The sequence below is a fragment of the Syngnathus acus genome, chromosome 11 (assembly GCF_901709675.1).
Source record: "Syngnathus acus chromosome 11, fSynAcu1.2, whole genome shotgun sequence".
Taxonomy (NCBI): Eukaryota; Metazoa; Chordata; class Actinopteri; order Syngnathiformes; family Syngnathidae; genus Syngnathus; species Syngnathus acus.
Genome location: NC_051096.1, coordinates 318,640 through 581,904, shown reverse-complemented (window position 1 = coordinate 581,904; position 263,265 = coordinate 318,640). Strand labels below are relative to the sequence as shown.

Genomic DNA, 263,265 nt, shown 5'->3' with positions numbered 1-263,265 from the left:
ACATGCACAGCTCTCGCGCACGTAAGGTATGTCCCAGCACCAGTGATTCGTCACAGGCTGGCCATTTCCTGCGGTCGATTATGAGCTGGTCCCTCCCACGCACACGAGGACAGCACATTCTGATTTTTCATTTATCTTCTAGAAGCAAGTTGCATTTATTTACCACTTGATTTGCAAATTTTAACTTTAGTGTACATATACAATTTGATCTCTGGTCATTTGTCATTGGGCATACAAACATCATCATCGGTTTAAAGTCCGCTTTCCAGGCGCCGCTGGGTTGGACTGGATTCTCAATATGGCTTTCTTCCACCGGGGACGGTCCATGGCCATCTCGTGGTTGAGAGTCCTATACTGAGAAAACTTTTGGAGCAAAAACTTTTTACAGCCGGATGCCCTTCCTGACACCAACCCAAGGGGAAATTGATTTTCTGTAGGGGTTGACTCCCTTAGCCCATTCCTCTCCCGAGGAGCCCACTGGGCAGTGGTACTATTTAACCCATAGTTGGGGGCTGGTTCGTGGGCACCAGGGCGTGTCCACACATCGGTGGGCCTGCGTGCCGCACGTCTAGGGGCCAAACCTCCTCCGAGTCCCTTGTAGTTTAGCCTGGGTCCGTGTTGTACCCAGTTACCATGTGTCGCCGCGTGGAGGCACTACATAGGGCTTGCTGTTAGAGAGGCTATGTACTGGCAGGGAGAGCCTTACGCACTCGGCTCTCCCGTTCGCATACTGCTAGCCAGCGGTGAGGGTTGACAGTGAGAAGTGACATGCACTGGGCACTCCACCAACACACTAGACCAGGGGTGGGCAAACTTTTTGACTTGCGGGCCGAATTGGGTTCTAAATTTTGACCGGGGGGCCGAACCAGGAGCAGATGGATGTAGTGTTTGTGTGAAGTAATATAAATGACATGTAAAGGTCATTGCATAAAAGGTTTTTACTTTTAGTAGATACTAAAGCATGGATATTAAAAAAAGCTTTTTGAAAACAAATGCATTTATTAACAGCATTAAAAAAAATATTTCACCAAAAAACTACTATCAGTGATTCTTATTAAATACGACACTGTTATGATGAATAACATTTTCCATCACTTCAGCGCCTGCAGGTCAGATTTATGAAATATGTTTATCTAATGAGGCGAAATCACATCCAACGGCAAACATTCTGACCAAATACATCATCTTGAAGAATCAGTGAAAGAATGCATCTAAATAAAGTAATAAAGAAATCAATATTGTTGGTTTCCCTTTTTTGCTAGTGCATCATAGTCTGGAGTAAAATTCGTTGTGGTAATTCTTAGGATAGAGCCGAGGTGTCGGTCCGTTAACCTAGATCTGTGACGGGCTTTGTTGACGTTCATGTGGCTGAACGTCTTCTCACACGTAGGTCGAGCCAAATTGTCCACTCTTTTTTAACATTCGGCACTCAGTGTCCACCTTTCTTTTCTTCGGGCCACTCATTTTAATGGAATGATTCCAGGGGAAGGTTTGTGGGTGGCATTAGCGTAAAACTGTATCTGAAAACTCAGCGCGCGAATTACGAGAATATTGACGTCACAGCCTACACTCGAAATTCGGCACTGATAGATGAAATTACTACGTACTACTGAGTACGCACACGCACTTGTGAGTGTGCACCGAGCTTTCTGACACGGCTCCCGGGAGTAAATGCGCGGGCGGGCGCTTCCCCATCTACTGGGGAAACATAGCAATTGCAGGGAAAATGACCCCAAAAAAATTAATAATACAATTTATTCAGGTTTGGCGGGCCGGATTAAACGGCCCCGTGGGCCGGATGTGGCCCGCGGGCCGTAGTTTGCCCATGTCTGCACTAGACGCATCATAACAACCCGACTTGGTCTTATGAAGTCAGACACATTACAATACAACAAACAGCATACAAACAGCATTGTCATACTTCTTGTATGGACAGGAGCTCTAATAATAAAAAAATTCTAATAATCTGACAATGACATGTTTTGCTGTCATATGGGGGAGGCTTCAGGTCCTTTAAATTTGGATACATGATTTGCATAGGAGCGGAAGCGCCTCTTGCCCCTTTGCTTGAGCTGCGGCCTTGCACCAGCGCACTGGGGCCTTATTGTGTTCTGGTCTGACAAACACTTGTGACCTCATCAGTTTTCATCTTTCTATGTTTTGTCTCTTGAATTTGTTCTCATCTCTTTGTGAAGCTTTCAACCACACTCTAGCACATTTCAATTCTCTCCCTTTTCTTTCCTTTCTCAGTTACTTTTCTTCCCAGCGACACTCTCCTCTAAAACTTCTACCACTTCTTCCACAGTTCAACTTTCCTTGTACTCCATACTTTTTCTTCCACTTCGGCATGTATTGCATACAATTAAGAAATTTACTCGCCATGTACTTCTCATCTCCATCAAGAGCTAGGGATTTACCGTTTTTATTTCCCATATTAACTTGGTATTTTAGGTTTATACAATTTTCTTTTCAAATTTTTTCTTTCTTTGAGGATCCTCAATGCAGGTTTAAATTGACCTTCCAACAAATTTTCTTTGCAGTCAATTTATCCTACCAGTTGCACTCTCAACCACACAAACTTAAAAAAACGTACCTAAGTGTACTGGAAGTAAGATGGCGGCGCGTGCACACGCAGCGGCCTCTCTCTGTCCCGAACGGTGTTTTGTTTTGTCGTTTAATGTGGGTTTGTCCGACAGTTTTGTGTGTTCGTCTCGTCGTACCGGGTTGTGCTACAAGTACGGCGGGCTGGTTCTGCTCGACATCGGCGAAAGCGAGTTTTGTGGCGATCTGGACTTTGAAGCGGGGACATTAAAGGCGCTCGGTCTGCTCCGTCCTGAAGTGTCGCCGGACTCGCCTGCTGTTCCTCCCCCGGTTGGGCGTCCGGGCCAGGCTGGCGGCCAACCCAGCTCGCCCGGCCGTGCCTTCCATTCTTCTGGCGAACGTTCGATCGCTGGACATCAACATGCCTGCTGAGATCTACGGACCGGACAGTGCGTAACTGCTGTGCATCTGGAGCGGCTGGCGTGCTATCGGGCGGACCGGGCCATTGTACGAGGGGGAACATCGCGAGGAGGTGGAATGTGCGTCTACATCCGTGACGAAATGGTGCCGGGACTCTGTTGTGTGATGCAAGCACTGCTCGCCACTGGCGAGGTTTGTGATCTCCAGGCTGTTGGGGTCCTGAACTCTCTCCCCCGTTGTTTACTTGTATGTTAATCGTGTACTGTCTCGTCACCGTGGGATAGGGGAAACGAAATTTCGATTTCTTTGTGTGTCTTAGCATGAAGGCATTGACAATAAAGCTGACTCTGACTCTCTCTGACTCTGACAAACTCCAGCGCTTTTTATTTTTAGGCCTATCCAGGATGGGTGTCAAATCCACCCAAACAGCTTGGAAAAACGGACAAAAAAAAGAATCTACGCCCTTCTTCAATTAGGAAAAAGAAACTCTGTTTTTTCTTAGCCCGTTCCTTCCACTGGGACTTAAACCCAAGCCGTTCTTTGGCCGGAAAAACGTACAAAGAAAAATCTACACTCTTCTTAGATTAACAAAAAAGAAGCTCCGTGTTTCTTAGCACGTTCCTTCCACTGGGACTCTAACCCAAGCCAGATCCCTCAGCTTGGAAAAACAGACAAAGAAGAATCTACGCACTTCTTCGATGAACGAAAAAGAAGCTCTGCTTTTCTTAGCCTGTTTCTTCCCCTGGGACTTGAACCCAAGCTATATCCCGTGCACCTCTACCTTTTACGCGTTTCACACAGCACAATCACACAACTTTAGGGCTTTAACTTACTTGTCCCCTGGTTCGTTGCACTGCCGGATCCCGTCAATCCACCTCTGTCAGACGAAGGCAGACCTAAGATGCTGGCCCAGCGAAGAATTTTCTTCCCAGGTCTTTCTTTTCCAGGTCCTCCTAATGGACGCTGGCTTGTCGACAATGCAGCACGTCGTCCTCCGTCGGCCAGATGGCGGGTATGAGAGATCCCGGGTTTCGGCACCAAAATGTTAGAGTGGTGCTCACTCTAACTTATTTTTGCAAGAACCACACGGGAGACAGTATGCCCTTTTTAAGCACTTGCAAATGGAGTCATTCGTCGCTGTGCGTACAGCGATGATCGAATGAGGTCTGACTCAGGCCTCTTGCAAGAGCATTTTTATTGAGAGAAACAGGATGGGGTGAGAGTGGACAGGATGGAGTTGAAGCCCCTGACCTCTGGTCAAAGCATAGCAGGGGGTGTTTTACGACGTTGTGTAAGACAGGACAAGCTAGGTTATTTATTACAGGTTACATTCCAACATAAGCATAGGATCAAACTAATCTAGCTAGGTTATTTATTACAGGTTACATTCCAACATAAGCATAGGATCAAACTAATCTATCAACCCTAACATTGTTCACGAGTGAGGGCAGGATGGCGCGCGAGATCGGACTCTGTACCGGTCCGTCGTGGTAAAGAGAGAGCTGAGCCAAAAGGCAAAGCTCTCAATTTACCGGTCGATCTACGCTTCTATCCTCACCTTTGGTCACGAGCTATGGGTCGTGACCGAAAGAACGAGATCCCGGATACAAGCGGCCGAAATGAGTTTCCTCCGCAGGGTGTCTGGGCTCTCCCTTAGAGATAAGGTGAGAAGCTCGGTCATCCGGGAGAGACTTGGAGTAGAGCCGCTGCTCCTCCACGTTGAGAGGAGCCAGATGAGGTGGCTCGGGCATCTAATCAGGATGCCTCCTGGACGCCTCCCTGGGGAGGTGTTCCGGGCATGTCCCACCGGTAGGAGACCCCGTGGACGACCCAGGACGCGCTGGAGAGACTATGTCTCTCGGCTGGCCTGGGAACGCCTTGGGATCCCCCGGGATGAGCTGGATGAAGTGGCTGGGGAAAGGGAAGTCTGGGAGTCCCTCCTAAAGCTGCTGCTCCCGCGACCCAACCCTGGATAAGCGGAAGAAAATGGATGGATGGATGGATGGATATTATTCACCTCTGTTTTGATGTGATGCTCTACATTTTTGTTAAACCCTTTCCATTCCTGCCTGATTTAAGTGCTTGCCGAGAGCCTGCAGATCTTAAAGTGTTGGACATGATTCAAATACCGTAATTTTCGGACTATAAGTCGCGTTTTTTTTCATAGTTTGGGTGGGGGGGCGACTTATACTGAGGAGCGACTTATATGTGAATTTTTTCAAACATTTCCCCCAAAAAAAAAAAAAGTGAAACCGCGATGTAGCAAGGGATTACTGCAATTTGAATTTCAAGTGACGTCAGCAGCGCGGCGCGGCGGTTGTTTACATAAAGGACAAAGATTCGATTACGGATGACGAAGATGACGAAGATGACGAAGAGCCCCACATACTACCGGCATCATTAGCGGCTTTGTTTCTAAGTGACACGGAGGACGAAGAGTTTGAAGGATTTAATGATTTGGAGTGACACGGAAGGTTTGAAAAACTATGATGGCTTTTACGCACGCCCGGTCCTACTCTACGGAGCTCTCTTTCACTTCCGTGGATGGAAGTCTGGGGCCGGCGCTCGGCCGGGTGGCTGTCCGAGGACGGTGGATGGGGCTCGGACATGGCTTTTACGCACGCCCGGTCCTATTCTATGGAGTTCTCTTCCACCTCCGTGGCTGGAAGTGCCACCTCCAGGGATGGAAGTCCACGCCGCCACACGCCTAGAAGTCAATGCCGGTGCTTGGGGCCGTGTTGCGGTGAACTATTTGTTATAGTTATTTGATATATTTTATTTCGTTTAGCAACTTGTATATGGTTTTATTGTTACAGTTCAGTAGTTGTTGGCTCGTTGAACTCTTGTTTTGTTAAATAAAGAGCCGTTTACCAAACCCACATCTTTCCTTGTACTTTGTTAACGCACAATATAGTTACGTATATACTAGATCTGTGGAATAAGGCTGACATCAGGGCGCACGCGCGGCGTTGTTGACAAAGGATGAGGAATTTGATCGATGGATTTAATGATTTGGAGTGACACAGATGGTTTGATAATATTATTGCTTATATAATAGTTATTTGATATATAATTTATATATCGTTATGTGGGCCTGTGGAATATTTTGAAGTGCAAGCGCCGTCAGCGGCGCGCACCCATTGTTGACATAAAGGACGATCGATGGATTTAATGAATTGGAGTGACAGATGGTTTTATAAACGTGTTATTTATGTAATAGTTATTTGAATAATTCTGAATGTTACGTCAGGCCCGTTCTCAGCTCTTCGTTTGTGTTTATGTCACGTTAGTTTACTTATTATTTAGCCTGTTGTTGCTCGTTCATGTCTGTTCCTGGTGTTGGATTTTGTCGAATAAATGTCCCCCAAAATGCGACTTATACTCCGGAGCGACTTATATATGTTTTTTTTCACGTTATTGTGCATTTTATGGCTAATGCGACCTATATTCCGGAGCGACTTTTAGTCCGAAAATTACGGTAGTCGTATGCAAAAGTTTGGGCACCCCTGATCATTTTCATGATTTTCCTTTATAAGTCATTGGTTGTTCGGATCAGCAATTTCAGTTAAATATATCATATAGCAGACAAACACAGTGGTATTTGAGAAGTGAAATGAAGTTTATAGGATTTACAGAAAGTGTGCAATCCTTACTTGAACAAAAGTAGGAAGGTGCATAAATTTGGGCACCCAGAGGCGTAGCCAGGAATTTTTCCAGTAGGGGCGCACGCCCACAGGAAAAAAAATCAAACATCACCCACGCCGTTCGCTGATCGCTAAAACAACGTCCGGGAGGCAAACGGTGAATGGATAACATCGCGCACATAGAATAGCGCAAGCACATTCGCGCAAGACCGAAAGAAAAAAACGGCATGAAAATGAAGAATCGAATTTTTTTTTTTTTTTTTTTTTCCAACCGGGGCGCAGGGAGTCCTAACCGGGGCGCCGCCCCGGCTCGCCCCGGCTTGGCTACGCCTCTGTGGGCACCCCAACAGAAAAATGACATCAATGTTTAGTAAATCCTCCTTTTGCAGAAATAACAGCCTGTGAACACTTTCTATAGCTTCCAATGAGAGTCTGGATTCTGGTTGAAGGTATTTTTGACCATTCTTCTTGACAAAATATCTCCAGTTCAGTCAGGTTTGATGGTTTCCGAGCATGGACAGGCCGCTTTAAAGCACACCACAGATTTTCAATAATATTTAGGTCTGGGGACTGAGATGGCCATTCCAGAACACCATCATCCTCTGGAGGAATGCCTTAGTAGAATTTGAGCAGTGTTTGGGGTCATTGTCTTGTTGAGGTATCCAGGCCCTGCGGAACTTTGACTTTGTCACTTATTCTTGAACATTGTTTGCAAAAATCTGCTGAATCTATGCCAACTTCAACTTTAACAAGATTACTAGTACCTGCACTGGCCACATAGCCCCACAGCATGGTGAAACCACCACCAAATTTGACTGTGGGTAGCAAGTGTTTGTCATGGAATGCTGTGTTCTTCTTCCTCCATGAATACCGCCCCTTGTTATGTCCAAATAACAACATTTTAGTTTCATCAGTACACATCACCTGATTCCAAAATGAAGCTGGCTTGTCCAAATGTGCTTTAGCATACCTCAAGCGACTCTGTTTGTGGCATGTGCGCAGAAAAGGCTTCTGCCGCATTATTCCCCAATACAGCATCTCCTTGTACAAAGTGCACTGAATAGTTCAACGACGCACAGTGTCACCATCTGGATGAAGATCATGTTGTAGGTCTGTGGAGCTGCTCTGTGGGTTGACTTTGACTGTTCTCACCATCCTTCGCCTCTGCTTATCTGAGATTTTTCATGGCCTGCCACTCGGGGCCTTAACTAGAACTGTGCCTGTGGTCTTCCATTTCCTCACAATGTTCCTCACAGTGCAAACTGACAGCTGAAATGTCTGAGCTAGCTTTTTGTATCCTTCCCCTAAACCAGTGGTCCCCAACCTTTTTTTGCGCCACGGACCGGTTACGTGTTAGAAATATTTCCGCGGACCGGCCTTTATATAAATAAATAGTACATTTATATTAATAAATAATACATTTATAATAAATGAATAAATACGATGAAATAAAATGATACGACTGGCATAAAAACAAGTATAAACGACATAAAAATAAAACTCACCATTACGTTGCATTAGTGGGAGCACTGAGCTTGTTTCTCAAAAACGAGTCGGTCCCATCTAGGCGTAATCGGAGACAATGACACCCGAAGTGTGATGTTGATGTTCACGTTTTTTTCTTTCCAAATATTCCAAAGGTTTGTCTTTTAATATATATAAAGGATGCTTGGTTGTCATGTGCTGAAGCAGTTTTGAAGGCTTCAATGCCTCGTTAGCTAGCCTCTCGCCACATATTATGCAGAGTGGGCTTGGCGTGTCAAGTCACCTGTGGCGATAAATCCATATTTTAAGTGGGACTCCTGAACTTTTCTTTTAAATGCAGCTTTCCTTTTCTTAGAAGTCGTAACCTCTTCTTCTTCCGTCTCCTCATTGGGCTTTTTTCCCTTTCCGAAGAAGCTTTCCAAACATCTCTGTTTCTTGCTCACTTTTGCTTGCTTCGCGGGCTCGACTGGGGTGACATGTCACATGACCGGGACAAGCGTCTTGACCTGAATTAACCTGTGTCAAGAGACACAGATGCACCGACGGATGTAATTGGGAGAGAATCGCCAAATTTTTTACATTTTTCAAAATAAATTCTTGCTCATTTTTGCTAGCTTTGCGGGCTTGACTGGGGAAACATGTCACGTGACCGGGACGAGCGTCTTGACCTGAATTAATTGATCGTCGATTTAACGAAAATATATATATATATTTTTTTTTTTCTGTGCGGTTTGGCGGCCCGGTACCAAGTGACCCACGGACCGGTACTGGTCCGCGGCCCGGTGGTTGGGGACCACTGCCCTAAACTATGACGTTGAACAATCTTTGTTTTCAGGTCATTTGTCAGTTGTTTTGAGGCTCCCATGCTGCCACTCTTCAGAGAAGATGCAAAGAGAAGAACAACTTGCAACTGGCCACATTAAATACCTGTAACTGGAGATGTTTTGTAAAGAAGAATGGTCAAAATACCTTCAACCAGAATCCAGACTCTCATTGGAAGCTATAGGAAGCGTTTAGAGGCTGGAGGATTTTTCTGTTGGGGTGCCCAAATTTATGCACCTGCATACTTTTGTTCAAGTAATGATTGCACACTTTCTGTAAATCCTATAAACTTCATTTCACTTCTCAAATATCACTGTCTGCTATATGATATATTTAACTGAAATTGCTGATCCGAACAACCAATGAGTTATCAAGGAAAATCATGAAAATGATTAGTGGTGCCCAAATGTTTGCATACAACTGTATCTGGGAAGTCAGTTTTTGACCAGTGTGACGCATGAATAGGCAAGAAGCCATGAGGGTGCGCAAATTCTGCGGCAAACGATAGGACAGCTGGAAAGTTGCAAGGGGTGGGGGGCAGATTGCACCAACATGCGGTTACTCGTCCAGTCATGCAATCTGGGCCTGAAAACCTAAGAATGAGAGTGGCCTATCAATAGACTTCCTGACGAGCGTTAACTTCCTCAATTGTGTTTTATTCTTGAGAGTGAGTTGAAATAAGTGAGTTGGCAAGTCGGGTGGCTTGCACCTTAAAGTGCTGTCGTACTAATGTCACGTATGTTTACTCGTGCAACCAGGTGCAGAGGTTTTGTCGGGAGGTTCAGGTGCCCGAGGTGCGCTCCTTTTACAGCTTCCAAATCCTGATGGAGACGGTGCACTCGGAGATGTACAGCATGCTCATCAACACCTACATACGGGACCTCAAGGAAAGGTCTGATGTTGTTTTCTTTTTTTGGCATGAAACAACATCAACAGCTCAACTGCAGCTCACATTTTCAGCTGTCCCCCCTTTTTTGGAAAACAACCAGTCTTGTTCCTCCTTTGTTATATTTCCAGGGACTATCTCTTCAATGCCATTCAAACGTTGCCATGCATCAAGCGCAAGGCCGACTGGGCGCTGCAGTGGATAAATGACATCCGGTCCACCTTTGGTGAGAAAGCACAACGTCAAGCACTCATGCAACCGCTGGATCTGTTTTCAAAATGTAGCGACAAGTCAAAAAGTTGTCAGAAAGATGGTGCGCCTTTTGTGCTGACAGCCGAGCGAATCGTGGCCTTCGTGGCAGTGGAGGGCATCTTCTTCTCTGGCTCCTTCGCCGCCATTTACTGGTTGAAGAAAAGAGGCCTCATGCCCGGCCTCGCTTACTCCAACAAGCTCATCAGCCGGGACGAGGTCCATGTCCTTTGCTAGCGAGCGTGTGGTGGCTAACGCGGAAGTCAGCATGTTCTCTCTTCTTAATCCTCTTTAGGGACTGCACTGCAACTTTGCCTGTCTGCTCTACAGCTACCTGTTGAAGAAGCCTTCCCAGGATCGGGTGAAGGACATCATCACCAAAGCCGTTAGCATTGAACAGGTCACCCACTTTAAACGGCTTATCCTAGTTGACTAGCATATGCTAATAACTAATAATAACATGGCCTGGTTTTACCGAGTCAGGAGTTTCTGAGCGAGGCCTTACCGGTGGATCTTATCAGAATCAACTCTTCCCTGATGAAGCAGTACATCCAATTTGTGGCAGACCGGCTGCTCTCTGACCTGGGACTGGCCAAGGTAACCCCGTCAAATTGAGCATTGTCCCAGTTGACCAACAAATAGAATATTCGCTCAACATTCATAAGAATGAGCTTCTTAAAGTTAAGTTAAAGTTAAAGTCCCAATGATCGTCACACACACATCTGGGTGTGGTGAAATTTGTCCTCTGCATTTAACCCATCCCCGTGTGATTTTGATCCATCCCCTGGGGGAGAGGGGAGCAGTGAGCAGCAGCGGTGCCACGCTTGGAAATCATTTGGTGATCTAACCCCCCAATTCCAACCCTTAATGCTGAGTGCCAAGCAGGGAGGCAATGGGTCCCATTTTTATACGTAGTCTTTGGTATGACCCGGCCAGGGTTTGAACCCACAACCTTTCAGTCTCAGGGCGGACACTCTACCACTAGGCCACTGAGCTGGTTCTTGATGTTCTTTTTTTTTCTTTCAAGGTTTACATGTCCAAGAACCCGTTTAACTTCATGGAGTCTATTTCGCTAGAGGGGAAAACCAATTTTTTTGAGAAGCGAGTGGGCGAGTACCAGAAATTTGGAGTCATGTCCAACATGATAGACTGCGAGTTCACTCTGGATGCCGACTTCTGAAGTTACGTCTTTTTTAAATTTATTTATTTCAGTCACGCATTCAGGTTCGCAAATACCATCCCCTGCCCCCCCCAAAAAATGGTAATGTCCACCAGAACATGACCACATTTTAAAAACATAATAAAGAAGTGGAAAGTATTTTATGGCAGCAACAGTCTTTGTGTCTTCATATTTAAGGCATCTTTTGTAAAACGAAATACATGTCTGAGCTGGAATTTCCTGCATAGCAATTTACTCTTCTTTTCCTTTCAGCTTTTCCCCTCATCTCACCCTATCCTGTGAAGATTCAAGAGTTTTTTATTCGCCATGTTTGAGCGTGCCAAACAAGGAATTTGACTTCGGTAAATCACAGCCTCTGTTCAACATTTAGGTGACTAACAACACTCAGGACATGTGAAAAATGGCAAATATTCTCAAACATCCCCTGATCTTAAACTCCCAAGAGGGCAAGGAAAAACTCAAAACTCCAGCTAGGGGAAATGAGAAACCTTGAGAAGAGACCACAGATGGGAAGGTCCCTCTTCCAGGATGACCAGGCTGCAATGGATGGATACAGAGAGGACACATAGTACAAACAGTGTAGACAAATTCAAAAAAGGTGTGGAGAGCAGGATGTTATTGCACAGTAATGACTCTGAGACTCTAAGAGTGGTGTGTGTTCATCAGAGCAATAGCCTGAATGATGAATGAGAAAGAAGAAATGCCCCGAGAGAGGGGGGCACGTGAAACAGGATAGGATGTTTGGGACATCCCTGATCGACTGTCACGAGAGAAGAATAATAGAAAAGTCCCATAAAACGTGGACTTTATTTTGGCGACAGATAAATTTTAGCGGTATGAGTGGGGCGGAAGCACAGATACGATTGAACACTGTTTGCGACAAGAGACGTGCGCCACCAAGCCACCGGAGGCAAAATTCCCGGGACGTGCTGGGATGTTGAGATCGCACTCAATGGCCGTATGGGCCAAATGCGATTGTTGAGATGTTCGGTAGTGGCATTTGTCTCTGTCAAGGTCGCACAAAAAAGGGAGGCTTGCTGCAGACCGCAATTGGCAGAGCGGAGGAGTGCGCAGCCTTGGCATCCGTAACTGTGTGAATGAATGTGGGAAAAATACCGGCCGGGTCTGGGACCAAGAGTGCCGAAGAGAATGATGTGCGCAGACCACGTTCTTTGGGCACTGATCAGATTAGGAGTGTGTGTGGGTTGCGGAGTTCCCCCGGCGGACCGCTGGCGCGTTAGCCTCTTAGAGATACTCTTTGGGCAACTTACCGGGGTGAACTGGTGCGCTGCGGTCGTACCCAAGTCGACACGGTTCGATCCCGATTGTCGAGGTGCACTGTAATAGCATACACGCCTGTCAAAGTCTGATGAAATTTACGGCTTGAAGCAGACCGCAATTGGCAGATAGGAGAAGTGCGCAGCCGGTAGAAATTGGAAAACGTGGAAAAAAGGCCTCAGGGGGTTTAATATTGGTATACCATGTAAGAAAAGTAATTTGTGTGCACACTAAAGTTAGAAATCTGAAGTATAAGGGGGAAAACCCAAGCGCTTTTAGAGAAACAGACAAGTGCACGGGGCATGTTTGTAAGTGCGCATGCGCACGGGAAACAGCCGCTGTAATGACCAGATTCAAGATTCAAGAGTTTTTTATTCGCCATGTTGAGCGTGCCAAACAAGGAATTTGACTTCGGTAAATCACACCCTCTGTTCAACATTTAGGTGACTAACAACACTCAGGACATGTGAAAAATGGCAAATATTCTCAAACATCCCCTGATCTTAAACTCCCAAAAGGGCAAGGAAAAACTCAAAACTCCAGCTAGGGGAAATGAGAAACCTTGAGAAGAGACCACAGATGGGAAGGTCCCTCTTCCAGGATGACCAGGCTGCAATGGATGGATACAGAGAGGACACAGTACAAACAGTGTAGACAATTCAAAAAAGGCGTGGAGAGCAGGATGTTATTGCACAGTAATGACTCTGAGACTCTAAGAGTGGTGTGTGTTCATCAGAGCAACAGCCTGGGGGAAGAAGCTGTCTCTGTGTCTGCTGGTTTTGGCGTACCGAGCTCTATAACGCCGTCCGGAGGGGAGTAGTTCAAACAGACTGCAACCTGGGTGAGAAGGGTCTGTAGAGATGTTCCTTGCACGTTTCCTGGTCCTGGACAGGTACAAGTCTTGGATAGATGGGAGATTGATTCCAATTATCTTTTCTGCAGTCCTGATTGTCCGTTGCAGTCTGTGCTTGTCTTGTTTGGAGGCCGATCCAAACCAGACAGTGATGGAGGTGCAGAGGACAGACTGGATGATGGCAGTGTAGAAGGTCTTCAGAAGCTCTCGCGGCAGGTTGAACTTCTTGAGCTGTCTCAGGAAGTACAGCCTCTGCTGGGCCTTCTTCCGGACAGAGTCTATGTGGCCGGTCCATGTCCGGTCCCGCGCGATTGTGGTTCCCAGGAACTTGAAGGTGTCTGTGGAGAGAATGGTATTACTGCGGATAGTGAGGGGTAAAAGTGGTGAAGTGTCTTGCCTGAAGTCCACTGTCATCTCCACGGTCTTGAGCGGGTTCAGCTCCAGGTGGTTTTGGCTGCACCAGTGGACCAGCCGCTCCACCTCCTGTCTGTACGCAGTCTCATCACCGTCCTGGATCAGTCCGATGAGAGTGGTGTCGTCTGCATACTTCAGGAGCTTCACAGGAGAGTCACCTGAGGAGAAATCGTTGGTGTAGAGAAGAGCAGAGCAGTGGGGAGAGGATGCATCCCTGAGGGGCTCCAGTATTGGTGGTCCGGGTGTCAGATGTGATGCCCCCCAGCCTCACACGCTGTCTCCTGTTGGTCAGGAAGCTGGTGATCCACTGACAGGTGGAGGCAGGCACCGCAAGCTGGATGAGCTTTTGTTGGAGGATGTCAGGAGCGATGGTGTTGAACGCCGAGCTAAAGTCCACAAACAGGATCCTGGCGTACGTTCCTGGGGTGTCCAGATGGACAGTATTTTTTCATATTTGCAACTCAAATGTGTCAGACACTGTCGGCAGACGTTCATTTGTTTAGCTTGAGCTGTCAATCATTGTATGAGGTAATTTATTTTTTGTTTGATTCCATGGTGTATTTTACTGAATATCAGTAATTACAGTGCAAATCCAAATTATTGTCATATTTTTTAAAAAGGTTAGACACATTGGACAATGATGGTTACTTAAAGTTACTTATATCTTGTCTTTTCATGTTACTAAGATCAGATTCTGCGGGTAAAATTGCAATAATAAGGTGACTTGACATGGACTTGACTTGACCTATTTAAGGACTTGACTTGGACTTGACTTGACCTATTTAAGTACTTGACTTGACTTGCCCAAGAAAAAAATGACTTGGGACTTACTTGAGACTTGAAGGTTAAGACTTGAGACTCACTTGAGACTTGCACATGTGTGACTTGGTCCCATCCCTGGATAATTCTAATGGGATACAGTCGGTCATCTATTATTTTTAGGGTGAAGAAATTCTGCTTGGACAAGGAATTAATATGCATTTCAACATCATAATAATGCAATGAGTTAATGTGTTGATAAATATGCGACCAATTTAAAATGTGCTTGATGGTATTGTCATTCATAATTCCAACTTTGTAATAGTGCACAAATAAAGTCAAAGTCAAAGTCAGCTTTATTGTCAATTTCTTCACATGCCAAGACACAAAGAAATCGAAATTACGTTCCCACTATCCCACGGTGACAAGACATAGTACACAATATACATACAAGTAAACAACACAAAAAAATAAAAACAAGAAGGCACAAACAACGAATAAATAAGAGTGATGAATAAATAATAAATAAACAAATAACACAATAAATAAGAGGAGCAAAAATGGAGCAAGTGTGCATACAGCAGACAGTCAGAATATAGCGCAAAAGTACAGGACGCTACGCAGAAGGGGGGAGAGAGTTCAGGATCCTAACAGCCTGGAGAATGAAGCTGTTGGTGAGTCTGGCGGTGCGGGAGCGCAGGCTCCCGTACCTCTTCCCAGAGGGCAGAAGATCGAACAAAGAGTGAGCGGGGTGACTCACATCACTCACAATCGTGGTCGCCTTGCGGGTGAGATGGGAGGTGTAAATGTCCTTCAAGGAGGGGAGTGAAGCACCAATAACCTTACCAGCCGTGTTCACTATGCGCTGCAGGGCCTTCATGTTGTATTCAGTGCAGCTACCACCCCAAACAGTGATACAACTGGAGAGGACGCTCTCAATGGTGCCACGGTAAAATGTAGTCATGACGGCCGGAGGAGCACTTGTGAGGTAAATTTTGGATTCTATGCGTCTCTGTATGTCACCTTAAATGGTGAGCTAGCTGCAGTGAGGAGACCATAAGCTATTTTTGCGGTACAGAGAAGCTCTAGTTTCAGTAATGTGTAGGTACTTAGAATATGGAAGGGCCATTCGTCCGTGACCAGGAAGACCTTTGTCCATGCCCTTATAAGGGCATCGGAAGTAACCAGTAGAGTGAGACTCGGACCGCAGCTGTTGTCTTACGAGGTACAAATGATGGGGGAGAACAGAGAGAGAAGAACAAGAGCAAGGCGCGCGAGGGCTTTTTTGGGGCGAACATCTTTGCTGTCGAGAGTTGAAACATCTTTGCTCTTGGGGCCACTCAAACTTTTGGAGAGACATCACTCTGACATCGGTTGAATAAAATATTTTCCCAATCAGCCGTGTGTCATTGGAGAGCATCCTTCCCCGGGCCAGCCATCGGCCACCGAGTGTTTTTTTGGAGACCAGCGAAACAACAAAGACCATTCACCACATTTTTGGCGTCACGAACAGGATTCGTGTTCCCCCGGGGAATTCCCGCCCGCTTCCTGAGCGAGAATCCAGCGGCTGGCCAGCGGCTGTCATTAAGGTGAGATGCTTCGCCCACAGTTGCCGCGATATGCTCGATTCTTGGAAAGGGGGGGGGGGGTGTTGGCCCCTTGAGGGGGGGCAGTTACAAACGAATCTGATGTGGCCATGAGCCGTTCCGGGAGTAAGTTGTCTCTCCTAGTCAAAAGTCGTCATAATTCGACTTTTGAAGGGGGAGTGGCCCCCAAATAGAAGCAGCAAAGGAAAAGTAAAATAAAAATAGAAAAAATAAATAAAAAATAACAAATAAAAAGTGAACAGTAACTTAAAACGTAATGGGGAATGTGCACAGCGGAGTGAGTGACATGTCTGGTGAGAATGATGAATAAGGAAAAAGAAATGCCCCAAGGAAGTGGCACGTGACGGGACAGGTTGTCTGGGACATCGCTGTTGGCCGTCACAATAAAAGAATAGCAGAAAGTCCCATAAAACGTGGACTTGAGTTTGGCGACAGATCCGATGGAGGATAGAAATTTTAGCTGTGTGATTGAGGCGAAAACACAGATACGATTGAACACTGTTGCGACAGGAAACGACCTGCCCCAGATGTAGTTCCTGGAAGAGCCGAGACACTGCAGTCGCACACAGTGGCCGTACGGGCCAAGTGCGCACTTGTTGAGATGTTCGGTGGCGCGGTTAGTCTCCGTCAAGGTCGAACGAAAAAGGGAGGCTTGCGCTGACCGCGTTTGGCAAATAGGAAAAGTGCGCAGCCTTGGCATCCGTAACTGTGAGCATGAATGTCAAAGTCAAAAGTCAAAGTCAAAGTCAGCTTTATTGTCAATCCCTTCATATGTCAAGACACACAAAGAAACCGAAATTCCGTTTCCTGTATCCCACGGTGACGAGACATACAAGCAGACGACACAAAATAAAAACAAGAAGGCACAAACAATAAATAATAAATAAAAAATAACAAATAAATAAAATGAGCGATGAATAAATAATAAACCAATAACCCAATAAATAAGAGGAGCAAAACCGAGCCAGTGCGCATACAGCAGACAGTAAGCATAGCGCAAAGAACAGGACGCTACGCAGAAAGGGGGAGCGAGTTCAGGATCCTAACAGCCTGGAGTATGAAGCTTTTGGAGAGTCTGGTGGTGCGGGAGCGCAGGCTCCTGTACCGCCTCCCAGAGGGCAGAAGATCAAACAAAGAGTGAGCGGGGTGACTCACATCACTCACAATCTTGGTCGCCTTGCGGGTGAGATGGGAGGTGTAAATGTCATTTAAGGAGGGGAGAGAAGCACCAATAGTCTTACCAGCCGTTTTCACTATGCGCTGCAGGGCCTTCAAGTCGTAGTCAGTGCAGCTGCCACCCCAAACAGCAATACAGCTGTTGTGGAAGTGACCCGGTCAGACCCTTTTTTTTAAGGGTGCCGAAGTGGTCCGGCCAGACCCGGTCAGATTTTTTTTAAGGCTGCCGAAGAAAAGAAAGCCACGTCGTTTGGACACTGATCGAATTAGAAGTGTTTGAGGGTTACAAGGCTCCTCGATTTAAACGCTGGTGCAAGGAAATGACAGGTAAACTCGAAGGGCTGTCATTTTCCGAATACCGAGGCAGCTGGTACGTTTTTGCGTCAACGGTCCGATCCCGATTTGTCGAGGCGTACTGTAATAGCATGCACGTCTGTCAAAGTTCGATAAATTTGAGCCTGCGACAAAACCGCTATTGGACGAAGGTGCTGTGCGGCTTCTGTGTGAAAATGGAAAACGTGGAAAAGAGGCCTCTGGGGGGTTTAATATTGGTATACCATGTGAGAAAAGTCATTTGTGTGCACACTTAAGTTAAATTCTGCAGAATAAAGGGGAAATATACAGCGCTATTAGAAACGAAACGAAACAAAAGTTAAGTAAGAGGTGCGTATTTGTCAGTGCATCTGCTCTGATGACAGTTAAAATGACCAAACTGCTCAGCAGCAGTTGGCAAGAAGCAAAATGTGGACTGGATTCGAATCCCGTTGTATGTCTTCTGTCTCCTGTGTAATCTTTGTGAACTCTGTCAGCTTAATGTTGTCTGTTTGAGCTTGCGCATGAATGGACGCTTGAAGCGTGTATGTGTGTGCCCGGAAGTAAGTGTGTGTGTGTGTGTGTGTGTGCGTGCGTGTCCGTGAGTGAGTGTGTGCGTACGTGCTCGTGAGTGCGTGCGTGTGTGTGGTTGTGCTCATGAGTGCGCATGGGTGTGAGCGCGTGCTTGTAGAAGCAGCAAAAGGAACGGATAGGATGGTGTGCTCTCGTTGCTTTGGGGCGCGTGCCCGCCTGCGCTGCACGCGCGGGGAGAGGGATCCGGCCCCCTGGGCGGCAGGGTGGCCAACCTGTACCTGCCCACTGTGTTTCAAGGCTGGACCTTCCCCGCTCAGGTGACGCGCGCGGGGCTGGAGTTGTGCCCATTTTAGGGGCCTGCGCGGCCAGCAGCGAAAGGAACTATGACAAAATGATGGAAGACGGAATGCTGAAGGAGCAAAAGAATGCATGACCAACAGGAGAAATAGGAGCATGTGTGTGTTAACCAATACGACACGAATATAGATGTATCTAAGGAAAATATGCTGGGACGACAGCAAGCGGTGGCAGAAGAGTGTGGCCCCCTCGTAAATAATGGGGGACCCTACTAAGGCCAGCTGACGCTCCTTTTAGCATTCTGAGAGGAATAGGAAATTGGATCTGAGGAAAAGCTCAACTTATTAATTTAAATTGCTGAAAGGATGACAAAATTGAAAACAAATTATTAATACTCCTTCGTTTCTTTCGGGCTCTCCTCAATACTTCTGATTTTCTGTTACAAAAGAAAACCTGAGACGGCGGATACATCCGTTGTCTCCAGGAGGACATAGAGACACAGCATGAACTTAGAATTAATGTTTAACAGCCGTCTAACAGGTGGAGTAGGAGCATGCGAGGGCTAACCACTACAACACAAATATAGGTGATTTGAGTGTCTAAAGAAAACTCAACCGGTCAACACTACCGTATTTTCCGCACTATTAGGCGCACCTAAAAACTTACATTTTACTAAAAAAAACACAGTGCGCCTTATAATGCAGAGCGCCTTATATATGGATCAATTGATGAATTTGTTGATCCATACTGGTTGTACACAGTGCTCTGCCAAAATGTTTCAGTACGTTTTAGTACGACTAGTAAATTACAAGGTCGCATCGCTTCCCAACATTACGGCAACTGTAGTCAGGGGGCGTCACCGAATAGCTGTTGTACCCGCGAGGCTATTTCATTTCAAAATAGGCTGCTCCGTTAATGTTTCGAGTAAATTTACGGATTGATATGGAAGGGAAACATAGGTAAGCAGTACCAATGTGTTAGATCGAACTTTAGTCAGTTCCGATCATTTTATGGGAGATCGTTTGAGAAACGCGATTGTTTACACTTTGCTGAGGCTCATGGGAGATTGCGAGCTGAGGCTCATGGGAATTTGCGGATGGCTAATGCTATAACGATAGCTGCTATACGCACCAGGCTATTTCATGTCAAAATAGGCTGCTCTGTTAATGTTTCGAGTAAATCTACGGATCGATATGGAAGGGAAACATAGGTTAGTAGTACCAATGCGTTAGATCGAACTTTAGTCAGTTCCGATCATTTTATAGGAGATCGTTTGAGAAACGCGATTGTTTACACTTTGCTGAGGCTCATGGGAGATTGCGAGCTGAGGCTCATGGGAATTTGCGGATGGGTAATGCTATAACGATAGCTGCTATACGCACCCGGCTATTTCATGTCAAAATAGGCTGCTCCGTTAATGTTTCGAGTAAATCTACGGATCGATATGGAAGGGAAACATAGGTAAGTAGTACCAATGCGTTAGATCGAACTTTAGTCAGTTCCAATCATTTTATAGGAGATCGTTTGAGAAACGCGATTGTTTACAGAGGGCTCGTTGGTTATTGGCTAGTGGATGCATACCGCAACCCTAGTCAACCTCAGTTTGTTGCAGTATAGCTTCTATTAGGAGAAATAACTGCCATGGAAACTTTTGACAGTTAAGAATAATGCTGCATAAGAGTCACACAAAATGACAATTAACGAGATGATAAATGTGATAGGACTCGAATAACAAATGCATTGACATGGCAAAGTGAAAACAACATGATGGAGTAGACTGTCGGAGGGAGCCTTTTGAGTATCTTTACCCAGCTGTTCGATCAGAATGATTAATTAGGATAAAATTTCTAAGGACCATCTGAGGCTGCTTCTTTCCCCATGCTCACCCTTGAACAGGCTCAGCAGTAGAAATAACTGAATTTTTTAGTTATTTAATTGACAGTTTTACGGTAAAAGTAAGGTACGATTGTATGAAATATTTAATTGAGAAGAACATCCAGAAATGAAGGGTTACCTTCAATATTCACTGATTACCTACTCACTTGCACATACTAAATTTGTTTGGTGTGGAATGAGAGCTGAGCGATGAAGGTGACTGAATTGGCACTTGTGTGGTTAAGAATGTGTATGTGTGTCTGGGACAGGGTGAAAGGCCAAAGTATTTTGGAGTTGGGGTGAAAGGGTCACAGTTGAGGGTAAGATTCCTCTCACATGAGACTGGAACACCCAAGATTGATGAGTGATGAGTTGTAATCTTAACCAACAGCTGATGGTTAATCAGAGGCACCATGAACAACAAAATAGTTCATGGAGAAGGCCCATTTCAGCAACACGGATGGACAAGACAGGACTAATATCAAACAGTAGGACAATGGACGATATGACATGACAGACTTGGACTCATGGGATGACTGACTATGTGGATGACAACCAAACATTTGAAACTTAAGCTTGCTTGTGGCAAGTGCGAGCTTTGCTTTGTTTCTGTGCGTCACTTGACTTATTGCAGCATCAACCACCAGCCAAGGAGCAGATTGCTGGTTGTTTTATAACTTGTATTAATTTTGCAGGTTGGCGATTGCAGTCTTGGAGAGTTTATATTGAATTCACGTGAAAATGTTAACCCTAACCCTTTTGATTTTAATGATGATGCCACACGCCTCAACACGCCACTGGCCAGCTCAATGTCGACCAGCTCTCCTCCCAACCCCCCGCTACCCACCACCTTTCCTCCCACCCCTCCCCGTCACCCCCTTTTCAAGCCCTCACCTCCCCGACCCCTCCCACCACACCACGCTCAGAGCCACCAGCAATCTCACAGGACACGGACCGCAGCCCTGCCGGCACCAAACTGTCCACCCACCCATACGCGCGTCCCCTCTGTGCTGGTGGTTGGATCCTCAATGGTACGCCACGTTTCCCTCCCCAAAGCTGAGACCCACTCATTCTCCGGAGCCAAGGTCCTCGACATCAACACCCGCATCCCCCAACTGACAGCTCACCGTCCACAGATCTCCACTGTCATCATACACATCGAGACCAATGACATCAAACTCCAGCAGTCAGAGACGCTCACACAACATTTTCGCACACTCATCTCCACCGTTTCTGCAACTGGTAAGGCCGTCATTATCTCCGGCCCCTTTCCATCCCCACGATTCACCGACACCCAGTTCAGTCGGATCCGTGATCTACACATCTGGCTCCAGGCCCATTGCACCGCCAACAAGATCCCCTATACCAGGGGTCCCCAAACTTTTTCCTGTGAGGGCCACATAACTTTTCCCTTCTCTGATGGGGGGCCGGTGTCAGTTTGTAACAGAAAATGTGTGACGATCGTAGGGGAGCTTAAAAAATTTATTGTTTTCCAGAAAGCCACATATAACCAAATAACGGTTATTTAATAACCCTTTCCAGGTTCTTTACAGAAAAAAAGTCAGGAAACAAATAATAACACTATTAATGAAATAAATAATAACTAAATAACCCTCTCTGAGTTCTTCACAGAAAAAACAGGAAATAAATAATAACTAAATAACTCTCTCTGGGTTCCTCATAGAAAAAAAAGCCATGGAACATTAACTTTCTGTTGTGCCATGCACAATCTTAACAGATAAAAGTTCAGCTCAGTTGTCAGAGCAGAATCTCTCTGACACATATGAGCAGTCTCTTAAAGTTCTTGTGTTCCTTCCTTATAATCCTTTTGTAGGTTCCAGTAGGCTTGTAGACACCGCTGTCTTTTTTGTTAAAGTTTGCTAGTGCGTCATAGTCTGGAGTAAAATTTGTTGTGGCAATTCTTAGGCGAGATCCGAGGTGTTGGTCCGTTTACCTCGATCTGTGACGGTTTGATGTTGACGTTCATGTGGCTGAACGTCGCGTACGTCGAGCCAAATTGGCCACTCTCTTTTAAACGCTCGGCACTGTGTCCACCTTGCTTTTCCTTGGGCGACTCATTTTAATGGAAGGATTCCAGGGGAAGATTTGTGGGTGGCTTTAGCGCAAAACTGCATCTGAAAGCTCAGCGCGCAAATTACAAGAATGCTGTCGTCACAGCCCACGCTCTAAATTCGGGACTGATACAAATAGAGCGCGAGTGCGCCATGTCCGTACTACTGAGTACGTACACGCACTTGTGAGTGTGCACCGAGCTTTCTGACACGGCTTCCGGTAGTAAATGCGCAGGCGAGCGCTTCCCCATCTACTGGGGAAACGCAGTCATTGTTTTCAATGTCAAAATGACCAAAAAAAAAAGTTTAATAATACAATTTGTTCAGGGTTGGCGGGCCGGATTAAACGGTCCCGTGGGCCGTATCCGGCCCGCGGGCCGTAGTTTGGTGACCCCTGCCCTATACCAATAACTTCACAACCTTCTGGAAACAGCACAATCTTTTTGCAAGGGACGGTTTACACCTCAACCAGGCGGGGGCACGGCTGCTCTCCCTCTCCATGGAGCTCACTCTGGAATCCCTGGACTGGCTCCATGAGTCGTGACGCGAGGATAGTCCGATCCATTCTCTCCCTCACAACAACAGTTCACCTCCCCTCAGACCTCGGACTAACCAAGATCCCCCCGCTCCCCCACACGCTAGTCCTCACACCTGGCCCCTTTACTCCACCCCCCCCCACCTTCACCAAAGGAAAAACCACACCACTGTCACACACTACCTTCCCACTGCAAAAAAATCATGTCCACACTTCCTTTAGAGTATCCACCACCGGCTATCGATCTCAGGCACAATTAACCAATCATAATAACCTCATAAATATCCCACTAAACCCTAGTCCAAAACTACATGCCTCTGGAGTTCGCTCCCAGCCCATCACGCAATCTTATTCCAGTCAAACAGATGCCGGCACCCAATCTAGCACCCATAATAACGTACAAATGACAAAACGGAAAAATAAGTATCACATAAAACTAATTCAAACCATATCCCAATTAAGCAATATTAAAGGTTTTAAAATATGCCATCTCAATGCAAGAAGCATCACATCAAAGCTTGATGAAATAAAAATACTCACTGAACAAGGCAAACCACATCTTCTCATCATTACAGAATCGTGGCTTTCTCCTATCACACCAGACTCGTTTATCTCCATAGACAATTATCAACTACACAGAAGAGACCGGCCAAATAAACCTGGTGGTGGTATTCTATTACTAGTAAATAAATTATATGCACACACAGTAACCCCAATCACAACAGAAACTGAAACAATGCAACTGGTCATCAGCTTTACCAACCAACATGCAATCACAGTTATTGCCAGTTACAGGCCGCCAAACAGAAACCCCACAGATTATATTAAAAATCTATCCAATATTATAAAAAATATAAAAACAAAGGAATATATCATAATTGGCGACTTGAACTTAGACTACAAAGACAAATCATCCAAACCTCTAAAAAGCATGGCAGAAAAATTAGGACTCCACCAACTGATAAAAGAACCAACTAGAATATGTCACACTCGCAGCTCTATTCTTGATCTCATCTTCACCAATCAACCCGCAAAATATAGCATATCAGGAGTCATCCACGTAGCTGTATCAGACCATTCTCTCATATACACAGTTAGGAAAAACCCGAAACCTCGGAAAAATCATCAACAGTGCACTATTTCAAATATACCAAGATCTAAGCTACCACAGTATGAAACCGAAATAAAGAATATTGATTGGAGCAATCAACTAGCACTCACCGACCCAGAACAAATCTTAGCAGATTTCCAGAATCTTATGGAAGCCATACGGAAAAAATACACTACTGCCAGAAAACTCAGTCTACGACAGAATAAATGACCATGGATAAACTCAGATATTCTCAATTTAATCGCACAGAAAACCACTGCACTGAAATTGTATAGGTCAATAAAAACTATTGAAAATAAAACAGCTCTCACACATCTTAGAAATAAATGCACCTTAGAGATAAGTAAGGCTAAAACCACTTATCACTCAGGCCGCCACGAACCCCAAAATCCTCTGGCAGACACTAAAATCCATCACTGGGCAAACTTATGAAAATACAAACAACAACATACAAATATCTTTACAAAATACACTCACTACTGATCAGGAACAGATTGCAAATGCATTTAATAATTACTTCATCACCTCTATTAAAGAACTAACAGAACACTTTGATCCTCCGTCTCCACCCACACCTATAACTCCCTCATCAGACAAGCTAACCTTTTCTGAGATTACGCTCTCAGAGTTATCCAGTATTCTCAGCTCACTCAATAACTCAAAGGCCAAAGACATATATGAACTAAACACAGACTTCTACAAAACCCATGCCAGTAGCTTCCTACCCCTAATCCTCCATTTAATCAATCTCTGCATAAGACATTCCATATTTCCGACTGCGTGGAAAAAAGCAAAAATTACCCCCATATTTAAATCAGACGACCGAACAACCCTATCCAACTACCGTCCCATATCAATCCTCCCACCTATATCAAAACTTTTAGAAAAAACCCTGTCAAAACAACTTATAGAACATCTTGAAACAAACAACCTTCTCAACAACTCACAATTTGGCTTCCGATCAGCTCGTTCTACACTATCTGCACAGCTACTACCGTTTTTTTCCATGTATAATGCGCAAAATTTAACTAATTTATTGTCCTAAAATCTGGGGTGCGCATTATACATGAGTACAATTTAAAAAAAATATTTAATATTTAATAACCCTAACCCTAACCCTTTTTGTGAAGAAAATCATGGTACAACAATTTTTGAAGAAAATCTTGTCACGGATGGTTCTTTACAACGTCACTTTCCTCTCTTCATTTTAACCTAACTGATCGCGGTGGTGCCTTTCTGGGCAGTCGGAGAAATCAACGCCAACAAAAAAAATACATCCAGCCTAGTTAAGAAATCACCAGAAAGATCACCATGACAATTGTGAATAATAAATAAATAATTATTATATATATTACCGTAATTTTCGGACTATAAGTCGCACCGGAGTATAAGTCGCACCAGCCATAAAATGCCCAAAAAAGTGAAAAAAACCCATATATATGTATATAAATCGCTCCTGAGTATAAGTCGCCCCCCCACCCAAACTATGAAAAAAAACCGCGACTTATAGTCCGAAAATTACGGTATATATATTATTATTATAATAATAAATAATTGTGATAAATAACTGGAACATCACTCAAATATTGGTGATCCCGTTGAGAGTCTCACATATTTCTTCGCTATCGAGTTTGCTACTGCATGCGCAGTGATACTGACCGGCAGAATAACATCCGGTTGTTCCCAAAGATGATCTTTTTTCTGAAATAATTTTATGTTTACGGACTTAAGTAACCCGGCCGGGTCATACCAAAGACTATAAAAATGGGACCCATTGCCTCCCTGCTTGGCACTCAGCATTAAGGGTTGGAATTGGGGGGTTAGATCACCAAATGATTCCCGAGCGCGGCGCCGCTGCTGCTCACTGCTCCCCTCACCCCCAGGGGATGGATCAAAATCACACGGGGATGGGTCAAATGCAGAGGACAAATTTCACCACACCCAGACGCGTGTGTGACGATCATTGGGACTTTAAAAAAAAAAAAAAAAAAAAAAAAAATTTTAAAAAAAAAGTCAAAATTTGGGTGCGTATTATACATGGGTACAGGCTTTTTTCCAGCATCGACATGCCAATTTTAGGGTGCGTATTATACATGGGGGCGCATTATACCTGGAAAAAAACGGTACTCACAGAATATATACGCCAGAGGCGTAGCCAAGCCGGGGCGAGCCGGGGCGGCGCCCCGGTTAGGACTCCCTGCGCCCCGGTTGAAAAACAAACAAAAAAAACAAACAAAAAAAAAAAAAATCGAGCTTTTTCGATTCTTCATTTTCATGCCGTTTTTTTCTTTCGGTCTTGCGCGAGTGTGCTTGCGCTATTCTATGTGCGCGATGTTATCCATTCACCGTTTGCCTCCCGGACGTTTTAGCGATCAGCGAACGGCGTGGGTGATGTTCGATTTTTTTTCCTGTGGGCGTGCGCCCCTACTGGAAAAATTCCTGGCTACGCCTCTGATATACGCACTTCTCTTAATAAAGGCCACATCACAGGAGCAGTCTTTGTAGATTTCCGTAAAGCCTTTGACACAGTTAATCACCAAATACTCCATAACAAACTAGCTTCCTTTCATCTCTCCCCCTCAGTGCTAACTATGCTCTCATCATACCTCTCGGATAGAATCCAGGTTGTTAATATTGGTCAGGCCACATCTACTCCATTACCATCTCCCACTGGTGTCCCCCAGGGCAGCATACTGGGCCCATTATTATTCATTATGTACATCAATGACATGCGTAACATATGCAAACAAACTCAAATCATATTATATGCTGACGACACAGTTATTTTCACCTCAGATTCGAACATCGAAACCATAAACTCCAAACTTACTTCTGATCTCCAGCTCCTACATGACTGGCTAAAAGTAAACCATCTGACGATCAATATAAAAAAAACTGAAATAATGTATTTCCACTCCCCTAGGAAAAACATCTCCATAACTGTCCCCATTACTCTATCCGATCAAACTGTAGTAGTCACAAACACATATAAATATCTTGGAGTGCACTTAGACTCCCACCTCACCTACAAAAAACATGTTAACACGCTCACTAATAAGCTCAAACAGAAAATGTATGTCTATAACAAGATCAGGCCATATCTCACCCATAATGTCTCAAATATTTATCTACATTCTATCATACTGTCTAACCTATCATACTGTCTTCCCATTTGGTCTCTCACCACAAAAGAAACTCTGGATCCTATAGCCAGACTATACAATAGAGCAGCGGTGGCCAACCCGCGGCTCGCGAGCCGCATGCGGCTCTTTGGCTGGTTTCATGCGGCTCTTTTACGTTCATATCAACATTTGTGTTTATTTTTCGTGCGTATTTGCTTCGCTTGAGTTCAATATGGTATTTTGGTCAAACGTGCATGCGCGTGAGGTGAAATCCCGCAAAGGAGGAGGGACAAACAGAGCGATTGGTTTTGCTGGCTTTTTAATGAATGGCGACTGTGACTACGGGGGCCCATTAGGTCCAGAAAAGCTTAAAGTTGTTTTTTGTTGAACGCTATGGCAAGCCATTCTGCCTGATATGTCGGACGTCATTGGCGCATTTAAAAGCTTCAAATGGTCAGCGCCACTTCAACTCACTTAATGCCAATATCGATAAGGACTTTGCAAAAGGGACTGAATTTCGCAAGCACAAGTTTGGAGACTTTGAAAAGTCAGGCAAAAAAATAGGTACAGTTTTTCAAAAAAATTACGAAGCACTCAGAGACTGTCACACTTGCATTGTTTTAACTGTCTTGGAACATTGCACGGGCTAAAAAGCCATACAATGAAGTGGAGTTCGTTAAAATATGCCTCAGTGACGTTATTGAAATCTTGTCTCCTGAAAACGACAAACTAAAACGAATGGTCTGTCCCGCCACACATAGTAAGTGAAAAAACTTATTATGTTTTTGTTTGTGGAATTTGTTGAACTGAGAGTTTGTCTGTGTGAGACAATGCACACAATGTTCATTGTTGAAAATGTGGTCTTTGGTCTGTGGTTTTAGTACTGTAGGAGTCAATTTGTCATTATCATGTTGGTGCGTGACATAATAATGTCACACAATAAATTTGGCTGAGCAGAGGGGTGTGTGTGTGTGTGTGTGTGTGTGTGTGGGGGGGGGGGGGGGTGTTCATGTGTGCCCATGTGTATGATGTGGCTCTTTGCGATGACACAGTAAAAAATGTGGCTCTTGGTCTCTGACTGGTTGGCCACCCCTGCAATAGAGCATACAAAATACATGGCAGACTATCAATCTGGACCCATCACTGCACGTCACTTGCACGCTCCAATGCACTAACCTTCTGGAATTACACAATTCTCATGGCAATAAAACTCTTCCATCAACTACACATAAATTCTCTCCCACCTATAGTTAATTCACTCATCCCAGGCCGTAATGAAAGACAGGCCCGCATCACCCGCTCAGTTACACAGGACCTCATCCGAACCCCAGCATACCAAAAAATTTTGGTCATAACTCATTTATCCGCACATCTATTTTGACCTGGAATAAGATACCCCTTCAAATCAGATCAGCCACCTCTATTATGCAATTTAAACGGCTATACACATATTTTATAATAACAAACCAAACTTGCACCCATTAACAATAATATATATATATATATTATATATTGTATTGAAATGTATGTAATGTTATAGGAACCTGCTGTAAAACAGTTCTTGAACTGAGTCAGGCCAGTCCATGAAACTTTGATGTTACATGTCGACCTTTCCTTTAAATAAACTGAAACTGATGATTGATGATTTTCAGGACAGAATCCCCGGGCGCCATGATTCGTTGTGTGTCTATTTTTTATTTTGGTACTCGATGCCTGTGTAGTTTTTGTGAGCACAAGGGTCCGCTGTCAGCAGGGCTGTATGCTCACTGGCAGGAGTGCGATGATTTTTGTTTTTGTTGCCGAGTGTGGGGTGAACGGTCAATTTTCAGGAACTTGGGGATGACGGTTCTGGATGAGTGAAAGGTTCGACAAACTGGCTGCAAGGCATATGATGATGCGGTAGGACGTTTTGCCGGTTCCTTTTTGAATGCCTGGTGACACATTGAGTGAATGTGTCAGAGGGGGGGAGTTACATTTAAATGAGTAAGTAGATATAAAAGCTATTTGTGACATTCAATGTTTTTTCGGATTCAATTATTTTTGAGGCTTTAACAGGACGTGCCAGAATTCAACAGGCAGTGATGGAAGGAGCAGAAGACGCATCTCGAAAGGAAAGGAGTTAATGGGAGACAACAATCTGGAATGGATGCAAAGCGTGGTAATAATCTAGCGACAGTAACGGTTAAAGTGTCAACGGAAAAGCACGAATGATGACAAATCATACAGCTAATAGGGATTAGACTGCAGCACAATAGACAACAAATGTTTGGAAGGTAATTAAATAAAATAGGAAACTGGACCAGAAACAAGGAATAGGGAAAATTTCTTAACATATGAATGCATTAAAGCTGCTATTGAAGGGAAAGTATTTAAGAACACATTTTAAGAGGGTTAATTTGCATAACAAATATTGAAAAGAGTTGAATAGGTAAATCATCCATCCATCCATCCATCCATCCATCTTCTTCCGCTTATCCGGGGTCGGGTCGCGGGGGCAGCAGCTTCAGGAGGGACTCCCAGACTTCCCTCTCCCCAGCCACTTCATCTAGCTCATCCCGGGGGATCCCAAGGCGTTCCCAGGCCAGCTGAGAGACATAGTCTCTCCAGCGCGTCCTGGGTCGTCCCCGGGGTCTCCTACCGGTGGGACATGCCCGGAACACCTCCCCAGGGAGGCGTCCAGGAGGCATCCTGATGAGATGCCCGAGCCACCTCATCTAGCTCCTCTCAACGTGGAGGAGTAGCGACTCTACTCCGAGTCTCTCCCGGATGACCGAACTTCTCACCCTATCTCTAAGGGAGAGCCCGGACATCCTGCGGAGAAAACTCATTTCGGCCGCTTGTATCTGGGATCTCGTTCTTTCGGTCACGACCCATAGCTCGTGACCATAGGTGAGGGTAGGAGCGTAAATCGACCGGTAAATTGAGAGCTTTGCCTTTTGGCTCAGCTCTCTCTTTACCACGACGGACCGGTACAGAGTCCGCATTACTGCCGACGCTGCACCGATCCGCCTGTCGATCTCGCGCTCCATCCTCCCCTCACTCGTGAACAAGACCCCAAGATACTTAAACTCCTCCACTTGGGGCAGGATCTCATCCCCGATCCGGAGAGGGCATTCCACCCTTTTCCGATCGAGGACCATGGACTCGGATTTGGAGGTGCTGACCCTCATCCCGACCGCTTCACACTCGGCTGTGAACCGCTCCAGTGAGTGCTGGAGATCACGGCCTGAAGAAGCCAACAGCACCACATCGTCTGCAAAAAGCAGAGACGCGATGCTGAGGTCCCCAAACCGGACACCCTCAACGCCTCGGCTGCGCCTAGAAATTCTGTCCATAAAAATTATGAACAGAATCGGTGTCAAAGGGTAGCCTTGGCGGAGTCCACCCCTCACTGGGAACGAAACCGACTCTGCCGGAAATGCGGACCAAACTCTGGCATTGGTGATACAGGGACCGAACCGCCCTCATCAGTTGGCTCGGCACCCTGCACTCCCGAAGCACCCTCCACAGAACTTCCCGAGGGACACGGTCGAACGCCTTCTCCAAGTCCACAAAACACATGTGGACTGGTTGGGCGAACTCCCATGCACCCTCGAGGATCCTGCTGAGGGTGAAGAGCTGGTCCACTGTTCCACGGCCAGGACGAAAGCCACACTGTTCCTCCTGAATCCGAGGTTCGACCTCCCGACGGACCCTCCTCTCCAGCACCCCTGAATAGACCTTACCAGGGAGGCTGAGGAGTGTAATTCCCCTGTAATTGGAACACACCCTCCGGTCCCCCTTCTTAAAGAGGGGAACCACCACCCCAGTCTGCCAATCCAGAGGCACTGTCCCCGATGTCCACGCGATGTTGTAGAGACGTGTCAGCCATGACAGCCCCACAACATCCAGAGCCCTTAAGAAATCCGGGCGGATCTCATCCACCACCGAGGAGTTTTTTAACTCCCTCAGTGACTTCGACCCCAGAGATTGGAGAGTCCGCCTCAGAGTCCCCAGGCCCTGCTTCCACAATGGAAGGCGTGTAGGTGGAATTGAGGAGGTCTTCGAAGTATTCTCCCCACCGACACACGACGTCCCGAGTCGAGGTCAGCAGCACGCCATCTCCACTGTAAACAGTGTTGACGTTGCACTGCTTCCCCCTCCTGAGACGCCGGATGGTGGACCAGAATTTCCTTGAAGCCGTCCGGAAGTCATTCTCCATGGCCTCGCCAAACTCCTCCCACGCCCGGGTTTTTGCCTCAGCAACCGCCGAAGCCGCGTTCCGCTTGGCCATCCGGTACCTGTCAGCTGCCTCCGGAGTCCCGCAGGCCAAAACGGCCCGATAGGACTCCTTCTTCAGCTTGACGGCATCCCTTACCGCCGGTGTCCACCAGCGGGTTCGGGGATTGCCGCCACGACAGGCACCAATGACCTTACGGCCACAGCTCCGGTCGGCCGCCTCAACAATGGAGGCGCGGAACAAGGTCCATTCGGACTCAATGTCCCCCGCCTCCCCCGGGACGTGGGAAAAGCTCTGCCGGAGGGGGGAGTTGAAGCTCTTCCTGACAGGGGATTCCGCCAGACGTTCCCAGCAGACCCTCACAGAGCGTTCGGGTCTGCCAGGTCGGACCGGCATCTTCCCCCACCATCGGAGCCAACCCACCACCAGGTGGTGATCAGTTGACAGCTCCGCCCCTCTCTTCGCCCGAGTGTCCAAAACATGCGGCCGCAAATCCGATGACACGACTACAAAGTCGATCATCGAACTGCGGCCTAGGGTGTCCTGGTGCCAAGTGCACACATGGACACCCTTATGTTTGAACATGGTGTTCATTATAGAAAATCCGTGTCGAGCACAGAAGTCCAATAATAGAACACCGCTCGGGTTCAGATCGGGGGGGCCGTTCCTCCCAATCACGCCCTTCCAGGTCTCACTGTCATTGCCCACGTGAGCATTGAAGTCACCCAGTAGAACGATGGAGTCCCCAGAAGGAGCGCTCTCCAGCACTTCCTCCAGGGACTCCAAGAAGGGTGGGTACTCTGAGCTGCCGTTTGGTGCATAGACACAAACAACAGTCAGGACCCGTCCCCCCACCCGAAGGCGGAGGGAGGCTACCCTCTCGTTCACCGGGGTGAACCCCAATGTGCAGGCGCCCAGCCGGGGGGCAATAAGTATACCTACACCTGCTCGACGCCTCTCACCGTGGGCAACTCCAGAGTGGAAGAGAGTCCAGCCCCTCTCGAGAGGGCTTGGACCGGAACCCAAACTGTGCGTGGAGGCAAGTCCGACTATATCTAGTCGGAACTTTTCTGCCTCGCACACCAGCTCGGGCTCCTTTCCAGCCAGAGAGGTGACATTCCATGTCCCAAGAGCCAGCTTCTGCAGCCGGGGATCAGACCGCCAAGGTCCCTGCCTTTGGCCGCCGCCCAGCTTGCACTGCACCCGACCCCTTTGGCCCCTCCCACAGGTGGTGAGCCCATGGGAAGATAGGTAAATCATTTTGGGAAAATTGCAGGTCCACTGCTTCAAAAGGGCGACTGATTTGAACAGCGAGGTGACTTGAAGGGGAGACAAAGATAATGTACATAAACAAATTGGGTGAACAAAACTGACAGGACTGATACCCATTTGAGAATACTGAGAAAAATTTTAATCAAAGAGAAAATTTGGAGTAAAAATTAATATTTGGACTGGGAAAGAGCGATTGCAAAGACTGATTGACAGGACTTCAGACAGTGACAGCTGCAGCAGGAAAGACTAACTTGAACAGGCAGAAGTTACTCTGCTACAGGAGGGATCTTGCGAGACTGACAGCACGACGAGAAATAAGGGGGATTATTCATAACTCCTGGGGGGGAGTGTTTGTTTGTTTGTTTGTTTGTTTGTTTGTTTCAGGGATCACGTGGGCCTCTGAATCATAAGGAGTAGATGCCGAGAACGCTCGGAGGTTCTACTGAGCACGTCGATGAGACGACGACCACCAGTCGTCCCCCTGCCCCACTCAACCCCAAAAGAGAAGATTTTGTTTGCAGACGACTGGTTATGGAGATGTCGTCTACTAGGGGTGACCGAAGGGGGCCGGGAGGACTTCCGGCCTACGCTGGGCATTGCTGTTTTTTTATTGCAACTCAAGGTTTTGTGCTGTTGTCATCGTTAAATACTGGCAGTGGCTCCCAATTATTGCAGAACCCCTGGACGCTGACCGGGGCCTGGAAAGAGACTCTGAGGACGGTGAAGTGGACGTAAAGATTTTGGATGGACGGCAGGCCATGGGCAGTGATCCCGGCGCAAATTCACTACTGAGCATTCAGTGGACTGGACTTTGCATCGACAGGCACTTACATATGCAAGGGGGGCAACACTGAGGGCGCTTCAACGTTTCAGTATGCTGTGATATTGCGTCAATATTATATCAATCAGTACTTTATCTGATGACTACATGCTGCCTTACTTTATCTTATTCATTTACCTTGTCACATATTAACATTATGACAATGCAGTTTGACTGTTTAGCGGTCGGTGAACATGTCATTTCTTTTCCTTACTGTTTTGTGAGCTCATACTGTTTTGTGGATTGTGATATGTGCCAGGACTCCTTGTACCTGGCTGACGCCAGGTGGAGGGAATCACTGAGGATGTTAGAAAGGGCCTCCCTCTTTTTCCATGTCATTAGACTGGCAGGGCTTTTTCTCGAGGGAGGGCCGGCAACTTTTTGAGGTTTCTAACGGACCACGCCAAATTCATTGCTTCAAAAATTATCGACGGTATTGAGGTATTACCTGAGGGGGGTGGTTATCGTCATTTGGATAATGTGGACTTCAATTTTCTTTATTTGTGGTTCCTGAGAGGCCTCAGATTGCTGTCAGGGAGGAATTGGATACCAAAGTAGTTTGAGCTTTCCTAGTTAAAATAACCTTAAGTAGCATGCCTCGAGCGTGATATATGCTGTGCAGGTATAGGCCAAATTGTAGACGTGACCAGAAAATTTGGTTGGGTGAAGATTTTTGGATGTTTACCGATGTCATCTCTTTTTAGACCGTTTTCGGGACATTTATAAAGTCCCGGAGGGGGGAATGAGGTAAATTTTGGATTCTATGCGTCTCTGTATGTCACCTTAAATGGTGAGCTAGCTGCAGTGAGGAGACCATAAGCTATTTTTGCGGTACAGAGAAGCTCTAGTTTCAGTAATGTGTAGGTACTTAGAATATGGAAGGGCCATTCGTCCGTGACCAGGAAGACCTTTGTCCATGCCCTTTTAAGGGCATCGGAAGTAACCAGTAGAGTGAGACTCGGACCGCAGCTGTTGTCTTACGAGGTACAAATGATGGGGGAGAACAGAGAGAGAAGAGCAATAGCAAGGCGCGCGAGGGCTTTTTTGGGGCGAACATCTTTGCTGTCGAGAGTTGAAACATCTTTGCTCTTGGGGCCACTCAAACTTTTGGAGAGACATCACTCTGACATCGGTTGAATAAAATATTTTCCCAATCAGCCGTGTGTCATTGGAGTGCATCCTTCCCCGGGCCAGCCATCGGCCACCGAGTGTTTTTTTGGAGACCAGCGAAACAACAAAGACCATTCACCACACTTGCTCGCCTGAGTTTCCGCAGGAAATACAGGCGGCGCTGGGCCTTCTTCGCCAGTGATGCGGTGTTGGTGGACCAGGAGAGATCCTCACTGATTTGCACCCCCAGGAACCTGGTGCTGCTCACCCTCTCCACCACAGCACCATCGATGGTCAGCGGCAGGTGTTTAGGTGCTTTGAATATGGGGATGACAAAATATGATTTTCTAAATTTCTGCACCTTCACCTCCTCTCAGTTCATACTCCAGTGCAGACAGTGGCGGTAATGCAACATCAAACCGCACAAAAATACCGCAGAAGAAAAGAAGAAGGAAGCGGAGACCTGACGTCACATTTCCGTTAGCATGCGACTGCTAACAGCTACCAGCTAACTGGCTAACCGCTAGCCGCTCCGGTTTTCCGCTTCATTCGTAGCCCACCATGGCTGGAGGAGACTGGCGAGGCTTTGCGCTGGAAGAAGCCGAGTTCCTTTCCGGCCGCCTGAAGGACCTGCTGTCCTCCGGGCAAGCATACGTCGGAAGCCACCTGGGCTTGGACTTGGGTATGAAGCCCGAGCTGTTCCCGACCTGGCTCATTCTGACCACGGCCACCGTTAGCGCGCTGCTCTTGCTTGCCGTCACCTGGGCCGCCGTGTGCGGCGGCGGTGGCAGGAGGAGGAAGCGAAGCATCCTGGTGGTCACTCCCAGTGGCCGTGGCGATGGGCATCCCGTCGCCAAGACCACGGTGACCAAGATGGTTAAATTGGAAGAGACGAAGAAAAGACACTCCAAGAAAGGGGGGGAGAAGGTCTGACACTTTGAGTCGTTGAGGAAGAGAGCGTCGGTTAACTTGTTTAGCTAAATTGAATTGAATTTGTTGATTTGCAATAATAACGAGAACGCCATTTTGTCTTAATTCAGTAGGCAAGGCTTATCGTTGAGCTAATGACATGTCGCGTTCAAAATTATTCCGTTTCGATATCCAAACCCACGAAAAATCCCAATGTATTGCCATTACAGTAATAGTTTATTCGTCCAAAATTAATTTGCCTGCTTGATAAACAATTAAAGCTATTTAGTATTACTGCAAATATATTGCTCTCTTAACGCTCCTGTGCCGTTTAACACCCTTGCCAACTATAACCAGAACATCATTGTTAAACTAAAAGTCTAATCATTGTAAAGATGTTTGTAACATGTTTATGTCACATTTCAACAGAAACTTCAACCCAACGGACAGCCTGCTGCTGCTGCTGTGCTAGTACAACAGGAAGTCAAAGCCCCGAGGCTTCATCCGGATGTGCTTCGCAAGCTGCACCTGCCTTCCATCAAAACACGGAAGGTACCGTATTTTTCGGAAAATTACGGTATGTATGAAATAACAATAATATAAACAACAATTTTATCGAACCCTCCGTGTCACTCTAAATCAGGGGTGGGCAAACTTTTGACTTGCGGGCCGAACTGGGTTCTAAATTTGGACCGGAGGGCCGAACCAGGAGCAGATGGATGTAGTGTTTGTGTGAAGTAATATAAACGACCTGTAAAGGTCATTGCATAAAAGGTTTTGGCCTTTAGTAGGTAGTAAAGCATGGATATTCAAAAAAAGTTTTTTGAAAACAAATGCATTTATTAACAGCATTAAAAAAAAAACAAAAAAAACTGCTATCAGTGATTCTCATAAAATACGACACTGTTATTATGAATAACAGTATCCATCACTTCAGTGCATGCAGGTCAGATTAATGCAAGATGTTTATCTTATGAGATCACATCAAACGGCAAACATTCTGACCAAATATATCATCTTGAAGAATCGGTGAAAGCATACATCCAAATAACGTAATCAAAACGGCAACACGGTGAGGGGTATCTGAAAATCAGAGCAGAGTTTTAACTCACAAACACCTGGTAACAGAGGTGAGGAAACGGGAAACACTTCCTTAAAGTAAGCCTTAAGAACTTTACAGGTTAAGATTAGTCGCAAACAAGTGGTGCATCAACTGAGTACGTACACGCACTTGTGAGTGTGCACCGAGCTTTCTGACACGGCTTCCGGTAGTAAATGCGCAGGCGAGCGGTTCCCCATCTACTGGGGAAACGCAGTCATTGCAGGCAAAATGACAAAAAAAAACGTTTAATAATACAATTTATTCAGGGTTGGCGGGCCGGATTAAACGGTCCCGTGGGCCGGATGTGGCCCGCGGGCCGTAGTTTGCCCATACCTGCTCTAAATCAATAAATCCATCAGAATCTTCATCTTCCGTGTCACTTGAAAAAAAAAAAAAGGCAAGACGTGGGTTTGGTAACCGGCTCTTTATTTCACAAATCAAGAGCTCAACATGTGAGCCAACACACCCAAGCGCCCTGGATCGCTCTTCCGCTCCCCCCCTCTGCTGCCTTCACGGCCTCCCTAGAAAATCGGAAACTACTGAAGTTTAACAACATACACGTTGCTACTCTAAATAAACTATATGTCAAATAACTATAACATAAATAACAAGTTTATCGAATAATCTGCGTCACTCCAAATCATTAAATCTCCCAACTTCGGAAGTCAGTAAATAGAACTCATTTTCAGTTATTCAGTTCAATTATTCCACCGCCATAGTGCGCCCTTATGCACTTTAAAGTGAAAATAACATGTGAAGTGATCAACTATACTAGTAAGTAAAGTGTTAATGATCAAGTAAAAATTTGTGAAAAAATTCACATATAAATTGCTCCTGAGTATAAATCGCCCCCCCTCCAAATTATGAAAAAAACCACGATTTATAGTCCGAAAAATACGGTACCTTTACCATCGCCTCTTTTAGCTAAAAAATATGATGATGCTTTTGTTTGTGTACTTGCCTGCAGGCGCCCAATGCGCAGCTGCCCGCACAAGTGAAAAAAGACCAGAAGAAAAGGAAGACGAGTGTAAAACTGGCGCAGCAAGTGATTGCGCACGACGGGAAAGAAACTGACGAAGGTAATGGCCACCGACATTGTGAAATAGAAGCGTACACATGTTGCAAAGATATGGTCTGAGACCATTTGTTCGCTGCCAGGCGCGTGGGAGACCAAAGTGAGTAACCGCGAGAAGAAGCAGCAGCGGCGAAAGGAAAAGGGTGCAGAGCCCTTGAGTGGCTCAGAGGTGACGCACCCTGCCAAAGGCCATGTGGACTCCACCAGCAATGTGAAGAAGAAGAAAAACAGAGCAGCTAATGGTATGCCCAAGCCGAGGGACATCAATGCTTGTACACTTTGAGGTGGCATGGAAGCCCATTTTTAGAGCTCTTTGTTTCAGAGTTTCAAAACTCCAAATCAGCCGCCAAAGGAGGCAACGGTGTCAACGGCGGAAGCCGGACTGACTTTTCCGCCAAGGTCCCACCAACCCAAACGGGCTTCACCGAGACGAGCAAGTGGGGTGCCCCCTACTGCACCCGAACCGAACCCCGGTCCTGGGCCCAGGAGTCACAAGGCGCCAACATGAAATCGGATCTGGACCCAGCGTCTTTGTCCGTGCTACGACTGAACGCGGCCGCAGGTAGGACAGATGACTGACACCTCGTCGCACGTCTCGTCTCAAGGCCGTAGCGCCATCCCTCCTGTTGCGTCTGTCTTGTCTCCAGAGCCACTGTCTAAGTGCATGGAGCCGCAATTGATGCATCACGCCGATGACGAATGGGCGGGAATGAGTGAGTGTGGTCAATCTGTCCTTTTCACACGCTGCAAACCAGAGCAAAATTGACCTATCACGCCTTCACCTAATGTGTAATCTGTAGATAAAAGTGCTTCTCAAATACAGTCTTTCGGTGCAGCCCCCACGCTAATGCCAAGTAAACGCGTCTTTGCCGCAGAGGGCGAGGACGCCGGCACCGACTGGAACGCCCCCGTCGAGCACTGGGGCAATTATGAGGAGCCCCCTGTGGCGAGGGAGCGGACTCCTGCCAACAAGGTCTGACTTTCAAATTCCTCACGATGCCACAATGTCATTTTGCCTTTGAGACGTCCATCCAGCCATCTATTATGCACAGACGTATCATGGAAAATCCACTTCTTTTGCTTTTATATTCATTTTATTGTGTACTTTGTAATCTATCCCTCCAGGTGCTGCAGAGATACTTTTATGATCTGTTCGGGGGCTATTTTTTACTTCGTTCAGTTTTCTCTTTTTTCTATTACGTATTTTTATCTATTACATCACATCCGTTTAGGTGGGACTACCAAAGAAGATGATGGGTGTGGACAAACGGCTTTGAAAATCCGCCATCTTTATTACTCGGAGAGACTTTTGTAGTCCAAACAACTCAAGGAAGCCGAAGTGGAGAGATCATAATATTCCCTTGTTAGATGCATCAATCCACACAACTCCTTGCACCGTCCCCCAGCATCAGAACCTCAAATAAGTGCCTGGTCAAATTAAATTTTTCAAGCAGTGTTCCCATATCGGTGGGAAAAGTCCTGCTTGTTCAAGGATGAGTGTTTCAGAAATCTTTTGTTAGTATAGAGAAGGATTAAGAGATATAGAGAAGGTTTAAGCGGCAAGCTTGAGATACAAAAATAACACAAAAATAATATTTCACTTTCATATTATTGCCTGTCTCTGATGCACTCGTTTTCATAGCATTAGCGTCAGTCTTTCTGCTGATTTTAGAGCTGTGCGCTCTATGTTTTCACTTCTTGTGGGTGTATTTTGAGTTGTTTTATCAGGTGAATTGCATTGAAGGTGCTGTATTATTCTTGGGTAACACAATAATGTGTTAAATGCATTTGTTAGCTTCTCGCTAACGCTAGTATTAGCTTACTGGTTAGCTTGATTGCAGTGCTTGTTTAAGACGTGTTCATAGATATTGTGAGGGGATTTATTTTGTTACATGTAATGTATGTATGGACAAGTCTTCTGCGGTTGACATCTTTTAATCAATCAAAAAGTTTGCGGCGCAAGTAAATGCTACCTCGGCTTAAAAACTACAAATATGTCGACTGGAAAAGGAGGTGCACATCTTGCGGCCTGGAGGGAGTGGCGTGTGAAGTATCATTTGTATTTAAAGAGGCCGCACCAAAACCGCTTGCTCTGAGCTGCACCTCAGAACAAGGAGAAAAGAAGGACCTGTGATGCTATCAAAACGAGGAATTCAGACAATTCAATTCGTTCCACTTTATATAAACCACAACGGAATGAGTAAAACTTAAAACGGAAGAATTTATAAACGTGATACATAAGCTTTAAGATGTACACGGGTGTTGTCGTAGGCGTCGGCAGGCGAGAAGGAGAGCGAGGATCCGGCAGGGGGTGCCGGAAAGCCCAAGAAGAAGAGGAAAAAGAAGACGAGCGAAGAAGCGGCTCAGGCAAGACTTGTTTTGCTTATAATGTCGGCACGCCAGATCATGTGACAAAATATTAACACGTATGCGTGCTTTGGCAAAATTGCAAATGTGGTACTGACGTGGTTATGAAATGTCTTACTGTCTCTTTAATGAATTGCAGTCTTGCAGAAAATGTCTTTCATTGAAAGTGTTGTGATTGACCGATATTAGGCGGTAATCATGGCACCCAAACCTGAAGATCTTTCCATCGCTACCTCCAAAAAGCCGATCATATCATCTTGGAGTAAGTCTGAATTCTTCTTGCAAAATCAAACATGAGCAAATGAGTTTGTTCAAATTAGTTTTGTGTTTGGTAGAGGGACCCGAGCAAAAGGCAGCGGCGGCAACAGCAAACAAAGACAAGAAAAAGGTCAGACGGGAAACCTAAAAGTCACCTGACGACTCTTTTTCCAACCTTTGTATGCAAACGATTGTGGAATTTGTCAATATGCAATAATGAGCAGCTTCCTTCTCAATACGGTTTTAATCCAATTCTTGCTAATATAATAAGACAAAGATGACTGACGTAATGTGATGTAATGTGGCGAGGAGGAGATCCTCTGGACTTGAGTCTTATTTGCACTAATTTTGCTGCCCACTGGACTTTTATCATTGAGGTTCCATTCTTTTGCACTTGTTTGTTTACACTTTTATTGATTGACTTTCCTGCTGTTCGAACAAATCCATTTACAGTTGCAATTTAAACAATTAACAATTTCGGATCAAATTAAAGCCACAGCAGGATACTTTAATGTGGAAAAATATAAATTCAATGCAATTTAACATTGGAATTTAAATAAACAAAAAGAACAGCACGGGGCCAACAATTTGGCACCTTGATTGAAAATCAACAATTAAGATTTAATCAAGCACTTCGATGCGTTAGCGTAGTGTTGAAATGTTTTAACCGAACTAGAAAAATATGAATTGAAAATGACAATTGCCTTTATGAAACAGCCACTAGGGGATTGCAATGCGAAATAAATGAAGTCACTGTAAAAAGACATTTTAAATCGCTGAATCTTTCAAGTCGACTGTAATCTAAATGAGCGCAAATGCTCATTAAGCGCCATCAAGTGGTGACGTAAGAAATTGATTATCTCCGTTTGTTCCACTCTTGTCACCCTTCGTCATGCTGATAACAACAAATGAGCGATTGTAGCTGCTGATGTGGTCTAAAACAAAAAAAAAAATGCTCGCTCCCACTTATTTATTATTATTTTTTTTTAATCAGCTTTAAGTGGAACATGAAAAACAACCAGTCGCGGGAATTTGATTCCGTTGCCTTAACCTGTCGTCAGTTGTATGTAAAAGTGCTCCGGCGACCTGTTTTGCTCTTCTGTGTGGTTTCCTTCCAATTGTAACTTTTGATGTCAACTGAGTCTTGCATGACTTTGTAGAAGAATAAGAATCGTGACATTTGTCAATGGAAAGCAGCAAGCAGCTTTGCCTGTTTGGCCATCTGGTGTGTTAAATAGATTTTTTTTTTAAATTAAACAAAAACATGTTGTTTGCATGTTAAAAAAAGAACAAAAATAAATGTAACAAGGCAGGGATGGGGCCTAGATTATTACTAATGTTGAATCCATGTATTTCTATAATTGAATAACTTGTCTGAAAGAAATTATTTTTGTTTATTCAGGTGATATAAATGATGTTTGTATGTATCAAAATGTACATTCATCAACTTACCCTTGGAAGTTGATGAATATTTCTCTTTTTTTCATCAGCGATCAGTTATCTAGTGAAAGAACATATGATTTGTCATCCGGCAGATAAAATACAAATGTTATGTTCAGGTCATAACAAAATCCTCCAATTGCATCGTTAGCTAGCTGAATGCCTCCTTGACGAGAGGGGTTTGAATGAGCTTCCTGTTGTCACCACTAGAGGTCGGCCAAAGCCAATTCATTCATTTTGGCAAACAAAAGTCAGCCAAGTTTGGACACATGTTCCTTTCTTCATCTTGATTTATATGCTGTAGATCACAAATTTGGTCAATATGCGCCAACTCGGCCCCTTTCTGTCCGCATCCAGCCCCTCGCTCTCGTTCTGCCGTAAATGCTGACCGGGCTTGTGTTGCATTTAAGTGTTCGGTATGCTGTTTGTAAAAAGGATTTTGCCCCCCGCCGCCCCTATGAATGGAGGCAGCGAGGCGGACGTCGATGCGTGGGATCCCGGCGGTCGTCAAACGCTGACCTCCGTAAAACATGACCGACCTGCAGGGATTACAGTACAAATGGCTGGGGGGGGGGGGCACAAGGTGGCCAAAGTTCTCTTTGTTCATTAGTCAGTCAGAGCATTGGTCAGTTTGTCTGTCCCGAGGCGCATGTGTTTGTCAGTCCTTTGGTCATGCCGGACTGATGTGTCTATGGCGCACATCTGCGCAATCCTTGACGAGAGTAAGGAACAACGGCATTCCATCATCACTGTTGCAAACCTGTCTGTTTTGTCTTCACGGGCTCCCTCCAACCACAAATTTCTCCTTGAATGCCTTTTTTTTTTTTCCTTTTTTTTTTCTTTTATATTCACGGTTATGTAACCAACACGTTGGCTAAGAACGTGGGGGTGAACTTAGTGAGTCTCTTGTCAATTTTCAGGAGTTCAACAAGTCATTTTTCATCCGCTTTAATAACGTCCAAGTGTCAGCAGCTCGTGGGAATTCTTTAGCCATTGTCCAGGCCGCTTTTCTTGCTTCCTTGTATAAGCAGCCAGGCTCGGCTATAGCTCGACAGGAGGCTTGGGGTTCAAGGAATGCGTGTCGGGCGGGACAAAAGGAGGGTCACTAACATCCCTTCCCTCGCGGCAGGGCATCATGTGATTATTAATTGCTCAAGCGGGTCAAATCCAGACTTACCTTGTGTCAAAATTCTTTGCCATCTCCAATTAATCCTGAGATGTTACGCCGGGATCAAAGGGATTGACTGGATTTGGAATTTATTGGCTCGTTTCCTACTACCTTGTCATTTTATAGAGATTTTTTTTCAGGGGGGGTGCCAGTGGTCAGTCAGTCAGTCGGCCTGTCTGTTGGTTGCTCTGTCAATCGGAAGGGTTTTGTCTGTCCATGGGTTGGTTGGTCTGCAGATGGTCAATCTATCCGTCGGCCTCCAATCATTGGTCTGTCTTTGTCTTGGCCAACCTGGCGGTCTGTCTGTCCGTCCGTCTGTCTGTCCCACCCTACCTCCCTCCCTCCCTCAAAAAAACAAGTCTTTAGAAGTGTTTGCTTTTTTAACCCGCAGTTGTGCGTGTCCGCCATCCAGCTGGATGGCATCCCGCCGATTTTCACACGGGCGTCGGCTCAGTCTTCCCCTCTCGACTCTCGGAGCCCCTCAAGGCCGATAAGTCCTATGAGCTTTAACGAGGGGCCGTTCAAAGGCCTGTTTACAAGAGTAAACAATCGCTCATCCTGTGCCTTAATGGCTTCTCAGCCTGCCCGTTATTGCCTAATGCGCACACGTCACCTCACAAAAAAAAAAAGTGTGCAGGAGGTCAACCATCCTTTGCTAATAGCGCGGCGGGTCAAGGCCGCCGAGCCGTCTGTAGCGGGAAAGTCCGGACGGCAGAGGAGGAAAATGGGATCATGCCGGAGAAGTTTCACGTTCCAAACAGAAACGGCAAGATCGCGCCATCCCTGGAGAGGAAACTGGGGGAGGTAGACATGATAACAAAACAAACAGCCCTGAAAACAATCTAATGTAGCACAGGAGGTGAAAGAAGTGGGGAAGCAAAACAAATGTAGAAATGAATCACTTGCATTCAAATCTCATTTGAAGATCCTAATGTGGTCATGTTGTTGATTGCTGACTTGTAGAAGTTGCAGACGCCAGATGTTTGGTCCCCTTCATGCTGTGTCCATACAATGCTGACAAATAAACATTTCAGCACACAGGATTTAGGTCAGTCTAATTTATACGCCCGTAGCTTATCTGATTTTTCTTGCATAAACGCAAGATTAGCGAAAGTGGGCCTGAAGGCCATTGTCTTGCATTTGTTTGTGTAGCTTCACTTGAAAGATTTCCATCATCCTGACAGGGGACAGGAACGCATGCTGAGGGGGGGGCGCTCTTGTTTTTCTGACTGGAAAGTTGAGTGGGGTGTTGTGAACTGTCTGTTCTTTCACAATTGGAGAATGTTTTGGCAAGATTTGTACACGTTTTAAGCGTTCAACTGAAGTTGGAAATCATACAAACACTTTGTGCCTTGGCTGTTTTTAGGTTGCGAAAAAGGTCACGTCGTATTGTTCTTAAAGGTCTCATCAAGCTTAAGACAAGGACAAGCAGAGGAAGGGCGTCCACGCTCCCGCTCAAGTGGAACTTTCCAGATGTTATGCCGAGGACGTGACCGAGAGCCCTTCAAACAAAAGCAACCCCCCCTTCCCCTTTGCACCACCTCTGGACTGGCTTGAAGTGAGCCAACTGTGCTTTTTATCCGGGGATGGAGCGCATACGTGTTTGCAAAGCCTGGCTGGGTTGACGGAAACAACACCAAACGGCTGCCGACAGCCTTGTGACGATTGCATCGCTTCCTGCGCCGCTTCCCCGTTTGCACGGCAAACCTTCCCAGAAAGCTCCCTCCCCGCTCCCAATAGCGATAAGGTTCAAACATAGGAAGGAAAACAGCAGTCAAAACATTCGGTACGCCTGCTCAGCCGTGTCAGCGCTATTCATTGAACACGTTCCCTTCGGGTATGGTCGCCTTTCCATTGTTCGCAAACGGCGGGCTGCTGTTATGCACAGCACAAATTCAAAGTTGGATTTGTGCAACATGGTTAATGTGACTGACTTCTCTTTCATTTCAGGATGGAGAACAAAATCTGTCTTTGGGACCTCAAGTGACCCCTTTTTCATTCCTTCAGCTTGCTCGACATGTGCAATGGGAAATGTTTGACCTCTTGCAAGGAGGGAAAAAAGAAGACATTTCCTCTGTGATGCACCGGCCAGAGCGGATGTTCCTGCTGCCGGAGGGGAATTGGACATCAAGCTCGCTGACCTTTTCAAGTGTTTGCTGTTTGAGCTGCGGATGGAAAGCAATCAAAGGCAGGAAGCCATTTTGGTTCCGTCCAGGCCGATTGTTATCGGTAGTAAAAGGCACACTTTGACAAATGAGCTTTATTGAAATTTGCACCATTTTCAGGATTTTGGAGCAAACACACCAAAACAAAACTAGACAAAATGGACGCTCATGAAACTGAGCCTGTCATGGGTCCGGCGCGGCGGTGCTAGCGGCGGTGGCCACGTCATCACGCCTCCCTCACGTATGTCCTCACCGCCACCACATCTCCCATGATGCACCTCTGCGCAAAAAACAGTGAGCCCCATGAGGTACATCTCTGGAAATTCATTCCATCCTACAAATGCGGATCAACAGTCCAATCACAAGACTCGGATATGCTGAAGCAAATGCTCACCGCTATTAACTTGCCATCAGTGACCTCTCTTTCGATGCGCGTCTCTTTGCTGTCCCAGGTCTGCTTCTGCACGAGTTTGCCGTTCTCCAAGCTGACGACGCTCTGCGCACAAGAGCGAGTCATTCAGGTCAGCGGACGAAAATCAACAGAGAAAGGCAAGGCGAGTGTGGGATTCGAACCCGCGTCTTCCTGTCGTCGGCGGTGGTCTCTTCGAAGGGCTCGTCGAGCTTGAACTTAATCTCGGACGTCTTGAACGTGCTGTGCGTCTTCATGCTGATGGCGCCCCGGTCGTCCACTGTCACGATCAAGTTGGGCTTGGTACGGTTGCCCACCTGCCGGATGGCGAAGCCGACACCTGCGCGCCACCACGAGCACACGGTAAGGGGGGGGGGTCCAAAGGGGATTCCATGCACAATGGTGGCTTTGTGTTTAAAAAAATGTACAGTAATCAACAAAACATTTATCCTACCAATGGCTTTCATGTAGTCGTCAAAGTTCTCGCTGGAAACCATCTTCCACGTCCCGACAAACTTCTCGACCATGGTTGCAAAAGTCTTTGCTTTTTTGCTGGTATTCCAAACTTGTTTAAGCTCCAAAGTCTGGCAGCGGAGTAAGCGCTCTCGGTATTTATGAGGCACGCAGGTCCAATCAGAAAAGGGGACGGGGGTGCAAAACCCCGCCCCCGGCTTCACTCACCCTGCTTGCTATGAGCATCTTTGCCTAACACTACTAAAACTCATGACGGGATATTAATTTTTCACGAAAGTCATTGTGGAAAGGTTTTACAAACAAACGTACGGCATTAACGTAAGCGTTTTGTCCATATAATGTGAAAATAAGGCTCTACTTTTGGGTGGAACAATTGTTTTACAATTCAACATAAAATGAGCTATCACTTAAAAAATAACTTTGCTTTGAGAAGTGAACTCAAATTTATTGATAAAATTGCTAACTGGAACATGATGCATTTGTTAATGTGACTTGAACCGAACCATCTAGTCAATTCTCGGGTATTTTAGGCGCACAAAAGACACATGACTGGGTGAAAGGTTTGTTTGGTCATTCTTTTCTGTGCTTCAGAAAAAGCACTTGTGTATTAAAGGTCATCGCTTGCCAAATATCCTCCCTACATAATCTGAGTAAAGATCCCGCCCCGCAACCATTCAGGCAGATTACGTAACATGGCCCTCTGTGGATCGACTTTTTGGAGAGGATTGAAGTTGTACCCACACGGTGGCTTATAAAAATCAGATGATACATGTTTTATTATAAATATCCAGTCCTGTACACATTAGTATTGTGATTGTTCTTTGTTATTTGGCCGCAGCCTTGGCTTGGGGGTCCTTGGACGTGCACCTAGCCTGGAAGGCGCTGAGCATCTCGCTGCTGGTCAGGTTGGCGCCCTTCATCAGCAGCCTCTCGCCATCCACTGAGGAGGAAGACAAAAGCGGGAGGATCTGCTCACAACAATGACACAAAGGCCGGTTGGAAAAAGGGAAGTGTGAGTAAAGGTCAAGCGGCGCGCACACAATGGGACGGTGAGGCGCTCTTGACCTATGGTAGAGATGCATGTGTTTGCACTCATAAAATGGATGAATGACATGTGGCAGCAGCGGAAGCTTAGTTCAACACAAGCAGGCTTTGTTCAACCTCCGTCATACTTAATGCTTTTGCGCCATCTTGTGGCATCTTGGTGATGTCAACGTAAATTGAGGAGCTGCGCTGAGAATACTGTATTTTTCAGACTATAAGTCGCGTTTTTTTTCATAGTTTGGGTGGTGGGGCGACTTACACAGAGGAGCGACTTATGTGAATTTTTTCACAAATTTTCAAAATTCAAAAAAAAAAATAAAAATTGAAACCGCGATGTAGCAAGGGATTACTGTAATTTGAATTTCAAGTGACGTCAGCGGCGCGGCGGTTGTTTACATAAAAGGACAAAGATTCGATCACGGGATGACGAAGGGCCCCACGTACATCATTAGCGGCTTTGTTTGTAAGTGACACGGAGGACGAAGAGTTTGAAGGATTTAATGATTTGGAGTGACACAGAAGGTTTGAAAAACTATGATGGCTTTTACGCACGCCTGGTCCTACTCTACGAAGCTCTCTTTCACCTCCGTGGATGGAAGTCAGGGGCCGGCACTTGGCCGGGTGGCTGTCCGGGAACGGTGGATGGGGCTCGGACATGGCTTTTGCGCACGCCCGGTCCTATTCTCTGGAGCTCTCTTCCACCTCTGTGGCTGGAAGTGCCACCTCCGGGGATGGAAGCCCACGCCGCCACACGCCTGGAAGTCGACGTCGGTGCTTGGGGCCGCGTGGCGGTGAACTATTTATGTTATAGTTATTTGACAGAGATGGGACCAAGTCACACATGTGCAAGTCTCAAGTGAGTCTCAAGTCTTAACCTTCAAGTCTCAAGTAAGTCCCAAGTCATTTTTTTCTTGGGCAAGTCAAGTCAAGTCCTTAAATAGGTAAAGTCAAGTCCAAGTCAAGTCCTTAAATAAGTCAAGTCCAAGTCAAGTCACCTTATTATTGCAATTTTACCCGCAGAATCTGATCTTAGTAACGTGAAAAGCCAAGATATAAGTAACTTTAAGTAACCATCATTGTCCAATGTGTCTAACCCAGACATGGGCAAACTACGGCCCGCGGGCCACATCCGGCCCACGGGGCCGTTTAATCCGGCCCGCCAAACCTGAATAAATTGTATTATTAATTTTTTTGGGGTCATTTTCCCTGCAATTGCTATGTTTCCCCAGTAGATGGGGAAGCGCCCGCCCGCGCATTTACTCCCGGGAGCCGTGTCAGAAAGCTCGGTGCACACTCACAAGTGCGTGTGCGTACTCAGTAGTACGTAGTAATTTCATCTATCAGTGCCGAATTTCGAGTGTAGGCTGTGACGTCAATATTCTCGTAATTCGCGCGCTGAGTTTTCAGATACAGTTTTACGCTAATGCCACCCACAAACCTTCCCCTGGAATCATTCCATTAAAATGAGTGGCCCGAAGAAAAGAAAGGTGGACACTGAGTGCCGAATGTTAAAAAAGAGTGGACAATTTGGCTCGACCTACGTGTGTGAGATGTTCAGCCACATGAACGTCAACAAAGCCCGTCACAGATCTAGGTTAACGGACCGACACCTCGGCTCTATCCTAAGAATTACCACAACGAATTTTACTCCAGACTATGATGCACTAGCAAAAAAGGGAAACCAACAATACTATTGATTTCTTTATTACTTTATTTAGATGCATTCTTTCACTGATTCTTCAAGATGATGTATTTGGTCAGAATGTTTGCCGTTGGATGTGATTTCGCCTCATTAGATAAACATATTTCATAAATCTGACCTGCAGGCGCTGAAGTGATGGAAGATGTTATTCATCATAACAGTGTCGTATTTAATAAGAATCACTGATAGTAGTTTTTTGGTGAAATGTTTTTTTTAATGCTGTTAATAAATGCATTTGTTTTCAAAAAGCTTTTTTTAATATCCATGCTTTGGTATCTACTAAAAGTAAAAACCTTTTATGCAATGACCTTTACATGTCATTTATATTACTTCACACAAACACTACATCCATCTGCTCCTGGTTCGGCCCCCCGGTCAAAATTAAGAACCCAATTCGGCCCGCAAGTCAAAAAGTTTGCCCACCCCTGGTCTAACCTGTTTAAAAAATATGACAATAATTTGGATTTGCACTGTAATTACTGATATTCAGTAAAATACACCATGGAATCAAACAAAAAAGAAATTACCTCATACAATGATTGACAGCTAAATCTAAACAAATGAACGTCTGCCGACAGTGTCTGACACATTTGAGTTGCAAATATGAAAAAATAATCTGAAAAAAATCTGAAAGAATAAACCCATTAAAGAGCATTAGAAACATTTTATGTTTCATCTGTAACATCTGGAGACACCAGAGCTCTAGAAACTCCAAACGGACAAAGTTTGAAGTTGTCGTCTGGCTGTCTGAAATGTTTCTGTTGCATATCTTGCACTGTGATGTCCGTCTTTTGCCGTCATAAAGGTAATTACGATAGCCGAAGGGGATGACTCGCGGTACCGCTCCCGCTGACATGTTTGTGCATGTCTGATATAAAGGGGCGTGATTCTCCAATAAACACGTTAGGTAGGTAGAGAGGGCACGACTGATTGATTGACAGGGTAGCGATCCAAACATGACAACGCCATTCTCAGCCTGCGCTCCTACCGTGTTATCGATATTACTTTTTAAAATGTATTATTAATTTTATATTCAAACTGAAAACATAAACTAAATAACACTGAAGTCATTCAAGTCATCGTGTCCCAAGTCAAGTCAAGTCCCGAGTCTTTAACTTCCAAGTCCAAGTTGAGTCTCAAGTTTTTTTATTTTTGTCAAGTCACAAGTCATCAAAACAGCGACTCGAGTCGACTCGAGTCCAAGTCACAGTGACTCGAGTCCCCATTTCTGTTATTTGATATATTTTATTTCGTGTAGCAACTTGTATATGTTTTTATCGTTACAGTTCAGTAGTTGTTGGCTCGTTGAATTCTTGTTTTGTTAAAAAAAAGAGCCGTTTACCAAACCCACGTCTTTCCTTGTACTTTGTTAACGCTACAATATGGTTATATACTAGATCTGTGGAATAACGACGAGGCTGACGTCAGGGTGCACGCGCGGCGTTGTTGACAAAGGACGAGGAATTTGATCGATGGATTTAATGATTTGGAGTGACTCAGATGGTTTGATAATATTATTGCTTATATAATAGTTATTTGATAAATAATTTATATCTCGTTATATGGGCCTGTGGAATATTTTGAAGTGCAAGCGCCATCAGCAGTGCGCACCCAGCCGTTGACATAAAGGACGATCGATGGATTTAATGAATTAGAGTGACACAGATGGTTTTGGTGTTATTTATGTAATAGTTATTTGAATAACTCTGAATGTTACGTCAGGCCCGTTCTCAGCTTTTCGTTTGTGTTTATGTCACGTTAGCATACCTATCGTTTAGCCTGTTGTTGCTCGTTCATGTCTGTTCTTGTTGGATTTTGTCGAATAAATTTCCCCCAAAATGCGACTTATACATGGTTTTTTTCATGTTATTGTGCATTTTATGGCTAATGCGACCTATTCCAAAGCGACTTTTAGTCCGAAAAATACGGTAATGTTTTATTGTCATTGTGCAACAGGTACACAACGAAATTGGACAAATGTTGTGCCATTGATGGGCAATTCGATTTTCATCCTTTATCATGCAAATAAATGAGCCGACCCTTACCATAAGTGACATCCACAACTGGTTCTGATTTGTCGTGTTTCACCATGGATATCACCTCGCAGTTTGAATTGGTCAATCTGGCCTTCTCCGAACCCACCACGACCAGGAATTCCCTACAGGAGGCGACGAAGACACATTCCAGATGCCTTATATACAGTCCGTTGCATTTTAAACACATCCGGCCTTTGTTAAGCTATCAGTGTAATTTAGCAAACGTTTCTTGCATGCAATAGTTGAAACTTTTTCGTCCGGATAAAACGGCGAGGACTAAAAATCGCAAATGACAACCATTTTATTTCCATAGTGTTAAAAGGTGTGGCTAATTAGCAACATGCTAATGCGACGACCCGTGTAAACCGTAAAAGCGACCTTTTAAGCACGGCGTAAAATACACCAAATGAATCGACAGTAGTCCTACCGCGTCGAGCGGACGTTGGCTTCGAAAGGACAAAAGTGGGTGGCTATTTTCTTCACCGCCTTCAACACCACGGTCGCTCGACGGGGGGGCGCCATGTTTGTTTCACCTTTCACCCGGAAAGGAAGAGATGCAACGATCGGCGCGTTATTCCTAAGTGGCCGCCGGAGGACGCCACGCGACAAATCAAATCATAGAAAAAAGCGCACAGCCAATTGAGGAAAAGTGAATAACTCGGATATTTTAGGGGAGAATGTTTTTTTCGGGGTTAATAATACAGAAACGCTGGTTTGTGTTCAATATTCGATTCATTAATTTAGATATATTTTCCCAAAATGGGTTGGTTAAAATGTATTCAAAATTATTGTTCATCATAAACAAAATAATTTAAGAATTATATACTTAAAAAAATGATTACATAATTTGATTTGATTTTGGGGAAATGTAAAATCAAACTATCTTAGCTGTTTGTGTGTGTGCGTGTGTGCGTGTGTGCGTGTGTGCGTGTGTGCGTGTGTGTGTGTGTGTGTGTGCGTGTGTGTGTGTGTGTGTGTGTGTGTGTGTGTGTGTGTGTGTGTGTGTGTGTGTGTGTGTGTGTGTGTGTGTGCGCGCGAATGAGTTTGTGTATGTGAAGGAAATGCTGTCTAAATTTAGTTGGTATTTGGTTCCACTGTTGCAGGCGGCGGTCACATTTGGGTTTCAGGAAGAAAGCCAGAGCCACGATAACACATCGGTTGGTTCATCATTTACACTCGAAAAAAAAAAAAGCTCGCAAGAGGAAGTGAAAACTCATTCTGACTTCTCAGTCCATCATCAGGTCGCAAAATATAGAACGCACCAGCTGCTCCTTTCAAGTAATGCAATAAAATGTTTTTAGTTATTTACGGTATTTTGCATATATCACATTCAACATGTTTCAATTAGTTTAATCATGCCTGTATTATTATTATTTTTTTAAATGGGTAAAGTATGAATGTTAAAATTTAAAATGAAAATTTAAAATTTTACTTGTAAAATAAACGTTAATTTTGTCATAGTCGGCTGATTCTACAATATTAAATATTGACTTTGAGATTAGGAGGCTCGGTGGCGCAATGGGTAGTACGTCCGCCTCACAATTAAGGGGGTGCGGGTTCGATTCCACCTCCGGCCCTCCCCGTGTGGAGATTGCATGTTCTCCCCGTGTCCGCGTGGGTTTTCTCCGGGCACTCCGGTTTCCTCCCACATCCTAAAAACATGCTTGGTTGGCCAATTGAGCACTCCAAATTGCCCATAGGTGTGAGTGCGAGTGCGGATGGTTGTTCGTCTCTGTGTGCCTTGCGATTGGCTGGCAACCAGTTCAGGGTGTCCCCCGCCTACTGCCCGATGACGGCTGGGATAGGCTCCAGGACGCCCGCGACCCCCGTGGGGACAGAGCGGCACAGAAAATGGATGGATGGATGGACTTTGAGAATAAAACGTTTTATTTAAAAATTACTTATGCCGCAACAGTTTTCATTTTATTCAATATCTTTACATTTATTAATTTGGCTAAAGTCAATTCTTAATAAATAATTGAGTTTTGTTGGGAAAATATAATTGCTTGATTAAAAAAGTGTTTTGTTTGAGGACTTCATTACCCACAAGACTTTGCGGCGAGCTGCTGGCGGCGCAGCAGCGGGGCACACTCGGCGGAAGCATCGGTAGCAGATCCGGCGGCGGCGGGTGGCTTCGAGTTTCTCTTCCACTTGAGAAATGTACGCAATTTGAGAACGGCCACTGACGCATCCTCGATACGACAACGCCTTCATTTTCTACACCGGAAGGCGACATCACACTCGGGGACGTTTAATGGCAAGCTTCGTCTAACTGCAAGACCCTCGTGAGGTAACCACCGCTACGTGTTTTTTTTATTTTTTAAGTTGCATGCCAGTGCTTCGAAATCAATTAAAACGAACGTGCCAAGCTTTCAGCAGTAACTTGTTGCCCGTTTCCTCATTAGGAATGCAAAAAGCGCCGCCAATTACTGTGACATTGAACGCATCTTTAGTAGCTTCGCACCGCACTGTTTACATTTTGGCCAAGAATGTGGGCGGAGAACCTATGACACTGGACACATGTTTAGGTACATCTGCATTACTGATAGGAACAGGATAACGTGCGGTGTGTTCTGCTAATGTTTTCAATGCACTTTGGTGGGCTATTTCCCCCCTCTAAATAAGATGTCCTCCCCATGTTATTCCGGTGCATGCAGACCTCGGGTTCCCTGCTCCGAACCAGTTTTCCACAAAAGCTGTCGCTGTCTATTGCCACTCTTCAACCTTGTCAACACTGGTAATGCTTGCCAGTATTGTTGTCATTGTCTAGTGCGGGATCCCCAACCCCCGGTCCGCGGACCGATACCGGTCCGTGGGTCACTTGGTACCCGGCCGCCTAGCCGCACAGAAAAAAATCTCTCTCTCTCTCTCTCTCTCTCTCTCTCTCTCTCTCTCTCTCTCTCTCATATATATATATATATATATATATATTAGGGGTGTAAATCGCGGGTTTTGTCACGATACGATATCATATCGATACAAAGGATCACGATACGATTATTGCCGATATCGTAAAGCCTGCTGTGATTCATTCACGATACATCACGATATAGTGCGCCACGATCGATATTTTTATTTTTATTTTATTTTTTTAAATAAAAAATATAGAACAATATCCTGATTTATAACAATTCATACGCAAAATCAACAAGGTACTACAAACTCTTTATTTAGGAAATTACAAGAGTATTGTAGGATACAAAGTGCTTATTTTAACACTGAACTTTATCAAATTCCTATATTTTTTCTCATATAAGTAAAGAAAAATGAATATTCTTTCTTTTTTGTAATACCATTAACTTTAAAGTGCATTACTGAACTATTTATTTACAATAATTTTAATTGTCCGTTGAGCCATCTTTTCTTTGGAATCCAAAGTGCTTCCAAACGAATGACTTGAAGCCCAAAGGGGAGCGAATTTCCTCGTCTTCTTGGACACTAGCCATAGCACCAGCCCAGGAGCTGCGTAGTTGTCGGCTCCCCTTTCACGTGCCTGCTCTGCTCACAACACAGCGCGCCGCGTACTGCTCCCGGAAAAAGGAAGCAAGCAACAATGAACTGGATTTCAAAATAAAGTCGCGTCTAATGTCCAAGGTCAAACACGGCAATATAAATCGATGTTTACGTTTAGCATCGATGCCAATAAATCGTAGAGCATTATATCGATTAATCGATGTGTATCGATGAATCGTTACACCCCTAATATATATATATATATATTTTATTTATTTTTTTAATCGACGATCAATTAATTCAGGAAAAGACGCTCGTCCCGGTCACGTGACATGTTTCCCCAGTCGAGCCCGCAAAGCTAGCAAAAGTGAGTAAGAATTTATTTATTTATTTTGAAAAATATTTTAAAAAATTGGCGATTCTCTCCCAATTACATCCGTCGGTTCAGGTCAAGACGCTCGTCTCGGTCACGTGACGTCACCTGCCCGCGAAGCAAGCAAATATGAGCAAGAAACAGAGATGTTTGGAAAGCTTCTTCGGAAAGGGAAAAAAGCCCAATGAGGAGACGGAAGAAGAAGAGGCTACAACTTCTAAGAAAAGGAAAGCTGCATTTAAAAGAAACTTTCTGGAGTCCTACTTAAAATATGGATTTATCGCCACAGGTGACTCTGACGCGCCAAGCCCACTGCATAATATGTGGCGACAGGCTAGCTAACGAGGCAATGAAACCTCCAAAACTGCTTCGGCACATGGAGACCAAGCATCCTGTATTAAAAGACAAACCTTAACCACTTCGGGTGTCATTGTTTCCGATTACGCCTAGATGGGACCGGCTCGTTTCTGAGAAACAAGCTCAGTGCTCCCACTAACGCAGGGGTGTCAAACTCATTTTTTTCGCGGGCCGTATTGTCGTCATAGCTTCTTTCGGAGGGCCATTATGACTGTCAACCCAAATAAATGTATGAGCACCTCATATTACATACAATAAAAGCTACAAAACAAACTGACAAATAACTCAGACGAGTAAAAACTGGTCAAATATTTTAGAAAAAAGATATTAAAAGTGAAGACAATTTGCAATTCTAGTAATGACACAAATTTGATGCACAATTTGTCTTCGCGGGCCACATAAAATGATGTGGCGGGCCGTATCTGGCCCCCGGGCCTTGACTTTGACACCTGTGCACTAATGCAACGTAATGGTGAGTTTTATTTTTATGTCGTTTATACTTGTTTTTATGCCAGTCGTATCATTTTATTTCATTTTATTTCATCGTATTTATTCATTTATTATGAATGTATTATTTATTAATATAAATGTACTATTTATTTATTTAATGGCCGGTCCGGGCGGCTCGGTGGTGCACTGGGTAGCACGTCCGCCTCACAGTTAGGAGGGTGCGGGTTCGATTCCACCTCCGGCCCTCCCTGTGTGGAGTTTGCATGTTCTCCCCGGGCCCGCGTGGGTTTTCTCCGGGCACTCCGGTTTCCTCCCACATCCCAAAGACATGCTTGGTAGGCCGATTGAAGACTCCAAATTGTCCCTAGGTGTGAGTGCGAGTGCAAATGGTTGTTTGTCTCTGTGTGCCCTGCGATTGGGTGGCAACCGGTTCAGGGTGTCCCCCGCCTACTGCCCGATGACGGCTGGGATAGGCTCCAGCACACCCGCGACCCCCGTGGGGACGAAGCGGTTCAGAAAATGGATGGATGGATGGATGGATGGCCGGTCCGCGAAAATATTTCTGACACGTAACCGGTCCGTGGCGCAAAAAAGGTCGGGGACCACTGGTGTGTGTGACATAACACTGGGGGGTATTCCACAAAGCAGGTTATGTGAAAACTCTGAGTAATTTAGTTACCCCGGAAACGAGGGAAACTCTGAGTTATCTGTTCCAGAAAGAGAGGGAACTTAAACTCTGGGTCAGTTACTGCCACGCCCTGCTGCGGTGTGTTTAGCTTGCGAGCGGGGCAAGTGAGGATAATGGACTTCAAATGTGGTAAAAAGAAGAGGAAAGGCGGTGTAGAGAGGGAGAGGGACAAAAAAAGAAAGGCGCTGGAGGAGGACGCGGCCAAATGCAGAAAAGTCACGGATTTATTCAGCCCACACACACACACACACACACACACACACACACGGTGCCATTAAAAACCGTGTGTGTGCCCGCGCGTGTATGCATGCCAGTTTGCATGTGTTGTGTGTGCATATGTGCCGCTGCCATGTAATAAGGCTGTCCCTCTGCTAATTTATTGTTAGATTTACCGTAAATTCCGGACTATAAGCCGTGACTTTTTTCCAAAATTTTGAACCCTGCGGCTTATAGTCAGGTGCGGCTTATATAAGGATTTTTTCGTGATTTTTGTGATGACTTGATCACTTTTATACACTGCGGTATCTTGAAGAAAAAAACAACAACAAAAATACTATTTTGAAACACTACTATGGCTGCTGCTTATTCTGGCTGTGTTGCTTGTGACTATTATGAGCTTTAGTAGGAATGCACGCTAGGTGACCTGCGTCAAAGGGCTCTAAACCCTTTCTCTTACTCTGCCATGTGACTCAGAGATTACACAAAGCAGTGGCGCTGTTTGGACCATCTGCATTGTATTAAAACCCAATCAATCAGCATTTAAATTCAATTCTTCTGACATTTTGCTCACCAAAAACAAGTTGTAATGAACGTGAACTTTTAATGCATTTTATTCAGAAGGTTAATTTGAGGCAGAGCACGAGCAAAGGCCATCCGGATCCCTGAATATAGGCGTAGGAGAATTAGCCCCTGACGAGCCAAAGGAGAACGTTGCCACTGTACAGGATTCGGAAATCAACCTTCTCAAGTCCGGAGAACTCACGATGGCCGTCCCGCTCAGCATCGAGGATATTTCCCAGTTTGGCGACGGCTCGTGGGAGCTCTTCATCAAATCCAGCTGTTACAGCGTGGTGACCGTTGCGGTGGCTGACGCGGGGCCGAGCATCGGCTGGATGTTTTCTTCGGAACCAAAAAGCATTTCCTTTAGTGTGGTTTACCGGGAAAATGCTGATGATCAATTGGAGCGATCAAAGGTTCTCATTCCACTGACGCGCTGCAATTCTCACAAAGAGACCATTCAGGGACAGCTAAAAGTGCGTCGGCCGGGAACCTACGCGCTCATCTTCGACAACTCCTTCTCACGATTTATCTCCAAGAAAGTCTTCTATCATCTGACCATGGAAAAGCCCATCATCTACGATGGAAGCGACTTCCCCTGAAGCTTTGCCAACACTAAGTATCACCATGGCAACCGAAGGGAGATAAGAAGAGACAGACGAAGAAGAGATAATGCGCCGAAGAAGACGTGCTAGTTTGTGTTTTGATAGGCGTATAATTCACACGAAGAAGAGATCAAGACGGACATTACTGAAAGGGAGCTTTTATACACAAACCGTCATTATGGGGGACAAAAGAAATGCATATGATGCCGCTTTTAAGCTAAAGGCAGTCGATGTTGATGACATTGTCTTGCGTCACCCTTTTCTTTATTTCGTGGTCCCGTCTACTCTGGAGCTGTACGTGTCGCTCGCTAGTTTAATGTAATTTAGCGCTTCGTGCATGAATAAAATTAGCATGAACAGACCCTCATCACACTCGAAGAAATGCATAAAAGCGACGACGAAAGAGAGACTGAGAAAGTGTGAGGCGAAGGATATCTAACGCTATTCCAATCGGACGCTGAGGAGGAAGACTTCGATGGTTTCAGTGCACAGGAGGAAGATGAAGACGATGAAGCTCTTTTTTTACTTTTACTGGTATGTTTTTTAACGAGCCCTGTTGGTGCTGTACTACCGTGTTGCTGCTGTGTTACCGCCGCGTCTCAGTGACTTTTACCGGGTATGTTTTTTTTAATCCAGCCCTATTAGTCTTGTGTTACTTCCGTGTTGCTGCGGTATTACTGCCGCGGCACGGGCAGTGTTTGGAAAGAAATGTTAAGGTATGTTATTAAAACTTTAAAAAAGCTTTCTGTGTCCAGTCTTTCTTTGTTAATAACTCGCGTTGGAAAGAAATGTTAAGGTATGTTATTAAAACTTTAAAAAAGCTTTCTGTGTCCAGTCTTTCTTTGTTAATAACTCGCGTGCACACTTCCGTGTTGCTGCGGTACTACTGCTGCGTCACAGGCAATGTTTAGAAAGACATGTTAAAGTATGTTATTAAAACTTTAAAAAGGCTTTCTGTGAACGGTCTTTCTTTGTAAAAAACGCGTGTGCACGTGCGGCTTATAGTCCGGTGCGGCTTATATAAGAAAAAAACTAAAATATCCCCCAATTTTAGCTGGTGCGGTTTATAATCCGGTGCGGCTTATAGTCCGGAATTTACGGTAGTTCTAGTTGATTTTGTAAGTTGAAGAGTCATTTGTTATTCTTTCTTACATGCACATTTCTCTAAACTTTTTAACTGGCCCTGGCTAAATTAATATTAAAATATATGTCTATGTTTCCTATGGAAAGATGGAAATATTGCCAGTTTTGGTGCTTCAGACAGTAGGACCAGTACTAGGTCAGAGCAGCTGACAGATAAAGAACAGACAGTCATCTATCAATGCATGGGATTGAATAGGCTATGACTATGCATGAATGCTTGTATTTTGTTTATCTTTTTATTCTATTTATTCAAATTTTTTTTTTTTCATGCACTGATCGGTTGGCACTTTTTAAATTTCGTTGTACATGTGTGACAATGACAATAAAGATCTATTCTATTCTATTCATTTGGAAAAAAAGCATCTATTTAACCATATCATTCTTTTGATATTGATTAAATGTGTTATTGTCGATAATATAATTATGCTGGTTGTTCTGACACTCCCAGCAGATGCAGAGTATACTGGCAAGACAAGTCCAGGCAGCAGTGCATGGGAAAGGCCAACTCAGGACACAGACAGACAGTCAGACTCAGAGGGACCTTTTGATTATTTTGCTCGCCCTCATTCTAGAGATTTGGATTTGTTTTTCCGGTACCACCCACAACAAAACCCAAAGAATGATTGTGTGCATGTTTGTGTGCACAAATGCATTTTGCTTGTGCCCATGCATTTGAGTGTGGGTGTGAACATGCACGTGTGGGCAAGGCCAGGGTGGCCTGGTTACATAGTAACTGACTCCTGGCCTGAAACAATCTCCTGGTTACTGCGGTAACTTACCGTATGTTTCGCACCAAAAGGCGCACTGGATTATAAGGCGCACCCTCATTGAATTTTTTATTTTAGAAATTATTTCATATATAGGGCGCACCGGATTAAAAGGCGCATAAAATAGAAGCTATACTGCAACAAACTGAGGTTGACTAGGGTTGCGGTATGCATCCACTAGCCAATAACCAATGAGCCCTCTGTAAACAATCGCGTTTCTCAAACAATCTCCTATAAAATGATCAGAACTGACTAAAGTTCGATCTAACACTGGTACTGCTTACCTATGTTTCCCTTCCATATCGATCCGTAAATTTACTCGAAACATTAACAGAGCAGCCTATTTTGACATGAAATAGCCTTGTGCGTATAGCAGCTATTATTATAGCATTAGCCACCCGCAAACTCCCATGAGCCTCAGCTCGCAGACCCCCATGAGCCTCAGCAAAGTGTAAACAATCGCGTTTCTCAAACGATCTCCTATAAAATGATCGGAACTGACTAAAGTTTGATCTAACACATTGGTACTGCTTACCTATGTTTCCCTTCCATATCAATCCGTAAATTTACTCGAAACATTAACGGAGCAGCCTATTTTGAAATGAAATAGCCTCGCGGGTACAACAGCTATTCGGTGACGCCCCCTGACCACAGTTGCCGTAAGGTTGGGAAGCGATGCGACCTTGTAATTTACTAGTCGTACTAAAACGCACTGAAACATTTTGGCAGAGCACTGTGTACAACCAGTATGGATCAACAAATTCATCAATTGATCCATATATAAGGCGCTCTGCATTATAAGGCGCACTGTGGTTTTTTGAGTAAAATGTAAGTTTTTAAGTGCGCCTAATAGTGCGGAAAATACGGTACTCTGTGAACATAACCTGCTCCCTGGCAAGTCACTATAAGAAAACCGGAATTTGATAGAACTTTATTCAACCCACAGCGGGGAAATTCACTTGTCAATTTCAATCTGTCTCCTCCCACACAAAGAAAGCAGTTAATCATGGATTGGCTGTTAATTCAAAATCCGATTGACATGGAAGCCGTAATAATTTGAAACGCTTTACGTCGCGAGAGAATCTTCTGACCCAGATGAGATGTTTCATCATTTCTAGAAGAATATCTTTTCGAGCGCTACTGGGTTTTTTTAACAGTATAATTTATCTCAATAACCTTCACTTGCCGTGGAACCTGATGGTGTAATGGTACACTCGCCAGTCTTGTATGCAGGCATCATGAGTTCGATTCCCACACACCCCGAACGAGCACTAATATCAGAGCAACCTTTATGCAAAGCACAGTTTTTTTCAAATGGCATTTTCTTTATAATATCGGGGATGCAGAGCATTACTTTTTTTCTGTTGGCTGAGTGGAACTCAGCGTTTGTTTTAAAATAGTATTTTAGTGAGTGTTGGTGTAGGCTACAGCGTCACATTTTAAATGACTACAGTAGGTATAAAACATAATTGCATTTGTGTCAAGTATTAATCCACAAAGTGTAGAATTAACTGAGTGGACATTGGAAAATATTTTTTGGGGGTTTAAATTATTTGAAGTAGCCACCGAATTAATATTTTAGTTTAAATTAATACTGACCTTGTTTATTAGCGTGTGTCCATTTAAAATAATAAAATTAAAATCAATGTGAGTTGCAATCACAGCCTAGCAAAACAGGTCTGACCTTTTTGACTAATGTTTTTATGTTTTATTTTGAGCTGCTTCCAAGTCATTTCTTTCTTCTTTTGAATTGCATCTAAATGAAAATAAGATTTCATTCCCACTTAAATTCATAACTATGGGCTATGCCAGTGGTCCCCAACCTTTTTTGCGCCACGGACCGCTTACGTGTCAGAAATATTTTCGCGGACCGGCCTTTATATAAATGTACTAATAAATAGTACATTTATATTAATAAATAATACATTTATAATAAATGAATAAATACGATGAAATAAAATGATACGACTGGCATAAAAACAAGTACCGTAATTTTCGGACTATAAGTCGCGGTTTTTTTTCATAGTTTGGGTGGGGGGGCGACTTATACTCAGGAGCGATTTATATACATATATATGGTTTTTTTTCACTTTTTTGGGCATTTTATGGCTGGTGCGACTTATACTCCGGTGCGACTTATAGTCCGAAAATTACGGTATAAACGACATAAAAATAAAACTCACCATTACGTTGCATTAGTGGGAGCACTGAGCTTGTTTCTCAGAAACGAGCCGGTCCCATCTAGGCGTAATCGGAAACAATGACACCCGAAGTGGTTAAGGTTTGTCTTTTAATACAGGATGCTTGGTCTCCATGTGCCGAAGCAGATTTGAAGGTTTCATTGCCTCGTTAGCGAGCCTGTCGCCACATATTATGCAGTGGGCTTGGCGCGTCAGAGTCACCTGTGGCGATAAATCCATATTTTAAGTAGGACTCCAGAAATTTTCTTTTAAATGCAGCTTTCCTTTTCTTAGAAGTCGTAGCCTCTTCTTCTTCCGTCTCCTCATTGGGCTTTTTTCCCTTTCCAAAGAAGCTTTCCAAACATCTCTGTTTCTTGCTCATATGTGCTTGCTTCGCGGGCTCGACTGAGGTGACATGTCACGTGACCGAGACGAGCGTCTTGACCTGCACCGACGGATATAATTGGGAGAGAATTGCCATTTTTTAAAATATTTTTCAAAATAAATTCTTACTCATTTTTGCTAGCTTTGCGGGCTCGACTGGGGAAACATGTCACGTGACCGGGACGACCGTCTTTTCCTGAATTAATTGATCGTCGATAAAAAATAATAAAAAAAAGCAATTTCCTCCCATGATGTCTCTCTCTTCTTTGCTCCTGCAGCCGTATTAGATTCGCGGCAAAAAAATATGTTCGTACTCGCCGTAGGCCTGCATAAGGATCAATAAAGTAAAATAAGGTGATCTGTTTTTCATCAGTTGTCATGGTGACTCGTGGTATCGCGGCTCAATTGATAATGGCTTTTAATAGGAGTTGTGCACGCGCGTAACTGGTGAACATACTCAGAGTTGATTGAACTAACTTAGATCAGCTTTTCTGGAACCGAATACTCAGAGTCTCCCATCTCAGAGTTCAGGGACAGACTCAAAGTATGTTGAACCTGCTTTCTGGAATACCCCCCAGGTTTGCTCCGCTGCCCTACTTGAACACTTAATTTCTCTGTTTTGATGTAATTTGTGCGTATTGGAAGGAGCGAGTGCTAATCGCGATAGCCGATGTCGTCAAAAGCAACAGTCAGTTTCGGGCTTGATAATCGGTGAACTTCTTCTTCTCCTTTCGGCTTTTCCCCTCAGGGGTCGCCACAGCAAACCATCTGTTTGATAATCGGTGAACTTCTTCTTCTCCTTTCGGCTTTTCCCCTCAGGGGTCGCCACAGCCAACCATCTGTTTCCATCTCGAAGACCAGAAAAAAACTGAAACATTTGAACAAAGAGACAAAATAATTTTGTTTTGCTCACAATGCAAACTCAATCATTTGCCTATGATGAAATGCAATGAATGTAATTGACGCAGCTATTGTGCCTCCACACCTCACTGCGAAAAGGCAAACCACATCAAGACTTACCCGTCCAAATTGTTACTCCCAAAATTTTTTAATATCCAAGAGTAGCAGTATGCATTTTCTTTTGGGTATCTGCGTGTCTAAAGGTAGCGAGCAACGCAGCCAATCGCGACAGCTCTTAATACCAAAGCGGAAGCAACTGATAAGCGCTCTTGCGGCTCATATGATGAAAGGTGGAAGACGCTCAAGCATTTGGGGAATGTTGATGGCATGCCGAGTCATTGGACATGTACTGTCAAAGCTCCGCAAATTGTGACCTCACGACGGGGAACGTCAGAGCATGTTTTGCCCTGACGGTTGTGCAAGTCAACGTTGTAAACATCAGCCATGAACTGATCATTTCCAAAATCGTGACAGCTGGCCTAAAAGTTACTTTCAATTTACCATATTTTTTGCACTATAAGGTGCACTGGATTATAAGGCACACCCTCATTGAATTTTTTATTTCAGAAATTATTTCATATATAGGGCGCACCGGATTAAAAGGTGCATAAAATAGAAGCTATACTGCATCAAACTGAGGTTGACTAGGGTTGCAGTATGCATCCACTAGATGGTGCTGTGCTAAAGGGAATGTCAACCCAGTCAATGAGGGAAAGTCCAACTCCCTTTCTGTATGAAAGTGATATGCTTTGTCTTCTTGGTCCAGCAACCCCACAAATTTTTTTATGGTCCTAAACTTTCTTCTTTCATAAACCAGTCAATGAGGTATTCAGTCAAACTTTATATACAAAAACTGCACAATAACCAATGAGCCCTCAGCAAACAATCGCGTTTCTCAAACTATCTCCTATAAAAGTGATTGGAACCGACTAAAGTTCGATCTAACACATTGGTACTGCTTACTTATGTTTCCCTTCCATATCGATCTGTAAATTTACTCGAAACATTATCCGTTAATCCGGAGCAGCCTATTTTGAAATGAAAGAGACTCGTGCGTATAGCAGCTATCAGCAGCTATCAGCATTAGCCACCCGCAAACTACCATGAGCCTCAGCTCGCAGACTCCCATGAGGCTCAGCAAAGTGTCATCGCGGCCCCCTGTAAACCTTCATGTTTCTCAAACTCTCTCCCATAAAAGTGATTGTAACTGACTAAAGACCGATTTAACACATTGGTGCTGCTTATTTATGATTCCGTTGCATATTGATCCGTAAACATACTCGAAAATATTAACGGAACAGCCTATTTTGAAATGAAATAGCCTTGCGGGTACAGCTATTCAGTGACGCCCCTGACCACGGTTGCTGTAATGCTGGGAAGCGATGCGACCTTGTAATTTACTAGTCGTACTAAAATGTACAGAAACAACTTGGCAGAGCGCTGTGTACAGCCAGTATGGATCAACAAATTCATCAATTGATCCATATATAAGGCGCTCTGCATTATAAGGTGCACTGTGGTTTTGAATAAATTTTAAGTTAAGTGCGCCTAATAGTGCGAAAAATACGGTACTCTTTTTTTCCCCTTTGCACGATAAAGAAACACAAGTATCTTGGCTACATAGTCATTCAAACGTTAGGTCTTTGCTCTCGGCAGAGGTCAACAAATGTATGCGAAGAAAAGGTTGATAGGCATAACGTTGGGTTTGCATTCAAAGAAAAAAAGGAGTGTGGCCCGCTGCTTTAAGGAATCTCAGCAGACAGGAAATAAGGCGATTGGTCTGTTTTGGGAGACATCCTGCTGAGTCGGCACCCCCCTCCCCTCTCCCCCCAGGCGTGTAAGAGAGGGAGGGAGGGACAGTGTCCACGAGCATCCTCAGGCAAAATCCAAAGTGTCCGAATGGGATGGGAAGTGCGCCACCAGCCACACAAACATTTCATTGTGTTGTTTGTAAAAGCCTCGCTTCTTTCTGGAGGAGACATTTTCCTCTTCTGTGTCGTTCCTAGCACCTGCCCGGACAGACGCGAGAAAGGAAAGCAAAGCCTCTCTGTCACTCCAGCAGCCTTGAGAGAGTGCGACGGATCCGTATTCATTTTATCATTTGCTTGTGTGGAGGCATTCTTGAATAACTCTTAGCATTTTCCTTTGACCCGTGACTTTTGTTTTCCCGCCTGCTCGTCGCTTTACTGTCGGCAGCCGCGGTTCTGCTTCATTGTTCCTTTGAATCTGAATCAACGAGCAAACGTCAGCCCGGTGCGATGATATTCGCTTCCGTTGCTGCTTTTGTAAGGCGAACGCAGGAAGAGCCCGCGGGGGAATTCCAACATGGCTTCCCTTCCCTGGATGTGCTTGTGGCCTTGTGGCGATAAAAATAACAACGTGACATTTGACTGACGTGAATGTCAAGAAACCCAAGAAAAAAAAGTTCCAAGAAGCCACGTTGGAAAAGCCTGACACAAAGCACCCCCCCCCCTCACCCCACCCCTTTGATGGCATCCTACGCTACCGCCCCCGTGTGGCTTTAAACTTGGCACTTTGTAATTCATCTGCGTGTAGACAAACCTAAAGTTATTCATCTGTTTCCTATTTGTTGGGGAGCCTTTTAATAATGTATGCCTGCTGCCGCCATTGTTGTGCAGCTCATCCTCCAGCCCGAATTGCCACCTTCTCTATAAGGAACTTTCTGGGTCGCCAGGGGATTACCCCAGTCCGGGGCGGACGGGGTGCTGCGAGGGCGGATCGGGGGTCGGCAAATGAGTCGGAGTTGATGGAGCACGGTTAGCGGGGAGTAATGCCAACGTTCTGACAGGCTACAAATGCTTGAATTCTATGACATGGCTTGAACTGGAGAAAAGTAACGCCTGGGACTGCAGTGGGTCAATAACCCTCCCGCCCCTTAGCATTTTGTGAGTCAAGATTCAAGAGATTCAAGATTCAAGAGTTTTTATTCGCCATGTTTGAGCGTGCCAAACAAGGAATTTGACTTCGGTACATCACAGCCTCTGTTCAACATTCAGGTGACTAACAACACTCAGGACATGTGAAAAATGACAAATATTCTCAAACATCCCCTGATCTTAAACTCCCAGGAGGGCAAGGAAAAACTCAAAACTCCAGCTAGGGGAAATGAGAAACCTTGAGAAAGAGCACAGATGGGCGGGTCCCTCTTCCAGGATGACCAGGCTGCTTCTCTCTCTTTCGTGTAACGTCAGATGTCCAACTCGGTGTTGCGTAGCCATGCCCGCATCTCTGGCCCTAGGTCGAAGAGGCTGGCTTCCGAGGGTGGTCCATATAAGGGGCAGATGTTGATTATATGGTCGGCGGTCTGCTCAGGGTCACCAGGCTGCAATGGATGCAGAGAGGACACAGTACAAACAGTGTAGACAATTCAAAAAAGGTGTGGAGAGCAGGATGTTATTGCACATCAATGACTCTGAGACTCTAAGAGTGGTGTGAGTTCATCAGAGCAACAGCCTGGGGGAAGAAGCTGTCTCTGTGTCTGCTGGTTTTGGCGTACAGAGCTCTATAACGCCGTCCGGAGGGGAGTAGTTCAAACAGACTGCAACCTGGGTGAGAAGGGTCTGTAGAGATGTTCCTTGCAAGTTTCCTGGTCCTGGACAGGTACAAGTTTTGGATAGATGGGAGGTTGATTCCAATTATCTTTTCTGCAGTCCTGATTGTCCGTTGCAGTCTGTGCTTGTCTTGTTTGGAGTCCGATCCAAACCAGACAGTGATGGAGGTGCAGCGTACAGACTGGATGAAGGCAGTGTAGAACGTCTTCAGCAGCTCCCGCGGCAGGTTGAACTTATTGAGCTGTCTCAGGAAGTACAGCCTCTGCTGGGGCTTCTTCCGGACAGAGTCTATGTGGCCGGTCCATTTCAGGTCCCGAGAGATTGTGGTTCCCAGGAACTTGAAGGTGTCTGTGGAGAGAATAGTATTACTGCGGATAGTGAGGGGTGAAAGTGGTGAAGGGTCTCGCCTGAAGTCCACTGTCATCTCCACGGTCTTGAGCGGGTTCAGCTCCAGGTGCTTTTGGCTGCACCAGTGGATCAGCCGCTCCACTTCCTGTCTGTACACAGTCTCATCACCGTCCTGGGTCAGTCTGATGAGAGTGGTGTCGTCTGCATACTTCAGGAGCTTCACAGGAGAGTCACCTGAGGAGAAATCGTTGGTGTAGAGAGAGAAGAGCAGTGGGGAGAGGACGCACCCCTGAGCGGTGCCAGTGTTGGTGGTCCGGGTGTCAGATGTGGTTTGTTTTCCACATTCGCGTTTTTCCTATAGCACCTTATTCTGTCTCATGGTTACATTTAATAGAGCCACCTGTTGGTGTTACTTTTTTTAAAATGTTTTTTCCTTACTAATTTTTAGCGTCATATTCAACCATTTGCATACGATTGTGTTTTTTACTCCATCGGACGTTGTTGCTACTGAAATGATTTCCTTTCTGGTTTGTGTGTAGCCTTTTGACATCCTGACATCGATTTGGCCTAGAGCAGGGGTCTCAAACTCCAGTCCTCGGGGGCCGCATTCCTACATGTTTTCCAAGTTTCCCTCATTAAACACCTTGGGTTGGTGTCAGGAAGGGCATCCGGCTGTAAAAGGTTTTGCTCCAAAAATTTTCTCAGTATAGGACTCTCAACCACGAGATGGCCATGGACCATCCTCGGTGGAAGAAAGCCATATTGAGAATCCAGTCCAACCCAGCGGCGCCTGGAAAACGGACTTTAAACCGATGATGATGATGATGAAACACACCTGATTAAATGATCAGGCTCCTGCAGAACGTGAGGATGAACTGATCATTTGAATCAGGTGTGTTTAACGAGGGAAACTTGGAAAACATGTAGGAATGCGGCCCCCGAGGACTGGAGTTTGAGACCCCTGGCCTAGAGGCTCTGGCATGCAGTGAATATACTTTCTGCATAAATAAGCGTGCCAGCTGGGAATAGTCATCAAGAACACGCACGATTGATGTTTTTCCCTCTCGGGCGCGTTGTTTTGCCAATGAGGCCAGACAGGTGTTCGGCGTCCTCGCACGGCAGCAATTCCTCACAAATTGCACAATTTATCCTGCCCCGCATTCAAGTAAATCACTCATGGGAGGATTACGTTTCAAGCAGTTTAAAAAAAAGCAATAGTTGATATTGTACCGGCGCCCCCTGCTGGATTCAATCCGCCTCCCATCGCGGCCTTTCTGTGACGCTGATGGCACTCTGCCTATGTCAAGTTGTTCAAACAAGTCGTTATGGCTGTCAAAGAATGTCCTGGCACGCATGACACGCTGCGCCAGGTGGAATTTTGTAAATATAGAAATTATGCTTTGCATGCGTCAAGAAATCAAAATATGAATACATAAATAAACTAAATACTAAAAACAAAATAATTTTATGGTGACAAATGTTATGCTGTCCAATAAATAAATGTTTTTTTTCTCCCTAGCACAACAACAAATATGCACTGTTTGTGTATTTTGTATCTCATTTGAAGAGATATGTGGGGAGGAAAAAGCTAAACTGTTGTGTTTTGCAGCTGGTGCCTGTCCAATGCGCTGCCCTGCCCTGATGTGATGCGTCATGGCCCCCTTGTTGAGCGGCGTGTGGTGGGGGCCAGAGGCGCCGTTGGTCGGCGCAGGGGGCCAGGCGGTGACCTGGCTGGGCAGAGGTGGCGCCCAGCTGGCCCCACCGGTTGCCCTCAGCACCCTGGTCGCCCTGCTGCTGGTGTCCTTGCTCTTGCTGTTGTGTGCCGGTTGCCGCGAGTGAGTACAACGCAGGATGGGAGATGACATCTTCTTCACGCACACCTACATCGTCCGCCGAGAAGACTCTCCTTGAAAATTGTGATTGAAATACATCCATCCTTTGGTAATCTATGCAGGCCGAAGAAAGCAGCCGTCGGGCATCCTGCAGGCGACAGAGTCCTCATGGATGCTGTGAGTACACTTCAAAATGAAGAAACAAAAACAATTTTCATCTTTTTCTAATTAAAAGTGTACTTTCTAATTAAAAGTGTATTATTAAGAAAAAATAGACTGGCTTGTTTAAGCTAGAAGATGACGTTGAGAGTGGAGCTGCAATGCCTTTTGCATCCACTGGGTGTCGCTTTTTCCCCCACACAGTCTGTTTTTGCATCCATCCCTCTGCGGAAGGTCAACAAGGACCAAAAAAAGGCAGTCGTCTCCAGTGTTAGCATTAGTCACTTTCGCACAGAGACTCTGCCAAAATTGACACATTGCAGCCATAACAGACCTGACATTTGACTTTGTGTTTGACACGGAAGCTAGCAGAGGAGACAGAACATGTGTAGGAACATGAATCAAGTGAAGCACGCGTGGCTGTGGTCTAGTTTTAAGATAACAATCTGATCCTATGAAAGCTCAAATGGCTTTCATGCCATTCGGCCAACGATGTCAATTTCCTTTCCAGGCGTCGGATAAAGAGATGGTCAGCCGGTTGGCCGACAGTCCGGTGACAGATGTTTGCGTCAGCAGCTCTCATGACGGACCTCTCACCTGCGGCACAAGTACGTGACGGCGACTCGGCTCATTCTCGACCAATTGGGAAGCTGCAAACATAATTGCCACATGCATTTGTGAAGTCCTCACAGACACGCAAGCCAGCAGCCCCCAGGCCTCAGAGGAGATAACCTCCGGCCAATTGGAGCGCAGGTCTTCCAAGTGTCCGCAGGGACGCCAGCTGCCCAGCATCCCGCCCAGTGGCCCCCTGCTCAGGCACGCTGCCCCGCCCACCTCGAGGGACAGCACCTACGAGGTCATCCATTTTAAAAAAGTATTCTATTCATGAGAATAAAAACAATAATAATAATAATAATAATAATAATGTGTCAGGGTGTAGCACCTAAATATGTATATTTAAGGAATTATATCTGTTCAGTATGTTTTTTTTCGTTTTGTTTCATTTTGTTTTATTTTTACAATATGTTAATTCACAACAGTTTTTTTGGAACCTGCAAAAAAATAGATATGATAGACATGTTGCTCTTTGTGAAATTCATGGCAACCTGGTGCTCAGTAACATTTCCAGTAAAACGTCTCACTTTTTTTTCTTTTTTTAAATTCAGGTGGTGAACGACATGTCGACAGCATCCCGCGACGTAAGCGTCGAGGACTCCCTCTACGAGACAGTCAAGGAGCTCAAAGAACCCCCGAAGAAGCTGGGACTCCCCAACGGTACCGCTGGCCCATCTCCTGCGAACACCCCCCCTCCTCCGCCCCTCCTCAAAGGCCACGCCGGCAGCCCACACGAGTACGCCTCGGTGGACCGCAACAAGAAGAGCCGCTACAGTGCCGACCTGGAGGCCAAACGGCGGTCCCAAGGTGCCGGTGTTCCGTCTCCCAGGCTTAAGGAGGAACCCGAAGATTTGCCGCCGCCGCTACCAGAGAAAGTTCTGGATGAAAACGAGAACCGGCACATGCTGATGAACGGACATGTCAGGCCCGAGCCGCACAATGGGAAGGTGAGTCGGCGTCGGCCGTTTGCGCTTTACAATGCGTGTGTTTGCGTCTTATTGCGCTGCTTGTCCACCCCCTGGGCCGATTTGAGATTAACCCCGAGCCCTTCCAGCTCTCCTTGCTTTACACTCGTGTGCGACCACCGAGTGATTTGTTTTGTCCAGCCGCTCTCGGTCCCAGTGACAGTTACTCTGGTGCTATGATGGATGACGGCTCGGCTTAGGTGCCGGCGTGGCCGCGCTGTATGTAAATGCCCTCGGGCGGGGGTACGGTAAGTGCACGCGTTGTCTCCCGATCGCTATTGAGCGGCAACAAAGGGCAGCCCAGCCTGGCAGTTTCAGACCCCAGCCTCGCCCATGGGCCTTTTAGGAAATTAGGTTGAGCCAACCAATGGGCTCCTAGGACTGCCGGCGTCACAATCCCAGCCTCCACACTCCACAATGTGTGCTTCTCTTTCACCGCTGTTGTCATTGTTATGAAGTGAGGATAATAAGTGTCAGCATAAATGACATTGCTGGTGACGCATGATGACTTGTCCGGTGAGCTCAGTTTAATCAGATTAGCGTCATTCACACGTGTCTGCCGTAATCCTACGGCATCTTACGTGTAAGTTACCCAGCAGGATTCCTTCTGCCACAAAGCAAAGTTAACAAACACGGATCCTTTTCTGCTCACAACTGCATTGCTCAAATGCGCTTGACCGCGTTCACGACTTAGCAATGACACTCGTGGCCAGTAGGAGGGGCTCACACTGCCAAATTAGCAGCCAAACGGAAAAGCCTTCAGAGCTGCACGATGTGTGGAAGATCCAAAAAAGTCATCACGTGTTCATAAGTCACGTCGCCTGAAGATGGTGATGGGTTACGCCCGGGTCTCGTGTCATCGTTCCATCATCATCCTCACATGCTCCTCCTCCGCCCCCCGGTGCTTCGAGCACTTGCCTCAACCATGATGGAGCAAAGTGTGGAAACGAGATGGTAAATTAGCAATTTCCACCTGATGGCGTTGGTTCCTGAGAGACTTTGTGGCCAGAGGATTGTTCTAAATGCTCACTGGGAGGTGCCGTCAGAAAAGGCAACCCGAAATCCCAAATGCGATCTGTTCGCATGTTTCCCCAGACGGAAGCGCTTCGCTCGAGGCGAGCACCAAACAATGAAAACGATGACAGAAGATCAGACAGCAGGCTCCACGGTGGGAGAACCCACCAGGGGCTCCTCTGCACTCCCCTTTGGTTGAAACGTTGACACATTTTAAGTGGGTTAAACTTTATACAACAAAGTATTGAGAACAAGCAACTAAGTTACCAAATAAGATTCCTGTACGGTTTGCCATCCGCCAACCACAAACATGCTTCCTTACACACCAACCGGCCGAGTTAGCAGATGTGGCTCCTCGTGCGGCTAATCTGCCAAATGTTGCCTTTGTGTTTTAGTCTGGCGAGCACTCCGACGTGGAACCAACGGCAGCGCAGGACGTTAGCGCCAGCCACGACTACAGCAGCATCGGCGAGCTCAAAGGCCTGATTGTGGCCGGGCCGTCCGGGGATCTTTACGCCAGCGTGACGGACGTCTATGCCCGGCCGGTGGGGGGCACTGGCCGGGACGGCGGCGACCCGGGCTATGAAAGCATCCACATCCCCGACACCTCGGACGAGGAGCGCCCCGGAATGGATGGCTCGGAACCAGACTACGAGAGCGTGGGAGACTCAGGTCCGAGTCGTCTTTGAGCGACCCATCATCGCCATCCTCCTTCTCTCGTGGGATCTTTTGGTACACTGTCATCGGTACTATTAGCCACCCGGTAGCAGTAGCAAAAAACTCCAAATGACGTTCACTCGTTGCATTTCAAAGGAGACGTGAAGGCTCTTGAAGTATTCGTAGGGGTCCTGAGGTGGGCGCGGATTTCGAGATGTCTCAAAGGCCATTCCGGTAAGAACGCCAAACTGCAACCTGACATTTGTTCCTTTCATATCAAGATCATCTGCATTTTCGAGATTCAAAGTGGCGTCTTAGTGGCAACTTAGGGTTGGCACCATTTCCTTCGGGGGCCACCTGATGCGCCGGCCTTTAAGTTTTGTCACCATTCCGGAGCGGCAACAATAACTTTCAGGGACGTGTCCTCCCCTCCAACTTGGGCCCGCCGCAATTTCTTCTTTGAGCAGCCAGCCTACATGGCAACCCTCTTGAGAGCTCACCCTTCAGCGCCAACACTCAAACGTGACTTTCTCACCTGTCTAGAGATGACACAGCACACGCCAGCCACGTGTCGTCAATGCGCTTCATTATCAAGTTTTTCCTGGCACTCCCACGTGGGCATCTTCCTGAGTTTATTTATTTCTGACTTTTCTTGAAGGAAAATATTTGGTACGCGTTCCCTTGACTTTTTGACAACTTCATTCGTTTGGACAGGATGCTAAATTCAGACGTTATTCTTAGCAATGATCAACGCAGATGATTTCGATGTGATCTTGACCTTATATCGGCTTTGCTTCCTTGATGTTGTCCAAGCGCAAGGTCTACAATCGTGGTACAGTATTTTTTGTTTCTTCTGCACAATTAAGGCTTAGTAGCACAACAATACTTACTAGAAAGCACTATTTTAACCCAGCTTTGCCTACGGCAATATAGTACGCTTGTGTTTATTTGTTATTTTTTAAATATTGTCATGATAACAAGAGCACTGACGTGCGTGTGCAAATGGCAGCGTCCGATGGTTAGTTACATGCCTTGCGCTAGTAGCCAAACGTGTGTGGGGGAAAAAAATGCTACAGTGTATTGGTACATTTTGTTTTTGTGGTACTTTAATTTAAAAATGAATGGTACTTTTTGTTTTTTGTTATGATGTTTTGTGCAGATTTCCTCTATGTACCAGCTCAGTGGCCTAGTGGTAGAGTGTCCGCCCTGAGACTGGAAGGTTGTGGGTTCAAAACCCGGCCGGGTCATCTCAAAGACTATAAAAATGGGACCCATTGCCTCCCTGCTTGGCACTCAGCATTAAGGGTTGGAATTGGGGGGTTAAATCACCAAATGATTCCCGAGCGCAGCACCGCTGCTGCTCACTGCTCCACTCTCCCCCAGGGGATGGATCAAAATCACATGGGGATGGGTTAAATCAGGGGTCTCAAACTCTAGTCCTCGGGGGCCCATTCCTACATGTTTTCCAAGTTTCCCTCGTTAAACACACCTGATTCAAATGATCAGTTCATCCTCACGTTCTGCAGGAGCCTGATAATTGAATCAGGTGTGTTTAACGAGGGAAACTTGGAAAACATGTAGGAATGCGGCCCCCGAGGACTGGAGTTTGAGACCCCTGGGTTAAATGCAGAGGACAAATTTCACCACACCCAGATGTGTGTGTGATGATCATTGGAACTTGAACTTATATGTTTTTTGAATGATTCAACTTGTGGCTATTTGAGTAAATATAAACACGTACAGCCTGACGGGTCTGCTGTCGCGTTAATTAAAAAAGAGATTAGAATTCTCAAATTCCTGCACATTTTGACCAAAATGTTATTGGTCAAATTCCAAAGTGAATTTAGGTTTGCTGAACTCTAGATCTCACATGACGCTGGCAGATTGAACTCCAAAGTTTTGTACAACTTAAGTAACTTATTTTCCCTAAAATATTTGCTCCTAACTCTGGGTGGATGCACGTCCCAAGAATCACTTCCTCAATTTGGTAGACGCACACATACTGAAAGCCAATATGACCCTTCAACTCCCTAAAGGGCCCTTTATTTACTTTATTGGGTTGAAACCCACATGAATTGTCTGCTTTGTTTACATTGACAAAAACAAGGGCCCTCTGGTGTTTGCCTATTAAGTGGTAATTTGGTAAATCCCGTGACACACAAGAAGTAGCCTGCACGTTTACAAACTGGGTTAAAGCATAAAGTGTGTATGTCTTCTCCATTTCCCCCCTTCCTTTTCTCCCCCGCTTCTTCTCCTTCCTTGGGTCATTGTTTTGAATGCAAAGAGAAAGGGGGGCTTATGGAGGCGTGTGCTCCGGTGGCCAATGGCGGAGCGTCTCTACCGCGGGACCGCACATGTTTACGCGCAGAATTCCGCCGGTTGAAGCTACAGCTTAGTCCGGACTGGAGTACGCCGCAACTGGACGCGGAATGCTCCGCATGGGATGTTTTTAAAACAATTTTGGCTCCTGTGAATGAACCTCAGCGAATGGCGTTGAGTGCGAGCCTTGAGCCCGACGATTAGAAGCGAACTCGTCGACGAAAAGAAGGTTGCGGGACCGGCTAGTAGCCATTTTTCTCAATCGTATGCACGTAACATTGCGGTTCGGCCGGCTCCGCGTTTTCTCGCCGACTTCCCTCTCAGCTAGCGAGGCAAGCAGCGAAAACAAACAGGTCGAGGCGAGGAAAAAAGAGAAGAGAGAAGATCGGCAGCCGGTTTTGTACGTGGGAAGAATTGTTTGTCTTGTCCTCAGCGTGGAAGTTGGCGAAGACGACGGCGTTCGTTGGAGTGTCGAGTCCGTCGAGTATGTTCCCGCTTCCGGACGTTTTGTCAGGGCTCCCGCCGCCGCCGCTGCCGCCCCTTGACGTTTACTAGCCGAGCCGCTTCATGCTGTAAAAAAGAAAAGAAAAATATTTCACCCCCCGCCCCCTGGTAAATTTGCTTCGGACACCCGCGTAGAAAAATGCACAACCGGCGTCTGGTGAAGCGCTCCGTCCTTGGCAGCCGTGTGTACGCGTCGAGCCCGACCGGCGACGGCGCCCCGGTGACCGGAGAGGTCCAGGCTGTCAAGCAGGAAAGCGCCGAGGACGCGGCGGCCGCGGGGGCTCGGCGCGGCGGAAACACTAGCAGCGTCTACACGGTGCTCCTGCCGGACGGCAGCCTGAAGGAGTTTGCCGAGGACGAGATAACCGCCGCCGGCTTGAACCACGCGAAGGGGCCACTCAAGTCCAGCTTGAAGGTGCGTGCAAAGGGGGCGGCCGGGGTTGTTGTTGTGGCCGTTTCAAGCGCACCCTCCGCGGGGCGCGTTGACGGCCAGTGCGAAAAGGCAGGATGTCATGAGGATTTGGTGACGTTCCGCAATGTGGGACGAAAGGGGCTCGACTGTGGGCTTGCGCCGTGTTTTTTTTAGCACGAGCAGGCGCCCGAGCAGAGGCAAACAAACGGCAGCCAGCCGTTTGGACCCATGCTGGCCTCCGCTTTTTCACATTTGACGCAAAGTTGCAAGCGACGATTCCGTTCTAAGCGTCCCATTTAGCCTAAGATGACGACGAATTCACTCTTATGCACATACTAGTTGTTTTTGTCACATGGCGTGACGTAAACAATGCACAGCAACAGGACATTTGAGCTTGGTTTTCGTAGCTATTGCAATCAATTACTCGTTGTCAGTTGTCCCGTTGAACACCAAATGGCGCACATTTTGCAGTCTAACTGTAAAGACGTGTTTTGCAGTCAGCTGCGTGTGCTTCAGACTGCCACATAACATAAGTTTGCCTGTTGATTTTCTTTTTGTCACATGCCATGATGCAAACAGCCAAACACTGGAGCTTGTAATTTCGTCACATTTTCACGAGTTTTGAAGCAGGATGTTGGATTTTAATCATCCCATGTGGATAAAATGGCACACATTTCGCTTGATTACTACATTTTGCTTGTGTTTTGCTGTTACGCAACTCACATTTACCCCTTTGTCTTCTCCAACAGCGGTTAGTTGTGTTTTGTGTTAACATGGCACGATGTCAACAATGCCCAATGCAGCCCATTGCTATTTTGACCACGTCTTGTTGACATTTTGACTTATGTGTTTAATTTTAGCATTATTAATTGTCATACAAGGAAAAAAAGAGTTAACCACGTTTGAATACAACTTATAGAAAACTACAACTGACACTTGTTACAAATGGACAAACAGGTCGTCTATTCATTTGAAGCACCCTAAAAGTACTCTCGTCATGATTCACCTAGTTGCAAGGTAGTGTTTCAAGGGTCTCGATTGTAGTTGTCCTGTCTGAGGATTAATACTAGGACCGGGAATTAATTTTATATTTAACTTTTCAAGGTTCTTAAAATAATTATAAGTTGTACCAAACAAAGATCAATAGCCTTACTTTTGAAGGAATGCAAAAATACCGCCTCCTTGCGGCGTTAAAGGCTCACTTCTATCTTATGGAGTGTATGTGGCCTGTTTTTGAGTGAGATGCTTTCAAATTATTTAGCAATATTTTATTTGATTTATACAATTTGTGCACGTCAAAGAGAAATACAGTCAAATCTCGGTTTTCGAACGTCCCGGTTCTCGAACAAATCGGAATTCGAACGAAAAATTCGAGATTTTTTTGCTTCGGTTGTCGAACAAAAGTCTGATGTTGAACCTCGCGAGATGAGCCGAAAGGACCCGAGAAAACCCGACCACGTGGCCTGAATGCCGACTGACTCTGTTCGTTATTGTATTTCCGTTACTTTGAGGATTGTATCATGCCTCCAAAGAAAGCAAGTGGGAGCAGTAAAGCCATCCTAAAACACAAAGGCGCTCTTAAGGCAATGCGACAATGAGCGCCGGCGCGCTGCGGTTGCGCGATCGGACCAAATTAAGCTCCCTGCGCACTGAGGTCCACTTAAATTTTGGAAAGTACATCAGGACTTTAAAAACATTTTCTAAATTTCGGCTCTGTCGCAATAATGCGACCAGTGCGGTGCAGTTGCACGTTCGGCGGTGCGCTGCAGTTGCGCGATCGGACAAAAATGCTCGAATGAAAAAATGCTTTAAAAAGGCGTTTTTTAGTCTTGGAACGGATTACATTTTTTTCCATTATTTGTAATGGGAAAAATAGATTCGTAATTCGACCGATTCACTTCTCGAACCGCCTTCTGGAACGGATTGTGGTCGAAAACCGAGGTTTGACTGTATATGCAGTAAATATTATTTGTGTTTGTACGGCTGAAATTGGTCCAGGGGTGTCAAAACTCCAGTCCTCAGGGGCCGAATCCCTACATGTTTTCCAAGTTTCCCTCATTAAACACACCTGATTCAATTGATCGGGCTCCTGTAGAACGTGAGGACAAACTAATCAATTTAATCAGGTGTGTTTAACGAGGGAAACTTGGAAAACATGTAGGGATTCGGCCCCCGAGGAAAGGAGTCTGACACCCCTGGGCCAGTCTCCTGACTGTGGACTCAAGTGGAGTAATGCATTCCATTTCTTGTTCTATGGTTGTCATTGCACCCCTTGTGATGCTCGCCGAGCTGAAGTCTGACCATATTCAGTTGTACGGCGTACATATGAGGCGTGTTTTTGCTCAAAGCCCCAAATTGTTCAACTTTAGCTTCATTGTGTTTACGTTTGTAACCTCAGGAAACAAAATAGCCGATGTGTCTGTTTCCATGTGTGTCATGTCCACAGTGGTTAGCGGTGCACAATGGACACAAGTGTACCTCCGAGGTCAAAAACAAGCCGTAAAATGAGCAGAGGCTTGTGTGTGTGCGTGCTCTGTGTGTGTGTGTGTGTGTGTGTGTGTGTGTGTGTGTGTGTGTGTGTGTGTGTGTGTGTGTGTGTGTGTGTGTGTGTGTGTGTGTGTGTGTGTGTGTGTGTGTGTGTGTGTGTGTGTGTGTGTGTGTGTGTGTGTGTGTGTGGTGTGTGTGTGTGTGTGTGTGTGTGTGTGTGTGTGTGTGTGTGCGTGCGTGCGTGCGTGCGTGCGTGCGTGCGTGCGTGCGTGCGTGCGTGCGTGCGTGCGTGCGTGCGTGCGTGCGTGCGTGCGTGCGTGCGTGTGCGTGTGCGTGTGCGTGTGTGCGCGCGCGCGTGCGCGCGCGTGCGTGTGCGTGTGTGCGCGCGTGCGTGCCAAGTTGCTTTTTTAAACAGGGGCGGGGGGGGGTTGCTTGCGGGTGTACGCTGGCCGCCCCCTGGGCGCAGCTGTGCCGGCCAACAAAGCGGGCACCTCCGGGTCGGCAGCGGGTGGCATCCTCTGAGGAATCCTAGCGCTTGGCACCGTGCCTGCGTTGCCAAACAAACCGGGAGGGCGTGTGCGTGCATGCACGCGTGCGTGTTCATAGCCACTTGTTGACAGCATGCTTGTGATTTGGCAGCGTGACAAAAGAGGCGTGACGATTGCAATGGGTGGCGGGAGATTGTCTTTGTTCAGGAGCAGCAATGAGTCGCGTCTGGAAGGGATGCTGTGGCTTCTATTGAGAATAGCTTGTGTTGCTTCTCACAGATTTAAACAATGAGAAAATGTTTAACTTGCCCATCCTTAACGAAATACAACCGAAAACAAGAAAATGTCGGGCGCCGTCACACAAGTGGGACTCAAGGAGAACATTTTGTAATGGCGTGTCATCACAGAAATTAGATACAAGTCGAGAAAATGTAAGGCATTGTCCATCATCTCAGAATTTAAACAGTACAACTTTGAAAAAATGTCTCACACGGCGGTTCATCATCAATAAGGTCAAACTCTGTGAGAAAATGTCATCAAAATGTGTCCATTATCGGCAAAGTCAAAGGAGACGATGTGCTTGTCGTCCACTTGAGAATTGGCTCACATGTGGAGAGTAGAAGGAAAGTTCTCAGACAATTTCCTGTGTGGGGAATGTCACAAGCCGAACAAAGGAGCAGGAGCATCAGCCATCTTGCTGCTGCGAAGAGCTGCCGTTTGTAGCTCCGCGTTGGGTTGAAAGGCTTTTGAAGGTGCAAAGGTGCCATGATAGGTTGCGCTTACAACTACAGACGTATTGGCCCTCATTCACACTGTCCTTGCTTAAGGCGGATTGGGAATTAGCGGGCGACCCAGACATCTCCTTTGCCACCTTGCACAATGCTTATTTTGGTATTTCTGCCCGTTTGCCTTTGAATCCTTGCAAATCTGACGTGCACTTGAGATGCCCTCGCTTCGTTGAGACCTGACTGTCTGTGTTCCCCCCCCCCCCACACACACACACCCAACCACTCAGAGCTCTGTTAACGGGCACAAGGTGGACGACCCCGAGGCAACGGAGGGCGACCGCCACGAGACAAACGGTAATCGAATGGATGCTTGCCGCTCGGTGTCCCTGCTGGAGCAAAAGCGCAAGGTTGTCTCCTCCAGCATCGACGTCCCGCACGCCAGGTAGGCCCTCATTTGGCTTTGCGGTTGCGGGAAAGAACTCAAGAAAATGTCAAAAATTGTGTCATTGATCCTGTGTCTGTCTTTGTGCATATGTGTGTGTGTTGACACGAGTGTGATTTCTCATCGGGGGAGGTCACACGAGCAAAGTTCAGCAAAGGTTTATGGCATGGTTGTGTCAGCGAGAGCGTCTGACATCCACTTTCATCATCATCTGCTCCTCACGGCCACAGATGGTTTGCGTTTTGCAGCGATGATGTCATTGTACTGTCGTTCCTCAAAGGACCATGCCTTGTGTACGCGCCGTGCTGCCATCGGTTGCCCGATGGTGGATTCCCATCCTTCATAAGAGGCTTCCTTTAGTTCTACATGACACAGTATCATAATCAATTGTTCTTATAATTCCCTTACATTGTTAACTGCCAATGCCATTTGCTAACCAAAACAGCAGCTTCCCGTTGCATTTTCACAACTGATTTTTTTTCTGATAGATTTTTAATGAAAATCCTGTCGACCTCAATAGGTCCCGTCCGTTCAGTTGGTTCATCATGACTCGCAAATACCTGCGTGAAGCTGGCCCCCCTACGTGACGTCATCGCTATAAAATAAATGTGTAATATCTACGAAACGGAAGCAGCACAAACGAAAATCTTTGCTGCACAAACCTGCACAAACGAACGGTACCATTTTGGGTCCATTTGGAGCGAAATGGGGGGCTGGGTGACGTCATCGCTATAAAATAAATGTGTAATATCTCCGAAACGGAAGCAGCACAAACGAAAGTTTTTGCTGCACTAACGAAGCACAAACGAACGGTACCATTTTGGGTCCATTTTGAGCAGATGGGGGGCTGGGTGAACTCTGGATGACTTATAAAAGAATCGTTCATAACTAAAAAACCATAGCAGCACAAACGAAAATTATTGCTGCACAAACCTGCACAAACGAACGGTACCATTTTGGGTCCATTTAGAGCGAAATCGGGGGCTGGGTGACGTCATCGCTATAAAATAAATGTGTAATATCTCCGAAACGGAAGCAGCACAAACGAAAATTTTTGCTGCACAAACCTGCACAAACGAAGCACAAACGAACGGTACCATTTTGGGTCCATTTGGAAAGAAATGGGGGGCTGGGTGACGTCATCGCTATAAAATAAATGTGTAATATCTCCGAAACGGAAGCAGCACAAACGAAAATATTTGCTGCACAAACCAGCACTAACGAAGCACAAACGAACGGTACCATTTTGGGTCCATTTTGAACAGATGGGGGGCTGGGTGAACTCTGGATGACCTATAAAAGAATCGTTCATAACTAAAAAACCATAGCAGCACAAACGAAAGATTTTGCTGCACAAACCAGCACAAACGAAGCACAAACTATTTTGCTTAAATTTCGCGTGGGGTGGGGGGCCAGCTTCACGCAGGTCTCGCAAATGCCTCCTCCGAAATATTTGTATGAAAGGTGCCGCGTGTGGCTATGTGGAAATTGCTCATTGTGGCACATTTCTGATTTGTTTACAGCACATGTACCAGCAGCCCATTTTTTTCTCTACTTTGCTACAAAGCAAAGGGCCTTCACTATGTTTTCCCAGAAAGCAGGAAGCAGCCAATTGTAACTGGAGCTGAGCGGGGGTATCGCTTTAGCTTTTTGACAAATGGCCTTGCGGTGACTAATTGCTCGAAGGGGCAAGAGAAGTACAACCTCCGGTCCTCCTGCTGAAATACAAGACGTTTAAGAGTCGCCGGTAACTTGCTGAACCGGCATGATGAGCACTCGGTTCCGCCAGATCCCTGGCCTCAGATCCCTGGCCTCAGATCCCTGGCCTCAGATCCCTGGCCTCAGATCCCTGGCCTCAGATCCCTGGCCTCAGATCCCTGGCCTCAGATCCCTGGCCTCAGATCCCTGGCCTCAGATCCCTGGCCTCAGATCCCTTCATTGAGGCGATGAATCTTCATCGCCTCGTCGTGTCCAAAATAGTCAAGCGTGGACCGTCAGGTCTAAAGCCCAAAAGCTCATTGAAACCCAAGAGTTGAAATATTCTCTAGGGGAATTCCAGAGAGACAGGCTTAAATCTTGACTTTTTTGTAAACACATTTTCATGCACCGTCCAACAAATCAAAGTCAAAGTCTGCTTTATTGTCAATTTCTTCACATGCCAAGACACACAAAGAAATCGAAATAACGTTCCCACTATCCCACGGTGACAAGACATAGTACACAATATACATACAAGTAAACAACACAAAAAAATAAAAACAAGAAGGCACAAACAATGAATAAATAAGAGTGATGAATAAATAATAAATAAACAAATAACAATAAATAAGAGGAGCAAAAATGGAGCAAGTGTGCATACAGCAGACAGTCAGAATATAGCGCAAAAGTACAGGACGCTACGCAGAAGGGGGGAGAGAGTTCAGGATCCTAACAGCCTGGAGAATGAAGCTGTTGGTGAGTCTGTTGGTGCGGGAGCGCAGGCTCCTGTACCTCTTCCCAGAGGGCAGAAGATCGAACAAAGAGTGAGCGGGGTGACTCACATCACTGACAATCGTGGTCGCCTTGCGGGTGAGATGGGAGGTGTAAATGTCCTTCAGGGAGGGGAGTGAAGCACCAATAATCTTACCAGCCGTGTTCACTATGCGCTGCAGGGCCTTCATGTTGTATTCAGTGCAGCTACCACCCCAGACAGCGATACAACTGGAGAGGACGCTCTCAATGGTGCCACGGTAGAATGTAGCCATGACGGCCGGAGGAGCACTTGCTCGCCTGAGTTTCCGCAGGAAGTACAGGCGGCGCTGAGCTTTCTTTGCCAGTGATGCGGTGTTGGCGGACCAGGAGAGGTCCTCACTGATGTGCACCCCCAGGAATCTGGTGCTGCTCACTCTCTCCACCACAGCACCGTCGATGGTCAGCGGCAGGTGTTGGGTGTGACCCTTCCGGAAGTCAACAACAATTTCCTTGGTCTTGTTGACGTTCAGCAGGAGGTTGTTGTCCCTGCACCACGCGGTCAGAAGGTCAACCTCCAACCTGTACTGAGTCTCATCGCCCTTGGTGATGAGACCCACCAGAGTCGTGTCGTCAGCAAACTTCACTATGCGGTTGTCGCTGTAGGTTGCAGTGCAGTCATGCGTCAGCAGGGTGAAGAGCAGCGGACTGAGCACGCAGCCTTGGGGGGGCCCCCGTGCTCAGCGTGATGCTGGCGGAGATTTTGTCGCCAACACGTACCACCTGAGGCCTCTGACAGAGGAAGTCCAGTAGCCAGTTGCAGAGGTAGGTACTGAGGCCCAGCTTGTCGAGTTTGCAGATGAGTCGTTGTGGCACAATGGTGTTGAAGGCAGAACTGAAGTCCACAAACAGCAATCTCACGTACGAGTCCCTTCTCTCCAGGTGGGTGAGGGCCGAGTGGAGGGCAGAGCAGATGTTGCCAGAATCGTGTTTTATTTGGTTCGATAGTATATATGCCCGTTACAATTTTGTAACTATCAGCCAAATCCACAGCTTGCACAGCAACATCATACGCGAGTGGCTAAATGTTGTCTTTGCGTGCGCTAGCCGACGAGCAGGAATCGATTGCGCCCTGGATGAGTTTTTCAGAATCGGTAGCATAATACTCTCGTTTTCATTCACTGTCTGCTTCTACAGATGCGTCCATATGATGCGTTTGATTCCTTGCAATGTGGTGTGTGGTGTTTAACTTCTCTAAAGGAGACAATCGTCGATGCTTTACGTCTTTTTCCTATGCGTCATGTCATCGAGGTTTAATTAATAATTAAATCCTCATCCACGCCCTGCAGTTTATAACGCCGATGTTGAGTTAAAAGCATGTAACAGATGTGCTGGCAAGCTATTTGTTGAAAATCTGCCATTTGTTTGACTCCCCATCAAATGAGCATCTGTTCTGCCTCACATCTACATCAATCTTTCCCCAAGAAGACGACAAGAGTTAGAATCTCATTTTACGTGGCAATCCTATAAGAAGCCTCCTTTGGTGTCTTTTCCTTGTGAGCGGGCAGCTGACCAGAACTGTAAATAAAAGAAGAGCTCGGGCAGGAAATTTAAAGGCTAATTCATCATCTGCCGGGCTCGCAATCTAGCTCCAGCACTTGCCCAGCAACCAAACAAAGGAACAAAGACTCACTTCCCATGATGATGACGATGAAGGACTTTTATGAGCATGGCTTACCTTTTCCGTCAAGTGCTGAAGCCTTTTCAGATTTTTTGTGTGTGTATGGCTTTAAATAGCCGAGCCTGGCCTGGCGAATGACGTGGGTGGCAACAAATGAGAGGGTCAGGTTGGCTGGCTGTTAAGTGGCTTCATCTCTTCTGTCTTTTACTGTCTTTCTTTCATTTCCTATGGGGAAAACTTCATGGCTGAGATTTTGCTTCAGCTCCTTTACTTGTTATTATTTTGATTCAGAGCGCCGGTTGAAATTGATCAGGACAGGTTTATCTCTGGGCTTTGGATCAGGCACAGGTGTGTCGTCCTGCCAAAACCGAGGGCTCCTGTCCCAACTTTGCGTCTCTTAGTGTGTGTGCGTGCGTGCGTGCGTGCGTGCGTGTTTGCGTGTTTGCGTGTTTGTGTGCGTGTGTTTGCGCGTGTGTGCGTGCGCGTGCGTGGGCGCGTTGGCAACGACCGCCCACGAGTCCAAAAAGGATGTGTTTACCACTGCTGGCTCCCTCTCGGCCTGGCAAAGAGGCCTCTGTTATTTTCTTTTGAGAAACGGAACACCGCCGCTCGCGGTTAGCGTCGGAGTTCCTTTTTTTCTTTCACTCTTTCACTCTCTCTTGACTTTAGAGCTGTGTATGATGTAATCTGTTGCCAATCTGCAGTAATGAAGGCATAATTCTGGAGTGGGCAGTTCCGGTCCTCGAGGGCCGGTGTCATGCATGTTTTATAGATCTCCCTGCTGCAACACACCTGATTCAAATGATCAGGATTGTTATCCAGCTTCTGCAGACGTTGCTAATTATCTGACCATTTGAATCAGGTGTGTTGCAACAGGGTGACATAGAAAACATGCAGGACACCGGCCCTCGAGGACCGGAATTGCCCGCCCCTGGACAGTAAATAGTTGCCAAAAAAACTTCTGGTCCACCAAAATCATAGAATTTCAATAGAAAGAAGTGAGTGCTTTTCGTAGTCAACATTCACTGCAGATTGTCGACCAAACAAAGGACGGCCGCCGTCGCGCTCGTCCTGTCTTTCACCGTCAGCGCTTTTCTCGGCTCATTTCCTCTCCCTCGCCTTCTTTGTCCTGTGCGCTATACTGGCGCCACACACGCCACAGCGTAGAATCACGCCTGACGCGTCGCACACGGAACGGCATTCTGAATGCGATAGGTGCTCATTTGCATGCAGTGCCGCGCTTTACCTGCGGCAGTTGGCTTGTCATTAGCCATGCAAATGTGTCAATGTCAATGAAGAATTCTGTCAAACCCCGCTGCTTTCGATGTTGCTGATTACTGGCCCAGCATTCATATAACATCTTTTTCAGGCGCACCTCTCCCTTTCATCTCAGCCACTTCTTTACTGCTCATTCCTTAACATCAAGCCATTAAGAACAAAGGATGGGAGAATGCGACGGTTGGGGGGGTGGGGGGTTGGGGTGGTTCCTCTCATATTTACCTCTGGAGCTGAGCACGCTTAGCCTCTTCATTTACTCGCTTGACTGAACCTCTCCTCTTTGTTTAGCTGGCCGCCGCATCGTATAGATCGAGCTTGCCGCCTGCTAAATGAAAACCAGTTAATGGCATCTGGTGGGAGGATAAGGGGTGGGGGGGTGTTTGCTGATGATTTGTGCCAAAGGTCGCCGTGATTGTCATCGCCGCTGCCTTTGTTGGACATGCCATAGCGACGCGTATGCCATCAGAACTTGCGTCCGCGTGAATTTTTCTCCTCACCTGCTGGTCCATTGTGTGTGTGTGTGTGTGTGCATGTGTGTGTGTGCGTGCGCGTGTGCGTGCGTGTGTTTGTACTTGCGGCATTGTGAGGACCGGCATGAGTAAATAGACCAACACTGTGAGGACATTTTAGCGAAGTGAGGACATTTTGACCGGTCCTCACTTTGTCACGCTCTAAATCAGGGGTCACAAACACGGTGCCCGCGAGCACCAGGTCGCCCGTGAGGACCGCATGAGTCGCCCGCAGGACTCTTCTAAAATTAGCTCAAATAGCGGCACTTGTCAGTGAGCTGCATCTATTTATTTTACAGTCAAACCTTGGTTTCCGAACGTCCCGGTTTTCGAACAAATCGGAATTTAAACAAAAAATTCAACATTTTTTTTTGCTTCGGTTGTTGAACAAAATTTGGAGGTCAAACCTCGCGAGATGAGCCGGGAGGACCCGAGAAAACCCGACCGCGCGGCCCGGATGCCGACTGACTCCGTAGTTATTGTATTTTCGTTACTCTGAGGATTGTATTAACCCCTAATCATGCCTCCAAAGAAAGCAAGTGGGAGCAGTAAAGCCATCCTAAAACACAAAGACGCTCTTAAAGCAATGCGACAGTGAGCGCCCGGCGCGCTGCGGTTGCGCGATCGGACCAAATTAAGCTCCCTGCGCACTGAGGTCCACTTAAATTTTGAAAAGTACATCAGGACTTTACAAATATTTTCAAAATTTCAGCGACGGCTCTGTCACAATAATGCGACCAGCGCGGTGCAGTTGCGCGGTCGGCGACGCGCTACGGTTGCGCGTTCGGTGGTGCGCTGCAGTTGCGCTGCAGTTGCGCAATCGGACAAAAATGCGCAAATGAAAAAATGCTTAAAAAAAGGCGTTTTTTTTAGTCTTGGAACGGGCAAAAAATTTTTTCTATTATTTGTAATGGGAAAAATAATTCGGAATTCGACCAATTTGCTTCTCAAACCACCTTCTGGAACGGATTGTGGTCGAAAACCGAGGTTTGACTGTATTTTTGCTATTCTTGTTAAAATCACATGTGAACTGGAAATGACAATAATAACACATAGTGAAAGCTAAATTGAGCAAATTGGCTATTTCAGAAGTGTGTGTCCAACTGGTAGCCCTTTTCCTTAATCAGTACCCAGGAAGTAGCTCTTGGTTTAAAAAAGGTTGGTGACGCCTGCTCTAAATCACCTCCAAAAGGTAAAGAAAAGCCACCCTATGATTTTCCTGAAAAGTCCTCAGAATGACCTAAAGGAGAAATTTTCGCCAGAATTTCACACACATTTTGCTCTCTACTGCTGTCATGGTCGAAATCCGGTACTGCATCTATTTTGTTTTTAACTTTCTGCTCTCTTGCTCCACCTCTGGTCAAAGTCGGTACTGCACCATATTATTCCAAACTGGTTAGGCATCGGGCTAATCCCCTCTTGCTGTACTGAAAGCCATTATTTAAAAATACTATTTACCGTAATTTTCGGACTATAAGTCGCGGGTTTTTTCATAGTTTGGGTGGGGGGGGGCGACTTATACTCAGGAGCGACTTATATATGTTTTTTTTCACAAAGTTTTGATCATTAACACATCACTTACTTACAAGTATAGTTGACCACTTCACATGTTATTTTTAGTATAGTTGATCACTTCACATGCTTTGATATCTTTATCTTGAACATATTCAAAACATGAAAAATAGAGAGAAAAAATCAAATAAAGTACCGTATTTTCCGCCCTAAAAGGCGCACCGGGTTATAAGGCGCACCTTCAATGAACGGCCCATTTTAAAACTTTGTCCATATATAAGGCGCACCGGCTTATAAGGCGCATAAAATAGAAGCTATACTGCATCAAACTGAGGTTGACTAGGGTTGCGGTATGCATCCACTAGCCAATAACCAACGAGCCCTCTGTAAACAATCGCGTTTCTCAAACGATCTCCTATAAAATGATCAGAACTGACTAAAGTTCGATCTAACGCATTGGTACTACTTACCTATGTTTCCCTTCCATATCGATCCGTAGATTTACTCGAAACATTAACAGAGCAGCCTATTTTGACATGAAATAGCCTGGTACGTATAGCAGCTATCGCAATAGCATTAGCCATCCGCAAAGTCTCACGAGCCTCAGCGAAGTGTAAACAATCGCGTTTCTCAAACGATCTCCTATAAAATGATCGGAACTGACTAAAGTTCGATCCAACGCATTGGTACTACTTACCTATGTTTCCCTTCCATATCGATCCGTAGATTTACTCGAAACATTAACAGAGCAGCCTATTTTGACATGAAATAGCCTGGTACGTATAGCAGCTATCGCAATAGCATTAGCCATCCGCAAAGTCTCACGAGCCTCACCTCGCAATCTCCCATGAGCCTCAGCAAAGTGTAAACAATCGCGTTTCTCAAACGATCTCCTATAAAATGATCGGAACTGACTAAAGTTCGATCCAACGCATTGGTACTACTTACCTATGTTTCCCTTCCATATCGATCCGTAGATTTACTCGAAACATTAACAGAGCAGCCTATTTTGGCATGAAATAGCCTGGTACGTATAGCAGCTATCGCAATAGCATTAGCCATCCGCAAAGTCTCACGAGCCTCACCTCGCAATCTCCCATGAGCCTCAGCAAAGTGTAAACAATCGCGTTTCTCAAACGATCTCCTATAAAATGATCGGAACTGACTAAAGTTCGATCTAACGCATTGGTACTACTTACCTATGTTTCCCTTCCATATCGATCCGTAGATTTACTCGAAACATTAACAGAGCAGCCTATTTTGGCATGAAATAGCCTGGTACGTATAGCAGCTATCGCAATAGCATTAGCCATCCGCAAAGTCTCACGAGCCTCACCTCGCAATCTCCCATGAGCCTCAGCAAAGTGTAAACAATCGCCTTTCTCAAACGATCTCCTATAAAATGATCGGAACTGACTAAAGTTCGATCTAACGCATTGGTACTACTTACCTATGTTTCCCTTCCATATCGATCCGTAGATTTACTCGAAACATTAACAGAGCAGCCTATTTTGACATGAAATAGCCTGGTACGTATAGCAGCTATCGCAATAGCATTAGCCATCCGCAAAGTCTCACGAGCCTCACCTCGCAATCTCCCATGAGCCTCAGCAAAGTGTAAACAATCGCGTTTCTCAAACGATCTCCTATAAAATGATCGGAACTGACTAAAGTTCGATCCAACGCATTGGTACTACTTACCTATGTTTCCCTTCCATATCGATCCGTAGATTTACTCGAAACATTAACAGAGCAGCCTATTTTGACATGAAATAGCCTGGTACGTATAGCAGCTATCGCAATAGCATTAGCCATCCGCAAAGTCTCACGAGCCTCACCTCGCAATCTCCCATGAGCCTCAGCAAAGTGTAAACAATCGCGTTTCTCAAACGATCTCCTATAAAATGATCGGAACTGACTAAAGTTCGATCTAACGCATTGGTACTACTTACCTATGTTTCCCTTCCATATCGATCCGTAGATTTACTCGAAACATTAACAGAGCAGCCTATTTTGACAGGAAATAGCCTCGCGGGTACAACAGCTATTCGGTGACGCCCCCTGACTACAGTTGCCGTAATGCTGGGAAGCGATGCGACCTTGTAATTTATTAGTCGTACTAAAACGTACTGAAACATTTTGGCAGAGCACTGTGTACAACCAGTATGGATCAACAAATTCATCAGTTGATCCATATATAAGGCGCACTGGCCTATAAGGCGCACTGTCGGCTTTTGAGAAAATTTTAGGTTTTTAGGTGCGCCTTTTAGGGCGGAAAATACGGTAATTAACACTTTAAAGCGCCATATCCTCTGGACATGTCCTCTGTCACCACGATGACATAAAGGACGAGAAATTTGATGGATGGATTTAATGATTTGGAGTGACACAAATGGTTTGATAATATTGTTGTTTATGTGATAGTTATTTAAAATATAGTTTATATATCGTTGTATGGGCCTGTGGAATAATTTGAACTGCGGCGCGGCACACGGCATTGTTGACAAAGGACGATCGATAAAAGACGAGAAATTTGATCGATGGATTTAATGATTTGGAGTGACACAAATGGTTTGATAATGTTGTTTATGTGATAGTTATTTAAAATATAGTTTATATATCGTTGTATGGGCCTGTGGAATAATTTGAACTGCGGCGCGGCACACGGCATTGTTGACAAAGGACGATCGATAAAAGACGAGAAATTTGATCGATGGATTTAATGATTTGGAGTGACACAAATGGTTTGATAATATTGTTGTTTATGTGATAGTTATTTAAAATATAGTTTATATATCGTTGTATGGTCCTGTGGAATAATTTGAACTGCGGCGCGGCACACGGCATTGTTGACAAAGGACGATCGATGGATTTAATGAATTGGAGTGACACAGATGGTTTTATAAACGTGTTATTTATGTAATAGTTTTTTTTTTAAATAACTGAATGTTACGTCAGGCCCGTTCTCAGCTCCTCGTTTGTGTTTGTCACGTTAGCATACCGTATCGTTTAGCCTGTTGTTGCTCGTTCATGTCTGTTCTTGGTGTTGGATTTTGTCGAATAAATTGCCCCCCAAAATGCGACTTATACTCCGGAGCGACTTATGTTTTTTTTTTCACATTTTTGGGTATTTTATGGCTGGTGCGACTTATACTCCGGAGCGACTTATAGTCCGAAAATTACGGTATATTAATTTGCGTACACATTTAATTTTTTTATAAAATAATAATAATAATAATAAATTCAAATATTATTGATATATCATTGATTTGATTCAAAATACAAGATATGGGTGGTTATTTTAATACGTTTCACCACCCTTACTACTATGTCTTAGGCTACAAAGTATTTACTGTTCTAAATGAACTATTCATTAATTCTCTCAACCGCCTGTCATCACTAGGGTCATAGGTGTGCTGGAGCCTATCCCAGCAGTCAGCGGGCAGTAAGAGGGGGACTATATAAACTATATGACATAAACTCATATACCAAATATTTCACAGCACAAATGTCCATCTTACAGTACTACAATTGTAAATACACTTATGATGTCCACAATGTGATCGGTTAAACGACCTTAGCTTAATGAAAAATAGCGATTCTGAAAATCAAAAGTGATCATTTCATAATTAGCGTTGTTGCTTACTTTTGTTCAAGAGAAACATTAAGAACACAAATGACCTGTTGTATGTCTCCATTAGCATCTTTTCTAGCAAACAATATGCCTGAAAAACATGATTAAAAAGTATTTCATCAATCTCTCCCCCTCCCTTCGCTCTCTCTTTCTCGCGCTCTCTCGCTCTCTTTGGGGTGGATGGTGTCGAATTTCACTCCACGTGTTCGTTCTCATTAATAGCCAATACTCTTGCAGAGCTCAACTATGTTACTGCCCCTCAATTCAATTGGCTCTGGTGACTAAAATGTGTATTCAGCAGTGGCAGGCCGTGAATTTCACACCTAGGCCTTTAGTAGTGCTCCAGCTGAATCTGAAACTCCTCTGAATGAATAGATTATTTAGTTTTGATTTTTGAATGTTGCTCACAAGCATCCGCTGATCGTCACATGCAAACTCGTCAAAGCTCCATATTGGATTCCTAAAGTTAAGTAGAGAATCACATGACCTCAAGACTTAACCGCTACTATTACCAGACCAGGCCTCAAAATGCTGTGTCCAGTAATTGTATAGACCTATCTCCTCACAGGTATCACCCACAGCTATCATTGGAAAATGGCTGCATCAGCCCTGAGAAGTCCTCTCTCTCCATGGACGTATGATTTGTGTGTGTGCAAGACCAAAATGGAGTTATGGCCAATTTATACTCCCATGGGCTTTTTAAACAAGTAACAAAGCCATAATAATAGAGCCCATGTTTGATAGAACAAGGGGACCCAGATGACCAGAATATGCATTTAATTATCACGACATCGAGTCGGAAGGTGGAGTTGTAGGTGGTAAGTACGTGTGTAGCTTTTTATTCATGCCCCTATGCCACCGCCGTCAAGCATAGCTTGCTTTGCTGTCGGGGCAAAAAACTGACCAAACAATTGCAGCTTGAACAATTATTTGAGTTCCAACAAGAAAGCCTTACACCAACTACACTCAGACAACTGCCCACAACCGGCGAGCAGGTCCGCAGCTGGCGAGTAGAAGACGCTAGACAGACCTGTGAATGGGGACAGGCAGGAGTCAGGCCAGGCAGCGAGAGAACAGGTCGAAGAAAAAGAGGTGAGCAAAAACAGGGCGACAACGGGTCAGATTGTGGAGCGGCAAGTGCAGACAGGTGAGGAACAGAATGGGACTCATGTGAACACACAGGCAAGGCACAAGGCAGGTACAAGACGATCTGACAAGAAAGCGACTGGCGAACAGCGTTTAAATACAAGTGGAGATTGGTATAAACTAGGTGCAGGTGTGTACAATGAGCAGCGCATGATCGCAGAGTGGGTGGGCCGGGGCTAAAGTGGCGCAGAACAGGGAGACGTTACATTTGCAGCTGCAGCAGCAATCTGAATGTAAAACCACTTCTCCGTGGCAACTGGTGACAAATCAATCACAATTTAATAGACCTTGTAGGATGTAGCCCCAATATGTAATATTGCATTGCCAATTACAAAAGATAAGAAAAGCATTTGACAATTTCTAATGTACAAAGCGTGTTGCAGACTGGTTGCAGCGTCAATCACGATGCAACGCCACAGTTGACGTCCGCCCGGGTATATAGAGGCCTTCAGTCAGGGTTTAGTCAGGTTCTGAAACAAACTATGAGGTGCTAGAGAGCTGTGCCATTGAACTGAGTTCAGAGACAAAAATGGACAGACCGATCCAATTCTCACTTATGTGTCAGTGCTCCCTTCAAGCTTTCCAGAACACTTTGTCCCTCATAAATCCGCCATTCCAATCATGAGTTATAGCCCAGTTTAGTTTTGAAAGGTCAACGGTCAAGCTGTCAAATCTCTCTGTTTTAAGGCCTGGCTGCAAAAAATGGAGGCTGTATCTGTGACATTCAACCCACATCCACCAGTTTCTTGCTTAGTACCGTAATTTTCGGACTATAAGTCGCTCCGGAGTACAATTCGCATCAGCCATAAAATGCCCAAAAATGTGAAAAAAAACATATATATAGTAAGTCGCTCCGGAGTATAAGTCGCATTTTGGGGGGCAATTTATTCGACAAAATCCAACACCAAGAACAGTCATGAACGAGCAACAACAGGCTAAACCAAATTTGGCCCGCAGTGTAATTATATTTGGCCCGTGAGGCAATTTCAAATTAATATTAGAGCTGGGCCGCCGGTATTATACGGCGGCAGCGCTGTAACACCGCATTCATCGCTTGTACTACAAATCCCATAATGCTCTGCTGTTGCTTTGCCCATACGTCCGTTCATGACTCCGCCTCATGCCCATATAAGTAGAATCCGTGTTCATTTTTTCCCAGAATGCACCTGAAATTTTCAAGATGGCGCTGCCTAGATTCGATACTATTGGCTATTCAGAATACACAGATGTGCCGTATCACACAGAGGTGAGATGGCTAAGCCGCGGAAAAGTGCTGAACAGATTTTTCGAACTGCGTGAAGAAATATGCCAGTTTCTGGAAAGCAAAGGGAAGGACACAGCAGAGCTCCGGGAGCAAATGTTTCTGTGTGAGCTTCTGTGTGACATCTCAAGCCACCTCGATGTGCTGAACCTGCAGCTGCAGGGGCGGGGACGCATCATCACAGATATGTATGCATCAGTGAGAGCTTTTAAATGATGAGAAGTAAGATGGTGGCGCGTGCACACGCAGCGGCCTCTCTCTGTCCCGAACGGTGTTTTGTTTTGTCGTTTCATGTGGGTTTGTCCGACAGTTTTGTGTGTTCATCTCGTCGTACTGAGTCGTGCTACAAGTACAGCGGGCTGGTTTTGCTCGACATCGGCGAAAGCGAGTTTTGTGGCGTTCTGGACTTTGAAGCGGGGACATTAAAGGCGCTCGGTCTGCTCCGTCCTGAAGCGTCGCCGGACTCGCCTGCTATTCCTCCCCCGGTTGGGAAGCGTCGGAAGCGGTGTGCGAGGAGGCTGAAGAGGGGTGAGCGCGCGGGCGTCCGGGCCAGGCTGGCGGCCAACCCAGCCCAGGCCGTGCCTTCCATTCTTCTGGCGAATGTTCGGTCGCTGGACATCAACATGGTTTACATTCGCCTGCTGAGATCTACGAAGCGGACCGTGCGTAACTACTGTGTGCTCGTGTTCACTGGGACTTGGTTGACCGTCGTCATTCCGGTCTCTGCTGTGCATCTGGAGCGGCTAGCGTGCTATCGGGCGGACCGGGCCATTGTACGAGGGGGAAAGTCGCGAGGAGGTGGGATGTGCGTCTACATCCGTGACGGATGGTGCCGGGACTCTGTGGTGGTATGCGAGCACTGCTCGCCACTGGCGGAGTTTGTGATCTCCAGGCTGTTAGGGTCCTGAACTCTCTCCCCCCTTCTGCGTGGCGTCCTGTACTTTTGCGCTTTGTTCTGACTGTCTGCTGTGCAGTCTTGCTCTGTTTTGCTCCTCTTATTTACTGTTATTTGTTTATTTATTATTTATTCATCGCTCTTATTGTTCATTGTTTGTGCCTTCTTGTTTTTATTTTGCGTTGTTTACTTGTATGTTTACTGTGTCTCGTCACCGTGGGATAGGGGAAAGCTGATTGAACTCCAGTGTGATGAAACGCTCAGCTCAAACCCTAAGCCCCGACATTGATGAACTGGCATCCAAGAAAAGATGCCAGGTGTCTGGCTTGGCTCAGAGTAGATCAGTGTGTCGCAAAATGAGCAGTAAATACATTTTCTATGCACTTTTTCTTGCTACTCCAAGGCCTGAATGGTTGATTTATTCATAGTTGTTATGTTATTTTATTTTCAAATTTATTAGCCTGTGTAAGAAGCTAATTTTGACATTTACCTCAGAAGGCTGCAAACAGAAAGGAGGCATTCAATTTTTATTTAACTTTTATTTAATATGCCATTGATATGTTTTATTATTATTATTATTACTATTATTACTATTATTGTTATTAGTATTATTCGTGTTATTATCAACTTGATTTTGCACGCCTGCACTTTTAAGTTATATAAGCCTTGCTTGTTCAATATTCATTGTAAAATCAAAACTTGTTTGATTCCATATTAAAAGGTTCATTTGTTCAACCTTGGCCCGCGGCTTTGTTCAATTTAAAATTTTGGCCCACTGAATTTGAGTTTGACACCCCTGGGCTAAACGATAGGTATGCTAACGTGACATAAACACAAATGAAGAGCTGAGAACGGCCCTGACGTAAAATTCAGAGTTATTCAAAAAACTATTACATAAATAACGCGTTAATAAAACCATCTGTGTCACTCCAATTCATTAAATCCGTCGATCGTCCTTTGTCAACAACGCGTGCGCGCCGCTGACGGCGCTTGCACTTCAAAATATTCCACAGGCCCATATAACGATATATAAATTATATATCAAATAACTATGGTTCGGTGGCGCACTGGGTAGCACGTCCGCCTCACAGTTAGGAGGGTGCGGGTTCGATTCCACCTCCGGCCCTCCCTGTGTGGAGTTTGCATGTTCTCCCCGGGCCTGCGTGGGTTTTCTCCGGGCACTCCGGTTTCCTCCCACATCCCAAAAACATGCTTGGTAGGCCGATTGAAGACTCCAAATTGTCCCTAGGTGTGAGTGCGAGTGCAAATGGTTGTTTGTCTCTGTGTGCCCTGCGATCGGCTGGCAACCGGTTCAGGGTGTCCCCCGCCTACTGCCCGTTGACGGCTGGGATAGGCTCCAGCACTCCCGCGACCCCCGTGGGGACTAAGCGGTTCAGAAAATGGATGGATGGATGGATAACTATTATATAAACAATAATGTTATCAAACCATCTGTGTCACTCCAAATCATTAAATCCATCGATCGTCCTTTGTCAAAAATGGGTGCGCGCAGTTGACGGCGCTTGCACTTCAAAATATTCCACAGGCCCATATAACGATATATAAATTAGATATCAAATAACTATTATATAAGGAATAGTATTATCAAGCCATCTGTGCACTCTAAATCATTAAATCCATCGATCAAATTCCTCGTCCTTCGTCAACAACGCCGCGCGTGCGCCCTGACGTCAGCCTCGTCGTTATTCCACAGATCTACTATATAACTATATTGTAGTGTTAACAAAGTTCAAGGAAAAACGTGGGTTTGGTAAACGGCTCTTTATTTAACAAAACAAACTTCCAGGCGTGTGGCGGCGTGGACTTCCACCCACGGAAGTGGAAGAGAGCTCCATAGAATAGGACGGGCGTGCGTAAAAGCCATGACCGAGCCCCATCCACCGTCCCCGGACAGCCACCCGGCCGAGCGCCGGCCCTCGACTTCCATCCACGGAGGTGAAAGAGAGCTCGGTAGAGTAGGACTGGGCGTGCGTAAAAGCCATGTCCGAGCCCCATCCACCGTCCCTGGACAGCCACCCGGCCGAGCGCCGGCCCCCGACTTCAATCCACGGAGGTGAAAGAGAGCTCCGGAGAGGAGGACCGGGCGTGGGTAAAAGCCATAATAGTTTTTCAAACCTTCTGTGTCACTCCAAATGCTTAAATCCTTCAAACTCTTCGTCCGCCGTGTCACTTAGAAACAAAGCCGCTAATGATGCCGGTAGTACGTGGGGCCCTTCGTCATCTTCGTCATCCCGAGATCAATCTTTGTCCTTTATGTAAACAACCGCCGCGCCACGCCGCGTCGCGCTGCTGACGTCACTTGAAATTCAAATTACAGTAATCCCTTGCTACATCGCGGTTCGTTTATCGCGGTTTCACTTTTTTTTTTTTGGGAAACTTTTGAAAAAAAACACAAGTCGCTCCTTATTATAAGTCGCCCCCCCACCCAAACTATGAAAAAAACCGCGACTTATAGTCCGAAAATTATGGTACTTATACAATTTCGTCACACGCCCATGAGAAATTTGAACCATGTTAAGCGCTTCATTAAGACTCCCTTGAAGCTTGGAAAGGCGCCAATTTAAGACATTTTAGTTAATATCGTGGCCTTTGAGTTGCTAATAGTGCTTGCCAGGCTTGTGTGCGGGCACCGTGCCGCTCAGTGATGGTATGGATGTGGGTCTGAATGGTTGTTCATCTCTACTGTATATATGTGCCCTGCGAATGTCTGACGACCAATCAATCAGTGATGGTATAGATGTGGGTCTGAATGGTTGTTCATCTCTATATCTGTACCCTGCGAATGTCTGACGACCAATCAATCAGTGATGGTATGGATGTGGGTCTGAATGGTTGTTCATCTCTATATATGTACCCTGCGAATGTCTGACGCCCATTCAATGGTATAGTCCGCCTTTTGCGCGATGTTGGCTTGGGTAAGCTCCAGCACACGCAATAACCCTGAACAGGATGAGCGGTGTTGAAAATGGGTGGATGGATGGATGGATGGATATGGATGGATGGATGGATGGATGGATGGATGGATGGATGGATGGATGGATATGGATATGGATATGGATATGGATATGGATGGATGGATATGGATGGATGGATGGATGGATGGATGGATGGATGGATGGATGGATGGATCTTGGTCATTCATTGTCTTTTTATTATTTCTGTCTGCACCGGTGTAAAATTTCAAGTATCTATGTGCAACGTACCCTGTTTAATTTGGCATTAGAATGTCTTAGTGATCATTAAACTGCTGAGACACAACCATGTGTCGAATTTAAAGAGGAAAATATGAAATGCACATGAAAATAATTAATTTATGTCATAATTTAACCCATCTTCACTATATTTGACTTTTCATTCCAAGGAGGACTCATAACAGTGGACAGAACATGGAATTGGTGGACCATTTCCATGGGGTCAAAGGTCAAAAATCACTTCAATTACATTTACACAGTTTAATAAACTGGCCAGAGCACATCTGCTTCCTAAAGCTAAGTAAAGAGCCACACAACTTAAAGACTCCATAGCTCTCATCTTATTCCCAGACTAGTTTCAGTGTTTGAATTATGATGTAGGCATAAATAATACCTACCGTATTTTTCGCACCAAAAGGCGCACCCTCATTGAATTTTTTATTTTAGAAATTATTTCATATATAGGGCGCACCGGATTAAAAGGCGCATAAAATAGAAGCTATACTGCAACAAACTGAGGTTGACTAGGGTTGCGGTATGCATCCACTAGCCCAGTGGTGGCCAACCCGCGGCTCGCGAGCCGCATGCGGCTCTTTTGCTGGTTTCATGCGGCTCTTTTACGTTCATATCAACATTTGTGTTTATTTTTCGTGCGTATTTGCTTCGCTTGAGTTCAATATGGTATTTTGGTCAAACGCGCATGCGCGTGAGGTGAAATCCCGCAAAGGAGGAGGGACAAACAGAGCGATTGGTTTTGCTGGCTCTTTAATGAATGCCGACTGTGACTACGGGGGCCCATTAGGTCCAGAAAAGCTGACAAGACACTTGCCAAAATGGCAAGGAAAAAATGCACAGCTAAACGAATATATGACGATGAACACAGGACGTTTTTAACAGAGTTAAAGTTGTTTTTTGTTGAACGCTCAATTTGTCATTATCATGTTGGTGCGTGACATAATGTCACACAATAAATTTGGCTGAGCAGAGGTGTGTGTGTGTGTGTGTGTGTGTGTGTGTGTGTGTGTGTGTGTGTGTGTGTGTGTGTGTGTGTGTGTGTGTGTGTGTGTGTGTGTGTGTGTGTGTGTGTGTGTGTGTGTGCGTGTGCGTGTGCGCGTGCTTGTGTGTGTGTGTGGGGGGGGGGGGTGTTCATGTGTATGATGTGGCTCTTTGCAATGACACAGTAAAAAATGTGGCTCTTAGTCTCTGACTGGTTGGCCACCCCTGCACTAGCCAATAACCAATGAGCCCTCTGTAAACAATCGCGTTTCTCAAACAATCTCCTATAAAATGATCAGAACTGACTAAAGTTCGATCTAACACTGGTACTGCTTACCTATGTTTCCCTTCCATATCGATCCGTAAATTTACTCGAAACATTAACAGAGCAGCCTATTTTGACATGAAATAGCCTTGTGCGTATAGCAGCTATTATTATAGCATTAGCCACCCGCAAACTCCCATGAGCCTCAGCTCGCAGACCCCCATGAGCCTCAGCAAAGTGTAAACAATCGCGTTTCTCAAACGATCTCCTATAAAATGATCGGAACTGACTAAAGTTTGATCTAACACATTGGTACTGCTTACCTATGTTTCCCTTCCATATCAATCCGTAAATTTACTCGAAACATTAACGGAGCAGCCTATTTTGAAATGAAATACCCTCGCGGGTACAACAGCTATTCGGTGACGCCCCCTGACCACAGTTGCCGTAATGTTGGGAAGCGATGCGACCTTGTAATTTACTAGTCGTACTGAAACGCACTGAAACGTTTTGGCAGAGCACTGTGTACAACCAGTATGGATCAACAAATTCATCAATTGATCCATATATAAGGCGCTCTGCATTATAAGGCGCACTGTGGTTTTTTGAGTAAAATGTAAGTTTTTAAGTGCGCCTAATAGTGCGGAAAATACGGTAATTGTTTAGGCCATAAAAATGCTGTAATGCCCTCTAACCCAATGTAGTTTTAAACGTTCAAAGGTCAATCTGTCAAAAATGGAGTCCGTTTACTTTTTCAATTAGACTCATTTAAAGCATTAAAAGGCCCCAAGTCTCACAATTTTACAAATTAAATTTGCTTTCTTTTTGGCATTTTATACAGTGTCTCAACCTTTTGGAAAAGGGATTGTAAATTGTGTATTATTATGATATTATTGCAATATTTCAGCCACATTAGATCAGGGCCGGTTCTAGGAATGCACATAAGAGGGGGCAGTCAAAAATGTGAAGGGGGCATGTTCTTTTTTTTTTTTTTTTTTTACACACATTTTTAACACTGTTAGTGTTTTCTTCACGGCAGTTGTTAGCTGTGTGTCCAGATCTCAACCTGGAGAAGTGGATTGCACTCTGTCAGGCCTCTACACTAAGACCTGTCCATCTTGGGTGTCCCACCTGAAGATTAAAGCTTCTGCTGGTATTGCTCTTAGGGTCACTGAGGCACGCAAACCCCCTGACCACAAGGTGGCAATCTCTCAGGGGGGGGGAACATATAATATGAATGTTATATTAACTATTATTTGAGTTGTCGTTAATCATTAGTTATATCACGGGTCATTACGACGAGTTTGGTGGAGTTTTTACTGCTTCTTCCAACTCCTACCGCGCTGACTGTAACTTGACACTCTCTGGCTGCGTCTTGCCTCATTTGCATACTCACAGTGATTGGATGTTTACGGAGGGGCGCGGAGTCCTGACAGCAGGCTGTGTGAGGACACACTGCACCGACATGAGAGAAGAAAGGGGGCGGATTAACGTGTGTTTCTATCAGCGGATTTTTCACTTCTAAAAGTTTGATTCGAGGGGGCAGGACATCTGTTTGAGGGGGCGTTGCCCCCTCTTGCCCCTGCGTAGAGCCTGCATTAGATTCATTTTGAGGGAATAACATCATTTATTCATTACAATAGCAAACGTGGCAAGGTTTGATGCAGGAGACCTCCAGTAAAAAAACAGAAATAAGAATGATGTGCAAAAAAAGGTGGAGAAGCTTTGACATGCCACCAAAATGTGACAATGGAAGCAGAGCAGTGCTTAAACGGCTATTTTATTTATTTCTTAAATTTCTTCAATGAATAAATTAAGAAGTTAAATGGTTTTGGCCAAATCCTTTGATTGCTGTCCGTTTCAAAAGTTTTAGGATTAGGGTAAAATTCTGATCTGTTTTAGGTGTCATGAGGTCAGGAAAGTGTAATGAACGCGTTGAGGAACTGCTCCGCAACTCATGTGCCCTTCCCCCACTTTTGTTGCTTCTGTGGCAAGTACCGAAGTCAAATTCCTTGTTTGGCACGCTCAAACATGGCGAATAAAAACTCTTGAATCTTGAAGTACTTTGAACTAATTATCCAATCAGAGCTCGACAAGCAAGGTGAAAGAGTTCAGCACACTCAGCCTGCCTGCTACTGCGCATGTGCACAATTTAACATGGAGTTTCCTCACTGTTGCTGCTTCTGTGCCCATCCCCCACTGCGCCAAATACGCAGAGGTAATTATCCAATCAGAGCTCGAGGAACGAAGCCTGCAACAGACGCAACCTGTCTGGACGGTGCGACGATTTAAGATTCAAGAATTACTGTGCTGGAACGCTCATTTTAACATGGAAGCATTTAAAAGAAGACACAGACGTTTACGCGGTCGCCGAAAGGGTGAAGACAGATTTGAAAATGCTCTGGTAAGTATTTCATGTTGTTTGTTTAGCTTAGTTTGGTAATGTTTAGTTTAGCTTAGATGTGGACGCGTGCATTCAAGGTTCAAAATAACACTGTCAGGGATGAGAATTTTCCGCGGATCCGCGGTTTCCCGTGTTTTTTTCCGTCGAAAGTATCATTTTCGTGAATCGTGTAAATCCGTTGAGAAAATGTCGACTATATGTGGGGGGAGGGGGAGGGAGCGGCCGGGCTACATTAGCCTCGGCGACTCGCTAGCATTCGCTCGGCATATATATATATATATATATATATATATATATATATATATATATATATATATATACACACACACACATTTGCCATTCTCATCCCTGCACTGTAAATCGCTGTTTTTAATGATTTGATGTTTCCCCCCCACTCTTACCCTACGCAACTAAAACGGACTCCCATACTGATTTTTTTTTTAAACGATGGCTAGTCTTCGGTGTGTCTTGTGTACGGGAAGAAATTGACTGAAGGCTGAGGTCGGAGGAGGTACAAATGTTTTGGTGTATTGATATTAATTAATTGAGTGTCTACTACAGTTGTCAATTACATACAGTGTCACAAATGCACTGTTACTGTCATTATTTTTACTTAATAATAATGCCAATTATTGTCAATTTTATGCTTTATTCATCAAATGGGATTACATTTAAATCTAAGATCCACACTGTTGCGCTTCACAACACCATTTGTCTGTCCTAAGTACGTCTCCTCCACCACACTTCACAAATTTAGAATGACTTGTAAATTTGTAAAATTAATGGCATTTTTCACAGGTGGAAAGGTGCTTCATTTAACTGCAACAGGGTCACCTGTAAAGAGAAAATGGCAGATGACACGAAGATGAGATGGTGAAGATGGTGGTGCTGAGGAAGATGCTGGGAGCGACAATCCCAATCAAGCCACTGAAGACAAAGGTAACGCTAAAATGTTACGTTCACAACACAGATCTTAATACTCAATTCAGATTTTTGTGTAAAATTCGATTTATTTTATATTTCTCGGTCTTGTCTTTCTGTGCACTACATGTCTTGATCATCTGTATTTTTTAAATTTTATTTCATTGTAAAAGTAGGTTTTCTAATTTCCTTCTGTGAAAATTTCCATAAGCACAGAACCTTCAGCAACTGTTGATGTAGGGAGACAACAGGAACACGATTGTACGTAAAGACAATGCTTTTGTGTTAATACTTGGAATTGATTTGGAACCAAATTTTAAAATAACGATATTCATCAGGGTTGGGGGATCAATTCCATATTGATACCGTATTTATTCCAATTATCGCCCAGGGCGATAATTAGAGAAGATTTATGTCCAACAGGGTTGTGGGTGATTAATAGAGAACACTTTTTGTCCGATCGCCAAGGGGCACTGAAATGGGCGATAATATGTATATTTTCCTTATGTAGTATGCAATACCTGCGTCTCACTGGTGTTCTTAACACTAGAACAGCAGCTGTTTTGATCTACCTCTAACAGAGGGGTGCGTCAATTGATGCGTCAATTGATGCTCCATCGATGCAACACGTTACCGTCGCACATCACATGTTGCGCATGTCATGTTATCGCAATCGTCTTGTTCGAGCGCACGCCCCGATAACGTAATTGTGTGAGGATATTGTAGCGGAGTGACGAGTGTAATTGTATCATAATATAGAGACGAAGAGAACAAAATCCAAGTCGCATCAGCCTTCAAAAGAAAGCAAGCAGGCTGAAGCGCCAGACGACCCGTGTACATCACAACTTCAACAACAAAGAACGCGAATTGAGGCTGTAGTTACTGGCAAGCCAAAAGGAGCCAGCCAAGGAACATGGACAGTCGAAGGAGGTATTGAAATACCCTGCAAATATATAGTTTATGGAGAAAAACAATTTAAAAGGGACATTCGATGTGCTGTCAAATCAGTCATATTTAAACTTGTGCAATGACGTCGGTATGCGGTCGCGGAGGAAAACGTAAGTTTTGGGGGGAATTTTTAGCAGCATGGGCGATAGAGGTATCAATGTTTTTTATTTATGTCATCGCTAACACACACTGGGCGATTATTAGAATATGGGCGATAATTAGAATAAATACAGTATGTATAGCGATTTATATGCAATCGATATCAATGGAAAGTACCTTTGATAAAATATTCAATATAAACTAAACTAAATCAGAACGCAAACCCCGACATCATGCGTGTTGTCGGCAGTGCGGAGCAGCCCCAAACAAGACCAGAAGCAGCGAGAAAGGAAGTTTGTGAGAAAATGTGATGGATAATGTTTTAATACTGTTAAACTTCAGCTGGTTAGTGAAAGTACCTGTGTGGCAATAATGTAATATTAAAATTGCCATGATATTGCCGTGGTCATGTTTATGTTAAAAGCAGCACTTTTTTTTTTGTTTGTAAACGCTTAATTACTTTTTTACCTGTTTCAGCTGAAATACAGACAATGATACTTTATGCTGGTGAGCCATTAAGAACACAATAAAATTACTGGCCAAGCCTTTTTCTTTCACTGCTGTTATGAAACAGCAATATATTTCGCCCCCAATATCACATAAACAAACATGTTGTATCTGTCTGTCTATCTTTGTTTAATTGTTTTAATGTATGCTCCATCAGATGGAGACCAGCTGTCTACCACAAGCTCTGCAGTTCAGAGGCCAAAGAAGACTGTCAAAACACAAAGACATAAGGATGACAACTCTGGTAGTTACAGAAAACTTTAACACAAGTGAAGCGTCTCGGAACTCACCTTAGTATTAACGTACATGGTATTAATGGCGTTTTTCCACAGGTGGAGAGGTGCCTCATTTAACTGCAACAAGGTCACCTGTAAAAAGAAGATGGCAGACTACATGAAGACGCTCATGAAGATGCTGGGAGCGACAATCCCAATCAAGACACTAAAGACACAGGTAATGCTAAAATGTTACATTCACAACACAGATCTTAATGCTCAATTCAGATTTGTGTAAAATGCGATTTATTTTATTTATTTTTTGTGTGTAACCTCAATCATTCTGGTGTGTTATGAACATATACCGTAATTTTCGGACTATAAGCCGCTCCCGAGTATAAGCCGCACCAGCCATAAAATGCCCAAAAATGTGAAAAAAAAACCATATATAAGTCGCTCCGGAGTATAAGTCGCATTTTGGGGGGCAATTTATTCGACAAAATCCAACACCAAGAACAGACATGAACGAGCAACAACAGGCTAAACGATACGGTATGCTAACGTGACAAACACAAACGAGGAGCTGAGAACGGGCCTGACGTAACATTCAGTTATTTAAAAAAAAAAAAATTTATTACCGTATTTTCCGGACTATAAGGCGCACCTAAAAACCAAAAATTTTCTCAAAAGCCGACAGTGCGCCTTATAGTCCAGTGCGCCTTATATATGGATCAATTGATGAATTTGTTGATCCATACTGGTTGTACACAGTGCTCTGCCAAAATGTTTCAGTACGTTTTAGTACGACTAGTAAATTACAAGGTCGCATCGCTTCCCAACATTACGGCAACTGTAGTCAGGGGGCGTCACCGAATAGCTGTTGTACCCGCGAGGCTATTTCGTTTAAAAATAGGCTGCTCCGTTAATGTTTCGAGTAAATTTACGGATTGATATGGAAGGGAAACATAGGTAAGCAGTACCAATGTGTTAGATTGAACTTTAGTCAGTTCCGATCATTTTATAAGAGATCGTTTGAGAAACGCGATTGTTTACACTTTGCTGAGGCTCATGGGAGATTGCGAGCTGAGGCTCATGGGACTTTGTGGATGGCTAATGCTATAACGATAGCTGCTATACGTACCAGGCCATTTCATGTCAAAATAGGCTGCTCTGTTAATGTTTCGAGTAAATCTACGGATCGATATGGAAGGGAAACATAGGTAAGTAGTACCAATGCGTTAGATCGAACTTTAATCAGTTCCGATCATTTTATAGGAGATCGTTTGAGAAACGCGATTGTTTACACTTTGCTGAGGCTCATGGGAGATTGCGAGCTAAGGCTCATGGGACTTTGCGGATGGCTAATGCTATAACGATAGCTGCTATATGTACCAGGCTATTTCATGTCAAAATAGGCTGCTCTGTTAATGTTTCGAGTAAATCTACGGATCGATATGGAAGGGAAACCTAGGTAAGTAGTACCAATGCGTTAGATCGAACTTTAGTCAGTTCCGATCATTTTATAGGAGATCGTTTGAGAAACTCGATTGTTTACACTTTGCTGAGGCTCATGGGAGATTGCGAGCTGAGGCTCGTGGGACTTTGCGGATGGCTAATGCTATAACGATAGCTGCTATACGTACCAGGCTATTTCATGTGAAAATAGGCTGCTCTGTTAATGTTTCGAGTAAATCTACGGATCGATATGGAAGGGAAACATAGGTAAGTAGTACCAATGCGTTAGATCGAACTTTAGTCAGTTCCGATCATTTTATAGGAGATCGTTTGAGAAACGCGATTGTTTACACTTTGCTGAGGCTCATGGGAGATTGCGAGCTGAGGCTCGTGGGACTTTGCGGATGGCTAATGCTATAACGATAGCTGCTATACGTACCAGGCTATTTTATGTCAAAATAGACTGCTCTGTTAATGTTTCGAATAAATCTACGGATCGATATGGAAGGGAAACATAGGTAAGTAGTACCAATGCGTTAGATCGAACTTTAGTCAGTTCCGATCATTTTATAGGAGATCGTTTGAGAAACGCGATTGTTTACAGAGGGCTCGTTGGTTATTGGCTAGTGGATGCATACCGCAACCCTAGTCAACCTCAGTTTGTTGCAGTATAGCTTCTATTTTATGCGCCTTATAATCCGGTGCGCCTTATATATGGACAAAGTTTTAAAATGGGCCGTTCATTGAAGGTGCGCCTTATAATCCGGTGCGCCTTTTAGGGCGGAAAATACGGTACATAAATAACACGTTTATAAAACCATCTGTCACTCCAATTCATTAAATCCATCGATCGTCCTTTGTCAACAATGCCGTGTGCCGCGCCGCAGTTCAAATTATTCCACAGGCCCATACAACGATATATAAACTATTTTAAATAACTATCACATAAACAACAATATTATCAAACCATTTGTGTCACTCCAAATCATTAAATCCATCCATCAAATTTCTCGTCCTTCATTTCATCCTGGTGACAGAGGACATTTCCAGAGGATATGGCGCTTTAAAGTGTTAATTACCGTATTTTCCGCCCTAAAAGGCGCACCTAAAAACCAAATATTTTCTCAAAAGCCGACAGTGCGCCTTATAGTCCAGTGCGCCTTATATATGGATCAATTGATGAATTTGTTGATCCATATTGGTTGTACACAGTGCTCTGCCAAAATGTTTCAGTACGTTTTAGTACGACTAGTAAATTACAAGGTCGCATCGCTTCCCAACATTACGGTAACTGTAGTCAGGGGGCGTCACCGAATAGCTGTTGTACCCGCGAGGCTATTTCATTTCAAAATAGGCTGCTCCGTTAATGTTTCGAGTAAATTTACGGATTAATATGGAAGGGAAACATAGGTAAGCAGTACCAATGTGTTAGATCGAACTTTAGTCAGTTCCGATCATTTTATAGGAGATCGTTTGAGAAACGCGATTGTTTACACTTTGCTGAGGCTCATGGGAGATTGCGAGCTGAGGCCCGTGGGACTTTGCGGATGGCTAATGCTATGACGATAGCTGCTATGCGTACCAGGCTATTTCATGTCAAAATAGGCTGCTCTGTTAATGTTTCGAGTAAATCTACGGATCGATATGGAAGGGAAACATAGGTAAGTAGTACCAATGCGTTAGATCGAACTTTAGTCAGTTCCGATCATTTCATAGGAGATCGTTTGAGAAACGCGATTGTTTACACTTTGCTGAGGCTCATGGGAGATTGCGAGCTGAGGCTCGTGGGACTTTGCGGATGGCTAATGCTATGACGATAGCTGCTATACGTACCAGGCTATTTCATGTGAAAATAGGCTGCTCTGTTAATGTTTCGAGTAAATCTACGGATCGATATGGAAGGGAAACATAGGTAACTAGTACCAATGCGTTAGATCGAACTTTAGTCAGTTCCGATCATTTTATAGGAGATCGTTTGAGAAACGCGATTGTTTACACTTTGCTGAGGCTCATGGGAGATTGCGAGCTGAGGCTCGTGGGACTTTGCGGATGGCTAATGCTATGACGATAGCTGCTATACGTACCAGGCTATTTCATGTGAAAATAGGCTGCTCTGTTAATGTTTCGAGTAAATCTACGGATCGATATGGAAGGGAAACATAGGTAAGTAGTACCAATGCGTTAGATCGAACTTTAGTCAGTTCCGATCATTTTATAGGAGATCGTTTGAGAAACGCGATTGTTTACAGAGGGCTCGTAGGCTCTGGGCTAGTGGATGCATACCGCAACCCTAGTCAACCTCAGTTTGTTGCAGTATAGCTTCTATTTTATGCGCCTTATAATCCGGTGCGCCTTATATATGGACAAAGTTTTAAAATGGGCCGTTCATTGAAGGTGCGCCTTATAATCCGGTGCGCCTTTTAGGGCGGAAAATACGGTACTTTATTTGATTTTTTTCTCTCTATTTTTCATGTTTTGAATATGTTCAAGATAAAGATATCAAAGCATGTGAAGTGATCAACTATACTAAAAATAACATGTGAAGTGGTCAACTATACCGTAATTTTCGGACTATAAGTCGCGGTTTTTTTCATAGTTTGGGTGGGGGGGCGACTTATACTTAGGAGCGACTTGTATGTTTTTTTTTCACAACTTTTTACTCGATCATTAACACATCACTTACTTACAAGTATAGTTGACCACTTCACATGTTATTTTTAGTATAGTTGATCACTTCACATGCTTTGATATCTTTATCTTGAACATATTCAAAACATGAAAAATAGAGAGAAAAAATCAAATAAAGTAATTTAAAGCGCCATATCCTCTGGACATGTCCTCTGTCACCAGGATGACATAAAAGACGAGAAATTTGATCGATGGATTTAATGATTTGGAGTGACACAAATGGTTTGATAATATTGTTTATGTGATAGTTATTTAAAATATAGTTTATATATCGTTGTATTGGCCTGTGGAATAATTTGAACTGCGGCGCGGCACACGGCATTGTTGACAAAGGACGATCGATGGATTTAATGAATTGGAGTGACACAGATGGTTTTATAAACGTGTTATTTATGTAATAGTTTTTTTTAAATAACTGAATGTTACGTCAGGCCCGTTCTCAGCTCCTCGTTTGTGTTTGTCACGTTAGCATACCGTATCGTTTAGCCTGTTGTTGCTCGTTCATGTCTGTTCTTGGTGTTGGATTTTGTCGAATAAATTGCCCCCCAAAATGCGACTTATACTCCGGAACGACTTATATATGGTTTTTTTTCACATTTTTGGGCATTTTATGGCTGGTGCGACTTATACTCCGGTGCGACTTATAGTCCGAAAATTACGGTACTTGTAAGTAAGTGATGTTAATGATCAAGTAAAAATTTGTGAAAAAAAACATAAGTCGCTCCTGAGTAGAAGTCGCCCCCCCCCACCCAAACTATGAAAAAACCGCAACTTATAGTCCGAAAATTACGGTAGTCCCCAAAGTGACCCATATGCGCCGGAAAGACATTGGTTGGAATGTAGAATTTGTTTAAGGAAATTTGGCATAGCAAGCAGACGCCACGCACTTATCTTTTTACTATTTTATACCCACAGAGAAGCAATTTGGGAAGAATTGAAAGTTCAGTATTTAGGTGTGAGACGAGGTTATCTGATCGCATTTTATAGAGACCTGACTGATGATGACGTCATGCCATTTCCTTGTGTAATAAATAAATAAATTTACCAAAAATGGCCACTTGATGGTACAGGTTTCAAGCGCGATTCAGTCAAACTAAGTAAATATATTGGAACCTCAGTTAACAAACTCCTCTGATAGCAAACAATCTTGATAACGGCCAAAGATTTTGCCCCGGTTAACAACTCTTTTTAGCAAACAGCTACGTAACCTTCTGTGAGGAAAAGGAAGCGGCCTAGAAAGACAAAACTGGATGTTTGTCACACCAAAAACACATAAGATGAAGCACACCTTTCTATTCTTAGTTCTCCCTCTAAGCAATAAGTGATTAATTTAGCACTTGGTTGTGTTCTTTAACAGATGAAGAGGAAGGGAAATGGTGTTTTAGGAGGCAAAAGAAAATCGTAAATAAACGAAAGCGTCAAGACGATGACTGGGGTGAGTTCAGGCAATAAAACCTTGCGTGAAAAGAAAAGTACCTAATGAAGGCAGTGTTCTTTCTCATTATTCTACTAACATATCTTTCGCAGAGGGTGAGGACAGACCGACAACTAGCACCAGATTTCTGGGGAAGGGCCAAAAGAAGACTGCTGTATCAAGAGAAGGCACTGAAAATGGTAAGGTCAATTTACCTGGATATTTCACCTTTATCTACCGTAATTTTCGGACTAAGTCGCACCGGAGTATAAGTCGCACCAGCCATAAAATGCCCAAAAAAGTGAAAAAAAACATATAAGTCGCTCCGGAGTATAAGTCGCATTTTGGGGGGCAATTTATTCGACAAAATCCAACACCAAGAACAGTCATGAACGAGCAACAACAGGCTAAACGATAGGTATGCTAACGTGACATAAACACAAACTAAGAGCTGAGAACGGCCCTGACATAAAATTCAGAGTTATACAAAAAACTATTACATAAATAACACGTTAATAAAACCATCTGTCACTCCAATTCATTAAATCCATCAATCGTCCTTTGTCAACAATGCGTGCGCGCCGCTGACGACTCTTGCACTTCAAAATATTCCACAGGCCCATATAACGATATATAAATTGTATATCAAATAACTATTATATAAGCAATAATGTTATCAAACCATCTGTGCACTCTAAATCATTCAATCCATCGATCAAATTCCTCATCCTTTGTCAACAACGCCGCGCGTGCGTGCGCCCTGGCGTCAGCCTCGTCGTTATTCCACAGATCTACTATATAACTATATTGTAGCGTTAACAAAGTTCAAGGAAAGACGTGGGTTTGGTAAACGGCTCTTTATTTAACAAAACAAACTTCCAGGCGTGTGGCGGCGTGGACTTCCAGCCACGGAAATGGAAGAGAGCTCCATAGAATAGGACCGGGCGTGCGTAAAAGCATTGTCCGAGCCCCATCCACCGTCCCTGGACAGCCACCCGACCGAGCGCCGGCCCCCGACTTCAATCCACGGAAGTGAAAGAGAGCTCCGTCGAGTTAATCTTTGTCCTTTATGTAAACAACGCCGCGTCGCGCTGCTGACCGCGACGTCGCGCTGCTGACGTCACTTGAAATTCAAATTACAGTAATCCGTTGCTACATTGCGGTTCGTTTATCGCGGTTTCATTTTTTTTTTTTTTTTTTTTTTTTTTTTTTTTTTTTTTGGATAATTAAAAAAAAAAAAAAAACATAAGTCGCTCCTGAGTATAAGTCGCCCCCCCACCCAAACTATGAAAAAACCCGCGACTTATAGTCCGAAAATTACGGTAGTATCTCAAGGAGCGGCCAATTGCACATCACAGTTGCCAGGTGAGCTGTGATTGATTGTGACCCTGGCAACTGAGTGGCCAAATGGCCACCCCTTGATATGAATAAAAACAAGTGGAGTTTACCTGTTTGATTTATTTTCCATGAATTAAACATTAATCATAAGTTTTTTCAAATGGGGGGCTGACTCCCCCTTTAAAACAGCACTAGGTAACCTTCTAGCCTTCGTAAAATATTTTCACAACTTTTCTGATGGTATTTCGACTTACAACTAGTTGACTGACTCCACTGTCATGGCCTGAGGGCGGTTTGTATCACTTTCACCTCCACTAAACAAGTCTGAGGACTGTGTTTGGAACAACGCCACGCAAACAATCGTCGCGTGAGGTTGGGAGGGTGCGGATCGTGTCAGAATACGGTACAAAACCAAAGTTAAACATTTCTTATTTTCAACATCGTCATATGACATTGTTTTGCTACAACTAGATTATTACCTCATCGCTATCCATCCTTCACAGCCACTGGAAACAGAAATGTAGTTCACTCCAAATGCAGCAGGTCTACTGGTTCGCTGGTCCTCATGGGAAATGTGGTCTTCTTTCAGGCTAAACACTACTGCTTTTGTCCACCGGCGCCGCCAAAATTGACCAAAACTGAAAGTTACCTTGTGCTATTTTAAGTCAACAAAACTGTTTTAAGGTAGCTGCCTCAACGTGTTTTATAATTACTGTTGTGAATCAAGTCGACTTGGTTTTTAAAAATTATTTTTCAAATTATTCATGCAGTTGTAGAACTTCAATAAAGTCTCAGTTTAATCAACTCAACCTCTAATAAACTTTTTTGTTTTTGTTTCATAGATGCCGCAGAAATAGAAGTCATAAAACAAGGTAAGAGACCCTGGACTGACCCGGAGAGGACTGCAGTCGAGCAATATCTTGCTAAGTTCATTGCACTGAAGAAGGTTCCAGGAAAGGAGGTCTGCCTTATGTGCATTAGCAAGGGGTCTCCAGTTCTCAGTAAGCAAACGTGGAAACACGCGACATTTTTTGTATACAACAAAATTGTTAAAATCAAGAGAGAACTTGCATTTTAAATCACTAAAGCACACCAGAGGAAACAATAAGAGGGTATTTTTTTTCATTTCATGTTTCATAGGCGTTGTTGTTGTTCTGAAGATGCCATCAATATTTTGATATGAAGTAGGAGTGGAATGGCTCAGATGAGAGAATGATGATATATCAGGGTCATGGTTTAATTCCTCAACACGTATCTTTTTTTTTTAATGAATGAGCAAATTTTACACAACCACTCCTTGGAACAAAATAATTACAAGTTTTAACTTAGAAATTTCAAGTAAACTTTGCAATTAAAATTTACTCTATTTTTTTTCTAGTTAGTGACTGGTGTTGAGTATGAACTGACAATTTGTTGCCTTTCAGGAAGCTGTCTCAAATATTTAATTTTGTATTGCTCTTGCTGATGTTTTTTAGTAAACTGCTGCGTTCTAAAGAGGTGCAATATATTATCTAATGCACTTTGAATGAGCGTCTTGTATGTGGTTGGCAATAATGAAAGAAAATTGTAGATTGAGTCTGCCATGTTTTTTTCCACACAAGAACAGAATGGCTTTCTGAAAAACAAGCATCAGTGTCAGAAGTTGACACTAAATACAAATTGTTGGTTTACAAATTGAAATATTAGATGTTTTTGTTGCCTGTAAAATTTAACTAATATTCTATGCTTTACCTTTGACAGCTAAACTGCCTATAAAACGAACATTTGTCCTGGTGAAACTAACCAATTTGTTTTTTATTTAATATTTTTAATGAATAAAACTGCCTTGTGATGGTTTTGAGAACATGTTTTACTAAGGTAACATTTCTCAAAAAAATTACATTATATAAAAAACATTTACCATTCAAGTTAACCTACTTTAAATCATTAAAAAAAAGCTCCACTTTCCGGTCCTCATTCTTCCGGTTAAAAACTTTTTCTTCAATCTTCGTGTTTTGTGTAATTTAAAGGGGTGTGTGTATTGAGTCCAGGAATGCTTTTCATTTGCTTTTCATTTCTCAAGCAGAAAGGGTGGTCCTCACTTTGTAGGCCCTTTTACCCGGTCCTCACAATATACCATGTACAGGAATGTGTGTGTGTGCGCGTGTGTGCGCGTGTCAGAGGCAAGTTGCCAAGGAAGACCTCCACTACGGTGCATATAGGACATCCACGTGTCTTGATTTGCCCCATAGCGTGTATAGTAGAAATGTAGGCCACACAGGGCTTATGAAGAGTGTGTGCGTGTGCGTGCATGTCAATTATCTCAAGGTAAAGTGCAATGATGAGAGGGGACGATCTTTCCACCTTATCTGGCTTGCTCAAGAGGGTTAGTTTGTGTGTGAGTGCATGCGCGTGCGGTAAAAAAGAATACCTACAGTGCCTTGCGAAAGTATTCGGCCCCCTTGAACCTTTCAACATTTCGCCACATTTCAGGCTTCAAACATAAAGATATAAAATTGTAATTTTTTGTCAAGAATCAACAAGTGGGACACAATCGTGAAGTGGAACGAAATTTATTGGATAATTTAAACTTTTTTAACAAATAAAAAACTGAAAAGTGGGGCGTGCAATATTATTCGGCCCCTTTACTTTCAGTGCAGCAAACTCACTCCTGAAGTTCAGTGAGGATCTTTGAATGATCCAATGTTGTCCTAAATGACTGACGATAAATAGAATGCACCTGTGTGTAATCAAGTCGCCGTATAAATGCACCTGCTCTTTGATAGTCTCAGGGTTCTGTTTAAAGCGCAGAGAGAACCATGAAGACAAAGGAACACACCGGGCAGGTCCGAGATACTGTTGTGGAGAAGTTTAAAGCCGGATTTGGATACAAAAAGATTTCCCAAACTTTAAACATCTCAAGGAGCACTGTGCAAGCAATTATATTGAAATGGAAGGAGTATCAGACCACTGCAAATCTACCAAGACCCGGCCGTCCCTCCAAACTTTCATCTCAAACAAGGAGAAGACTGATCAGAGATGCAGCCAAGAGGCCCATGATCACTCTGGATGAACTGCAGATAACTACAGCTGAGGTGGGAGAGTCTGTCCATAGGACAACAATCAGTCGTGCACTGCACAAATCTGGCCATTATGGAAGAGTGGCAAGAAGAAAGCCATTTCTCAAAGATATCCATAAAAAGTCTCGTTTAAAGTTTGCCACAAGCCACCTGGGAGACACACTAAACATGTGGAAGAAGGTGCTCTGGTCAGATGAAACCAAAATCGAACATTTTGGCCACAATGCAAAACGATATGTTTGGCGTAAAAGCAACACAGCTCATCACCCTGAACACACCATCCCCACTGTCAAACATGGTGGTGGCAGCATCATGGTTTGGGCCTGCTTTTCTTCAGCAGGGACAGGGAAGATGGCTAAAATTGATGGGAAGATGGATGGCGCCAAATACAGGACCATTCTGGAAGAAAACCTGTTGGAGTCTGCAAAAGACCTGAGACTGGGACAGAGATTTATCTTCCAACAGGACAATGATCCAAAACATAAAGCCAAATCTACAATGGAATGGTTCACAAATAGACGTATCAAGGTGTTAGAATGGCCAAGTCAAAGTCCAGACCTGAATCCAATCGAGAATCTGTGGAAAGAGCTGAAGACTGCTGTTCACAAACGCTCTCCATCCAACCTCACTGAGCTCGAGCTGTTTTGCAAGGAAGAATGGGCAAGAATTCCAGTCTCTCGATGTGCAAAACTGATAGAGACATACCCCAAGCGACTTGCAGCTGTAATTGCAGCAAAAGGTGGCGCTACAAAGTATTAGCGCAAGGGGGCCGAATAATATTGCACGCCCATTTTTCAGTTTTTTATTTGTTAAAAAAGTTTAAATTATCCAATAAATTTTGTTCCACTTCACGATTGTGTCCCACTTGTTGATTCTTGACAAAAAATTAAACTATTATATCTTTATGTTTGAAGCCTGAAATGTCGCGAAATGTTGAAAGGTTCAAGGGGGCCGAATACTTTCGCAAGGCACTGTATATACTGCCGTGCTCGAGTCATCTAACTGTCACCCGCACATGCATACTGAAGGCAAGAAAGAAGACAAAAGGGAGAAGGAGACAAGAAGAGTTGATAAAGTAAAGAGGAAGAAGCCAAAGGATGCGTTCAGGTAGGGGGTGGCAAAAAGAGAGGAGACCGAAGGAGGAGATGCAAGCAGAAACGTATCTTTTTCAACTACCGTAATTTTCGGACTATAAGTCGCGTTTTCTTTTTCATAATTTGGGTGGGGGGGCGACTTATAATGAGGAGCGACTTATATGTGAATTCTTTCAAAATTTCTCAAAAGAGAAAAAAAAAGTGAAACCGCGATGTAGCAAGGGATTACTGTAATTTGAATTTCAAGTGACGTCAGCGGCGCGGCGGTTGTTTACAAAAAGGACAAAGATTGATCACGAGATGACGAAGGGCCCCACGTACTACCGGCATCATTAGCGGCTTTGTTTCTAAGTGACACGGAGGACGAAGACTTTGAAGGATTTAAGGATTTGGAGTGACACAGAAGGTTTGAAAAACTATTATGGCTTTTACGCACGCCCGGTCCTCCTCTACGAGCTCTCTTTCACCTCCGTGGATAGAAGTCGGGGGCCGGCACTCGGCCGGGTGGCTGTCCCGGGACGGTGGATGGGGCTCGGTCATGGCTTTTACGCACGCCCGGCCCTATTCTATGGATCTCTCTTCCACCTCTCTGGCTGGAAGTCCACGCCGCCATACGCCTGGAAGTTTGATTTGTTAAATAAAGAGCCGTTTACCAAACCCACGTCTTTCCTTGTACTTTGTTAACGCTACAATATAGTTATAAACTAGATCTGTGGAATAACGACGAGGCTGACGTCAGGGCGCACGCGCGGCGTTGTTGACAAAGGACGAGGAATTTGATCGATGGATTTAATGATTTAGAGTCCACAGATGGTTTGATAATATTATTGCTTATATAATAGTTATTTGATATATAATTTATATATCGTTATATGGGCCTGTGGAATATTTTGAAGTGCAAGCGCCGTCAGCGGTGCGCACCCATTGTTGACAAAGGACGATCGATGGATTTAATGAATTGGAGTGACACAGATGGTTTTATAAACGTGTTATTTATGTAATAGTTTTTAATTACTCTGAATGTTACGTCAGGCCCGTTCTCAGCTCTTCGTTTGTGTTTATGTCACGTTAGCATACCTATTGTTTCGCCTGTTGTTGCTCGTTCATGTCTGTTCTTGGTGTTGGATTTTGTCGAATAAATTTCCCCCCAAAATGCGACTTGTACTCCGGAGCGACTTATATGTTTTTTCACGTTATTGTGCATTTTATGGCTAATGCGACCTATATTCCGGAGCGACTTTTAGTCCGAAAATTACGGTATACAAAAAATATGGAGGAGAGAATGTATGACAAGAGGAGACAAAGAAAGGACAGTCTGGAAGAGACAAAAGGAGAGTCAATGAGTCAAACAATGGCGTTCGTCAGTCTGTCCGTCAACAGAATTGATGAAGACGCGTGCGCTGTTGACAATAGTGTCATTACACGTCTACGGATCAATCCAACTACTGATCACTTTTGCATGTAAACCTCCTCGTCCACTTTCCGGTCACCTCGGGGGCCGCTGGCGCGTGAGCTGCAGTCGCCACGGCAACAACAACCCATATAACGGCACGATGAGCACATCGGAGGACACTCAATTAAGACGTGGTGGGACATGGCACCCGAGTGCGTAATTAACGACAAACTGCCCAACAAATCACTAAATCAACCCTGATCGATGTCTTTCATATGCGTGTGAGTGTACAACCAATCAGCAGAGATGGGACCAAGTCACACATGTGCAAGTCTCAAGTCTTAACCTTCAAGTCTCAAGTAAGTCCCAAGTCATTTTTTTCTTGGGCAAGTCAAGTCCTTGAATAGGTCAAGTCCAAGTCAAGTCCTTAAATAGGTCAAGTCCAAGTCAAGTCACCTTATTATTGCAATTTTACCCGCAGAATCTGATTTTAGTAGTGAAAAGACAAGATATCAGTAACTTTAAGTAACCATCATTATCCAATGTGTCTAACCTGTTTAAAAAATATGACAATAATTTGGATTTGCACTGTAATTACTGATATTCAGTAAAATACACCATGGAATCAAACAAAAAAGAAATTACCTCATACAATGATTTATTGACAGCTCAATCTAAATAAATGAACGTCTGCCGACATTCTGACACATTTGAGTTGCAAATATGAAAAAAATAATCGGAAAAAAATCTGAAAGAAGAAACACAAAAAGCATTAGAAACATTTTATGTTTCATCTGTAACATCTGGAGACACCAGAGCTCTATAAACTTCAATTTTCAACATTGTCAGAAAAAATAACAGCTTGTTCTTAGAAAAATATTCCCTCACAAGCGAGGATACAACATTCAACTTTGTAGAATTTCACTTGTCTCTGTCTGTCTGCAGAGTATATCAATAGGTCATTCCCCTTTTACAATTTATTGCACTTGCAAAATATTAGATTCGAGAGGGTCCTGTCTGCAAGCCGAGCACGATGTGACCCCATGGCTGAAGACTCTTTCTACTGGGGCACTTGAGGATGGCACTGAAAGAGCTCTTGATGCAACAGGAAAAAGTGCAGGGAGGATACTCCTATTTGCATCCCAAAAAGACAGACAAGCCTGTCCACAACAAAGACCAAGATAGTTATTTAGTTGTGTCTCTGGACTGCTGGTTGTGTTCTGCTTGTGACGTTTTCTGTACTGTGAGAATAACCCAGTGCTCTCTCCCTGCTGGTCCTCAACCTCTTGGAACCCAGGACTCTGGGGTGTTGTGTCTGGTGGGACCTCCTGTAGAATCAGATCTAATAAAAACAAAGACAAAAAACAAGTTAATTTAACATAAAAGGGCAAGTGCAAAAACAAGCCCATGAATGTTGGAAAGTGAACTTCCTCATTCATTATTTCACAGCTCAGTTTGATATGCTTGCAAAAAAAGCTCAAAACATTTATTATATTATTTATACAAATGTTTTGTGAATCTAAATCTTTTAATGTCCATAGTTTGATCATGGTGACACAAAGACATGCCTAACTGTGGAGCATGTTAAAAATTAAATACATTCACTGACCTTTCACCATGTCAGCAATGTCATTGTTTGTCATCAGGGACAAGCACATCATGCTGAAGCCACATCATGGAGAAAGCTGGGTCCAGGACAGCAGCTCTGATGTAGAGCGGGTCTGCAAATGGCAGCTCTTCTCCTGGTGCTGCTGATAACATTTTTACATGAACAAAGATCCCCTGGAATATTTTCTTGAGAGAGCACTGCAGGCCATGGACCATGCTTCCCAGGAAGCGCACTTGCTGTTTCAGTTTCTCCAAGTGGTGGTTTAGTGATAAAACACAGGGGAGGACAGAGCTGACCGTCACAATCTTCTCTCCTTGAGTAAGGTCGGTGGCCTCAGCAAATGGCTGTAGTACATCGCAAAGCTCCATCAGATTCCATTCCCTTACTGAGAAGACCAGCTTGTTGTGGCCTGTGCTCTGAACAACGTTACACAGTTCCTGATGAGTGAATGAGAGCACTGCTTTGACTTGGCGGAGAGTTGAATTCCACCGTGTGTTCACAGCTGCAGGGATCCCTCGCTGCCCAAACTTATCTTCAAATGCATCTTTAAAGGTGCTAGATGTATGCAGGAGAGAGCTCAGTTTGGAGCATTTTGCAAAGGTGCTGTTCATGATGTGTACATCCTTGAGGCCATCACCAACAGTTAACTGCAGCGTATGGGCAAAGCATTGCTGACGTTTGGGGCTTCCTCTGTTGAGCATCTGGTCCACAGTCTCCCATTCACCTCTGGATAGTTCTTCCCACAACTCTGCGTCATCCAGATTGTCATCATCAGTGACTTCACCATCTTGCTCTTTTGGAAAACACACTGTAAATGCTCGCTTCATATTTGCGGCATTGTCACAAATAACAAAGTCAAGTTTTTGTCTGTCATATTCGTCACATATGGAATCAAAGGCTTCTGATATCCGTTCTCCTGTGTGAGGTCCTTTGAATCTATTGCAGGCAAGCAAGTACGAATTCAGCTGAACCCCCTCAGATGTTGCCAATACATGGCCAGTGACTCCCAAAAAGCCACGCATTCTCCTGTCTGACCAAATATCCACTGTAACTGATACATGGTCTGCATCAGCAATACACACTTTTATTTTCTCCCGAGTCTCCGCAACGTGGGATTCTATCTTTAAAGTTATTGTCCTACGACAGACACGCTGGTACTTGGAGTCAGTGTCGGAAATGTCCATTCTCCGTGATTGACAGAGACATGTTACATCCAATCACCAGGTCTGTGAGAATGGCATTTGTTATGGCCTTCTGTCTTGGATGGTTTGGAGAATATGCTTCCTGCGGACGAGACTGGAGGAACTGGGAAATTGCAGGTTGCGCTGCATCAGTGCAGGCGTTTCTCATCTTTTTGTATTCTGCATACCTGTGAAACAAAAGCATAAATATGAATGGGATGTACTGTATGGTCTGACAGACATGCAACATGCAAAATAATTGTGTATTAAAACCAAAACATCGAAAGGGGGTGTCACAATTATGCAATTTTTTAAAGCCTGAGCTTGAGTGATAATTACTGAATGCTCACATGGAAATAAGTGAAATAAGTGAGTCTAAGGTTTACGCTACAGCACCGGCATCCTTCCTCGCCAACTATTTGTGTACTTTACTGTAGTTGCTGTTGCAGCCTTTTTATGGTAAAAAAAAAAAAAGTTCTTTGAGGCTTAACTATAGTTTTCATTTATTAACTTGCTCCATATTAAATCATATTTACTTAATTCAGTTTCATCATCATATTCATTGCATTAAAGCTATATATACACACCTATTTAGATAAATTAAAAGCACTTACCGTATTTTCCGCACTATTAGGCGCACCTAAAGACTTACATTTTACTAAAAAAAACACAGTGCGCCTTATAGTCCAGTGCGCCTTATATATGGATCAATTGATGAATTTGTTGATCCATACTGGTTGTACACAGTGCTCTGCCAAAATGTTTCAGTACGTTTTAGTACGACTAGTAAATTACAAGGTCGCATCGCTTCCCAACATTACGGCAACTGTAGTCAGGGGGCGTCACCGAATAGCTGTTGTACCCGTGAGGCTATTTCATTTAAAAATAGGCTGCTCCGTTAATGTTTCGAGTAAATTTACGGATTGATATGGAAGGGAAACATAGGTAAGTAGTACCAATGCGTTAGATCGAACTTTAGTCAGTTCCGATCATTTTATAGGAGATTGTTTGAGAAACGCGATTGTTTACACTTTGCTGAGGCTCATGGGAGATTGCGAGCTGAGGCTCATGGGACTTTGCGGATGGCTAATGCTATAACGATAGCTGCTATACGTACTAGGCTATTTCATGTCAAAATAGGCTGCTCTGTTAATGTTTCGAGTAAATCTACGGATCGATATAGAAGGGAAACATAGGTAAGTAGTACCAATGCGTTAGATCGAACTTTAGTCAGTTCCGATCATTTTATAGGAGATCGTTTGAGAAACGCGATTGTTTACACTTTGCTGAGGCTCATGGGAGATTGCGAGCTGAGGCTCATGGGACTTTGCGGATGGCTAATGCTATAACGATAGCTGCTATACGTACCAGGCTATTTCATGTCAAAATAGGCTGCTCCGTTAATGTTTCGAGTAAATCTACGGATCGATATGGAAGGGAAACATAGGTAAGTAGTACCAATGCGTTAGATCGAACTTTAGTCAGTTCCGATCATTTTATAGGAGATTGTTTGAGAAACACGATTGTTTACAGAGGGCTCGTTGGTTATTGGCTAGTGGATGCATACCGCAACCCTAGTCAACCTCAGTTTGTTGCAGTATAGCTTCTATTTTATGCGCCTTATAATCCGGTGCGCCTTATATATGGACAAAGTTTTAAAATGGGCCGTTCATTGAAGGTGCGCCTTATAATCCGGTGCGCCTAATAGTGCGGAAAATACGGTACTTGGCAGAATGGCTCTTCAAATGACGGACAAAGTTGGAAGTTGTCGTGTGGCTGTCCGAAATGTTTTTGTTACATATTTCGCGCTGTGCTGTCCGTCTTTTGCCGTCATAAAAATAATTGCGATAGCCGAACGCTATAACTCGTGGTGCCGCTCCCGCCGACCAATGTTCCCTCTAATTTTTCATGTATCTGGGCATAGACACGAGCTCCCTGAGCAAACTGAGGACTACAGTGAGCAACATCAGGTCGCTCCGGGGGGGGGGGGGTTGCTAATGGGGCGTCCAACGCTGCGTGTTCGCTTCGGGGGGGGGGGGGGGGGGGGGGATGTTTATGCGCTGGATAGATTTCTTGTGCGCTGAGAACGTGCGGGCAGTGCGCGATTGCGCACGCGCGCAGCTTAGAGGGAACATTGCCGCCGACATGTTTGCGCATGTCTGATATAAAGGGGCGTGATTCTCCAATTAACACGTTCGGTAGGTAGAGAGGGCACGACTGATTGATTGACAGGGTAGTGATCCAATCATGATGCCATTCTCAGCCTGCGCTCCTACCGTGTTATCGATATTTTTTTAAATGTATTATTAATTTTATATTCCAACTGAAAACATAAACTAAATAACACTGAAGTCATTCAAGTCATCGTGTCTCAAGTCAAGTCCCGAGTCTTTAACTTCCAATTCGAGTCTCAAGTTTTTTCGTTTTTGTCAAGTCTAGTCACAAGTCATCAAAACAGCGACTTGAGTCGACTCGAGTCCAAGTCACAGTGACTCGAGTCCCCATCTCTGCCAATCAGCAATCAAATGTCCACATAGACCGCCCAAGGTCCCAAAGTAGCTTGTTTACGAGTAATAAATGCACGTAATTCCGGCTAACTTGCTAGCGGTTATATCTAAATGCAAAATGATCTTGTTTAGCATGTCATGCGCACGGCCAAAGATGAAGCACAAAACTTTTTAACTGACATTGTAGCCAATTAACATGTTAGCAATTTAGCTTTGAGTTTATTTTTTAACTTTTTGTTTATACAGGCGGTCAGAGGAGGAAGTGGACATGGACAAGGTGACAGCCGCCATGGTCCTCACCAGCCTCTCCACCAGCCCGCTGGTCAGGAGTCCGCCCGTCAAAGTCAATGGTAAGCTAACAGTGGTTTGCAGTAAGTATCAAGCAGCAGTATCAAGTGAGGGCAGTCTCTCACGTGTGCCGTATTACTAACAAGATCCCTGCACAGGATTATCTTGCATGACATTAGCCTTCCCCTATATTTGTGTCATGTGGTCGCTCTGCAATGTTGTGTTGCAACCCCCACAGAGGCTCTTAGTGGCTCGTGGAAGGAGAACGGCTCTACGGGTCTTTTCACTCCATCCAGCAATGGCTCGTCGGGCGGCTACTGGAGCTGGTCGCCACCCAGCGACCAGTCCAACCCGTCCACACCGTCGCCGCCCCTCTCGGCTGACAGCTTCAAACCCTTCCGGGTGCCCAGCGGAGTGCCCCCTAACGCGGGGACCGAGGACCCCAGCCTGGAGGAGACGGACGGCAGCAGCCTGCTCTTTGACGAGCCCATACCACGCAAGCGCAAGGTGGGCCATTGGTCGATCAATTACAGGGATGAGAATTTTCCGCGGATCCGCAGATTTCCGTGTTTTTTTTCCGTCGAAAGTATTTTTGTGAATCGTGTAAATCCGTTGAGAAAATATTTTTTTATATATGGGGGGAGCGGCCGGCCAGCTGGCCGGGCAACGTTAGCCTCGGCGACTTGCGAGCATTGCCCTGCCCGCCGCGACGGCATATATATATACTATCTATATATATATATATATATATATATATATGTATATATGGGGCGTCCAACGCTGCGTGGTCGCTTCGGGGGGGGGGGGGGATGTTTATGCGCTGGATAGATTTCTTGTGCGCTGAGAACGTGCGGGCAGTGCGCGATTGCGCACGCGCGCAGCTTAGAGGGAACATTGCCGCCGACATGTTTGCGCATGTCTGATATAAAGGGGCGTGATTCTCCAATTAACACGTTCGGTAGGTAGAGAGGGCACGACTGATTGATTGACAGGGTAGTGATCCAATCATGACGCCATTCTCAGCCTGCGCTCCTACCGTGTTATCGATATTTTTTTAAATGTATTATTAATTTTATATTCCAACTGAAAACATAAACTAAATAACACTGAAGTCATTCAAGTCATCGTGTCTCAAGTCAAGTCCCGAGTCTTTAACTTCCAATTCGAGTCTCAAGTTTTTTCGTTTTTGTCAAGTCTAGTCACAAGTCATCAAAACAGCGACTTGAGTCGACTCGAGTCCAAGTCACAGTGACTCGAGTCCCCATCTCTGCCAATCAGCAATCAAATGTCCACATATATATTATATATATAGTATATATATATGCCGTCGCGGCGATATGATCGCGGGTTTTGTCACGATACGATATCATATCGATACAAAGAACCACGATACGATATTTGCCGATATCTTAAAGCCTGCTGTGATTCATTCACGATACATCACGATATAGTGCTCCACGATCGATATTTTTATTCTATTTTGTATATATATATATATCCACCCCCGCTGCTTTTCCGTGCTTTTCACATTTGCCATTCTCATCCCTGCAATTTGTAGTGTTGGCAGGACAACCTGTTAATGACAATGCTAATCCAGTAACCAGCTAAAGTAACCAACTGTTTGAAGAAAACTTTTAACGTCAGCTGTAAGACCACCCAGCCAACTAGCTAGCCTTTGGTGATAACTGGGCAGGCCATATTGTCCTGTGCAGAATTCTATGAAGGTGATGTTCAAGTGCCTGTGGAAGAACTGCGGCAAAGTCCTGAGCACTGCCGCCGGAATCCAGAGGCACATTCGCACCATCCACCTCGGGTGCGTAGCCACATCCTGTCGGCTGAGCTAATTTCCTCTTTGCTATAGTCCCGCTTTGTCACTTCCAGCCGCAGCTGCGACTCGGACTGCAGCGACGGTGAGGAAGACTTCTACTACACCGAGATCAAGCTCAACACGGACACGGTGGCTGACGGCCTGAGCAGCCTGTCGCCGGTGTCGCCCTCCGTCCTGATCCCGCCTCCCCAGCCGGATGCCCACGGGGCCGCGCCCGTGGCCCTGTCCCCATTGCCGCCACCTCCCTGGACCAAGGAGCCTCACTCAGGCAGTGTTACGCCGCTCAGCCGCTCTGCGCCCAGCGCGCTCTACCTCATCCATGCCGATCACGCCTACCAGGTGAGGATGCCTCCCCACTCCCTCTTCAGCCGTTGTTGCCCCTCCCCTTTAACCACTTGACCGCCACCTTCAGGCCACGCCTCCGGTGTCCATCCCGTCCAATGGGGCCACCAACCCGGCGGCCTCCTACAGCTTCACGCCCACCAATGGCTCAGGCTTCAGCATCTCTTGGCAATCACCGCCCCTTGCTTTCACCGGCAACAGGGTCATGAAACACACGTGCACACAAACACCAGCAGCGGTAGTATGTGCTGATGCCGTTTGATTGTGGCATTTTTTGAGTTGAGCGTTTGCGCTACCTGCAGGTGTCACCCAGTAAGAGTCAGGGCTTCGCCGACCAGCGTTCCCAAACCATCACTGTCCTTTCATCCCCGCCCAGAGCCACAGCCGCTCTCAGGTAGCCAGGGAAAAAATGTTCATCATCCAAAGTTCTTACATGCATTTAATTCAATTTTTTTTTTGTCTCCTGCTTCTGTTGCAGTCGTAAAGTGCGCAGCGAAGGCAAGAAGTGTCGCAAAGTATACGGGATGGAGAACCGCGATATGTGGTGCACTGCCTGCCGCTGGAAGAAAGCCTGCCAGAGATTCACAGACTAGACTGACGTCAGAGCGGCCTAAACAGGGCGGGGAGCATCGCAACTGTCCCTCGAGCTCCGCCTTTGCCCGCAAAGCCCCCATTCCTCCATTCCAGTAGGTGTGCCGATCCCGGATGACTTTGTCGTCATACCCAAAGTGCAGCTAAAAAAATGGTGCGAGGAAAAACAACATTTCTGGTGTTTTTCATTTTGGTTTGTTTGCTTTTCGTTCTTTTTGAAGATGCGCTGCAAAAAGACGAGCTTTTTCTGACTCTGACGTCAAACGTCTCTGCTAGCTAAGTTAAAGAAAGGCGGGAACAGCGTGACATTGTCATGGTTTTCTTATTTCATTTTGAGCTACTTGTCCAGAACATTTCTTGCCTGCATCCTGCCCCCTTTTTCAAACGGAAACCAAGAAACATCCAGACAAACCAGACTAGTGTTGTCACAAACTTTACAACGAGGAACCAATTTTTATTCCCTCAAATGCTGAAGAAAATTCGGGGAACACCTTGAAGTTATCTCATCATCTTCATCTCTTGTTTTACCTCGGTCAGTTTTTAGAGAACATCCAGGCGATTGCCAACCTGGCCCTCCATGTACGTTCTGTTGAGTGATTTAAACCCAAGGAAGCAAATCCAAAAAAAGAGCAGCTTTTGTCAGAAATGATCCAAAACAAGAAGTTGATGGGAAACTTCCCCACAAGCGTTTTAACGAAAAAGCCAGAGAGCACCCAAAGGAGCAGGGTGAGGTCTTCATTGTCTTGAGCTTTTGTTTTCCATTTGTCAGCATTTTTCCATCACCAGCATCATACCCCTTGTCTCTCTTTTTTAAACAGAACGTCCAAGCCAAGACAAAGAAAAAATGAAAAAGTTGGGAACATCAAGGGGGAACATCATATCAGCGTTATGGTCTAAATTTCTCATTTTATGTCATGGTTTGTTTTGGGGGGTTTTCAGCAATTTGTCGCCCCAAGGGACCATTTGAACAACATAGTTGGACAGTCTCAACCGGAGGTTTCTCCTTTTGTTTGTTTGATCAAGTATGGAATTTTTGGATTTTCACGTGAAAACTTTGGAAACAAAAGCTTATTTCATTTGTTAGCATTTTGTTTCCGTTCCATGATTACTCGTGTTGGTTTTTTTCTTTTCCGATCGACGAAAACAACCGCTTTAAGCACATCCTGTCCGATGCCTCAATTGGACCTTTGTCGCTTTCAAAAATAGTCAAAATTGTCGTGCTTCTTCTATACAATTTGGTCAAACCAAATATTCGCAGCTCTTTTGTTTGTCAATATAGTACCGTATTTTTCGGACTAAAAGTCGCTCCGGAATATACGTCGCATTAGCCATAAAATGCACAATAAAGTGAAAAAAAACATATACAAGTCGCTCCGGAGTATAAGTCGCATTTTGGGGGAAATTTATTCGACAAAATCCAACACCAAGAACAGACATGAACGAGCAACAACAGGCTAAACGATAGGTATGCTAACGTGACATAAACACAAACGAAGAGCTGAGAACGGGCCTGACGTAACATTCAGAGTTATTCAAATAACTATTACATAAATAACACTTTTATTACATCACATTACAGTGGAGCCTCGGTTTTCGAACGTCCCGGTTCTCGAACAAATCGGTATTCGAACAAAAAATTCGACATTCTTGTCGGACGAAATTCGGTTGTCGAACCTCGCGAGATGAGCCGAGAGGACCCTCATGCCAACTGACTCCGTCCGTTATTACGTTCTCGTTACTCTGAGGATTGCATCAACTCTAATCATGCCTCCAAAGGAAGCAAGTGGGAGCAGTAAAGCCATCCTAAAACACAAAGACGCTCCTAAAGCAATGCGACACTGAGCGCCCGGTGCGCTGCGTTTGCGCGATCGGACCAAATTAAGCTCCCTGGGCACTGAGGTCCACTTAAATTTTGGAAAGTACATTAGGACTTTAAAAATATTTTCTAAATTTTAGCGACCGCTCTGTCACAATAATGCGACCAGCGCGGTGCAGTTGCGCGGTCGGCGGCGCGCGGTCGGCGGCGCGCAACGGTTGCGCGGTCGGCGGTGCGCTGCAGTTGCGCGATCGGACAAAATTAAGCCCCCTGAGCACTGATGTCCACTTAAATTTTAGAAAGTACAGCAGGACTTCAAACATATTTTCTAAATTTCAGCGACGGCCCTGTCACAATAATGCGACCAGCGCAGTGCAGTTGCGCGGTCGGCGACGGGCTATGGTTGCGCGTTCGGCGGTGCGCTGCAGTTGCGCGATTGGACAAAAAGGCGCAAATGAAAAAATGCTTTAAAAAGGCGGGTTTTTGGTTTGGAACGGATTAATCTTTTTCCCATTATTTGTAATGGGAAGATATGATTCGGAATTCGAACAATTCACTTCTTGAAGAGCCTTCTGGAACGGATTGTGTTCGAAAATCGAGGCTCCACTGTATATATCAAATAACTATCATATCAAATCATTAAATCCATCGATCAAATTCCTCGTCCTTTTTCAACAACGCCGCGCGGGCGCCGCTGACGTCAGCCTCGTCGTTATTCCACAGATCTAGTATATAACTATATTGTAGCGTTAACTAGGTACCAGGAAAGACGTGGGTTCGATAAACTGCTCTTTATTTAACAAAACTTCAACGAGCCAACAACTACTGAACTGTAACGATAAAAACATATACAAGTTGCTACACGAAATAAAATATATCAAATAACTAACATAAATAGTTCACCGCCACACGGCCCCAAGCACCGGCGTGGACTTCCAGGCGTGTGGCAGCGTGGACTTCCATCCCCGGAGGTGGCACTTCCAGCCACGGAGGTGGCTGGGACCTCCGTAGATTAGGACCGGGCGTGCGTAGGAGCAGTGTCCGACCCCCATCCACCGTCCCCGGACAGCCAGCTGCCGAGCGCCGGCCCCCGACTTCCAGCCACGGAGGTGGAAGAGAGCTCCGTAAAATAGGACCGGGCGTGCGTAAAAGCCATGTCCGAGCCCCATCCACCGTCCCTGGACAGCCACCCGGCCGAGCGCCGGCTCCCGACTTCCATCCACGGAGGTGAAAGAGAGCTCCGTAGAGTAGGACCAGGCGTGCGTAAAAGCCTTAATAGATTTTCAAACCTTCTGTGTCACTCCAAATCAAACTCTTCGTCCTCCGTGTCACAAAGCCGCTAATGATGCCGGTAGTACGTGGGGCCCTTCGTCATCTTCATGATCCCGTGATCGAATCTTTGTCCTTTATGTAAACAACCGCCGCGCCGCTGACGTCACTTGCAGTTCAAATTACAGTAATCCCTTGCTACATCGCGGTTTCACTTTTTTTTTTCTTTCTCAATTTTGAAAATTTGTGAAAAAATTCACATTTAAGTCACTCCTCAGTATAAATCGCCCCCCCCACCCAAACTATGAAAAAAAACGCGACTTATTGTCCGAAAAATATGGTATGTCATGATTCCGCGATAACAAATAAAAATGAAACATTACTTGTTTTGACTTTGATGCCATTCCATTTAAATGCATCGTATTTTGTTTTCTTTTTGTTTGTTTGTTTCTATGTTCCTGCTAGGTTGATTGGCATCTCAAAGGATGGCCCACTAAATTGTGGGCTCAAACCACAATTAGTTAGCCGCTAACCTGCCAGATACAATTCACATACTTGGACTGTAAAAATGACTGGAATCCATCTTAAGATGGAAGCGCTACTCCTGCCGCCATTGACATTTTGTACAAATTTTTGCTACTGTAGATGTAGAACGTGAAAATAAAAACCACCTGACTTAAAGTTTATTCAGTCTATACCTCTTGGCGTTACTTCCGTCAAGTGTAAAGGGTATCGTTCTAATTGACGTTTTAGTTTGCTTTAACCCAAGAAGTTCTGAGAGAAGTACAAGTACATTTTTTTCTTCATAGTTAATTATGTAAAATACGACATTTTTCGCTAAACTTTAACAGACAGTACGGGGTGGCACTTGAGGCCGTTCCCCTTTTATTCATAAAGTAATGTTTGCGATGTTAGCTAACATAAATTTCAGATTCACGAATGTGCCTTGATTGAACTTACAGAGTGGACGTCTCTGCAGTGCGAATGTTTCCAAGTCGGGTTTTTATTTTCTGGAAGCCGTCGGGACTTTTCTATTACATTTTTCTGTGTTGTTGTTTTACGACAATGTTATTTGCTGGGTTTTTTATAGTATAAGTATATTATGTTAAATTCACCTACTGTTTGTGTGTTTCCCCTTCTTGACAAGGGCTTGTACATAATTATGGTGTAATTATTATGCGAATTTCTTTTTCATAAATTGTTGGAAAAATCACAAAGTCTCACAGCACGTCACACAGCCAATCAGATCGTCCGCTTTAATGCACAACCGTAAAGGACGATAACGACGCCGTACTGGCAGACATTATTCGTGATTTTAAACAGAAATGCAGCTTGTGAATATGCAGCGCGGACGATCTCATTGACCAACTCTGCAATCATGACCTCAAGAATTCAACACAAGTGGTGTAAATACGCTAACAGTATTGATTCCCCGAAAATAATTGCCTATGTCGCATGTGCATGCCTAACACGTTGAAATTAGTTAAGACGTTGTGATGTGTTGTCCATGTTTCAGATTCGAGAGCAAAACGTGTCAATCATGTGTCAAATGTTTGCCACATTACAAATATTCTAATTTATGACCAAATCACTGTTTCATACAGTTGCCAATATTTGGAAGTAACAAGCAATTGTTGTTTTTAACCAAAATCATGAAAATTGTCAGAAATTTTGGCAATGTTCCAAAGACCCCAGTTTCATCTTTCAAAACAATATGTTTGCATAGGTTCATAGAATAAAAATGTTATTTTGTATATTTGTTGATTGGACTAAATTTAACATGACACCAAATTTTTGATCAAAAATATTTTGCTAGTTTATCTTATTTTAGCATAGACAGAATTATTTTTGTTCGTTTCTTGCAAAGGCATCAATGTCAATGTCAAAACTTCTACTTCCATCTCTCAAAACTGACATTTGCAAACATGATGCGAGTATAGGCTAGGTATAGTCACTTTGTTCCTTTTCCATAAGACATCAACTCCAAAGCTTCAATTCTTGTTGGACATAAAAGCTCACTTTGTGATGTTTTGATGAGTTTGCTTCAAAAACAAAAATTTGGTGAGGACTCATGTTTCTGGCTAAGGACTTCAGTTGCTGAGCTTGTACACCGAACTGGGTGGCAAAAATATGAATGATACGTAGGTTTTTAGCAAAGAAAATTCAGAATACTAGCATAGCTAATCAAAAGGCTCATTTTCCTGTTTTTAAGAATTTGATATAAAACATGACCATACACAATCATGTTAAGCATCAAAGCTAAGCTCATGAAGCTAAGATGTTACTTTCCATGCTTTTCTTGGTTACTTGTGATAAACCTCCACTTGAAGCATTTGCAATATAAACAAAAATGTATATATCAAAATATATATGATGTATCTCTTATAGTACTCTATTGCATCCAGGTTGTTTCTTTTTAAGATCATACTCAAATTAAATGTAAAGATGAATTTATACACACTGACTGTTAAATCATGCCGTACACACACACGCGCGCACTGTAGTCTCTGTATAATTGTGTTTTTTGACACTTGTGTTGGTTCTGGTGCTGTTGCTGTTTGTACAATTTTGGGTTTGTTTTTAATTACATGTGAGGGGATTTTAACAAAATTATTAGTTTGGTTTCTTTGCTGGCAGTTTGTTAAAAGTGGTGTCACCAGTATGTGTGTGGTTTTTCTTTCCAATAATAATACATATCATTGGATGGTGCCTTTCTGACACTCAAGAACACCTTATATGGAGTAAAACAAAACGATATAATGATAAAACAATCAAATCGGGCGATAGTATAGTAAAATGATGACGAATAAAAAAAAATTTGACAACGCTACGCACTTTGAGAGAAAAAAGCCTTACTTTACATCCTGTAGCAAACAGAAAACGGCAGCAAAGGACAAACATTTGCTCGTGTGCTTCACTTTACTGAGGAAATGTTACGCGGTCGGTCGGCCGCCCTATTGGAGCATCCGTAGTTGATAACTCCCCCAACCGTATTCTCCTGCTTGTTGAAAGGCGCTTTTGCACACGAGCGCCACCTGTCACGACGACTGCTTGCAAAAGACTAGCTCGTCCTCAGGCGCTTCGCTGTCGCCATCTCTTGGTCAACAGGTGAAATGCGTTTTAGGGAATCCCAAACATACACAGTAATCCCTCGCTACATCGCGGTTCATTTATCGCGGCTTCAGTACATCGCGGATTCCCCCCAATTAAAACCTAAATAAAAATTCTAAATTGAGGAATTATGGCACGAAAGTTGCCAGCAGAAGGCAGGGAGTGCCCACGCAATTGTAGTACATACACTTGTACCTTATCAAAAAAGTTAAGAGTTCTAAAAAATATTTACAATATTGTACCTTGTTATAAAAACAATGTTATAATAGTAAGAATTCTAAAAACATGTTCACAGTATGTACACTTGTACCTTGTTACAAAAAAGTTGTTATACAGTAATCCCTCGTTTTCCGCTGGGGTTACGTTCCAAAAAGAACCTGTGATAGGTGAAATCCGTGAAGTATAAAGGGAAATGTACTTTCGGCAGTTTGCAAACATATTTGATTAAGGCTGCATTAGACATATATAATCATATCAATATAATTTCTAGTGTGCTCGTGTGGTGATTAATAAGTGGAAAGGAATGTGCAGGCTACAATGAATTTGTTCTCTACAAAGTATTGTGGAACAGGATGTCCAGACAGGGAGGATATCTCAAGGCCGGTGAGGAACAACTCGTCTTTGTGGTCCAGACACCTGTGCTGAGCAGGGGAAAAACCCAAACGAGGAGGAGACGACCATCGACCAATCACCACACAATATTTTGCATGCTTGAATATTCATATTGTGTTTCTTTAAAACTGGGCAACCCGGAAGAATGTGTTGTCTCTTGATGGTCACAAGAACACACGAATCTTAGTGTGAGGGACCCGGGGGACCCAGGCGCCTGTATTAGTTTGCTTTGTCAGGATTAAACAATTGGTAAATTCGGCCTAATTGATTTATTGGTCTTCTCTTTGACAGAACGAACTCGCAAAATTGTTAGGTGTACCAGTGTGTGGATTAGGACGTAACGATTCATGTGTTAAGTGTTGATCATAATTTGGAGTCAGATCAATAACTAAAATCCATAGCCTAACAATTTCTTGGCGACCCCGACGTGATGTCAAGAGAAGGGTTATTGACAACTCGTGGTCTGTGTCCAAGTCATCGGACAGTTAGTCTGGGACAGCTGTCTCCCGGTCGGCGTACCGTTTGGGAATAAGGAATAAGCGCACAACGTTGAGCTGGTACGACGTCTCCTAAACCCTGAGCTCATCAATGATAAGGTAAGCAGAATACCTGTTACTATATGTCGAAATTCTGCAAATTGAAAGAGGAAATTTAAGAGGAGACTGTCGTTCAGATCAAATAAGGTGTGCAAGAAGTTAAGTTACATATACGGTGAATAAGTTTGGAACTTACGTGTGTAACGTGTACGGTAAAGTCAGGGACTTACGCGTACTAAGAATAGGTCAGGGACCTAGTGCTTCGTCGTGGCGGACAAGGGTGCGGTGACGATCGTATTCAAATAGCTGGGGTGTTTTTTTGAGATCCCCGAGGAGAAGTGAGGCCTCCTCAAAAAGTATCCGGTGATAACAGTTCCTCCTGTGAGAGATCAGACCGCTAAAATATCCAAAATGTGCAACCAAATTGGGGGGAGTGTGTGTGTAATGAGAGGAATGTATGCTGATGTGGAAGCGCAAATCGTGAGTTACATGAGAGATGGATTCGAATCCCTTTGTTTGTGTGTTCTGTGTATGTGCGTAATCTCTGTAAAAGTTTGTGTCAGTCTGTCGTCGTTCGTCTGAGCTCTGTGCGCGCACTTTGTGTATTGGCGTGCGTGCGTGCGGATGCGTGTGTGTGTACGTGCGGTTGTGTGCGCGCTCGGTGTGTGTGCGTTTATGTGCACACCCTGTGTGGGTGCGGGCGTGTGAGGAGGAAGACGGCATGGATCAGAGAATGTTCAAGAAAGGAGGGGGCCCGGTGGGCTCCAAGGCGTGGAATGGCGCTATACCGGCGAGGGTGGGGGCCAGCGGGACGCGCGGGCTTGGCCAGATTGTGACGTCAACATTGATACGTTGACAACCTCCCCCCCCCCCCCCCCCCCACCGTTCAGGGGCGCTGTGCCGAGTAGTCCGCAAAGGCGGGGCTGGGTCCCCCCGGAGAGGTCAATGTTGAGGAGAACTGAGGCAAGATGAGGGGAGATCAAGACCAACAGCGAACGTGCATGATTGAAACTGAAACATCACTGGCACTAATGTTTAACATTTGCAAATAGGCGAGAGAGGGGTGTACTTGTGGGTCTTAGGAAAAGAGTTGGGCCGTGGCAGCAGTGATTTATGGCAGGACGCTACACATTCGGCCCAAGACAGATAGAAAGAGGGAGTGAGAGAAGAGAGGGCGGCTAACTCGTAAATAGTGAGGAGATAATTGCTCAATTGATGGGGGTTAATAATTATCCAAATTTTAGTCACATGTTTTGAGGGACCACAGCAACAACATTGTATTTGCAGGCCATTAATTTAGTAGGTGATGACAGTGTCAAGATAAGTAGACTGTTTTATCAAAAAATGTGAGAGTGAAGGAGGAGGTTTGATTTGTAATTTGGCATTTGGGTGCCACTTGTAAGAGTCTGTGCAGGAGCATAGATTGTTTTTGGTTGTTTTAAAGATATATTTAACAGTTTATTTCGGTGCAGTAAGGATATAGCAGTTTTGAAAGATTTAAAATTAAAAGCAAAATTACATTTTAATTTTGACATATGCCAGCTAACATGAGGATGGCAAATAAATAAATGAATAAATACTACCGTAATTTTCGGACTATAAGTCGCACCGGAGTATAAGTCGCACCAGCCATAAAATGCCCAAAAAAGTGAAAAAAACCCATATATATGTATATAAATCGCTCCTGAGTATAAGTCGCCCCCCCACTCAAACTATGAAAAAAAACCGCGACTTATAGTCCGAAAATTACGGTAGTTCAAATGTGGCATGTGTTTTAAATTGGGCGATAAGACATTCACTTTCAAACACTATCATTTAGCGCTGCTGACAACAATAACTTATGAGATGGTAAATCAAGGAGGAGTGTCATAGTTGGAACACAGGCGCTGTATGACCTATAGATTGAACAATAACATTCACCGCATATACAACCATGTTGGTAGATTGTTAAATTACATTACAGTTTATTACAAAGGATTTCGGAACTTTATTGGCTGATAAACACTGGAACGAGGATTTTAGCCGTGTTAATGCGTAGGGTGGATGGATTGCTCAGAAGAAAAAAAAAAAAAAAAAAAGCATTTGATAAGGGCGGCTTGATAGTAAGATGATGAGTGTGCACAACTGATAGGATACAAAATGTTAATAGGAAGATTTGGGGTGTAAGGAACAAATACTACACAGGAAGATTGATAACACGAAGATAGTTTTGTTAAATTTGTGTCCCAGTGTGTTCTTCCCTAGCGCGTGGCACGATTCCTGAACTGAGTCCTCTTACTCCACTGGCTGTCTCAAAATCAACAGAGGACTGTCCCTGGTCATGAGACACCTTTGACCTTTGGGAGAACAACAGGAACTACTATCATGCTTGAAGGGGGCAAGCACAGCTCTTCACAGGACAATAACCATACAGTTGGTGGAATACACACAGTTGCAGATCAAAAAGAAAATGGACTGAAAGAACAAAGACAAGATGGACGCATTTGAGAGTGGCGGACGATCCAGCCCTGAATCATCATCATGGGAATCTAAGAGGAGAGGCTGCTAAAGACTTGCATGAGTCACATGAAGTCAAACTGGACTCATTGCTAAAGACTGCTGAAGCATTACAAAGTTGGTGGAGTGTGGGACAAAAGGGATGGAAGTGTGTTTGGGGGCCTGGGGCGGACATATCTGAGGAGTTTTGACAAAAGAGGGAATAATAAGGCTGCTTATTGACACTGAAATGGGGATAAAAACAAAATACATAGATATGGACAGTGAAGATGCACTAATAATAACAAATCATACGACAGCGTGATCAGAAACTTTGCAAAGTGGAAATTGATCGATAGAAATTAAATTTATCAAAACGACAGAATTTAATTACACATCAATTGCGACTGATTTATAGGATGCATATTTGAGCTTGAAGGGGTGAGGGGCCTTAAGAAAGTTGGAATTTTGGATAGTCAGCAAAATAGTAATACAGGGCACTACTTAATTAAAAAGGATACGGTAGGCCTTTAATTAACAAATACAGTAACATGACCCTTGCGACAATCGATTTAAATGGCAATTTATGATAGGCACTTGGGGTTAGGATTAACAATCCATCCATCCATCCATTACTGGTGCGGCTTGTCCTTACGAGGGTCACGGAGGATTAACAATAATAATTAGAATTTGTCATTTTTGTAGAAATTGCGTGTGAAGGCGAAGAGGCTGAATAAAAATTCGGGGAATGCTACAAGATTATGTTTAAAATTGGATCGTGTTGAATTGAGTCAGTGAAAAAAAAATTAATTAGAAATTAGAAGGGAAAAAGGAAATTTTGCAAAATTTTACCGCAATGTTGAAAGTGAAAATGTGAAATTTTAATCTGGAAAGTGAAAGAAGGTGAATTGGAAAGTGAAAGAAGGTGAATTGGAGGAATTATGTGGAAGAAAATGAGAAATATTGAATGTGCCATGAAGAATGAATGGTGAAATATTGGCTTAAAATTTGTAAATTTTTCAAAAAACGTAAATATTTAGAATATTTGGCATGAATATTTGGAATGTGTGTTGTGGAATGACAGTTTGTTTGTAATGGTGTATGAATGTCAAGTCTGTGATTGTGGTGTGGTGTTTGTGTATTGTGAATGGTTAACATGATTCAAAGTTGGGGTGATGTGATCACAGCAGAGGATAACATTCCTCTCACCTGAAAAATATAAAGATACTACAGATTTGAAAAAGCACGATTGATCAGGACTAATTTTGGATTAAATATGGGTTTAGGATTACTCAAGGGCACCATCGACAACAAAAGACTTCAATGGAGAAGGCCCAATTCAAGATTATGACCAGACGTGACAATACCAGCATTGACAATCAAGACTCTGAGTGCGATGGAGAAGGCCCATTTCAGTAATATGGTCAGACAAGACAGAACTAGTATCAAGACTCTGGACGATTTGACGTGTGACGACTTTGAGCTCACCCGACGGGGTGACGGACTAGGTGGACAGTGACCAAATGTTTGACGTTTGAGCTTGCTTGCGACAAGAGCACGCTCTGCTTTGTTTTTCTGTGTGACTTGATTTTTATTTTTTTGCAGCAACAGCCACCAGCCAAGGAGCGGATTGCGCACTGCTTGCGTAACTTGTTTTCGTTCTTGCAGGTTGTCGATTGCGTTCGTGGAAAATTTGTGTTGAATTTACAAGAATATGTTAACCCTTGCCCTTTTGGTTTTTATGATGAACTTGTTGATGACATGGTTTTCAGGACATGATCCGCAGGCGCCAGGATTCATTTTATCACTGTTTTTATTTTGATATTTGATGTCTGTTTTTGTGTGTACAAATGTCCGCTGCCAGCAGGGCTATAAGCTCACTGACAGGAGTGCGATGGTTTTTGTTTGTATTGCCGAGTGTGTGGTGGACAGTCAAGTTTTAAGGACTTGGAATGACGGTCCCGGGGCCCAGATGGGAGCTAGAGGTTCCGCGGGCCTGACTACAATGGGTGTGGTGATGAGAGGGGATGCTTTGCAGGTTCCTTTTGATACGTAATGACACATTGGATGAATGTGTCAAAAGGGGGAGGTGTAAAATAGAAATGGGTGAGTAGGTGTAAAATAGAAATGGGTGAGTAGGTTTCAATTTTCAATTTGTAATTGTGATATATAGTTTTTTTCCAAATTCACTTGTTTTGAAGCTTTAACAGGACATGCCAGAATTCAACTAGCAGTGATGGAAGGAGCAGAGGAAGACCAGTGACATCTGGTTGTGGTGACAACAAATTATATGATCGCTTGCCGAAGGATGCATCAGGTATCTGCGCCCTCGTGTCTTTGATAATGCCTGTAGTGGTTGTCCCCATTGAAACACAGAATCTCAATTGGAACATGGAGTCCCCACTGGCAGGGCTCCTGAAGCGAGCCAAAAGAGACGTTTTGCCCCCATGGTTGAGCGACAACGATCCAACATATAGTGACGCCATAGGAGTGCCCTGGGGGTGCCAGATAAGTATAAACTCGTTAATCAAGTGTTTTCGGGATTCGAAAGCATTTTCCTATGGATCACCCCCAATAAAAATGTTGACCGTATTAATTACGTTCATTACAAAGTCCAACGATTGGGTAATTATACAGTTAAATCATTTGCAGCGGTCCATGAACAATTGGCTGCGACGTCATTGATGTCGTTCCAAAATAGAATTGCGTTGGACATGCTATTGGCGAATGAACATGGTGTGTGCGGAATGTTTGGTGATGCATGTTGTACTTTCATCCCCAACAACACGGCACCAGTGGGGCGACTGACCCGGGCGTTGGAAGGACTAAGGACACTGAATAAAAAGATGAAAGATCATTCAGGTGTACGCACCGATATTTGGTCTGATTGGATGAAAACGTTCGGAAGCTGGAAAGGCCTCTTCATGTCTGTGTTTGTTGCTGTGGCTATTTTTATTGCAATAATGATTTTATGCGGTTGTTGCTGTATTCCATGTGTTAGATCACTCACTGTTCGGTTGATTGAGAAAACCGTTGGCCCGTTGTCACCGAAGGGCCAATATACCCTGGTGACTCAACATGAGCCGCGGGGGGGAAGAAAGGACCGACAGTGTGCTGGTCGCTGCTTGCTAGAGAAACTGGTGATGACCTCATAAATGAGGTCATGAGAGGGAATAAAGGGAAATGTACTTTCGGCAGTTTGCAAACATATTTGATTAAGGCTGCATTAGACATATATAATCATATCAATATAATTTCTAGTGTGCTCGTGTGGTGATTAATAAGTGGAAAGGAATGTGCAGGCTACAATGAATTTGTTCTCTACAAAGTATTGTGGAACAGGATGTCCAGACAGGGAGGATATCTCAAGGCCGGTGAGGAACAACTCGTCTTTGTGGTCCAGACACCTGTGCTGAGCAGGGGAAAAACCCAAACGAGGAGGAGACGACCATCGACCATCGACCATCGACCAATCACCACACAATATTTTGCATGCTTGAATATTCATATTGTGTTTCTTTAAAACTGGGCAACCCGGAAGAATGTGTTGTCTCTTGATGGTCACAAGAACACACGAATCTTAGTGTGAGGGACCCGGGGGACCCAGGCGCCTGTATTAGTTTGCTTTGTCAGGATTAAACAATTGGTAAATTCGGCCTAATTGATTTATTGGTCTTCTCTTTGACAGAACGAACTCGCAAAATTGTTAGGTGTACCAGTGTGTGGATTAGGACGTAACGATTCATGTGTTAAGTGTTGATCATAATTTGGAGTCAGATCAATAACTAAAATCCGTAGCCTAACAAGTAGAACCCTTTTTTTTTTTGCCATTATTATACAGGTATAACATTGAAACCAAAGGACAAATTTGTTTTCAGGCCCAAGCATTTGTTTAACAAGAAGTAAACAATTTCTTCCAGATAACTACAGTAAAATAGTAATTTTAATTAAATCTGTACAACAGGTCGGTGGACGATTCGGTCAACATGGGGCTGCGTACATCCTGCGCCACCTAGACACCCCAGCGACCAGGGACGTGCGGTCAGAGGAGGCAAGGGAGGCCACGCCTCTCCTACCATCATGAAAAGGGGAAAAACAAATTCAATTGTTTTTATTATAAAGTCATTTTCCTTTTAATTTCAGTAGTTTTGTATCATTTTGAACCAAAATCGCTGAATTTTTATAGTTATTTTAAAACCGAAGACGATTCGCTCGGAGGAGCCAACTTCCTGCCTATCCTCCTCTGAGGATTGCGTAATCACACGGCTGCCTATGTTGACAGGCTATGCAGTTAGACTGAACTGCTCTGTCTTTATGTCGCTGTTTAAGTGTTCAAACACTGTGGCTATATTAACTAATTTCCGTAGTTAAGCTGATGTATATAATATCTAGTGTTTTTTGTCATCTGTCTGTAATGTGTTTCTTTAGATGAACAAAACGGCTTTGAAAAGAGACCTTACGAAGGCTACGAAAAAAAGGTTCTCCAGCCTTATGGCAGGGAGTGCTAGTGATCCCGGGATGCTTCATGCGCCTACCTGTAGAATAAGAGATCTCTAGTTCAAATTTACAGTGAACAACTGAGGAGCAGTCGTCCATTTATTTCCTATTACATTCGGTTTTTTTTTTTCCCGTTTTTACATTTCGTTTTACAATGGAGGATTACATATCCAAACAATTTTCAACGATGTATTTTCGGTCGAAGCAGGAGGTCATCAGTAAAAGAAGAGCAACTCCGGAGTTAAAAGGTTTGATTCTGACAACGGGACTTAGGAGCATGTCTTTTCTAATGGAGTGGTACGCACGATCGAAAACAAGTTTTTGATTCCATGTGCTTTGTTGAGTGTTTTTGTGTGAAGACTGCTGATATGAGATTTTAATTAAAATAGTTCAAATTAAATAATGAATAAGCCACACTAGAGCACCGTTCCCCAACCTTTTTTGTGACACGGTTAGGTGCAGGACAAATTTTACCGTTGACGTCAGTCCCTCCCCAGTCATGAACCTCACCGCACGTCACTGCCAGGGACGTACACCAGGATCCTGTTTGTGGACTTCAGCTCGGCGTTCAACACCATCGCTCCCGACATCCTCCACCAGAATCTCATCCAGCTCGCGAAGCCTGCCTCCACCTGTCAGTGGATCACCAGCTTCCTGACCAACAGGAGACAGCAGGTGTGGCTGGGGACCATCACATCCGACACCCGGACCACCAGCACTGGCGCCCCCCTGGGGTGTGTACTTTCCCCACTGCTCTTCTCTCTCTACACCAGGGGTGTCAAACTCTTTTTTTTCACGGGCCGCATTGTTGTCATAGCTTCTTTCGGAGGGCCATTATGACTGTCAACCCAAATAAATGTATGAGCACCTCATATTATATACAGTAAAAGCTACAACACAAACTGACAAATGACTCATTTTCAAATCAGATGAGTAAAAACTGGTCAAATATAAAAAAAAAAAAGATATTAAAAGTGAAGACAATTTGCAATTCTAGTAATGACACGAATTTGATGCACAATTTGTCTTCGCGGGCCACATAAAATGATGTGGCGGGCCATATCTGGACCCCGGGCCTTGAGTTTGATACCTGTGCTCTACACCAACGATTGCTTCTCAGGAGACCCTTCTGTGAAGCTCGTGAAGTATGCAGACGACACCACTCTCATCGGACTGATCCGGGACGGTGACGAGACTGCGTACAGACAGGAGATAGAGCGGCTGGTCCACTGGTGCAGCCAAAACCACCTGGAACTGAACCGGCTCAAGACCGTGGAGATGACAGTGGACTTCAGGAGAGACCCTTTGCCACTTCCACCCCTTACCATCCTCAGTAATGCTATTCCCACCACAGACACCTTCAAGTTCCTGGGATCCACAATCTCCCGGGACCTGAATGAACCGGCCACATAGACTCTGTCTGGAAGAAGGCCCAGCAGAGGTTGTACTTTCTGAGACAGCTCAGGAAGTTCAACCTGCTACAGGAACTGCTGAAGGCCTTCTACACTGCCATCATCCAGTCTATCCTCTGCACCTCCATCACTGTCTGGTGTTAGAGTGAGCAACACTCTACTTCTTTGCAAGAACCACACGTGAGACAGTTTGGCCATTTTACACTTGCAAGCAGAGATGCCATCAGCACCCTGTGTGGTACAGAGATGCTTGAAAGAAGTCTGACTTCATCGGGACCAACCTCCCATCTTATCCAAGACTTGTACCTGTCCAGGACCAGGAAACGTGCACGTAACATCTCTACAGACCCTTCTCACTCAGGTCACAGTTTGTTCGAACTACTCCCCTCCGGACGGCGTTACAGAGCGCTGTACGCCAAAACCAGCAGACACAGACACAGCTTCTTCCCCCAGGCTGTTGCTCTGATGAACTCACACCACTCAGAGTCTCAGAGTCATCACTGGGCAATAACATCCTGCTCTTGCCACTTAAATGTTGTTAGTCACCTGAGTGTTGTTAGTTGTATGTTAGTTGTATGTTGTACAGAGACTGGGATCAACCGGAGTCAAATTCCTTGTTTGGCATGCACAAACTTGGCCAATAAAGCTGATTCAGATACTATAAACCGTCTTTTCCATGTATAATGCGCCCCCATGTATAATACGCACCCTAAAAATGGCATGTCGATGCTGGAAAAAAGCCTGTACCCATGTATAATACGCACCCAAATTTTGACTCCTACTTAAGTCCGTAAACGTAAAATTATTTCAGAAAAAAGATCATCTTTGGGAACAACCAGATGTTATTCTTCCGGTCAGTATCACTGCGCATGCGCTAACAAACTCGATAGCGAAGAAATGTTTCGGATTTGTGTAGGGTACATTGTGACAGCAAACGAGCAGGTGATCGAGCAAGCGTCTGATACGAGAGCATTGTGTTCGTATGGAGCGTGTTTGAAGTGAACAGCAGAGAAGAAAGGAACAAGGCAAAGTGTTGTGAAATAAAATATTACCTGTAATACGCATTTAGGTAGAGAACTGAACTCTCGCTCTTTATATAGCTGACGTGTCTTGCGCATCCGTTCTGCGCATCTGTAATGGCGGCCTCCGTATGATATCCGGTTTGCGATGGAGATTAAAAAACAAACAATATTTGACAATAACACACCATCAAGGATTGCACCATCGCATCAAACGATGTGTCGTCAATTATGAATTTTACTGACTAAGTGTGTTGGGCAGGATGGCTGAATGCGATGCGCGATTGACGTGTCTTGCGCATCCGTTCTGCGCATACTGTCATGGCGGCCTCCGTATGATATCCGGTCTGCGATGGAGATTAAAAAACAAATGATATTTGACAATAACACACCATCAAGGGTTGCATCATCGCATCAAACGATGTGTCGTCAATTATGAATTTTACTGACTGTGTTGGGCAGGATGGCTGAATGCGATGCGCGATTGACAACAAACAAGAAGAAAGGTGATTTCAAGTTTTATTTCGAGGGAGAGGAAAAAAAAAAAATAATAATAATAATCGTACCCATGTATAATGCGCACCCCAGATTTTAGGACAATAAATTAGTTAAATTTTGCGCATTATACATGAAAAAAAACGGTAGTGCGCCTCTGCAGCCTGACTCCGCTCTGTAGTGTCTTTTTCGTCTGAAGCCGTCATAATGCACTGTGAAAAAATTCATGAAGCAGTGAGGCCGTGAAAGGTGAACCATGATATAGCGAGGGATGACTGTAATAATAAGAGTTCTAAAAATATATTTACAGTATGTATACTTTAGCTACATCTACATATGTTACACACATACGTATCATATTTATATTATTTATACATTATTTTCTGTATGTCATTTATACTATTAATATAGTATTTACATGTTTAAAACTATTATTTAATGTTCTAATGATATGCACTTATATGGTTTAATATACATTTATTGACACACAAAACAATTCTGTATGTTAAAAATGAGAAGGTGACACTACTTCGCGGATTTTCACCTATCGCGGGTGGTCTTGGAACCAATTATCCGCGATAAACGAAGGATTACTGTATACCTGCCTTTTTTCCATTTGTGTTCCCGTGCTGTGCTTGTTTTCGTTGTAGTAATAAGTGAAAATCAAACATATATTACACTTTTGCGTATTCGTTCCAGATAAACGAAAAAGCTGTCTTTTGATTTTAGTCTTTTCGTTTTCAAACGAAAATCAAATAACCTGTCGCTTTTCAATTTTAAATGCCAGCTTCCAAACGTGCAATGCCCAAAAGACACGGACCGACATGTGTACACACCACTAGACCCCCCCCCACACACACACACACGCACGCACACTCACTCATTCTCCAAGGTCGACTTCAGAATCACAGTTGCCATGGTGATGGGAGTGCGAACGACCACTCACTCGCATGGTTCTCTCTCTTTCTCACTCTGTCTCTCTCAAATCGCCGTCGTCTTTCCAACAGGGAAGGAAAGCAAGTGCCTCTTCTCCATCCTTCTCCTTTTCTTCAACTTTGTTTCACGTTGCTTCTTTACATTTTGACTGACACCCCCCCTCTGTCCTCCCTTCTTTCTTTTCTCCGTCGATGCTGAGTGAGAGCGTCCGGTAAGGAGGCGCGAGTGGAAAGCAGAAGACAGGACGGGGAAAAAAAGAAAGGAAGAGAGCATGGAGGAGATCAAGAGCAGCTGAAAGACGCCAAGCAACAGCTCAGCAACCAACAATCACAAGTCGATCACGACATAGCATGGAGGCAAAAGGCAGGAACGTGCTCACAGGTAACACACGCACACACACACAAACTAAAACACGCACTCAAACATTCACGCACACTAATAGACGATGACTCACACACACTACACATTCTGAAGCGCACACTCACATGTTAATACACGACCACAGGCAGACGCACTTCACGCACATACATAGAAACACACACACATATCACGCGGAAACACGGGCCCTGCAAGCACGCACACGACTGACATACACAAAAACTTACATAAACAGTGTACGTGACATCCATCCACATTCGCTTCCGAAAGTGTGTCAGTGTGCTGTTTTGTGCGGCTGTTTTGTGTGAATGTGAGCAGAAGACTAATCACAATTTCACTCGGGATCAATCAAGTATTTAAAGTCTTAAAAGTGACATAGCTCACACACGTATGTGATGATGATTGATGATGATGTTGATGAGGGCTGGTCCTTAGAGCCCAGCTTCTTGGGGCGTCCGGCCCTGGCATGGTGTGAGCGCGGCATCCAGGTGCTGCTGACCAGCATGGGCGCCTTCGCCGCCTTCGCCCTGATGACGGTGGCCATCGGCACAGACTACTGGCTGTACGCCCGAGCATTCATCTGCAACAGCACCGCCAATTCGTCGTCGTCGCCGCAGGACGAGGGCGCCAGAGACAAGAAGGACCCCGGCGCCCTGACGCACTCCGGACTCTGGAGGATCTGCTGCCTCGAGGGTAGCGCCGTTTTCCGCTTGCCTTTGCTACGTGGGCGTATTATTGTACTGTAGGCGTGCGTTTGTGCGTGTACATGCACGTGTATAAATGCGTGCGCGCCCACTGTTGCCGTGATTGATGACATGTTGGAAGATGAGCCGTCCGGCCACATCTGATTGATCTGTTGCTCTTCTTGGTTGTCAGGCTTGAAGCGAGGCGTGTGCTCGCAGATCAACCATTTCCCAGACGACGCTGACTACGACCAAGACGCTGCCGAGTATCTGCTGCGTGAGTGACACATCCGCAGTGCACGCGCGCGCACACACAAAGAGCATAGGATGCGCAAAGGACAGAAGGGGGTGGTGGGCGGACATCAATGCACAAATGCCATAGTCGGCGTCTGCGTGTCAGGTGGGGAGTCTGGGGGTGCGGGGGCGCACACGCACCATCTCTAAAAAGCGCTAAGGAATTATTTTCAGCAGTGCTGGGAAGACGATGGTCTTGTTCTGCCGTTTTGTCAGTGAAGGGATGCCATTTTGTGAGACACACCAAACGTGTTGACATGTTAAATGTGAGGAGGATGGAGCACAATGTCATTCTTCCTCTTCCTGCGGCACATCACTGCGTCACTGTGGAATTTGTAGCTCAGGCAGTCGAGCGGGTCAGTCAGAAACCGAATGGTCGAATGGTTTGAACCCAGCTCTGTCTGAACCACGTGTCGTCGTGTTCTTGGGGAAGAGACTTCACACACTTTGCTTCAGGGACTACAAAGGAAAAATATCCCCTTGGCTAATGCATCTACAGAAAAGTTCATTGATACACTCTGTCCCTGTCAAATAAACAAACAAACTTTGTGCGCTACCACCTGCAAGAGCATCCACTAACAACTGAGTGTGTGTGCGTGTGTGTGCGCGCGTGCGTTTGTTGTGTGTTGTGTGCGCACACAGGTGTAGTGCGCGCGTCAAGCATGTTCCCCATCCTGAGCGCCGTGCTGCTTCTGCTGGGCGGCGTGTGTGTGGCCTCCAGCAGCTTCTACAAAAGCAAACGAACCATCATCCTGGGAGGAGGAATTCTCTTTGTGGCGGCAGGTCGGGAGTACACTAACATGTGCAGGACACACACGTGAGCCTTTGTGAGCCATTTACTCTTTTGTCGGTAGGCCTGAGCAACATCATTGGCGTGATTGTTTACATCTCGGCGGCACTCAGCGACATCTCGCCCAAGAAGGACGAGGACAAGAAGTGGCACTACTCGTATGGATGGTCCTTCTACTTCGGCGGGTTGTCCTTCATCTTGGCTGAGATGGTGGGGGTCCTGGCCGTCAACATCTACATCGAGAAGAACAAAGAGCTGCGGTGTCGCTCCCGCGTCGACCTCTTCAAGAGCACCACGCACGCAATGCTGCGCCTGCCCAGCTATCGCTTCCGCCGGCGCTCGCACTCCAGCTCACACTCCACCGACCCGCCTCGTTCGGTGGAGACCTCTCCCGTGGGGGCCAAGACCTTCAGCCTGCCCCCGTCTGCACCCCCCTTCTCCGTGGCCACCTTACCCAACCCTCACCATGGCGGAGGCGGCGACATATCCATGTACACCCTGTCCAGGGACGCCAAGCTGGGCAGCCTGGGTGGCGGTGCACCGCCCCTCTACGGCACCATGGACCGCGCCACGCTCTACCAACTGCACAACTACTTCCCCAAGGACGGCGGCAGCGGCGGCGGCACGCTCCCGTCGCACTCCAAATCCAACCTGGCAACCGCCGCCCAGAACGCCGCCCCGCTGAGCAGCGCCACCTCTGCGGCGGGCAGCGGTGCTCCCGCAGCCGGCGCTGCGCCAATGTCCACCATGGAGCGGGACAGAGGCAACGTGGGGACACTGGACCGCCTGACGGCCAAACGGGACCGCGACAGCAACTCGGACACGCTCAACAGGAAGACCACACCTGTTTAAAAAGTGATTGACCGAGCAGGAGCAAGGAGGCCTTCAAAATCCTGTCCTGACTTTTGGAACACACAGCAGCCATAAGTATTTCAACATCTGACAGATGGACTAAAACAGCCACACACATTACGAGCGCAAGACGAGACCGCTGCGTCCGCCTACTTTCTTTTCTCCTTCTCTCAGGAACACAACAGCGATTGAACATGACACGACGAAGGTGACGTTATCGCACATGGTCTGGTGTTGATGACATCACACTCGTTTGCAAAATTATCAACGGGCCGATTGATAGTTGAGGCAGTTTTTGGCTTGCCCCCCCCCCCCCCCCCATTCAAGCGTTAACGCCAGCATTCAAGCCTCAAACGGAAAACGTTGTCCTCACTTGAAATGCCGAGCACCACATGATAATCGTATTGATCGTATTCTTCAAAATCGTCTTGGTACCTTCCAAGGACTTTCTTGTTTTTGGTATTTGAAACAAGTAAGGGACTTAAATTTAATTCCTTTGACATATTCTGTTGTACTTTTGTCAAAACTTTTTTTGATGGGCTGTTATTTAAAAACTTGTAATTTGTGGTCTCAGTGGAGTCATGTTGCCAGGTGATTGACTTTTTAATGAGCTCATATTCAACTTCAACTCAATATGATGGATTAGGGTTATGTACACATGACAACGTATGTGTACATATATTGACACATACACACATACACACACATACACACACACACACATATATACATTTATTAATGTGCGTCAGTGCCAAGAAGGGGAGCTTGCTTGTCGTTTGAGCTTCCCAGTACGTATTGAGTCAATCTGATTCATTTCAAAGAGACACCAGGAAAAAAAATCTATCAGCGCCATTTCTCAGCCACTTTGGCTGAAAGAATGAAAGAAAGCAATACAACTCTGAATAGCGCTAGGATGAATATTGAAAGAAATGTATAAATCTACATATATACAAGTCTACCGTTGATATTCAATAAAGTTGTTCAGGAACAATGTGTCATTTACACTTCATTTGCAGGAAGTCCAATCGGGGTCAAGCAAGGATCACCAACTTTGGTCCTCGTTTTACACGTCTACCTCCTCCAACAAATACAAGTGATCAGGAATTGTTATCACCAATTGTCATCTGGAATACTCTGTTTTGTTGTGAAAAGAATTTTGAAACACGCTTTCGTCTTGTACACATTTATGATCGTCTTATACACAGACGCTACAAAGATGACGCCGAACACAGCAAAACCAATTTGGTGCCGAAACGCATCCAATATGCACAAAAGTATGTTTATGTATTTGATATCTAAGACTTCGAAGACTTTCTGTTCTCTCCATCAGCTCGCTAGCAATGCAAGCAAGTCAGGTCGAACTCGCAAATGACGAGCTTCCAATTTCAGACGCCGGACGACTGAAGCGAGGCAGGATCGTTTGCGTGCTTAAGACTTTTTTACAGAGGCGAGCGTGGACGTGCATCGTCTTGCCTCCCATTTGTCAGATGTGGCGAGCAGAAACAAAAGCGAATCAATGGCCGTGTCCAAATTCAAAGGCGGACACAGCAAGCGATTGAAAAAGTAGTCCCGAGAAAATGTTTTACTCGCAAGAAAAGGTTTGAGTTCTGAGATGAGAAGATCGGCTTTCCCTACACTGCGAGTGTCACTTTAGGCCCACTAATCCTCAACTCAACTTTCCTGGTAAACTATTGTGTTCTTTGAACAACACAGAACTCACCCCACCCAACTTGTAGGCATGTGTCAGTAAGCTCACGAGTAGCTACGAGACAACATCGAGTGCTTCACTAGTAGTTGGAGGGTGCAAAGTTTTTCCTCACTAGCACCAAGCCCAAAAGGTGCGCCAGGACATGGACTCCAAATGGATCTCTTGGAGAATGAAGGATGCTACTTGTGCATGACACATGCCGACGGTTGGGCCTCGTCATGCAGCAGAGGTGATACTTCATTGAGGTTGGAGTAGGCCAAAAGCGCCATTGGTAGTGCAGGAAAAGCTCATGTGGTTCTACTAGAGCGCTGAATTGTCTGTCGAGTGAGGGAGGAGATGCGAGGCGTGTAAAAGTCTGTCAAATGGACAATTCAGCACTAGTAGCAAATGGAATCAATGCGCTTTTGGAGTATGTCGACCGTGGTGACGTCCACGCCAAGGCGGCTGCGGCGATGCCACGTGCGGTAGCGCCACCCCGCCACTAGCTGGCGGCGCTGTGGCACCTCTGCCAGGGGCTGAAAGGAAGCGCCAGCAGCAGGAAGAGAAGCCCGCCCACAATCAAGATGGCGCCGGCGCAGCCCACGCACGACACAGACCAGGAGAAGTTGTGGTGCAGCGGCACCAAGTGGTCGCTGGCCAGGAGGGACCATACCGACTGCTGGAAGACCAGCAGGGACAGCAGTGCCAGCACTCCTGAGGGGGAAAGAGGGGGCACAAAAACACAAGATGCAGTGCCGCACGCAGAGCAGACAACGGCTCTGTCCTGCGCCGCCCTTACCAGAAAGGACGAAGCAGATAGAGGCGGGCTTGAGGAAGAAGACTATTTCCTTGCTGAGTGCCATGGTGATGCAGATGGCGCCCATCGCCATCAGCACCACGCTGAAAAGCGCCAACATGGCCGATGCCATGCTCAGGCCTGCCACAAATATGGGAAGCTGTCAGCAAAAGGTAGGCCGGGATGAGGCCTTTCAATTGGCGCATCCTGACTGACTTTTGTGCGTGGTCTTGTGGAACATGACGGTGTTCTCGCCCGTTGTGAAGAACTTGAAGTACGTGCAGTTAGACTCTGAAAGAAACACACCTCAAAAACGTGATCCAAATCGAATATTTGAATGATTTTCGGGAAATATTCAAACTACCGTAATGTTCGGACTATAAGTCGCGTTTTTTTTCATAGTTTGGGTGGGGGGGCGACTTATAATAAGGAGCGACTTATATGTGGTTTTTTTTCAAAAAAAAAAAAAAAAAAAGTGAAGCCGCGATAAACGAACCGCGATGTAGCAAGGGATTACTGTAATTTTAATTTCAAGTGACGTCAGCAGCGCGACACGGCGTGGCGCGGCGGTTGTTTACAAAAAGTACAAAGATTGATCACGGGATGACGAAGATGACGAAGGGCCCCACGTACTACCGGCATCATTAGCGGCTTTGTTTCTAAGTGACACGGAGGACGAAGAGTTTGAGGGATTTAAGGATTTGGAGTGACACAGAAGGTTTGAAAAACTATTATGGCTTTTACGCACGCCCGGTCCTACTCTACAGAGCTCTCTTTCACCTCCGTGGATTGAATTCGGGGGCCGGCTCTCGGCCGGGTGGCTGTCCAGGGACGGTGGATGGGGCTCGGACATGGCTTTTACGCACGCCCGGTCCTACTCTACGGAGCTCTCTTTCACCTCCGTGGATAGAAGTCGGGGGCCAGCGCTCGGCCGGGTGGCTGTCCGGGGACGGTGGATGGGGCTTGGTCATGGCTTTTACGCACGCCCGGTCCTATTCTATGGATCTCTCTTTCACCTCCGTGGCTGGAAGTCCACGCCGCCACACGCCTGGAAGTTTGTTTTGTTAAATAAAGAGCCGTTTACCAAACCCACGTCTTTCCTTGTACTTTGTTAACGCTACAATCTAGTTATTTACTAGATCTGTGGAATAACGACAAGGCTACGTCAGGGCGCACGCGCGGCGTTGTTGACAAAGGACGAGGAATTTGATCGATGGATTTAATGATTTAGAGTGCACAGATGGTTTGATAATATTATTGCTTATATAATAGTTATTTGATATCTAATTTATATATCGTTATATGGGCCTGTGGAATATTTTGAAGTGCAAGCGCCGTCAGCGGTGCGCACCCATTGTTGACAAAGGACGATCGATGGATTTAATGAATTGGAGTGACACAGATGGTTTTATAAACGTGTTATTTATGTAATAGTTTTTTTATAACTCTGAATGTTACGTCAGGCCCGTTCTCAGCTCTTCGTTTGTGTTTATGTCACGTTAGCATACCTATCGTTTAGCCTGTTGTTGCTCGTTCATGTCTGTTCTTGGTGTTGGATTTTGTCGAATAAATTGCCCCCCAAAATGCGACTTATACTCCGGAGCGACTTATATGTTTTTTTTCACTTTTTTGGGCATTTTATGGCTGATGCGACTTGTACTCCGGAGCGACTTTTAGTCCGGAAATTACGGTATTCAAAATACATTTTACAAAAAAAGAAAAAAAATCTAAATAACATCATCAAAAGACATTAATTCTCCCCAAAAATTAAAAGGGCCAAAGTTGTTTTCAGGCGTGAAAGCGCACGTACCTCCAGGCAGCTCGGCGGGCCCGCAGCTCTCCCTGTCGGGGTCGATGTCAGCCACCCACAGCGTCTTGCTGCAAGCCTTCCACAGGCCGAAATGCATGGCCGGACATGTCTGGGCACACAAAGTCAGGCCACCAAACACAACTCCCACCAACTCCCCCGGGCTCACCTGGTTACCGTAGAAACTCTTGGGTGGCGCCAGCTCCACCCAAAACTCGGTTCCCACGCCCAGCACGGTCAGGATGACGCCCACGATAGCCACGAAGAATGCCAGCTTAATCTGCGCGCAGTGCACACCACATCTTTCAACAACTAGAAAGAAAAGCCAAGTGGCCAAACGGCAACGCACCTTGCCTTCCTGTGCCTCTGTCATGGCGTGGTGTCCGGCCCTGCGGCGTTTGTTGCCGCCGAATGTGCTGCGTCCACTCATGAGGCCCGCCAGGCCGCCCATGCCTTGGGCTCCCCCGCCGCCGCCCACGACTCCCACCGAGTGGGCAGCGGCCGGGCCTACCGCACGGCCCTCCTCGTCCGTCACCAGGAAGGTGGACCACATCATCAAAGCCAAAATTTGAAAGCAACTCTCAAAAGGCAAAAAATGATCAAAACATCAAAAAACAATTCACAAAAAAAAAGCAAAAGACTGCGCGAAGGAAAAAGCTCGTTTACAAAAACGTCAGCAGATGCGTCATACAGCGGACGTGCGCCTTTTGGTGAGGACAAAAAGGCAGCTCGAGCAAAACAATCATGGTGACCAAATCGTGAAGGGAACCTTCAGCAACAGACTGATGCTCCCTGGAAGACAAAACACAAGAAAGGTTACGTTTATCCAACGGGAAGACGTCTAACCAACCTAGAGTATCAATTAGGAGCAAATGAGCCGAGGCGAGAAGCGGGCAGTTGCTGCGGCTTCTGGTGTGTCTCCCGAGCGAGCTAATTTGAGGAAGTTATGCCAGCTGAACGTCTCATCTCAACGAGCTGAAATCAAAAGCGGAGGGGCGCTATTTCGGGAGCGCGTGGCTGCGCTGCCTCGGTGGTCGGCGACCTGTCCTCCCGCGACCACTTCACAACTTTCTGCAGCCGGGAAAAGAAAAAGCCAAAACCATCACCGTGGCAAATAGGAACATCGTCTGTCATTTCAACGTTTCAACGAAGAGGCGGTCTACACTATGAACTGTACATCGGCTAAGCACAGGCCACATACAGACAAAAAATGGAGCGGTCGACCGGTCAACGACAAGCATTGGATCGGTCGCCAGTGAGTCGTATGGAAACCGAGATTATTTGTGTTAGCAGCAACAGACACTCAAACTAGAAAACCAACAACAGCACGTTATTGAAATCAAAGCAAAATGCTGCTTAGCCAAAGTCCATCTAGCAAAAGTCGTCTTATGTTTGCGTTTTTGTCGATGGATAGCATGGACGGGCTTTGAAGTGGGCGTCCTACACTATTCATGGAAAAGGAGGAAGGTATTTTGCAACTCGGACTTGACTTCATGACAATCGTCGGTGAGCTTTCGTTTGAGCGCCAAAACGTGACTTAACGATGACAAAGCGGCTTTCAAAACAACAACTGGGGAAAGCGAACAAACCCGCTCTGAAAACTCATTTGAAAAATAAAGCCCCAAAGCATTGCAAGCCGGAGCGGTCGCCGGGCAACACCAGGGTACCGGTCATCAACCAAGGTCAGGGGCACATCGAGATGAGACCTCAGGCGACAGGTTGTCGGGCATCGTTGCCGCAAAACTCTCCGGAAGCCAACATGTGCTCAGAGAGCCGCGTGTTTTTTTGCGCCACGCCAACATGCAAAGGGAACGCGGAAGCCATATTCCAGTGCAGAACCCTCAAATGTCATGCACCCTTGCACAGCACGGCCAATCCACTTCACGGCCATTCCACTTCACGCACTCGCTTACCTGAGGTGGAAGCGCGTCGGCATCTGACAAAGAGGAAGCCGGCGATTAGAGCGACGGTGGTCGGCGGCGGCGGCGGCAAACGCCCCGTGACGTGTCAGGAGGCTCAAAATATCCATATCAAGCGCTCGCTTGCTCCAAATATAGGCCAGCGGAAAGACGCCCCGTGGGAGCCATCTGAAACGGTGCCAGGCGGGGGGCCGCCGCCACCACGGCCCCCCGCTGGCCAACCGCCACCTCGTTGCGATATGAGCCGTTTGGTCAATTTTTCCACTTTGACTTTCGAGCAAATATTTCAATACAAGAGACCCGACTCTGCCGTTTTTAAGGTACAAGCCAGGATGATTCTTTTATCAAGTCAAGTCAGTCGCTCATTTATGAGTTGTTTTTGTTTTTTCACTGACTGGGTAGCAAAAACTTTGGTCCCGGAACGACTTGGACCCTTATCTCGGGGCGCCGATGAAGTCTCAAGCCCGCACAACTTGCAATATAGAAACGTCATTTCTGCATTTTTCTTTTTTGGCTGCTGGAATCTCAAACTTTCAATATTGCTGGTGTCACACATACACTACAGTGACTTTGTTAGCGCTTCTTGAAGTTCATCTGATACAAGTGCAAGGCAGCACATTTATCGGAATCTAATTTGCGGGGTTGGAATTACGTCACAAAGTGGGGACAAAGTATTTAGTTGAAGTCATGTTACCCCCCATGTGTTTACACTACTCGCATAACCTTCATTGTGTTCCCTCGTAAGCACTCACAACGCAACAATGATGTCAACAAGCTGCTGAACTGCTTTGTGCGCGTCTGAGCGAGAGGGGGTTGTATGTGTGTGCGTGCGTGTGTGTGAGTGTGAGTGTGCGTGTGTGTGTGTGTGTGTGTGTGTAAGTCTATTTCTGCCGCCCACCTGTTAATGACATCAGAACTGACCCCAGTGGGGGGTGCAGGAGGCGGCTAGTGTGTGTCGAGAAGTGTGAGGTGGCGTGTAGTAGCTGATCCGAGCGAGACTTGAACCTAGGGTGTTGGTTTTCAATTAAGCGTTTTTTGAATTAGGGTTTCAAAGCCTGATAGGAAGTTTTCTGTAATATTTTAATATAATAATATAGTAATATAGTATTTGTCACGCTCCTGCGTCACCTGCCACTCGGCCACTCCCCAATCAGCTGAATCACCCACACTTGGCAGTCTCTCTATTTAAACCCTGTCATCCGGTCACTCCTTGTCAGTTCGTTTCTGGTACCCATTTGCTCCCTGTGCTTTATGACTGTCAGCCTGCGCTTCCATAAGCTGACCGACCACGCTCCGATCGCCGCCTGCTCCGACTAAATGCTCGTCCTTGACCACGCTCCGATCGCCGCCTGCCCCGACTACTTGCTCGCCCCGACCACGACTACGCGCTGCGCTCTTCTGCACAGCCACGCCAGCCACATCGCGAGTCCAGCGTTCCACTTCCCCTTTTCCCCTTTTCAATGAAGGATTGTGCTGCATTTGGTCGCCCTGTCTCTGTTCCTGACAGTATTACAGAAAACTTCCTATTTTAAGTCAAAAGTTAAGCTAGGACGAGTGGAAATAAGATTTTTTTCCAGTTTGGTACTACAGAAAGCAAATCCTAATTCCTTTTAGGAATCTTATCTTAAGACATCTTATCTTTTCTTATCTTATCTTTGGACATCCTCTCTTATCATGAGTTAGGAATCCTAAGTAACAAATTTAAACATCTATGATTGACTTTCATGTCTGTTGCCTCGTAATTGATGCTATTGTGTCGCTCAAGTGTTGTCTTGTCAACAATAACTACCTAGAGAGAGAGAGCGAGAGGTATAAACTAAGTATGGATAGCACCATTGAACAGCGGTGCTATAGTATAAGTAAGATGACTTACCCGAAATCACGTAGATCATAACGCCTATCTAATTCGTTGCCAACGAGGCCCAAGGAATCTCCTACCACAATCATACCACGCTGTACTGTGTAGTTTGCCAACTGGGTCTGACAAAAGTCCTCTAAATTTTGACCATCAAATAGACCTTTTTGTTTGTAATGAAGTGGGAGAAACATCAATGATATTTCATTCCATACGTACAGTACAGTACATTGTCGACGAATTGCCAGTCCGTTCCATTTCACTCAATTCCATTTTTTTTTTTTTGTATTGTTCGCAAATAAGTCACGCCCTTTTCCTCAAATCTAGTCACACGTGTCTGTGGCTAACAAAGGTGCCAACGCACCCCACAAGAGAACTGAAGAGGAGCCCTTTTTTTTTCAAGTGCTGCACCGATGGCCATATTTTTGTCTTTTTTTAGTGTACCACTATAAAACTAAAAAATGTCAGTGTACACATGTTTTTGTAAGGGGCGTGGCTGATGGTGTAGGGCTGGGGTGGCCAACCCGCGGCTCGCGAGCCGCATGCGGCTCTTTGCCGGGTTTCATGCGGCTCCTTTACGTTCGGCTCGCGAGCCGCATGCGGCTCCTTGCCGGGTTTCATGCGGCTCCTTTACGTTCATATCAACATTTGTGGGTTTATTTGTTTGTTTGTTTGTTTTTGTGCGTGTTCGCTTCGCTTGAGTTCAATATGGTATTTTCGTCAAACGCTGCGTGTTCGCTTCGCTTGAGTTCAATATGGTATTTTCGTCAAACGCGCATGCGCATGAGGTGAAATCCCGCAAAGGAGGAGGGGCAAACCCATTCTGGGGGATGTGGCTCTTTGCGGTACACAGTAAAAAAATGTGGCTCTTAGTCTCTGACTGGTTGGCCACCCCTGGTGTAGGGGTACATTTGCTTGTCTTGTGTGCCGACACCGTGAGTTCGATTCCCACGGTATGACGGTGTGAATGTGTGTGAGTGACGGTGTAAAATGTGTGTGAGTGACAAAAAATATATATATATATGTTTTTATAAGTGTAAATATGTTTTTGTTATTGTACATATGTTGTTTTGTGTTATTCGGGCCAATAAAATATGACACAAATGACCCCCCCACCCAAAAAACCCGAAAAATCACCCCCCCACAAAGAAACCCAAATCTGGTCACCCTACCCGAACAAAACGCAACAGTAAGCAATGGTGTCCTTCGCATATCCAACCCAAGATCAAAATCACCCTTCTACGCTGCAATTGTATAGCTCTAATGAGTAAAAATGACACTTACTAGATCTTTTTTTAGTTAATTGCTTTTGCTTTTGGTTAATTTTTAATAGTTTTTTGTTGTGGTCACCTGGGAGCAGTATTGGGGGGGAAAAAGGGGTAATATATAATGAGGTTCTGTTTGCTTATGTTTTTCCCGAGCGCGGCACCGCTGCTGCTCACTGCTCCCCTCTCCCCCAGGGGATGGATTAAGATCACACGGGGATGGGTTAAATGCAGAGGACAAATTTCACCACACCCAGATGTGTGTGTGACGATCATTGGGACTTTAACTTAACTTAACTTTAATTGCCAAATTATATTTGTCATTTAATTTGTTTGATTTAATATTGGACAAGCTAAATTTGCCAAGTTGGTTTTCTGATAATTTGTATGCATATTTTATATTCAGAATTTCTTTTCCTAATTGTGATTGATTGCACCTGGGACAGTACTAAGTTTAGTACAAGTGGACGATCGAGACAAAGCAAGGAACGTGCCAAATAGGCAAGGGGAGTCAGATGTGCAAGGACCGCTGAGCTAACGAGTGGCATCACTAGACGGACTGACAAAGCGGGGTTGCGCTGGCTTCGCTAATATAGTCCACCAAATGAGCCAGTGACAGGTGACGGCGATTATGTTGATTGGAGGGGGCGTGGCCGAGTGGCATGTGATGCAGGCACGTGACAATTTAGGCCTGACTGTTCTTGTCCTCATCCCTCAAAAACACAACTTAGGACAGCAAAGGGGGTTATCCTAAAGTTAGGACAAATTGTTTAAGATTTTTCTGTAATACACTTTTCTTATCTTGAGATAGGATGCACAAACCATGTTAGGAAACACTGTTCTGTAATACGCTTGTCCTAAATACGGTCCCAGAGTGCCGTTGCCACGGCAACTAGACAGATATGATAAAATTCTCAAGTTAGGACGTTTCTGTAATACGCCCCCTGAGTTTCAAATTTGGTTAAAGGTTTCAAATAAAAGATTAGAGTTTGTAAAATAAAAGTCTGAGCTTGGATTGGGACTTTCAAACAAGTCTGTGTGTGTGTGTGTGTGTGTGTGTGTGTGTGTGTGTGTGTGTGTGTGTGTGCGTGTGCGTGTGTGTGTGTGTGTGCAGGCCTTACTGTGGTCGGCTAGTAGACGTGCAGTGGCAAGGGTTGTCCACCAGAAGGCACCAACTTCAACTTGAAGTGCAGCGCCGGCTTGATGACACTCACCATGGTCCAACCGTCTGCAACGGGGCCTGTAATGACATTTGGTTAAAATGGGAGCAAGAAATCCTTCAGCGTGACAGCACAGTAGGCCTCACTGAGTGCCCACATTCCAAAAACATTTTAACAGAGCATGTTAACTTCATTGAAGACAAGGAAATTGCACACAAGTGGGAGTGTGGCTTCGCGTGGCGCCGGCACATGTCCTGCATGAGCCTGCTTGGTAACCAGTCCAATTGTGTGCCATCGGGCCGATGTTTTGTTCCGAGCAGGGCAGTTGAGGTTGAGCCAGTTTGGGGGGAGCGAGCACACGACTGTTGGCCCAAAGTTGAGTCGTTGAGTCGGAGAATGCGCTCTCCATTCGGAATGAACCAGCCCCTGCGGCAGCTCGCCAAATCACTCCCGCACGACGCGTATGAGATTGTCAAACATGCTTCACACAAAATACAGTATGCTGCAGTGTGTGCACTTGTCTTGACAGCCGGCGGCTGTCTGAAACCAGGAAATTGATTTTTCCACTACACGTGAAAAGCTTCTTTGCGTTTCATGCGCTGTACTTTGCGAAATCACCACGTCACCGGCTGAAACCAGCCACTTATTTGTGGATTGCGCAGCACTGCAAGCTGGCCTAGTTCAGCGCTCGTCGAGATGGAAACGCCAGGGAGGCAGTGCGGTGCAGTGCCGGGCATAGCAGAGTGGTGGCTTCACCGCATCACCTCCTGGCTCATTTAAAAACTGGCAAAATCTGAACTCCACAGGATCTCAAGCTTGAACCTGGCTTGGGCCAGCCATCAGTGCTTTGGCAATGGTCACTTTGAAGAACAAGGACACGTGACTATTCCAACTTTATTGGCCAATATTGACTACGATCGCGACACGATAGACGCGTATGTACATGTTCATTCGGAACACTTGAAAAGGCCTCAAAGACACAAGCCATCCATATGGGAAGTCATCACGGTCAAGGTATGCCAGGCAGTCCCACGCTTATGCTTTCTTCTGCAAACACAAAGCGTACTCGTCATATACGATGATGGCGCTATTTGAAGTCTATTCCCATCTTGAGAACGACGAGCTCACCCTCTTAGTCGGTGCTCAAAGTCACTCCTGGATAAAGAAAAAGACAAGTCGAATATTCAGGATCAATGCCTTCTCATCATCTTTCTTGTGGATTTCAAAGTTCAAGTGTCACATGAGAGCACTTAGCTTTACCCTGAGGTGGGAGGGTGTCGCGTCCGACTTCTCGACAAGAGTTGCTGTAGTAAAAATAGCCACAAACGAGCAAGGTCAGAGTATGATTTGAAGTTGGACAACCTAATTTTGGCACGTTTTTGTCACCCTCAGTGGAGTCAAAGATTTGGGAGCTCTCTTTGGGGTCTTGATCATTATTCCCCGCCTTGATGTCGTCCACGCCAAGCTCAGCGTCCGCCGTGCCAACATTTGCATCAGATCCCTTGTCATCCTTGGAAGAGGTTTCATCTTCCTCTCTGATCTCCTCCTCCTCCATCGCGTCTGACTTGTCAGAAAAGTTAATTTGTGCTATCTGGTTTCTTTTCTGTGCCCGAATGTCCATCCCACCGTCCAGACCTCGGCTCCCACCTCACCTCCGTCCTCCAAGCCGAATGCAGCCATCGGGTCAAGCCCATTGCCGCCGTCGTCAATAGTGTCCCCTGGCTCAGAATCACTGCTCGTCTTCTTTTCACTGTCCTTGCCCGCCTCTGAACTTGACTCTGATGACAGAAGGTAGCAGAATCTTTAACTTGCACAGCACAGCATGTCAATGACTCGATCTGGTTTAGGGTATCAGTTGATGATAAACTAGCAACTGACCCATTTCCAATTGGGAGAATTTCACAGAGTAGAGCAATTCCGTCAACTCTCGGGACTCTGTTAATTCTGGTGAGTCCTTGGGCTCTGCTGAATCAGCAGACTCTGGCGACTCCGCAGACTCGAATGATTCTGCTGACTCAGCTGACTCTGCAGACTTAGCTGATTCAGCTGACTCTGATGATTCAGCAGATTCTAGTGATGCCACAGACTCTGCTGATTCTGCAGACTTGTGTGATTCTGCGGACTCTTGCAGAGCCACAGACTTTGATGACTCTGTGGACTTTTGCATAGTCACAGACTCTGATGACTCTGTGGACTCTTGTAGATCTGCTGACTCTGATGACTCTGCAGACCCTTGTATATCCACGAACTCTGATGTCTCTGCGGACTCTGCGGACTCTTGTATATCCGGAGACTCTGATGACTCTACGGACTCTTGTATATCCACAGACTCTGATGACTCTGCGGACCCGTGTGACTTTATGTAACCTGCAGATTCAGCAGACTCTGCAACTGTCCAAAAACAGACCATTTTTTCCACGACTGTCCTCATTTTGTGTTTAAGTGTAAAAGGTTCCAGTGGTTTACAGACTTGACTAGACAAAGTAGATGTTACACTAGTACCTTTGCTTTCTGTAACTGACACGGCAGGGCCTTCAGCAGCTCCATCTGTGGAGATATGGTGAGTTGGCATGTTGATGTCAGAAGCATAGACCAACGAGTCAGTACTCCACACATGTGAGCATGCCTACACGTTTGGCTAGGCTTTTTCCAAAGGGCCCTTGGTAAAAGTTCTTGGAAGTTGCCCAAGCAGTCTTGATGTGAGCACACACACTGACTTGAAAGATCAAATGTCGTTAATGTTGTTTCTGTTTTACCCGTCAAGAATGGATTTCTGCCTGACCCAGCTGAAGGAGACACAGCGCTACCTGAATCCGGAGCATCAGATGCACCTGTGGACATAAATGGGACACTTGGTCAAGTCACAAAAGAAGCACATAAGGAGTGGGCGTGCTACAGGTGACTTTGAAGAATCAGACCTTCACGGTCCATTCGGTAAAGATCCTCATTGTTTGGTTGTGCTGATGGACACAAAAATAATGGCCGGATTCGTTTGAACCATTCGACAAGTAGGTGACGATGACGACAACCTCAGACTCTACCTTGGGCTTGTCCTTGGGAGTCGTCGCCATCTGTGGACACAAACCTTCTTAGTGAACAGCAGCAAAGACACCCAAAGCCATCCAAAAGCACTCTCTAACCTGGAGAATTAGATGTGTCGCCGGACTCAGCGGCAGCTGCAAGAGATACAGATGACATTGCCAAGGTTTGGACCATCTGCTCTTAATGCTATTTGCTCGTGAGCCTTTGTTTCAACGCTCGGTTACCAAAGGGAAAGCCGATGGAAGAACAGCAGAGATACACGCGGATGTGGCCAATGCTAAAACCACGTGACACACATCAGCAGAGATAGTTTTTAAATTTGCGTTTGGATGAGGCTCCGCCACCGCGGGCAGAAAGCAACATGTTGGGGGGGGGGGCGGGGGGGGGCATCCATCTCAAGTTGAGGTGTGCCTACCTGGCAGTGACGTCACCGCTTGTCTTGTCGCTTTTCCTACAAGACCAAAACATAGTGGACACTCGGTACATGTTCAAATGAAGATGTCTGTCTAAGTTACGGGATGACAATTGGAGGTGAACCAGCCATTTGGCCGGGCGTCACCCGTGACTCGTCCCTGTGACTCCTCCCCGTTCTAACGTAGCGCCCTGCGATCATGTGACGACTCCATGCGTAGCAGTCGAGAGAAACGTTCGTCGTGCCGTATTGCCCCGTTGTTTTCCTAATGTTATTTGGATCGGGAGAAGTCCGACACCAATAATAATAAGGTGGCATGGTGGTGCATTGGTTAGCACGTCCGTCACACAGTTCAGAGGGTGCGGGTGTTTGCATGTTCTCCCCGTGCCTGCGTGGGTTTTCTCCGGGCACTCCGGTTTCCTCCCACATCCCAGAAACATGTAAGGTAGGCTGATTGACCACTCCAAAATTGCCTGTAGGTGTGAGTGCGAGTGCAGATGGTTGTTCGTCTCTGTGTCTCTGCGATTGGCTGGCGACCGATTTAGGGTGTCCCCTGCCCACTGCTCAATGACTGCTGGGATAGGCTCCAGCAAGCCCGCGGCCCCTTGGGGACAAGCGACACAGAAAATGAATGAATGGATGGAAGGATAGATAATTAATAATAATAATAATAATAATAATATCCATCCATCCATCCATTTTCTGTACCGCCTCGTCCCCACGGGGGTCGCGGGTGTGCTGGAGCCTATCCCAGCCGTCATCGGGCAGTAGGCGGGGGACACCCCGAACCGGTTGCCAGCCAATCGCAGGGCACACAGAGACAAACAACCCTTCGCACTCGCACTCACACTTAGGGACAATTTGGAGTGCGCAATCGGCCTACCAAGCATGTTTTTGGGATGTGGGAGGAAACCGGAGTGCCCGGAGAAAACCCACGCGGGCCCGGAGAGAACATGCAAACTCCACACAGGGAGGGCTGGAGGTGGAATCGAACCCGCATCCTCCTAACTGTGAGGCGGACGTGCTACCCATTGCGCCACCGAGCCGCCCAATAATAATAATAAATTAAAATCATATTACATTGTAGTTGCAAGACAAGTCCATTTATTTACAAAAACTCAATTTAATACTTTCACCAAAAAGTACAGCTAAGAAGTACAGTTAAGGCACCGGATTGATAAGCAGTACCATTAAGAGTGGCTAAAATCTTATTTATAGCTATTCCTATTCAAGACAACAACCCCATCTGTCTTGCGTTTCTCACTTTGAGGCATGCGTGTGTGTGTGTTGCATCCAAATGCAAATTACCATCAAGGGGAGCGAGCAGCGCCGCACTTTTGTCTGCAACATAAATCACATTTCCTTGTACAATTGTTGGCATTGTAACATCATCAAGAGAATAGAATACCTTTATTCCCGTTGTACAACGAATTGGAATGGTCTCGAAATCAACAAACAAAACGGTTCAGCCAATGGCTTGTCGTTTGGACCGCCAATCAAGTGATGAGCACGACTTGTCTACAAAGGCCACTACGCGAGTGACGTGGCATGGGTCGTCTCTTACCAGGAAGTGCAAGTGGAGCAGACAGGCTCAGCGCGGCAAGAGTTACCAGCGGGAGCAGTGTTGGGAGCACTGTCGGAAGCGGTGTGACGCGCCTGCAACACGCACGCACGCAGGTACGCATAAAGAACACTATTGTGATGCGTGCACACACATACAGGACACGTCACTGAGCCTCACATAATGAACATGGTTACGCATGGGCACAACATGGTCAAGCACACATAATGAACGCCATTGTAATACGCGCACACACGTGGTAGAGGCAGACACACGATGAACATCGAAAGACGCTCAGATGCAGAACAAGCTCGGAAAACATCCCAAATAAACAAGGCAGCCTCTGAGCCAAACTGTAAGCCCAGCGTGCAGTCTACGCGTCTATTGCCATTTCAAAAGTGGACCATAAGACGGACAAGGCGAGCTCGAGGCCTTCGACGTAGAGAGATCACGTCGAGAGACCAAAAAAGCATTTGTCTTTTGGAAGCCGCCATCGGTTGTCTTCCGTCCCGTCCCGGTCCAAAAGCCCAACTTAGCTGACCTGGAAGATTGTTAGCGCGCTGCTACTGATTTTGCAGGCAAGTTGACAAAGGAGGAATTAGGACCTTGCATCAGCTCAATAAGTTGACCAAGTCAACTCACCGTGGGAACATTTTTCCTGAAGGCGCAGACGATTTCAGTGGGTCGCAGCTCCAATTTCACACGAGCTCAACTGGAAGCTTGCAGAAGACACGGGAAGCTTTTATGGGCTGGCTTCGGCCCTGGCCCCGCCTCATCCCGCTCCACCCATCCGAGCACCTGCGTGCCGGCCGGAGACGAGACTGGAGGAAAGACGGCACCGGAAGACAGGACGGCGCTGACGGAAGACCAGAGGCGACATGACGCCGAGTCGAGACCCGAGTCGGAGATGGGACGCAACAAGAGTAAAACGCAAGAGGCGAGAAGACTGCACGACAGGACTCAACACCAGTTGAGGACAAGTTGTACTCATCGAGCAAGCGTGCTAAAATGCAACGTTTGGACATTTTTGAGCTCATTCACAGTCACCAAAACAACCATGTGGTCTAAGTGTGAGTTGTTTGTCAAAACAACATCATAAACGTCATTGCAAGTCCAAAGCTGCATGAGGTCGCCACCATTTTCGGTGCTCGTGATTCTCTTGCAAGAGTCAGAACAGAGCCACACAAACAAAAAATTGCAAAGTTGGACTATTTTATTGTCAAGCTTGAAGCGTTGCCACGGCCGAGCGAGTATGCGAGAGGGTGCGCTCGTTGCCCTTCTTCACACGGGACGACAAGCCTGCTTTGGCTTTCCTTTTGGATGCTCCATTCCTTGTTGCCACTTTGGCTCGAGGACGCACATCCGGACTGTTGGCAGCGCCACCAATACTACCCACCCTGGAGGCCGGGATTGGACCTTTAGCCGGAGGAGAGCTCAAGTTCTCCTTGGGCACGTTGTCCGGACCCTCGTCATCTGAAAAAAACGTCTTAGCATTTTGCCAGATGATTGAATGAGTCGTCGATAGCATTCAGCTTTGTCCGGCGCCACTCCTTGAACTCGGAAAGGAAATGAACAACGGCAGAAGGAATTCTCCGGCTTTTCACAGCTAAATTCACTCCGAATCTACGTCTACTGAAATGTCCCTGAAGTGACGCGGCAAATTAGCAACGACAGCTGCTGAGGTGAGGGCAGCGCTCGCCTCGTCTCAATTGTCTGCCGAGTGGAAAATGGGGCACAAAAGACACTTTGAAGAGGATCTGACCTTCTTCCACTTGGGCGCCATTGTCTGTCAGCGTTGCAGCTTCTGGAAAGCAAATCAAGAATCATCACGTGGTCCAAGAAAGGAAGTGACGTGCGGACAAATGGTGGGACACCACTCCCAGCTGTCTGCCCAAATGAAACGTACCGACAAGCTGATTGGCTTCGGGAGCTGCAGAGAAACAAAAGAGTCGATGATGTGTGCGTGGGCGAGAGCCAAACTTTGTCTCCCCCTACGGCCAATCATCTGCCCTCCTTCCGCTCTATTGGCGGCAGGTGTGGACATATTTCACTCACCTGTAGAAAGTTCATCGGACGCCGAGTCTGAGGAGCAGACATATCGAGCAATGAGAAAGACAGAAGCCTGTCGACAACTGGGACCGGTTGTCAACTGACCATCGGCGCCCATGTCTCCATGCGCCAGTGCCGCCAACGTGGCCGCCCAGAGGAGGACCGGGAGCGCGTTTCTGCAGGCCACATGAACCTTGTCAAGCTTCCACTCGTAGCTGTTGCCAACCTGCTTGGCCGCGGCTGCTCCCTTGCTTTCTGTGTGTCGCGCTGCAGTACGCTGACTTTTGTCTTTGGAAGGCTTCATTTGGGTGGCTTCGCTCCTGAGGGAGATTGCTAACCGTGAACCCGCAAAGACCCTGCCGTGTGTGGCTGAAGAGTTGCATTGTGGGAGGGCAGACCTACCTGCTCAGCATGCTGAGGTCACAAAGGTCCCCCGCTTCTCTCCTGATCACAAATGGTCTGACTTGCCGTGCCTCGCGCTGCCGCTTATATATCTGCCCAAATGTCACCGAGCGCGAGAGCGCGCCAGCGAGCGAGTGTCAGATTCCTGCGTCAAGAACATCGACTTTGTCTTTGCTTCAAATGTAATAATTTCATGACAGCCGCGTAATTAATTTCTTCATGCGGATGGTGTCGTACTTTGGACGGAAGGGGGCGCAGACTTTTTACCTGTCTCGCAGGCGAAACGGACCTCGGCTGTTTCTGCTTTGCGTCTGGGTCTCTGGTGCGCCCACTGCCTTGCCCGTCAAAACGCTCATGGCCGCGCAGGCCTTGACCACACTGCCGTGACAACACGCTGTGAAATTCTGCCTGTTGTTGACCACATGCAGCAAACACGGCCATTGGGGGAGTTGTTTTTGCGCACACACGCACACATACTAAAAAGCTCACCCCTTGTTCCCCAGGGGCGCAGCTTGAATTACGATCCACTCTTATCTGGAAGAACAATTGGAGCAGAACCACCTGGAACCTAAAACGTCGCAGACGCAAGAAGGGTCCACAGTGATGGGCCACTTGGCATTCTCGCATGGCCTCACTTGTCACGTTTTTGCTCACTCAAAGGCCTCCCGAACAGGTTTGGCTGAGTTGAGTCTGTCCTAAAAGAGCAGAGCTTTCATAGTTGTTGCTCTTTACGCACGCACTCACTTTCATTCTCTGTGGGAATTTTGCTGGTAGATCAAATGTGCTGTGGTGGGAGGGAGGGCGACATCTGGTATTTCAGTGTCAAAGGCTCTTCTGTTTGAACAGTTTTTTTAGTGTAAACTAAGTCCGAAAGTACTTTTGGCCAATTGTGCGTCTCTGAAACCGTGTAAGGTCAAACCTTGCAAGTCAGCCACCATCCTTCGCCTGTCTCGCGCTGATTGCAAATCAAGTGTTTTTTTGAGCTTTTGCCATGTAAGTGGCGGAGCTAGATGGCGGCGCGCACAGACGCAGCGGCCCGGCGCTCCTCAGCTGTTGGCAGTTTTGTAACTTTTTTTTGTAACTTTTCTTGTAACATTTTTAGTACTCATGTGCAATACAGCAGAGCGGAACTGTTGTCGGTCGCAGTAAACACCTTCTGCCCGCAAAAGAACTTCATTCTCTTGAACACGATTCCCCCGGGGATTCGGCGGTCCCCGCTGCTGGAGTGGCGCGGGCGGCGCGCACATGGAAGGCGGAAGCGGGGCGAAGGAGGAGGACTAGCAGCCAAGCTAAAAGCTGGCCCGTGCAGGCCAGTCGTCCCCAGCCACTTTCTTGCTGACGCCCGGTCGATGACCAACGGGATGGACGAGCGGAGCACATCTCATGGTCTGGAGTGCTGTGTCTGGTTGTCGCGGAGTCCTGGCTGGACCATTGCATCCCCAACGCGGCTATTGAGCTAGAGGGCCCTGCTGTCTTCAGAGCCGACCAAACAACAGACTTTTTTTGAGACCGCTTTTTAAAATCGAGAACTTCAAGATTGAGCAACAGCTTTTTTCATCAGGCTGTTAAAATCATCACCCCACCCCTGCTCATCCCTTGCGAAGACTGACCTAAGATTGCATTTTATCTGTATTTTATGTTGTTTTATATACATATATACATGACCTGCCATGAGGAGCTGCCAAACTGATTTTCACAGTTAACACTGCGTTAACAGTGACAATAAAGGAATTCAATTCAGTTAAATTCACGTGTTTTGCCTTTCCAGTGTAAAAGCCAACCCGCAAATGTTCTTGAGCAAAATGTGTCCCATCAATGTTGTGACACCAGAGTCTGGCGTCACACTGACAACTGTTTGTGGGAAGTGTGTGAAGGAAGAGAGTGAGCGGAGGCTTCGCGGCCGTTTGTTTACCGTCGATCATCGGACACATAAAGTATGGCTGCGGATCAAGAGGTTTGTACGGCTTCGTGCACCAACTGCACCCTTCTCTTAGAGAGGTTGTCCCTGCTAGAGGGACGTGTCCGCCAGCTAGAGCAAAATAGTGCGATAACAGTAGATCTGGTGGACACAGACGTGGACTGTAGTCAGCCCGCTAGCCCAGTTAGCATTAGCCCCAAGCGGCTTGCTAATCACGATGAGCCAGGTAAGACGCATAGCCAAAGTCATCTCGGTCTACTGGCCCTCGCACTTTGGTCATAGGTGACACCATTACCCGAAATATTACACTTAAAAATCCAGCCACGGTAATGTGTATTCCTGGGGGCAGAGCACCCGACATAGAAGCTAATCTTAGGGAGCTGACTCGCAATAGGCCTAGTCAACAGCGTAGTTCCAACAACACTAGCTACTCGGACATAGTGATACACGTCGGCGCCAATGATGATAGGATGAGACAATCAGAGATCACAAAGAAAAACATAGCGAGGACTTGTGATCTCGCCAGAAAGATGAGTCGGCATCGAGTATTTGTCTCTGGCCCCCTGCCTGGGAGAGGCACTGATAAGAAGTTTAGTAGATTAGTCTCCCTTAATCGATGGATGGCTGGGTTCTGTAAAAAGCAGGGACTGTATTTTATAGATAACTGGTCCTCCTTCTGGGGCCGCCCCGACCTGCTAAGGAAGGACGGCCTTCATCCTAACCGTGAAGGTGCCTTCACTCTTTCTAAGAATATAGATTACTGTTTGAGCCACTCATGACAGGTTACTTTAGAGCAGGCCGGGGCACAGGTGATTAGACCACCTGTTAGGATGGGTTTGGAGTCTGTTAAGTTAAAATTAACTAGCGCTAGGCTAGACTTCCAGCATGCACATAGCTCCTTGTGTAGACTAGAGCGTCACAGTTTGAATAGTGCTACAGTACACGTGAACACACTTTCTACTGGGGTAGGAGACAAATCCAATCACTCCACCCCGACTGGTATCGCTGATGAAACGGTGCCTGTTTCAGATCATTTTACATGTGTAACAAATATTTACTATCAAATTCCCATGGTAATAAACATTTGAGAGGTGATGTCAGGCCTAGAGAACACAATCTTACTCGCATTTCGTTTAAAAACCCTTCGATAGATACGAACCCTGATCGACCGATTACACTTAAACTCGGTTTTAATATTAGATCGCTTCATATGAAAGCAGTTCTCGTTAATGACCTCATCACGGAACATAATCTAAACGTTTTTGGTCTTTGCGAGACCTGGTTAAAACCTAATGAACTGCTGCCGCTTAACGAGGCCTCGCCTCCAAATTTTGTGAGCTCGCATGTGGCGCGTCCTCGAAAAAAGGGTGGGGTGTCGCCCTCATCTCAAATTCCGAGCTTAGATTCAGGCCTCATTCGATTAACGTATTTAAAACATTTGAAGTTCTCACTGTCCGATCCACCGCTTTACCGTCATTTTATCTTGCTGTTATTTACCGTCCACCCGGGGCTTACTCTGGCTTCCAGGATGAATTTTCAGAATTCGTAGCTGATCTAGTGACAAATGCGGATACTATAATAATCATGGGCGATTTCAATATCCACATGAATTTACCGTCAGAGCCACTTACTTCGGCGTTTCAGACTTTAACTGATACATTTGGTTTTATGCAAGCCGTACAGGCAACAACGCATAAGAATGGAAATACCTTAGATCTGGTATTATCCCGAGGACTTGCAACCTCAAATATAACGGTACTGCCAGACACTACTGTTTTGTCTGATCATTACTTAATAAAATTTGAAATTTTAGTTCTTTGTCAAAGACAAGAGAGCAATCAGAATTATAGCAGCCGTAATATTAACTCCATGACTGCAACTGTGCTGTCTGAGTTACTGTCGCCGGCAACTGCCATATTTCCCGCATATATCGGCTGTATTGATAATCTTACAAATGAATTCAATGCGACATTGTTAAATGCCATCGACTCTGTGGCGCTGCTACGTCTGAAAACCCGCCGTAGATTGCCTACTCCGTGGTTCACAGATGAAACACGTATGCTTAAACCAAAGGCCCAGGGGGCCACAAAAAAATATTAAAACCAATCTTTTCATGGATAAGGGAGCCCAACCAGCTAAACAAGAGTTAAGAAAAACATTGGATGATAAAAGATTGTTTTTAGGGTATTTTATGGCTGATTTAATACACGGTCCAAAATGACCCGCTAACACCACAGATGGCAGCAAAAAGCTAACAGACCAGCGAGGTTAAGCAATTATGTAGAGAGCATGAGCGCAGATGGCGTTTAACCAAAGTTGAGGTTTTCCATCAGGCATGGCAGGACAGCCTCCTGAAATATAAAGATGCGCTTATCTTAGCAAAAACTCGGTATTTTTGGCAAGTCATTAATCTCAATAAAAACAATCCTAAATAAAGTTAAAGTTAAAAGTTAAAGTCCCAATGATCGTCACACACACATCTGGGTGTGGTGAAATTTGTCCTCTGCATTTAACCCATCCCCATGTGATTTTGATCCATCCCCTGGGGGAGAGGGGAGCAGTGAGCAGCAGCGGTGCCGCGCTCGGGAATCATTTGGTGATCTAACCCCCCAATTCCAACCCTTAATGCTGAGTGCCAAGCAGGGAGGCAATGGGTCCCATTTTTATAGTCTTTGGTATGACCCGGCTGGGGTTTGAACCCACAACCTTCCAGTCTCAGGGCGGACACTCTACCACTAGGCCACTGAGCTGGTTTTACCTCACCTACCTATTTGATACAGTGGCAAAGCTAACACTACGCCAGCCGACCCCCGATAGCTCTTTCCACTCAGTTGACGAGTTCATGAAATTTTTCGCTCGAAAGATTGAATCCATTAGGGATGACATCAAGATGATGGTTCCAATCGCTCAGTCGAGACCGCCGATTACTGGCACGGACGATCATGCAATAACTCTCTCAAATTTTAAAAGCGTGTCCCTTGAAAGGCTTACACAATTGGTGAGTGCGGATAAACAAACATGTTTACTCGACCCGCTTCCAGCCAAACTACTGAAAGAATTATTTCAAATTCTAGGACCATCCATCTTAAATATAATTAATCTGTCTGTCTCCTCTGGGATAGTGCCAACAGCCTTTAAAACCGCTATCATTAAACCGTTACTTAAGCGACCAAATCTTAACCCGGACTGTCTCAGTAATTATAGGCCAGTTTCAAACCTCCCATTCATAGCAAAACTTCTTGAAAAAGTAGTAGCGCAGCAGCTTATTGATTACTAGGGGTGTAAATCGCGGGTTTTGTCACGATACGATATCATATCGATACAAAGAACCACGATACGATATTTGCCGATATCTTAAAGCCTGCTGTGATTCATTCACGATACATCACGATATAGTGCTCTACGATCGATATAGAACAATATCCTGATTTATAACAATTTTTTCTTTAAATGTGCGGCGAGATTTGTGGTGTTCCCTGAATATTTGATCACCGCATGGCAGGATTTACAAACTGCACGTGTCTTGTCCGTTGAGCCATCTTTTCTTTGGAATCCAAAGTGCTTCCAAACGAATGACTTGAAGCCCAAAGGGGAGCGAATTTCCTCGTCTTCTTGGACACTAGCCATAGCACCAGCCCAGGAGCCGCGTAGTTGTCGGCTCCCCTTTCACGTGCCTGCTCTGCTCACAACACAACACGCCGCGCACTGCTCTCGGAAAGAGGAAGCAAGCAACAATGAACTGGATTTCAAAATAAAGTCGCGTCTAATGTCCGAGGTCAAAAACGGGCGATATAGATCGATTATTACGTTTAGCATCGATGCCAACAAATCGTAGAGCATTATATCGATTAATCGATGTGTATCGATGAATCGTTACACCCCTATTGATTACATGGTCGCCAATAATCGATATGACTCTTTTCAGTCTGGTTTTAGAGCTAATCATTCCACTGAGACAGCACTTGCTAAAGTGACTAATGATCTCCTCATAGCTATGGATTCAAACACTTCATCGGTATTGTTACTATTCGATCTTAGTGCTGCCTTTGACACTGTAGACTTCTATATTTTATTAGAGCGTCTTAAAAGTTGTGTTGGTATTTCAGGGTCAGCACTAGGCTGGTTCTATTCCTATCTATCAGACAGGACGCACCGAGTGGTCCAGGGCAATACGTCCTCTGAGCTCTATAATATTACGTTTGGTGTCCCACAGGGATCGGTACTTGGACCAATTCTATTTAATATTTATATGATTCCGCTTGGGGACATAATACGTAAATATAATATTAGTTTTCAATGTTACGCGGATGACACCCAATTATATATGCCGTTATCGATGACAGATCCGCGGGACTGTTGTAATCTTGAGGCGTGCCTTGCGGAGATCAAGCAATGGATGTCTCTCAACTTCCTTCGTCTTAATCCAGATAAAACAGCTGTTGATAATTGGTCCAACTCGTTATCAACACTTATTTAAGGAAACCACTATAACTATAGATAATCGTACTATCACCCAGAGCGATACTGTAACTAATCTCGGGGTAATATTTGACCAAACGCTCTCCTTTCAAAAGCACATTAGGAATATAACCAGAGTTGCGTTTTTTCACCTTCGTAATATTGCTAAAATTCGTCCGATCCTCTCGACCGGTGATGCGGAAACTATTATACATGCGTTCATCACGTCGCGCCCGTACTGCTGTAATGCATTATTCTCTGGTCTTCCTAAGTCCAGCATCAAAAGTCTACAGTTAGTACAAAATGGTGCTGCAAGGCTGCTCTCACGGACAAGAAAATTTGATCACATTACCCCAATATTAGCCAACTTACATTGGCTCCCGGTCCATTTGAGTTGTGACTTCAAGGTTCTTCTATTAACCTATAAATCACTGCATGGCTTAGCGCCTTCATATCTCGTCGACCTAGTTGTTCCGTATGTTCCGTCTCGTAACCTTCGTTCGCAAAACGCTAGTCTTTTACTGACACCGAGGGCCAAGAAAATGTCTGCAGGGTCTAGAGCAGTGGTTCCCAAAGTGGGCGGTACCGCCCCCCTGGGGGCGGTGGAAAGATCTGGGGGGGCGGTGAGGAAGAAAGGGGCGGTAGGGGGGCGGTAGGGGGGCGGCAGTCGATTTGTACACAACACGCCGCTCTGGCCCAGTCAGATCCGACAGCATAGACTACAAAAGCAAAAGCTCAGGTTTGTAATTTCCAAAGGCCAAAGGGGGCGCCAGCCTGCAAAAGTTTGGGAACCACTGGTCTAGAGCAGTGGCTCCCCAGTGAATTCCTAGCGCCCCCCCCCCCCCCCCCCCAAGGCACATATGGAAACAAACACCTCTTTCTTGATATTTGGTTTGCTGCAATTTGAAAAGAGAAAGGTTAAACACAAATGTGTATTTCACAAATAAAACCCAATTTAGTATTTAGTAAACCAATTTATTTTTTAGCAGTTAACTGTTTCAGCAACATAGAATCGTAAATAAACATTCCACCAGTAACCTTCATTGTCTCACACGTAATATTAATGGGATGGATGTGCTTGGTGCAGGGACATAAACTTCTCAACATCAGGCTGGAACTCACTAAGAAGAAGTCGTAGATCCCCGCGGTCAGTAATTTTCAGTCGGTTTCTTTGCTTGGAAAGAAGCAAGGTGACTGCACTGAAGCCCCGCTCTACTAAATATGATGTTGGGAAGGCAATGAAGTACATCTTGACCTTGTTCCACAGCACCGGTGGTTGGGGACCACTGCCCTAACCAGCTCAACACAACACAACACGGCGTGTTCTGGCGAGTCCCCAATTTCATGTTGACTTGAACTCAAGATGATGTTGACCGCCAGAATGCGGTTTTTATTATAAGACAAAATTCTGAACATTACAAGTTTGAAATTACAAACCTGAGCTTTTGCTTTTGTAGTCTATGCTGTCGGATCTGACTGGGCCAGAGCGGCGTGTTGTGTACAAATCGACTGCCGCCCCCCTACCGCCCCCCTACCGCCCCTTTCTTCCTCACCGCCCCCCCAGATCTTTCCACCGCCCCCAGGGGGGCGGTACCGCCCACTTTGGGAACCACTGGTCTAGAGCATTTTCTATTCGGGCTCCAGAGCTTTGGAATGCCCTACCAATGGATATTGGAACTGCTACCTCACTAGAAACATTTAAGACACGTTTAAAGACACATTTCTATGATATGGCCTGTAATTAACCTGTAGTGGCCGATTCGGCTGGAGTTTGTTTTCGCTCCCTCTCCCCATCCCCCCGCCCCTCCCCAGCTGGGGAGGTGGTTAGGTGGCACCCAAGCTGACAGCGGCTATCTGGATTCTCGTGGACCAATTCAGGATGAGGGAACTGCGGCTTACCCTCCTCGAAGACACTGGCAGCACAATCGAGGGCACCTCCGGCAGCTCTTCGCTTTGACTTGGACATCCACTTTTTCATTGATTTTCATATTATGTATTATTTGTGCCCTCACTGCATCCATTGCAGCCTGGTGATCCTGAAAGGGGGATCCTTCCATCTGTGGTCCCTTCTCAAGGTTTCTCCTTTTTCCCTGGTAAGGGTTTTTGAGTTTTTCCTTGCCCTTTTGGGAGCTTAAGATCAGGGGATGCTTTGAGAATAATAGGGTTGCGGTATGCATCCACTAGCCAATAACCAACGAGCCCTCTGTAAACAATCGCGTTTCTCAAACGATCTCCTATAAAATGATCGGAACTGACTAAAGTTCGATCTAACGCATTGGTACTACTTACCTATGTTTCCCTTCCATATCGATCCGTAGATTTACTCGAAACATTAACAGAGCAGCCTATTTTGACATGAAATAGCCTGGTACGTATAGCAGCTATCGTTATAGCATTAGCCATCCGCAAAGCCCCACGAGCCTCAGCTCGCAATCTCCCATGAGCCTCAGCAAAGTGTAAACAATCGCGTTTCTCAAACGATCTCCTATAAAATGATCGGAACTGACTAAAGTTCGATCTAACACATTGGTACTGCTTACCTATGTTTCCCTTCCATATCAATCCGTAAATTTACTCGAAACATTAACGGAGCAGCCTATTTTGAAATGAAATAGCCTCGCGGGTACAACAGCTATTCGGTGACGCCCCCTGACTACAGTTACCGTAATGTTGGGAAGCGATGCGACCTTGTAATTTACTAGTCGTACTAAAACGTACTGAAACATTTTGGCAGAGCACTGTGTACAACCAGTATGGATCAACAAAGTCATCAATTGATCCATATATAAGGCGCACTGGACTATAAGGCGCTGTTAGGATAATTTAAGTGAAGCCCTGGCCTGCCAGACCTGGAGGCCTCGTCTTTACATGTTTATGACTTTCCTTTCATCTAGGTTTTTCCTTTTTAGTGACAGGGATGTCTTTTGATCCCTGTCAGCCATATGTCTCCTTCCTGTCCTTATGCTATCTGTGTGTTTTTGTTCCTGTAGGAGGCCTTCACTAACAATGAGCCGAGCTTATTTGCATAGGCGAAATGTTCTTATTTGGTTCAGAGGAACTTCATTCCTTTTATCTAACTGTAGGTTTGGTTCATAGATTGTTGTTGGTCAGAACTGTTTTTCTTTGTTAAGTGTTATATACAGTTTGAAGTAGTTGCATACAAGTTATCCCATATTTACTCAATGTTCGTTTAAGGAACTGCATACCAGTTACCTTACGTTTACTTAATGTGTGTTGAAGTGTTTAGGACAAGTTACTTATTATTATTGTGTGTTACTTTACCAAGTAGATAAAGTTAGCCAAGGTTTAGTTGCATTGTTCCACAGGAAAGCGGCAATTCAAGTTATCTGATCCCACTCGAGGACAAATCAGCCAACCATGAGAAGAACAGTTGGTTGATGAAGAAGGACAAAGTCTGCGGGGGTCACGGGCCGACAATGAAGTGCTAATTCACACCACACTACATTCCTTAGCTAATAAACGTTGCTACAGACACTATCTCCCCTCCCTTTAGTGTAGCAACGCCTCTGTAACCAGGGCAACCAAAACATTAAATAGAGGAGCACGTGAAGTGAGAACTCAGAATTGATGGAGATTGTAACTGAGTTTGCTCTCTATCGTTCTCCTCGCGAGTAAACCTGTTCTGGTTCTTTCCTCCTCTTCCTTCCAACGTGTGGTTTAATGTCTGATTGGATTTAGACCTGACAGGCGCACTGTCGGCTTTTGAGAAAATTTTAGGTTTTTAGTTGCACCTTTTAGGGCGGAAAATACGGTACTCTGCGTTGTGGCCGCAGCAACTCCGGTTGAATCATGTTTGCAAAAGTATTACACACAAGCTTGGAGGGTACAACCTATTCTGGGGCAATGGACGCAATGGATAATGCATCTGACTACGGAACAGAAGATTCTAGTTTCAATTCCTTGCTAGCTTATATGCCACATTTTGGTCAACATTAGCTATGTGCACTTGAAACTTATGCGTTGAAGTGACTTACAGACACTGTCAACAAAGAAGTTTTTCCAATGTTGTCTCAACTCAACCAACATTTTAACATCAACATTCTTTCATATTATGCCTGGGTGTCCTGGCTGAAGATCCTAAAGAAAATACCCTAAACTCATTGTATGCTATTGCATGATCGTATAGCGTTGTGGCCGCAGCATCCCCGGAACGAATCTGGGTCACGTGCCAATCACCTGTTATCCAATTTACTCACTGCGTGCTCGTTTAATTTCTTCAGATTTAGGAAAATGCAAAGACACTGAAGCAGAAATTAGACTTACACAGGTTGGTTGAGTTCAATCATAATTCTTGTTAAGAAAGCTCTGTTTTCAGGAAAGTACAATACAGCGCTGGGCCCTTCAAGAGCAGAAAGTCTCCATTCAGAAAAGGCAACGTTCAAGGTTCTTTGGTCAGCTTATATTCAGTTGGACAGGCCGGTGTGGGGCGAGTTTGATGGGTGATGAGTCGTTGGGGTGGGGCGAGTTCGCAGTAGAGTTTGATTCCATGGGAGTGGGTGCTGGTTCTGGACGATTCGGTGTGTGTGTGGGGGCTGTTGTCTTCCATCCCGTCTTTCGGCCTTGGTGATCATCTTTGGCCGAGTCCTTGGCTGTCTCCTTCTGGCACCAGCTGGTTTTTATCTCCGAGTGACCTTCCTGTAAACATTCTCCTCCATCCTTGCACATATACTGTCGTACCTCATTCTTTCACTTTTGTCATTTTGTACGAATTTATGTGAGCTTTTGGCTGTAACATCATTAATCTATTACTGTTCCCTGACTATGCAAAGTTAGTTCTTTTGATACTCCATGTCTTTGTCATCATTATATTCTTAGTTTAATCATGCTTCCCACCATATCTTTTCTTTGTTAGGCAAAATATTGCCCTCTGTGCAGAGCGTTCAGTAGTAATCGAAAAGCTGGCGTCTCGCATTAGGCGACATATGACGTTTAATCAAAACACAAGATATAATCAAGTACTGTACGGTCAAGACGACTCTGGCCGTGTCCATGATTTAGAGAACAAACATCAGGCATGCATTACACAGTTCCTTAAGGGTCATTAAGCTATTTAAGCAACATATCAAAAGACATTTATTTTGCAGTGCACAGAAATACATATTGAATCGTGAAGTTGTAGCAACCTCTGTTATTATCTTATATCAAAGAATGTCTAGTTATGTCTGCTTTATTGGTTGACTCCATGAATATACTTGTCTGCTTATATACTTTATCCAAAGAGATGTGAGCGTATCTGTTATTGTGGCTAGGCGGGTTTTGTGTCTTTTGACCCTATTCCTTCACAGGGTCCACCTTTTTGGTGACCTCAGTTAAACTGAGGTCAACAGAGGGTTGACAACCCATATGTGTTCGTAATCCCTCTGTCGGCCCACCACGTCCCTCTGTGGAGCCGCTTCAAGTCCCTCTGTGGGGCCGCCAATGAGTGAGAAAAATAAATATAGATAAAATTCATACCCAGACATTTGTAAAAGATGGAGAGGGGAAAGGCAATTGGCCTAGACGACATTCCAGTGACAGCATGGAACTATCAAGGAGAGATGGCAGGGGAGATTCTTAAAAAGCGAGAAGATTCCCGAAAGAAGTGGAAGATGAGAAAGAAAATGTGAGAGAAAAATACATAAACAAATAACGAAATACATACACATATCTATACATGCATATAGACAGACAGACATCGAACGATCGCCCATTCGGCCACTCAGTCATTTGGTCTCGGTCATTCTGTCACTCGGTCATTCAGTCATTCAGTCATTCAGTCATTCAGTCAGTCAGTCAGTCAGTCAGTCAGTCAGTCAGTCAATCAATCAATCAATCAATCAATCAATCAATCAATCAATCAATCAATCCCGCACTCACTCACAAGTGTTAATTAATTTGTAATAGTATTGCAAGCAGTTTAAACTCTATTGGAATATATGAATGTCCATATCTGTTCTATCAAATTCTAATCCTTCTTTACCTTTGTATAAGGCACAGGTGTCAAACTCAAGGCCCGGGGGCCAGATGCAGCCAGGCACATCATTTTATGTGGCCCGCGAAGACAAATTGTGCTTCATATTCATGTGTCATTACTCGAATTGCAAATTGTCTTCACTTTTAATAATATTTTATTTTTAACTATTAGACCAGTTTTTACTTGTCTGATTTGAAAACGAATTACTTGTCAGTTTATTTTGTAGCTTTTACTGTGAGGTGCTCATACATTTATTTGGGGTGACAGTCATAACCGCCCTCCAAAAGAAGCTATGACTACAATGCGGCCAGGGAAAAAATTTGACACCCCTGGTATAAGGGATAGCCTTTTCAAAGCATAGTCATCGTAATTTATTCAATCTGTTGTTTGACTAACATTTAATCATTGATCAATCACGTATCTTAATTCATGCTTTTCCTCCTTTGAAGCGACTATGTACTTCAAACCCAAACGCCACCATTTTATAGGGAAAAACTTTTGTTGAATCTATTTGTTTTCGCCATAATACTCCTGCAGTCATCTTAAATTTGTTCAATTTATCAATCCCTTCCATTGTTTATCCTGCAAATGAATCACGTGAATAATGTGTTATTCAAACTTTATCGTTCATAAGTTATCCACCTGTTCCAAATTCGTTTGGAGTCTGTATGTTATTGTTCCAATTTTTTACATTTAATACTCTCCCACCTATTTGATCCTATTTTGAAAGGTCTACAATTTATTATAAGCTATTTTAAACTCTCCACACTTGTTACCAGGCTTTGGCTCCATTTCACGATGTTGTCTCCCATTCACTTCATTTCTGCCAAGCTGCTTCTTCTCCTCCGTCTCGCATGTTGAAGACTTAAAAACCATCAATTCTGAAAACACTTAAAATCTCACAATTCCCCCCTTTGTTTTTTGTTTAGTTTTTGTTTTTCCCTCCCCTTTTGACACATTCTAAAAAATGTGTCACAATGGTTAAAAAGTAAAAATAACAATGTCCATGGTAACATACCCATCGCCAGCTGGACTTCGGTGTACCTCCAGATGCCATCCTGGCCTGGAATCACCAATTCTCAGTCCCTGAAACTCGACTGGCAGCATCTCACATGGCTGTATGAACAAAAGCCATCACCCTCCTGTAGCTGTGCATGCAGCTCTCCGGACAATAAACATCCATAATACCAAGAAATAAAATTCATAATGCTAAACAAAAAATAATCCACACACGGGCGCATGTCAGACGTCTGAAATTGAAAACTGGAGCCTGCCGAGCCTGTCCTGAAAACGATCACATTTACAAACTCATTATGAAAAGTAAGGGGTTAGTTGTTAATGCATGTTCACAGACATGACACAAAATTCTCCAAGACTGCAGTTGACAACCTGCAAAGTAAACACGAGTTTAACAAATAAAGCACAATCTGCTCCCTGGGTTGCTGTTAGAGGCTGCAATACAATTAGGTAAAACATCAAAACAAAGCAAGTCATCACAAATTCCGTCACATACATTTCGTCACACTGTCAGGTAAGTCCAGAGTTGTTGTCATACACTGTCTTGGCTCAGAGTCTTGATTGTCAATGCTGGTATTGTCACGTCTGGTCATAATCTTGAATTGGGCCTTCTCCATTGAAGTCTTTTGTTGTCAATGGTGCCCCAGAGTAATCCCAAACCCATATTTATTCCAAAATTAGCCCCGATCAATCTTGCTTTTTCAAATCTGTAGTATCTTTATATTTTTCAGGTGAGAGGAATGTTATCCTCTGCTGTGATCACATCACCCCAACTTTGAATCATGTTAACCATTCACAATACACCAACACCACAAGCACAGACTTGACATTCATACACCATTACAGACAAACTGTCATCCCACAACACACACATAAAAACGTACAATATTAAATTGTAAAAGGAACCATCCCTACGCAAAATTTTCTCCTCAATTAAAATTTCCCTTTTTTATTTTAAATCCAAAATTAATATCTAATTGTCTGGTCTCCTGTCCTCTCATCGTTTGCCAATATGCAGCATGCTGGAACATGATTTAACTCCCCATTTAGTTTGCTCACATCTCACACTTAGACTATTTGACACTTCGTGTTGAGCTGTAACTTCAATATTTCCACCTTCCCATATTTCTTCCACTAAACAGTTCCATTTTGCTTTCAGTTTAAATTCATCCCTCCAAATAACTACCTCTGGCAAAGAACCAAAAAATTATAGAGCACTCCCTTTTACTGTTACCTAGTTCCTTCATTCATCTCCTCACAAGCATTACTGACCCTCCTAAAAAATAATGATACTAAAAATAATGTTTAAAAAACAATATACGCAGCTTCTTCCTGCCACTTACACTATCACCTTGAAGATTATCGTTCTCATTTTTGTTGATGCCAATTCTTAGAATAAAAAAGAAATGCTTACTCCTGATAATGGAGTCACGCTAAATCACAAATTTTGAAACCTTCTTCCATGTTCCCCCTTTGTACCTATCAAAACCAATTAGAAATATTTTTACTGTCATGATCATCATTGTGGCCTTCACACTTATTGTTCCTGTACTTTAAATTGTCAATTTTTGTACATTTGAAGCCCTTTGAGACTTGCTTGTGGGCTATATACGTAAATAAACTTGACTTGCCTTGACTTTATTATTATTCAACTTCTTCTGCATTCTTCTGCCTCTTTTTTATTTATTTATTTATTTATTTTTTTATTTTTTTATTATTATTATTTTTTTTTTAGCTTAACTACTTCTACAAATTCATCGGATTCACTTCATTCCACTTTTAACACATTCCAAATATTTATGCCAAATATTCTAAATATTTACGTTTTTTGAAAAATTTACAAATTTTAAGCCAATATTTCACCATTCATTCTTCATGGCACATTCAATATTTCTCATTTTCTTCCACATAATTCCTCCAATTTGCCTTCTTACACTTCCTAGATTAAAAACCCAGCTCAGTGGCCTAGTGGTAGAGTGTCCGCCCTGAGACTGGAAGGTTGTGGGTTCAAACCCCGGCCGGGTCATACCAAAGACTATAAAAATGGGACCCATTGCCTCCCTGCTTGGCACTCAGCATTAAGGGTTGGAATTGGGGGGTTAGATCACCAACTGATTCCCGAGCGCGGCACCGCTGCTGCTCACTGCTCCCCTCTCCCCCAGGGGATGGATTAAAATCACACGGGAATGGGTTAAATGCAGAGGACAAATTTCACCACACCCAGGTGTGTGTGACGATCATTGGGACTTTAATCTTTTTAATCTTAATCTTTAATGTCACATTTTCACTTTTAACATTGTGGTAAAATTTTGAAAAATTTCCTTTTTCCCTTATAATTTCTAATTAATTTTTTTTTCACTGACTCAACCCATTTAAATTTTTGAACTGTTCATCTTATGCCAACTATTCCAAAACTTCCCACTTTTGGAAAATTTCAAATTCTCAACTTTAAAATTCACGCCCAATTTTACAGAATTCTTTCTATATTTTCATCCATTTTCTGACCACTTCAACACGTTCCAAATTTAAACATAATCTTGTAGCATTCCCCGAATTTGTATTCAGCCTCTACGCCTTCACACGCAATTTCTACAAAAATGACAAATTCTAATTATTATTGTTAATCCTCCGTGACCCTCGTAAGGACAAGCCGCACCAGTAATGGATGGATGGATGGATTGTTAATCCTAACCTCAAGTGCCTATCATAAATTGCCATTTAAATCAATTGTCGCAAGGGTCATGTCAATGTATTTGTTATTTAAAGCCCTACTGTATTCTTTTTTAATTAAGTAGCGCCCTGTATTACTATTTTGCTGACTATACAGAATTCCAACTTTCTTATGGGCCCCTCACCCCTTCCAGCTCAAATATGCATCCTATAAATCAGTCGCAATTGATGTGTAATTAAATTCTGTCGTTTTGATAAAGGTCAATTAAGTTTAGCAATTCAGCCTTCTGTTGCCCGAATCCAAATTTTCACCGGTCCAATTATAAAATTTCATTATTTCAATTAGATTCATCATGTCTTCGAAATGCTATGTTACATATAGAAATTTATGATTCAAATGATTTAATTTTTATCGATCAATGTACACTTTGCAAAGTTTCTGATCACGCTGTTGTATGATTTGTTATTATTAGTGCATCTTCACTGTCCATATCTATGTATTTTGTTTTTTATCCCCGTTTCAATGTCAATAAGCAGCCTTATTATTCCCTCTTTTATCAAAACTCCTCAGATATGTCCGCCCCAGCACCCAAACACACTTCCATCCCTTTTGTCCCTTACTCCACCAACTTTGTAATGCTTCAGCAGTCTTTAGCAATGTGTCCAGTTTGACTTCATGTGCCTCGTGCAAGTCTTTAGCAGCCTCTCCTCTTAGATTCTCATGATGATGACTCAGGGCTGGATTGTCCGCCATTCTCAAATGCGTCCATCTTGTCTTTGTTCTTTCAGTCCATTTTCTTTTTGATCTGCAACTGTGTGTGTTCCACCAACTGTATGGTTCTTGTCCTGTGAAGAGCTGTGCTTGCCCCCTTCAAGCATGATAATAGTTCCCGTTGTTCTCCCAAAGGTCAAAGGTGTCTCATGACCAGGGACAGTCCTCTGTTGATTTTGAGACAGCCAGTGGAGTAAGAGGACTCAGTTCAGGACTTGTGCCACACGCTAGGGCAGAACACACTGGGACACAAATTTCACAAAACTATCTTCGTGTTATCAGTCTTCCTGTGTAGTATTTGTTCCTTACACCCCAAATCTTCCTCTTAACATTTTGTCTCCTACCAGTTGCGCACACTCATCATCTTACTATCAAGCCGCCCTTATCAAATGCTTTTTTTTTTCTTTTTTTTTTTTTTTCTGAGTAATCCATCCACCCGACCCATTAACACAGCTAAAATCCTCGTTCCAGTGTTTATCATCAAATAAAGTTCCAAAATCCTTTGTATTAAACTGTAATGTAATTTAACAATCTACCAACATGGTTGTATATGCGGTGAATGTTATTGTTCAATCTATAGGTCATACAGCGCCTGTGTTCCAAATATGACACTCCTCCTTGATTTACCATCTCATATGTTATTGTTGTCAGCAGCGCTAAATCATAGTGCTTAAAAGTGAATGTCTTATCGCCCAATTTAAAACACATGCCACATTTGAGCTAGTATTTATTCATTTATTTATTTGCCATCCTCATGTTAGCTGGCATGTCAGAATTAAAATGTAATTTTGCTTTTAAATTTAAGTCTTTCTGAATTGCTATATCCTTACTGCACCGAAATAAACTGTTAAATATATCTTTAAAAACAAACAAAAACAATCTCTGCTCCTGCACAGACTCTTAAAAGTGGCACCCAAATGCCAGCTTACAAATCAAACCTCCTCCTTCACTCTCACATTTTTTGATAAAACAGTCTACTTATCTAGACACTGTCATCACGTACTAAATAATGGTCCCTCAAAACATGTGACTAGAATTTGGACAATTATTAACCCCCCTCAATTGATCAATTATCTCCCCACTAAATTCCTAGCCTGTTAACCTATCTGCATAAAGAAGACATTTACAATGCAGGCGATAAGAGAATAACAAGGAACACCTGAACCCTAACCCAAGAACACAAGAAAAACATAACAATAAACAAAATAAACCCAAGTGCTCCAAATGTTTCCTCATTAAAATTTTAGCCTTTTTGTGCAGAGCACCATTTCTAATCATTGACCTAATTTTATCCTTAATTTAATCCCAATCACGAATGGCCCCTGCTTAATACTTTACTTGGTGTTCTTTTAATAAAAAGTGCCCCCTTGCAATGTCGTTTTTATTTGTTGTTGTTGTTGTTTTTTTACTCTAAGTGATTCAAATCTTTGATTTATTCTTACATGTAACCACCTTGTATAGTCTAATGTCCTAATCGATCAATAATTCCTCCTAAATTTAACATCTGCAATCACAATTTATGTAATTTGATCCAATTCAATAATGCCTGTTCTCTCTTACTCTCACATTTTTTATGAGGGTTGGGCACTCTCCTCGTTGGACCAGTTTCTGCCCACAACCCTCAGATCATTCTATAATTTCTAATTTTTACATTTAACAATGCAAATCTGATAAACCATTGTCTAGCACAGTGTTTCCCAACCTTTTTTCATTCACGGCACACCTTTTCATTGGAAAAAATCTCGAGGCACACCACCAACAAAAATCTGTTAAGTGTTACACCAGCTTCTATATTAAAATCAGTTATATTACAACAAAAGACGTAAAGTTCTATTCCTATATATGTATGGAGAGTCGACTAATTGAAGAAAAATAAATACTAAATATTCTTTAAATTGTATTTCTTTTGTAAATAAAAGTGACAGTTTTTGAAAAAAGGTTTTAGACAGCATAAGGAATAAATTATTGAAAGTGATTGTGATCAAAATCCAAAAGAATCAATATGACTTTGTTTACTGTTTTAGACTAGCTCTATAAATATTGCGACATTAAGAACAAAGTCACTTTTAAAGACGCTCTGCTGTTCTGACAGCGGCTGAGTGGCTATCACAGTCGAGGTGTCTCGACTTGACTGTGTATTTTATGTTGGTGAAAAATGAACAATCCAGGTTCTCCCATTGAACTACCTGCTCTGATTTCCATCGGACCGAAAACGCACCACAGCCGTCATAGTGTCACTGTTAGTAAAAGCACACAGCAACACACACATAAACTGAGTATGTGCCGATGCCACAACATGAAACCTCAAGATTCTCCGATTTGCCCCGCATGCACAATTAGCAAGTGGCTGACCAGGCCTTGTGCTAACTGACCAGTGGTTTGGCCAACCTGTTTACAATGCACTCCGTAATTAATGTTGGACAATTTCCCACGGCACAGCTGAACATCTCTCACGGCACACCAGTGTGCCGCGGCACACTGGTTGGGAAACACTGCTCTAAATCATGGACACGGCCAGAGTCGTCTTGACCGTACAGTACTTGATTATATCTTGTGTTTTGATTAAACGTCATATGTCGCCTAATGCGAGACGCCAGCTTTTCGATTGAACGCTCTGCACAGAGGGCAATATTTTGCCTAACAAAGAAAAGATATGGTGGGAAGCATGATTAAACTAAGAATATAATGATGTGAGCAAAGACATGGAGTATCAAAAGAACTAACTTTGCATAGTCAGGGAACAGTAATAGATTAATGATGTTACAGCCAAAAGCTCACATAAATTCGTACAAAATGACAAAAGTGAAAGAATGAGGTACGACAGTATATGTGCAAGGATGGAGGAGAATGTTTACAGGAAGGTCACTCGGAGATAAAAACCAGCTGGTGCCAGAAGGAGACAGCCAAGGACTCGGCCAAAGATGATCACCAAGGCCGAAAGACGGGATGGAAGACAACAGCCCCCACACACACACCGAATCGTCCAGAACCAGCACCCACTCCCATGGAATCAAACTCTACTGCGAACTCGCCCCACCCCAACGACTCATCACCCATCAAACTCGCCCCACACCAACTGAATATAAGCTGACCAAAGAACCTTGAACGTTGCCTTTTCTGAATGGAGACTTTCTGCTCTTGAAGGGCCCAGCGCTGTATTGTACTTTCCTGAAAACAGAGCTTTCTTAACAAGAATTATGATTGAACTCAACCAACCTGTGTAAGTCTAATTTCTGCTTCAGTGTCTTTGCATTTTCCTAAATCTGAAGAAATTAAACGAGCACGCAGTGAGTAAATTGGATAACAGGTGATTGGCAATGGCTTTTGCCGTGAGGCGCAGATAGCGCTCCCTAAATTGTGGACCAAATCCAACAAATGGTGACCATCCGACGTGATTTCTTCAGAAGGGAAAGTGCATGCTCCAGGAAGGATTCTTCCATCTCCGCTCTTGCTCAACAATATTGCAAGTCCGATCAACACAAAAGGTAAGGGGGAACTTTTTTTATAAAAATCTCCCAGTTCAGCAATGTTGTGGAGTGAAAGCGGAGTAAAATTAAAATTAAATATTAATAATTTTAGCTCTGTGTTCAGGAATTGTGGTTGTATGTATATACTACATTTATGCTTGTATGGGAACTGGTGAAAAAGTGACGTTTTGTGGAAAATAAAAGGAGAAAGGTGGTGAGGACTTCGTCTGATCAGCGAAGGAAACTCACACCGTGGAACTTGTGGGATGCCAATGGCTATCATATGGGCACCGAGTGGCCTCAATAGTAGACGCTTAGGGACTTTGTACTGTTGCCTAAGGTCAGGGTCGATTGGATCGGCCAGGCCACCAATACGAGTCGGGGACTCGTGAAAAAAAAAAAAAAAAAAAAAAGGTGACGGCATCGCTGATATAGCAGGACGGATGCCTGGCGACCTCAATAGTGCGACCTTAGAGACTTATATTGTTGTCTAGGGCGAAGGGTAACTGGGTTAACCAGGTCGCTACATAATTGTTGAAGTGTGACTATGATGATATTGTGTGGAAAGCAGGCTTGGCTGTCAGATGGGACAGCGACGCAGCTAGAGAAGTGAGTGATTAGTTGTATCAGAGTCAGCATGGTTCCATCTAAAGTGAGTGAAAGAAGCCAGTTTTCACCCAATCTCAAATCAGGTACCACAACATACCTAATTGCAGCGCAAAATCGTTTTAATGTGTCATGGACTTTGCAAAGGAACCAACAATGACAAGAAATAGTCGAAGAAGCTGTTTCCACCCAGTCTCAAACTGGGGACCTTTCACGTGTTAGGCCAGGGGTCGGCAACCCAAAATGTTCAAAAAGCCATGTGACCCCCCCCAAAAAAAACATACCTGTCTAGAGCGGCAAAAATCTAAAAACTTTTTATAAGGCAATATAGACTGTCAATACATGACCTGTATGCCTACTATTAAAATAATTAAGTAGGCTACAAATACAAAGCAACAAAGCGACGCAGGACGTTGCCCCTGGATAGCCAGCAGACTTTGTTGTGCAGCAGGAGATCGGCATATTCGCTCTCGACTTCATCTAGCAATTCACGGAACTGGTGGTGGTTTAATGCTTTTGCGATTATTTTCTTCACAATATGGATGACAAGGTTCATTTGTTTTTGAAGGCCGAAAATAGGCACTCTGATATTTTAACGAATGAATCCTTCATGTACTCGCCATCGGTGAATGTTTTTCTACGCTTTATTATCTCCCGGGCTGCAACAAAACTTGCAGCAGTAGTAGAGTTTTGAGATGCAATCCACTTCTTGAAACTGTTTTTTCGTTCCTCAAATTGCACCTTTCCTCTCAGTTCCAACTGGGTGATCGGCAGCAAATTTAGTATGCTTTAGCTGAAAATGCCACTCCAAATTGCTCTTTTTGTTATATTTGACAACTTCTCATTGCAAATGAAACATTCAGGCAATCCTTCAGCATTGGCAATGAAAGCAAATAGTTGAGTCCATTCTTTCTTAAACCCTCTGTTCTCATCAGCAATCTTTTTCTTTTTGCCTTTAGAATTCGTAGCCCGTCACTCAAACACCTGTTTGTTTACAACTCGCCTGTGCTGTGTCGCTTGCTATGACGCAATTTTGGGCCATTCTGAAATTCAGTATTTTTAATATATTCACAACTACATACATTTTCTACAGAATAAGAATGTTTGTGTCATGATTACCATCTAAAAACCATATTTAAAAAAAAAAAAAAACACACAACAACATCTTTTTCCATTTTCACGCATTTTTGCAAGAGCTCCAGGGAGCAGCTGGGATTGTGCTAAAGAGCCGCATGAGGCTCTGGAACCGCGGGTTGCCGACCCCTGAACTAGACCCATTTAATCTCAGGTGCATGTCATATGGGCTATATATTGCAATGAAACGGCTTGAGTTAATTGACCTTAAGTCTCTTTCGTCTGTTGTTTTGATTCTCATCATACATAAAACATCACTTGAATCTGCCATCATGTGTTGTCCATTGCACCACTCGCCCTACAACACTGTATTGACTGTAAACTTGTGTGGAAAACTGTCATTGTCCAAAGGAAGGCTGTTTAGCGACAGTGACCAGCAGACAAATTCAACAAGGTAATTTGATTATGCCATAACCCGGATTCGAATCGAACCAAAAAACGAACCGAAAGGAACCAATCAGATGGCCCGAATCCATACACGGTGGATGGCGGCGGTGGTAAACTGTGATATTTGAGAAGTGAAATGAAATTTATAGGATTTGCAGACAGTGTGCAATCATTATTTCAACAAAAGTAGGCAGGTGCATACATTTGGGCACCCCAAGAGAAAAATGACATCAATATTTAGTAGATCCTCCTTTTGCAGAAATAACAGCCTCTAAACCAGGGGTCCTTAACCTGGAATCGGTCAAACTAGGGGTTCGGTGAGTCGGTCTCAGGAGTTCAGCAGAGCCTCCACTGGGGAGGTCCGAACACACCTGATTTATAAATTCGTGATAACGCATATCTGAACTGGTCTCGCAAAGGCAACAGCAGAAGTCACACTGATTTGCTGGTATGTCATTTGACGTGAATTCATGCATTGTGTTGGTTTTATTCTTTGAACAAGGTGATGTTCATGCACGGCTCATTTTGTGTGCCAGTAAAAAACATCTATGTCTTGAATTTGAAAAAGAAATATATTTTTTTGTCACTAACGAGGGGTTCGGTGATTACGCATAAGAAACTGGTGGGATTCGGTACGTCCAACAAGGTTAAGAACCACTGCTATAAACACTTCCTATAGCTTCCAATGAGAGTGTGGATTCTGGTTGAAGGAATATTGGACCATTCTTCTTGACAAATCGTTAACTCCAATAAACTTCATTTCACTTCTCAAATATCACTGTGTCTGTCTGCTATATGATATATTTAACTGAAATTGCTGATCCGAACAGCCAAGGATTTATAAAGAAAATCTTGAAATTGATTAGGGGTGCCCAAACTTTTGCATACGACTGTATATGACCAAAGATTTGAGGTCCAACCGAGACTAAAACTGGGACCACTGGATTCAGAGTCTAGAGCGATCATGGAACCCTCAGGTGTAGGGAAGCATACAATTTCATGGGGCAGCACACAAGCTGTTGCCATTTCGCAAATTTTTCCCAGCTAAATGACAAATTACTTGAGGTCCCACCGAGACTTGAACTCGGATCACTGGATTCAGAGTCCAGAGTGCTCACCATTACACCATAGAACCCTGGCAGTGACAGAAGAAGGAGCATAATTTTTCTGAGCACAATGCACTAACTAAGGCGCTCATTTTACGAAATTGACAAAAGTAGTGGAGGCAGGGCTTAAACACTCATAGGGCTGTCCACAAAGTACTGAATTGGAATTTCCAAACTTGTGTTCCATGTAAATGACTACAAATTGGAAGTTCCACCAAGACTTGAACTTGGATTGCTAGATTCAGAGTGCTCACAATCACACCATGCCAACATTGATTAATTGATTGATTGATTGATTGATTGATTGATTGATTGATCCCCGGGGGTGGGGAAATTCAGGCCCCATCAGAATCCATACCACAGAGCGGGTATACAAAAGACACACAGATGGCATGAGCGCAACGCAATAGGCTCTCATAAGGCTGCCACACAACAGCGCCACAAAGAAAGCCAGTAAGTGCGAAAGATAAAAGCCATCAAAGCAAAGCAAAGCAAAGCAAAAAGACAAAGCAAAAAAAGTTACAGCGGCCAACCAGCACCCCTCAATATCAGAGAACACCCCAAAACACACAAAATAGCCTCCACGGGGTCCATAAACAGGTGTAAGGACAGTCCAGTTCAACGGCGCCCAATGGACCGTGGTCGTGAATCGGTGAAAACATCACAAAACAGGCAAACGTGTGAGCAGCGTCCTGGGCACCCAGTCGGGGCACGTGCAGATGGACACCACGGGGCTAGCACGGCGAAGGTCGTTGGTTCCGACGAGCACGAGGCTGCGAGGCCAAGGCGAGGGACCCGTCAGCACCGGCCGGATAAGCAGGAAGCCATCGTAGAGTTACGCCGGTCTCAACCGATTACTCGGTAATCCAGAAGAGCATTAGCTTTAAAACCATCCAAGATCTAAAGTAAGTTCCACCAGTTGACATTGTAACTCGGAGAACATGTGATTACTTTATCAAATACTATATGGCTCCAGTTTGCCGAGGTGTCACTGGCACACTTTGCAAAGCAGACAACACTGACAAATAGATTTAGAAAATGTTGTTTCCACCCAGTCTCAAACAGGGGGTGTTTCGCATCTTAGAAGAACATGATGACCACTACGCTATGGAAACTGCTGTGACGTCCAAAGCATTTTGAGAAGCCTGGCAAAAGTTCAACAAAAGTGAGTGAGGAAGAAAATAGGCACTTATGAACTTTTTGATTTGCTTTTCAAAACTGTGCCAGCAAAAGTAATTTTTCCATACAAAGAAATAAACTTCGCGTCGGGGAATTGAAGCCCGATTTGCCGAGCCCAGGCTGAGTCGTTTCGCTAAAGGGCACCTGATTTGAGACTGGGTGAAAACCAGATTTCGCACTTTTCTTTAACTTTTGCCAAGCTCTTCAAAAGGCTATGTGTGTCAGCGCGGTTTCCATGGTGTAGTGGTTATCACATTCCCTCACACGCTGAAGGTCCCTGGTTGGAAACAAGTCTTATGATCCTTTTGATTTGATTGGAGTAACAGTTTTTGTAACAGATATTAGGTTGTTTAATGGCAGTCAGTGCACAAGGCACTTCAGCAGATGAAACAACAACGTCAAACTTCAAATCAGAAGGCTATATACTGACCAAAAGCAGGAACTAGGAAGGGAATGGGAGTGAAGGATAAGGTCTGTTCTGTTATCACCTGAATGTCCTGTTATTTACTGAATGTTTTGTGACTATGTGTCATGGAACTTAACTGAGCTCTGTGTGCCGTGTCTGTGCTCACTGCCTATGTGTAAGTGAAAGTCACAAAGCTCTGTGTGCCGTGTCTGTGCTCTGATTGAGCGACTATGTTTGGGTAAATTATTTACACATTGATCGATATGATGAAGTATATATGTTTGTATAAACTAATAAGAGTATCTGCACATTGCTGTTCCTCCCTCTTCAGGCCCTAAACTGATCGCCATTCAATTCCATCCATTCCATCCATTATCTGTACCGCGGGGGGTCGCAGGCGTGCTGGAGCCTATCCCAGCAGTCATCGGACAGTAGGCGGGGGACACGTTGTAACTGGTTGCCAGCCAATCGCAGGGCACACAGAGACAAACAATCATTCGCACTTGCACTCACACCTATGGGCAGTTTGGATTACTAAATCAGCTGACCAAGCATGTTTTTGTGATGTGGGAGGAAAACCCGGGGAAAACCTACTCAGGCACGGGGAGAACCTACAAACTCCACACAGGGAGCACCAGATCATAAGTCAAAAGTCCTTATATGATACAAATGAATTTGATTTCATGTCGAATCGTATGCTTTGCATGTTTGAGTGGGGATTTGGGGAGGTTTCACCGAACATGTGAATGAATGAGGGAGTAACCGTAAAGATCTAAAATAGTGATGGTTCGGGTGCGCTTGGTGCCCAGTAGCACTCACCTTTGGTCCAGTAAGTAAGGTGCACCACTGTAGCAGATGTTTCCATGTAGTGTAGTGATTATCACGTTTGCCTAACACGCGAAAAGTCCCCAGTTCGTGACTGGGTAGAAACAGCTTCGTTACATTCCGATTGGTAGCGAATATGACATGGACCTGAGGACTGCATTTCAGTGATTAATGAATTCTGATTAATACGTATCATAGCCGATTTGGACGTGTCCTTTCAGGTGGACGTAATGTCTGGAAGCTTGTGTTTAACAGAAGGCTGTTTGGTAACAGTGAACAATGGACAAATTCAGCAAGGCAATTTAATTACGCCATGACCCAGATTCGTTCCGGGGATGCTACGGCCACAACGCTATACGATCATGCAATAGCATACAAGAAATTTAGGGTCTTTTCTTTAGGATCTTCAGCCAAGATACCCAGGCAGACCATGAAAGAATGTTGATGTTAAAATGTTGGTGGAACTATCCAACTGCGCAGATCCGATGATCCCAAAGATTTGGGGTGAGACAACATTGAAAAAATGTTTTTCTTTGTTGACAGTGTCACTTCTTTTGTGGCTTAGCTCTTCTTCGTTTCACATCTAAAGTATCGTATCATTTTACCTTGTAGCTTATACTACCCCGTACATGCCATATCATGTCGCCCATACAACTCATGCATGAGATGCGATGGCTGAGATATTTAGGCGATGGGTTGCTACTCCATTGTGCTCTCCACTCATCATTTCATATCACATCCTCGTCGGATTTTCACACAAAGTATCTTGGCACAACGTACATAACGTGTCGTGTCAACGCCATATGAACAAGACGAGGTGGCCGAGAGGTAAAAGCGATGGATTGTTAATCCGTTGTGCTCTGCACGCATGGGTTCAAATCCCATCCTTGTCGAAAGTTGGTGTTAAATTGTTGTACAGTGGAGCCTCGGTTTTCGAACGTCCCGGTTCTCAAACAAATCAGTCCTTGACCAAAAAATTCGTGAATTTTTTGCTCCGGATGTCGAACGAAATTCGATTGTCGAACCTCACGAGATGAGCCGAGAGGACCCGCATGCCAACTGACTCCGTTCGTTATTACATTCTCGTTCCTCTGAGGATTGCAACAACTCTAATCATGCCTCCAAAGGAAGCAAGTGGGAGCAGTAAAGCCATCCTAAAACACAAAGACGCTCCTAAAGCAATGCAACAGTGAGCGCCCGGCGCGCTGCGGTTGCGCGATCGGACCAAATTAAGCTCTCTGCGCACTTAAATTTTGGAAAGTACATCAGGACTTTAAAAATATTTTCTAAATTTTAGCGACCGCTCTGTCACAATAATGCGACCAGCAGTTGCGCGATCGGACAAAAATGCGCAAATGAAAAAATACTTTAAAAAGGCGGGGGTTTTTTGCTTGGAACAGATTATTATTTTTTTCCATTATTTGTAATGGGAAAACATGATTCGGAATTTGAACGATTCACTTCAACAGCCTTCTGGAACGGATTGTGGTCCAAAACCGAGGCTCCACTGTATGTGTAATCTGGTTTGTATTTAACTCAATATAGTAATATTTATACTCTTTGGCAGCTCGGTGATGAACTGGTTAGCATCTCCGCTTCACAGTTAAGAAAGTGCGGGTTTGATTCCATCAACGACTGTTGCGTGTTGTTGATGATGTCCGTTGTTTGGTCAGGAAAACTAAGATGTGGGGTAACGGTTGGTTCTTTATTGGCAAGATCTTGGGTTGCTTAATGGCGGTCAGTACACATGGCACTTCAGCAGATGTAACAACACCCCCCATCTCCAGATCAGAAGGTTTTATACTGTCCGTAAAAGGCGGGAAAGCGTCACCTGACCATTTGGTATCTATGTGTATTGGAGAGTCACTGCCCTGTGTGTGCTTGTGCGTGTGTGTGTGGGTGTGTGCGTGTGTGTGTGTGTGTGTATGTTGTTGTAAGGGGGACGTAGTTAAGAGCGCCATGAGAACGTTAAAGGGGCAAGTGTGGGCGTGGATTGTATATATAAAACCCGCGCCCTATGACGCGGTGCGCCCTATGTGTGTTAAACACAGTCATAGCACACATAACTGAGACTGCACCTTTTATTACGGTGCGCGTTTTAATCGTGAAAATACGGTAACTCGTCAGCGCTGGTTTACTGCAATTTGACGACAAACCGCAAAACTATTGGGCATAGAAAGCATCATTTTTTGGCGCGACTAAAGACTTAAATTTATCAGAAAGAGAGGAGTTAGACCTACTAACAAGGTGGCTAGGTCCAAGATCTGCAGAACAGGTGAAAAGGGTTCATGCAGTACCCGCTGGAGGCATAAAGATGATTTGGGAACGGGTTGAAGAGTGTCACCGTTCCTCAGAAGCAATTGAGGATACACTGCTAAACAAGATAGAGGAGTTTCCAAGGCTAACAAACAAAGATAAGAGCCAGCTAAGAGACCCGGGAGACATCTTGTAGGAGCTATTGTGGGCCAAGTCAGATGATTGATTGATTGATTGATTGATTGATTGATTTAAACTTTATAGATCCCCGGGGGTGGGGAGATTCAGGCCCCAGCAGTATTCATACTGAAAAGGGAGCAACAGCAATGTCTAAATATTTTATATTAATTTTATATTGATTTATGAAAACATAGTTGCTCCATCAGAGCACAGACACGGCACACACAGCTTGGTAACTTTTCCATTACACATAAGGCAGAGCTTATTAACGTCATGACACATTGATACAAAACATTCAGTAGACAACAAAACATGAGGATATGTTTTTCCTTCTTTTCCCCTCCCTTTTCTTCCCTTCCGTATTCCTGCTTGCGGAGAATATAAAACTTTCTGATCTGGAGTCTGACGTGGTTGTTCTCCTCTGCTGAAGTGCACTTGGACTGACTGCCGTGAAGCAACCCAAGATCTTGCAAATAAAGAACCAACTATTACTCCGCATCTTTGTTTTCTTTGCTCAACGACGGACATCTTGAACAAAACGCAACATAACCCTGCCTGATAGTAGTGTGTTTGAATTTTTGATTAGCGGTAGGTGCTAAAGCCTCATTGCTAGCAAGAGAACTGGTCTTGCAAAAAAGGATGTGTCCAAATTCACAGGCTGCATCCTCAGAAATTTTTTTTTTTTTTTTGCCAATTATAGGGCTGCATAACGTGACTTCCGGTGCGACGTGAACGCACGTCACGTGACACACGAATTCAGCCTTGAAACTGGCATTCGTTAAATGGCGACAGATGCTGAGCGGAGACGACATATATTTTAAAGTAATTTCCCATATTACTCTTTCAAATACCGTTTTTTTCCATGTATAATGCGCAAGATTTAACTAATTTATTGTCCTAAAATCTTGGGTGCGTATTATACATGGTACAACAATTTTTGAAGAAAATCTCCCTCGAAATAAAACTTGAAATCACCTTTCTTCTTGTTTGTTGTCAATCGCGCATCGCATTCAGCCATCCTGCCCAACACACTTAGTCAGTAAAATTCATAATTGACTAGGGCTGTGGACTCGGTCGGTTTTTTGCACCGAGTCCGAGTCCGGCCTCTTGACCATGAGTCCGAGTCCGAGTCCGGCTGTCCATTTTTTCTGTTAATTCATGTGACTGCTTAGTCTTTATTCAAGGCTAATTTAGATCAAAATCTAAATAATTACAACAGTTTTGTGATGGCTTTGTCTTTATTAAACATATAAACGAATACAATAAACAGATACTTTCAAGTTTTAATCATTAATTACACCATTATAGCTCAGACATTTATCTAACCCTTATTTGGAAAGCGAAAAACCCATGTCGTACGGCGTCAGCACTATGTTGTTTTCAATAAAAACATGAAGAACTCACGTTTGCGTCAGTCAATTTGAATTTTTATAAAGGATTATTCTCATTTGATGTCTTTAAATTCATCCGCGTTCTGCCATTGAAGCGGGGTGCATTCAAAGACCAGTCGTACAGACGGCGCAACAATATAATTACGTGAGCTCTTTGCATAAACCTCGATGCAAAGAAACTCCTGTTTTTGGGTACAGGCTACAAGGAGTATATATTACAAAGGGGACTTTATACTTAATTGTGATCATCATTCATCCATCCATCCATTTTATTTTATTACTGAGGTATTTTCAAAGCAAATTAATATTGTTGCATTTATTAATTTGCTTTAACACGACAGCGCAATATAATTAAAAGCTGACACGATAGCAATGTCAAACGTGTTCATTTAAGAAAAAGCCACACACGTTTTGTGATCAAATCTTTCATAATGAGAATGATTTGAGTGAATTGATTTTACAATTTTTATCCCCCCTCCCCACCATCTGTCACTTTGCTTGGGACAAAAGGAGCCTTCAGAACTGAAATTTCTTCTCAATTTCATTCAAATCAATTCACTCAAATCATTCTCGTTATGAAAGATTTGATCACAAAACGTTTCCGTCTGTACGACTGGTCTTTGAATGCACCCCGCTTCAATGGCAGAACGCGGATGAATTTAAAGACATCAAATGAGAATAATCCTTTATAAAAATTAAAATTGACTGACGCAAACGTGAGTTCTTCATGTTTTTATTGAAAACAACATAGTGTTGACGCCGTACGACGCCGTACGACATCGGTTTTTCGCTATAATTCGGTATAATTCGAGGTAGTCCACCCTCACCCAAAGTTAAGGTTTCATGGGAATATTATTGTCATAATTGTCTGGACCATATATGATAATTGTTTAATGGTAGTTATTGATAGATCTTGAAGATGTCAAGTTATAGGTGCATAAGACTATGTTGTTCATGCATATAGCACGTTCATTGTAAGAGGGGAAGAGATGTTGTGTATTTTGGGCTAACTCAAATTCCGTAGTAGAAAAACCCCGGAAGTGGGATGGGCATTCTGTGTTGTTCTGGTACGCCCTGTGAACGCACTGTGAGTAAGGAATAAAGCAGTTATCATTAACGTCGTTGTCCGACCTATTCTTGCTATCTAAGAACCTGGAAAATAGTAAGGATATAACATATATCACGGGTCATTACGACGAGTTTGGTGGCGTTTTTACTGCTTCTTCCAACTCCTACCGCGCTGACTGTAACCTGACACTCTCTGGCTGCGTCTTGCCTCTTTTTTTTATTGTCGGACTCGGTGGACTCGGTCAAAATCAGCACCGAGTCCGATTCCGAGTCCGAGTCCGGCAAAAATGACCGAGTCCGACCGAGTCCGAGTCCCCGAGTCCGAACCGAGTCCACAGCCCTGTAATTGACGACATATCGTTTGATGCGATGATGCAATCCTTGATGGTGTGTTATTGTCAAATATTGTTTGTTTTTTAATCTCCATCGCAGACCGGATATCATACGGAGGCCGCCATGACAGTATACGCAGAACGGATGCGCAAGACACGTCAATCGCGCATCGCATTCAGCCATCCTGCCCAGCACGCTTAGTCAGTAAAATTCATAATTGACGACACATCGTTTGATGCGATGGTGCAATCCTTGATGGTGTGTTATTGTCAAATATTGTTTGTTTTTTAATCTCCATCGCAAACCGGATATCATACGGAGGCCGCCATTACAGATGCGCAGAACGGATGCGCAAGACACGTCAGCTATATAAAGAGCGAGACTTCAGTTCTAAATGCGTATTACAGGTAATATTTTATTTCACAACACTTTGCCTTGTTCCTTTCTTCTCTGCTGTTCACTTCAAACACGCTCCATACGAACACAATGCTCTCGTATCAGACGCTTGCTCGATCACCTGCTCGTTTGCTGTCACAATGTACCCTACACAAATCCGAAACATTTCTCCGCTATCGGGTTTGCTAGCGCATGCGCAGTGATACTGACCGGCAGAATAACATCCGGTTGTTCCCAAAGATGATCTTTTTTCTGAAATAATTTTACGTTTACGGACTTAAGTAGGAGTCAAAATTTGGGTGCGTATTATACATGGGTACAGGCTTTTTTCCAGCATCGACATGCCATTTTTAGGGTGCGTATTATACATGGGGGCGCATTATACATGGAAAAAGACGGTATCTATTCGGAAACTCTGAACATATAAGGACATATTGATTGAGAGAAAACAGGGGGGGGGCTGAGAATGGACAGGTTTGGTGAACCCCCGACATCTGGTCAAATCAGAGCAGGGGGTTTTATGATGTTGGGGGAAACAGAACAACTTGATTGCTTCCTCTGCAGCTGGTTAACCAGTGCAAAGGTCTTAGCACTTTGTTTACGATATTGTGGGAACAAACAGAATATTTTTTTCCCCTCAGCAACTGGTTAATTAATATAGTCTCCATTCCAACATAATCATACAATCAAGATAATTTGTCAACCCTAACAATCTTGGGCCAGGAACTGAGCAGGAAAAAGGTTTCTCACCTGTGTGTGTTCTTGCATGTGTTTTTAAATGTCGCTTCTGAGAGAATCTTTGGCCACATCTTTTTTGATGAAAAGACACACCTTGTCCTTTTGCTCGTTAGGCATGACGTTGTCACATTCAAACTTGTACATAAAGGAGAATCAAAATCAGGACTCGAACCTGCTTTCCAAGACCAGCGCTTCAACCAGCTATGAGGTTCGAGAACACTAACTGGTTCTCAAACTTGGCCCAGCTATCTTGCTTTGCTTGCTCGCAAAATAGTAGCATGGTAGTTAAACGTGCCTATTGATTTGTGACACATCCTAATTTCGCAATATTGTACATGAATAGTTTATAGTTTATTAGTAACAGCCATAGCTCAGACCTTGTAGCTCAGTAGTTAGGGTACTGGTTTAATAAACAAGGGGTTATGAGTTCAATTCTCACTGATCCCTGATAATATGCTTAACAATTGCTGTGCAAGCTGAATTTATAATAGTTGAGGGTGTAATTACACGTATCTTGTCCATGGTACTGGTGACCAGCAGTTGTGTGATGAGTTGTTGTTGTCTTTGGGGACATGAAGGGAAATTTTATAGTTTCTCATGGCACACAAATGTGTCCACACTGGTTGAATTTCACTGGCCTAGAGTCCTGGTTAGACTACATTTTCAAGAGTTTCTTTTGGTTCATCTTCTAAAAGGTTGACACAGTTTAGCCAAGCAAGGCCGCGTAGCTTAGTGATAAGAGCACTAGAATTGTAAATCAGAGGGTGTGAGTTAAATTCACACTCGGGTCTGACAGACAGCTACATCTGCTAACCTTGCTTGTTTGTTTGTTTGTTTGTTTATTCTCACATACAAAAACAATTTAAAATGTACATAGATTAAATAAATGTGATGGAGAATGTCTATAAAACCCTCCAGGGGCTTGCGAAGTGGCATTCTCCAGATATATGAATACATTCGATCTCTTTGTGTGTCTTGGTATGTGAAGAAATTGACAAGAAAGCAGACTTTGACTTTGACTTTGATTTAAGATAAAATTTCAATGGATAGAGAAATATGCATCTAATACATGTCATTCAGATGAAAAAAAAATTACAACAGGGATAAGGCATACAACATACAACAATAAGGAAAAACACATCAAAACTATAACTAAAGAGAATAATGAATGGATCCAGGTTCATTTAGCATACCATATGGAAAGTATTTAGCTCAGTGGCCTAGTGGTAGAGTGTCCGCCCTGAGACTGGAAGGTTGTGGGTTCAAAACCGGGTCATACCAAAGACTATAAAAATGGGACCCATTGCCTCCCTGCTTGGCACTCAGCATTAAGGGTTGGAATTGGGGGGTTAGATCACCAACTGATTCCCGAGCGCGGCACCGCTGCTGCTCACTGCTCCCCTCTCCCCCAGTGGATGGATTAAAATCACGTGGGGATGGGTTAAATGCAGAGGACAAATTTCACCACACCCAGGTGTGTGTGTGACGATCATTGGGACTTTAACTTTAACTTAACTTAACTTAACTAAGAGAAGTGATTTCAGAGCCTTCTTAAATTGGTCCCATAAAAATAGTGGCAGCGAATTGTAAATCTTTGACCCTCTGTAGCCTATGTTAAACTGAGTTTGGGCTGTACGGGCTATTGGTGGTCTGAGGTCATTTGAGCTGCGTGTGGGGTAATTATGGACCTGAGAATTATGTCTAAATAAGTTATGAAAAAATAGGGGAAGGGTTCTCCCCAATGAGCCATGAACAAAGAGACCAATTTGAAGATGATTGACTTGAAAAACAGTGAGGACGCCTAGCCGAGTAAAAAGAGGCTGAGATGAATGTTTCGCATGTACACAAAATATTACTCTTAGAGCTCGTTTCTGCAGACGATATACGTATAGGTTCAAGTTTGGCCTGGTGAGTACTAGGCCAAGCGATATTACAATAGTAAATATACGGATAGATCATTGAGTAGTATAGCATATGGCTACGTCGGAGCTTATTAGATGAAGGGTTTTACGCACAATACCAATGCTCTTGGCCATTTTTGTGGAAATAGTCATGATATGACATTTCCAGGACAATGATCCATCAATCATAATGCCAAGGAATTGTGTAGAACACACGTTAGTTATAGGGATGTTATCGATATATATTGCTGGTGATTTGTTAAATATATGAGATTTGAGACCAAAACATATGAAGTTTGATTTTTTTAATATTAAGTGATCATTTGAATGTGCTTGATATATGTAACTATTGAATGTAACTGTATGCTGATACATATGCTTAATTTGAATGTGCCTCATATTGGTTCAACAGTTCATTTTTTCTGACATTTTTCTCAGTTGTCATTGTCATCCCAGTGTCAAAGTTCAATGTGGCTTAGAATAATATTGAATGTTTCGTGACTTGTAAGAAATTCAAGAGGCAGTGGCATAGTGGTTCTCTCAACTCATTTCAGTTTCATTTATGGTCTATTCTTCGGAGATGGTTCAGGTTTTAAACATGACCACGGCCAAGATCTTGAGGTATGGCGTCACAGATGACGAGACGGTGGACGAACTGCAGAAGAGAATTGCAGACGAAACCAGCATCCCTGCAGCCCAGCCGGAGTTGCTGCTGGAGGCCGGCTCAGCCTTGGAGCCTCACGGGCCGGCCACGCAGTGCGCCATCGATTACACCGTAACTCATATTGAATCGTTCGCGCATGAAAAAAATGTCAATGGTACATCATCATCATCATCATCATCATCGGTTTAAAGTCCGCTTTCCAGGCGCCGCTGGGTTGGACTGGGTTCTCGATATGGCTTTCTTCCATACTGAGAATATTTTTGGAGCAAAACATTTTACAGTCGGATGCCCTTCCTGACACCAACCCAAGGGGAAATTGATTTTCTCTAGGGGTTGACTCCCTTAGCCCATTCCTCTCCCGAGGAGCCCACTGGGCAGTGGTACTATTTAACCCATAGTTGGGGGCTGGTTCGTGGGCACCAGGGCGTGTCCACACACCGGTGAGCCTGCGTGCCGCACGTCTAGGGGCCAAACCTCCTCCGAGTCCCTTGTAGTTTAGCCTGGGTCCGTGTTGTACCCAGTTACCATGTGTCGCCGCGTGGAGGCACTACATAGGGCTTGCTGTTAAAGAGGCTATGTACTGGCAGAGAGGGAGACTTACGCACTCGGCTCTCCCGTTCGCACACTGCTAGCCAGCGGTGAGGGTTGACAGTGAGAAGTGACATGCACTGGGCACTCCACCAACACACTAGACCAGGGGTGTCCAAACTTTTTGCAAGGAGGGCCAGATTTGATAAAGTGAAGGGGCCCGGGGGCCAATAGTTTTTTCGGACATTTTTTAACTACAAAAATGTCATGCAAATACACACTGTTATAAAACAAATTTCATTGTCACAATTGTCTTTATTTTTCAAATGACAAAATAACCAAATATGAGTCACTCAGGCAGATGTGAACAACTCTAAAAACAAATTCTGCCCTTCATTCATATCTGAAGAGTCAGATAACATTGAACAAACTGTATGAAATACCTTAAATTTACATGAGTTTTAAATTACTTTTGCCTCATGAACATTTTAAACGGGAGTTATAAGTAATGCAAAGTTGTCTGTTATTATTAAAACTTAAAACTAGTGAATTTTGCTCTTGTCATTTACATTATCTTTCAGAAAATAATAGTTTGTGTCAGGTCTACAGGTCCATAACATCAACAGTCTTAACATGGCCACTTTGTAGCTTGCTTTAGTAATATTTTTTTTTGACTCACAGTCCCGTGTGAAGAATCGCTGTTGTGATGCCAGTTCAGCTTGGAGCTGCTTCACTTTATCAGCGCGGTCACTCCCTGTTAGCTGGTCGTTTGTGTTCGCATGTTTAGTCTGATAGTGTCTCTTTAAGTTGAAATCCTTAAACAAGGCAACCGTCTCTTTACAAATTAGACAAACACAATTGCCTTGATTTTCAGTGATGTACAGTAATCCCTCGCTACATCATGGTTTGTTTATTGCGGTTTCACTACATCGCAGATTTTTTTCCCAAATTGAAAAAAATAATTAAAAGTCAAAATAAAACTTCTAAATTGAGGAATTATGGCACAAAACTTGCCCACACGCCAGCAGAAGGCAAGGAGTGCCCACACAATTGCAGTGCGTACACTTGTACCTTTTTTTTTTTTTTTTAAAAAAAAGGTTATTATAATAAGAGTTCTAAAAACATATTTACAGTGTTGTACCTTGTTATAGAAAATTGTTATAATAATAAAAGAGTTCTAAGAACATATTTACAGTATGTACACTTCTACCTTGTTATAAAAAAATGTATAATAATAAAAGTTGTTCTAAAAACATATTTACAGTTTGTGTTAAGAATTCTCCATGTTATTTATGTTATTCAGCCATGCTTTGATTTGAGGTAGGGTGATTTATTTTGAAGGCCGTTTTCAGGCGATACCACTTCCTTTTTTACGTTCTTGTACATATGTCGGTTACAGTGGTACAGGAGTCATTGGCGATGTAAGTGTGTCTCCTAACAAGAGAAATGAATGATCACATGTGTCTAACCTTTAGGACAATGTAGTATTGCTCCAAATGTTCGTTTAATTTCCTTTAGAGGTCCGTTTGCGCGTGTTAGCACGATCGCGAATTAGCATCTTTCCGCTAACTCGTTAGCCTGCCCAGTACTTCTTCTTTGCTGCGGGCCAATAAAAACTGGACCGCGGGCCGCAGTTGGCCCGCGGGCCGTAGTTTGGACACCCCTGCACTAGACGCATCACAACAACCCGACTTGGTCTTATGAAGTCAGACACACCTCATCATGTCTCGAATCTCACACTATGTGCAGGAGATAGATGGGCGGCGGAAAGACTTCCCTCTCGTTTTCCTGTTTTATCCATGAGTCTTCCTCCTCCTTTTGTTGGAATTAAAATGTATTTTATTCTTAGTGTGTGCCATAGAATAGTAGAACTCTTTAAACATTCTTAGTATTAGAATTACCAACATAGAAAATAAGGCAGAAATTGTATTACTGAAAAGTATGCTTCATCGCGTGAGCCAATGTAACATTATTCAGTTTGAACATTAAAAAAGGGCTAATGGGAAAATAAAAAAAACATTAATATGTAAAAATACTGTGTACGAAACACAAATATTGAATTTGTCACCATTTAACTATCAATTTTAAATTAAATATACAAAATTACTCTTTTTTTTCCACACTTGATTATCATATTATTTTTTGTGTAAAACCTATCAGATATAAAGCTAGATTTTATGATAGTTATTAATGGTAAAATTATTGTAGTCTTCTTCTTTACCAGAAAAGGATCCAAAGCGCGTTCTGCCTTACAGCCCTCTGAGGAGGACTTGTGGCCAGGCGTGGCACACCATCCGTTCCCTGAAGGAGGTATGGCAGAGACTGAGACTGCAGCAGGGACAGAAAGCAGCCAAGTAAGAAACACACACACGCACGCACACACATGAATGTGTGAACTGTATCCAAAAATGACAATATTTTCCTCCCAGCATGAGCTTGCTGAGACAAAACTTAGCCCTGTCCAAGCAGAAGAACGAGATGGTGTCCATGCACCAGAGACTCATGGCCAAGCTGGAGTTCTTCAACACCACCCTTCACCACTTGCGACGGTCGGGCGGACATTGAGGAGTATACTGACTCTGTTTCCTCCTACATCGGGAAGTGCATTGATGATGTGACACACTCAGTATCCGTCGTCACTCGGGCAAACCGGAAGCCATGGCTGACGGGGGCTGTCTTCAGGCTGCTGAGGGCCAGGGACAAAGCCTTCCGGGCGGGGGATGAGGCTGGCTTGAGGACTGCGAGGGCCGACCTGTCCCGGGGCATCAAAGAAGCGAAGAGGGCGTTCTCGGGCAAAATTACCGCCCACTTCAAGGACAGCAGGGACGCACGGCGCCTTTGGCAGGGCATTCAGACCATCACGGACTACAAGCCCGCGCCGCAGAGCTGTGATGGCGACGTCCGTCTGCTCAATGACCTCAACCGCTTCTTTGCTCGCTTCGACGCTCAGAACAGCACTTGCCCGCTGAAGGCCACTCCCCCTTCCCACGAGCTGCCCCTGTGCCTCTCCGCCGACAGCGTGAGGAGGACGCTTGCCGCTATCGACATCCGTAAGGCGGCGGGCCCGGACAACATCCCGGGTCGAGCGCTGAAGGACTGCGCTGGTGAGCTGACGGGTGTCTTCACGGACATCTTTAACACTTCCCTGCAGCAGGCCATCGTCCCGTCGAGTTTCAAAGCAGCCACCATCGTACCTGTGCCGAAGAAGCCTGCTCCGTCCTGCTTCAATGACTACCGCCCCGTGGCACTTACGCCCATCGTCATGAAGTGCTTTGAGCGGCTTGTCTTGGAGCACATCCGGTCAGTTCTCCCCCCCACCATTGACCCCTTCCAGTTTGCGTACCGAGCCAAACGGTCCTCTGAGGATGCCATCTGCTCTGCCCTCCACTCGGCCCTCACCCACCTGGAGGGGAAGGACTCGTATGTGAGGTTGCTGTTTGTGGACTTCAGTTCTGCCTTCAACACCATTGTGCCGCAGCGTCTCATCAGCAAACTTGACAAGCTGGGCCTCAGTACCGGCCTCTGCAACTGGCTACTGGACTTCCTCTGTCAGAGGCCACAGGTGGTACGTGTTGGCGACAAGATCTCCGCCAGCATCACGCTGAGCACAGGGGCCCCCCAAGGCTGCGTGCTCAGTCCGCTGCTCTTCACCCTCCTGACGCATGACTGCGCTGCCACCTGCAGCGGCAACCGCATAGTGAAGTTTGCTGACGACACGACTCTGGTGGGTCTCATCACCAAGGGAGACGAGACTCAATACAGGCTGGAGGTTGACCTTCTGACCGCGTGGTGCAGGGACAACAACCTCCTGCTGAACGTCGACAAGACCAAGGAGATTGTCGTTGACTTCCGGAAGGGTCACGCCCAACACCTGCCGCTGACCATCGACGGTGCTGTGGTGGAGAGAGTGAGCAGCGCCAGGTTCCTGGGGGTGCACATCAGTGAGGATCTCTCCTGGTCCACCAACACCGCGTCGCTGGCGAAGAAGGCCCAGCGCCGCCTGTACTTCCTTCGGAAACTCAGGCGAGCGGGGACTCCTCCGGCCGTCATGACTACTTTTTACCGCGGCACCATTGAGAGCGTCCTCTCCAGCTGTATTGCTGTCTGGGGTGGCAGCTGCACTGACCAAGACTTGAAGGCCCTGCAGCGCATTGTGAAAACGGCTAGTAAGACTATTGGTGCTTCTCTCCCCTCCTTGAAGGACATTTACACCTCCCATCTCACCCGCAAGGCGACCAAGATTGTGAGTGATGTGAGTCACCCCGCTCACTCTTTGTTTGAACTTCTGCCCTCTGGGAGGCGGTACAGGAGCCTGCGCTCCCGCACCACCAGACTTTCCAACAGCTTCGTACTCCAGGCTGTTAGGATCCTGAACTCGCTCCCCCTTTCAGCGTAGCGTCCTGTTCTTGCTGTATGCTCACTGGCTCGGTTTTGCCCCTCATATTCAATGGGTTATTGGTCTGTTTTTATTCATCGCTCATTTTATTTTATTTATTATTTATTATTTATGGTTTGTGCATTCTTGTTTTTGTTTTGTGTCGCCTACTTGTATGTCTCGTCACCGTGGGATGGAGGAAACGGAATTTCGGTTTCTTTGTGTGTCTTGACATATGAAGGGATTGACAATAAAGCTGACTTTGACTTTGACTTTGATATAGACATGGACAAATACCAGGAGCAGACCGCTTCTGGAATTGGTATCATGTTAACTCTGTTTCTTTGAATGGGAACAGATCATTGGATTAATTGAATTTGAATGCAATTTGATGGTGGACCTTACCAGAAATGGACTGAAGTACAATCCGCGGCGAAGATCGTATTAGAAGTTCCGATGGATTTCAAGTCCATCGCCTTATCCACCATGTATTACATAGTGTGCTTGTGGCCGAGTGGTTAAGGAGATGGACTAGAAATCCATTGGGGTCTCACCTCGCAGGTCCGGGTCCAGCCGACAACGATCCAAATTTATTAATCTCATGGTGTAATATGAGATACTCACCACATTTGTATGGTGTACATTACACAGTGTTGTTGTGGCCGAGTGGTTAAGGCGATGGACTAGAAATCAATTGGGGTCTCCCCTCGCAGGTTCGAATCCTGCTGACGATTCAGACTTTGAATTAGAATCTTGCTATATCCTCGCAATACGCATTTTGACAATGTGAGGCCCACCCCAGTGTGTGTTGTTGTGGCCGAGTGGTTAAAGCGATGGACTTGAAATCCATTGGGGCCTCCCCTCGCAGGTTCGAGTCCTGCCGACAAAGATCTAAAATCTTGTTAGAATCTCGTGGTGTATTATGAGATATTCATCACATGCATTTGAACATTGTGTGTCACAGAGTGTGTTGTTGTGGCCGAGTGGTTTAGGCGATGGACTGGAGATCCATTGAGTCTCCCCTCGCAGGTTTGGATCCTGCTGACAATTCAGATTTTGAATTAGAATCTTGCTAGCTCCTCGTAATATGCATTTTGACAATGTGAAGACCTCGCCAGTGTGTTTTGTTGTGGCCGACTGGTTAAGGCGATAGACTTGAAATCCGTTGGGGTCTCACCTGGCAGGTTCAGGTCCTGCAGACAATGATCCATAATTTTTATTAGAATCTCGTGGTGTATTATGAGATACTCACCAGATGCATTTTAACAGTGGTTACAGTTTGTGTTGTTGTGGCCGAGTGGTTAAGGCGATGGACTAGAAATCCGTAGGGGGTCTCCCCTCTTAGGTTCAAATCCTGCTGACAACATTTCCATTCATCCATCCATCCATCCATCTTCTTCCGCTTATCCGGGCTCGGGTCGCGAGGGCAGCAGCTTTAGGAGGGACTCCCAGACTTCTCTCTCCCCAGCCACTTCATCCAGCTCATCCCGGGAGATCCCAAGGCGTTCCCAGGCCAGCTGAGAGACATAGTCTCTCCAGCGCGTCCGGGGTCGTCCCCGGGGTCTCCTACCGGTGGGACATGCCTGGAACACCTCCCCAGGGAGGCGTCCAGGAGGCATCCTGATGAGATGCCCGAGCCACCTCATCTGGCTCCTCTCAACGTGGAGGAGTAGCGACTCTACTCCGAGTCTCTCCCGGATGACCGAACTTCTCACCCTATCTCTAAAGGAGAGCCCGGACATCCTGCGGAGAAAACTCATTTCGGCCGCTTGTATCCGGGATCTCGTTCTTTCGGTCACGACCCATAGCTCGTGACCATAGGTGAGGGTAGGTGCGTAAATCGACCGGTAAATTGAGAGCTTTGCCTTTTGGCTCAGCTCTCTCTTTACCACGACGGACCGGTACAGAGTCCGCATTACTGCCGACGCTGCACCAATCCGCCTGTTGATCTCGCGCTCCATCCTCCACTCGTGAACAAGACCCCAAGATACTTAAACTCCTCCACTTGGGGCAGGATCTCATCCCCGATCCGGAGAGGGCATTCCACCCTTTTCCGATCGAGGACCATGGACTCGGATTTGGAGGTGCTGACCCTCATCCCGACCGCTTCACACTCGGCTGCGAACCGCTCCAGTGAGAGCTGGAGATCACGGCCTGAAGAAGCCAACAGCACCACGTTGTCTGCAAAAAGAAGAGACGCGATGCTGAGGTCCCCAAACCGGACCCCCTCAACGCCTCGGCTGCACCTAGAAATTCTGTCCATAAAAATGATGAACAGAATCGGTGACAAAGGGCAGCCTTGGCGTAGTCCAACTCTCACTGGGAACGAATCCGACTTACTGCCGGAAATGCGGACCAAACTCTGGCATCGGTGATACAGGGACCGAACCGCCCTTATCAGTTGGCTCGGTACCCCGTACTCCCGAAGCACCCCCCACAGAACCTCCCAAGGGACACGGTCGAACGCCTTCTCCAAGTCCACAAAACACATATGGACGGGTTGGGCGAATTCCCATGCACCCTTGAGGATCCTGCTGAGGGTTAAGAGCTGGTCCACTGTTCCACGGCCGGGACGAAAGCCACACTGCTCCTCCTGAATCAGAGGTTCGACCTCCCGACGGACCCTCCTCTCCAGCACCCCTGAATAGACCTTACCAGGGAGGCTGAGGAGTGTAGTCCCCCTGTAATTGGAACACACCCTCCGGTCCCCCTTCTTAAAGAGGGGAACCACCACCCCAGTCTGCCAATCCAGAGGCACTGTCCCTGATGTCCACGCAATGTTGTAGAGGCGTGTCAGCCATGATAGCCCCACAACATCCAGAGCCCTTAAGAACTCCGGGCGGATCTCATCCACCCCCGGGGCCTTGCCACCGAGGAGTTTTTTAACTACCTCAGTGACTTCGACCCCAGAGATTGGAGAGTCCGCCTCAGAGTCCCCAGGCCCTGCTTCCACAATGGAAGGCGTGTAGGTGGAATTGAGGAGGTCTTCGAAGTATTCTCCCCACCGACACACGACGTCCCGAGTCGAGGTCAGCAGCACACCATCCCCACTGTAAACAGTGTTGACGTTGCACTGCTTCCCCCTCCTGAGATGCCGGATGGTGGACCAGAATTTCCTCGAAGCCGTCCGGAAGTCATTCTCCATGGCCTCGCCAAACTCTTCCCATGCCCGGGTTTTTGCCTCAGCAACCGCCGAAGCCGCGTTCCGCTTGGCCATCCGGTACCTGTCAGCTGCCTCGGGAGTCCCGCAGGCCAAAACGGCCCGATAGGACTCCTTCTTCAGCTTGACAGCATCCCTTACCGCCGGTGTCCACCAGCGGGTTCGGGGATTGCCGCCACGACAGGCACCAATGACCTTACGGCCACAGCTCCGGTCGGCCGCCTCAACAATGGAGGCGCGGAACAAGGTCCACTCGGACTCAATGTCCCCCGCCTCCCCCGGGACGTGGGAAAAGCTCTGCCGGAGGTGGGAGTTGAAGCTCTTCCTGACGGGATTCTGCCAGACGTTCCCAGCAGACCCTCACAGAGCGTTTGGGTCTGCCAGGTCGGACGGGCATCTTCCCCCACCATCGGTGCCAACCCACCACCAGGTGGTGATCAGTTGACAGCTCCGCCCCTCACTTCGCCCGAGTGTCCAAAACATGCGGCCGCAAATCCGATGACACGACTACAAAGTCGATCATCGAACTGCGGCCTAGGGTGTCCTGGTGCTAAGTGCACACATGGACACCCTTATGTTTGAACATGGTGTTCATTATAGAAAATCCGTGTCGAGCACAGCAGTCCAATAATAGAACACCGCTCGGATTCAGATCGGGGGGGCCGTTCCTCCCAATCACGCCCTTCCAGGTCTCACTGTCATTTCCCACGTGAGCATTGAAGTCACCCAGTAGAACGATGGAGTCCCCAGAAGGAGCGCTCTCCAGCACTTCCTCCAGGGACTCCAAGAAGGGTGGGTACTCTGAGCTGCCGTTTGGTGCATAGACACAAACAACAGTCAGGACCCGTCCCCCCACCCGAAGGCGGAGGGAGGCTACCCTCTTGTTCACCGGGGTGAACCCCAATGTCCAGGCGCCCAGCCGGGGGGCAATAAGTATACCCACACCTGCTCGACGCCTCTCACCGTGGGCAACTCCAGAGTGGAAGAGAGTCCAGCCCCTCTCGAGAGGGCTTGTACCGGAACCCAAACTGTGCGTGGAGGCAAGGCCGACTATGTCTAGTCTGAACTTTTCTGCCTCGCACACCACCTCGGGCTCCTTTTCAGCCAGAGAGGTGACATTCCATGTCCCAAGAGCCAGCTTCTGCAGCCGGGGATCAGACCGCCAATGTCCCTGCCTTTGGCCGCCGCCCAGGTTACACTGCACCCGACCCCTTTGGCCCCTCCCACAGGTGGTGAGCCCATGGGAAGGGGGACCCACGTTTCCTTTTCGGGCTGCGCCCAGCCGGGCCCCATGGGCGAAGGCCCGGCCACCAGATGCTCGCCTTCGAGCCCCGCCTCCAGGCCTGGCTCTAGAGGGGGGCCCCGGTGACCCGCGTCCGGGCGAGGGAAAACGAAATCCATTTGTGGTTTTCATTATAAGGGGCTAGTGTGAGCCGTGCTTTGTCTGGCCCCTCACCTAGGACCCGTTTGCCATGGGTGACCCTACCAGGCGCATGAAGCCCCAGACAACATGGCTCCTAGGATCATAGGGGCACGCAAACCCCTCCACCACGATAAGGTGACAACTCACGGAGGGGGCTGACAACATTTCAGTTTGAATTTAGATTCTTGCAAGATGTGTTTTGACAATGTGAGGACATCGCCAATGTGTGTTGTTGTGGCCGAGTGGTTAAGGCGATGGCCTTGAAATCCGTTGGGACCTGCAGACTACAATCCAACCTTTTAATTAGAATCTCGTGGTGTATTAGGAGATACTCACCACATGCATTTGAACAGTGTGTACGGCATCGTGTGTTGTTGAGGCCGAGTGGCAAAGGTGATGGACTTGAAATCCATGGTGATTCCCCCTTGCAGGTTCGAATCCTGACACCAATGACACCTTTTGTATTAGATTCCCGGACCGACCACATAGACTCTGTCCGAAAGAAGGCCCAGCAGCAGCTGTACTTCCTGAGACATCTCAAGAAGTTCAACCTGCCGCGGGAGCTGCTGAAAACCTTCTACACTGCCATCATCCAGTCTGTCCTCTGCACCTCCATCACTGTCTGCTTTGGATCGGCCTCCAAACAAGACAAGCACAGACTGCAGCGGACAATCAAGACTGCGGAAAAGATAATTGGAATCAACCTCCCATCTATCCAAGACTTGTACCTGTCCAGGACAGGGAAACGTGCAAGTAACATCTCTACAGACCCTTCTCACCCAGGTTGCAGTCTGTTTGAACTACTCCCCTCCGAACGGCGTTATAGAGCTCTGTATGCCAAAACCAGCAGACACAGAGACAGCTTCTTCCCCCAGGCTGTTGCTCTGATGAACTCACACCACTCTTAGAGTCTCAGAGTCATTGTTGTGCAACAACATCCTGCTCACACCTTTTTTTGAACGGTCTACAACAGGGGTGGGCAAACTTTTTGACTTGCGGGCCGAATTGGGTTCTAAATTTTGACCGGGGCGCCGAACCAGGAGCAGATGGATGTAGTGTTTGTGTGAAGTAATATAAATGACATGTAAAGGTCATTGCATAAAAGGTTTTTACTTTTAGTAGATACTAAAGCATGGATATTAAAAAAAAGCTTTTTGAAAACAAATGCATTTATTAACAGCATTAAAAAAATATCTCACCAAAAAACTACTATCAGTGATTCCTATTAAATACGACACTGTTATGATGAATAGCATTTTCCATCACTTCAGCGCCTGCAGGTCAGATTTATGAAATATGTTTATCTAATGAGGCGAAATCACATCCAACGGCAAACATTCTGACCAAATACATCATCTTGAAGAATCAGTGAAAGAATACATCTAAATAAAGTAATAAAGAAATCAATAGTATTGTTGGTTTCCCTTTTTTGCTAGTGCATCATAGTCTGGAGTACAATTTGTTGCGGTAATGCTTAGGATAGAGCCGAGGTGTCGGTCCGTTAAACTAAATCTGTGACGGGCTTTGTTGACGTTCATGTGGCTGAACGTCTTCTCACACACGTAGGTCGAGCCAAATTGTCCACTCTTTTTTAACATTCGGCACTCAGTGTCCACCTTTCTTTTCTTCGGGCCCCTCATTTTAATGGAAGGATTCCAGGGGAAGGTTTGTGGGTGGCATTAGCATAAAACTGTATCTGAAAGCTCAGCGCGCGAATTACGAGAATACTGACGTCACAGCCTACACTCGAAATTTGGCACTGATAGATGAAATTACTACGTACTACTGAGTACGCACACGCACTTGTGAGTGTGCACCGAGCTTTCTGACACGGCTCCCGGGAGTAAATGCGCTTCCCCATCTACTGGGGAAACATAGTAATTGCAGGGAAAATGACCCCAAAAAAAATTAACAATGCAATTTATTCAGGTTTGGCGGGCTGGATTAAACGGCCCCGTGCCGTAGTTTGCCCATGTCTGGTCCACACTATTTGTACTATGTGTCTTTTCTGCATCCATTGCTGCCTGGTCATCCTGGAAGAGGGACCCTCCCATCTGTGGTCTCTTCTCAAGGTTTCTCATTTCCCCTAGTTGGAGTTTTGAGTTTTTCCTTGCCCTTCTGGGAGAATATTTGTCATTTTTCACACGTCCTGAGTGTTGTTAGTGACCTAAATGTTGAACAGAGGCTGTGATGTACCGAAGTCAAATTCTTTGTTTGGCACGCTCAAACATGGCGAATAAAAATTCTTGAATCTTTACTGTTCACAACTAAAACTAAATGTGTTCCATCAACTTTAGTTCCTTAATAGACAATGATGGTATTTATTTACAGATGGAAGCACACGTCCACCTCCTTCAATGTTACACGCGAATGCACCTACAGAGAGACGTTTTATTCATTTTGATCAGGCTACATGAAGCAAAATATAAAGGTGAATGTAATTCTCATTAATGGAATAAATTACTCCTTTTGACCAGCAGGGTGTGCACATGAAACCTCGAGAAATGAACCTATTTGCAAACCGTTTAGTGGGAAAGCCTTGTTAGGGTCAAGATGGCGGCGCCCCAGTCGGCTGCGGCTGCCACGAATCTCGACAACCGACGAGCATTTTCACAAAATATGTCGCCTAGGACACTATAAACAACACAAAGTTTAGTTTATTAGTTTGGTGTGGACCAAGGCGGAAGTAATCTGGGGAGAGGACGCTGGCGCTGATTGTTCGCCGCTTCTCCACCAGAATTAGTTTAGTTTTAGTGTTTTTATTTATTTATTTATTTATTTTAGCCATTATTAAAGTTTAGTTTTTAGCTTCTAGTTTTAGTGTGCAGTGCGCCTGGACCGCGGCGAACCGCGGCGAACCTCCACAGAGCCGGCTGCCTACTACGGCGCGCCCACCCCACCACCTCCCGCCAAGGCATCCTGGCTAGCCTAGCCAATGGCTAACACTCAAGTTCAGTGTTCTCCAACCGGCACTATGTTAACTTACTCCATCCCCCGCTTGCTGGAGCTGAGTAATCACACCATTCCAGGGTGTGTCTCAGTCATCAAACAACTCGGACTTCTCCGCAGACCACGTTACAGCCACAGAAGCACCCGTCGTAACTTTGTTTTCTCCCAACCCGTCCATAACACTGTACCATTCATCTGCTCCTCCTCCGCCCGACACCCCGTCGCATGTACAACACGTCATCAGTTACCTGGCGCACTTGGATCTTATTGTAGCAACCATGCGGGGCTGCAGTACTCCAGGTGGCCTGGAATACATGGTGCGGAATTCACTCCTACACGGAGCGGACTCCGACACAAGACGGACACCGGGTTGCCGGGAAAACACGGAGTGTTAATTTCTCCAGCACGGAACGGACACCAACACGGAGTGGATTTCACTCCAACACAAAGTGGACTGCACTGCATGTGGCACAGAAAACGTGGAGTGGATTTCTCTCTACTTCGCCCCCTACCTAAACACAGCCCCACAGCCACAATCAAAATGGATCTCCTCAACATCCAAGCACTCACCCGTAAATCATCATTTATTCACGACCTCATCCTGGACAAAGGCTTAGACATAATGTGCCTGACTGAGACCTGGCAACCACCGGATGTCTATCAATCCCACAATGAAGCCTGTCCCTCTGGTTATAAATACATAAGTAAACCTCGCAGCACTCGCCGTGGCGGTGGCCTGGCTGTACTCCACCGTCTTGATCTAGAGCTGTCCCCCCTCCCTCTACCTGATCACTCCTCATTCGAATCCCTTGCATTCAAATGTAAACCTCCATATCCTATCACAGTTTTACTTATTTACCGCCCTCCTAAACCAAACTCCTCTTTCATTCCAGAACTACACGATCTACTCACTACCCTCTGTACCTCCACTTCCTCTAATCTAACCATACTAGGTGATGTTAACATCCATGTCGACACCCCCTCCCGCCCCCCTGCCTCTGACCTGTTGCAACTATTGGACTGTTTACACCTCACCCAACATGTAAATGTCCCCACACATGACAAAGGGCATACACTTGACCTTGTCATCTCCTCATCGGCCATAAGCAACCTGCAAGTTCACGAGGTCGGTGTGTCTGACCACAAACTTATTCAAATGGTACTTCCTTTCCCACGCCCCCACTCCAAACTCAAGCGGCAAATCTCATTCAGAAATTTCAAAAACATCAACCAAGACACTGTAGCACAGGACCTCCAGCTTCTCTCCTCCTCCTCTGCAACCTTTACATCAGTCAGCAAGGCAGTGGACCATTACAATAAGTCTTTGGCCAAACCTCTAAGTATCCACGCCCCCCAAAAAAACAAAACAGTCACTTTTTCACGCTCAGCCCCCTGGTACACCAGTGAGCTGCGTCTGATGAAGTCAACTGGACGCATCCTGGAGCGTCGTCTTAAAGCCTCTGGACTGACCGTGCACAAACAGGCCTACAAAGAACATCAGAAGGCCTACTCAAAAGCCCTTGGGACTGCACGTGCCCAGTTCTATTCCAATATCATAAACAATACCCCTGGAAATTCAAAACAGCTCTTTTCAACCATCAACCACTTTCTCAAACCCCAACCCACCACTCCAACAGAATCCTCAGAGGTAGTGTCCAATAACTTTATGACCTTCTTTACCGCTAAGGTTGACAACATCCGCACCCAGCTTCTCTCCTCTTCTGGCCCCACCATTTCACCTCCTCCCCCCTTCCTTCCACCCGGGACAGTCCAGCCTCTCCGCTGCTTCTCCCCTATCTTGCAGTCGGAGGTAGAGGACATCATCAAAAAGATGAAACCCTCCACATGTGCCCTGGACCCTTTCCCCACAGCCCTCATTAAACAACAAACTTCAGCCATTAGTCCCCTAATAACCAATGTCATCAACCTCTCACTCCAGTCTGGCTCTGTACCCACTGCATTGAAGACTGCCACTATTACCCCCCTGCTCAAAAAACCCTCACTTGACCCGGACAACCTTGCCAACTACAGACCAATATCTAACCTCCCGTTCCTCTCCAAGGTTCTGGAAAACGTGGTAGCTGCCCAACTTCACACTCATCTCACCCGCAATAACATCGCTGAGAAATTTCAATCCGGGTTTCGCTCTGGCCACAGCACTGAAACAGCACTTGTTAGGGTCACCAACGACCTTCTCATGGCTGCCGATGCAGGCTTCCCGTCACTTCTCATCCTGTTGGATCTGTCCGCCGCATTTGACACTGTCCACCACAATATCCTCCTTAACCAACTTCACTCCACTGGATTCTCTGGCACTGCTCTAACCTGGCTTCAGTCCTACCTCTCGAACCGGACCGAGTACGTTTCCCTGGGGGGGAAAAAATCCGACACTCACACTGTCACCTCCGGTGTCCCCCAGGGATCTGTACTCGGTCCTACCCTCTTCACTCTCTACATACTACCCCTCGGCAATATAATCAGGAAGTTCGGCATCTCATATCATTGTTATGCGGACGACACCCAGCTATACCTCAAACTTGACCCCCCGCCCTCCATAACCCAGCCTTCTCCATCTCCCTCATCCATCCTCTCCCTGTGTCTGGAGGAGATAAAGGCGTGGATGAATCTCAGCTTCCTGCAAGTTAACAGTGACAAAACCCAAGCCATGTTAATTGGCACTCCCCATCAGATCCATATCTGCCCAATAACAAGCATCTTATTCGCCGGTCTCACTATTCCCCTCTCAGCCACTGTCACCAACCTGGGTGTGAAACTGGACCCTCAACTCAACCTTGAGTCACACATAAAACACATCTGCAAAACCTCCTTCTTCCACCTCAGAAATATTTCCAAACTCCGCCCCACACTTACCCTGACGGATGCTGAAAAACTTGTCCACGCCTTTGTCTCCTCAAGGCTAGACTATTGTAACGCACTCCTCATCGGGATCCCTAGCAAGAGCCTCCAGAGGCTTCAGTACATTCAAAACAGCGCTGCTAGGATCCTGATGAGGGTGCGGAAAAGCAATCACATCACACCCATCCTCCGTTCTCTGCACTGGCTCCCCATCAAATTCCGAATTGATTATAAGATCGCCCTCCTCACTCACCATTGTATCCTCGGACATGCTCCCCCATACCTCAAAGAACTCCTTGCCCCAAAACCTGCCACCCGAAGCCTCTGCTCATCCAATTCACACCTTCTCCACGTTCCGAAAACCAAGCTGCTCACCATGGGCGACCGGGCCTTCTGCCATACAGCCCCTACACTGTGGAACTCCCTCCCCGACCACCTAAGAGCACCCCAATCCACTGACTCTTTCAAAACTGGACTTAAAACTCACCTCTTTACCTTAGCATTTCCGTAATTTCTCTCATATCTTGGTTGTCGTCCAGTTGTTTTATACTTGTCCTTGTTTTGTTTTCTTGTTTTTTATCTGCCATGTAGCACTCTGAGATTCCCCCGAATATAAAGTGCGTTATAAATATAATTTATTATTATTATTTATCCATCCAGTAGGTTAGTATATGATCGCCAGCGCCTGCTGGAGGTACGGTCATCAAGTGTTTTCGGACTCGTAGCCACAACTACCCTAGTCTGTTTACGTAGCCTTGGAGTGCTTCGGGCACTAGCCCCAGAAGCTCACGATGCAGCGGGCTCGCCGGGCAGCACACGCCGGAGGAGGAGTAAGCGTAGGCGGTGTGACCGGCGGCGGAAGCGCGGCTGTCGAGGTGGGCTAACGGCTAAGCTAAAAGCTAACCCCTACAAACCGCCGCTTCCATCCATCTTCCTCTCCAACGTCCGCTCACTGGATAATAAAATGGACCATCTACAACTGGAACTCTCTTCAAAGAGGGAGGTTAGAAACTGCTGCGCTCTCATCCTGACGGAGACATGGCTGAACTCATCAATACCGGACAACGCCGTTAGCCTGGAGGGGCTCGCTACATTCCGCGCCGACAGAAACAGCGAACTAAGCGGTAAAGCCCGAGGAGGTGGGCTGTGTGTCTACATCAACAACAACTGGTGCAAAAATGCTAGATCTGTCGCCAGCTTCTGCTCTTTGGACATCGAGCTTTTGACTGTTAACTGCAGACCCTTCTACCTGCCCGGGGAGTTTACTGTTGTTAGCATCACGGCTGTGTATGTGCCTCCTAGCGCTAATACTAAAGAGGCCATGAGCGTTCTCTATCGGACAATCGGTGCGCTGCAATCCACGCACACAGAGGGTGTTTTCATCATTGCTGGGGACTTCAACCAGGCTAACATGAAGACTATTCTCCCTCATTTTTACCAACACGTGGATTTTCCAACTCGGGGAGAGAACACTCTGGACTTGGTTTACACCAATATAAAGGATGCATTCAGAGCAGCCCCCCGCCCCCACCTCGGCTCTTCAGACCACCTATCTGTTATGCTAATCCCTGCATACAGGCCCCTGCTGATCAGAGCAAAACCCACAGTGAAGCAGGTGAGGGTGTGGTCTGAGGGGGCCATGGAGGCACTCCAGGACTGCTTTGAGTGCTCTGACTGGGACATGTTCAAATCAGCAGCAACATATGACAATCAGATCGACATTGATGAGTACGCCATGACTGTGTCAGCCTACATCAACAAATGCACCGAGGACGTCAGCACCACTAAGAACATCATCACCCGAGCCAACCAACGACCCTGGATGACTGAGGAGGTACGTCATACGCTACGAGCACGGAACTCAGCCTTCAAGTCTGGCGACAAGGAGGCACTGAGGACAGCGAGAGCCAACTTGAACCGTGCCATCAGGTTAGCGAAGCGAAGCCACAGTCGAAAAATTCAGGATTTTTTCCACGACGGCAATAACACCAGGAGTATGTGGCAAGGCATACGGGCGATCACGGACTACAACTTACCCTCCCCCCCGGTGGGTGAGGATGATGCTGACTTCCTAAATGGTCTAAATAACTTCTTTGGGCGGTTTGAGGCACTAAACAGCACTCCTGCAGTTAAATCTGTTCCCCTTCAGGAAGAGGAGGCACTCTGCCTTGACTCAGCCGACGTGTGGAAGACTCTGAGAAGAGTCGACCCACGTAAGGCCCCAGGCCCCGACAACATACCTGGGCGGGTGTTCAAGGAATGTGCAGGTCAGCTGGCTGGTGTCATCACAGACATTTTTAACATCTCGCTGGGCCAAGCCACAGTGCCAGTATGCTTCAAGGCTGCCTCCATCATTCCGGTGCCGAAGAAACCTCAAATCACCTCACTGAATGACTACAGACCTGTGGCACTGACTCCCATCATGATGAAGTGCTTCGAAAGGCTGCTCAAAGAACACATCGTCTCCAGACTCCCCCCAACATTCGACCCGTTCCAGTTTGCCTACCGGCAGAACCGCTCTACTGAGGGTGCCATCTCCTCCGTTCTTCACCTGAGCCTGGCTCACCTGGAGAAGACCCACGTGCGGTTGCTGTTCCTGGACTTCAGCTCAGTGTTTAACACCATCATTCCACAGCATCTGGTGGAAAAACTGGAACACCTGGGCTTCAGCACCCCCCTTCGAAACTGGCTGCTAGACTTCCTCACCAACAGAACTCAGTCAGTCCGGGTCGGACAGAACACCTCAGATGTCATCACCCTCAGCACAGGCTCCCCTCAGGGCTGCGTCCTGAGCCCCCTGCTGTTCACCCTGATGACACACGACTGCGCCCCCAGGTTCACCACCAATCACATCGTGAAGTTTGCAGACGACACAACGGTGGTGGGCCTCATCAGTGACAACAACGACCTGGACTACAGAGAGGAGGTGGAGCAGTTGGTGGGCTGGTGCAGAGACAATAGCCCACGGGTGGGCAAACTTTTTGACTCGCGGGCCGAACTGGGTTCTAAATTTGGACCGGAGGGCCGAACCAGGAGCAGATGGACGTAGTGTTTGTGTGAAGTAATATAAGCGACCTGTAAAGGTCATTGCATAAAAGATTTTGGCCTTTAGTAGGTAGTAAAGCATGGATATTCCAAACAAGTTTTTTGAAAACAAATGCATTTATTAACAGCATTAAAAAAAAAAAATCACTAAAAAACTGCTATCAGTGATTCTCATAAAATACGACACTATTATTATGAATAACAGTCTCCATCACTTCAGTGCCTGCAGGTCAGATTAATGAAAAATGTTTATCTTATGAGATCACATGAAACAGCAAACATTCTGACCAAATATATCATCTTGAAGAATCGGTGAAAGCATACATCCAAATAAAGTAATCAAAACGGCAACACGGTGAGGGGTATCTGAACATCAGAGCAGAGTTTTAACTCACAAACACCTGGTAACATAGGTGAGGAAACGGGAAACACTTCCTTAAAGTAAGCCTTAAGAACTTTACAGGTTAAGATTAGTCGCAAACAGGTGGTGCATCAATGTCCTTGAGCATCCTGCATTGTTTGAAAATGAGAATGGTCGCTAGTTTCAATCCCTGCTATGTGTACAAATCATATTCAAAATGCATTTTTTTACAACAAACTTGAGAGCCTCCCCTTCATTTTCAGTGGGAACAGTGTTGTTGGTCTCCCTTTTTTGCTAGTGCATCATAGTCTGGAGTAAAATTTGTTGTGGCAATTCTTAGGAGAGATCCGTTTACCTCGATCTGTGACGGGTTGATGTGGCTGAACGTCACGTCGCGTACGTCGAGCCAAATTGGCCACTCTTTTAACATTCGGCACTCACTTCTTTTCTTCGGGCCACTCATTTTAATGGAAGGATTCCAGGGGAAGTTTTGTGGGTGGCTTTAGCGTAAAACTGTATCTGAAAGCTCAGCGAGCGAATTACAAGAATGCTGTCGTCACAGCCCACGCTCTAAATTCGGGACTGATACAAATAGAGCGCGAGTGCGCCATGTCCGTACTACTGAGTACGTACGTACACGCACTTGTGAGTGTGCACCGAGCTTTCTGACACGGCTTCCGGTAGTAAATGCGCAGGCGAGCGGTTCCCCATCTACTGGGGAAACGCAGTCATTGCAGGCAAAATGACAAAAAAAAAGTTTAATAATACAATTAATTCAGGGTTGGCGGGCCGGATTAAACGGTCCCGTGGGCCGTAGTTTGCCCACCCCTGCAATAGCCTGATCCTGAATGTGGAGAAGACGAAGGAGATCATCGTCGACTTCAGGAAGAACCAGCCTCACCACGCTCCACTGATCATCGACAGCTCAGCTGTGGAGGTGGTCAGCAGCACTAAATTCCTGGGGGTCCACATCACAGACGACCTCACCTGGACTGTGAACACCACAACACTGGTCAAGAGGGCACAGAAGCGCTTGTACTTCCTGCGGAGGATGAGGAGAGCCCACCTGCCCCCACCCATCATGAGGACGTTCTACCGAAGCACCATAGAGAGCATTCTGACAAGCTGTCTCTCAGTGTGGTGTGGAGGTTGCAGCGCCTCCGATTGGAAGAACCTGAGGAGAGTGGTGAGGACAGCAGAGAGGATCATCGGGGCTCCTCTCCCCTCCATTCAGGACTTGTCATCCCAGCGCTGCGTGTCCCGAGCCCGTAATATTATCAGTGACCCATCACACCCCCACCATGGACTGTTCTCCCTGCTGCCCTCTGGGAAGAGGTTTCGCAGCATCCGCTGCAGGTCCACCAGGTTCTGCAATAGTTTTTTCCCTGCTGTCGTCAGACTATTGAACATTCAAACTTAGCATTCCTCTGCACACTTGTAAATACTGTTTTTGTCTCCTGCACTGTTTACATACTTTATCACTGCTGCACTTTGTACTTTATACTTATCTTATTTCATATTTTTATATAGAATGTCACTTTTTAACCAGCCGCAATATCACTACTTTGTTGAAAGCCGTATGCAACGAAATTTCGTTTCGTGTACACCCAGTGTTGACAAAATGACAATAAAGTTTGTCTAAGTCTCTAAGTCTAAGTCTGTACGACAGAGATCATAGATCTGTGATTTGTTAAAATTTCACTATTTTCTTGCTCTAATTTAAAGTTCTTCAAAAACTTCTTGATTAAGGAATAAGAAGGTGGCAGGTTAAAAGACACAGGAATTCTTTGGTCGGTGGTTATTAGCTTTAGTTTCCAGAAGTATGAGCCCATCCAGAATCGTGTCATTGCTTGGCTTTTCGGTGCATTTGGTGTAACGAGCGCACTTCGCAGGTGCAGGGCAACATATCTGCTTCCGAGGAAGAGCTTTAAGTCCGGCACTCCTTTTCCTCCCTTTTTTTTGTTTTTCTTCATGGTGTCCCTCTTCAGTCTCTCCAACTTGGATTTCCAGATGAAGTAAAAAATGGCTCGGTCCAACTCTAAAAGCACCTTCATTGTTGGGATGAAAACAGAACTGATTAGTAAAAGCAAGGGTAAAATCACCACTTTTATGGTTAAAATGCTCTCTTCTATGGTCAGCTCTCTTAATCCCCCAAATCCAAGAACAGATACTACACTTGATCTTAGCCAAAAGGCCGAGAAGCGATTGAGTATACGAGTGACGGACTCGCTTACAGGCTTCCCTGTCTACCCATTCTCACCAACGGTTTGTTAGAATAGGCCTCTTTGGCACATGTGATTAGCTAGGTAGCTTGAGCTATGCCGTTATATCGCTGTAACCCTTCTCTTGCTTTATTAGCTTTCTCTACTCTATGACACCCTTTGCACATATGTAGAAGTCGCTCTCAGTTAAGACTACAAGGTCACACATTATCACACAGGCTAGGCAGAGTCGCGGACCAGAGTAGTAGAAGAGCAGGAACCTTGGCGCTGGGCCGTTTATTTCGAACATTAAAGAAATACAAGAAAAAAAATAAAAATACAGAAAAATGATAACTCCATAGTACAATAGAATATAAAAGAAAAAAGATATTGCATTATAATTTTCCTTTATCGTAAAATCATATTTGTTCAAAAAGGGAGTAGAAGGAAGCCTAAGCTTATCTGACTCTACCCCATGTAACTACATGTTTCTATTTAATTCTGTCAAGAATTTGTCCATAGTCAATATATTAAAGAAAAAAAAACATATATACATTTTATACATATATATATTTATATATATATATATATATACACATATATATATATACTATATATTTTCTCATTAAAATACAAAAGCAACTTAAACAACTTCACAGCATGTTACGGTATCCCGTCAATATTTTGTCCTTATACATTTTTTTAAACTTAGGTAAGGTACTACAGTTCTTTAATTCGTCACTGCTGGTGTTCCATAATTCCACACCTCTAACTGTTATACAATGTAACTTTAAGTTTGTTCTCACCAAATCTCTTTTAAACATACGTGTTCCTCTTAAATAATGGGTACTTTCCCTCCACTCGAACAACCTCTGGATACTGTTTGGTAATTGATTATTTTTTATTTTGTACATGAGTTCCGCATCTCGCAGAAAGGGCTCCACAGCTGTGCATCGATCATTTTGGCATACATTAAATAGTTAAACTGTGAAGGCTGCCTCTTGGTAATTACTGTTAGCATATCGAGCATTAAGGATAAAGAACTGGGAACAAACCTAACAGGTTACAGTACGGAACAGAGTGCTGCTCTTCTGGGCACTAATAAATCGGCAAACTTGTCTGCCGACTTATTTGTTCACTCTCCTTCACTCGCAGTAATGCATGTAGTCCACGAGGCATACTATATGTGTCCCCTTTCAGCAGTCTCTATCCAACTACACATGTAGGTACCTATTAAAAGGGTAGTCCAGATGAACTTTCCAGGGTCATCATATGTACAACAGCTGCGCCAAAAAGAGCACCAGCATCCAGGTTAGCGCTGCCCGACTGAGCTTTGTTCATAATGTAATGAACAATATGAGTGACAATCAGAATCCAGTTGCGAGTTGGACCCGAATGCTTGTTTGCTGATTAGAGGACTTGATGAATTTCTAGCACTGCGCAGCGGGAGCGTGCTGGGCCCATAACCCAGAGGTCGATGGATCGAAACCATCCTCTGCTATTTGGAGTTTGTCTGCTTTGGACCTTCTTTCAAGTCATGCTTTTGAGAAGAAATGTCGTGCGCATAATATTTTCCACACGTTGGTTGTGCTGCATGGAAGTCGACCACCCATCCTCAATGCATACAGTTTGTGAGGCATATATGTGCCTTCCTATTAAATGGGTACTCCAGGTTAGAATAAAAGGCAAAGATTGATATTTCGCAAAAACCTTTGAAGGGTCTTGATACTTTACGGCTGCACTGACAGGATTTGGGCAAAAAGACCAGACCTGAATTGATGCAGAAGTGGCTGTGGTGGGATTTGAACCCACAAGTCAGGAGTGACTGGAGCTTAAATAAACGACCGCTTAGACCAGCAGTAGCCAACCCGCGGCTCGCGAGCCGCATGCGGCTCTTTGGCTGGTTTCATGCGGCTCTTCAGGAGATTTCACATGACAAGCGTCAAAATGCTTGGCTGGCGCTGCCATTTATTCCCCCTAGGTGGCGGTGGTGCGCTGACCAGTTGAATCGGTTTGAGTTGAAAAGAAGAAGAAGAATGACGTACTGATGACAAATGCGCGCGTTCATTTGAGTTGTAAATAATTTGTTTCAAGTTCGCTCTCAAAATGGCAGGGAAAAAAAGCACAGCCAAACGAAAATATGAAGAAGAACACAGGACGTTTTTAACAGAGTGGGAGAGTTTATATTTTTTTGTTGAACGTAATGGCAAGCCATTCTGCCTTATATGTCAGGCATCATTAGCGCATTTCAAAGCTTCAAATCTTCAGCGTCACTTCAGCTCAGTCCATCCTAATATCGACCAAGAATTTCCAAAAGGGACTGAACTTCGCAAGCACAGGTTGGTCACTTTGAAAAGTCAGGCAGAAAAGCAGATGCATTTTTTCCAAAAATTTACAAACCACTCAGAGACCGTAACGCTTGCATCATATCAACTGGCTTGGAACATTGCACAGGCTAAAAAGCCATACAACGAAGGCGACTTCATTAAAGGGTTAAGGTTATTGAAAATTGTTATATTTCTGTTTGTGGACTTGCTTGAACTGAGAGTTTATGTGTGTGTGAGACAGTGCACACAATGTTAATTGTTAAATAACTGTCATTATCTTGATGTGGGACATATTCAATAAATCTGGCTGAGCAGAGGCCTGTGTGTGTCTGGCTCTCTCTGTCTGCGGGGGGGGTTGATGTGGCTCTTTGCGGGGGGGGGGGGGGGGGGGGGGGGGGGGTGATGTGGCTCTTTGGGATGACACAGTCAAAAATGTTGGCTGACTGGTTGGCCACCCTTGGCTTAGACCGCTCGGCCACACTACCTAATTCCTGGGCTACTGCATGGAATTATATTAAAACTTTGGAATCGGAGGCTACATAGCTGGTTTCCCCACCAGCAACCAGGTTAGTGCTGTCCGACACCGCCTTGTTTATAATGTAACAAAGAAGAAACAACACGCAGAAGGCCTTGCAATCATCGACAAGAGCCAGCTACCCGGAAAGCAAAAATTGTGATGCTACAACTTCACATTGTACCAAAGGGCCATGTGGCCACTGAAGATGAGCAACATCAACAGCGAACGGGCTGGACAGACTAAGCCAACTCCTACATTCGGAAATGGCTAGGTCTACAGAAAGGTTTCTCTGACACAGGCTTGTTCGGGGCAACCGCGCTACAACTGCCGATCCAGTCCATACCTTGGGCTATGAGCAGAAGACCAGGTTCGTTCTTGAGCTAAAAGGATCCTTGGATCCTACTGTGCGAAATGCACTCGTGGCGCTATCGGCAGGCTTCAACATCAGGAAAGAATTGACAAGGTGAAAGAAGGGAGAGCGGGGCTTGGCTGGGGAGAGCCTCCACGATTCTGGTCCAAGGCCACAAAGAGGGGTACCCTGTGCAGCGCACCTAACGCCAGCCTACAGCACCTACTGGCAGGCTGCACTGACACAGGCACGCTACAGATGGCGCCACGACCCAGTCCTGACGAAGCTGGCCGAAGTTCTCGAGACCAGCAGAAAAGAGACCAACAACCAGTCTGCAGCCATACAGCTCCCTGTCAGGTTTGTGAGGGCAAGGGAAAGCAGTCGAGACACCAGCCGACGAGGCAGTTTTCCGACAGCTGAAGTTCAATCGAATCAGGGAGAGCACGGACCCAGTTCCGCACTCTCACAAATTACGCAGTCGAGATTGAAATGAATTCCTTTATTGTCACGTTAACGCAGTGTTAACTGTGAAAATTAGTTCATACTAGGCATTCCATATCAATGAGGACAGGAAAAGGGTTCTCCCTCGCCGGTACGCTGGCACTGCGTGCCCGGAGTCAAGAACGCCTTAAAATGAAGATGTTTTTTTCATTCTTTTTGAGATTTGACCAAAATCTACTAAAATGAATTTCTACAGTCTTCGAATTGGACTTTGTCAAATTTTAAGCTGATAGATAGGCTAGGAGAGAGGACTTCGGGCCAGCAGGAAAGGGAGATGCCATTTTCAAGGCGTGGTCCTCCTCCAGAAGGCTGCCTATCTATTAAAACAGAATTCGAATTTTGGAACAAAGGAGAACTGATCACTCCAACCAAAGAGCATTTTAGACCCTTTGTCTCCTTTTTTGCTCTGAGTTTGGCGAGTGGAATTGTTGGCGTTTGAACTATTGAGACTTGTCATTCTTTTTCTTGCCTATTCATTAAATTTCTTCTTAATCCTTAATTCGGTTATCAATTATTTCGTATTAACTATGTTGAGCATGGTTTTATTTGCAGTAATTAGAACTTTAATTGTTCTTTATTTCCCTATCGTAGTCATTCTTTAAATCCGTTCAATTCTTCTTAACGTGAAGACAGCTTTAATCCATAACATCATGAATTATCAGATCTGGTTCGAAGTAGTTATCTTGAGCTCAGCTAGGGCTCTGAATCCAGTGATCTCAGTTCAAGTCTCGGTTGGACCTCAAATCTTTGGTCATATACAGTCGTATGCAAAAGTTTGGGCACCCCTCACCATTTTCAAGATTTTCATTTATAAATCATTGGCTGATCGCATCAGCAATTTCAGTTAAATATATCATATATCAAACAGACACTGTGATATTTGAGAAGTGAAATTAAGTTTATAGGATTTGCAAATTTGTCAAGAATAATGGTCAAATATACCTTCAACCAGAATCCAGACTCCCATTGGAAACTATAGGAAGTGTCTAGAGCAGTGGTTCTTAACCTTGTTGGAGGTACCGAATCCCACCAGTTTCTTATGTGCAATAAACGAACCCCTCTTTAGTGAATTTTATATATACATAGATGTTTTTTACTGGCGCACAACATGAGCCGTGCATGAACACCACCTTGTTCAAAGATTAAAACCAACACAATGCATGAATTCACGACAAATGACATACCAGCAAATCAGTGTGACTTCTGCTGTTGCCTTTGCGAGACCAGTTCAGATATGCGTTATCACAAATTTATAAATCAGGTGTGTTCGGACCTCCGCAGTGGAGGCTCTGCTGAACCCCTGAGACCGACTCACCGAACCCCTAGAGTTTGACCGAATCCAGGTTAAGAACCACTGGTTTAGAGGCTGTCATTTCTGCAAAAGGAGGATCTACTAAATATTGATGTCATTTTTCTGTTGGGGTTTCCAATTGTATGCATCTGCCTACTTTTGTTTAAATAATGATTGCACACTGTCTGCAAATCCTATAAACTTCATTTCACTTCTCAAATATCACTGTGTTGATCACTGCCGTCATCCGCCATGCATGGATTCGGGCCATCTGATTGGTTTCTTTGACCCAACCACCCCCCCACCCCCATACACACACAGGAATTGGTTAGGACTTGATTAGTAAGTGTTAGGAATCGTTTTGGCTGTCCGTTCAGAGCAAGGAACAACCCACTAGCCCCACGGGAAGTTGTCATTTTCTGTAAGCTTGTGTGTATGTAAATGGTCCAACGTAAGACTGTTTAGGGTGAATAAAAAATAACTGCAACAAGTTTATTCTGCTATTAACCAGATTCAAACTGGGGTTGCAGCCGCCTCAATGCTATATTATGGCCAATATGCAGTTGCATGTTTAGGGTCTTTTCTCTAGGATCTTCAGCCACGACACCCAGGCAGACCATGAAAGAATGTTGATGTTAAAATGTTGGTGGAACTATCCAATAACTACGCAGATCCGATGATCCCTAAGACTTGAGATGAGACAAAATTGAAAAGACTATTTGTTGACTGTCTGTGAGTTACTTCAACCCAAAAGTTCACATAAATTAAACATAGCTAATGTTGACCACAAAATGGCATGTGAGCTGGCCAGGAGTCCTGGAATCTTCTGATCTGTAGACAGATGCGTTATCCAGCCCCACGGGAATATGTGGCTTGTAAGCTGGTGTGTAACACTTTTGCAAAAATGAAAAAAAAAAAAAAATGGGTAACATTACTTGAATATGCCATGATGCTTTATTCATTGCGCCACTCGCCCTACAAGTTAAGGCTATTGACCGCAAACGTGTGGAAAATCGTCATTGTCCAAAAGATAGCTGCTTAGCAATAGTGAGCAAGGGACAAATCCCACACAGTAATTTGATTATGCCATGACCCGGATTCGAACCGGGGCTGCTGCGGCCACAACGCAGAGTACTAACCACTATACGATCATGGCCAATATGCACAACTTTTTTAACGCTACTACATACCGGCCATGATCGTGTAGTGGCTAATGGTTGTGTTCGATTCAAATCCGGATTATGGTATAATCAAATTACCTTGTTGAATTTGTCTGCTGGTCACTGTTGCTAAACAGCCTTCCTTTGGACAATGACAGTTTTCCACACAAGTTTACAGTCGATACAGTCTTGTAGGGTGAGTGGCGCAATGGATGACACATGACGGCAGATTCAAGTGATGAGAATCAAAACAACAGATTTAAGAGACCCAAGGTAAATTAACTCAACCCGTTTCGTTTCAATTGACAGCCCATGTGACATGCACCTCAGATGAAATGGGGCTAGTTGTTCAACAGCAATGTTTTAACAAAGGGATCATCTGGGAGTTGAACCCCGGACCTCTCACACCCAAAGCAAGATTCATACCCCGAGACCACCGGTGTCAAACTCGAGGCCCGGGGGCCAGTTATGGCCCACCGTATCATTTTCTGTGGCCTGCGACGACAAATTGTGCATTAAATTTATGTCATACTAAAATTGCAAATTGTCGTAACTTTTAAGAATCTTCTTAAAATTATTTTTGAAATATTTGAAAAGATTCCACTAGTCTGATTTGAAAAAACAATTATTTGTCAGTTTGTTTTGTAGCTTATACTGTATATAATATGAGGCGTTTATTTATTTGGGTTGACAGTCATAATGGCCCGTCGAGGGAAACTTTGACTACAATGTGGCCCGCGACAAAAATTAGTTTGACACCCCTGCCCTAGACCAACGAGCCTCAAAGAAAGCTCGCAGACCATGTTACATTCTGTGTAACATTGGCCTGTCAAACAGTCCACACAACGATAGACAACAGTGTTTCAAAGAAGAGCTCGTCCGGGAGTTTAACCTGGGTAATCAAAGAACCCTAGGCGAGAATCATTCCCCTGCACCAATGAGCCCCATAGTAGACCAGCTGACCCCGTTACATTCCGATTGGAAGCCCATGTGACATGGACCTGAAGACTGAATGTCAGTGATTTATGGAATAAATGGAATCTGGTTGGCCTAAGGCTCCCAATTCCCCAACTTCAAGCCCTAACGCTAACCCTAAAACCCTAACAATTACCAAACCCTAATAATTAACCCTTAACCTGCTAACCCGCCTACCATAACCCCCTCACCTTTAATCTCTAATGCTCCCCCTAAAGGTAGTGCTCTCTAAACATGAAGGCAGGCATATACGAACTGGACCAGCAGATTGCCCCATTTCAGAACTGTTTTAGACACCTTTACAGACGGTTAAAACTCACATAATAGTTACGCGCGCATGTGTTCCGTGAGCGTTCTCTCATATATAAGTCGCTCCGGAGTATTAGTCGTATTTTGGGGGAAATTTATTTGACAAAACCCAACACCAAGAACAGACATGAACGAGCAACAACAGGCTAAACGATACGGTATGCTAACGTGACATAAACACAAACGAGAAGCTGAGAACGGGCCTGATGTAACAATAACAGTTATTCAAATAACTATAACATAAATAACACCTTTATCAAACCATCTGTGTCACTCCAAATCATTAAAGCTATCGATCGAGTTGGTTCTCCTTCATGTATACAAGTCCGACATCAGCGGCGCGTTACAGTTAAAAATTTTCTACAGGCCCATATAACAATATATAAACTATGTATGAAATGACAATAATATAAACAACAATTTTATCGAACCATCCGTGTCACTCCAAATCAATAAATCCATCAGAATCTTCGTCTTCCGTGTCACTTGAGAAAAAAAAAAAGAAAAAGAAAAAAAAAGTTGACGCCGGAAAGACTACGTGTGCCACAGACGTCAGACTAGACATATTAAATAAATGTAATATAAACAACAATTTTAACAAACCATCCGTGTCACTCCAAATCATTAAATCCACCGGAATATTCATCCCCTGTGTCAAACCCCCCCAAAAATAAACAGCTGTCGATTCCGGACATACGTGCGGCGCTGATGTCAGCCTCGTTGTCAGTTGGCGGCTCCAATTATTCCACAGATCTACGTATATAACTATATTGTAGCGTTACCGAAGTACCAAGCAAGACGTGGGTTTGGTAACAGGCCGGCTCTTTATTTCACAAATCAAGAGCTCAACATGTGAGCCAACACACGCAAGCGCCCAGGATCGCTCGTTCCGCCCCCACACGGCCTTCACGGCCTCCCTACAAAATCGGAAACTACTGAAGTCTAACAACATACACGTTGCTACTCTAAATAAACTACATATCAAATAACTATAACATAAATAACAAGTTTATCCAATAATCTGTGTCACTCCAAATCACTAAATCTCCCGACTTTGGAAGTCAGTGAATGGAACTCATTGTCAGTGAGGCTCCAATTATTCCACAGCCATAGTTCGCCCTCATGCGGTTTGAAATGAAAATTACATGTGAAGGAATCAACTATACTAGTAAGTAAAGTGTTAATGATCAAGTAAAAAGTTGTGAAAAAATTCACATATAAGTCGCTCCTGAGTATAAGTCGCCCCCCCACCCAAAGTATGAAAAAAGAACGCAACTTATATTCCGAAAAATACGGTATATAAATATTATTTATTTATATAAAGGCACCGGCCACGAAAATATTTCTGACACGTAACCGGTCCGTGGTGCAAAACAGGTTGGGGACCACTGATTTAGTAGAAGTTGGCTACAGATAAAAGTTTGAGTTTATTTTGAAAAACTTACAGGTCACTCACTTAAGTTCAAACGCACGCACAACCAATGCAGCTATATAATAACTCTGCTGCAAACATAGGTTAACGCACTTGGGTTGATAACTGAACCCTGGTCTTTCACACGACAAGTAGAGATACTATCCACGATACTAACGAGGAACATGCCCTGTGTTGGGGCACGATGGACTGCTTGGCGGGAGAAAGAAAAGGGAGGGGGCAGAAAGGGGAACGCTCACGGAACACATGCGCGTATAACTATTACCGTTTTTTTCCGTGTATAATGCGCCCCCATGTATAATACGCACCCTAAAAATGGCATGTTGATGCTGGAAAAAAGCCTGTACCCATGTATAATACGCACCCAATTTTTATTTTTATTTTTTTATTTTTTTTTAAGTCCCAATGATCGTCACACACGCAGGGAGGCAATGGGTCCCATTTTTATAGTCTTTGGTATGGTCTTAACTAGGCTGGATGTATTTTTTTTGTTGGCGTTGATTTCTCCGACTGCCCGTAAAGGCACCACCGCGATCAGATGAAAAGAGAGGAAAGTGACGTGCGGACATGTGAAAAAGGCGGCTCTGTATGGGAGAGACGTTGAAGAGGAATAAAAACACCCTTGGAAACCAAAATTTGCCCCTCGTCGTGACTCGGAGCCGCAACAAATGTTTCGGATTTGTGTAGGGTACATTGTGACAGCAAACGAGCAGGTGATCGAGCAAGCGTCTGATACGAGAGCATTGCGTTCGTATGGAGCGTGTTTGAAGTGAACAGCAGAGACGAAAGGAACAAGGCAAAGTGTTGTGAAATAAAATATTACCTGTAATACGCATTTTGTTATTTGCTGATTGTATTAAACTATCACATTCATTGTCAGTCAAGAAGAGAAGAGGACTATTATCCCTTCTTTGACGAAATGACCAGAGCACAGTACAAACACACTATTGTCGGTCAGTCCTGTTGTTGGTTTTGTTGTACCATGATTTTCTTAAAAAAAAAAAGATTTAAAAAAAAAATAAATTGTAAAAAATTTGTACCCATGTATAATGCGCACCCCAGATTTTAGGACAATAAATTAGTTAAATTTTGCGCATTATACACGGAAAAAAACGGTATGTGGATTTTAACCATCTGTAAAGGTTTCTAAAACAGTACTGAAATGGGGCAATCTATTGTTTGGAACGAAAGTGCAACAAGATTCGCCGAACATGCCGCACACGCCTTGTTCTTTTGCTAATAACATGTCCAATGCGATACGATTCTGAAAGGCCATCAGCGAAATAGCCGCAAGTTGCTCATGGACCGCCGCAAATGATTCAGCGGTATAATTTCCCAATCTCTGTGCATTATAGTGGACATAATTGATTCGGTCCACATTTTTGTTCGGGATGACCCATATCAAAATGCTTTCGAATCCCGAGGATACCTGATTGGCGGGTTTGTACTTATCTGGGACACCCCTAGGCACACCGATGGCGTCTATATATGTTGGGTCGTTTTCGCTCAGCCCTGTAGGTCGCGCCGTGCCCGTCGCAACAGCCCTGTCAACGGGAGCTCCGCGTTCCAGTTGATGCTCTGGAAATCAACGGGGACAACTAACACAGGCAGAATCAGTGAGACAAGCGCACACACCCCCGAGGCGCTTGCCGGGAGGCGGTCGTACAATTTATTATCACCACACCACAACCACACATCGGCGCGAGAGAGAGGATGTGTCGTGTTTAGTTTCAAATTCACCTGACACCATGTTTGATCAACTTGGCCGATGCTTGTACCCGTTCCATTGAGGACCAAACATGACAAATTTTGCTTTGTGACTTGATTGTCAAAAATGGGTTTGCTTTTTTCCTTCCCTACGACTGGGAACACATCATCATACATGCTACAATTACCTGTGGCCTGGGACTTTGACAACACCTTTGCCAATTGCCGTTGTCGCATTTCTGTCTCAAGATCCACCGCTCTTCTCGTGATAATTCTTCTGTTGTATTTACTTCAGCTTCACAAACCACTCTCTCTCCGCAGCGATGTCGTGAAATTTGAATCCGGGACGTTTTCAGCTGGATGGTCTCATCAATTGTCATCAATGTCCACACAAAAACACAGCTTATGATTAATACTCTTACTAAAAGCAATTCCGAAAACCCCTTCGGGCCCTCCTCTTTCTTCCTCCGTTCTGCTACTCCTACTCCACCTGACCTCCCTCTCTTGGCCGGGTCCGTGAAACAGGGACACCTTCATCCTGTCGGAACAAACTCTGGGGCCGGACGGAGTTGCGAGACTGGCCTCAACGGGGTGTTCCATTCTGAACACGACACTTCCAACACCCCTGCGTCCCAGAGGCCGCACAGAGTGTCTTCCATGCCTTGGTCCGCCTCTTTCGGCCAACGATATTGAGGCCGTTTGATAGGCTGAGTCTCATCCATTTGGAGATCAATAGGGGCCACCGAGTGACAAAACCCGACATCAAATGGACCCTGGGACCACAGGGTGTCGGGCAAGGCCACAAGCATTACTTCAGCGTCCTCATGATCAGTTAATTCCCTGCCATGTGTGCGAGATACCAACCTCATCTCCAGGAATCCTGTGTCTGTCATGGGTTGTTTAATTTGGTAAGCGTTCTGAGACTCGGACCAGTATAAATTAGGAATGTGAGTTTTCCGCCAATCGGTCTGTCGCAACAATCGCTTGACCATTGAGCCCAACTGTCTGGCCTCGTGTCCCGGGGCAAGAGCCAGCGAAATGTGTGGTGCCCCTTTTTCTGTCATTTTGAACCACTGCATTTGTTCAGATGTCAATTCAGTTGTTGCTGCGACTCCCTCTTTGCCAATTAAAATGCTTGATGAAGTTAAATCCCACATGCGCCCTTCAATTTCTTCAAACAAATCCCGATATACGTACATCATCACATTTTCGGTCATAATATAGAGTGCAATGCAAAGGATCAACAGGTGGGTGGTATGGCGCCAGTGAGCAGATCCAGGGTTTCCACAGCAGGTAGGTTGAGAACACACCGCCACCAGCAGGGGTCTTTGGCTCCAGCCTGGCCCAGTAAGTGGTTGCAGTTTCTGCTTATGCTGGTAGGGGCCTCATCAGCCACTGGCCATGTTGTTGTAGCTGCTGTGAGCACGGGATGCTGACGCCATCTGGAAATTGAATAATCACCCCTTCTGGCCCACACAAGATTCTGGCCTTGACGGCAGACAGCAAATCCCTTCCCACCAAATTGATTGGAGTGTCTGTGGAATGAATGTATTTGTGCCACAGTCTACACCCCGTCCGGGTGATCACCATCTCAAGTGACTTGGTAAAAGGCAGAGTTCGTGGTTGTCCCGAGAAGCCGACTAAAGTTGTTGTTTTATTTGAAAGTGAGGATACGGGTAAGGCAGTGTTTATTGATGAATAAGTTGCTCCTGTGTCCACCAGCATCTGCACAGGTGTCCCCTCCACTGTCACATGAAGCATTGGCTCCGCCGGGCCGCTGCTTACCTGGCTCCCCGGGCGGCCCTATTCAAATTGTCCACTCCAGAGATCATCATGTTGGTAGTACTGACCTCCGTGTGTTTGTGGCTGTTGCCAGGGTCGTCCACCAGATGGAGCTGTTGGTGTGGCGGGCCTCCGGCTGGGCGGGCGGCTCCACGCGGCCGATATTGTGGGCATCCTCTTGCCCAGTGATCGGTTTCGCCGCAGATGAAGCATGCGTTGGGCGGGTAGGGTTTTTTATGTCGCCCTACACGGGTAGGCGTGTGCACTCCCTACCCGGCCTCTGTATCCGCCCCGGAACTGGCTCCTTCCGCGCCCCACCACCTGAGGAGCCTGTGTCATTTGCGTTTCCTTTTTCTGTGATTTGGACTGTTTAGCTTCACCATGCATTTTTGCCAATTGTAATTTCAACAACTGTTTTGATAAAGCATCTGTCTCGTTCTCAACTTTAGCTTGTGACTCAGTGAACGTTCTGCAGTGATGCAAAAGATGACGTTTAAATCGTGCTTCGGCACAAACCAGAATGTCAGGGTCTGACATTAGCTGCTTCTTCACATCTGGCGGCAGCCCACCCACCAGCGCCGTCCGGAAGAGCACCTCTGCCTCGGGCGAGAGAGCCGGATGGCGAACTGTGGTTTCAATCCAACTCTCCACACGTTATACATAATGTTGTGCTGGTGACATTTTCGCATCATAAGGAAACATAGTGGGGGCCAAATCGGTGGGTTGTGGGAAAGTCGATTTAATGGGTTGGGTGGTTGATTGATTTGACGGCTGCGTGTGGACCTATATCTCTACCTATGGCATCCGTCTGTCTCGAGAGACAATGGTAGCGCCATGGAGCATGGAATCACTGGAGTAAAGTACAGCGTCTTGAGTGGCTCAGCAGTCCGATTCTAGCATGACAGTCTCTCCCACAAGCCGGACATACGAATTGAGTTGGTCGCTCTTGGGCCTGAGCTTCCTGTCTCTGTTTCCTGCGTTCACGCTAGCTTTCCAAATGCTGGATTCTTTTTTCCTCGCCTTTCCTGACTCCTTCATGAATGACTTGGCGCCAAGACTTACGATCCATCGCTTGAAGTTCCCAATTTTTCGTGTCGATACCTGTGAGGACCATGTCTCTTTTACACACATCCTTAAAGCGCAGCATTGGACGACCCCTCAGACGATGTCCTGAAGCGAGCTCAGCGTAGAGTAAATCTTTTGGGATCCTTCAATCATTCATGCGGCGCACATGTCCAAGCCATCTCATTCGACGTTGACAAAGCAGGAGATGCATACTGAGGGAACCAGCCTTTTCCAGCACCGAAGTGTTCGTGACGCGCTCTTGCCAAGTGATGTCCAGAATCCGACGTAGACACCGGATGTGAAACTTTTCCAGTCGGTCCTCTTGGCGAGCATAGGTGGTCCATGACTCACTACCGTACAGCAACGTTCCGAGGACACAAGCCTGGTACACTTTGAGCTTGGTGTTCACTGTGAGTTTTTGGTTACCCCATACTCGCTTGTGAAGCTTAGCCATAACGGCTGAGGCTTTGCCTATGCGCTTTGAGATTTCAGCATCCAGTGACAAATTGCTGGCGACTGTTGAGCCCAGGTAGACATATTCATCCACAACCTCAAGCTGATTGTTTTCGACACTGATTGACGGTGGTACCTGTATGTTCTGACCCATGACTTTGGTCTTGGTGATGTTCATCGACAATCCAAATGCTTTACAAGCATTAGTAAAACTGTCCATCAATTGTTGAAGATCACTCTCTGTGTGTGCGACTAAGGCTGCATCGTCTGCAAACAACAGTTCCCGTACTAAAAAGGTGCGGACCTTGGATTTACTCTTTAGGCGAGATAGGTTGAACAACTTTCCGTCGCTCCTAGTATGAAGATAGACACCTTCTTCAGAATGACTGAATGCCAACTTGAGCATTTGTGAAAAGAATATTCCAAATAATGTTGGAGCCAGAGTACACCCCTGTTTCACCCCATTCTTTGTGGTGAATGGTTCCGATGATGTGCCGTCGAAGTTAACGGTGCACTGCGTATTTTCATGGAAGGAGGTTGTGATGTTGAGCAACTGCGGAGGACAGCCAATCTTCTTCAGTATTTGGAATAAACCACTTCGGCTCACCGAATCAAAAGCTTTAGTAAGATCAATGAATGCAATATGAAGTGGAGCTCGTTGTTCTCGACATTTTTCCTGTAGCTGGCGCAATGAGAAGATCATGTCGACTGTAGATCTTTCTTTTCTGAATCCACACTGCGACTCCGGATACACACGGTCAGCTAGGACCTGTAGGCGGGCAAGGATAACACGGATAAAGACCTTGCCAACTACGTTCAGTAGAGAGATACCACGGCAACTATCACAACTACTACGATCTCCCTTGTTCTTGTACAGTGTAACAATCTCGGCGTCCTTCATATCCTGTGGTACTTTGCCGTCTCTCCAACACCAACACAGGAGTTCGTGGAGTGGTTTCAGAAGCGCTGGTTTTCCGCACTTGATTAGCTCGGGAGGTATTCCATCCGCACCAGGAGACTTCCGACATGCTAGAGCAGGGGTGGGCAAACTACGGCCCGCGGGCCACATCCGGCCCACGGGACCGTTTAATCCGGCCCGCCAACCCTGAATTAATTGTATTATTAAACTTTTTTTTTTGTCATTTTGCCTGCAATGACTGCGTTTCCCCAGTAGATGGGGAACCGCTCGCCTGCGCATTTACTACCGGAAGCCGTGTCAGAAAGCTCGGTGCACACTCACAAGTGCGTGTACGTACGTACTCAGTAGTACGGACATGGCGCACTCGCGCTCTATTTGTATCAGTCCCGAATTTACAGCGTGGGCTGTGACGACAGCATTCTTGTAATTCGCTCGCTGAGCTTTCAGATACAGTTTTACGCTAAAGCCACCCACAAACCTTCCCCTGGAATCCTTCCATTAAAATGAGTGGCCCGAAGAAAAGAAGTGAGTGCCGAATGTTAAAAGAGTGGCCAATTTGGCTCGACGTACGCGACGTGACGTTCAGCCACATCAACCCGTCACAGATCGAGGTAAACGGATCTCTCCTAAGAATTGCCACAACAAATTTTACTCCAGACTATGATGCACTAGCAAAAAAGGGAGACCAACAACACTGTTCCCACTGAAAATGAAGGGGAGGCTCTCAAGTTTGTTGTAAAAAAATGCATTTTGAATATGATTTGTACACATAGCAGGGATTGAAACTAGCGACCATTCTCATTTTCAAACAATGCAGGATGCTCAAGGACATTGATGCACCACCTGTTTGCGACTAATCTTAACCTGTAAAGTTCTTAAGGCTTACTTTAAGGAAGTGTTTCCCGTTTCCTCACCTCTGTTACCAGGTGTTTGTGAGTTAAAACTCTGCTCTGATGTTCAGATACCCCTCACCGTGTTGCCGTTTTGATTACTTTATTCGGATGTATGCTTTCACCGATTCTTCAAGATGATATATTTGGTCAGAATGTTTGCTGTTTGATGTGATCTCATAAGATAAAATTTTTCATTAATCTGACCTGCAGGCACTGAAGTGATGGAGACTGTTATTCATAATAATAGTGTCGTATTTTATGAGAATCACTGATAGCAGTTTTTTAGTGATTTTTTTTTAATGCTGTTAATAAATGCATTTGTTTTCAAAAAACTTGTTTGGAATATCCATGCTTTACTACCTACTAAAGGTCAAAATCTTTTATGCAATGACCTTTACAGGTCGCTTATATTACTTCACACAAACACTACGTCCATCTGCTCCTGGTTCGGCCCTCCGGTCCAAATTTAGAACCCAGTTCGGCCCGCGAGTCAAAAAGTTTGCCCACCCCTGTGCTAGAGCATCAATGGCCTTGCTGAGCTCATCTAAGGTTGGTTCATAGTCAGCGTGTGGACCAAGGCGGAAGTAATCTGGGGAGAGGACGCTGGCGCTGATTGTTCGCCGCTTCTCCACCAGAATTAGTTTAGTTTTAGTGTTTTTATTTATTTATTTTTTAGCCATTATTAAAGTTTAGTTTTTAGCATCTAGTTTTAGTGTGCAGGCTGGAGCGGTCGGGCCGCAGTTGCCGGGACCGCATCGGGCCATTGGTTGAGCGGAGAGGCCCTGTCGGGCGGAGCTGGCGAGGAAGGAGAGGACGGTGTTGGTGAGGCTGGCGCGGTCGGCCCACGGTCGCCTGGACCGCGGCGAACCTCCACAGAGCCGGCTGCCTACTACGGCGCCCCCCCCCCCCCCCCCCCCCCCGCCAAGGCATCCTGGCTAGCCTAGCCAATGGCTAACACTCAAGTTCAGTGTTCTCCAACCGGCACTATGTTAACTTACTCCATCCCCCGCTTGCTGGAGCTGAGTAATCACACCATTCCAGGGTGTGTCTCAGTCATCAAACAACTCGGACTTCTCCGCAGACCACGTTACATCCACAGAAGCACCCGTCGTAACTTTGTTTTCTCCCAACCCGTCCATAACACTGTACCATCCATCTGCTCCTCCTCCGCCCGACACCCCGTCGCATGTCCAACTCGTCATCAGAGACCTGGCGCACTTGGATCTTATTGTAGCAACCATGCGGGGCTGCAGTACTCCAGGTGGCCTGGAAAACATGGTGCGCCCTTCACTCCTACACGGAGTGGACTCCGACACAAGACGGACACCGGGTTGCCGGGAAAACACGGAGTGTTCATTTCTCCAGCACGGAACGGACACCAACACGGAGTGGATTTCACTCCAACACAGAGTGGACTGCACTGCATGTGGCACAGAAAACATCGAGTGGATTTCTCTCTACTTCGCCCCCTACCTAAACACAGCCCCACAGCCACAATCAAAATGGATCTCCTCAACATCCAAGCACTCACCCGTAAATCATCATTTATTCACGACCTCATCCTGGACAAAGGCTTAGACATAATGTGCCTGACTGAGACCTGGCAACCACCGGATGTCTATCAATCCCACAATGAAGCCTGTCCCTCTGGTTATAAATACATAAGTAAACCTCGCAGCACTCGCCGTGGCGGTGGCCTGGCTGTACTCCACCGTCTTGATCTAGAGCTGTCCCCCCTCCCTCTACCTGATCACTCCTCATTCGAATCCCTTGCATTCAAATGTAAACCTCCATATCCTATCACAGTTTTACTTATTTACCGCCCTCCTAAACCAAACTCCTCTTTCATTCCAGAACTACACGATCTACTCACTACCCTCTGTACCTCCACTTCCTCTAATCTAACCATACTAGGTGATGTTAACATCCATGTCGACACCCCCTCCCGCCCCCCTGCCTCTGACCTGTTGCAACTATTGGACTGTTTACACCTCACCCAACATGTAAATGTCCCCACACATGACAAAGGGCATACACTTGACCTTGTCATCTCCTCATCGGCCATAAGCAACCTACAAGTTCACGAGGTCGGTGTGTCTGACCACAAACTTATTCAAATGGAACTGCCTTTCCCACGCCCCCACTCCAAACCCAAGCGGCAAATCTCATTCAGAAATTTCAAAAACATCAACCAAGACACTATAGCACAGGACCTCCAGCTTCTCTCCTCCTCCTCTGCAACCTTTCCATTAGTCAGCAAGGGAGTGGACCATTACAATAACTCTTTGGCCAAACTTCTAAGTATCCACGCCCCCCAAAAAACCAAAACAGTCACTTTTTCACGCTCAGCCCCCTGGTACACCAGTGAGCTGCGTCTGATGAAGTCAACTGGACGCATCCTGGAGCGTAGTCTCAAAGCCTCAGGACTGACCGTGCACAAACAGGCCTACAAAGAACATCAGAAGGCCTACTCAAAAGCCCTTGGGACTGCACGTGCCCAGTTCTACTCCAATATCATAAACAATACCCCATGAAATTCAAAACAGCTCTTTTCAACCATCAACCACTTTCTCAAACCCCAACCCACCACTCCAACAGAATCCTCAGAGGTAGTGTCCAATACCTTTATGACCTTCTTTACCGCTAAGGTTGACAACATCCGCACCCAGCTCCTCTCCTCTTCTGGCCCCACCACTTCACCTCCTCCCCCCTTCCTTCCACCCGGGACAGTCCAGCCTCTCCGCTGCTTCTCCCCTATCTTGCAGTCGGAGGTAGAGGACATCATCAAAAAGATGAAACCCTCCACATGTGCCCTGGACCCTTTCCCCACAGCCCTCATTAAACAACAAACCTCAGCCATTAGTCCCCTAATAACCAATGTCATCAACCTCTCACTCCAGTCTGGCTCTGTACCCCCTGGATTGAAGACTGCCATTATTACCCCCCTGCTCAAAAAACCCTCACTTGACCCGGACAACCTTGCCAACTACAGACCGATATCTAACCTCCCGTTCCTCTCCAAGGTTCTGGAAAAAGTGCTAGCTGCCCAACTTCACACTCATCTCACCCGCAATAACATCGCTGAGAAATTTCAATCTGGTTTTCGCTCTGGCCACAGCACTGAAACAAAAGTCAAAGTCAGCTTTATTGTCAATCCTTCATATGTCAAGACACACAAAGAAACCGAAATTCCGTTTCCTCTATCCCACGGTGACGAGACATACAAGTAGACGACACAAAATAAAAACAAGAAGGCACAAACAATAAATAATAAATAAAAAATAATAAATAAACAAAATGAGCGATGAATAAATAATAAACCAATAACCCAATAAATAAGAGGAGCAAAACTGAGCCAGTGCGCATACAGCAGACAGTAAGCATAGCGCAAAGAACAGGACGCTACGCACTAACAGCACTTGTTAGGGTCACCAACGACCTTCTCATGGCTGCCGATGCAGGCTCCCCGTCACTTCTCATTCTGTTGGATCTGTCCGCTGCATTTGACACTGTCCACCACAATATCCTCCTTAACCAACTTCACTCCACTGGATTCTCTGGCACTGCTCTAACCTGGCTTCAGTCCTACCTCTCAAATCTTACAAACTCCTTAATTGGTGTCCTGCTACGTTTCTGTCATGTAGCCATACTGGCAGATGTAGAGAAGATGTATTATCAGGTAAAGATAGCACCAGAGCATGTTGACTTTTTGCGCTTCTTGTGGTGGGAGGATGGCAACACGTCTCAGCCTCTCATGGAATACAGGATGACAGTGCATATCTTCGGAGCAACATCATCAGCCAGTTGTGCCAGTTATGCCTTAAAGAGGACAGCTGAGGATAACAAAGGCAGCTTTTCAGCTGAAGCAGTGAACACAGTCCTCAACAACTTTTATGTTGATGATTTGCTGAAGTCCGTGGATACAGAGACCGATGCCATTCAACTGTGCAAGGAGTTGAAAGCTCTGTGTGCAGCAGGAGGTTTCAATCTCACCAAGTGATCCAGTAACAGCCGAAACGTCCTGGTCCACATTCCTGAATGCGAAAGGGCTAAGGGAGTGAAGGACTTGGACCTAGACCTGGACGACCTGCCACTAGAAAGGGCCCTTGGTGTGCACTGGAGTGCAGAAGATGACTTCTTCAAATTCCACGTGGCTCTCAAAGAGCAACCATGCACCAGGCGAGGCATCCTGTCCACGGTTAGTTCAATCTATGACCCGCTAGGATTTCTTGCCCCAGTGACTTTTCCAGCAAAACATCTGCTGCAGGAACTTTGCAGGCTGAACCTTACCTGGGACGAAGACATACCGAACACTCATGCACAATCCTGGAAACGTTGGCTGCATAGCCTTCGGACTCTCACAGCCTTCAACATCACCCGCAGTTTCAAACCAAAGAACTTTGGAAAAGTTGAACATGCACAATTGCACCACTTTTGCGATGCAAGTGAAGTAGGATATGGCATGGTGACGTATCTGAGGTTGGTCAGCAGTAAGGAGCAGGTACATGTGAAGTTTGTGATGGGGAAATCAAGAGTGGCACCGTTGAAATTTATGACAATCCCACGTCTGGAGCTGACTGCTGCAGTGCTGGCAGTTCGTGTAGAAGGGATGCTCGTAGATGAATTAAAAATGGACTTGGAACCATCCGTGTTTTGGACAGACAGTACGACAGTGTTGAAATACATAAAGAATGACAATAGACGATTTCACACATTTGTTGCGAATCGTGTAAATGCAATCAGAAGCAGGTCTGATGTATTACAGTGGAAACACATTCCTGGAAAATTGAACCCAGCAGACTATGCATCCCGCGGATTAAACACTGCAGACTTTCTGAAAGGCAACAACTGGATCATTGGTCCCAAATTCCTGAAAGACTTAACCCAGCACTGGCCCAACGGAAGTAAGATGGCGGCGCGTGCACACGCAGCGGCCTCTCTCTGTCCCGAACGGTGTTTTGTTTTGTCGTTTAATGTGGGTTTGTCCGCCAGTTTTGTGTGTTCGTCTCATCGTGCCGGGTTGTGCTACAAGTGCGGCGGGCTGCTTCTGCTCGACATCGGCGAAAGCGAGTTTTGTGGCGATCTGGACTTTGAAGCGGGGACATTAAAGGCGCTCGGTCTGCTCCGTCCTGGAGCGTTGCCGGACTCGCCTGCTATTCCTCCCCCGGTTGGGCGTCCGGGCCTGGCTGGCGGCCAACCCAGCTCGCCCGGCCGTGCCTTCCATTCTTCTGGCGAACGTTCGATCGCTGGACATCAACATGCCTGCTGAGTTCTGCGGACCGGACAGTGCGTAGCTGCTGTGCATCTGGAGCGGATGGCGTGCTATCGGGCGGACCGGGCCATTGTACGAGGGGGAACATCGCGAGGAGGTGGACTGTGCGTCTACATCCGTGACGAATGGTGCCGGGACTCTGTTGTGGGATGCCAGCACTGCTCGCCACTGGCGAAGTTTGTGATCTCCAGGCTGTTGGGGTCCTGAACTCTCTCCCCGTTGTTTTACTTGTGTGTTAATCGTGTACTGTGTCTCACCGTGGGATAGGGGGAACGGTATTTCGGTTTCTTTGTGTGTCTTAGCATGAAGGAATTTACAATAAAGCTGACTCTGACTCTGACTCTGACGTACCTGTCGACCTTGCTATTCCTCCAGATGACTCAGAATTGAGAAGAGAAGTTCAAGTACATGCCACGTTAGCCAGTACCCATGATCCAACTAGTGTGTTGCTGAATTACTTCTCCACTTGGAATAAACTCAGAAGAGCCGTTGCCTGGTTCCTGAAGCTGAAGAGTTTGCTCACACAATGTGTTCTCAAAAGAAAGGGGGCCTTAAAGGCAGACATGGGTGGCCCTAAGACACTCTCTGTTCAAGACCTGGAAAAGAAGCCATTGTGAAGTTCTGCCAAAATCAAGGGTTTCCACAGGAGATGGCATGCTTGCACAACGGAAGGAATGTTAACCGGAAAAGCTCCATCTTCAGACTGGACCCAGTCCTTGACCATGGCTTATTGAGGGTTGGTGGTCGCCTGAGCAAGATGGCTATGCCAGAGGTACCGAAACATCCAGCTATCTTGCCTAAAAGGCATCACGTTTCAGAGCTTCTGCTTCAACACATTCATCAGCAAGTTGGCCATTGTGGCAGAAATCACATCTTGGCAAGTTTAAGGCAAAAATATTGGATTCCTTGTGCAAATTCTCTTGCAAGGGAAGTTGTGAACAATTGTGTCCCCTGCAGGCGGAACTTTGCACGTGCAGGTGAACAAAAGATGGCCGATCTGCCAATTGATCGTTTGACTCCTGACCTCCCTCCATTCTCACATGTTGGAGTGGATTACTTTGGACCAATAGAGGTGAGAAGAGGGCGTGGCATGGCAAAACGTTATGGCGTGCTATTTACTTGCCTGACTACTAGAGCAGTCCATTTGGAAGTAGCACACTCAATGGATACAGACTCTTGCGTGAATGCGTTTAGGCGCTTCATAGCCAGAAGAGGCCAAGTGAAAGAATTAAGGTCGGACAATGGAACTAATTTGATCTCTGCTGAAAAGGAGCTACGGGAAACACTGAAACGATGGAACATGGATCAAATTGAGCGTAGTCTTATCCAGAAAGGTGTCAAGTGGACGTTCAATCCTCCAGCCGGTGCCCACCATGGAGGCATCTGGGAGCGCATAATAAGAATGGTGAAAAGGATATTATCCTCCATCACAAACCAGCAGTCTTTGGATGATGAAGGTTTAGTAACAGTAATGTGCGAGGTTGAATCCATCCTGAACAGCCGTCCTTTGACAACCGTTTCCAGTGACCCTAATGACTTGGAACCACTGACGCCTAATCACCTACTGCAGCTAAAGGTCCAGCCCGTGCTTCCACCAGGAACATTCAAACAGGAAGACTTGTATGCCCGAAGGCGATGGCGGCAAACACAGTATATCGCAGATCTTTTCTGGACACGGTGGATACGGGAATATGTTCCACTCATGCAAGAACGATCCAAATGGTCCCGCATCAGGCCCAACTTTGGTGTGGGAGACATTGTTGTGATAGCTGATCCTACAGCACCGCGAGGCTCATGGGTGATCGGAAGAGTAATCGAAGCTATAGCAGATTCCAAGGGCCTTGTTCGTTCTGTGAGATTGCAAACTAGAACCAACCAGCTCTTACGGCCCATCAGCAAGATCTACCTGTTGGTAAAAGCCAACAACCAACATTGAACAAAGACTGCGCATGTGCTTACATTTGCATTACATTCATACACTGATACTTGCACACATTTGTAGTATAATTGGAAGTAAAACTTAAAATTAGAATTAAGAAATTAACATTTTTTAGTTTTCTAAAATTGCCCCCATTGTGAATTTTTTGTTATAGCTACACGTGGTAGCTATAAGGGGCCGGATATGTTGGAGCCAATTTAGTTTCCTTAGCTTAAATTCTTATTTTTGTTTAAGATTCGCTGGCCTTGGGCCATGGACCTTTATTTGACAAAGCCTTTGGTCACCTGATCAGTCACCTGATCAGGGAAATAAATAGGCTGCTCCCACTTGGTAGTCAGTCTCAGTTAGACAAGGAAGGAAGATAGTAGTGACATAGTTTTGTACCGCTAAAAAGCCCGCTTCAAGCTACTTCAAGTCTGCTCCAAGCTTGTAGTTTTTGGAACTTGAAACTTGGAATTTAGAAAACAAACTTTAGTTTACTTCTTTGAACCCTTTATGTTGAAACCTTAGTTGAATTACAAACAACGTGGAATTTGAAGACGTCATCTTCTGCACTCCAGTGCACACCAAGGGCCCTTTCTAGTGGCAGGTCGTCCAGGTCTATGTCCAAGTCCTTCACTCCCTTAGCCCTCTCGCATTCAGGAATGTGGACCAGGACGTTTCGGCTGTTACTGGACCACTTGGTGAGATTGAAACCTCCTGCTGCACACAGAGCTTTCAACTCCTTGCACAGTTGAATGGCATCGGTCGCTGTATCCACGGACTTCAGCAAATCATCAACATAAAAGTTGTTGAGGACTGTGTTCACTGCTTCAGCTGAAAAGCTGCCTTTGTTATCCTCAGCTGTCCTCTTTAAGGCATAACTGGCACAACTGGCTGATGATGTTGCTCCGAAGATATGCACTGTCCTCCTGTATTCCATGAGAGGCTGAGACGTGTTGCCATCCTCCCACCACAAGAAGCGCAAAAAGTCAACATGCTCTGGTGGTATCTTTACCTGATAATACATCTTCTCTACATCTGCCAGTATGGCTACATTCCCATGACAGAAACGTAGCAGGACACCAATTAAGGAGTTTGTAAGATTTGGGCCCTTCAAGAGTTCATTGTTGAGAGATGTTCCTTGGTAAGATGCGGAGCAATCAAAAACCACTGGCAAGTTTCCTTTTTTGGGATGACGTACTCCATGGTGGGGTATGTACCAGCCTTTGCCATTCTGTATTGACTCTTCCTGGTTTGGTACGAGTTCAGCATGTCCACATTTCACCATGGTGTTCATGAACAATGCGTATTCTTCCCTAAAAATAGTGTTCCTTCCAAACTTGCGCCTCAAAGGCTCAGCCCGCTGCGCTGCCATCATACGGTTGTTGGGCATTCTGGGATGTCCTTTAAATGGCAGCGGCAATTGATAGTGTCCATCTTGTACTTTGACTGAGGTGTTCATTATGTTTAGAAATCTCAGATCCTCTTGAGACATTTCTTCCTTTTCATATGCACTCTCCGGAAAGTCATGGTTGAGTTGCTGCACCAGAAGGTCACGTACAATTCCCACAGAAATCCGATTGGTGTAAACATATGGCTTGCCTTGCTTACTCAGACTTGTGTGCTCATCATGGAGGAGACCACTGACAACCCAGCCCAGCAGGGTTTTGGTTGCAAAAGGTCCATTGCCGTTACTATTAATCACCCTCCATGGCTCCATGAGTTTGGGCACATTTGTTCCAATCAAGAGATCGATGTCAGCATCAATGGTAGGCAGAAATACATCCTTCAAGTGTGGCCATTTCTTCACATCCTTCTGCTTTGGTATGTGGTCTTTGCTGACTGGAATTTCTTTCTGTGTGTAAACATCGGGCAATCCATAGAAAAATTTCCCTTCCAGACTGCTTACTTCTAAGCCGCTGACGACGATGCTGTCGGTGGGTTTTTCTTGACCCATAGTTCGCAAAAGGATCCTGTGATTTCTTCTCTTGCATTTAGTCGTCGTCGGAGACTCTCAGTGCAAAATGTGGCGGAGCTGCCTGGATCAAGGAATGCATACGTCTGGACAACATGGTTGGACTTACTCAGCTTCACTTGAACGGGTACAATAGCTAATGTGCAGTGATCGTCACTAGATCCAATGCTTCCATTTTCCAGTGAGACCAATCCACTATTTATTGCCATTTCAGATCCACTGGGGTTCCCCTTGTGGTCTGTGATTCCCTCAGCTGTCCTTTGAATATGCAGTATGTCTGGATGCCTTTTAGAACACACAGAACAAGTAAGGCGCCGTTTACAATCTTTGCTCAAGTGGCCCTTTACCAAACAGCCAAAACAGACACCTTTTCTCTTTAATATTTCAACACGCTCTTCATGTGTCTTAGAGGGCAACTCTTTACATGAAGTCAATGAATGCGTTTCATTACAAATCGCATAACAGGAGACTTGTTATTAGCAGATTGTTGCTTGGGGACATCATTTCTGGCAGAGGCGGAAGTATTTGCCACAGCAGTTACAAAACTACCTTTGGTTTTAAACGGAAGCTTGGAATCTGATGTGAGTTTAGGTTGCAGAAACTTCTTTGTGGAAAGTGGCTGTTGGATGTCACCAAAGAGAGGATCTTGCATGATCCTGGCGTGTCTTTCAATAAAGATAACCAGGTCAGAAAAGGTAGCCTTGGTTTGTCTCTGCTCCATGATGTCAAATGCTCTTGACCGCCATCTTTCCCTCAACTTAATAGAAAGCTTTGAGACAAGAGCCTCAGGTTAGAGGGTAGACTAAGCTCCTCCATATCCTGCAGACTTCGAGACAGGTTGCAGCATGCTCGAAGGAAGAGTGCATAACTGTACAATGCCTTTCCGTCTTCTGCCTTAATGGTGCTCCAGTTCATGGCTTTCTCCATGTATGCATTAGTAAGCTTTATCTTGTCACCATAATGGTACTCCAGCAGTCGTTTGGCCTCTGCATACCCATCACCTGCACTCATATGCAAACAGCTTCTCACCAGTTCCTTTGATTGGCCAGAAGTGTATTGCTCTAGGTCAGTGGTTCCCAAACTTTTGCAGGCTGGCGCCCCCTTTGGCTCCCCAGTGAATTCCTAGCGCCCCCCCCCCCCCAAGGACCGGCATTTATATAAATAAATAAATAAATAATACATTTATAATATCATTACCATTACGTTGAATTAGTGGGAGCACTGAGTTTGTTTCTCAGAAACGAGCCGGTCCCATCTAGACGTAATCGGAGACAATGACACCCGAAGTGATTTAAGGTTTGTCTTTTATTGCAGGATGCTTGGTCTCCATGTGTTGAAGCAGTTTTGAATGCTTCACTGCCTGGTTAGTTAGCCTGTCGCCACATATTAGCTTTGCGGGCTCGACTGGGGAAACATGTCACGTGACCGGGACGAGTGTCTTGACCTGAATTAATTGATCATCGATAAAAAAAAAAATTCTGTGCGGCTTGGCGGCCCGGTACCAAGTGACCCGCGGACCGGTACCGGTCCGCGGCCCGGTGGTTGGGGACCACTGCCCTAACCAGCTCAACACAACACAACGCGTTCTGGCGAGTCCCCAATTTCATGTTGACTTGAACTCAAGATGATGTTGACCGCCAGAATGCGGTTTTTATTATAAGATAAAATTCTGAACATTACAAGCTTGAAATTACAAACCTGAGCTTTTGCTTTTGTAGTCTATGCTGTCGGATCTGACTGGGCCAGAGCGGCGTGTTGTGTACAAATCGACTGCCGCCCCCCTACCGCCCCCCTACCGCCCCTTTCTTCCTCACCGCCCCCCCAGATCTTTCCACCGCCCCCAGGGGGGCGGTACCGCCCACTTTGGGAACCACTGCTCTAGGTAATACAAGCGGTCTTGATTACTTATAGCCTTATTTTCAATTCCATGCACGAATGCTTGCATAAAAGGCCTAAAGTTCAAAGGTTCCCCATCAAAAACAGGTATATCCCTAGTGGGAAGCAAAGATAACCGCTGTTGCTGCATAAAGACGTTTGCAATGTCACTTAAACCGCTATTCGTAATTGGCTGTGCAGAGTGTGAGGTTAGATCAGCTGTTGCTGTCATGAGGGCAGGGGTGGCTACTACCACAGTGGGAGCAGAGGTAGCTGCTACTATATTGGGAGTGGAAGCAGCAGCCGTAGGAATGGAAGGGGCTGCTACACCGGCTGTTATGGAGGTGGCAGCTGTAGTCTGAGGTTGCTTAGAAGGTAATTGGTAGGGGAATTGGGTTTGTCTTTGTGCTGTAAGCATTTGAAGAGGAGTCTTGGGGACAGTATGTATATTTGCATATTCAATTGAAATCTCCGGTTCTATATAAGTTTCCTTTCCATGCGCCTCCAGGTAAGAATTCATGCTATCCATGGGTTCTGATCGACAAACAGAGCCTCCTTTTATTTCTATTTGTTTTTCATAATTCTCCAAAACGTTCACTTTTGCATTTGCTGCAGCAATGTCAATTTCTATGGCGCTCTGTTCTATTTCACCTTGCAGCTGCATCCTTTGCAGCTCAAGAGCGTGTTTTTTCTTTAGCCCAGCAGCACGTTCCAGAAGAGCTGCCTTTTCTGCTTCAATCTTTACACGAGCTGATGACAGTGATGACGCCCCTGACTTAGAAGAACTCCCTGACTTTCTGGATGTGTTAGAAGCACTGTCCATAGGGGTGATAACAGGTAATGGCTGAGACAGACTGCCTTTGAATGTCTGTGCATTTTCAAGAAAATATAAGAAAGACTTCTTTTTTGGTTCATACCATTGTACATGATCTTCTTGCCTTTCGTAACCAGCCAACATGTCTTGCACCAACACATGAGCTTTGTCAAATTCATCCAGTGCACCAAGAAGATCTTTAATGCCTTTGTCCATATCAGCAACGCTGGCATTATCCATAAATTGCCCTAACTCATTTTGTTTTCTTGTGCAAAAACTCAGTTTTCCCTTTCGGGTTGCAATGTGCCGCCTCAACAGCTGTTCAGCCATGATTTGCACATTAACAGCATCTGTGTGAGAACCAGCAACTTCAGCCTCAGGTGACTCAGACCGAGACATCTTCCAACAATTTCAATTAAAGTGATGACAACACCGGAAATTCCACTTAAATGCAAGGATGTGTTCCAAAATCCAGTATATCCAAGTGTGTGGCTACACACAATTCAAATAAATCCACATTCCATTGCCAAACAAATCATATATCAAGTTGAGTTTCCATGTTTTAAGCACTTCATGAAATTTTTGTACTTAATGTGTCAGTTTCAGTTCAGTTTAAATTTCAAAGGCTAGATGTTGTATAGTTCTTGTCACACGCTTATCTTAAAACACTGTGTACAGCTGTTGCTCATACCCTTTCGAAGGTGGAGGCAAGCAGGCATGCAGGCCGAGGTAGAGAGGCAATGGCAGGCAGGCATGCAGGCCGAGGGAGTGAGGCAATGGCAGGCAGGCAAACAGGTGGCACACAGGTACAAATCCAAATTGTTTGTAATTCAACTAAGGTTTCAACATAAAGGGTTCAAAGAAGTAAACTAAAGTTTGTTTTCTAAATTCCAAGTTTCAAGTTCCAAAAACTACAAGCTTGGAGCAGACTTGAAGTAGCTTGAAGCGGGCTTTTTAGCGGTACAAAACTATGTCACTACTGTCTTCCTTCCTTGTCTAACTGAGACTGACTACCAAGTGGGAGCAGCCTATTTATTTCCCTGATCAGGTGACTGATCAGGTGACCAAAGGTTTTGTCAAATAAAGCGTATAAATAAATAACAAATATATTAAAAAATAACGTAACGTTTTTTTTTCAACCTTTTATTCAAACACATTCGGTATAATAACACCATCAACTACAAGCCAACAAATACAAAATTAAAACATCAATGTCGGCATAACGTGTGTCGGGTGGCAATGGCATAGCAGCAATGCTGTCTGTCACTCACTCACTCACTCACTCACTCACTCACTCACTCACTCACTCACTCACTCACTCACTCACTCACTCACTCACTCACTCACTCACTCACTCACTCACTCACTCACTCGTGCAGACCAATCAGCAGCGTCAGCGAGCGTTAGATGGAGGAGGGACTTTACGAGTCAGTGACGTACCTTCCCGTTCACCAACGAACGAATCTGTGAGTGAACGAATCACTCACTGAGTGCATCACTCACTAAGTGAATCACTCACTGAGCGAATCACTCACTGAGTAAATCGCATTTCCAGTTCACCGTGAGAACGGATCAGTGAGGGAACGAATCCTGGCTTTCCCATTCGCTAACGAGTCAATGAGTGAACTGCCTTCCTGTGCATCAACGGATCAGTCAGTGGACGTGTTGCGTCTCCTGGCGTGAACTATGTAAACCAGAATGTAGATTTCGACTGCAGTTTCACATTAGATTGCTGGTTTGAGATATACTTTTATTATTATTATTATTATTATTTTTAGTATTATTATTATTATTATCATTTTAATAAACATTTAAGTTATAACGTGTCTGGTGTTTTATTCCTTGTTTTTATATTCGCCAATCAAAACATAAAAATCAGACATTTGGTTAACTGCTTTATATGACAATATGTATATGTGTTTTACGTTGTTATATGAGTTGGTGTCCCCAAAATTAACAAATGTTGGCATAACGTTTTTTTTTTCAACCTTTTAATCAAACACAAACACATTCGATATATAATAACACCATCAACTACAAGCCAACAAAAACAAAATTAAAACATCAATGTCGGCATAAAGTGTGTCGGCTGGCAATGGCATAGCGGCAATGCTGTCTGTCACTCACTCGTGAATCTTCGCGAACGACCAATCAGCAGCGCCAGCGAGCGATAGATGCAGGAGGGACTTTACGAGTCAGTGACGTAATTTCCCGTTCATGAACGAGTCAGTGACGCAATTTCCCGTTCACGACCGGGTGAGAGACTGTTGCCAACGGATCAGTGTGTAAGTGTTGAATTATAGAAAGAAATGTGTAAATTACCCGAGCCAATTATTATTATATATAATAATTTGGCGGGGTTGTGTGGTTGTATTGTTTGATGTGTGTGTGTGTGTGTGTGTGAGGGGGGGGTAGGATTGGGGGGATTCATTGAACGATTCGTTTGAACGAATCTTTTGGGTGAACCCAACAATCAGAAATGTGTTAATATAAAATCTATGTAGGTCATATTAAAAGATCACATCCTCCCTACAACCAGATCAATCATTTAACTAACAAAAGCCTCTAGCGAGCTTCGGCCCGCCGCCGATGAGTGGAACTGAGGCTCCGGAGAAAGACAGCAGGCGTGCGTAAAAGGCTCGCCCGGGGAAGAGGCAGCATTCTCAGACGGCCGGCGGGAGGAGGCAGCTTCCCCTGAGCCGAATTTAGGCTCCGGAGAATGACAGCGGGCGTGCGTAAAAGGCTCGTCCAGGGATGAGGCAGCATCCTCGGACGGCCGGCGGGAGGCGGCGGCCGTCACGGGAGGAACTTAGCCTCCCGTTAGTGGAACTGAGGCTCCAGGGCAAGATAGCGGGCGTGCGTAAAACGCTCGTCCGGGGAAGAGGCAGCATCCTCGGACGGCCGGCGGGAGGAGGCAGCCTACCCTGAGCCGAACTTAGGCTCCGGAGAAAGACAGCGGGCGTGCGTAAATGGCTCGTCCGGGGAAGAGGCAGCATCCTCGGACGGCCGGTGGGAGGCGGCGGCCGTCACAATAATGAGTCCACAATAATAGACTCATTAATGAGTCCGGTGAGTTACAGTTGCGTGGACGGACCGCGTGGTCGGATCGGAACGGCCGCACGCAACGACGGCGCGCAATGTTCGATTGCAAAGTCCGCACGCAATGGTCGATCAAAACAGCCGCGGGCAGCGACTGCACGCAATGGCCGATTACAACGGCCGCAAACAATGGCCGATCAGAACGGCCGCGCGCAACGACCGTGCGCAATGGCCGATCGGAACGGCCGCGCGCAATGGCCGATCGCAACGGCCGCACGCAACGGCCGCTCCAAAGCTGCACACTTCCTGTCGGTTGAAACTGCAATGGCCGCTCGAATTTGCCGTGCGCAACGACCGCGCACAATGGCCGATCGGAACGGCCGCGCACAATGGCCGATCGCAACGGCCGCGCGCACACTTCCTCTCAGTTGAAACTGCACAAAGTGCGAAGGCCCATTTATTCACTTTTGGGCGTTGGCCGGTAGGCCGCTGAAAACCTCCCCTTCCATCCTCTTGCAAAATGCACAAAGTCCGACCAATGAAGCTGAAAAAAGTCAAGCCAACCGCGTGGAGGTGCATTCGGGCGTCGCGTCGCGCTGCGGTTCCCCGGTCGGGCAGAAATGACGAAAAATCAGTCTCGTGTCTTTGACGGCGCTGTCACAATAATGCGTACGACATGCTGCGGTTGCGCGGTGGGACGGAAATGACGAAAAATCAGCCTCTCCAGCCTGGAGATCAACCTAAATTTCTAATTATTTCTACAAGTGTCTGCAACGTCGCTATGACAATAATGAGTCCGGCGCGTTACAGTTGCGTGGTCGGACCGCATGGTCGGATCGGAACGGCCGCGCGCAACGACCGTACGCAATGGCCGATTGCAACGGCTGCACGCAACGGCTGCACGCAATGGCCGATCCAAACGGCGGCGCAGAACGACCACGCATAATGACCGATGAGAACGGCCGCGCGCAATGGCCGATCGCAACGGCCGCGTGCAACGACCGCGCAAAATGGCCGATTGCTACGGCTGCACGCAATGGCCAATCGGAACGGCCGCACGCAACGACCGCGCGCAATGGCCGATCGGAACGGCCGATCGGAACGGCCGCGCGCAATGGCCAATCGGAACGGCCGCGCGCAACGGCCGCTCCAAAGGCGTACACTTCCTCTCAGTTGAAACCGCAATGGCCGATCGGAATTGCCGCGCGCAACGACCGTGCGCGATGGCCGATTGGAACTGCCGCGTGCTGTCGCGGATCGCAACGGCTGCGCGCAACGGACGCTCCAAAGCTGCACACTTCCTCTCGGTTGAAATTGCACAAAGTGCGAAGGCCCATTCATTGACTTTTGGGCTTTGGCCGGAGGGTGACATTCCCGCAGCGACGCTCCAACAGGACGGCAATAACCGCTCGCAATGGCCGATCGGAACGACCGCGCGCAACCACTTTGTCCACCACTGCGTGAGAAAATAGTTGAACAGTTTAAGAACAACATTTCTCAAAGCGAAATTGCAAGGAATTTAGGGTTTTCAACATCTACGATCTATAATATCATCAAATGTTTCAGAGAATCTGGTGAAATCACTGCACGTAAGTGCCACGGCCAGAAACCAAGACTGAATGACCGTGACCTTCGGTCCCTCAGACGGCACTACCTTAAAAACTGACATGAGTGTGTAAAGGATATCACCAAATGGGCTCAGGAAAACTTCAGAAAACCACTGTCAGTAAATACAGTTCCTCACTACATCAGTAAGTGCGGGTTAAAACTCTACCATGCAAAGCAAAACCCGTTTATGAACAACACCCAGAAACACCACCGGGTTCTCTGGGCCTGAGCTCATGTAAAATGGACTGATGCACAATGAAAAAGTGTCTTGTGGTCTGATGAGTCCACTTTTCAAATTGTTTTTGGAAACACTGGATGTTGTGTCCTTCGGACCAAAGAGGAAGCGGACCATCCGGACTGTTATCAACGCAAAGTTCAAAAGCCAACATCTGTGATGGTATGGGGGTGCATTAGTTCCCATGGCATGGGTGACTTACATTCCTGTGAACGCAACACAAATGCTGAAAAGTACATACAGATTTTGGAGCAACATATGCTGCCCATATGCTGCCGTCCAAGCGACGTCTTTTTCATGGACGCCGCTGCTTATTTAATGCCAAGCCACATTCTGCACGTGTTACAACAGCGCTGCTTCGAAGTAAAAGAGTCCAGGTTCTTCCCTGGCCCGCTTGCAGTCCAGACCTGTCTCCTATTGAATATGTGTGGTGCATTATGAAGCATAAATTACGACAGGGAAGACCCCGGACTGTTGAACAACTGATGCGGTTCATCAAGCAAGAATGGGAAAGAATTCCACATGAGAAGCTAAGAGAATTAGTCTCCTCTCTTCCAAAAATGTTTATTGAGTGTTATCAAAAGGAAAGGTGATGTAACGTAGTGGTAAACATGCTCTTTCCTAACTTCTACTGCACGTGTTGCAGCCATGAAATTCAAAGTTAATTATTATTTGAAAAATAAAATAAAGTTTATGAGTTTGAGCATTAAATATGTTGTCTTTGTCGTGTATTCAATTGAATATAGGTTGAAAAGACCACACGAACGTGCCGGGAAGCACCAGGTCGTTCAGTTCGGTCCACATGTCGCTGGTTTCTGCAGGAACGGATGGGAACAGAGCTCTCATCCGGTTCTCAGATATTGCACCCATCGAGTCGTTCTACGGAGACTGTTGGAAATTTAAGGTTGGGATGCGCACCAATGTTAGAGGCACTTTCACCCACGCCTGCTCCACCTCGGTGCGGATGGACACCAGTTTGGCACCAATACCACGGCAGACCCGTTGAGCATCAGCCCAGTTCATTTCATCGTCAAAATGTTTGTAGCAGAACCCCGCAAACTCCTCCCAGTCAGGTGCCGAGCATCTGGGCTCTGCAGGCGAGACCCTGTGTCAGTTTTAGTCGTCATGACAGTTGGCGTGACCTAAAACGTTTTTTAACTCACCCCTGTACGCAAACATAAAAGACACACCCAGTGGGTCGTTCAAACTGGAAATAGTAAAGTGATAATTAGTCGGTTGCTCTTCATGGGACTTCTCTGTGAAAGTTGGCCACTCACTGTCTGGAGGTGCTCCCGTTCCCGGTGGAGCCCAAGTAAACGTGCTGCTTGGGAGCGCTCATCACAATGCAATCTCCTCCGATGTTGTTCTGAATGACTCCAGCGTGAATAGCGGCCGCGCAGATGTGCGAGTCCTGCATTTACACATAGTTGCAGTCACAGACAAGAAGTCCACCGGTGGGGTCAGGCAATCCCGTACCGCAGAGTAGACCATCGTTCCGAAGACAAAGTGTTCCTCTTTGTCACACCCGGGCGGACAGTAGAACCTGCAGAAGACACACACATGTTGTGAAATTGACGACAGGCGGTCATGAAACATTGTGTCAAGCGTGACTCATGTCATCGAATCGGTGAAGCGGAGGCTGTTGAACTTTCCGGCACAGGTCGTCTCATCTGTCGGACAAAAGGCGAGAGTTCGTGGCATGTTTTGGGATTGTTGTTTTCGGCAACCAAAGCGGCAGATTGTGTTGCTCACCCTCATGTGCGCATCCCAAGATGTCGAAGCGGAGGCCAAATTCTGGACAATTTTCCAGCGGCAGGATGCAGACGTACTGAGCAATTGCGGGCGTCTCAAGCAGATGAGTCCCACCGCCGATGAACTAGAAATGGAATGTTTCCTTGTTTGTTGTGACAATATTGAAGGATGCGGTCACAGTCGACTTGATTGGCCCCCCCGCGCTCACCTTTCCGTCCGGGTGTTTGGTCCACTTCCTCCTATCAACGCTCAGTCTCATCTCAAGTTTGATGTCCCAGGAGCGAGTATTGTTGCTATCACACCCCTGGGTCACGATCGCCGTCACCTTTCTATTGTAGCCGAGGTTCACCAGGATCCAGCTGCCGACGGCTGGAGGAGGCAGACATTCCAAACCTCAGGAGACCAAAGTGCCAAGCGGTCAATTTTCTACGTACGATTTCTTGACGGCTTCCAGCAGGACTCCCCGTTGAGGCGGGCTTTTTCTGGGGTGGCGTCTTTCATTGAGGAGGCTTTGAAGGAAGAGTCTGCAACGCTGCCGTCGGCGATGCCCAGACTATCGAGACATACTGAGGACAGCCAAAAGTCATTTTAATTTGGAACGGACGATTAAAAAAAAAATCTGGCCGTCAAACCCCTTGTGGGACTCCTTGCATTGTTTTTTGGGAATTTGAAGAGTCCTAGATTCAGTGCAGAGTGGAAGATCACGAGACGTGAATCCCACCTTTCTGTTCACAGCTATAGACCATCTGCAGATATTTGTAGGTGGCAGGGCAGGACTGGTCCTTCAAAAGCTCAATGTGGCATTTTTGCTGGCTGTTTGGAGACACGCTGAATGAGCCTTCAGAGGTAGGCCTTAATTGGAACCATCAAAATGGTGGATTCTCAGCTCAAACTGTCGTTGAATGAGTCGTCGTCGAATGAGTATTCGTCGTATGAGTCGCTGTCCTCCTGGCAAACGTCGTCACTCCGCCGACCGTAAAAGGCGGACTGGATGCTGATGTGGCTTTGCTTCTCACTCTCAGCCTCACATACGAGGTCAACAGAACGTTTTTTGCAGAAAAAGGATCTCCTTAAATGTGTTTCCTGCAAGACAAAAGCAAAAGACGCGAGTCGGCCCGTTGTGAGAATCGGCCGAGCGTCGCCATGTCTTACCTCTTTTCTTGCAGATGTAGCCTCTCTTCTTCCGGCAATCGTCAAACTTCCAGCGGACGTTGCTTGTGAGTAAGGAAAGACAGGACGCACCAGAGAGGTCACCGGGGTCATCTGGAAGGAGACGACAGATGCTCAGCTCCGTGCCTCCGCAACGTCGCAGACAAACATCGGTTGGGTTTTTGAGCCACCTCCGTCCATGACGATGTAACCAAACGGGGATCCGTCAGTCCACCCGCTGCCGTCTTTCGTGTTGTTTTTGTTGACGCCCAACCACAGAGAGGGAGCGCTCGGATGAAAAATGTACAGACCTTTGCAAGTAAATGGTAAAATGTGCAACAAGAGTTTGAAACATTCTTGTTGGTGCTCTACGCACTGCCGGCTTCTTTCGAGGGGGGGGGGAGGAAAGATACACCGCGACCGCTCACACATGTACGCCAATGACGATCCGCAAGAGCCATGTCTCCAATTTCTAGGCTGACTGCTGTAGTGCACACCTTGGTTGATGTACGCGCAGGAACCCACGTTGGCACTGTCGGGAGAAGTCGTGAAAAGCGAGAGACACATCCGACAAACGTGCCAATTTGAAGGCTTTTCCCTCCTTTCTCGTCGATGTGTGCGCTCTCTCAAGTTTTGCAGACGGGTTCCATAATCTCGCTGTGTGTCCCACCTGTCAATGAAAGAGCACAAAGAAGGGACCTTCTTACCTTCCGTCTTGACCTGAGTACCAGTTGGCGTAGGTCGGCATCACAGCGGTGTTGGACCAAGTCAGCTTCTTTTCTCCCGCTTCAAAAAACTGACACCAGAGTCTTCTGCCGAGTCCAAACCCATTGTCAGTCAACTACCAGTAGCAAGCCAACAGCCGCCTGCTTGCGCTTCCGTCTCACCAGATTGAAGAGTCCGATCCGGAACGGCTTGTCGCCCATTTGCTTCTTCACAAAGATTTCCTCGTATGGCAAGGTGATGGAAACCAGGTCGCCGCCATCCCAGACGCAATCGTAATGAGCCCCCACCCAACCGTTGGTGGTCTCCATCTTCTTGTAGCAGTTGGAGCTGAAGCGGCGCCACCCTTTGATCCATTCACATGTCTGAACGACTGAGGACACATTTCGGGATGATTCTGATGTAACAGCGCCATGTTTTTTGTATTCTTCAGCATTTGGAGAAATCAGGATATGTGACAAACAAGCGGACCACGCCTTCATTCGGTTTCAGCCAATTGCGTCACCTGCATCAGCACTGACATCAGACAAAAAAACCTAACAATTGCCACTTCAGTCCTCTCAGCTAACGACACATGTTGGGGAGAATCGGTCAAGCATCTTGATTTACCTCTTCTCTTGCAGACGTAGCCGCGCTTCTTCTCGCAATCGCCAACTTCCCGGCCGCACTTGCCACTGAATAAGGAGTTGCAGCGTCGGCCGGATGGATCACCAGGGTTACCTGGAAGGAGACCACAGACGCTCAGCGCTCCTCCGTTCCTCCACGGAAATGAACATTTTCCGGCCAGGTTTTAGACCCACTTGCGGCCAACTGGACGGAACTCGGTGAGGATTGGTCAGGCTGCTTGCTGCCGTCTTCAAACATGGTGTCGTTGGCGTCCAACCACAAAGAGGAAGCATTTGGCAGAAGACCTTTGGGTCAAAGGTAAACATGGAACACGAGGCTGAAACATCTTAAAGGTGCATGTGCGAAACGCTTAACCATAATGAAGTGTGGGGGACGTCTGGGTCATGTTCTTGTCGGTGGGGGCCACAAGCTTATTTTTGGTCTTTTCTTTGGAATGAAAGAAACTTGGCAAAAGGTTGATGTGAGTCGGTGGTCTCTCAATTTCACTTTCTTCTGCATGGATTCTTTCATCAAGCACATTACACGGTGGACAGCCTACCTTGTATGAACGTGTGTTCCTGCGAGTCGGTGTTGCCGAGCAGGTTGCTGCTGAGGCGGGAGCATTTGTCTCACGCCTCCTTCCAGGTTTTGGTGGGCTTGGAGTTGATCAGGTAACAGAAGACGTTGACGGGGTTTTCCTCCCACCAGCCGCACTTGGCACTCTTGCCTGCAAGCAAGACTCGTGTCACTTGAGAGCAAACAGGATTTTGCTTGTGGACTGCAGGGTGGGACGCTCACCTGATGCTGATCTCTGGCCTTGCCTGTAAGGACGTGAGAGGGATCAAATATGAGAGCGCAACCAGAAGACAAAGGGCAAATGAGAGGTCGTGACTTTCTGACTTTTTTTGACAGATGGATGGACGAAGGGTTTTGCAAATGTCCATGTAAACTTAAACCATCACTCGTCAATTTGGAGCATTTATATGGTGTTTTAGGAAGATACCACGGGAAGTCATCCTGTGGAGGATACAGCGGACGTGACGCGTGTTAGGTGTTGCAGTTGTTCAAATGGCCTCCCACCAAATTCCTTCAAAGTCACTTTATTGATTCAAATTCCTCCAATTCATTTTCATAACCTCTTTCTCACAATCAGAATTGTTGCCATATTCCAACCTCCTTCCCATTTTCAGATTGAAACTTTTCAATGAAAAAATTTATCCCTGTAAAATGAACGGTGCATTTTGATTCTACTGATCACAATTTGAATCTTCATAAAAGGAAAACACCTGTTTGTCTTGTAACATGACTCAAGGCAAGTCAAATTCAAATCTATTTGTCATGTCTCGTCCCCAGTTTTGATATGTGTGTAGGTTGTAATCGTCTCCGTCTGTCTGCTCGCCCCGCCCTTCCTGTGTGCCCATGATTAGACTTAGACTTAGACTTAGACAGAACTTTATTGTCATTTTGTCAACACTAGGTGTGTACAAAACGAAATTTCGTTGCATACGGCTTTCAGCAATGTAGAGGTATTTCGGCTGGTTAAAAAAAAAAGTGACATTCTATATAAAAATATGAAATAAGATAATTATAAAGTACAAAGTGCAGCAGTGATAAAGTATGTGAACAGTGCAGGAGACAAAAGCAGTATTTACAAGTGTGCAGAGGAATGCTACGTTTGAATGTTCAACAGTCTGACGACAGCAGGGAAAAAACTATTGCAGAACCTGGTGGACCTGCAGCGGATGCTGCGAAACCTCTTCCCAGAGGGCAGCAGGGAGAACAGTCCATGGTGGGGGTGTGATGGGTCACTGATAATATTTCGGGCTCGGGACACGCAGCGCTGGGATGACAAGTCCTGAATGGAGGGAAGAGGAGCACCGATGATCCTCTCTGCTGTCCTCACCACTCTCCTCAGGTTCTTCCAATCGGAGGCGCTGCAACCTCCACACCACACCGAGAGACAGCTTGTCAGAATGCTCTCTATGGTGCTTCGGTAGAACGTCCTCATGATGGGTGGGGGCAGGTGGGCTCTCCTCATCCTCCGCAGGAAGTACAAGCGCTTCTGTGCCCTCTTGACCAGTGTTGTGGTGTTCACAGTCCAGGTGAGGTCGTCTGTGATGTGGACTCCCAGGAATTTAGTGCTGCTGACCACCTCAACAGCTGAGCTGTTGATGATCAGTGGAGCGTGGTGAGGCTGGTTCTTCCTGAAGTCGACGATGATCTCCTTCGTCTTCTCCACATTCAGGATCAGGCTATTTTCTCTGCACCAGCCCACCAACTGCTCCACCTCCTCTCTGTAGTCCAGGTCGTTGTTGTCCCTGATGAGGCCCACCACCGTTGTGTCGTCTGCAAACTTCACGATGTGATTGTTTGCAGATTAGTGTGATCATACTCACCTGCCTCTTGTTACCTGTCTTGTATTTAAGTTCTGTTTGTGTGTCACTCCCTGTCGGAGCATTGCATGCATTTGCTGCTGTCATGGTAATGCCACCCTGTCTGTTTTGTCTCACGTCTCTGTTTGGTTCCTGTTGTTGATTTTGTCAGTAAGTTATGTCAGTTTGCCGAGTATGTCTTTTGAGTTCGTCAATAAACCCTGGTCCAAGCTGCACTTGGTCGCCCAGCTCCATTTCCACACTCCGATCCGTGACAGAATGCTCCGACCATCACAGCGACCAGCGCTTGGACCTCCCTCCACCATCAGCTCCCACTGCGACGCCCGATCCACGTCCATCGTCCGAGCAGGTTCCAGCGCGATCGGCTCCGCGGCCGCGATCGGACTCCACTGCCGCGACGCGGACCCGCGGCCGCCATCGGAGTGCTTCTGGCGACAGCAGCTTCGCGGCCGCGATCGGACTCTACAGCCGCGACGCCGGACCCGCGGCCGCCATCGGAGTGCCTCCCAGCGTCATCAGACTCGCGGTCGCCATCGGGCTCCACCCCAGAGTCGCAGGGCCCTTTGACGTCGCCCGACTTCAAGCCAGCTGCGCCGGACCCGCGATCGTCCCTGGCCCCACTCCCACTGCTGCGGCGCGTGGTGGCTCTTGCTGCTGCCACGGTCCGGACTTTCGAGTGCCACTGATTGCGGTGAGGACTTTTTTTTAGCCGCCCGAGTGCGGGTTTTGTGTGAGTTGCCGCCCGAGTGCGGTTCGGTTCCCCTCGTCGCCGCCCGAGTGCGGTTCGGTTCCCCAAGTCGCCGCCCGAGTGCGGTGCGGTTCGGTTCCCCAAGTCGCCGCCCGAGTGCGGTGCGGTTCCCCAAGTCGCCGCCCGAGTGCGGTGCGGTTCTGTTTCCCAAGTCGCCGCCCGAGTGCGGTGCGGTTCGGTTCCCCTCGTCGCCGCCCGAGTGCGGTTCTGTGCCCCAAGTCGCCGCCAGAGAGCGGTTCTGTGCCCCAGGTTGCCGCCGTTTGCGGTTCTGTCCCTGAGTGGCCGCCGTCAGCGGTTCTGTTTCCCCGAGTTGCCCCCAGTGTGTGCCGCGATTGTGGCCCTGGGCCCCTGATCGCCGCTGCGTGCAGTTCTGTTCCCCAAGTTGCTGCAGATTGCGTGTCAGGCCCCCAGTGTGTGCCGCGAGTGTGGCCCTGGGCCCCTGACCGCCGCTGCGTGCAGTTCTGTCCCCCAAGTTGCTGCCGATTGCGCGTCAGGCCCCCAGTGTGTGCCGCGATTGTGGCCCTGGGCCCCTGACCGCCGCTGCGTGCAGTTCTGTTCCCCAAGTTGCTGCCGATTGCGTGTCAGGCCCCCAGTGTGTGCCGCGAGTGTGGCCCTGGGCCCCTGACCGCTGCTGCGTGCAGTTCTGTCCCCCAAGTTGCTGCCGATTGCGCGTCAGGCCCCCAGTGTGTGCCGCGACTGTGGCCCTGGGCCCCTGACCGCCGCTGCGTGCAGTTCTGTTCCCCAAGTGGCCGCCCGAGTGCGGTTCGGTTCCCCTAGTTGCCGCCCGAGTGCGGTTCGGTTCCCCTCGTCGCCGCCCGAGTGCGGTTCGGTTCCCCTCGTCGCCGCCCGAGTGCGGTTCGGTTCCCCTCGTCGCCGCCCGAGTGCGATTCGGTTCCCCTCGTCGCCGCCCGAGTGCGGTGCGGTTCGGTTCCCCAAGTCGCCGCCCGAGTGCGGTGCGGTTCGGTTCCCCAAGTCGCCGCCCGAGTGCGGTGCGGTTCGGTTCCTCTCGTCGCCGCCCGAGTGCGGTGCGGTTTTGTTCCCCTCGTCGCCGCCCGAGTGCGGTTCGGTTTCCCTCGTCGCCGCCCGATTGCGGTTCTGTGCCCCAAGTCGCCGCCCGAGTGCGGTTCTGTGCCCCAAGTCGCCGCCCGAGTGCGGTTCTGTGCCCCAAGTCGCCACCCGAGTGCGGTTCTGTGCCCCGAGTCGCCGTCGTGCGCGGTTCAGGCTATTTCAGAGACCAGTAGGGTCGTCTGGACTGGTGCGCTGCCCCCCTGCGTGCCGCCGTGGGGGGTTGGGTTTTTGGGGCGTCGGGAGCCGTCCCTTGTGGGACACTCCGATCCGTGACAATTTGACAGGGAGAGCATTCTTGTCAGATTTTTCCTACTAATTCAATACAACTTTGTTCTGCTAAAATGACACTTTTTAGCTTTTGCTATCACGCATGACGGCTTCATTCTGGCCAATTGACAACTTTTTGGACCTTGATCTGTTGCACACGTGTTACTTACTGTGGATGATTCAAGATTTAAGAGTTTTTTATTCACCATGTTTGAGCGTGCCAAACAAGGAATTTGACTTCGGTAAATCACAGCCTCTGTTCAACATTTAGGTGACTAACAACACTCAGGACATGTGAAAAATGGCAAATATTCTCAAACATCCCCTGATCTTAAACTCCCAAGAGGGCAAGGAAGAACTCAAAACTCCAGCTAGGGGAACTGAGAAACCTTGAGAAGAGACCACAGATGGGAAGGTCCCTCTTCCAGGATGACCAGGCTGCAATGGATGCAGAGAGGACACAAAGTACAAACAGTGTAGACAAATTCAAAAAAGGTGTGGAGAGCAGGGTGTTATTGCACAGTAATGACTCTGAGACTCTAAGAGTGGTGTGAGTTCATCAAAGCAACAGCCTGGGGGAAGAAGCTGTCTCTGTGTCTGCTGGTTTTGGCGTACCGAGCTCTATAACGCCGTCCGGAGGGGAGTAGTTCAAACAGACTGCAACCTGGGTGAGAAGGGTCTGTAGAGATGTTCCTTGCACGTTTCCTGGTCCTGGAGAGGTACAAGTCTTGGATAGATGGGAGGTTGATTCCAATTATCTTTTCTGCAGTCCTGATTGTCCGTTGCAGTCTGTGCTTGTCTTGTTTGGAGGCCGATCCAAACCAGACAGTGATGGAGGTGCAGAGGACAGACTGGATGATGGCAGTGTAGAAGGTCTTCAGAAGCTCTCGCGGCAGGTTGAACTTCTTGAGCTGTCTCAGGAAGTACAGCCTCTGCTGGGCCTTCTTCCGGACAGAGTCTATGTGGCCGGTCCATTTCAGGTCCCGAGAGATTGTGGTTCCCAGGAACTTGAAGGTGTCCGTGGAGAGAATAGTATTACTGCGGATAGTGAGGGTTAAAGGTGGTGAAGGGTCTCTCCTGAAATCCACTGTCATCTCCACGGTCTTGAGCGGGTTCAGCTCCAGGTGGTTTTGGCTGCACCAGTGGACCAGCCGCTCCACCTCCTGTCTGTACGCAGTCTCATCACCGTCCTGGATCAGTCCGATGAGAGTGGTGTCGTCAGCATACTTCAGGAGCTTCACAGGAGAGTCACCTGAGGAGAAATCGTTGGTGTAGAGAGAGAAGAGCAGTGGGGAGAGAACGCACCCCTGAGGGGCTCCAGTATTGGTGGTCCGGGTGTCAGATGTGATGCCCCCCAGCCTCACACGCTGTCTCCTGTTGGTCAGGAAGCTGGTGATCCACTGACAGGTGGAGGCAGGCACCGCAAGCTGGATGAGCTTCTGTTGGAGGATGTCAGGAGTGATGGTGTTGAACGCCGAGCTGAAGTCCACGAACAGGATCCTGGCGTACGTTCCTGGAGTGTCCAGGTGGTCCGCATCATCCACCGACCTGTTTGCCCGGTAGGCAAACTGGAGGGGGTCAAGCAGGGGGCCCGTGACATCCTTCAGGTGGTTCAGCACTAAACTCTCGAAAGATTTCATGACTACAGATGTCAGTGCGACAGGTCTATAGTCATTCAAACCTGTGATGGCGGGCTTCTTGGCCACTGGAACGATGGTGGAGCTCTTGAAGCACGAGGGCACCTCACACAGCTCCAGAGAACGGTTGAAGATCCGTGCAAAGGTGGGCGCCTTGGGCTCTCCACAGGACGGGGGGGTTCGTTTCTTGAAGCCCGTGATGCTCTGCAGACCTTTCCACACTGTTGAGGGATCAGGATTGGCAGAGAGGTGTCTCTTCAGGTTCTCCCCGTAACACCTCCTGGCTTTCCTGACCTCTCGGTTCAGTGTGTTTCTGGTCTGCTTAAACAGGTCGCGGTCGCCGCTCCTGTAGGCCTCCTCCTTGACTTTGCGCAGCCTCCTGAGGTTCGGTGTAAACCAAGGTTTGTCGTTGTTGTACGTGCAGAAGATCTTAGTCTGCACACACAGATCCTCACAAAAACTGATGTATGATGTGACAGTGTCAGTGAGTTCATGCAAGTCTGAAGTTGCAGCTTCGAAAACTCCCCAATCGGTGCAGTCAAAGCAGGCTTGGAGGTCCTGCCTTGACTCCACTGTCCACTTCCTCACAGTCCTCACCACAGGCTTAAAAGTTTTTAGTTTCTGCCTGTAGGCCGGGATCAGATGAACTAGACAGTGGTCCGAGAGTCCTAAAGCTGCACGAGCCGCAGAGTGGTATGCATCCTTAATCATGGTGTAGCAGTGGTCCAGAGTCTGTGCCCCTCTGGTGGGACACGTTACGTGCTGTCTGTATCTGGGGAGTTCGTGTGCGAGGTTCGCCCTGTTAAGATCACCCAGAACAATGATTAGTGAATTTGGAAGAAGTTTCTCCATGTCTGTTACCTGGTCAGCCAGCATCTGCGTGGCTTCACTCGCACGTGCGTGTGGTGGAATGTAAACAGCCGCCATGACGATCGAGGAGAACTCCCGTGGTGAATAGAACGGCCGGCAGTTTATGAAAAGTGTTTCTAGGAGAGGGCTGCAAAACTCTTTCAACACCGTGACATCAGTACACCAACGTTCATTAATGTAGAAACAGGGACCACCACCCTTTGATTTTCCGGAGAGCTCCGCGCTGCGATCTGCACGCGTTAGCCGAAACCCCACTAGCTCCACGGCGTGGTGGGGGGTTCGTTCGCTGAGCCACGTTTCAACAAAGCACAGCGCGGCGGATCTGCTGAAGTCCGTGTTCCTTGAAGTGCGGAGCAGCAGTTCGTCCATCTTGTTCGCCAGGGAGCGGACATTCGCCAGATGAATTGACGGTAGGGCAGAACGGAACCCTCTCTGCCTCAGCTTTACGAGGGCTCCGGCTCGTTTTCCGCGCCGCCGTCGTCGCGCTAGCTTGTATAGCACCGCCGCTCCGGCTAGAATCTCCGACAAACAGTCTGAATCAGAGCGAACAGGAGAGAAAATACCATAAGAAGACTGTCCGATGTTTAACAGCGCTTCTCCGTGATCCGGGATGGATAGCAGAGGACACAGAAAACACACAAAATAAGACAAAGAAACAAAGAGCGATTCACCGTGGCTGC

At 45.6% G+C, this 263,265-nt stretch overlaps 10 protein-coding genes, 2 long non-coding RNA genes, 6 other non-coding genes and 1 pseudogene across 35 annotated transcripts; 10 read left to right on the top strand and 9 right to left on the bottom strand.

The window, feature by feature from the left end:
- Positions 1–9,387: 9,387 nt before the first annotated feature.
- Positions 9,388–11,320, top strand: LOC119130799 (ribonucleoside-diphosphate reductase subunit M2 B-like). Its single transcript, XM_037264731.1, has 7 exons — positions 9,388–9,393; positions 9,671–9,804; positions 9,930–10,024; positions 10,133–10,266; positions 10,343–10,447; positions 10,531–10,644; positions 11,075–11,320. Exons 1-7 carry the CDS (start codon positions 9,388–9,390, stop codon positions 11,225–11,227), a joined length of 741 nt encoding a protein of 246 aa, XP_037120626.1. The 3' UTR covers positions 11,228–11,320.
- Positions 11,321–29,003: 17,683 nt separating this feature from the next.
- On the top strand, positions 29,004–46,858 carry LOC119130214 (protein LYRIC-like). Of its 9 annotated transcripts, none has more exons than XM_037263955.1 (14): positions 29,004–29,017; positions 35,331–35,520; positions 35,932–36,054; positions 37,572–37,683; positions 37,763–37,921; positions 38,002–38,241; positions 38,327–38,392; positions 38,555–38,652; positions 39,951–40,046; positions 40,236–40,308; positions 40,382–40,434; positions 44,863–45,100; positions 45,198–45,849; positions 46,799–46,858. In XM_037263955.1, exons 2-13 carry the CDS (start codon positions 35,467–35,469, stop codon positions 45,284–45,286), a joined length of 1,401 nt encoding a protein of 466 aa, XP_037119850.1. In that variant the 5' UTR covers positions 29,004–29,017; positions 35,331–35,466; the 3' UTR covers positions 45,287–45,849; positions 46,799–46,858. The 9 variants fall into 9 exon arrangements, with proteins under 9 accessions (XP_037119850.1, XP_037119845.1, XP_037119844.1 ...); XM_037263954.1 differs by lacking the exon at positions 29,004–29,017 and adding an exon at positions 35,182–35,281 and having other exon boundaries at positions 35,329–35,520; XM_037263950.1 differs by lacking the exon at positions 29,004–29,017 and having other exon boundaries at positions 35,067–35,520; positions 44,920–45,100.
- On the bottom strand, positions 45,158–46,104 carry fabp4a (fatty acid binding protein 4a). The gene is made up of 4 exons (XM_037264268.1): positions 45,941–46,104; positions 45,651–45,826; positions 45,472–45,573; positions 45,158–45,357 (listed from the first exon to the last, which is right to left on the bottom strand). The coding sequence occupies exons 1-4, from the start codon at positions 46,011–46,013 to the stop codon at positions 45,304–45,306; spliced, it is 405 nt and encodes a 134-aa protein (XP_037120163.1). The 5' UTR covers positions 46,014–46,104; the 3' UTR covers positions 45,158–45,303.
- Positions 46,719–51,312, bottom strand: mrpl53 (mitochondrial ribosomal protein L53). The gene is made up of 3 exons (XM_037264286.1): positions 51,170–51,312; positions 50,752–50,864; positions 46,719–46,900 (listed from the first exon to the last, which is right to left on the bottom strand). Exons 1-3 carry the CDS (start codon positions 51,262–51,264, stop codon positions 46,785–46,787), a joined length of 324 nt encoding a protein of 107 aa, XP_037120181.1. The 5' UTR covers positions 51,265–51,312; the 3' UTR covers positions 46,719–46,784.
- Positions 51,313–52,755: 1,443 nt separating this feature from the next.
- Positions 52,756–73,113, top strand: pag1 (phosphoprotein membrane anchor with glycosphingolipid microdomains 1). Its single transcript, XM_037264082.1, has 7 exons — positions 52,756–53,032; positions 68,349–68,574; positions 68,694–68,748; positions 69,242–69,338; positions 69,414–69,586; positions 69,897–70,292; positions 71,720–73,113. Exons 2-7 carry the CDS (start codon positions 68,393–68,395, stop codon positions 72,011–72,013), a joined length of 1,197 nt encoding a protein of 398 aa, XP_037119977.1. The 5' UTR covers positions 52,756–53,032; positions 68,349–68,392; the 3' UTR covers positions 72,014–73,113.
- A 1,111-nt stretch (positions 73,114–74,224) lies between these two features.
- On the top strand, positions 74,225–139,819 carry znf704 (zinc finger protein 704). 5 transcript variants are annotated; one of them, XR_005099386.1, is made up of 10 exons: positions 74,227–75,219; positions 79,207–79,361; positions 121,277–121,380; positions 121,557–121,825; positions 123,031–123,131; positions 123,200–123,485; positions 123,559–123,690; positions 123,791–123,882; positions 123,967–124,174; positions 139,516–139,819. XR_005099386.1 is itself a non-coding variant. In XM_037264007.1 (9 exons), the coding sequence occupies exons 1-9, from the start codon at positions 74,944–74,946 to the stop codon at positions 124,079–124,081; spliced, it is 1,530 nt and encodes a 509-aa protein (XP_037119902.1). In that variant the 5' UTR covers positions 74,227–74,943; the 3' UTR covers positions 124,082–124,702. The 5 variants fall into 5 exon arrangements, 4 of the variants coding, with proteins under 4 accessions (XP_037119903.1, XP_037119902.1, XP_037119904.1 ...); XM_037264007.1 differs by lacking the exon at positions 139,516–139,819 and having other exon boundaries at positions 123,967–124,702; XM_037264009.1 differs by lacking the exons at positions 74,227–75,219; positions 79,207–79,361; positions 139,516–139,819 and adding exons at positions 112,251–112,593; positions 114,219–114,353 and having other exon boundaries at positions 123,967–124,702.
- LOC119130459 lies at positions 96,647–111,394 on the top strand. The gene is made up of 3 exons (XR_005099420.1): positions 96,647–96,661; positions 108,963–109,049; positions 111,030–111,394. It is a non-coding gene; the product is annotated as an uncharacterized LOC119130459 (long non-coding RNA).
- LOC119130475 lies at positions 110,346–110,836 on the bottom strand. The gene is made up of 2 exons (XR_005099435.1): positions 110,520–110,836; positions 110,346–110,489 (listed from the first exon to the last, which is right to left on the bottom strand). It is a non-coding gene; the product is annotated as an uncharacterized LOC119130475 (long non-coding RNA).
- A 2,061-nt stretch (positions 139,820–141,880) lies between the features above and the next one.
- On the top strand, positions 141,881–145,315 carry LOC119130272 (voltage-dependent calcium channel gamma-4 subunit-like). The gene is made up of 5 exons (XM_037264056.1): positions 141,881–142,638; positions 143,071–143,328; positions 143,512–143,595; positions 144,255–144,395; positions 144,467–145,315. Exons 1-5 carry the CDS (start codon positions 142,608–142,610, stop codon positions 145,252–145,254), a joined length of 1,302 nt encoding a protein of 433 aa, XP_037119951.1. The 5' UTR covers positions 141,881–142,607; the 3' UTR covers positions 145,255–145,315.
- A 523-nt stretch (positions 145,316–145,838) lies between these two features.
- Positions 145,839–151,571, bottom strand: LOC119130339 (voltage-dependent calcium channel gamma-6 subunit-like). 3 transcript variants are annotated; one of them, XM_037264164.1, is made up of 8 exons: positions 151,457–151,571; positions 150,211–150,328; positions 149,894–150,122; positions 149,714–149,824; positions 149,548–149,656; positions 147,954–148,028; positions 147,741–147,878; positions 145,839–147,655 (listed from the first exon to the last, which is right to left on the bottom strand). In XM_037264164.1, the coding sequence occupies exons 2-8, from the start codon at positions 150,288–150,290 to the stop codon at positions 147,444–147,446; spliced, it is 954 nt and encodes a 317-aa protein (XP_037120059.1). In that variant the 5' UTR covers positions 150,291–150,328; positions 151,457–151,571; the 3' UTR covers positions 145,839–147,443. The 3 variants fall into 3 exon arrangements, with proteins under 3 accessions (XP_037120059.1, XP_037120061.1, XP_037120060.1); XM_037264166.1 differs by lacking the exon at positions 151,457–151,571 and having other exon boundaries at positions 149,894–150,124; positions 150,211–150,326; XM_037264165.1 differs by lacking the exon at positions 151,457–151,571 and having other exon boundaries at positions 149,894–150,326.
- Positions 151,572–156,621: 5,050 nt separating this feature from the next.
- Positions 156,622–161,559, bottom strand: LOC119130281 (dentin sialophosphoprotein-like). 4 transcript variants are annotated; one of them, XM_037264074.1, is made up of 17 exons: positions 161,401–161,559; positions 160,762–160,853; positions 160,506–160,538; positions 159,201–159,236; positions 158,884–158,919; positions 158,785–158,814; positions 158,662–158,703; positions 158,551–158,574; positions 158,374–158,436; positions 158,246–158,290; positions 158,056–158,128; positions 157,622–157,974; positions 157,396–157,521; positions 157,130–157,303; positions 157,004–157,047; positions 156,872–156,898; positions 156,622–156,790 (listed from the first exon to the last, which is right to left on the bottom strand). In XM_037264074.1, the coding sequence occupies exons 1-16, from the start codon at positions 161,409–161,411 to the stop codon at positions 156,893–156,895; spliced, it is 1,188 nt and encodes a 395-aa protein (XP_037119969.1). In that variant the 5' UTR covers positions 161,412–161,559; the 3' UTR covers positions 156,622–156,790; positions 156,872–156,892. The 4 variants fall into 4 exon arrangements, with proteins under 4 accessions (XP_037119969.1, XP_037119966.1, XP_037119967.1 ...); XM_037264071.1 differs by having other exon boundaries at positions 157,622–158,128; positions 161,401–161,557; XM_037264072.1 differs by lacking the exon at positions 158,374–158,436 and having other exon boundaries at positions 157,622–158,128; positions 158,500–158,574; positions 161,401–161,556.
- Positions 161,560–186,675: 25,116 nt separating this feature from the next.
- trnaq-cug lies at positions 186,676–186,747 on the bottom strand. The gene has a single exon. It is a non-coding gene; the product is annotated as a tRNA-Gln (tRNA).
- Positions 186,748–189,939: 3,192 nt separating this feature from the next.
- trnan-guu lies at positions 189,940–190,021 on the top strand. Its single transcript has one exon. It is a non-coding gene; the product is annotated as a tRNA-Asn (tRNA).
- Positions 190,022–203,610: 13,589 nt separating this feature from the next.
- Positions 203,611–203,692, top strand: trnas-aga. Its single transcript has one exon. It is a non-coding gene; the product is annotated as a tRNA-Ser (tRNA).
- Positions 203,693–203,765: 73 nt separating this feature from the next.
- trnas-uga lies at positions 203,766–203,847 on the top strand. Its single transcript has one exon. It is a non-coding gene; the product is annotated as a tRNA-Ser (tRNA).
- A 394-nt stretch (positions 203,848–204,241) lies between these two features.
- On the top strand, positions 204,242–204,324 carry trnas-aga. Its single transcript has one exon. It is a non-coding gene; the product is annotated as a tRNA-Ser (tRNA).
- Positions 204,325–218,749: 14,425 nt separating this feature from the next.
- LOC119130893 lies at positions 218,750–218,958 on the bottom strand (annotated as a pseudogene).
- A 6,064-nt stretch (positions 218,959–225,022) lies between these two features.
- On the bottom strand, positions 225,023–225,094 carry trnah-gug. Its single transcript has one exon. It is a non-coding gene; the product is annotated as a tRNA-His (tRNA).
- A 28,154-nt stretch (positions 225,095–253,248) lies between these two features.
- On the bottom strand, positions 253,249–253,927 carry LOC119130797 (lactadherin-like). Its single transcript, XM_037264730.1, has 3 exons — positions 253,846–253,927; positions 253,559–253,690; positions 253,249–253,493 (listed from the first exon to the last, which is right to left on the bottom strand). The coding sequence occupies exons 1-3, from the start codon at positions 253,868–253,870 to the stop codon at positions 253,249–253,251; spliced, it is 402 nt and encodes a 133-aa protein (XP_037120625.1). The 5' UTR covers positions 253,871–253,927.
- Between the last annotated feature and the right edge of the window lie 9,338 nt (positions 253,928–263,265).

Bases quoted from the DNA above. Each gene is read 5' to 3' on its own strand.
- LOC119130799 (XM_037264731.1), top strand. The intron at 10,267-10,342 runs GTCCATGTCCTT...AATCCTCTTTAG, and splicing joins AGCTCATCAGCCGGGACGAG to GGACTGCACTGCAACTTTGC. The intron at 10,645-11,074 runs GTAACCCCGTCA...TTTTCTTTCAAG, and splicing joins CTGACCTGGGACTGGCCAAG to GTTTACATGTCCAAGAACCC.
- LOC119130214 (XM_037263949.1), top strand. From the start codon at position 35,155: ATGGCTGGAGGAGACTGGCGAGGCTTTGCGCTGGAAGAAGCCGAGTTC. The intron at 38,393-38,554 runs GTGAGTGTGGTC...TCTTTGCCGCAG, and splicing joins TGACGAATGGGCGGGAATGA to AGGGCGAGGACGCCGGCACC. The intron at 40,309-40,381 runs GTAAGTCTGAAT...TGTGTTTGGTAG, and splicing joins GCCGATCATATCATCTTGGA to AGGGACCCGAGCAAAAGGCA.
- fabp4a (XM_037264268.1), bottom strand. From the start codon at position 46,013: ATGGTCGAGAAGTTTGTCGGGACGTGGAAGATGGTTTCCAGCGAGAAC. The intron at 45,827-45,940 runs GTAGGATAAATG...GGTGGCGCGCAG, and splicing joins CGACTACATGAAAGCCATTG to GTGTCGGCTTCGCCATCCGG. The intron at 45,358-45,471 runs GTGAGCATTTGC...TTTTTTGCGCAG, and splicing joins CTGATGGCAAGTTAATAGCG to AGGTGCATCATGGGAGATGT.
- mrpl53 (XM_037264286.1), bottom strand. From the start codon at position 51,264: ATGGCGCCCCCCCGTCGAGCGACCGTGGTGTTGAAGGCGGTGAAGAAA. The intron at 50,865-51,169 runs GTAGGACTACTG...CGCCTCCTGTAG, and splicing joins GCCAACGTCCGCTCGACGCG to GGAATTCCTGGTCGTGGTGG. The intron at 46,901-50,751 runs GTAAGGGTCGGC...CTTCCTCCTCAG, and splicing joins AGTTGTGGATGTCACTTATG to TGGATGGCGAGAGGCTGCTG.
- pag1 (XM_037264082.1), top strand. From the start codon at position 68,393: ATGGCCCCCTTGTTGAGCGGCGTGTGGTGGGGGCCAGAGGCGCCGTTG. The intron at 68,575-68,693 runs GTGAGTACAACG...TAATCTATGCAG, and splicing joins TTGTGTGCCGGTTGCCGCGA to GCCGAAGAAAGCAGCCGTCG. The intron at 70,293-71,719 runs GTGAGTCGGCGT...TTTGTGTTTTAG, and splicing joins CCGAGCCGCACAATGGGAAG to TCTGGCGAGCACTCCGACGT.
- znf704 (XM_037264007.1), top strand. From the start codon at position 74,944: ATGCACAACCGGCGTCTGGTGAAGCGCTCCGTCCTTGGCAGCCGTGTG. The intron at 79,362-121,276 runs GTAGGCCCTCAT...TTGTTTATACAG, and splicing joins ATCGACGTCCCGCACGCCAG to GCGGTCAGAGGAGGAAGTGG. The intron at 121,381-121,556 runs GTAAGCTAACAG...CAACCCCCACAG, and splicing joins TCCGCCCGTCAAAGTCAATG to AGGCTCTTAGTGGCTCGTGG.
- LOC119130272 (XM_037264056.1), top strand. From the start codon at position 142,608: ATGGAGGCAAAAGGCAGGAACGTGCTCACAG. The intron at 142,639-143,070 runs GTAACACACGCA...GCTGGTCCTTAG, and splicing joins AGGCAGGAACGTGCTCACAG to AGCCCAGCTTCTTGGGGCGT. The intron at 143,329-143,511 runs GTAGCGCCGTTT...CTTGGTTGTCAG, and splicing joins GAGGATCTGCTGCCTCGAGG to GCTTGAAGCGAGGCGTGTGC.
- LOC119130339 (XM_037264164.1), bottom strand. From the start codon at position 150,290: ATGATTGTTTTGCTCGAGCTGCCTTTTTGTCCTCACCAAAAGGCGCAC. The intron at 150,123-150,210 runs GTAAACGAGCTT...GCCTTTTGAGAG, and splicing joins ACGCATCTGCTGACGTTTTT to TTGCTTTCAAATTTTGGCTT. The intron at 147,656-147,740 runs GTAAGGGCGGCG...TTTCCCCCTCAG, and splicing joins TATCTGCTTCGTCCTTTCTG to GAGTGCTGGCACTGCTGTCC.
- LOC119130281 (XM_037264071.1), bottom strand. The intron at 159,237-160,505 runs GTAATTTGCATT...TTGGTCTTGTAG, and splicing joins GCTGCTCGCTCCCCTTGATG to GAAAAGCGACAAGACAAGCG. The intron at 158,815-158,883 runs GTTAGAGAGTGC...TTGTGTCCACAG, and splicing joins CGACACATCTAATTCTCCAG to ATGGCGACGACTCCCAAGGA.
- LOC119130797 (XM_037264730.1), bottom strand. From the start codon at position 253,870: ATGGTCTATAGCTGTGAACAGAAAG. The intron at 253,691-253,845 runs GTGGGATTCACG...GGCTGTCCTCAG, and splicing joins CTATAGCTGTGAACAGAAAG to TATGTCTCGATAGTCTGGGC. The intron at 253,494-253,558 runs GTACGTAGAAAA...TGCCTCCTCCAG, and splicing joins CTGGAAGCCGTCAAGAAATC to CCGTCGGCAGCTGGATCCTG.